This window comes from Pempheris klunzingeri, chromosome 20 (assembly GCF_042242105.1).
Source record: "Pempheris klunzingeri isolate RE-2024b chromosome 20, fPemKlu1.hap1, whole genome shotgun sequence".
Classification (NCBI taxonomy): domain Eukaryota; kingdom Metazoa; phylum Chordata; class Actinopteri; order Acropomatiformes; family Pempheridae; genus Pempheris; species Pempheris klunzingeri.
This window is the reverse complement of record NC_092031.1, coordinates 15,179,502-15,420,647: the sequence shown is the minus strand read 5'-3', so window position 1 is coordinate 15,420,647 and position 241,146 is coordinate 15,179,502. Positions and strand designations below refer to the sequence as shown.

The following is a 241,146-nucleotide window of genomic DNA, read 5'->3' as shown; positions in this document are numbered from 1 at the left end:
CTTTTTTTTCTGTTCCTGTCCGTTCATTTGTGTGTGTGTGTGTGTGTGTGTGTGTGTGTGTGTGTTAATGTACAGTATGTAAAATGTGTTTGTGTGGCAGACGGAGGGCACTCAACATCTGCTGTGGTCACTCCTGCTCATCGTCTACTTATTGCTCTCCTTGTCCCCGTCTGTGCCCTGCTTTTCCTGCATCCCCCTTCACGACACAAACACACACACATATACACACACACATACACACGCTTGAGGATCATCACACACACACACACACACACACACACAGACACACACACTTTTCCCCCCACCTTCCAATCCCTCATCTCCCACTTCGCCGTCCTTTCTTCTCCCGTCTTAGCGTGTCTTCCCCGCCCTCCTCTCGTGCCTTGGGCACAGATAACACACTTGTTTGCAGATTTCTGCGCTGTGCATGTGTGTGAGTGTGTGTGTGCGTGCGTGCATGTGCTGTTTGCATCAGTAGGATTCAGGAGTCAGAGGGGTCCAACTCCAGCTTTGCCTCTTCTTTTGTTTAAATCCCAACCTGTGCAGGAGATGCCAAAAACAGGAGCAGAGACTGGCACACACAGCTGAAAACTGTAGCCCGTGGAAACACACACACACACACACACACACCAGTCCCACACAGACAAAAATCAGTGCGCATGCACATGGAAAAGATGTTCAAACTGCAGATAAACACCTGCTTATTTGTACATTATTTTCCCTGCCCTCGCACACACACACACACACACACACACACACACAGATGCCACTGCTGAGGCCAATTATAAGAGCTTGTCTCAAAGTAAAAACCACCACATGTACATTTTTTAATGGAATTATAAGCCAGATTGACAAGGGGCTTTTTGTTTTGCTTCCCGCTAATCGCCTCTCCCAAAATCCCCTCCTTTATGTCTTGTCATTTTGGAGCAAACTCAACGCTTTCTCCACTTTCCCCTGATTTCCACTCTATTGCGTGCTGGATATCAGTGAGAGAGAAAGAGAGAGAGGGAGAAATAGAATGAAAAGAAGGGAGTAAATGTAGGGCAGTGGGGAGGAGGCCGACAAGAAAAGAAAGAAGGGAGGAAAGAAAGGAAGGAAGGAAAGAAGGAAGTGGGGGAGGGAGAGATGGAACAGTGGAGGAGAAACGATTGGCTGACGACCAAAGATGAGAGAGGAGAGACACACTGAGAGAGAGAGAGGGAAAGAGAGAGAGAGATGGGTTTAGAGGAAGAAGTGGGAGGATGAAGGGAGCCGAGAGGCGACAGGTAGAGGATGGAGGTATGAAGGGAAAGAGGATCAGAGAGGAGGAAGAGACGGCTTCCATGTGGGCAGAGGTGAAGAAGCAATGCCTGCCATTCGAACTCCAAACCCCTTCTTGCACTTTCTGTTTTAAATTTGTGGCCTCGAGGTAAATCAAGATGATTATTGTCTCAGGTTCCTCCTGACCAGTAAACTGAATTTCTTGTGTGTAAATAACTGAAACTTTTTTTTTTCCTGAACTGTAACATAGATTGTTGTTTAGCTAGCTGCAGTACTCACCTGTCTAAGAATCATTTGGAGGTGCGCATACTTTGACGCCTCTGTGGTCCGAGGTATTATGGTACGTGTTGTCCAGCAGGCACATTGACATGGACTCAAAGACGAAATGATTAATAGTTTGATGGTCAAGGTCAAAAGGTCACTGTCATCTCACAAAACACGTTTTTAGCCATAACTACAGTGCAGATCTCTGTCACGTGATCTCTGCTACGCCCAACCACAACCTAAACCTACAACCACTGTACAAAATATTAACTTTATTATTACAAACAGTTGGCATAAATGTTTAAAAGTGCAAAAAGATGAAATGACAGCACTACATGTCCCTCTGGTCATCCGTACATCCCATTCTTTTCAATGTGATATCTCTTGAGGAAATTGGACAGCCGCTTGGACTCAGAGATGAACTGATTAGACGTCAAGGTCAAAGTCACAATGACCTCACGAATTCATAGCTCAAAAATTCCTATGCTAATTTTACTACGTTTTCACACAAATATTGTAGTGTAAAAGACAAGAGTTGTGCTAAAAGAAATCCAATGTGCAAACTGCTATTACTGATTGAAACACTGTGACTATATGAATGAGGGAGAATCACTGGAATCACTGGAAATATGCTGGAGTGTGATGTGTTGATTAAATTTTGATAACGTAGGATAGGATAAAAAGGGATATTATGACAAGAATAGACTTAAAATAAGGTTTATATACTCTTCACTATACCAAGTGTAACTGTGTGTGTGACCCTCACTGTATCACACGTATTCTTTGTGTTAAAACAAGTGCACTTACATTAAACACTATAATTTAAAAAAAAAAGAAAAAGGCAGCAAGGAAGAGTTGAGAAATAAGGGTGTAATAATAAGAAGCAACTTAGATTAAAAAATAAGAACAAGGCAAGTTCAAAAGATACTGGTGTCAGGAATATATAACACAGCATTAAAGAAGAAGAAGGGGCAAGTGGAAAGTCCCCAGAAGCCCCACTCTGAGGATGTAAATGTTTAGGTACCAAAGTTAACCAATGAATTATAATGGTGTAATGTTCCAAGATAAATCGATTGGTCATTTGATGTTGTGATGAATGGAAACCAGGTGGAGCTCTTAGGGAATATAAGCTGGTGTGTTGTATGTGAGACTGTATGTAATGTGCAGATAGACTGTTCTCCCTTTGCTGCTGGCATTAAAGGTTTTTGCTGCTCTGGACTCTGACTCCTGATGACTACTTGAGCTCAGCTGCAGAGGCTGCCTTTCCTGACTCCTTTTGACTCATTTTTGGACTCATCCGCTAAGTTTTTCTGACTGATTGATCACTGCTAAAAATAACTTTAAATCTGGCCCAGTGGCTTTGAACCCCGGTTCTGTGCCACATCAATATCTGATAGAATTAAATGATTAAGTTTTATGTCCAAGAGGTCAAAGTTCACTGTGATGTCCTAATGTTACACAAAAAAAGAACACTTTTCTGGCCGATGTTCAACATCACTCAAGAACAGATGGGGAGATTGTGACCATCTTTCATCTGGGTCGGGACAGACATGAATGTAATCTGTAGCTTGACTGGTGTGAGGAGGTACTGTGAGGTGGTAATTCTAGTTATCTAATGCTCTGTGGTGTTCTTTAGCGTTGGACTAAGGAGTGTGTGTGTGTGTGTGTGTGTGTGTGTGTGTGTGTGTGTGTGTGTGTGTATTGTCTTCTATCAAGTCAGGTGTGCTCGTAGATAATAGATGAGCTCTGTGTGACTGAAAAAGCTTAAAATAAACTGAATGTCTGCAGCAGGGATGAGTGTGCAGATAGTTTGATTTTCTTTTCATTTCCTATATGTTTTCCATACAACACTGTCTTGTTTGGTGGACAATTGCTCTGGACATAGTTTATATGCACAAATTGCCTTTTCCACCCTGATGGCACAAAAAAGATGCTTCTAATGTCGCTTTTGCATTATGGTTTTTACCAGCTTTGCACCTTCAGGAAAATGGAGGTCAAGGTGTCTAAATGAGAAAGCACAGCGTGTTTTTGTGTACCATTTAATAGGAACAGGAAAATAAAGATGATGTGTGTGTGTGTGTGTGTGTGTGTGGTAATGTGTGTGTGTGTGTGTGCGTGCGTTGGTAAAAGCAGAGGGGCTGTTGTCACCACATGAATTCTAAATAATCCTGTTGAATTAATGTTCATCTTGAACTAGATTCACAAAGTGCCTGCAGGTCTCTGATTTACCAGAGAATGTTGCCCCCTTCATTAGGAGACACTTTGAATATCCCGAACACGTTGAATATTTCATTTGATGACTTCACAGCATCTATGAATATTCATATTTTGGCTTTGTGTGCTTCCACTGATAAGTGTTAATGGGGAAATCTTAATCCTGAGGCACTCGTTCACATCAGCTACTGGTGCCGTACGCTGCAGTTTGTGCTTCTCTTTGTTCAGCTCATTCATGGACAGACGGAGGTGGTGTCACAGCACAATACCTCCAGCAGTTACAGTGTTTGAGTTTGACAGCAGAGGAAGTGAATGTCAGGTGCTGGTGTCACTCTCTAAAAAAATAAAGTGTCCATTTCTTCACACCAATCACACAGACAGACAGCTTTTTGTACAAGAGGCACCCTTGAATTGAATGCGAATAGAAAATCTCCTTCTTATGCCCTTCTCATGCTTATAACTACCACTTAGCCGTCCTGTCAGTATTTCCCTACCAACCTAAAAGTATATAATTTCCCAAAGGCATTCTGGGAGTTGCAGTCACTAACTGAAGTCAAAATAGACAAGGCGGGTTGAGAGAGGCTGTGTCCAAGCTCGGCCCGCTGTCAAGAAAAATCTAGAAAATGGACCTTAACATCTTTTTATTTGAAAAGTCAAGAATGCAACTTTTCTGATCTACATTTAGAGAGAAGCTCCAACATATTGGACCTTACAGATCGATGTCATATATACAGTGTCAGTGTGAAGGGATGAGTCCTAAACAATTAAGCTCTAGATCACTTAAAGGGGTTTCTAAATATTCCCGACTCATTCTGTATGATCTTGCAAGTGTTTCTTCTCCAGAGGACACGATGCAGATAACTACAGTCATTTAAAAACCTACACGTCTTGATTCATATACGAGAGCTGAGCAGAGATAGAAACCATTTCCACAGAAAGTGTCTTACATTCGCTAAAACGTGACGATTCTAAATTGGCACTTTTGAACACCGGGTCGTCTCTGTCGGTGTGTGTGTGTGTGTGTGTGTGTGTGTGTGAGAAGGAGGATGTTTTCTGTGTGTGTGTGTGTGTGTGCATGCAGGGAGTGAGTACTCCACTTGAAGCTGAAGAGTCGTGCAGGGCTGTGATCAGAGGGAAGCCCCTTAATGAGTTGATCCAGGCGAGGCTTTGATGCTTCCCTTCTCAGGGGATCGTGGGAAATGAAAGGGAGTAGGTGGGGATGGCGGAATGACCTTTAAACTTTTACAACCAGTAGATAAACGTACGCTGCAGGGCTACATTACGGAGAGGCAAGACATTACCTCATGCTGTATGTTTGGGAAATCCTGTTTTGCCAAATTCTGCTACAAAGTTAATTTGAAGAGCTTACTGAAAAATTAAAGGGACTCTGGAGCCATTCTGGCTCTAAGAAAATGTGTTTTCTTATGAGAGCGTGTGTTAACGTTTCAGAGTTCGAACACATTCTGGTCAAGATTTCAATTCCTCCAATACTTTGGTTTATGACTGAATCCTGAAACGTATGCTGTCCCCATCAGCCTTAGCTGTGCTTTCGGTTTAGTGCTAATAGCTGATGCTAACAAACACACTTAAAAATGGATTTGGCTCGTTTCTGAGCTGGTTTCGAATTAGAAATGATCATTGCATCACTCACTGATTTTGTGTTTGCGATATATGGTTTATAGCTCAGAAAGTCAACTCTGTTAGTTAGCTTGCTAATCCTTACATTACAGACGTCTTTATTGATATACTGTTGATACAGTGGGCACTACAGTCATGCCCAGCTGCATCTACAACCTCGCATCACTCACTGTTGTTGTCTGCACATATCAAAGGCTCGGAGCGCCTCTGTTGTTCTGTACTGTGTGCTGTCAGAGCTACAGGTCAGACCGAACTGTGTCTAAGTGCCTCTCTGTGACCCTCTGAGGCACCCGTTGCTCCTGGCATTTCTTCTTCTTCTTTGCATGAGTGATGATTTTGCATCCCGACATTTACAGGTGACCAACGCGGCCGAGTCGCGATGTGTATGCATGAACGCAACATAAGGACCAAAGGTTATTCAGAGAGTTAGCCAGCAATGCGCATCACTGACAGATCTACTTGGGCCAGTAAATTCCATTTCATGTCCCTTTATAGATGCAGATATCATTTTCCACACGTCTGCTGTCCTATTGCTCCACATGGAAAACTCTGCTGTACTACATACACTATATGTAAGGCAGAAAGTCAAGGGGTTTTGATAACATGCAAGTTCAGCATGAAAAATCTTAAAATGAAAAGATCCCCCAAAAGTGTGTAAAGGTGTTTTAAGATGAAAATATTTATAGCGCAGATTAATGTAACAGCATCATACTGTAGGTCTGACTGTTGGAGAAGCAGGGGTGTTAAGTACACACACACACACACACACACACACACACACACACACACACACACACACACACACACACACACACAGAGTCACAGAGTTGCATCAGTGTCTCCTGACAGATGTATCTCTCAGCTGCTCTGACAGGGCGCAGGGCTTTGGGTCAGGCGATTATAAGGTCAGGTCCTGGGGGACAAACAGACTGACTGCTCACTTCAAACAGGAAGCTGATGGATCACAAACATCAGCCCATTGATCCTCTGCTTATAGAGCATAATGTCATGCAACCGCATCAGATCTGCATGCACATCTGTGTGTGTGTGTGTGTGTGTGTGTGTGTGTGTGGACTAATGTATTCAGGAACTATACTAAGGGCTCATATGTTAATACACATACATGTTTTTACAGTATATTGAAGGATGGGGTTCATGAATGAACCTTTCCCATAAACCCTGGTAATCAACAAAAAGTTTGGAGGTGATTTTACCGCCTGTGATCAGTCTTCTGATAAGTTCTTTAATGATATATTGAATATAGGTCTATTGTAAAAGGTTTGTTAATATAATGTGCCATAAGCCAGAAGAGCTGCATCCAAAGATCAGAGGTTCAGTGTTTTCCACTGGACTCAGTTTGATAAAGCCTTTGCTCATGCAAGGGACTTTTAATGAATACCAATTACATACGTTAATTCAGGCAAGGCTTTATCTGCATTTATATGGTCATGAGTGCTCACTCGAGTCTGTGTTTCACTCTGGCTGCAGCGGGTGTGTGTGTGTGTGTGTGTGTGTGTGTGTGTGTGTGTGTGTGTGTGTGTGTGTGTGTGTGTGTGTGTGTGTGTGTGTGTGTGTGTGTGTGTGTGTGTGTGTGTGTGTGTGTGTGTGTGTGTGTGTGTGTGTGTGTGTGTGTGTGTGCTCTCATTTGTTCAGGTCTCATTGGGCAACATTCTATTATAAAGAGTTTGTACTCCAGGGAGCTGGAAGAGGTAATTAGAAATTACCTTGTGAGGCATTGGGTCAGGTGGGGGGCCTGTGTGTGTGTGTGTGTGTGTGTGCGTTTGTCATTCTCACATATTTGTCCAGTGGTGTGTATGTGTGTTACTGCATTAACACATATACAGAAACAAGCTTAGTAGGAAATTAAATAATATGACTTGTGGTGGTGTAGTGATGCATCATAGTGATGTTTATTTGTCGTGTGTGTGTGTGTGTGTACAGTTTATTCTCATATCTTTGCTTGATTCTGAGGTGTCAGCTGTCAATCCTTCATCTGTAATCTGCTCATACAGTATATGTATGTACACTGTACGTGTGTTAGGTAGGTGTTTGTGTGTGTGTGTGTGTGTGTGTGTGTGTGTGTTCACCCTGTCAGCCCACATTTTGAGTTCACAGCACAAAGCTAATGAGAGATCCTGATGTTTCCAATGCTGCAGGACTGAACCTGTTTGACGCCACATCCACACAACAACGCAGCAGAGAGTCTGACAGACTGACACGATGTTTCCAGTCACAGACATTTAGCCCTCCGCATGTTTTGACCAGAGTAAATGTTGCTGACTTCACAGCGCTCCTTGGGGTGGTGGGCTTTGATTTGTTGATACATGATGTGACGTTGGGAAATGTTTGCTTCGACTGCATTTTGTTTGCCTGGAGAATGATTTAAAATCTCTCCCTCCGTCGCTGTCTGCTCCCTCATGCATTAACACAGCGCGGTACATATAAGGTCATACGTCGGCTGCTGCTTTAATAAGGGATCCTGAGGTGACACGTTGCTTAATGTTTGGTTGTTATGCACCAAGAGGCAAAAGGTGGTGGTTGAAGGATTCGGCAGCTGAAATGACAACCACTGATTTTTCACTTTTCCTCTTGGTGATGGAGCCAAAGCGCAGCAGGAATTCAGAATCAGCATGGCATACCACGCATGTAGTTTTAGAATGCTGCTATCAGACGTGAGATATCCACTGGTCTCGAATGACCTTTAAGTTGAGGGTTACCCAGCTGCATATTGATCACTGACTGGGTATGTCTGTCACTTGTTGGTTAATACCCGGCATAATGAGCAGAATGGCTGCACGCAATCCATAAAACAACTGTGACATTGATTGTTTTTGCTGAGTGCATTTACCCTGGTATTGAAGGAAAGGTTGGTACATGAAGAACTGTTCAATGGCTGCCACCGGATTTCAACAAATTTATCTCCAGAAATGCAAGTCTGACTTCCCGACATGGCCACCGCAGTTTCCCCTACGTTCCCTGAGTGGCAGGAGGGACAGGAGAAGTTGTGGACTGAGACACGGTGGCAGAGAGGGACCGCAGAGTTATTTGAGTCGGTTAGGTGAATAATTAGTGATCTGACTGTTGGCTGCTCTCAGTCAGCCAATTAGAAAAGCAAAGACAAAGAGGGCAGCAGAGCCCAGAGGGCCCGAATCAGAGCACAGGACTACCACCCACAACATCCCCTGACACACACAAACACAATTATTTTATGCTATTTGCAGGCAGAAAAGTACAGAAGCAGGAAAGAAAAATAAAGAAATTAAGTATAGCAGTTAGGCTGATTTATACATAAGACATGCAAAGCAAAGAGTGTAACAGTGTTGTTTCCAATCAGGGCACCGTGTGTGTGTGTGTGTGTGTGTGTGTGTGCATGCATGTGTGTTTTTCCACACATTCCCCGCTGGACTTCCCTGTCAGCAGTGACCTTTACCAAATCAAAGGAGATGCAAATATCCAGCTTCATTTGGGCCTATTACAACTGCACCCACAGTGGCCTATAGAAGTGAATGAGCTCCGCGCAGACACCCAGTGAGAATAGCTGTCAGTCTTCTCGGCCGGCTTTGATTAACAATTTGAAAGGCCTCTCTCCGGCCCCGACTCTCCTCAACAGATACAAATCAGCCCTGACGCTGCCTCGTCCATTACTGGCATAATTTCTACAGAGAATTGTAATGAAACTCATTTCCCTACAGTCTTTGTGTCTCTCGGCCCTGCCCCCCCCCCCCAGATTTAACACCATGAAAAAGAAAAATAACTTTTGCTGTATGTATAGTTTAAACTTTGTCACTTTAATAGATTAGCAAAAACATTCAGTTATGCAACCACAGTCTGATAACTTTAATTCTAACCAGGATTTGAAAATAAGGTCCATTAAATGCAGATGAAAATTAATTTTGACCAGTAATGTCATATCGTTACCTGCCAGTTTGAACAAGCACTGAATTAAATTCTGTCCTAAAAGGCCACAATCACAATAACCAGCGCACAGGACCAGACATAAAACTATATCACCATAAATCTACATATTAGCTCCTGACATCTCCATAAATTTGAATATAAACATATATGTCACTATGGAGGTGCATAACAACACTCTGATGATATGAGGCCCATTTCATCTTTGAGTGAGCACAGTTGACTTTGGGGCGTTAAACAGCTTTGCATTGTGTGTTACATGCAAAAAATGGCAGCACCTGAGGGAGCAGGTGTGCTTTCTATGTGAACAACGTCGGATTTCAACTTCAGGCTGCTTCTGTTAGCTCATTTGAACGGGAATAAATTCGTGCCTTTTTAGATCACATCCTTAACCTGCATAATTCAGTGCGGTTTTTACTATAACTGGCACTTTTACAACCTCAGCCTATGTTCATGCATTTTGCATAAATGAGACTAAGAGTCCACAGCCAGCTAAGTGAGGGCGTACTTACTCACTGAGGTGCAACATCAGCATGCTAACATGCTGATGTTTAGCAGGTGCAGTGCTTACAGTGGTCACCATCTTATTTCAGCATGACAGCACGCGGAAATAAGTTACAAAGTTAAACGGAGGCTGATGGGAATCCATTAGTTAAGCTTTAACAAAGTATTTGACAAATTGTAATTTTTGGCCTGATGGTGGCACTTGATGATAAGTTAAGAGATCGTCAAGTTATTAATTATTAGACTTCATCCTGAGGGAAACATGAATGTCTCTACCGATTAAATAGCAATCCAATATTGTCTGGATATTTCACACAAAAACACAAATAGAGGAAAAGTCATGATTAGGATACAAGATTTCATAACCAAGGTGGAGGACAGGCCAGCCGACCAATGACATTTCCATCCATAGACCCACTGATGCAAATAATCCAGGGGTTGGATGTGTATTGGAGGTGTAATTCCATTGGCGTTACTTTATTGTCAAATAAAACCATTTTATGTTAATTTGCGTGCAGTTGTGAGTAGGTTACTCAGTTGGATAGTTTTTTTTTTTCCATTTGACTTTAGGGTCATTAGGATGTAAACAGTCCAGTACTGCAGTCTGTGATGTAGGCTGTAGTCCAGTATTTAAGTAAAGAGTATTAAATTAGCCTACTTTGTAATGATGCACCGTACACATTATGTTTTATTTATGCTCTTTTCTTCTGTCTTGTTTCCTTCCTGAGTTAGACACTTGCTCGAGTTTCTGAGTTTCCCCGCATCAATAAAAGTTTAATCTTGAGCAACTCAACCTGACAACATGAGACATAAAATCCATTGGTGAAGTCAAACCATCGATTTCTACTCAGGCCGAGACTTTTCTAACCTGTAGCTGCAAAAGGTCAGAGTGTCACCGCTGCCCCTTACATCAGCCGACCACAGGGCAAGTTTTCCTGTTTGATGTGATGGTGCAGCCGCATAGAAAAGGACCAAGCAAATACAGAATTTATATGTGACAAGAGTGTAGAAAAGTTAAACAGGAAATTTAATGGGAATGTTAAGAGGGGGCATCGTCTAAACCACATAACACCCCCCCAAAAAAACACAAACACAAAGGAGTGACTGATTGCGACCTCTGGGGGGAAGAAAGAAAAGGGAGAATGAATGAGGGATGGTTTGGTGGATGATTTCACAGCTTTGATATTTGTGACACAGCACGTTGTGACGAGAGGTGAAAAACAGAAGAAGCAGGAACTTTAAAACCTTCACGACGTCCAGCTGAGAGATTTGCTGCTTCAGTCAAAAACTGTGCAAAAATATCATCACACAGTCTGTGTTGTGGGTGACAGTCTCAGTGTCCCAGTGAGCTGACAGGAGCAAAAACTGATGTGGATGATCAAATGCAGTAAATATGAAATCAAAATACAGTCAATATTAAATACAATATTCAATCAGTCACTGGAAATGAAACTTCCACGGGCTACTTTGTCTGAATGTCAGTGTTAGTTGGACTTTGGATGGAATCACTACAGCACATGAAGTCCTTTTATCCCGTCGCTCTGCTGCCGCAGCAACACTTTGCCTTTCAGCAGTTTTTTTGTCAACTCGCTTTCTGGCTTTCCAATCGTGAAAAGCCGATTAGAGAGCGAGTTGTGCATAAAGATGGCAGAGAAAACAACTTTCTGCAGGAGAAATCTAGATGGAGAGGGCAGGTTTCTCTAATCCCCTATCCAGGTTATGGAAAAGAGGTTTCTAGTTTACCGAAACGTTTATTTATTTAACAAAATCAGCCTACAGTAGAAAGTTGACTGTAACCTGGTTTCTTAAGAGTAGCCTACTCCACTGATTTAGCACTTGTATGACCTTGTCTATGATAAATAAAAATCTGTGAGTTACTTTAAGGTTTAAGGTCTTAGATGGTCCAGTACGTCACTGCCTTGTCATTATAATGAAGAAAAAGCACAGAAGGACTTTTGCACTAAAAATCTGTAACCTTGGAAGATACTGACTCGATTTGTTCAACTGTGATGGTTGAAGCCTCATATTAGCTTCAGCTGAACTTAACAATAACTCTGGCATTTTTAAACCGTGGACCTATTTTTTTTAAATATACTTTGGGTTCAAAATGTCTGGTAGGTACAAAGTTTTGGAATTAGTCCAGTAGATTAGACACTCACTATGGGGCAACGGCGCCAGACCAAAGGCTCCGATTTTTTGTTATTACAGAAAGAATCCCTGCAGAGACAGACCTGGAGGGTCCTTTTTGTTTAGCCAGAAACAGCTATTATATTGTTTGGTTCAAAGCCACCAGACTCCATTGACAAAAACAGTAATTTTACCTCTGAGAAAGCACAGTATTGGCTGGTCTGTTAGTCCCCCATCTCCTCCACTGGAAGAAGGGGATTTCTTCAGAGCCAATATGAAGTGAAGGAGCGAAGCAGCTCAGTTTCCTGTTAGTGACAAAATAATGACCAATGATCTTTTTGCATAAGCCACTCGCTTTCCTAACCAACACCAGGGCATATAGGTTTTTTCCCCACATGTCTGTAAAACAACAGAGCCGTCTTTGAAGACCACATGTCCATGTTTCCTCATTCCTCCGTTGTCTCAAACCCACAGTGGAAGAAGGCCAATAGAGGCTGAACAGAGGTGGTCTTGTTTTCGTGGCAGTGACACTAAGGACTCATGACAGATCGGCGTTTATACTCCACATATGACACCTTTAAATCAAAGATAGTAAATGTTCACCGTTGTATTCATTGTGTCACTGGAACAAGGACAAACTCCTCCTGACTGTTCGTCAGGCCTCCTATAGATGCTGTAACGTACCGTCTTGTCGTGTGCATTTGCAATGCTAAGCAGCAGCCAGGTGAGTGGCAGTCGCAGTAGTTGATTTTAATAGCGAGAAGCTATTTCGGTAAGTCCTCCAGCAGGCGTCTTTCTGTGGAGTTAATCACACTGAACAACACAACACTGCAGCTCCTCTCTCCTCTCTCCTCTCTCCTCCTCTCTGGGGTCTCCATGGCTCTCCCTTTTCTCCTGGCTCCGCTCTAGTCTTCTCCCTTCCCTCGCCCTCACCGCTGCTCCATGTTTTTATTTATACCTACATCTGTATCGCCTTCCCCCCCTTCTCCCTTTCTCTCTCTCTCTTTTTTTTCTTAACTTTTCTCAGTTAATCACCCAGAGTCTCTCAGGGATGTTGAATGTCATTATATCAGCTGAATTGTAATAATAGCCATCATCACTCCCAGGCCACTGATCCAGTCCCACCCAGAGCTGTGTCTTTTTAAAGAATCAATCGCTTCGACACACACACACACACACACACCACCAGACAATTGCTGGTTAAACCACCTCTGCCTCCCTTTATCCATCACCAGCACTGTTGATCTTATTCGCACAGCTACCATCTCGAATTTCACCCAAAAAAAAACATCGAGTACAGCCCACGACTGACTTTTGTATCTTTTGCCATTTTTGCCCTCGTTCAGCAGTCGACAGTGAAGGAGCACATGGGAAACAAGGGCAGAGAGAGACATGCAGCAGAAGTCCCCCACCTGTTACCGTCATGACATTACAGTCATGTGGCATAACCATTCAGCTCCCAGGGTGCTTCATTTTGCCCGTCATTTCCACCAGCTACAGTGTTTTACTCGCCATATAACTTGTGATATTGCTTCCATGAAGTCTGTTGGAGCAACAGGATCGTTGAAACAGGATTATTGAAACAGGATTATTGAAACAGGATTATTGAAAGCATACCTCAGTATCAGTGGAAGGTGGATCACTAACTCTAAACTCAAGTAAAAGTACAATTACTCCCATAAAAACTGTTAAAATTACCATTTGAGAAACCTGCTCTAGTAAAAGTAAAATAATACAGGGATGAGAAATAACTCCTTCATTTCTTATTCTTAGGGTGTGTGGTCCAGTGCAAAATAATGAAAAAGTATTTATTAAACTTTTAAAAGGTGTGGCCAGTGTGCTGCTGAGTTCAGTTACATCATCACACTGTGGTCAAAAGACACTCAGTCCCCACTTTTAGATCCAACTAGCTGTAACATAAGTAAATGGCAAATGTAACGATGTTAAAAGTAGATTACTGACTCAGAAATAAACTTGAGGAAGAAGTACAGCTTTTTTTTTCTTTTTTTTTTACTCATGTAAGGTTCTCGTTACTACGTCTGGTCACAGCTGAACCAGGGAGTCAGTCTGCAGACGCTGACTGGACGTGTATGAGGGACAGTTTTACACTTTGCTTTTACTTTCTGGATGAACTCAGGGCTTTGTTTAAAGACAGCATGATCATCTTAGTTATCATGTTTCATAACCTGCTGGACTCAGTTAGTGATGCTGCTGCAGTCGGAGATCTCATCAGTTAACGTGGTAAAAATGTTATTGTTCATTTTTTTTAATGTGATTATTTGTTCATTTTTCACTTAAAAGTTACAGGGATGGTGCTCATCCAGATACTTTTGGTCAACTGTGGTGGCAGCTACAAAAGACATGAAATAAAACAGGCATGGTGCACTTCATAATAACACATAAAATACTGAATACATAAAACCCTTCAGGTTATTCACCTCATACCATGTTTACTTACAAACATACAAGTGGCACATACGTACCAACCATATAATAATACAACTTTATTCTCAGAATATTCCTGAGCAAACACAATCTTTTAATGGAAATGCTAATTGCACCTCGCTGTGTGTGCGCTCTCAGAGTTAAAAATAAGATTAACCAGAATTATCCTGTGGATGTAATTAAGTCTCTGCTGCCACGATCCAACTCAACACAAACAAGGGAAATGATCTGGTGCTGCTACACGTGAGCTTTGTTGGAACGCTGGTTATTTTGAGCGTATGTGTGTGTATATGTGTGTGTGTATGTGTGTGTGTGTGTGTGTGTGTGTTGGCGGGTCGATTAGCCACCAACAAACACCCAAAGAAGACAATGTTGGAGAATCCTCCGTCTGATGGCCGATCACATTACATACACATTATACCTTTGATGTAATGTGAGACACATGAATCCCCCTTGAAGACATTCTCCTCTGCAACTGCACCCACAATCCCAGTGATAGCACTGTTCTAATTAATATAACTGATTCTCAGTACAATCGGTCTGATCACGTCTCTGTTCTATCGCTCTCACCGAGCGTCTGAACTAATGCCCCCCTCCAATTAAACTGGAAGCTCAGGGCTGTTTGGGCTCAACCGGTCAATTAATTGATGCTTCCATTGTGATGAACCTACTTTCATGTTGTGCTCTCATCATGTCCATTTAGTATTATGCGCTGATCCCGTATTGGATCACAGACACAGCGTGCTGTTGAACTAAAACAACAACGACCAAACCGATTTATTGTAGTGAAGTGACGGACAGAGAGGTAGAAATCCAGATTTTGCTCTTCATCCATGTGTGTGAAGGTTCTGTGCTTTAGTGGGAAAACTCGTCTCATGTAGCTTAGCCCCAGTGGGCCCAGGCTACATGTCCAACCCTCTGACTAATATTGTGCGCTAATGAAGATCCATTGATCTAGAGTGGGACTGACACTGCAGGCGATTGTGCCAAACTCGCCGCTCATGCTTCATCGTTTGGTAGTCAAGCATGCCCCCCCCCCCACCACCACCACCACCACCACCACCACCAACTCACAAACCTCCTCTGCAGCTCACCTGAACACCAGCACTGCACGTTTTTTTTTACCAGATGAGGCAACTGTTTGCTCTCTGCTTCATCGCTCTCTCCCCCCCCCCCCCCCCCCCCCCCCTCTAAACCAGGCCAACATGGGAGCATTGCGTAACCCTCCCTTACACAGTGTAGCTGTGCCAAGGTTATGGTAAAAGACCTCGATTACATCATGAGTGGTCTGCCGTGAGTTCAGCCGCACCTCCCAAAGGCCAGTACGATCCCACCCGGGCTCACATGAAATAAAATCATATCCAGTTATTCTATATAGGGACTGAAAATCAATGTCCAATGTTTCCAAATGTAGCTCACAAACACAAACACATGAAGCCAGCTGTGGCCGGAGGTGTCCTGTTAATGTTTCCTGGTTGTCCGCCCGTCCGTCTCACTCTCCTGAACATGATATCACAGCAACACCTGGAAGGAATCCACTCAAATTTGGCACAAACATCCGCTTGCATTCAAGAAAGAACTGATTAAAATTTGGTGGACGGGGGGTCACTACGTACATCATATGAGTCTGGACAGACGTGGATGTAACCTGTGATGTTTTTTTCCACCCTTAATGCTGTTTTTTTTGCACCTCGTCACAGCAATGCCTCGACCCAGCACATTTACTTTTAACAGAGACACAGCATGGAGACAATCCTGGTGCCGTAACCTTATTTTGTGTGTGTTAAGCGAGCAGGATGTGGGATATTTTGGAGAGCTCTTAACTTCTGTTTGACAGCACAGATTGTTGCTGTTTTACACGCCAATGAATGCATTCATGTTACTGTCAGAGAGTGAGTGTCTGTGGCTGCAATGCATACCATCGTTTATGTGCTGTAAAAATATTGATTGGTGCAGCTTTAAGTCAAGTAAAAAACTTTTCGATCTCAATTTCTAAATCAGCAGCACTGATTCATCTGAGGCTGTGATGTTTTGGTTTTATTGTACTGAAGCTGATTGTTGTGAGTTGTTTATCCTTCCACACTTACAGCCACACCACAACCTGGAGACTGTAATTACTCTGAATTAAATTCAGAGAGTGGCTCACAGTGACTAGGTTTCGTCTGCTGTGTTTGCACGCCCTCCTCAGCGGCCTCCTCGCTCTCCGTCTTTCTTGCCCACGTTACCCTCTCGTCTTTCAAACAAACAGGTGTAGAACAAAACACTCCTGCTATTCTCTCAGCGCCTTCCTCCCTCCCCCCCCTCCGTCTCCCCCTGCCCGTGCAAATGTCAGCCTTCACATCCTCTGCTATCAAAGGCTCCGCAGTCGCAGCAGGATCCACCCGAACCTGACTGCTCCTCTCACATCATACAACCTCTTACACACACACACACACACACACACAAAAAAAAAGGAGATGGAGACGAGAAACATTTGCTCTCCCTGAAACACCGGGCGGTTTGGTTGAACAAACGGGTACAGAAACATGAATGCTCGGGTTGTTTGGGTTTGAGCAACTTTTGGCTCAGTAACAGGTAACATGTTGCACTAAAGCGCAGGATCTGATTGGTCCCACAGTCCAAACAAGAGGGAGCACATCAGTAGCTTCACCCTAGAGTTTTACTCTGAAATCTCCACCACTGAAAATAAATGGCAGGGCTACTTACATTTTCAAATTATTTAAACTTTTAAGGGTCATTCTAGGTAGACAATGTCAGCACATACAAATCAAATTTAACTGACATGAAATGAAATTTTTAGACTAAGACTAATAATAATGATAATAATAATGATGCTAATTAAAGCTGCAAGCAGCGTTGAAGGGCCCTCGCACCTTTGTGCATGTCGGGGTGTGCGGCGCTTCGTCCTGTTGCCGGACACGGACCCTTCCACGCGGCTCAGAATTTTCATGTATTTTCATTTTGGACAGTGCACGAAGGAGTTACACGTCGCTTCCTGTGTCCCCTATGTGGCGCTAGAGAACAGCCACTAATTGCATCCTATATTTCAGCATATGAAGTGTTGACTACACCACAAAAGTCTTACTTCCCGTTGTCACTAGGTGGCGCAATGACTGTGGTCGCTAATTGTCATGTAGGTGTCTTCAAGCCGGGAGTCTTATTAATCATTACAAGTTTGGAACAGACTGGATAATGTACACTGAACTGACTATGGTTCTAAATTAGCATGTGCATGTCTTCAGAGCCGGACGGTCATCAAACATTATAAATGTGGTGAAGATAGGACCTTGTAGAGTGGAGTTACTGCACTTTTAATGCTCATGCGAAGGAAAATTTTCTATCGAAATTCGCCATGGCGATGCCTTTTGACGAAAACTCCCAGTTTTCACTACAGACCAACATCAACATCTTGAGGCTTTCCTGACCAAATTTGAAGTGGATCTGGTCAACTGGCTGGTCTTGAGACATCATAGCGTGATGCTCGCGCCCTGATAATAAGAGTATAGATAAACACAAATATAAAGATGTTTAGTCAGAGGTTTCAGGGAAAAAGGTGCCATGGTACCATAATGCTCCAAAAGTATATAACTTGTTTTGTTGTGTAGTCTGAGAGAACAACCCTGGTGATGTCATAGTGATGTCATCGGGGTTATGTCAGCTCGGGCTTGGACACAACAAAATTAATACAGCGCTCCTTTGCCAATCCCTGGGGGCTTGGAGTGTGAGAGATGGGGTCATTTACCATCCAAGGAGGGTTTAACGTTGAGATGCTGTCGAGTTGCATTCTGGGACATGTAGGAGCTGGCACTGTTTGATTCGGACCCATATAGGGACATCAGTTTTATGGAAGTGCAATACTAAATCACTGTTAATGCTCGTTGAAGTGAAAGTTGACGTCAAGGTTACCTGAAGCCATTGATTCAGAAGATTATAGGACTCATTTCATCGTGTATTCGTGACTTGGGCGGACGTCACTGCACCTTGTTGTTTCAGCACATTGAATCTGCATAAAAACACTTTTTACATTTCTGTTTGTGCACAGATTAAACAAACTAGATATAAAATGTTTATCAGTGAGCTTTAAAGCTGCTGGTAGGTAAGTTTCCTGTTTCCTGTCTTTATGCTAAGCTAAGCTAATCACTTCCTGGTTCTGCCTTCATACCGAACGCACACACACACCACGCAAACAAGCACATTTGCCAAAACGTCCCACTGTTTCTTTACGGCAAGTCGCCTTGAAGAAAACACACAAAAATCACAATCTATGACCAAAATCTACGACAACCACGACTGGGTTTCACAGCAAACGTGGCCGTCATTTTGAGGGAAAATGCTGTTTTCTTTCATTCTCACAAGGTTTGCATTTTTTGGCAATAAAAGCTTCCCCGAGCACGTGTGATTAAAAATCATGCCTGACGGCTGGCTGCAGGGTGGGGGGCTCCTGTCAGTGGGATGTGGAATACAGAGGAGATCTTTAGCCCTCGTGGCGCAGCGGCCCTTTGGAGCTCACTGTAGTTAATTAGTGGCATGGCCTCGGGACTTTTATCTGCTCTGTGTATGGGGGGGGGGGGAGAGAGAGAGAGAGAGAGATGGCACTGATGCAGTATGGGGAGCTGCTGTGACCTGTGTGTGTGTGTGTGAAGTGAATCTGTAATAGCGTACTGGGCTGATTGCATGTTTGCGTGCTGTGCATTGAATATCTGTGTGTTGGACTCTGTAAATGTGTGTGTGTGTGTGTGTGTGTGTGTGAGAGAGAGAGCTATTGAGGGTTCATCAGGGTCTTTGAGGGATGATGGGGGGGGTGCTGAGTGAAACTTAAAAGGCTGGAAAAAGGGAGTGAGTGAGTCAAACAAGGCATCAGAGCTCGATTGAGTCAGTATCAGCGCTGCAAAGAAGAAGGAAGAGGAGGAGATGATGAAGAGGTCACTCACTGCTCTGAACAGGAGCTCACTAATCATCAACACATCTCCCCTTAATTCTGGTCTGTGGGTAGAAATTAGTGTCTTTTCATTGAGGGATTTCTATTGTGCAACAGCTGCAGGAAGGAAGAACAGATAACCTGGTTTAAGTTTGGCCACGCAAGAAAAAAAATCGAGCTGTCTGCAGTGTCAGAGTCACACTGAACAGTTAGAAGAGAGTCTTTAGGGTGAGTGGATTATTTGTTTCACAGGCTCCGCTTTGCTTTTTTTTTTTAACGTGAACTGATGCGGTGTGAACGCAGCTTGTCGTGTGCAGCAGAAAGTGTCAGTGCGTCTGTTTCATTCTCTGAGTCAGAGGATAAGTGTGAAAGTCTGACCAGGAACCAGCAGACAATGTCCAGCAGCCGTGTTAGGCTGCAACAACGAGGAGACCAAATAATGCAGCACAACAGCAGAGAGGGAGGAAACCATCCGTTACTGGGTGTGTGTCAGCCACAAGATATTATCTCCTCCTTCTTCTGCTTCTCCCTCCTCTTCAGAGAGACACAGAGGAAAGTATTAATGAGTCAACTGACTTGACTTTGAAGTTAAATAAGTTACCAGGACTTGCACTATTTCATTAAAACCCTAAATCAGCCAGGCAGTAGTAGGATGAACCATTTAATGTACCCAAGTACTGCACTTAGGTACAAATCTGAGGTACTTGTACTTCATCATCTGTCTTCGCAAGCACCTTTATACAACCCCACTACGTCTATTTGACAGCTAAAGCTACTAGTTATTTTACATACAACATCTATGAAGGCCTTACTGTATAAAATATGTTATAGATTAAACTATCCAACTATAAGTCATCTGAGAGAAAATGGATTAAGACGCTATTCTGGCAGGTCATACCTTTCACGTAGAAAAACTACATAACCATATACAGATACCCATACAAGGTGTCACTTTAGGATTTATGTCATTATGACTGGACTCTCTCATTATTTCCTGTAAGTTTTTTTTAATACCACAGGGGCCATTTTCCTTCATTGACTACTTCTCTTTTGCTACTTGAAGTGCATTTGAGGGAATTTTACTTGTAATGTATTATGTATTTTTACAGAGTGGTATAAGTAATTTAAGGGCCTGTGTTCTTGGAGCACCTATGTGTTTTGGCTTTGACGGAGCATAAATCTGTCATGAATCTAAACAAAGCTAAGGGAATCAAACCTGACTCTGGAGCGACTGGGACACTTAAAAGTTTAAGTTGGAAAGCAATGTTTTGGATAAAATAATGTCCCACCACGTTAGTAGAGAACATGGAGACTATCAGCAAGTTATTTGATTCAGGATCGTGTGCTCAGAGAAAAAATACAATTGACTTGCATTCGAAATTGCAGCTCCAGCCTTTGTTTCTCAACATAATTGTTCAAACACTAACAAATGTGTGAGGTCAGTTATCTATCCTGTGTTTGGTACTGCAAAAAAAAAAAAAATTAAATTAAATAAAAAAATGTAAGCAATTAAAGCACCCCCACTTGTTGGGATCCCTGCTGGCTCAGACGGCTGATTTCTTTACAATGGCGCCCTCTTGTGGCTTCTCTTTACCACCAGGGTTCCATAAACCATAAAGTAACTGAGGAGCATCCACGTTCATTCATTATTCACTAATGAGTAATTAATCAGCGTGAATAAAGCTAAAGACGGTGAACAAATTGTATTTAGTCTCATATGGAACACTGTGTTGTAAATGTTCATCTGTTGTGATCATGGAAAAGACAGACAGACGCATCTTTTGTGGTTTTATGGTATGTTTATTTTTTTAACTTTTTTTTCTTTAAAAAATGACAAGGTCCAAGTATTTTGGAAGCCCCGACCTGACCCCGTGTTCCCCAGCCGGCCAGCTCGACTCTAAAGCAACCAGCAAAGAAAAATAGTCATATGGACAATTGATAATATACACCCCATATACAGCAATACATAGTGGTCTACCATAATGTTACCAATAATACGCAACCTCCAATGAGGCTTCAATTCAAACTGTTGCCACTGATATGGTTCATTTCAATAGCAACTGTCAACCAATGACGGTTGTGTTTCTTTTGACTAGTGAGGGTAGGGTTCGCGTTGCCACGGTGAGGCGACGAGGTCACTAACAGCTGCCTTTCTCTTCACACCATAAACGGCTCAGCTGATTAACGCTAACGCGCGGCAGCTTTCACACAGCCTGTTGACCTGAACACCCCCTTTAAACCAATCAGATTCAGCATAAGTGCAAAGTTTAGGAGGCACTGACACACACACACACACACACACGCACGCACACTCTGCTATCTTGAGGAGCCCGAGTAAACGCCACTGACAGTCCCTCCTCTGCTCTAATCTGTCAAACCGTTTCCAAGGGCTGAAATGTAGTATTACAGTGACCTACAGTTTCCTGCTGGTTCACTTGAACCTGATGATGATGCAGGTCAGGACACAGAAAATTATCAGTCTGCTGTGTGGACAGAATTACATTACAGAGTCCACTTCACTTGTACCAAAGTCAAGTCCTTTCTATGAGTTTAATGTCTATGCTTCTGTCTTATTTCACCTCATCCTGCACTCAGTAACAGCCAGTGAAAGGCAGGGCAAACTGTGTGTGAGTGTTTGCATGTGCCAGTGACCCCCCGCAGTGGTAGAGACAGCATAGAAGGTTTCTGTATGTGCATGAAGTAAAGACGGAGCCTGTACACAGTGTGAGCGAGCGAGCGCGTGTCCGTCTGTGTGTCCGGCTACAGACACGACTCCCAGTGCAGCTGCAGGTCTGTGCTGTCCAGGAAATCGGCCGAGAAGACGCTCGGCGGAGTGTGCGGCGCCAGCGGGGCCAGGCTCGTCCCTACGTCCCCAGCTCCCCCTCCTCCTCCACCTCCCGCTCTCCCCCCGCTGCTGCCCCCGCTCCCTCCGCTTGCGCTCCCCACCATGGAGATATCCAGCCAGTCCATGCTGTCCAGGGCGGGGTCGCCAAAGTCCAGCCCCGTGGAGTGCGGGGAGAAGCCCAGGTCGGACGTGTCCATGGGGGAGGGAGGGTGGTCCAGGATGCTGGGCGTGCTCAGCATTTGGCTGTGAAGGTCGTCGATCAGCGTCAGGCCGCCGTCGGGCTCCACGCCCAGCAGCGGCGTGCCTGTGGTGCTCTCCAGGAAGTCTTCCAGGCGCCCGCTGCCTGTGCACGGCTCTCCCACAGGGGGCTGAGGGGAGATGAGGGACTCCGTAGGGGTGGGAGGGGAGAGGTGGAGGGGCGATGGGGGAGAAGATGGGGAGGGCGGGTCAGAGTGGAGAGGGGCGAGGGGAGGGTCCGGGTTGGCCTTTAAACCTGGGATTTCTGAAGGAGGACGGAGAGAGAGGAAATGTCATCAACATAGGAGACGACAGGCTCACCGTGTCTGTGTGTCAGTGCTGATTGGAACAGAGTTCATTACCTCCACTCTTGAGCAGGATGTCAAAGAGGTCGTCCATCTGCTGACTGTTCACACCATTCTCCTGCTGACAGAAAACATGTTACCAGTCAGCCACCAACTACACATGTACATATTTTGAGCTCAGTGGACCAGAAGGTACGTCCAATGAAAGTGCTTGTTTTTGCCATTGACAAGCTCTGATTGGTATCATAAAGTGTCTGACATTATTATTGAAATGATCCCTACAGAGACAAACCTGTCAAATCCTTTTTGTTTAACCAGAAACAGCCATTATAACACCACCAAACCCCACTGACAAAAACAGTAATTTTACCTTACAGAACACAGGAGTTGCCGCTATATCGGTGCCTCGATTGAATACTTTGTTTGTGTTACACAAATATTTTGTTGGATCCAAACTAACCCCTTTACAACACCAACGTCACAAATTAACAAAAACAAAGCAACTGATCCCAAATACTTTAGAGAAATATTAAGTGAAATAATATGCACTTATTCTCAATTACAGGACTCCCACAGCATCAAGCATCACACAGTAAATCTAACAGAAGTGGAACCTCTCTGCCCCAAATTTTCCGACTGCCTTGAGTTGAGTAAAACGAGCACGCAGCGCAAGTAAAGATGGAAAATGGAGGAACAGACAGAAACAGAACAACACTGCAGGAGAGATGGAAAGAAAGACGTGCTGGAGGACATACTTTGGAGCGCTGAGTAGGAAGGGAGGTGTTGGGTTTGGGAGAGGGAGGGGTGAACAGTGTGTGCCGGTCGTAAGGCGGACACACCTCCTCTCTCTGTCAGGGTGGAGTGGTGAAGGGATGGAATGAAAAGAAAAGAGAAGAAACAAGGAGAGAAAGTTAATGAAGTTCACACCACGCGGAGGAGCGATGATGAAGGGAGCTCACGGGAGCAGAGGGGGAGGTGGGGCTACCTTGAGAGAGGAGATTAAGTTGCTTTGGCTTTCACTGTCGGACATGTCATCAAAGAAAGGCTGCAGATTGGGCGGAGCGGTGACTGACAGGCTGGGTTGTGGCACGCCATTGGTGTCCAGGTGCAGCCCCGCCTTCGGTCCCTGAATGGGGAGAGAGGTGAAAACATTATTGAGACTGAAAAAGCGGACATCGTTATGTTGAATGCTCAGTTGTGATTGGTTAGTTAAGTCTTAATTGTGAATAAGGCTGCTGGTTGACATCTCATCAGTCTCCAGCCTGTTAGATTTGGATGATTTTAAACTGTGTAAGTGGCGACATCTTGTGGCAGGCAGATGTCACTGCTTGGATGATGCGGACAGTCGTGCTGCACTACAGTGTTACATCACAGTTATTCATTTACGGCGCACACGTTCTGAGTAATTTCAGGCTCAGTGTCTTGCTCAAGGACACTACAGAAAGTCAGACACTATAATTTACAGCCAGCCAGCCTTGTTTTGTAAATAAAACATTAATCGTTTCCAAAGCTTTTTTTGAGATGATAAGATTTTCCTCAGTTACGTACATTAAAATAATTAAAAAGTAATTCAAAGTCATGTGCCATAGTGACATATACTGAGGCTTTGTACCTTTTTCATTGGCTGGCTCACAGGCTCGGTCTCAGGCTCCTCCTTTGATTGGCTGTCAGTGCTGGGGAGTTTACTTGGAGTCGACTGCAATCTCTAAAAGACAAGAGTCGCACATAAACATTTCATCACACTTTATTAACCCAGCGCAGTCCATTATAGAATATCAGTGTTAGCGTACCTGCAATGTGATGCGTCCATTGGTTTTGGCCAATGAGGACACTCCGTTCTGTCCGTCTGTGGTGTGACTGGTGAGAGCGATCAGGTAGTGGTTGCCGTTGCTGTCGGTGACCAGTGTGGGTGTGCCATTTGCCTTGAGGAGGTCTAATGAAATGGCCTGAGTGTGGATCTGAGCGCCGTTCGGTTGGTTGATGAAGACCGGGGCCACCTGGAAAAGGAAACCAAACAGCATGTTTCTCCGCTTCAGTGACGTTAAGAATTAAAGAATTAAAACTTTGACACGTTTTCATACACTCAACCTGTACATTTCCTAATGGTTGATTATGTTTAGCTGCTGGAACATTACCTGCTGTGTGGTGACAGCTGCCGTCTGCTGTTTCTGCTGCTGCCTCAGCTGAGCCTTCTGATGCCGTCTCTGCTGGGTTTGGTTCACTGCGGACTTCTGGATCTGCACCTGAACCTGCTTCAGCTGAACCTGGTTCTTCTGCTGACCCTGTTGAACTTGCCCTTGTTTGAGCTGGTTCTGCTGCACCACCTTCTGTTGACTGAGTTTCTGTTGGGCAAGTTTCTGCTGTGCTAACTTCTGCTGGGCCTGGAGCTGTTTCTGTTGGGTTTGCTGTATGATGAGCTGCTGCAGTTGCTGCTGCTGATGGAGCAGGATTTGGGCTTCTTTCTTCTGTTGTTGTAGGTTTGGAGGGTTGGACTTGACCTCTGCCACTTTCTGCAGTTGCACCTGACTCTGCTGCAGCGTCTGTTTCTGCTGTTCAGCTTGTTGGACCTGCAGCCGATGTATCTGCTGCAGCCTGAGCAAAGTCTCCTGAGAGCACTGCATGGGCTGGGCTGATTTCTTCACCTGGGCCTCTTCTGTTACTCCCTCCATTCCCTCCTCAGGCTCAGCCTCCTTCTTCACCTTCACCACGATGCCGTTGGGGAGAGTGGGCGGCTGAATGGCCGAGGCTTTTATCAGAGTCTGAAGTTTAACCTCTGGAAATGTTTTGCTCTTCTCACTTCCTTCCTTCTCCTGCACTGCCATCTTGCCCTGCTCCAGCTGGGACCTGAGGGTCTCCACCAGCCTCTGCTTCTGCCTCAGCATCCTGGTCAACTCCTCAATCTGTTTGTCTTTTTCCTGGAGCATCTGGTCCTTGTCTTTGCCGTCCATTGCTACTCCAGACAGGGGCTCTTGTGGATGACACGAGCCAGGTGAAGACTTGGACAGGCTGCACAAGGTCTGGACCTCTTCTTTGACCTTGGACAGAGACTGTGAGAGTGAGGAAAAGTTTGATGGGTGCTGAGGAGATGGGTGCAGGGTGAGTTGGGTCAGGGGCGAGCTCACCTGAGAGACAACAAAGCCAGAAGAGAATTTTAAGGAATATTTTCAATTATTTGCCATTGTCCTTAACAAAAAGACACTAGTTTAGAAATAGGTCTCACCATCTCTCCAAACATGTCCCCATTACAGCTCGTCTCATCTGGACTCATGCCGGCTAACGACCTCTCAGATGGAGTAGGGGACACCGGAGGGCTAGAGCTGGTGCTGCCAAATCGCATGACCCGCCCTGGAACCACCTGAGCCAGTGAGGACAAGTCTAACTTAAAGCCACCCTCTCCAGATAGGTTTTCAGGGGTGGTAGTCGCGGCTGGAGAGGATGTGATGGCGCTGGCTGCCGAGGTTGTGCTCGGCTGCAGTACGCCATTTTTAAAAACTGCTGTGCTGCCGCCATTTTGCTCCTGGTAGTTGCGGAGCCTCTCAATGAGATCGTTTTTGGTGCCTGAGACGGTCAGACCACGCAGTTTCAGTTCCTGTTTCAACTCAGCGACCTGGAGGATGAGAAACCAGACACTTACTCAGAGCGCAAGAAACCAGAATAACTGATATGTAAAGGACAAAAACTCTGTGTTAACCTGCTCACAAACTTAATGCATCAACACACTCTTGGTGCTTACATTCAAAGCACATTGTGATCATTTACAGGCTGGATCTTTTGCATTAGTCAGCAAGAAAGTTTTAACACTTCCCCCCTGAGCTCCTCAATAAACAGCAATTAAAACAAGTAGGAAACTGTCTTTACTGTATAAAGCACATTAAAATATTCTCAGCAGGTACACTTGTGGCACTGGGTAAAGCTGTGTGTTCAACTTACTTTGAACTCATCCAGGTTGGCTGGCAGAGCGCCCGGTTTGGCTCCTCCCACTGCAGTTTGGCTCTGGCGGGCAGACCCACTCTGACTGGAGGGGGCAGGGGTGGTCGTCGTTTGAACGCTGCGGGAGGGGGAAGGGCCAGAGTTGGTTGTGGGAGCCTGCTCGGTTGGTGGCCTGAGGGGGTGCAGAAAACATTTAAGTATTTCTGTTTCCAAACGTCCTGTTTATTGATCATGCTCTATGCAAACTAAAGATATCGCCTTATTCTCTCTACCTGATGGCTTCTAGTCTGACAAAAAGTTCATCATTGACATTTGAAGTTTTATTCAATAAGCTTTGAACATGAGTCACACATTTCTCTTGTCAAACAACAGAAACTATGGTGAGATTTTGGTCATTTTCAAGTATCACTTCTGCTTCATGCCCCGGGCTTTATAGACTCGCACAGAAAACCACAAATGTGGAAGAACCAAGCCATGGCAGAAAAAGTTGGGAGACGACAGGAATTCATAATGAAAACTGCCTGCAGGCTGTGCCGCACAGATGAACTACAGGTAATAACTACTGGTTTAAATATGAGGAAGAAAAATGAGGGTGGCAAGCTCATTGATTCTTATTGACATAAAACCACTGCAGTCAGTCAGGCTCACTTCCACACCAAACATGTAATGCTTGACACTCACTTGGGGGGGGCAGGCAGGATGGTGTGGTAGTTGTAGTGCTGCTGTTGCTGGTTGAGGATCTGCAGCTGCAGGAAGAGCTGCTGCTGCTGGAGGAGCTTCGCGTAGGACGAGTCCATCTGGGGCGGGCGTTCTTTGTCTGCCTTCTGGTCTGGAGGGATGTACTGGTGGTACTTCAGCTTCTTCACCTACACCCGGGAGAGGAGAGGGTTTAGCGACTGATACGCTCACACCATGAGTGAACAGACGAACGATACACACATACGGCTTAACAACAAAGAGGATATGTCTTCTCTAAAACGCCCTTTTGTGTTAATAATAGATGCTTTGGAATAAAAACAGCAACACAGAGGTTCACTGTGATCAACCAACTGTCCCACTTGTACTCAGCACATTCCCTCTATGTATTATCTGAAATATTCCCCTTATGCCATTAATATGCATGACTCGACACTTTTAGATACCACCAGTGTAGGTGGACAGATCAACAGTAATAACATAACTACAGCCAAAGAGCAAGTATTTCCATTTCTTAAAAAGCAAGTCTGTGTTCTGGTGTGTTGAGGATACAGTGGTTGCAGGAGATTGTATCTCTTCCTCTGGACTTTTCCTTGTGTGATTGTTAAATGTCAAAACGCTGAGTATACATAGAAGCCTTGGCTCTCGAATTCAGAGAAAACTGACACTAAAACCACAGGGAGAGGAACCTGGTGGACTACATGAGTGATGAAGTGCAGGTCCTTGGTTAAATCTGAAAAAATGCAGTCTTGATATTTAAAAGAACTGTCATAAAGCAGCTTGAAAAATATGTGCTGATAACTTCCCTGATTCCTTGACGATCGTGGATGAATATTGTTTGAACCCGATCAGACTTATGAGGCCTGTGTCGGAGGCCGTAAAAATGAAAACGAAACAAGGAGAATGCTGACCTTGGGCTTGCTGTCCTTTGGTTTCTTAGGTCTCTGTGGAGGACGGTCTGAACTCGTCTTACCCTGAGACTGCTGACAGAAACCGTGAGAAATGGGGTCGGGGAGGAGGAATTAAGGAAATGAGGAGATGAGGGAGGGTTAGCCAGTTATAGCTGCTCCACAAATAGAGATTAAGGTCAGATATATTCATAAGTCATCAAATCTGCAGGATGTTCAACTCCAAACGTAGAAATATTTTATGTTCCAGGATTAATGAAACAGGAAAATAGCCAGCGTTTTCTCACCTTGACCTGTCCAGTAGAGGGGCGGGAGTTTGCAGAGATCACCGTCATCCCATTTGTTAGTTTTGGGAGTGGTGAGGAGTCTGAGCCATTCATCTGGGAAGGGGGTGGTGGTGGAAGAGGCGGAGGAGGGGACTGTGTGATGAACTGAGAAGATATAACTCTGGTTAATAGTGTGATGAGGATAATGTTCACTTGTTTTGTGTCATGGCAAACTCATCTCTCCAGTGACCCTCTCCCTTAAATTAAATGGTGCGACGTTACCTGTGGGGGGGACATGTCTCCGTTTTGGGTGAGCACGTCAGAGGGGGACAGCTGAGGGACGGCACTCAGAGGAGAGTCGTGATTGGTTAGCTGGTCTGGGGACAGAGCGTCACTGCTGTCTTCGTCTAAAGACGAGCTCTCTCCTTTTGGAGAGTCTGCGCCAGAGAATAAACGTTTTCAGATTCAATCGAACAGAGTCACAGTGGCATCTCATGGTGGTCTGTTATAAACTTCTGTGGCCAGTACAACAGTGAAAACGGCTCATGAAATTGGGATTTCTCCCAGCCACTGCAGCCATAGGGCAGGACAGTTCAAATCCACAGTGTGTTACACAGCGAAACACAGTCATCAGATTGCTAAACAGCGCTGACTATGTATGGAGAAGTTATACAACACTGTATGTCCCACCATGTTACAAAACAGTGCTGTGTCCACACATGGTTGTTGTGTAACGTCTGTTACAAAGTTGTGTGGCATCACATTCAGAAGGATGATGCAACCTGTAGTTACTGCGTAGTGAGTGTGTTTATACACTCACCCTTAAAGTTCTGTGTGTGTAGATACCTGGATGTTGTAAGTACTCACCTAAAGGTGTGTTCAGACTGAGCGGAAATTAGATTTTGGTGGTGGTGCAATTGCACACAGTCAGTGGTATAATGACCAGGTGACAGAGGTGAACATTTTTTTAACTTGAGCAACACCTTCACTCATACTGATACTCATACAAGCTGATGGCTCTGATAAATTCGGCAAGTGTCTGTTTAAATGTCGTAATCTGAATACATTATATTGTGTTTGAATGAGTGTTTGTATTTGTGTGAATACATATATAGAATACATATTGCGCAGTGTGCAGATGTTCTGAACATGTGCGCACATTTTAGTTTTTGCTGTTTGAATGCTGTGAGGTTTGTGTGCAGTTACCCAGCGGTGAGTGCACAGTGCAGCTGACAGACAGGATGTTCTTGTGAACCAGTTCGATGGGACCTGGTCTGTGGGAGATCTTGTCGTTGAGGTCGTCGGCCAGTCGCGCTCGCTTCAGCTGCAGCTGCTTGGCCTGCAGGGACGGCTCTGCCGACGTCTCTGTGCAGAGAAAGGCAAGACAACATGCATACACGCAAATTCATTCATCGTATGGTTCATTTTGATTTACGGCAAGAAACCAGGTACATGCTTTATAAATACAAGATGCACATCAACATAAAGTACTGTCAAATCATGAGAAGTGACACTTTAGCTCAGCCCAGCTATAAATATCAACAAGGAACTACACAACAACCTTTTGGAACTGGTTCTCTTTTGTTTACTGAACGTTCCTTTTTAATGAAATCTAATGAATTCCACCTACCTTAAACTTTAAATTTAAATTCTTAATATCACAAAGGGGATTCTTCTGAGCCTAAAAGTAGAGTTCCAAGAGTGGGTAAAAACTCACCCTCCAGTATGTGCATCCTGACCAGCTCTGAGCGCTCAGGACGACTCCGGATCTTCCTCTTCAGATAGTCCTCGGTCTGGGGTAAACACATTGTGGAGGGGTAGCAGACGTAAGACAGAGGATCACAAGGAAAATGAACAGAAACAATAGTGTGGAGAAAATTACAAACATAAAATGAATGGGGCAAAAGGGAGGCAACCGATAACAGAAATCTACAAACAATGCAGTAAACTGCGACTCTACTTTACTGTGACATCTCTCATGTTTCACTCTTTTGTCTGTGAAGTTTCTGCAGCTGGTGTTTTTTCCTTTGTTCAGCAAAGATGGTTGTGGCTGCTAATGCTAACTATGCTACAACACCATCCACAAACCAGGTATTGGTTGAATTCTAACATTCATATAACATTAATCAGCAACAGGATGCAATAGACTACATACAGATTATGAATTTAAAGCTTCACTAGGCAACTTTGGATGATGGCAGCTCCAGATGCCAGCGACAGGTAGATGTGAACTTCGGTTATTAAAAGCATGCTAATAATTCTGAGCAGGCCTGTTTGTGCAGCTCCTTGCCTGAAGAGTACTATTATTTGCATGACAATGCCACTTTCTATTTGTGATTTCCCTTTAGCATATCAGTACCTATATTGACAGTACAATTCAATTAGTGCTTCGTGATTTGAGCTGTTTATACATACTGTAAATGTTTCATGAAGATTCAACATATCAAGTCCATTGAGACTGCAGGAAACACTCTGTACTTGAGACACTCACCCTTGCTCGCTCCAGACTCCTCCGCTGTTCGTGAAAGGCTGCCGGGCTCTTCAGTGCTGTGTGGAGAGAGGGATGGAAAGAAAGTGAAATATGAATGCAGCTCACATGGACTCGCAATGGTCCTTTCGGCAAGAGATACTGTGAGAACAGATACAGCTATAGAGGAAGACGGCGTCAAAGCAGAAGTGGCTGCAGGATGCGAAGGTCAGAAGTGCTATTCTGAACCACACACTCTAATGACAGCTCAGGAGGCCGATGGGCCACTGCAGCATGCTGTGTGTGCAGGAATAAAGCACAATTTCTCTGCAGTGGAAGCCTCCTCATGAAGAAAGATGGAACTAAAAATGACTTCTTTGGCCTGTTGCTACGCTGTTAGGATCCCAGTCATGTTATCATGGTGCTCACTGCGGCTTTTACATTGAAACAGCTGCTGGAAGTGTTGAGTTGTAGCCAATGGCGGCAGCTTCACTTAGATAAGTTCGGTTTTCAGAGAACAAATATTCAGACAAACCTCATGGAACCACATGACTGTAACCATGACCATGAGCTTTGCCAAACCTTGACTCAGCAGTTTCAATTTGTAATTGCAACCACACTGCCTTCTGGGAGCTCAGTGGGCAAACGTTATTCCATACAGTTTTTCCACGTATTCTTTCTCTAGTTCCAGTTGGGGATGGAAGCTGGTTTGAATCTACATTTTTTGCAGCTTTTTTTGTGAGCGACTTAGTGTGGCAAAACCTTTTTGCATGCCGAATACTCATGCATATATCTCGATTAAACTTTCTTACTGAGCACAACAGCCCTGCTTCAGGACAGTTTCAACAGAAAATGCTAATGATGTCCATTGTATATAGCAGACTGCTCAAATTAATTCAAAGGCCAGCTGTCTGTGTTACAGTCAGTGGGACATCAATTCTTGACAGCCACTAGTCTGAGGTGGATTGTTAAAAAGGAGCAAGAAGACAGAGGGGAGTGTGGACTGATGGATAGACTGTTACACACAAAGAAAATCTACATTCATCACTGCACTCAGCCATAACTGTCTGTAATGTACCTAGTGTCTGAGTGGGAGTATGTCTACGTGGTATATGTGAGTGTGAGAAGAGTCATTTATTTATGTATTTCTACCAAGCCACTCACAGGCTAGATTCTGTAACTTGCATGTCTCAAAAGCAAAAGTATTACCATTGAGGAGAAACGACCAAATATTATCTGTTCACACAAAAATGTTGATCCAAAACTTCAAATATCACAATGAATTTAATCTTAATTTTCAGTTTGAATAATCTTTCAATTCATTTCATGGAATTCAAAAAAAAACAAAGGACACCAAGAGCACCAGAAATTGTTGCTTTTAACATTAGAATTTTTTATTTCAAATGTGACCGTTAAAGCTAAATAGACAAATGAAGTTGTTCACTCTCTTAGGGGAAGGATATTTGGACAGTGGCAGTTGCAATGATGCAACATAACAATCGTCCGATTGGTCAAGAGCTGGTGAAAGGCTTGTGAGTGTGGACATTCTGGCTGCAGTGGGGCATCAACTGTGTGAGTGCCACAGATGACGGGGCGGGGGAGGGGGGCATTCCTCGTGTCACAACCCCTGACGTTCAAAGAAGACCTACATACCAGTTGTGATATAATCAGCAGTCAAGATCACAACAAGACAGACAGCCGCATAACTGGGGAACTAAATATTTCTTGTTCATGAAATAGAGGTTTGAAGAATTCCTGTGTTATTGGTTGGTTTGATGCTACTGATGAACATTTTCACTCTTCCACAACTAACAAACAGAGATATAATTATAATTATATAGAATTTCTACAGAATATCTCAGATGCTGATGAAACAAGCATGGTTCAATATTTAACTTTCAAGAGGTCAAACTTATCTTTGCTCAGACACACTAGGATGCTCGACTACATGACTGTAAAAACACGACTGACTTCAAGACACAGAAGCAATGCTTTTGCTGCTTTTATGTCCTAGTCTATGCATTCAACCTCATAATCTAGCAAAATGATTCTCTTTTGTATGTACTTGTCCAGACACACACTTCAGCAGCAGCATCACATCAGCAGGTCAAGTGTCTGTCTCAAAAACACCTAGACTGGTGGAAAGGGAGGGTGCAAAGTTTCTCATTCACACCACCCACAGTTGGAAAACCAGTGTGAGGATTTGATACCACAGCACAAACTGCCCCTCCGTCAGTTCCCACCTCTCTCTGTCTGCTCAAGAGCTGGGCAACACGGCTCAAAGCAAATTATCATTATATCATATCATTCAGAATGCTTTACCATTACTGTTATACTGCATATCACAGTTTACAAAATATATATCCAAAATCAACTATTTCCAATTGTATAACAACAAATAATAATCATCTTTGATTTGATTGTTGTAAAACGAAAACAAAATGTGCTCACATTATCATGGCATAGTTCCTCTGAGTGTCTATTAATGCTGGTGTGTCCTTGCTTTTAAGCAGTCTATATGATCTTTACTGTCCTATAATTCAACGGGGGCCTTGACAGCTTAACAGCCTTCGCTCCACCTTGTTGCGTGTCAGTCAAAATAAGCTCTCTGTAAAATCCTGGGTTCAAAGAAAATATCATCTCAGGAGCAAAGACGATTTTTGATGAATCTCTTAGAAACCCATGCCTTCTCTCCTCTGTATGCATCTTGTCTCTCTGTATCTCCACAGAGGAGTTGCTTGAGAGTGAAATGTTTTACCAGTACATGCTGATCCCAATTCAATGGTCTGGCATGAGGCCTGTTGCATAAGGAGGACACAGACAGATTTACGGTAACTACTAAATGTGAGACTCCCTGCTGTCCACTAAAACAAGTACCTGGTCTGAGTGTCCACTCCAGTGCATTCTTTCATGCCTAACCCATACTTAAGTACAAACTGAGCCTGGGTAGTCACTTTAAGTGCATTGTTTTTGTGGACTGATATGGTGCACAATACCACTAACCAACAGCAGTACTAGAATACAGGAGCTGAAAATAGTCCAACGTTTAAGGACAGACATTACGAGTGACAAGGAATCCAGAAATTCTCATTCCCATCTTTTCATTTTGGAAAATTGAAAATAACTATCTCGTTTTCTTGAAACTCACCCAGAATAATCAGTGAATCTTTAGTTTCTCTGTCTGAACAGGCCCTAAGAGGCACCTTGTCAGGTTTCCTACATCTTTTTCTACTCTGCAATTCCCTGGTCGTAAAGATTAACTCCCAAATTTACTGTGTGAAGCTTAACGGTCTGTAGGTGGTGTGACTTTTCTTTTTAGAAAGAGCTTTCTTGAAAAAAGCCTGGTACTTACTACCCATAGCTACGTTGTACACAGAAACAGAGGAGAATTTTTAAACAAATATCTCCTCTTGTGATGTGCGGAACTCTGAAACAGGAAGTGGATACAGAAGAAGAGGAAGCTGCCCTGTTTGATAACACAAAGTGGTGCAACAACGCCACCAAATTTGGCACATGTAAAACACATACATTCGTACTCATAGCAGGCTGACATTTTCAGTCTCTACCTTCATAATATTGTTACCTATTGATTAAACACAGACTGATACCATTTACCAAAATATCCTGTATATCAGATGAGGATAATCACATTATGTAATAGCACAGGGCCCATTTAGCTTGTATCAATCGACCATACACATATAGATCAGCGTTAGTATTATGTAACAACCCCACCAGTCTCTGACATTCTGTCTGACGTGCTGCTGTAGCATCAGGAAAGGGTTATCACTTTGACCTCAGCTCAAAGGCACAGACACACTGCCCTAGTTGTCAGCATAGGTTTCTATAAACCATCAAAACGTCTTCGACACACTGAATGAAAAGTACTTTAGGTGAGACTGAGTCAGTTTGCTTAGTAGTGTGTATTGATCACGTGCATCACAGGCTGCAGATGTAACACTATACCATATGTAATAATGGTTGAAATGGAACTGACAATCCAGTGTGCAATGCAGCGTACGGTACGTTTGAATTGACCATCACAGACTTAAAGCAGGGACTTACGTGGCATGATCCCTTGGCTGACCAGTTCCTCTCGCGTGCGTCTCTGCTGGAGTTTGAGCTGGAGGACTGCATGGAGACAGAGGAGAGGTGGGGGGGAGGAAGAGAGAGTCAGTGACGGCCGGTGAGAATAAGAAACTGCAGCAATCGAGCTCTGAGCTCTCAACAGCTTCCGTATTGTCTCCTATTGTTCATTGATCAGCAGCCCATCGTTTCGATAAATATCCATTGACGGGAACCCAGATACATTTGAGCTGACATGAAGAAGGCCCGATTCATCCTCCCATTTCCCCCTTCTTAGGTGCTTTTTTTGAAGCTAGAGAGGGGGCGGGAACAAGGAGGGCGTGAGCTGCTTACTACACACTTCCTGTTTCTAGGCCTTTTTTTTCTTTTATTTCTGTGTGCCAAGTGTGCGCAGATGTGTATGAAAAAACAGCCATCATTAATCAAAGAATCAGAAAGAGAGTTACAGCGAGCTCAGCAAAAAAGATGAGTGAAACTAGCGGAGATGAGAAAAAAAAAAACATTTCGAATGCAGACTAGACCGGCCTCGGCCTCAATTTGAGAGTAGATGAGAAGAGGTACTGCATATGGGCTGACTGCTCCGTCAATTCAAAACAGGAAGCACTTGTTACATAACACAGAGGCCGGGAGAGAGAGTTTTAAGGAACACAGTGCTGGACAAAAGGAGTTGGATCATGTTTGACCTTTCTGCACACACTATATTTCAGTTGTTGTGCACTGTGTTGCCCAGTCGTTCTCATCTTGGGAGCTTTTAAAGACAATCAAATATTACAACTTGAGCCTCGAGCTAGCTCTCATTCTGGCCTCACCTAATCCTAATCCAATGTTAGATTAGAAACAAGATGAGGGATTTTACAGAATAACAACAAAAATGTGGGGTCATGCAAGTGCACTGTATTTCATCATTAGCTGCAGTGCCAGTTTCACTGCAACACAGTGAGAATTTAGGGAAGTGAGCCAGACCGCTCGGTCAGCCACAGACAACTAACCAGCTATAAACACAACACAGACTGTGATGACAATGTACAGGTCAGCTGCACGTTTGTCTCTGCAAACACTTGCTTCTGGTATGGTGTTTTTTCTAAGCTTGATAAGTAACTGATATTGCACAATACTTCCACTGTTCTTCATGGCAACAGCCTCTTTCCATTTTAAAACTGAAGGTGTGACACACACTTACTGTTCATGTTCATGAATTATTACACAAAATACTAGTTTCACCGACACAGACATTCATCTCAGCTCCACTCAGCTGAGACTCTTGTTTTATATGTACCAGCTGTCCCTGACGAAGGGGTACGTGTGTGTGTGTGTGTGTGTGTGTGTGTGTGTGTGTTTGTGTTTGAAGTGGAACACACCACTGAGGCTTCCCAAGCATTTCTGGCTGTGTCTGCTACACAAGCAGCACCTGTTCCTTTGCACTAACAAAGTGACATCATTTGTGCATGGGGGCTAGCTAACCAGTTAGCCGCCCAGCGTGGCTGCTGCTGTGTTAGCCCTCTGTTATGACAAACATTCCAGGCCTGGACAGAAACACGGCGAGTCCCACGAATTAACGTCGGGGCCTGTGCAACTAAATGTCATTCCTTTGGCTCTAAGAGCTTGCTGGCAATCCCATCTCTGCTCTGTTATATTTACAAGTGTGTATGCTCTTCATCTTGAGGGATCAGACTAGCACTAGAGACTCCCCTCTGCAAGCAATAACATGTCAGTTCACAGTCAGCGACGTAAACACAGAGACCTAAACACAGCCAGGGAGGTCATGTATATGCTGCACCAGTGCAGCAGCTAGGAGATTAATTTTCCCTGAGTGCCAAACACATGGGCAAGCACTTAGCAGACTCACGTGTTGCTTGAACCTGCGCACACACCAACACAAAAACGCCACCAGACACACGCTGACCGTGCCATGGCAGGGAGCAGGATGAGATGCCAAGCCACTTGGCACTTCCAGGGAAGAGGTTTATTCTGGGAAAGAGAATCTTACACTTTCTCTCCATCCCAGCATCACATCTTCACGCTCCCTCCTCGTATCCTTTTACACAGACAGGACACTCAAGTTCACTTATTTATTCTCTCCGGCACTCTCTTTCTCATTCCTGTCTTTATTCCTCATCTCTGGCAGTAAGTGAACTGAAAGTCCTTGCATTGGCTTGTAATCGCCAGTTCATCGACTGCACTAGGCACAAGTAAAGACAATAGTGTATAACAAGACTTGGTGTCTGTCAGAATTAAGACAAGCATCTCAGTGGTTTGATGAAGTGAAGTGTGAAATGCAGCAGTGGTGTTAAAACTGTAGGCTGATGTGAAGAAACCAAAACCAACAGCTAAGTTATCAAAAAATAACATGCAAGCAGGGGAATCAAAACCAAATACTTAACAAATATGGAGGCCAGACATTGTCAGCACTAGACAAACAAACAGTAAGGTAAGCTCTGAGTGTAAATGACAACTTTTGTGTGACAGTGAGTGTGTCTACATGCAGCTCAGAAAGCTAGCTTGAGTGCTTAGAAGTTGTACAAACAAGAAACAAGGCGTCCTCAGTTAAGGATTAAGGATTAAGAGAAACCTGGTCAACACAGTTATACCTCTGCTAGATAAACCCAATATGTCGGCCATGTGCATGTGCAGCTGGAGCTTTAATGGCGGTTTTACATTTGCAGGAAGGGGAAGGGTCGCTAGATGGATGAAGTAAAGATCATAACTCGCAGTAATGTATCACTGGATCCAAAATGATTTACTCAGAGATCAGGCAAAAACTGAAACTAAAATTCATAAACATGCACAGAGTAAAGAAAAAATGAATGTGGTAGAGGGCTGCAGATAAATATCATTACTGACCAGCTGCATGTAAACATGGGTTTTCATAAAACCAGGTTGTTGCGGATCATATACATTTTCACTGCCTGAAAATTATTTCTACCAGTCACCTGGTTTCATCTGTATATGTAAACATAGTCAGTAGTGATGCTGAGGATTTGTAACTTGCTAATAGATTGATGTTTGAAAAGATGGTGATTCAAGTGCCTTCATCTAAATCAGGTTTGGGGGTCATTTTGGTTAATTTAAGACAAGGATGAAAAGGCAGGGCGGTTTTATTGGGATACTAGGCCACAGCCAAAACTGGCCTCTGCAGTCATAAAAAGTTAGAGCGAAGGAACACAGAGGGAGAGACACAGAGAGGCAGTGGATACGGTTTCATTTACTGCTTTTAGATGAAGCAGAGGAAACAATGCTGAACCACAGTCTGCTTGCTTTCTCAAGAAGAGTTTGCCAAATCAACCACGCCTGTGATCTTTTGGTAACACAACGGCTTTTTTTTTTTTTTAAAACCACTATGCCAACCTGTGAAAGTCAGAAGAAAAGAGCAAAAGACTAGGTTCTTACACGGCTTTAGTTTCAGAATGACATCTTTTCACACTTTAATTTCCAGTTGTATAATTTAATTGTCAAGTAATCTTAAAATGTCTAATTAAACAATACCAAATTCACATCATAATTTACTGAAACCCAAAATAACGTCATCGAATTGTTTTAATTTCCTGACCGGAGGCAAAAAAAATATTCATTTCTTTGTTATGTAACAGAAAAGCAAGCTAAGCCATAAACAGCAAGCCTTTGATATTTTCTACCTGACTAATGAGTGAGCAAGTAATCATCTCAGACAAGTTCAGTGTTAAAACACAGCTACAAACTCTGACATACTACACAGAGTATTATGGTAGTTGTTTGAATAGTTAGGACAATAAAATGATATTTTCTGAATTTTCCAAATCCACAGTAGTAAGACATGGAACTTAGGGAAGTCTGTGTCCCTACACTGACACCGAGATCACATACATGACTGTCCACTTCTGCAAAAGTCCTGTGACAGTGCAGAGGAAGTGGAGAAAGAGGGATCCGAGGGTTAAGTTTTAGATTAGAGCGCGTCAGAGAGGAAGAAGGAAGAGGTGAGTGACATAGAGCCAAGATCATGGTGGCCAACTGGGCTAATCCTGCTGCGCTCATGTGTCGTTAGATCTGATTAAACATGTCTGAGTTCAACACTGTCCCCAAAGACCCCCAGGCACAGCTGAGCCTACACACACACACACACACACTGACCATAGCAGCCCATGTGAAGGCAGACTGCTCATGCCTGCAATGGGTGAGGAAGTGGTCACATGAAGATGGAAAAAATACATGATAACACTGCCACATAGACAGCTAACAAACACACCGTCTCACAGATGCTCTGCACAGACCTTTCACTTGGCATTGTCATTGGAAATGTTCTATTTAGAAAGCCTGTTCGTGTTCGCCCACATGAGCTCATCATTTGCACAGACGTGCAGTTTGATTGCATCAGTTGAACAAAGCGACATGAACGTAGCGCCTGACCACAGCAAATGTTTCTCACATCAGTGACAATGGGACGAGGATAGAGGGCGGGAGCAGTACAAGGTTAAGGCCACTCACACCTTGGAATTACTCCCGCTGCTTTCGCACTGCTGCACTGTGCTGGGAAGTCAGATGACAACAGGAAGGGTTGCAGTGAATACTAATTATCTTAAAGTTCAAGGAAGACGTGACAAATTCCCAAAGCTTTCATGACTTCATGCAGTCCCTGTCACTCACACTTTTTCTAGACTGGATGCATGCCTGCTTGCAGAGATTAGCGTTTAGCAAAAAGCAGACCTGGAATGGCGTTTCCACTGACAGCTGTAGTGGCATGTATGTACAGTGACACTGTAGCATGTCAGCTGGTTTTATGTTTTATGCCACTGTTACAGATGCCTTCCACCTTTTTTAAAAATGTCCCCCCCCCCCCTCGCTTTTCCCCCGTCCTCCTCCATCTTTAATCATTCTAACCTCACAGGAATGTTTTGTTTCGTATGTAGTCCGTCGTCTACGGCTCTGACCCTGGCTTGTAATGCTTGTTACGTTGCAAATAAACAAACTGGAGCTTATTTTAATGTTGCCCTGACTGCAAACCATTCCAAATTAGGCTGGATCCCCAACTTGATATTATTCATTGATATTATGTCACTGTTGGCTATCCTGATGTTTTTGTAGGCCAGTCAGATAGTGTTTGTTCTCCTGCAAATGACATCCAAATCTAAAAATGTACAGTGGTTCTAAGTGTCACATTGGATACAGCCTACAATACTATGACTACTACTACTACCAAAACTGAAAAGACAAAATCAACAACTTCCAGTCCAATAGCTCCAGTTGGGCCATAATTGAAAGGTTTTTGACCACTAGTGGCACTATGGAGCAATGTTTTTATGAGTGGGTTTCCGTTTCGTTTCTCATGAAGCATGCATGCAAAGCAATACATGTTCCTGCCTATGGCTTCACACTGTTCCACTTGTAGACAAGTGGCACTAATGTGCCAAGAAATGCAACAACGTGCCAGCAAAGGCGGGGAAGAAGAACACACAGCAAATGTTTTATAAGAATGAAAAAACATTCAAAAGGTTTTTAGGTCTCAAGAATACAAAGAAGAATTGTGAGTAACACTGAGTGTTAACATCAATTTGTTTACAAGAAAACTCCACGGAGAAGATTTAAGTTCAGTTAATTCAATTAATAAACGATGTGAGTTTACACCTGTAGTTAGGGTTAACCCTGCTCTGTATACGGTTTATTTAAACACTTCTACTTCCTTCCTCCAAAGGCCGGTAAACCAAATGGCTGATCTTTAGCACAGCGTTAACTATTTATGTGACGCCATTAAGTGCTGATATGAACCTGCAGACTGAGTCACATAAACACAAATCATATCGCATATCGTATGTCTCTACTGACTGTGTGCAGCTCTAGATTGCCCACCTTCTTTCAGGCTGTGATAGACAAGTCTGTCATGATCCATAGTCAGTCCTGCCTTCTCCATGCCTTCTCCCATTGGAGGAGAGCCGGGGGGGGAGGGTTCAAAGGACAGGCAATGGTTGGTGTCCAGCATTATCATTCAGAACGGAGATCAAATATTTTGGTAAACATTGAACTTCTCATTCACAAGCAGTCCTCCTCACAAGTCCCAAATGTTGGCTGTTTTGGCTGAGGAGGGGAGGAATGAAGAGCCCTTGATGTGTCAAAACTGCCCCAGCTGTCCCTTTAGTTAGAGGTCTTCTGTCTCTCCAAAGGAAGGACGTGAAGCAAATGCTTCAGAAGAGTCCCATACAGGATAAAAACCAAAACGTGAGTAAAAATGCTGCTACTGCCTCGCCTCTTCTCTCCCAGTGCCTCTCTCGTCAGTATCAGAGCAATCGATTGGTCTGTCTCAGCTTCTCTCTCTCTTTCTCTTCTTCCTCCTGTTCTCTCGTTCCCTTGCAGTGGCAGCCGGCGAGTCACGACAGCGCTGCCCAGCTCAGCTCAGCTCTGCGAACGTTTCCCAGAGAGACGGGGGAAAGAAATCCACAGGGTGAGTGGTGGATGAAAAGAACAAGAGAGCTGAGGGGAGGAAACTGAAAAGAGGCCAGTGGCGGAGGAAGAGAGGACAGCAGTGAGCTCGCCAGAGAGAGTGCCCAGAGAGACTGCTCTGGTTGCAGCTCCTCCTGAATCTCTCTCTCTCTGCCGCACACACACACACACACACACACACACACACACACACACAAGCAGGGAGTGCTGCCGATAAAGTTCTCCTGCTCAGCTGTTGCCATTCATTCACTGTTACAGGCTGAGGGGGGCTGCCACATGGAAACCTCCTTCCTATCAAACACATACACAGCCCACAGAACTAAATCACAGCACTGCGAATGCGACGATCTGTTCGAACAGTTTCTAGACTACACAGGCTTGATCTCAAAAATGGTGACTCAGTCGAGCTATGAGCGCATTTTATTGGACAAGAGAAAACGGCAGTAACTGTATTCAGTGGTGACTTCATCTGACATAATCGACCTTTGTCAAAGATGCTTGAGTAAATATGATACTGGGATGAATCACACTGACTTTTAGAGTGATTGATTGATACCCAATCACTGCTGCAGCTCTAAAATGTTTTTTTAAACAGTCTGCCCTTGAGGAAAGGCGTCTCATTTAGACAGGGACACTATGAAATATGCTTTGAGGCTTTTTTGACTGATAAGACTGGAGAATCTAACCCGATACGTCTTAATTCTGTTGGAAAACTCCACCAAACTCCACCAAACTGTCTCTGGCTCCTGGAGAATGTTGCTGGTAAACGGCGTCCCTGGCTGCACCCCCCTCCCCCTCTCTCCACTCTGTTTTAAATAGCAAGGCCAGTTGGCCATAAGGGGGCTATATTCAGCTTGGTATCACCTGTGCGCTCGCAGGGTAAAGTTACTTTGAGACACACACATCACGGCCTGCAAATACACACACACAAACTTTTAAGCTGCATTTCCTTGGCCTGAATCAATGTTTTATGAAGCATGACACGAAGAGAGACGCACTGATTTCATACCTTTCATCTCTCTATACATCCACTCATTAATAAAACAACAACTGAGTATAAATATCTAATATGAAAAGTCAGCACCGTGTGACATAATGCCTGACCATTACAGTGTACCTCTGTCGTACAGGTGACACACACACGGCCACAGTGCACCTGAAAACACTGAGAACACCTTGTACAAACAGTGAAGCGTATCTACAATAACTGTCTGTTATGAGTGTGTGATTAAAGTCCACCTGCTGTTATGATTCACAGTCTGGGCAGGAGACAAAGAGATGACAACACTCACTGGGATTAGGATGTCGCTTGTGTGGGCTGAGCCAATCTCAGCAACACACACACCATAAACTGACACACAGCATGCCAAACATGTCTGTTTATTTTCACCTTCGTGGCTCTAAATCCTGAATCCTTTAACATTTTCACTTCAGTTTTCTTGCAACTGAATTTTTCTCTAACTTTGATTTTGTGACTCCATTTCTGTTTTGTACATAATAATACACACGGGGCACTAATTATCAACACACAGCATGAGAGGAGGACAATTACAGCTCAACAGTAACGTATAAATTCCGTGTTGCTTGATAACGGTCATAGTTAAAGTTACCTTGACCTACAAGTTAAAGCAGTAGTTTGCAGAGGAGTTTTAATGGTTTTAGGGCTTAGTGGCTCTGCGTGGGAAGTACAGTTATGCTCTTTCCCATGACTTGCCTACGCTGGAATTAGTAGCTTTAGTAGCCTTAAGGAACCAGCAGACCAAGTATCTAGGAACTCTGTGAGACTGTATGCAGGCACATCAGGGCTTTGAGCTAAATGCTAATGCTAGCATGGCAAGATGTTCACAATGATGCTAACATGCTGATGTTTAGCAGGTATAATCATCATAGGTCATTGCGTTAGCTTAGCATGCCACTAGCATAGCTTAAAACAGCACAAAGACTAAAAGCTAATAATTGTGACAGGCCTGATTCCCAGGAGGGTCGCTGATGTTTAAAATGCAAACCAATACTACTACTATATGAAGCTTTTGCATGCTCTGTACAGTGTGTACAACCATTACATTGGCCAGAGACGTTAACCTTTTATTAAGAGAAATTAGCTGTCATAGCTGCGGCTTCGGGAACATTCCACTGAAGCTATTTGGCCTTGGACATTCTTATCAGGGTCTTTCTTTATTTGTCACTGAAACGTCCGGGAATCAAAAAAAAAACACTGCTTTTTGGGGAAGCGGACAGGATATAATTACTTTATGAAGGTCTTGCTGAAACAGTGACTTCCTGTGGATGTGTAAATGAATGGAAAACTCCCCACAGCGTCCAGCTGGTCATTATGACCTGGACTACCCAGTTCATACACAACAAAAGCATCAAAACATACCTGTTTTTGGTATTGAGATTGATTATTACTTTTATCTTACATCCAGTAATCCATTTAATTACAATCCCATTCAGAAAGACAACAGGCATATACAAATGGCAAATATAAATGTTACTCACATTAAGCATGCTTTCAATCAACCACTTCTGAGTGAAGTCAAAATGTCTCTGCACTGACTCCTTTTACATTGCCACTTTCTTCACTCAGAACATACTATAGTACATAATAACTAAGGAAACGATGGAAAGACAGGGACGATCAGAAAACAGACCTGACATTAAGTTTAACCGTGAAGGGCAGTACATTTCAATCCCTACAATTAAACACCCACACAGCTGCAAAGATACAACCTGACCTCCAAATTAGGCTCTTTTATCTTCAAAAATGCTAATGTTAAGCGAATAAAATGACTACAGCCCAAATATGTTGAATTTTTTTTACCATGCTTGTGGAATATCATGACCTTCTTGGCAGAGTTTGTGCTACAGACACGACCTGGCCAAACCAAATACCCTACCAGATTCCATTAACCTCCTCACAACAATTAGTCGTTTCTGCAACCACCCCCGATCATCCCTGACACACAAGACCTGGCAAGCCCGATTCAGGTCAACCACACGAGGAACCAGTGAGGAAATTTCTCTGGTGTGAAACTCTGCAACAGCAAACTCCTGTCTATAGTTGGCATTGGAGCTCAACAACATGCTTTATGAACACTATCTAGATCTATGTTTCGACTATATTGACAAAAATCTTGGCATGGGTATCTAAATGGGGATTGTCATAAAAAGGTATGGTTTTATTATCCGCATAGAGGCTTGGTTAACAGATTGGCAGTAAACCCGGCAGCAGTACTCCCCATTTGTATTTTCTTGTGATGTCCTTGGGTGTTGAACTGGTTACCTTCTAGTCATAAGCAAGTTTACCCACAAGACAAAAAGTTACAGAATGCACCAAACAGATGAACCAAACTAAACCTGACCTGCCGGGAAACCAGCCAGGCCATACGTCAGCCTGCCACAGGTCAGACCATCCATTAACATTCCAGCAGGGAAAACAGAAGGTGTTTTTTTCCCCTTTATTTCCTGGTTTCCCCCACCCACTCGTCTGTGGAATTTACCAACACTGTTTGCATTTGGCTGTGACTCAATGCTGACATCAGGCCCAGAACGTGTTAGTTTTTGATCCACTGACATTTCTTAACTGCAAAGTGGCACAGCCTGAGGAATCTAGTTAATCTAGTTAACGATATCTGAACCATGGTGCTCACACTGAGGAGAGAGGTAGCTGAAATGGCAGCCATGTGTGTAATCGTAAAGAAAGGATGTGGAATCTGGCACAAAACCCTAATGTAAACAGTGCTATAGCAAGCCTGCACCTAATCACTTACAGTGCCGTACTCACTCTGTGTTTGTGCCGGAAGAGGTAAACTCACCGCCGGAGGCTTTGTAACTCTGCGTGTGTTTGCAGATGAAGCAACTGTGCTTCTGGGATATCAGATGCACAGTCCCTCCCTGACCTAACACTGCACTCTAGCTTCATTCCCAACTGCGATTAAGTTTTATTCTCTTTTCAGCTTTCTCAGAGTTAACAAAGACACTCACAGCTTTGTTGGAGCTATTTTTGGCGATGCTGCCGCATTCAGAAATTACTTTGTTGAGTGCAATGTTATTAGAACCAATAAAAGTGATAACTAAAGCCGTTACAAAATGTTTTTCTTTTAAACATCTCTAATCCTGCGGGGCCATTGGTAGGGGTCTCATTGCAAATATGTAACATTATTTAGGAGTGAAGTCAAGCTCTAGTGTTTCCCAGAGTTACTAAATGTCTAAGTATATGATGTACAAGACGGATTACATTTTTCCATTTCATGCACTGATGTCTTGGCCATACTGTGATGTCTTGTGTTTTAATATCTTACTTATTTTATGTGTCATCTAACTAGGCTCGATTTCATTTTACTTTAGAATCAATTAAGGGGACATTTACAGGGGAAATAACGTTTCAAGCACTGAAATGCCAACTTAGCCTTCAGCACATGTGCACATGCAGAAACAAAGCACTATAGGTAATTAAAGCCACATGAACACTGGTAAATTTGTTGTGGGTAAAGAAAAAAAAAAGGTACTGAGCCAACTAAAAGGGTGTTTTCTGCATGGTCAAAGGCTCTTTGTTAAGTGGCCATTGCACCGTCTGCAATAGCACCCGTCACTGTGTCACAACTCGTCAATAAAAAGTAGCCCAACTATGGTCTAATTGTATACTGTCGAAGGAGAGAAGAGCATCTATAAGGGCATGAGTGTTCAAGGGAAAACACAGGCACAGGCCAGCTGGCAGCTGTTTGCATCTGGTAACATGAACCCTCACTGTAAACCAGAAGGGACTGAAGGAGGGATGGAGGAGGAGGAGGAGGGAGGGGGGGCAAGGCAGTGTTCAGCAAATGAGATTTTCAGAGAGGAACAGAAGCTGAGGAAGAGGGAAAAACCGTACCAGAGCCGGAGAGGGGTGTTCCCTGTCCGGCGATGACGGCTTTGTAACAGACTGTTACATAACTAAAACATCTGAAATTCATTTTTATTGTAACGAACCCCCTAACCTCCTGCTCTACTTACAGAGGAAACACGGCTTTCTTTTCTCCTTTATGAGTGGTTTCCATTTCAGCCCCACAACAACAACAACAGACTCCTGGGCAAACTGGCTGTGCAGAAAGGCGGTCAAAGCCAATTAGCACAATGGAGAGAAAAGAGGAATCAAGACAAACAACTACAAGGATGGGAGCGTGTGTAGAGCACCTGTAAGTCATACAGAGAGGGTGTTTAGGCCTCTGATAATGTGTGTGTTCTAGCTGGTGTTTTCCTTCAGGTTGCTCTTTGGGGTTTTATAGGCCTCTTCTTCCTGCCTTCCTGTCCTCTCGTCTTTCTGTGACTGTATATAACATCTAATAAAAGCCTGGCTGTTAATTTGCTGAGTTTTTATTAGACACCGGCTTTTAATGAGGGCACAGGTTTCTATTTATTCTGACGTGTACATGTGACAAAATGTCACTGAAAGAAAAGAAAAAAAGTTACAAAAAAAAGCACATTGCTCCTGTCAGTTACAGAAATACTACTCAGGTATCTCCCACATCAGGAGCTTAATGCATCTGAATGATAACCTATCTGGTCCTAGTGACGGCCTGTCCTTTAGTAATCGCATTTAAGACACGAAACCTGGAAAGCTGGCTTGTTATCAAGCTACCACATTACTGGAGCTAAAAACAAAGACACAACACAGAGCCATTGACAACACTGTGGAAAGGATATGTGAACATGAGAATGAAGAGGTATCGAGTGACTATGACAAGTCCCTAATGACCGTAAGCTTTTCAATCCAGACACAAACAGCTATGTTCTGTAGTCTGGTCTGACAGTGGGAACACACTGGCGGCCATCTTCTCCAAGTAAGTAAGAGGGTGCAAAACTGATGAGATGGGAGCTGAGCCCTGTGCGCTCTCCCTGGAGTCTCTGAGGTCTGGTGACACAGTCGATGCGATCTCCTGTTGTCACTGTAAGCTTCCTGCTTTGCGTGTGAGACAGACGGCTTGACTCTCACACGAACTTGGACGTCAGATCTTTCAGTAACTCTCGAGGTCTTTCTGACACATGCTCGGTTTAACTCCTGCCCTCGTCAAATCATGAAATGTTAATGAATCCTTAAATACATTTCACATGCGGCCCAAATCCCATGCTTCTTCAAAAGCTATAGCCTGCATTGTTTACGCCTCATCAACGGTGAACTTTCCTCTGCACACGGCTTGTCATCGGAGTCGCTCTAATGACAGAACAAGAGTCAGCTCACACAGTGACCTCTGCTACATTCATCAGCTAACGCTAAGTGCGCCACACTTGGTGTTAGCAGGTGAGCCACAGGCTAATGGCTGTTCTATTATTCAGAAACACCAGAGCGAGCCGAGTTGGAGACGAGGCCCAAACTAAACCCACAACAGAGTGCATGTCTTCTGCTGCACCAGGTCTGCATGTGTGACAGCAGGTACTGACTGTGTGCGTGCACAAGTACACCATTGAAATGCTCAATCACATATTTTAAAAGTAAAGGTTTGGAATGGATAATGTTGGGTTAAGATGGTTTTAAACGTGCATTGTGTTTTTCAAGCTGTAACGCTACAGCTTGTGCTGCTGAACAATGCAATTCAAGACCACTGCTGTGATTTTGAAACTGTGCACCAATCAATTTCATACTAAACACATCAGTACTACAAGTGTGTAGGCTGCACAAGATGCTGCATGAGTTTTCAGTTTCGCTTCACATAACATACATTATGAACATGCATATGTGTGCACACTGTGTCTACACACGCCAACATTGGGTTAACAGACGTGAAATTTTTTTGTAGTGTGATATTTGTGAATGCACGTGTGGGAAAATGTGTGTTTGGGCGCTCAGCGGCTCCATGCAGCATGTTTCAGACTGTTTGCGTGCCCTGGAGTAGTGCATGTTAGAAGATGTGCGTGTCTGCTTGTGGGTGTGTGTGTGTCTTTAAAGATCACCGAGCTGCATGAGTGGGCTTGTACCTGTGGGTGTTCAGGCAGGCACCGTGTTCCTGTTGCTACGAGCAGACCCACAGAGCTGATGAAGCGCTTTTCTTTAGCTTTAGGCTACAGATCTGAGTGAGGCTGTTTGGCTATGGTCTCTCACTTCTCATTATCTAACAAGAATTTACTGGATCGCAAATCAAAGATGTGAGTGTGGCGAAATACCGTGCTGTCAGGACACACTGCGTAAATGGAAGGCTACCAAAGCCTGTAAGCGCATGTCCAGATCCTGACAGTGGCATGAGTTGTGAAGTGTGTGTGTACCGGTGAGTCATGCGTACAGTAGTTCGTGGGTGTATGCGTGGTGCGCTGGACACATTTAAGACTTAAGCCTCCCCAGTTGCATAAATATGCATCTGCCTGTATGTTTATTAGACTGAAAGCTGTTTACACTCATCAAAAACGCTGACTTTTGGTCTCCTGTTGTTTAGATTGGTTCTGTTTTGTAATGTTACTGGAAAGCTGAGATTTGTGCTGCTGTTAATGCTGCTGATATAACATCCATTTATCATCAAATGCACATTCCAGTTCTCCCACGTAAATGTATGGACTCAAACTGGAGTTACTGCAGGTCAAAAACACACTGTTGTCATTACCATCTTATGTTTTAGAATAATTTTGACGCCATTTATTTTTCATCAGTGCTTCATTTTATCACCTGGAGAAGGTTTATTCTTTTTGATGAGACATTAGATTTTCGTGGGAATATGGAGATTATCTAACAACATGACCGAGTCGCTGGCAGACAGACGAGGAGACATGCAGCTGGATTGTGTTTGCTGCAGCTGTGTGTTTGGATTAGGTTGAAACTTAACTCCCCCTTTGTTCCTCCTCCATGTCCAGGTTTACAGTGCATTTATATGGTCTTATTTTTCATTTCTTCAGTTCTCTCTGCCATAACTTCACATTTCTTCCTTCTCTCCCCTTTTCTCAATGCTTATTCCTCCTTTTTCTCGATATCTTATCAGTCTCTCTCTCTCATTCTTCCCAATCCTCTCCCCTCCTACTCTCAGCCTGACAGAGAGCTGTGGGGCCTCTGCTGCTGGCAGTCTCCCAATCTGTTATATAACAGCACCATCAGCCTCCCTGAATCACTGCGGGCCTGGGCTAGCCTTGGGCAGGCTACATGTCTTGCTATCGTATCTTAAATACCGCCCAGCAGCAAAGCGTCCACCTGTGTGGGTTCACATCACACTAACATTTTAATTTTCTGATGCCATGATGATCATTTCTGGCTCCTGTCAAGCAGAGCTTGGCATTAATGACGCAACGTAGCAGTGGAAGCCACTGCCCATCTATTGCCATTATGCAGGGGTGGGGACGAAGATTGTTGTGATCTTTATCTCTTCATGTTTACAAGTCTGGATGAAGCAGTCAGCCAAATCTCAAACAGTCTACCAGCTACTCTCCCCCAACATTTAGCCACATAGTCTGAATCTCAGTCTCTGTTCAGGTTTCTTTTCTTTCCCACTTTCTAAAGGTCCAGGCATCAACTCATGGTTCAATTTTTTTATAGCCTGAGCTCTGGGTGGCAATCTACCTGTAGCTCCTGACTGTTACCTTATTCAAAGACCAATATCCCTTTTCCCAGTCCCAGCATTAAAAGTAGTTTCTTCAATGTGACAACAAAAGAAAACAGTCAATGAAAATCACAGTGGTTCCGTCAGGGTCTGATATTTACAGTGTGAACCAGTTGATTTTAAACAAGTGTCTGCAGTAAGCTGCACACTACTGCAGCCGATTTGTTTGATTAGTCCACCTCACTGGTTGTAGGTGCAACAATGAATGGAATCAGCTAATGTAGTGTTTGGTTGGAATAAAAACACGCCTCGAAAAAAAATCACTGTGAAGGCTTCCTGAGGACAGGGCTGGCACACATGAAACACTGTCTGGGTGCATTCATCATTTACAATCCATTTTCCAGTCTCGGCAGTTGTAGCTGCCGTCCGTGTTGTGATCTGGAACAATCTGTTCTGACTGAAATGAGTGGGTCATTTCCACTTAAATCTGGAGCAGAGTCTATGACGCCTCTAACCTACTTTCCCCCAGCTCCAGTCTCCTTCAGCCCGGGCAGTGTTCTCCATTCCTCCACCCTCAGCTAACCTGCAACACTCCAGCCCTGTGTGGATCATGGCCCCCGGCCTGCAGCCTGTCCTCAGGGGGCAGAGGAGCCTTGGCTCCACAGTTGACAGCTGCAGTGACTGAAGGGCGGAGGTGGCGGGGGGGGGAGAGAGCCCAATTCACCAACCTCACCTTTCGATCTGCTCGACACCCCTGACTGCCCAGTTCTGCTCAGGACAGACCCTGCAAACCTGCCCCCACTTCTGTTCTCTCAGGTAAAACCCTGAAAACTACATTTACACACGACATACTACATATATAGGAACTGCTTTTACAGTGTACACGCTCTGCATCATTAACTGATTTAGTAACTTTAGTAACTCATTTAGTAATTAATTTCTTCTTTCCCAGTTTCCATCCCTAAATGCCATCAGGTTTGGTTGACAGTAATGGTGCATTTAAGGAAAATTTTTTGCAGTTATTGATGCAAAGCAGGCATTCTCATACAAACAAGTATACACTTTAGAGTGCAGAGTCAGTATGCTAACATTTATTAAAACAGGTGCCAGCTCACACCACACCTGTAGTCAGCACAGCTCACCTTAGGGTACACTTCACAAGTAACTTTCAACGATTGTCCTCACTTTTTAAAGACACACAGACATGGAAGCAGAATAAATGGACTTTACCTGACAGGATAGTCATTTCCCTCTGTACCATGCTGAAGGGAAGCTTCACCCTCCCGGCAAGATTAACGACTCATACTCCCGACACAAGCAGAGTGAATAGCGTGAAAGGACACAACAGTGGCAGAGGGCTGGAGAGAAGTCCAGTGACAGTAAAGCCACATTAAACACGTTTGCCCCTCACTGGCAGCTGGTAGTCCACAGGTAGCAGTGCACCTCACATTCCCTTTCTCTTGCCTGTCTGTCTACAAGTGTGTGCAAGCCCCGACAGGGAGGGCGTGTGTAGGTCTGTGTGTCTGCCCCTTAGTGCTCCTTGAATAACAATAAGGTCCACCCCAAAAGTTCCAGTCTCTCTGTGTGGCTGCACATTTGTTTCAGTCCCGTTCCCGTGTACTTCTCCAAAATTAAAAAGTTTAGGTTACTCCTCTGCACTCTCTAAGCTAGTTTAGAAGGAGAAATTGAAAAAGAACAAGAAAAAAAGCTGGTGCCAAGCCTCGCCTCCTCAAATGCAAGTAACACACCCCCTCCTTTCTTGCTTTCCATTTTCCCTCGCTTTCCTTCTGCTCCCTCTCTGAGAAGTTATGCAATACTGCCATTACAGATATGACCTCCTCACTCCACTCTTACTCCCCTTCCACCTTCTTCTGCTGCTGCTGCTGCTGCTGCAGCCCACACTCTCACACTCAAACTAGCTTCTCCACCTCAAAGTTTCGAATGACCGTCACATTATCATAGCGTGACCACTTTTGTTTGCTGTGGAACAAGCCTGTGACTGGGAAGACTGGAAATGTAAAGCGATTTTAAGGCTCTGTTGTGTCAGCCTTTGTGTTTTAAATCAAATCAAAGCTCTCTCGCTCTCTCTCTCTCTCACACACACACACACACACACACACACACACACACACACACACACACACTCCCCTAAACATCTGTCTCTGATCCTCATCCTGACAAACATGTCACCTCTCTCTCTATATATACACACACATGCGTGTTTAACAGTAAATCTCCCAGCGCGGGTCCATGACTGAGGAAGGAACCCTGTGAAATAAACACATTACATAACCTGGTGTCAGAGATAAAGCTTTGATAAATGTTATTATGTGGGCATTCCATTCTGTCTCACCGTCCCAATGCACAAAGAAACGCACATGCAGTCACATGCAACGCATCCCCCTGCTCTGAAAGCATCTTCACGTAAGATTAGCTGCAAGAGTGCCTGCAGCAACATGTCTGCTTTCTGGCGAGCAGAATGAAGTGTGTAAGGAATAGGCCTGCAAGAGCAGGGGTTGTTTAAGTTTGGGAGTGGTGGCCTGAGGCTGTGTGAGGCTGTGTTTGTCTTTGTGTGTTCCTGTGAGGTAAATATGGTCCTGTGACAAGTCAACACAGGACCATTCTTAAACATTTCTTAAATGATGTAAACCTTACTTGAAATACATTTCATGCCCCACAAATACTGTTACCGCATGTATAATTGTATACCCTATAAGTGGTAAATCATTTACTGGAACAACCTTCCTCTCCTAACAAATGAACAGCAGGTCAGCCAAGTGTGTCTCCACAAATCTGGATGGCCAACGCCCCGCTAAGAACAATGGCCAATGTGGCAGACTCTCCTGATAATGCAAGGTGTGAGCACTGTGTGGGTGTAAGTAACAGTTATCTCCACGTATCTAACAAACTGTGCCTGACTTGGTGGCAGAAACATTCGGAAGCTACATTAAGCAGTGCATCCAAAGTGATTCTACTTTTAAGTGCGTGTAAGTCACACCACATTTTGAAGAACTTGATCAGTTGGGAAAGATGCCATTTGATCTCATGTGGCACTACATAGCTGCACCAAGTCAACCATGCCTTGATCTTTTACCAACACAGCTGTGGAACAGGAAGCAACCCTGAAACTGGTTATAACCCAATAAATATGCAAAAAACTAACAACAACCTAAATTGTATCTGTATCTTTCAACAACGAGACAATTTAAAATGCTTTACATAAGAAACACAAAGCTACTCAGCTGTTAGAAGGGATATGGTGCTAAACTACCACAGATTTAAATCTGATTAATTTAAAACCAGACAACGAAGCCCAGCTTAGACATGTGAACAAAACTTTCCTAGAAACAGCATTTGAGATGTGACTTTCATTTGTAAGCCCTGATTCACTTGTAAAGTCGCTGTGTGTACCCAAGAAAACCACATACATAACAAATACAACTTTTCCCTCCGCGACTCAAACATTCAATCCAAGGGAAGCTGCAGCAGTCTAGCGCTAAGTACCCTGAGCTCCAAGCTAACTCCAGACACAAAAAAGGCCTTAAATCCACGCAGCAAACGTGCAGCGCAGTCTAATCTACTGTAACAAGAGGTCAGCGCAGAGGAGCAAGCCAATTAGGTCCAGCAGCTTCTTCATCCTCTTCTTTGAGACTTCCCAGCACACAGTCTTTTACACACACACACACACATATGGTTTCACCTGAGCTCTTAAACGTCTCTCTCTCTTAAACGTCCTCTGCGGCGAGGTTAGCTCTCCACTGACAAATGCACAAGACATACAGACACATCTGACACTTGTGTGTTTTTTTTCCCCACTTTGTACTTATCTTCAACTTATGTAACATGTTCTCTGTGCACGCTTTTTTAGCTTGGAGGAATTTATGTTGGAAATAGGCCACCTCTGTGAATGATGAGTAGTGCAACGCCAATATATTCACTTCAGCTGGAAGCACGAGCGTTGGCCTACAAGGTCTGCAGTGATGGAACAGTGTTTCCTGTACAATCACCCAGCGGGTCAGACGGAAAACTGTCCCTATAGCCAGGAAATACAACATTTATTCATCCTCCGTAGCAGACAATAGTCTGTATGTTAAGATGTAAACATTCAAATAAGCTAATAGACAAAGGGTCAGTGCTTGCCTGCCTTCTTCAAAACATTTCTAAAAGGAACAGTGTGAAACTGCTAAAGGACCGTAGTGGTCAGTCTTTGTTTTGGGGGGCTTTCTTTACAAAATCTGTTAAAACTAGGGTCAGGCGGTAGGGGAAAAAGGGCAAGATGGACAAAGAATAAACATTGTAGTCCACATTTCTATGTGTATCTGACCATTACTGAATCAAAAACCCCTCTCCCCAAAATGGGGGATTTTGGGGAGAGGGGTATTTAATTTTGCATGATCTGAAGAAAAGTAACCAGGCAGGATCTGTTTGATGGCTGCAATGCACAACAATATGAAAAAGAAGGGATGAGTGTGGACAAGAAAACAAGCTAAACAACACTACTGTACACTACAGTTATTTCCGTATGCAAACAGTGTTTTTATGTTAATCTCAGCGGCGTTCAAAAGTTTTGGATAAGAGTTTTGAAAGCCAAAACACTGTAGAGCAGTTTGTAAAACCCTACGCAGTAACCAGGGCAGAAACTATTTGTCCCTCCACACCAACGCTTAGCACACATTGCAAGTATGTTTTACTTGCAATGTGTGCACGCCACTTAAGTCTCACCATTCTTTCTCTCCTGTAGAGGCAGCAGGTTGGGAGCAGGCTGAAGGGACAACTCCTGAAGCTCGCTGGTCACTGCCTCGCTCCGAGGGCTCGGGGCCAAGCCTGGCGTCCCAGTGACTTCCATGCTGCCAGGACTTGGCTCCTCCCCTTTCTGTAGGTGTAGCGTTGCCAGGGTGACGGAGAGACCTGCAGCGAAAAAAGGACATTAATAGTTTCATGACTCATCAAAGAGCTCCGTGTGAGGTTAAGGCAACAGCTACCAAGAATAAAGTAGGATTCTTTATCTAAAGGTGCAATCAAGAATACTTTACTGGTTATCTGTACAAAATGAACTGTCAAATATCAAATCTATGTGCTGTGGATTTGGTTTAGTTTGATCTCAACATTTAGTTAAGAGAGAAAACTTTGATATTGATGCAGGGGTGGATTTTGTTTTATCAGATCATCAGTGAAATGTGTTGTGTATGTTATAGTGTGGGGGATTCACAGTATTCATTAAAGCCATGGAACAAAAAAAATTGCAACCGTGCACTTTTATGGGCTACAAGTCAAAAGGTTACTCCCAGTAAATGTCTCCTCTCTGTCCATCGCTCTCTCTCTCCCTCACACACACATACACCCACTAACTGGGGAAAGAGGAAGAATGCAGGGCTGTAGGCTAGAGGATTAAATCAGCCATTACGGAAGAATTTGCATGTTAGAGCTTTTACAACTGTTGCTGTAGCCGCTGCGTTACAGAGTCAGAACTCTGTTTATGGATCGCTTTTTCTTTAACTTCTTAACAACCTCGGTGCGATTTCCATCCATTTAACCCATCTAACAACTGGCCCTCAGAGCTGGAGGTGAATCATAAAGGAAGCTTTAAAAGCTGTTGTGCGTATGTGTCTGTGTGTGTTTTGTGCTGCATCTGGCTGCAAGACTAATTTCCCTATTGGGGGCGGTTACGGTAAAGTTAAAAGTCGAGTGAAAGGTTGTGAAATGCTTGACTTAAACGAGCAAAAACATCCTAAACCGCGATAAAATGGTTCCATGCAGCCAAATTGGACTAACTCAAGCCAGAAGATGGAGACTTAAGGCGAAAGTTTAGATTTTGATGGGTTAGCTTGTGTTAGCTCCGTTTATTACAGCCTTCTCCTTGTAATCACCTCATTCTGGGCGGAAGTCCAATATAAAACATGTTTTACTCTGTAACCTAAATTATACATGTGCAAGATTCAACATGAGATTAAGCAATGTCAAGGGAACAAAGAGGACCCTGGCCATACAATACATGTTTTTAGCAAAATAATTTGCATTTACTGAGTTTAGGCTAGTTGGTTTGTACCCGTGACAGAAATGTTGCCAAAATAACAACAATTATGTCCAAATTTTGTGCTGCAGTTTGCCACAGACTTGTGTTCACAGTACACCAGTAATGTGTGACTGCCAGGCATGCATTGTGTTTCAGACTGGCAGGTACATCTGTAATGTAAACTGGTTAAACTGAATGAAGCTACTCCTAAACACAAATCTGTCTGAGATTAGACTAGTCTGGGGGATATATATCCATTGTAACTCACGACAAACTTATTTCCATCTGCTTTAAGGATCAGATACTCCTGATTAACGGGACTCAGTCTGGTCGAACCGGCTATCCTCCGTCATGAGACACCAGCAACCTGGGCAGCACATCACTAGTGGTTGTTTATGAAGGCGGGCCTGCTGCTGTGCTGTGTGCTGATCTCTCTCCTGCTCTCTCTGCAAATACGGCTTTTCTAGCCGTGGGGTTCTAGTGGGGATTCTGTCACTGCTGCACAGCCGGCCTGAACACAATGAGGCAGTGTTGTCTGAGATGTCACTCTTCTCTCTCACTAACAAATGCCAGCGCTCGCGCGTCTGAATGGCGACGCACTGACCACATGACACACTGAATGTAGACTTGATGTTGATGTTGCTGGCCTCAGGATTACATTTTATATGAGATGAAGGAGTTCTTGATAAATTAGGGAGCAAGCCCTCGTCTGCTCCCCAAAAAAAAGCTCTGACTCAGCAGCAAAAGCATGCAGACATGATTTTTTGCGTGTGCATTTTTGCCCGATCATATTACAATCTTTAAATCATGTGTTATAGATGTTAACAAACAAAACGAGCCCAGCTACGTTCAGGAGTCACAAGCCTTTCCTCTCAGACTGAGGAGAACAAACCAGGAAACTGGTATAGAGAGGGAAGGAAATAACATGACAGTCAAATTCAGTGGTTGCTAAAATGCATCACTCAATCAGGAATTCAGGATCAGACTGATTCAGTATGGCAAACATTTCTAGAGAGAAATTAGCCAGTGTTTTCACCCTCAGTGAATAATGCATTACTAGCATCTACAGTAGGGCACTCTGTATTCTTAACACTTAGCAGTGCAAGCTGCCATGATCTGACGGCAGGGTAATGTTTATAGTGGCTTCAAGGCAACATGTGACCTCTGTCTCACTTACAGATGCATATCTACTGTCAACAAGACGTGGGAAAGTATTTGTGGTTTTATATCTCTGCTGTGTGTACAGTGATGCCTCCACAATCTGACCTAACAGGACCCAGGACTCTGCAGTGGCCTGGATATCAGGTGTTACAAAGTTAATTAACCCAACCATTGGAAATCGATAGCTTTCTAGAGATGCTCACTGCAACATCACTTACTTCATCCATACTTTCCCAACGCAGGACTGCTGTTCAAACACGCAGCGTACTTTTCTGGTGAAATGCACTGTACAGAGACACCGTGTACTCATTCCTCCCTACGTGCCCACACTAGCCTTTCAGATATGTATCACAATTACATAGACACCTCTTGACAGACTCGCTTTGTTTCACTGTCAAACACAAGAAAACCGCTGCCAAGATCTCCACAGGATCACTTTAGTGGCAGCCAGGTAAAAGATGTGGTTCCCACCTGGACTGTCATGAAGAAGGCTTGATGGGTCACAGGCTTGTTGCTTACCTGTATCACTAAATCCTTAAGGGGCGTGTTCCCATTTCAGCAGGACGGAGCTTTGAAGGGTTCTGTTGAAGAAAACACAAAGAGCAAGACTTGAGCAGAGAACTGCTACTGTACCTGCCAACACCTTTGTTATACCTACTCTGGTGCTTCATCTCCGAGATGTTCAGCTACAGGATCTGTCCCACCTGAAACCAGGCCATGTGCCATTGTGGAGTAAAAGAGGTTAAAACATGGGATGAATGAGAACTGATCATGTGGGCTAGAGGAATCCACGTTGCAGGAGGCCTTGCCACAGATGTCATGGGGCAGCAGCCGACAGCTGACAGTCCAAAACACAGACATGCTAAGCTATTGTTAGCTCGTCTGGGTGGGAGTTAACCTCAGCAGTCTGAAGGCATTTTTTAGTGAAGCTACAATATAAATGGCCCACAAACAGCACAGTTGACGTAACACATCAGTAATTACAGAATAAGGTACTTCTTTGTAGCGTCGGCTACATTTGGAAGCTGTCCGGCATCCCTGTTGACTGCAGACACCCCAAGTTAGCTAGCTACCGTTAGCATGCTACATCAGCCATTACCCTCACCGCTAGCTGCGTTAGGCTGGGGCTGCTCTGACAGCAAAGCTACATAGCGCCGTGACGCTGTCGATGTAATTTATATATGTACACACGCTTACTTTTCATGGTCGCCGCTTGTGTGTTGTGTAGGATAAACGGCTTTGGCATCACACCGCCACTTCCGAATCACAAAGGAAACTTTAACCGGAAAGCCCTCCTCTGCGTGGGACGCACAGACCCACTTCCTCCACGCAGTTTACAGGTTTACTACTGCTGCCCTGTGACAGCAGAGGGGACAGCGGAGACGTGCCGCTCGGCTCAGCCACAGCGCTGTCTCTAATAAGACCTAAAGGAGCATTTAACGTGAAGAAACGGGGAAAATAAACGAGAAGTAAGCGTACAAACATGATGGTGTGTACATCCGCCTGTACGGTCTCTGTCTCCATCTAGTGTCCGACTACACGCACTGCAGGAGGAGAGAGCTACAGGTTTCACCGGCTGGCCTCGTCCTTCCTACACACAGTCTGTGATTGAATGTTTGGTGGATCACCGGGGGGCTGCACGGTACTTTACAGGTGCTTTGGTTCAGTTTGTAAGAAAGGACCGTGCCAACATAAAACATGCAGAGCAAGAAATACTTCCTCAAAACTCAGAATGAAGCCATTTGAAGTCAGTGGTCCAGTGCTCAGACAGATTAACAGATCAATCAAACGTGTTTGTGAAAATGTTTTAAATTTAATTTTAACAGCATCCTCAGGTGAGCAGCAAAAATAAGTGACAAGGAACTTCTGAATTAGCTATTTACATGAATCAGTCCTTAGGGAATAGAGTTGATTACTTATTGATGGGGTCAGAGGATGCATAAATTAGATAAGAAACACATAACACCATACAGACCCACACACACAGACACCCCCCCCCCCCCCCATCTAACTGTTATGTATCTCTTTTCCCATCTGTATTCAAAAACATGATTTGATTTCTAACTTGATTTCTAATTCTCATAGTTAGTTCCTCCATTTCAGATATTTAATTTATCAGATCCTTCCATCTGGAATTAGTTATCATCTTTTAATCTTTACCCTCAATCGGCCTGTCGGGTGGCGGTGGAAGATTTATCTGTGTGTAATCCACGCATCACTCCTCGCCATCATTCTTTACTATTTTATCCAGCCATGCCTCTCAGCAGCCACAGGGTGATGCTCGAAAAGTCTCCCTCACAGTCTGCCATGGGACAGTGTGAAGAGATGCAGTGCATTTTGGGGGAAGTTGAATAGAACAAGTGAGCTCATGGCGCGTACTCAGAAATTCATGCTCATCTAATATACATCCGGGAATTTCTCGTCTCCACAACATCACAGACAATGCAGTTGAAACACACTACATACTCAATTTGATGTCACGTTTAGCATGAATGGTACATTAGTGTGTCACCCCGAGCACTGCCCCTCTCCCCTGGTCCGTCTAACGACAGGAGTGGAGGCGGCTGGACACGAGCTGCCGCACATCTTGATTAGTCCTGACTTTAAATGACCGCTTCAGACTCCACCACACTGACAGATTGTTGACTCTGTGTGCAGTTGGTCTCATGCCAGCCTTTGTTTTCTTTGGGCAGCTGTTCCACCTTTGTATTTATTTATCTATTTGCTTCTAATCCCTGTGTCCCTGTCCCTCCAGAAGACCTGACTCCTGCCTCTGTCTCCAGTCCTCTTGCTCTGCCTGCCTTTCAAGGATTCAAGCATCTTTATTGTCATACCAGCACACACTTCCACATGAGATGGCACAAAATTAAGTACTCGGGTTCCGGTTATAAGCTGAAGAGAATCAATACAGTGGATAAACAAGAGCATTAGGAAATGAAAGCACTATATAGATAAGCATTTAACAGTGAAAAATAAGCATGACAATAGAGGTACTCCAGCTTTTTGGCAAGGAGCTCAGTTTGTTTGTTTCCTTCGGCTGATGTGTGGTGGACAAATCTTCTGTTACAGTATTATGAAACAGGAACGAAGGACAGTCCTGTCATTGTGGCCAGGATGTTTGATTTTCGGTGGTGCTGTTTTTTGAGGGAGGTCCTTATGTTTCTATTGCATCCAATCTGTAAAATTAGGAACTACTTTTGACCAGTTCTGAGGAGAGTCCTCAACCTACCAAGGCCAACAAAGGTCTGGATTGATGAACAGATTGTTTCATTCATCGGCCCGTGTCCAGTTCATCAGTTTGTGCCTGGTAAACTGAATCTGACAGGATTAAAGGTGTTTATTCTTGCAAGTCCAGGTGGCTCAGTGCTGGACTTTGAAACCTGCATGGGCAAGAACACCTTCCCTCAAGTCCAACAGATGGGAATAGGTGGAAATGCAGTGGAAATGAGACGGTTCCAAGAGGAACACCGGTCTACTTTGACCAGTATTTTACCACCACCAGTCTTCTGGATGCTCTTCAAAAAAGGGGCCTGCCAGCTACAGGAACAATTAAAAAAAATTGAACCCCTAAAGAGTGCCACTCCACCGCTGACAACATCCTGTGCAAAAAACCGAGAGGGTCATCAGAAATGATTGTACGGAGACCTGACGAAGTAGCGCTCACCAAGTGGATGGACAACAAGCCTGTTGGCATCACCCGCTCATGGGATTGAGCCTCAGGATACCTGTTCCAGATGGTCGAAGAAAGAAAAGAGGCAAATCCAACTCACATTTAGTTTTTTCTTTTGACTTTTATTTGCTGCTGAGAGTCCCGATGAACAGAAGCAGTCTCATATGTCTCCCCGTAGCTGATTGGCTGTAAACCCAAAGTACAGCTGGGGATGACGGAATTGTCATTAGTTTTGCAGGAATTTTGTCATAAACCAAAGTAAATCTTTGACTTGATGGTGGATCAGGGATCACTAAAATTACTACAATTCAACCTGAAGGAAGCTTAACAATGTCTGTACCAAATGTAATAACCATCTTTTTAACAGTAGTCCAGACATTTTACTCAATGAACCATGAATCCGTCCAGTAGAAAACCCTCAAATCCCGATTATATTTGCAGAACAGTTCTGTGTCTGTTTCACCCTGCACACATTCCAGTAAATACACAGACATTTAAAGGTTAAATGCAACATATCCACTCCTCTGCACGGCAAATGATGCTGCTGTAGTTCCGACGCAAAAGACTACAACTCCCACTAGCGCTTCCCTATCATATGACATGTGTGTGTTTGGTCATGTGACCTTGTCACGGCTCAGTCACTTCTCGTCTCGCCGTCCCTGCAGAAACTGAAAACACCGCACTTCTCTCCCCCAAAGCCTCCCCCGCGCTACAGACGGCTGCTCCCATGGCGCTCAGGTCTCACTCCCGCGTGTGTTCGCTGCAGTTTACGCGCTCCACAGGCTCCGTGTCAGACTTACATGTCAGCCTGTGGTAGACCCACAGCCCCGGCAGGCCTCTGCGTCCACCGTGGGAGCATCAGTGCCTCACGCCGCGGTTGGGTGGGTCCGGCTCGGCCACAGAGGCGGCATGGGCCCGGTGCATAGCTAGCCGGTGCTCTGACAGGCTGCACAGAGGGATGAACCACACGCTGCCGAGCTTGGAGGACACTGCTAACGGAGCCTGGCTGGCAGAATGAACGGTGAGTTCTGCTTTTGGTCTGTCACTCCTTCACAAGAGCATAAAACAGCAAATCACGCGTGCAGGAGTGCATTCAGTCACTTGTTACTAGCTCCTGTGCTCAGACAGTGAGTTGTGCATTTCTGCTGAGTTGTTAAATGCACTTCAGCCACTTCCCCAGCGTTAATATCCAGCTAATGGCCTGTCTGCTCTTTCTCACCTTGGTGAATTAATAGCTAGACGCCCAACTTGTGCTTCAGATCCATTAAAAGCAATTCATCACTGTTCAAGTACACTCTCTGAGGCTCTAAACGTGTTTGATCGCTCATTATATGAATTTGTCAGTGCATGATTAAGAGCACATGGTGCTGTTCAGCTCCTCTGAGGCAACCCGGAGAACACCTGATGGTTTTTTTGGCAGGAGGCGAGTTGCCAAGACTGAATCCCATGTAAGCACATGGGCGGAGGAGAGTGACCTCCATCCCCCTGCAGCTGATGAGGTGCTCTTAAGCAAAGCACCTGACTGTGGTCCAACTGGAGAACTCCTGGTTAATGTTTCTAACAATATGTAACTGTATAAATGTCCATGAGAAGGAAGGCTGGAGCAATAAACACGTAATTAGAGCTCCAGCTAAGGAATGTTTTCATTTTCTTTTTTTGATCCATCAATCATCAAAAAAAGTTATTTTGTCTCATCTTATCCATGGTCCAGAACCCAAGATGTTAAATTCACAATAATATAAAATGGAGAAAAGCACATTAGAGAAGCTGGAATCAGACTATCATTGAGGGTTTTGGTTAAAAAATTGCTGTAAAATTATCAAATGAATTTTTTGTCTATTAAACTGATTAATTCAATAATCGTTTTGTTATAGAAAAAAATATTCTAACAAAAATAGAAAGTTCCTTGAAGATTATAACTGGAATACTACATAATATAGAAGCCATATACATTTATTTATTGGTTAATTTAACGGGGACAGTGCACATTAATGAACATAGCTGTAAATTTATTAGTTACCCTGAAAAGAACAGGATTCAATTAAAATCGTCACTGAACTAGTTTAAAAACAAGTAGAGCAATAACAGTACATGAATATTAAAGATAAACACTTCATCAAAACGGGGACCCACTCGTGAAAACATCGCTCCGTATCACCACTAGCGGTCAGGAGCACCACAAGGGGCCTTTAATATTAGAGAACAGTAGAGTTTTGTCACATTGACTCGCACTGTTGTGAAAGTTCTTGAAGCTCTCGACATGCGTAATTAATACAGGAAGAAGTCACGACTGGGAAATTGAGTTTAACGTTTCCTCGGTTTGTCTGTGCTCATCTCTGCAGGCACTCAGCAGAGTGATGCCAAGAGGCAGCACCTCCTGGAGAGGCTGCTGGATGCTGTCAAACAGGTGAGTCCCCTGCACCGTCTTTATGGGGGAGACGGCATAGAACCAGACGTTTAATCTGACTGGTTATCTGGATCTGTCAATTCCTGTCTTAAATGATTATCAGTCTATTATCATAGACTGATAATATTATCATAGACTGATAATAGAAATTGCAAATTGCCCTAATGTGGGACAAATAAAGGTTTATCTTATCTTATTTTATTTCACTGCAACAAGGGGATTATTTATGATTGGCCAAAGTTTGTGGTGTCTGATGTCGACTGTATTCCAAAATACCAGACCAGAGGAAGTAAAACTGAGCACAGTTTGGCAGTTGTGGTCTGATGTGATGTCCTTTTCCCTACATAGAAGGACAAAAGTGAAACTATGCACGATATCAGGGCCGGTCTGCACTGGTTTCTGGTTTCAAGGGGCTGAGTTTCCTTACAGAAGCTCCAGCGAGTAACCGTTAGTGGGCATTTATTCAGGTGAGGATGTTCGCGCTCAGGTTTTACAGAATCGAGGGTTGGAGTTGGCCTGCATTTATTTTTGCCCCAGTTTTGTCTCGAATCCACTCAATCTGCTCATAATCAGCACTCCAAACTTTCCAGCTACTACCCAAACGATGAGGCTGCTGCGGCGCCTCGGGTTATTGAAATGTCCCCATGCAGTGCTCCGTCAGCGCTGCTCACGAGCAAAAAGGCCGTGTCTGATCTGTGGCCGCTTCAGCGAAATCTTGACAAAGTGCTCCTTGTGTGCCGGACTAAGGTTTGAAGGATTTCACCGGCCGCTATTGTCATTCCCTTCATATCTCTGCAGTGCCAGATCCGCTTTGGAGGAAGAAAGGAGATCGCCACCGACTCAGACAGCAGGTGAGAGAAGCCTCTTCAGCTGCATCCGTGTTTGCTTAGCGCCCAGTGGGTCGTTGGGTTCGGTGTGTAATCCCAGGTTACTTGTTGCCTCTTCTGAGCAGCGATCTGACTATATGCAGAAATAACAAACAACTCACCAATAACACACACTCACACCTCCAGTTTATGTCCTAGACCCAAGAACCATGACAGGAGGCTCTAATACCTCAATATCTCTACCATAAATGCTTATTATTATAAGACTCAGTCGTGCAATATCTCACCGCTGACTGTACAAGCACTTTACCCTCCATCACATCTAAGCAATAAGTCAGTTCTGTTTATGACGTCACTGATGTTCATAAAAGGAATTACTGGGTGTACTAACCTTTTTGATAGGAGCTTAATGCTGTCAGAGGGAAATACTTGATCAACTTCTCATGTCCTGTGCTGCTCAGGTGTCACTTTGAGGTCGCAGCTAAGGTTTTTGAACATTAATGACCATTTTTTTCCTCTATTGATGTCTTTGTGACTTTTATAATAATGTAAATTCATATTAAGGAGATATAAGTGTAGTGTGGACGTGTTTAACTCAGTGGTGGTCTTCAAGTCAAGACTGACATCCTTTTCATTTCATCTGAAAATATACCCAATGGTACTTGGAGTTTAAATGACTCCCATAATTTCCGGTGGCGTTCCAACACTGCAGGGGTGTCTGTCCTCCTTCATCTCCCCGCACTGTTCTGTCCACATCGACCAGTGTAGGGATGCTTTTCTGTGGTTGTAGCAATGAAGAGAGGAGTCCAAGATTCATTCAAGAAGTTTATGTAGGTGTACGAGCTCGGAGTCCAACATCACAGGCATAGATGAGACTAAGGAATACAGAGTAAAGCTACCACATATATAGGATTCTACAAACTATATCTGGTTTCAGATACATGAGAGCATGTCCCAAGATGGACTTGATCTTTCCTTAGAACAACCAGTTGTCCAGACAAAGCGGAGTCGGAAGAGTAGTATGCTGACTTGAGAGTAACATATATACCATGTATGACACAAGCCAGTGAGAATGATGAATCCCCTTTCCCTCCCAACGGTAACTTGTCTTCGTCTCTGTAGGGTGATCTGTCTGTGCGCCCAGTTTGAGGCGGTGCTGCAGCACGGCCTGAGGAAGAGCCGAGGCCTGGCTCTCACCGCAGCCGCTCTCAAGCAGGCCGCGGGCTTCAGCAGCAAGACCGAAGCAGGTACGTCACGTGGCCGGCTGCCCGGCCCGTTACGCTCGGCTCTGAAGGTGAAGATCAAGGCAGCAACTTAACTTTAGCCTGCAGCCGTCATCTCGGAAAAAGGAGACCACACACACGCCAGATGGTTAGACTAGATAGGGCCTACAGTTCACTACGCTACATGTGCAAGAAGGTCTCTGCGCTCACCTGTCTGTCTTTAAACCCTCGTCTCTCTCACTCTGCCTGCGGTGGGCTGCACACCTGCTGCAGCTTTGCTCTCCTAAAAACTGCACGAGATGTGCTGTCGTTAGAAATTCATGTTGCGTGCCCAAGCATTGTTCAAACCCCCAGAAGTTTATTTTAGATTCCAGTCAAGATCCCAAAGAACCCAATGAGCCTTTGGCACACTGAACTACAGCGAAAAGCTGGAAAGCTGGAACAAAAACACACAAGACATCAGATATATTTCCAGTTGATTTAATAATAGATCAGCTGTAAAAAAAAAACAAAAAACGGAGTGAAAAAATTCGAGTAGATTTAAGTGCATTGGAATGAATAACTGTGTTGGAAAGTGCCGATAGATAATATATTCATTATTTGATATGGCTGTGCTGCATTCAGAGTTCCCTCTGTTTTTCTTATTTCCTCCTTTACTTTTCGGTGCAGCCTGAGGAAGAGAGCTGTGCATATTAACACAGCCACCTCTGTTTCACATTTAATTGAAATGTTGTGGGGAAAAAAAAAACTTTTTGTGAGAAATTACTCTTTTTATTCACCATCAGATGTATCTGAAGTAAGTGAAGTTTATTTAGTAAAGCACTTTTCACAGAAAACAAAGTGCTTTACAGGAGTAAAAGAAAATAAAAAAGAATAAATATAATAAAATCACAAATGAGATCATAAAAACAATCAACCATAAGAATGATCAGATCTAAAAACACCCCGATCATATCCCATGAGCATTAGACAGCAGGAGGAGAGGAAAAGGCCCCTTTGAATAAATATGTTTTAAGCTGGTTTTTTAAAATCACTCTGTGTCTGCTGGGAGCTGCAGTCCTTGTGCTATATGGTGGTAATCCCCAATTAGATTTAATAATATCTATATAACTGTAATAATTGTTGGCTTGCATTTGTGTTACTATCAATTATCTATTGTTGTTCTATTTCAACTGTTTTTTCCATCAGCACTAGCTTTTTTTTTTTAAAATAATTTGTCCATTAGGTATTTCAACTGTCTAACCTAAACATTTACTTTCATTACACACTTTTCACTTTACTTTTATCCATCATAGCTGCAGTATAGTGCAAATAGCACCTGCCACAGTGGCTATTTACACCCAAATGTAAGTTGGAAAGAGTTTAGTGTTTAATGTACTCCAACTTTTATATTTGTATTTGACTCATTATTTTATCTTAACCTAGCCAAGTAGTTTTGGTGCCTAAACCTAACCAATCTGGGACTGAAAACTGATAATAATAAAAGAAAACTGAAACATATAAGATAACTTAGTCTACAAATAAAATAATTAATCTATTTTTGACAACTGGTCTCCTACAGGACTTGAATATTCATCTTCTGGATGATAGTCCTGCACCTAAACCACCCAGCCACCATACCTACACCAGAGGAATTTATCATTTATTCTACGGGACAGGACCCGGTGTATGGCTGGCTATTTCTAAACATCAACTCTATTTATTTTATGTATTTATATTAAGCAGTAATCCATTACTTTAAACTATTTTTTTGTGGTGCTCAGGTGTTGCAGTTTATTGGGACCAAGTGTAATTTTTATTTCATTAAATTATTTGAGATTCTCCACCTTTCCCTGTCAACAACAGCAGAAGCACCCCTGATTGTGAGTCGCTGCTCTATGGTACTGTATGAGGAAAGGAACAGTACAAAAAGCTCCGAGGTTCATTTTTGCTCGCAGCCATCAGAACTTATAAAAGCCGTTCAGCTCGTTGGGAGACATTAGTTTCACATTACACTAAATTGTTTCCACTGTGTCGTATTTAAGAACCTCATGGCCATTAATTCCAGATGGAGGAGAAATGCGTGACTTCTGTAATGGCTACCACGTCATAACCATTAGCATATCTGAAGTTTTCCTGTGTTTCACAGTCAATTAGAAGAAAGGATTGTGGCTCTGAACTGGTGGATTTGGAGCTCCCTAATGAAGCCAAGCCCTCTGACAAAGCCAGAAATAGCAGCTGTAATTGCAACACATTGTTCTGAGGTTATATGCTAATTGTATGCAAAAGAGTAGCCTAACACTCATTCCTATTAATTACCACACGTCAGAAAACGTTGCATTTAAACAGGCTTACCTGTCTGTTTAGTCTTTTATCTTTTTTTTCCCCGCTGAATTATAGAAAGTAATAGAATTGTATGGAATCTGAGGTGAGTGGAAATATGGAGAGGTGACAGGTAGGAAGTCATATGTGTGAAAGGAGGTGTGGGTGTTTGTTAATGAGACACTGAAGATGTGCTGACTCTCAGGACTCCTCTCAGTGTTTTTGCCAGAGATTCACTGACCTTTTTAACCTCTTATATAACCCCAGAACACTTGTTTTTCACAATTGACACAGAACTGATTCTCTCTTTCTTTGTCTCCTCCTCTCCCTCCGTCCACTCCCACTCCCTCCTCTTCTTCTCTCCTCTCAACGTGCCTCTTATCTGCTTTATTTTCTATCTTCTCCATCCATCCAACTCTTCGCCCCGCCTCTCCTTCGCCTCATCACAATGCTCCCTTCACCTCCTCCTCTCCCCACCAGAGTTGACTTTCTGGTTTTACGTGAAGGAGCACCTGAACCGTCACGAGCTGCAGCGCTTCTACACCCTACGTCACATCTCCTCAGAGCTGGGCCGGGGTCGTGCCTGGCTGCGCTGCGCCCTCAATGAGCACTCGCTGGAGCGCTACCTGCACACACTGCTGGCTGACCGCCCACGCCTGGGGTTAGTGCTCTGTGTGTGTGTGTGATGTGTTCACCATAAGCTCTTGCATTGTAGTTCAGTGAACTCAATAATAAATATATTCTATTGTCATATGGAAAAATGTTTTTACAGGGTGATCTTTTTATGCTCTTAAGTTAAACGGACAGAATCTATTCGCCTGTAGAGATATGCTCTGTCCAATATCTTAAAAATTATGGCTGCTATTTCTGGTAGAAAGCAGAGATTTCTTTAGGTGTCTTTCCTCTTTTTTTTTGTCTTGATTTAACATGTTATGTCACCTCTTCTCTGTTACCTAGAGCTTATTATGAGGACTGGGCTTTTATTCTCGACGAAGAGAGAGCGAGTATGCTGCCCACCATGGCTGCAGGTGAGTTTGTGTCTTAACATCAGGCGATTGCAGAGGAAAACACACGACACACCAGACTGTGTGTGAGAGACACAAACAAAGTGGGTGCCCACTCATAGACACATTGAACCACCACAGGGTGTCTTTAATATTAATACAAAAAGTAGTTTTCTCACAATAAAGCCACTGTTGGATGCAGACTGAAAGTTCTCAACATGCATAATTAAAACAAGAGCAACCAATAACTGCGTCTGTTTTTGAGTCTGTATTATATAGTATTTTTATTCATCTTGGCTAAATGTTAGCTACACTAGCGGCATGGTAAACATCGCTGTGGATCGAAATGCCGCTCAGACGAAGTGCACTAAGTGTGTACAACAGACAGCTGAAACTGACAATCTGAGTCTGAGATGTTTCCAAATGGCCAACAAATAGAGGGAGCACTCTTTTGACCTTTCTTTTAGTGCTGCCCTCAGGCCAGCCTGTATTTTTGCCTCACTAGTGGGAAGGATCTAAGAACAGCAAGACTGCGTATCCATTTTTTATCCATCCAGAGGTCGTACCTCCTGAGCACTGAGCAATACACCCGCTCTTTAAATCTGAAGACGCTGCACACAAGCAGAGCTTCTGTAAAAGCAGCAATTTAACTGATTTTGCACTTGACTTGTTTATTAGCGTGACAGGATTTCGTGTGAATTGATGGCTGTGTTCTTACTGTTTGAACTATTGATGAGTGCAGCTCAGATGAGCACAAACTCTAAAATATTAAGAATATATACCACTGATCTTATGCCACAGCCTCTCCTCTCTTTTCATCCACAGGCAGACAGTCTAAGTTCATCTTGGGTTGCTCGCTAACGCTGTGTGCGCTCAGAAAAGCTTACTACGCATTTTGCAGAAGTTCAGAGGCTTCACATGGTTTTTAATCCCATTTCGCCTCTGTCTCTCTGCGGCCTTCTGCAGGTCTGAACTCCATCCTGTTCGCCATCAACATTGACAACACTGACCTGAACGGCGGGGTGACGCGAGCGGGCGGCTCCTCGGTGTCCCACCTCCTCAAGGAGTCCACGCAGGGCATCGGCAGCCTGTGGAAAGAGTCGACGCAGGGGGTCAGCAGCCTGCTGCGGGAGATCAGCACCGCCACGGCTGTGGTGCCCGGCTTCACCCCCAGGGCGGACGGAGCCTCAGACCCGCTGCCCGTCCTGCCACGGAGCACCTCTGCTGGTGGGAAATTATTCAATATCACTTGTTTGTGTTGCTACAACAGATGGACAAAATAATTCACAGTATAATGAAATCTAAATCTGTCTCTATCTCTATAAATTAGCGGTGTAATAAGGTGTTTCTTTTATTCTTTCTTGAATGCAGTAAATTATACATTGTTTCAAACATGAAATAACAGGATGGAGGTGTGCTGTGATTTTAGAATTGCAGCGTACTGTAAAATACACTCAGAAAAAAAAAAAGTGTCAACTATGTGTCAGAAAAGCAGCACAAACAGTAAAACAACATATGGTTCAGTCTGAGCATGAATAATGGATGCACTGGTAGAGCAAATCTAGTGGACGCAACACGACACGAGACATCTGCAGCAGTGATGAAGTCCCCCATGAAATGAATAAACTTCCAGGATGTCGGCCGTCTCGTTTGACCTCATTTAGCCGTCTGCCCAGGTCCATCCCATCGGGGAAAACTCAACACCGTTTCCTCCATATGTTCTGCTAAGAGGGATGAACTAGCTTTTAAATTTTAACTGTGTGGTGTTAAAACTTTCCACTGGAGTGAATATAGATGAAATTCTAAGCGGGTGTGCCGGCTCCTCGGCACATTCAGGCTATTCACTGGTAGGAGACTCGCTTATGCGTAGCCAGGCTTTTTAGCTTTGAAAAGGAAGTGAGCGTTCAACCACAGATTAGCCTATTAGAGGTGCACTTTTGAAGGCCTAATTGAAATAGATTTAAGATGCTGATGTCATCAGGACCAAGCTTTGCTGCACAAGCATGTGGAGGGAGAGGGAATAGCAGACAGGTGAACGTACCAAATTCATTTAAGTTTCACTTCATTCGGGGGTGAGATTGAAGTTTTTGTTCACTTCCTTTTCATCTTTTTTCTACCCAGACTCGGGGCTGAGGAAAGAGCGCCGGAGGAAAAAGAAAATCACAAACATCATTTCCTTTGATGATGATCTGGACGGAGGGGCGGAGGACGAGGAGGAGGGAGAGGAAGACTCACAGAAGATGGGCGTGATGAGGAAGAGCAGCACAGCTCCCGCTCAGAGCAGTGTGGAGGAAGGAATAGATCCTCTGGAGCCGGTCTTCTCCGAGTCGCCGGCCCAGAACGGCGTGCCCGAGCTGGGCATAGTCAGCTGGGTGGGGTCGCCCCATCCCTGTCGTACTCCACCTATCCCTACACCTCCTCTGCCTGACAGTAAGAGTATTGACAATGAGGAGGAGGAGGAAGAGGAGGAGATGTACAAACCCAGAGCACAAACCCAGGAGGAGGAGAGGATTAGCTCTGATCAGTGAGTCAGATCGTTTCAGTTGAATGTCAGGTTATAAAAAGAATAAAGAGAAATATTTCCCTTTTTTTGTTATTACCCCGACATAATTTAATGTCAGAGTAACCTCATTCTTCAGTTCCCTTGGAGGTGGTTCATTAAGTGCAGGTGAAGTTTAAAAGGAGATCAAAATAATTCTGCTATAATCAAAGAAGTGCTCATATTTTAGTTTCCCTTTCTTTTATTTCTGGATTTGTCAAATTATGGGCTGCTGCTGAAAATTAGTTGGATCCAAAAGTCAGTTTCCTCTGGGTCAAACAAGTGTTTTTTAAGCAGAGAACAAAAACATAGTGTTTGGGAGAAGACAGAACATTAATGTTGGGTTCATTTTCCAATATGCAGCGCAAGATGCATTATTTCATAATGCAACAAAATTATCCCCCCAGAAAGGCTGGAATCATCTACTCTGGTGGTAACATTTATTCATAACACAAGGGAGACCAGAGGCTTTCAAACTGTAAGCCCTCAGAGTTAGAAAATTACAAAACCTTCCTGATAATCTTCTTCAGCAACAAAGTATCAAGGTAATTTATTTTCTCATTTTACAAAACAGGGTTCGCACTAATACATGAATCTTGTCGTCCCCTTCGTGCTGCACACAGAACATATGTACAGATAATTATTACATTTAACACAGAATAAGATAAAAGAAGAAATAACAACATTAAACACTAGACACTTATTTTATATACACATATACACCTAGGAAATCATTCTGTAGTGCATTTTTGTGTCTTAATGAATATGAACAGTAGCAAACATCTTCACATTAAAAGTTCCACAAGTGGTTTGAGCATCAGCCATCACCGAAGCACAGAATAATCTAGTGATCGTTCCCTCTATATCCGTAGATACACTACAAACAGGAACCACTAATTGCTAATTCAGCAAGCTCTCAATGGCGCCTGTTTGCAGAAATGTACACAAACACAAGCTCAAATTGTAGCCCACAGTATATGTCACTGAATCCATGGTAACATTACACCCCCCCCCCCAGTCCCTGAGGTTGAGGCTGATGTTTTGATCTTCACTGTCCACAACTTACCTATGAGGGCCAAACGGGACCAAAACAGTACGCGCCGCTCTGGTCTGATCCAAACTGATGTCGCTTTTGTTCTGTTTTAGGGTGGTGGTAGGCAGCCTGTCCAGTGTGTCCACGTGGAGCCCCCTTCAGGTGATGACCGACCACAGCAGCTCAGACATCCTCATCCCTCTGAACCCCACGGACCCACAGCCAGGTACCGCAGCTCCAAAAGCACAGAGACAAAAGCCGCAGACGTTTCTCGGAATCCTGCTCCTACAAGGAAGATAGAAGCATATTAAAACGCTTCCTCATGCACTCTGTTCCCAGATCAGTGTAATATTTCCTGACTGCCTTCAGGCTGCACTGCTGCACTTGATCTCCGATCCTACTTGCACTGCAAATGTTAAACGTTACATACATTTTTGCATACATTTTATTTTATAAATTGAGTTGTGTTGAGTTTTATGTTGCACTGTGGCAGCTCAGTGCTCTAAGAGTGCATTTTCTCTGTATAGGATTGACTGTTATGTTTGACTGTTTTCACTGCTGACAGCAGCTGCTTATGGCTTCAGTGCAGGGATCAGTTGTCTGTCAGATGAAATCTCAGGGACTTTCTCTGTAAGTCCGCACGTTCACTTTCACTTCCACTTTGCTTCAGTGAGTTCTGTGGAGGACACAGCTGCATTTCCTGCTCAGCACGAGTCAACAGGACCTGTGGGAGACTGTGAGAGCAGCAGATCGCCGCTGCCATTCAAGTAAGCTGTCGTTCCGGACGCGGATGACGCACTGCTGTGCGAGCTATTTGCACTTTAGGGCCGAACCGGCGAGTCCAGTCGGTGCGCTCGTGTGCCGCAGCCTCGGCTTTCTTTACAGAAATGAATCAAAACACCTGACTCCTCTCTGCATGTGTTTCAGTATGGAGTCCAGTCCACCGACGCAGACTGCTCCACTCTCCAGTGTGCTGCCAACATCTGCTCTGCCAGAGGCCATGACGATGGGTGAGTGTTTGTCCCTTTTTTCCACCTGTCTGCCTCTTAACAATTTCTCACTCTGTCCTGCTCCTCTTGCTCGCTTTGTGCTCAAACTGGTTCTGTGTTATGAATCATCCTGGATTAGTCCACACGTGAGCCGGCTCCAAGACATTTGAACGGCAGCTTCTCACAGAACCTCAGTTGACTCATAGCAATTAAATCACTTTTACTGCACAAGTGAAGGTTTTCTGTGAATTTTCCAAACAAAGTCAGGAACTCGACTGTTGCTGTCCATCACTAACTTTTTTGGAATGCACTTCTATACAGATTAGATTATTTGCTGAGTCAACAGCACAGCACATGCACAGCAACAGCTACTCTCCTAGAATCAACACAAAAGTGTCCATGAACTAGTAAGATTTGCACATTTCAAGCAAAATGAGATTTAATGACTTCTTGAAACTTACTTTAAAATGTAGCCACTACAAAACAAGTAAAAAAAAAAACAACTTAAGTTGCATCCTGTTTTGGCTTCATATCAGGAAATCATTTGCAGAAATTCAAATTAAAGATGCTTCAAGCTAGATTATTAGTTGTTTTGAATGCAGTTATTTTACACATTTGTCAGCAACCAGTGCACTGAATAATAAGTGTGCGGCCTCATACAGCACAAGTGTCGGTAGGCGAAATCGCTGAAGATGAATTGAATCAGCCATAAAAGGATTCACCCTAGATATGACAGCAGTAATCACAGTTGTTGAATCACCACTTGAGATTTCATCAGCAAACAGTCAAACCTCAAAGTGTAGTTGCCAAGAAGTGCGCTGGTAACGAATGCTTTGGAAGTCCTGACTTGTCTCTGATTTCATTTGCTCCAGACGACAGCTGTGGTGAAATTTCTGGGGCAAACTCGCTGATTGGTGTTTTTTTTTTTTTTCTCAAATCTAGTTGTTTTTCTTTGCTGTTAAAGCGATCTAATTGCTGTGGGTGAAGCCCAGTGCCAAGACATTGTTCAGTTCTTTCCCCCCCCACAGCAATCCCATAATGGCAAAAGATCCACCAGGTGGCACTGTTGGTCCAGCGTATGCACATGTTACTGTCTCTGCATGCTGGCCTTCTCCTGTCTGCTTGTGAGAGACAAAATTAGTGTTAGACAAAGTCAGATTGTGTGAATGGCTGCCATTGACATCACCCATGCGATTTCAGGTGTGATTAAACATTTCAGATTCAAAAAACACTTGATGAGCACTTTAATGTGTGTGCAGCCCACTCAGAGGTTGGTGTTTGGCTCGGTGCCCTGGAGCTAATCAGACCCTTAAACACTCATGATGCTGTTGGATTCCTCGTGCGCTTGTGTGTGTGTGTGTGTGTGTGTGTGTGTAGGTGTGTAAATGAGGGGAAGAGAAAGGAAGAGACAGAGAGTCAGGGGTGGAAAGGTGAGTGAAGCTCACCTGGAGCTGCAAGCACTGGGATTGAGCCTTCCACCAGTCTGTTGGCCCTCAGTAATAGGAGTTCACAGGGTCAAAAAGAGCGAGCTGGAGATTTAAAATTTGTTGGAGTGGAGGCTGAGAAAATAGTCTTCAAGGTGCGGAGCTCCACGAGGCTTCAGAAAGATGTCGAACTACAGATCTATGTCAAGGAGACAGTTTCAGTTCAAAGTCAGATCCACCCTGAAGCACCGTAACATCACTGTAACATCAGGTTTTGACATCAGTCCGTCAGAATCAAAGAGGAAAGAGCTCGTCTCCAGACTCACCGACTTCCAACAGTCTGATAGGGAGACATCAATAGTGACGGTGGCAGAGATACCAATTTCTACGCCTACCGTCACCTCAATAGACCTGAATGCGACGCAGCCAAAACAGATTTTGCATTTTGAGTGAAAGGCCGTGACTTTTCCTCCACTAGAGAAATGTCGCTCTCTTGCTCTCTCTATCACTGGCTTGTTTGCTCTTGCTCTCCTCGCCCACTCATGTAACCCAAAGCAACAAGCACACGAGTGTTTTCTCGAGGGATTTTGCTGAGTTGTTCTGGGAAACGCAGAAAACCACAGAGGAGGAAGAAGATGAAGATGAAGATGAGGCAGGGTGAGGGGAAAGTGACTTTTGGAAAGCACCTATCACACATTGATGATCTGCTGATCGTAGTTTTTGCCTGTAAGCAGGTTAAACACAATTTTCAATGGTCTTACTTGCAACTTGACTTATTTCTTGCTAAAGCTCAACACTTATATCTTCATAGAGCCAAAGTTAAAGGGGCACTCCACCAATTTTACATGTGTAATTTGGTGAACTCATCAGGAAGAGTTGTACTCTGCCTGTGATCATAGTTGTGTGATATGTTCTGTAGCACTGGAGGGAGCTTTACAAAAAGTTTGCAAAAAAATAACCCTGATGATGTCATAGTGATGTCATCAGGGGTGTCTTTGCTCGGACTTGACACTCAAACATACCAAAAACCTTCACGTAAAACTGGAAGTATTCGGCTGTTAGGAGGCAAAGATGCTATTGAGAGGCATTATGGGAAATGTAGGATGCAGTGTTTTTGAAGCTTGACCCATATTAGGGAAAAAGAACATAGAGAAAACTCGAACCTTTGCTGAGATTTTGAGATTCTCTTTTGAGTTCCTCAAATTTATGCCAGCGCTAAATTGCCAGGGATCAAAATGAGCAGTTGATTGGCTCATATGCTGACACAAGAGAGTAATAAGACCTTCTATGAATAGGAACATTTGCAATATGTAATTAGTGGATGTGTGTGTTTAGTGGCAAAGAATAGTAAAAACAGCTAATGGCAGTGCTTGCCCTTTTCGTGATTAAGGCTTTCTGAAACACACACACAGATGAATACAAAAGATGCTGAATTTTAAAGGTGTGTGTGGGAGCAAGTGAGAGGAAAAATGGTGTTGGCTAGAGAGTCCTCAGTGATTTCCATCCAGATCTGACGGCGTGTGTGTGAGGCCAAGCAGGCCATCGATTGGAGAGTATGGAGTCTATAATTCACAAGGCACCTCGATTACATGGCCTAGCTCTCTGCTAATGCTTCTATTGTTGGAACAATTGAGCAAGAGAGCGTAGGTTCCGGTGGAGGCGCACACACACACACACACACACACACACACACACACACACACACACACACTTTTTTTTTCCCAACAAATGTTCACCCTTACACATATGAGCACATAGATGCACACGTATGTATTTCTACTCACTTGAACACACACACACACACACACACACACACACACGCTTGCGCACTAATTTTTCCATGTCCCCCTGTGAGGACAGACGGGCGTCTGGCTCTACTGAAGTCCCTAATGGCTCGTCTGTGGCACCCGCTGTGAACGCGTGGTCGGACTAAAGGTCATATTTATTTCTGGCCTGCTGATGTGGAGAATGGAACTATGGAGATAATAGACTTCCTCTTTTCTCCTCTGCTCTCTGTTGTGCTCTTCATCACATTCCCCCCCCACCCCACCCCCCTTCTCCCCCTCCTCCTCCTCCCCCAACCAGGCTCCAAGCTCGGGGGCTGGAGGAGACCTAGTTGCATGTGGGGCTACATCGACACCCTACATTAGTTATGAGAGTAGAGTTGTGATCTCCGCATGTGTTTTGTGTGTGTGTGTGTGTAGAAAATGGTGGAATGCAAAGTGCAGGGTAGATTACCTCCTTGTCTCATGGAAGTTATTTTTGGAAGTCCTGGTAACAGCCTAGTTAGGGGCTTTGAAACCTTCGTGCGCACCTCCAAGCGTAACTATGGAGATGAGTCACTGTACTGTACCAGCACACAGCCCAGCCCAAATCTGTCCTTTACATCAGGACGGAGATTAACATCAGCCGCCAGCAGCAGACTGCTGGCAGACTGTGGCTGATACAGTTAAACTGGCTGATGCTGCAAGGCTGAGCAGGATACTGAGGATGTTTAAATTTAACCAGGCTCCATAGTAAAAAATGCCGTATAGTGCTGCAGCTGACTAACATTACATTATTAATGAGTGCAGGTTTAACGGGCACTTTATTATGAAAGGTTGGTTCAACATATAACAGGAGGAATGTAATACCAATACTCATGTGGTTGCTTTGTATTTCTAGTAACCGTGTAGTGAAGTGTCACTTTGCAGTTGCCTCAAATATAAAGTGGCATATTGAATTCAGTTATTTTGTCTGACCCAGTGGTTTCCCTCTGCTGCCCTTTCACACGAGTTCTAGATGTGTTGATTTGAACTGATTTGGTCTCTTTGTGCCCATGCTAGCAGCGTGGCTCCAGACTGAAATATCTCAGTTACTATCGAGTGGATTGTCATGAACTCTCACAAACTCTCATTTGATGATCTCCTGGTTTTTCATGTAACGTCACCAGCAGGTTAAAGTTTACACATATTCAATGAAATATACTGTGTTCACATTTACTTGATGGATTGGCACAAAACTTGCCCTGACACTTGGTGCACACATTCACACACCCCCCACCCCTCCCCTTAGGAAAATTGTAATAACTTTGGTGATCCCTTAACCTTTTCTCTGGCGTCGTCGTCAGGACAAGATTTCATCTGGGAAGCAAACTGTTGGGGATCTCTTTTTAGCATAGCGTGAGAATAGAAACTTTTCTGTACTCTGCACGTCATTCCTGTCAGGAAGGAAAACATTTTATTCAAAAACTCATCTCACAGATACGAATGCTGCACATTATGTCCATCTTCCGTTCAGTCACCAGATGACTGTGCGAGCAATCTTTTGTTTCAGCATTTGCCCACATTCCAGCATTTAGAAAAAGTTTAACGTAAAAAGAGTAATTAAGAGTAAAAGCCCAGTAGTTATGACAGTTTTGGAGAAATATCCATATTTTTTATTTTGCTGTAGTCAGGGGCAAACCCAAACAGCCCAAAATATTTTATCAAAGGCAAACATCGGCTGATAGCTTTTGTGAGTGGTGACACATTAAAAACGGCCGGTGTAGGTGTTGAGATTTGAGCCAAAGAGACCAAGGAGATGATGGTTTTCTTGACCTGCTGCCAGTAAAAACAATATTACTACAGCAAAAGACTCCCTTTAAATGACTTTTATCAGCTGACTGTAATCCAGTTGCATCTGTGTTGTTGTTGTTAAGATGTGTACTTGGCTGTCTCACATGATAATATGTAGTAGTTTGGTTTCATATTTTCTTGATACATAGTTTAATGCAAATGGTACCCAGTGGTTTTCCTCCTCGACATTTATCTGGGATTAGTTTCTTTCTCAAGAGTTTTAAAGTAGTTAAAAAAGAAAAAAGAATGTTTTACCATAGCCATAAAAATGTTCCCTCTGAGTCAAACGGATATCATTCTGTCTAACTTCTGTCAGCTGAAAAAAAAAAAATGGAAAACCTGATTTTATCAAAGCAGTTCGTCTTAAAGATGGAACAAAAGTGCGGCATTAATCCGGCATGTGTGGCGAGAAAGTGGGATGCTGTTATTTCAACATTTAAAAACCGAAGGTTATTAGTTTGCATACAGCGCCGTGTGTCGCGCCTGTGTGTGTGTTTTATGTGTCTGAAGTAGTTTTTAGTGCAGTAATCTAACTCTGGCCTCTCTCTCCTGCAGTGGAGCTGCGTCAGGCCATCGTAGCCATGATGAACAGGAAGGACGAGCTGGAGGAGCAAAACACGTACGTTTGGATATATTCTCCTTATCTGTTTTCCCACAAACTCCCAAACACACACACACACACACACACACACGCTCACACTCAGATTGGAAGAAAACATCGAATGACCTTTTTGTATGAATTGTCTCAGTTTGTTTTTCTCTTTATCCTGAGATGAGAGGGTTTTTTTTGCGCTGACTTGGGGGCAGGAAACTGTTTTGTTGTGTTTTGTGCTCAGAGGCTGTGATTTTCACTGCGAACATAACAGCTGTATAAAAGGACCGTTGAGCAAAACATAATTTAATGATTTTCTGTTGTAATAACCAAAAGACACCTTATTATGTATACACACCTGTGTGATTACTCCTAAATGTGAATCTTCTGCCGAGCAGTATTTTGAGTTTCATGATGACTGTGATTTGTGCTTGAGGCATTGAAATAACAGCTATGCAATCATAGATGTGTGCTGATTAAGTGTTTTTTTTTTTTTTATTAGAGCTGCGAGTCAGCCAAGTCAGTTATTACAGCAATCATCTACTGTTTATGAAAATAACATTTGCAGAATGTTAACATTTTTTAAAAATCTAAATGTAGAGAAAATCATCGGAGTTAGACACATCACCTGAGTGACGGAGGGCTTTAATTTGTGTAGAAACATGTGACATACTTGCGATCCACTTCATGTGTTCGGGCAGGTCTCTTCGCAGTCTGCTGGATGGTGAGATGGAGCACTCAGCAGGCCTGAGGCAGGAAACCGATCTGCTGAAGAGGAAGCTGGCGGAGCTGGAGGAGAGACACACGGCCAAGGTCCAGGCGCTGGCCAGGTGAGACGCAGCCGGGACGTCGGCGGGATGTGCATTGATCGTCATTTCAGCTCGCGATGTGGAAGATTAAAGCTTCATTTACCAAGATTCTTAGAGGGAAAACTGACCCATCCTGTCAACCAGTGACACAGATTGGAGATTAGATTTAACTATTTGCTCAACTCTTGATTTTAGTGGCGCTTATTGGAGCTGAAATGTGTAGTCCATTTATCCATTAGTCTATAGTAATAGTGTGATAGTCTAGTATTTTGACTTAGAATAATCTTGCAAGCCATTTTCAAGCATAAATTGTCAAATTAAATCTTTTTCACATTTACAGTAAATAAAATATCTTCTAGGGTTCTAAAAACATGCATTTAAAGACCTTGTGCTCTGACAACTTATAACCATTTTTAAAGTCCAAATGGTTAATTTGTTTTCATCGAGAGACATAATGCTGCTTTAATTGCACGCCCGTCCAACTGAGCAGATCAATCAATAATGAATGTTAATTACCGCCTCACAATAACAAAACAAGAGAAAAACAAAGCCTCCACACCTCACAAGTCTTGCACAAAAAACTGAGCGACTAATTATCACTCTATTCAGCCAAAAGATTTTCCTTCAGAGCTTTAAACCCCAAACAAATAATCTTCTGTATAATCTTCTCCACCTGTAGGAGCCAAAGTGTTAAGTTTCCTAATGTAGTTCTGTATGGTCCTTTTTTCACTTTGACTCTGCAACCAAAATGTTAAAATATTGAAACTGGCAGGTCCAATCTGCAGGTAGTTATTTTAAAATGTCACCATGGTATAGGTATGGTGTGGTGTTTATTTTGAGATGAGAATGCAGCATAAACATTTAGTGAAGAAGAAGTACGTTTTAAGTCCAGTTTCCTCCATCTTCAGCACAAAATGAGAGCAGCTGTACATTACTGGTGAAGTATTTTTTTCTATTGCAGAATAATGGAAAACATCGTAGAACAACACGGTATCTGTTTGCAGCACACCGTCAGTATGGAAGCTGTCATAGCTGCCGCTGTCAAATCTACACATCCAGCTCCATCCGGGGTGTTACATTTCCTTCCCCCATACACACTGACACACTCTTACCTTACTTCCATCTTTGAGAGGACACTCATTGACTTAATGCATTCCCCACAACGAATGAATTAATTCCCCTATACCCTCACCCTAACCATAACCTGATGTAACCTGATTCTAACTTTAACCTTAAAACCAAGTCTTAACCTTAAAACAGCCCATTGGAGTCGAGAGGACCGGCCCAAAATGTCCTCACTTCCCAAAAATGTCCCCACTCTGCCAGTAAAATTTGTGTGATTGTCCTCACTATGTAGCAAGTACAAGAACACACACACACACACACACACACACACACACACACACACACACACACACACACACACACACACACACACACACACACACACTTTTATCCAAGTCAGTGACCACCTACAGTTTCTCTGAAAGTGAATTGCGTCACCTCAGCATCTACAATTGATTGCCTGTACGCCAGAAGTCTTCAGTCGAGCCCTGAGCCCCTTAAATAGAGGATTAGTCATCCTTCAGCAGTCTAAACAGAAGGGCCCAGCAACTCTGTTCAGATATTAGCCTCCTGCAGCACAGAGAGTGGAGCCACCAGCGAGGATTGATCGAGTGCCTCAACTTAAGGTTGTAGGGACTACTGAGGCTGATGGGTTTGTAGTTTGGCGATGACTCTTTAACATGAGATGATTTTCATGGTCACATTGAACTATTTATTAGAGTTGAAAAGGCAAGAGAGGTGGAGAATACGAGTTTACAAGGAACAAGATGTGGCCTCATGACTGCCTCTCTCCCTGCTGGTCACTGTGACACTCGCTGTGCTTTTCCACACAACCAAACGCACACACGCGGACACACAGAGTTTATTCTATAGACTGCCGCTAAATCTCAAGTGCTGCTTTTCTTTCTCAGCCAAATCTTTCTCGATCAATAGCGGCTATAAATACCACTGAAGGAGCAGCTAGCCACTGAATGAGGGCTGGAAGCTGTCAGCATCATTCAGTGAAGGAGGCCAGTGGCAACGGTTGCTATGTATCCCACAATTCTTTGTGATTCACTCGCGCTACGGGTGAACTGATAGTCAGTAAGTCTGATATATAATCTGACACTGAATGGCAACATCTTTACACTTGAGAGGACAGTCGACTAGCTTGTTGACTGACAGCTAGCTGTTCAGGTAACTGAATTGTTATTTGGGACGGATTGTTAAATCCACACTGACTTTGACGGGAAACACTTGACCCGTCTAAAAACGGAGACAAGAAATAGTTGTGGGGAAAGAGTGTGTGTGTGTGTGTGTGTGTGTGAGAGAGAGCAGAAACCTTCAGCTGAAATGTTCAACCACATGGTTTGAAGAAGGTGGAACAGTAATCATACTGTTACAGTAGACCAGCACCCAGACCAAGGAAGTGACGTTTGTGTGTATGTGAGCCCGACTGTATATGGGGGTGGCAGAGGATGAGCGAGCCGCCATAGATAGATTTCGGCTGACGTAGACTCCGGCAGAGGGGAGTGGGCTAAAATGAGCGGCTGCTCGCTTACTGAGTTACTCACACACAAAACTAAGATACAGAGCGCGACCCTTGCTCGCACACCCATCCAAATATAACATGAAAAATGTAAGACCCTTACTCACACAGAGCAGCCCACGTCCACACTCTCAGCCTCTGCCGGTCTGCAGATATCATGAGTGTTGTTACTGTTACTTAACTTTTCACTTTTCATTGTGACAGAATTTAGTGGATCACTATTGGTGCTTTAATATATAAAACCTATATGTAGCATATAGTATTTACATGTCTGATCATTCTGACAAACCAGTCATTGGTAATTTGACTATGATAATTAAGCAGGTACAGACAAGGTCATTTTATTGTGCTGCTGCAACACCGAGGAGATGAGGAAAGAAAATTGGACATTAGTGAGTTATTGCAGTTTAAAAACACAAGCAGAGTGGTGCATCTTTGTCTTGATAAATGATCTTATTGATTGTGCCAGACAATTGTAAGACAAGCAATTAGCAACTAATTAGTTAGGTGCTTGTCATGTAAATAACTGGCAGGCGGTTGGTGAGCAGTAGTCAGAATGTTCCAGGTAAACTACAAGAACCATTCAAATGTCAAAATAACCATTAATACCTCCACTGTTATCTTTTATCCTTTTAGAACATTGTTGTACCTTTTCCATGTTTTTATAATGAAAGTGAACGGGACAAAACGCTCTTTCAAAGTTTATCTCTTGAGTTTTTAAACCGTTTTCAGTCCTTATCGGAAATTAGACACCTATTGCGCTGCTTAGTTTGCGTCACATGACCTGCGATGTCACCCAGTGACTCTGCTTTTTCATCATTTGTGAATTGCTTATCAAAAACGTTTTCAGGCAACGCATTCCAGCTTTTAGCTTTTAGGAACACAGGAAATGCGTTTTTTAGTAAGTAAAACATGTTTATTACCTAAACTATTAATTAAGTTTTTATTTATATAGAAATAATCACAGTTTAAAGGGACCTTGTGGGGTTTTTCACCACTAGTAGCGCTAATGAGCAAAGTTTTAATGAATGGGTCTCAGGTTTATTTGTATAATGTGCAGAAATACAAGGTGCAAGAATGCAGCCAATGTGATGCATACGTAACACCTTTCCATGACAGTTGCTATGCCACTGGTGTCGGTGGCTATAGTGTGCCATGAATGTAGTACTGTGCCGGCAAAAGTAAAGAAGACTGATGACTAGGACACGTGGATGTAGCCAGTGCTGGATTTAAGGTATTCCAAAAATCAGCTGTGTAAATGCTTTATGCAGAGGAAAATTCATACATGCTTTGTATTTTAATTTACAAGATGCACAGGGTACCTTTAATTGTAATGAAGTATTCGTCTGAAATATTGTAATCAGCGTTTTCGATCCAATCATTCAGCCCTTTAGGTTAAACTTTAGGTTTAAACATTTTATCCCATCATATCTGGCCTCACATCTCAGTTCGTCTCATCTCAGTTTTTTTCACAACACAGGTTTATTAATTTAGTCATCATCACTGGGAACGATAACAGAAAAAGTCATTAAAAAACTATAGCTTTAAAAATTAATTTCCAAAACCAAAATGGCCTTGCGCTGAAATGTCTAACCCTCAAACTCAGTCCCTCAAGGATAGCAGTTAACATACATACACACACACACACACACACACACACACACACACACACACACACACACACACACACACACACACACACACACACACACATTCTCTTTCCCCACAACTATTTCTTGTCCCCGTTTTTAGACGTCAGTTGGCAGAGCAGAAAGCAGGCCTCTCGCAGCAGGAAGATGGGAAGGCAGCCAGTCAAGTGGGCTCGGGCCAGGAAGTGGTACCTCATCACTGGGAGAGGAGGCGGTTGGACAGGCGGACACATACACACATACACACTAAAGAAATGAGAGCAGATGCCTTTTTCTTAGCTGGCAGAGCTGCCGTCTTTTCTCCAGGCAGTCTGCTGCGGCGGATCTAAGAAGTGCAAGAGAGAACGGCTGTGAAGTTTGCCTAGTTTACTTGTTGGGAGTGTTTAGGCTCGCTGTTTTCTTTCTTTGGGAAGTCAATTATGTCACTCTGCCCAGGGGGGCCTTTTTCTTTCAATGCTGAAGTTTTAACAACCCAGTCCTGCTCCCCTTAGCCTTGTTGTGCCTGAGTGTGTTAGTGTGTGTGTGTGTGTGTGTGTGTGTGTGTGTGTGTGTGTATTTATACAGCTCTGGGCATTGAGCCTTTGGAAGTGTGACACAAGAGTGTATGCTTGGAGTTTTTTTTTCTGAAGCTGAGCAGTAAATTGCACTCAGGAGCATTACACAGCGACTGAGCTGCTTGTCTCTGAAGGCGTCTTTGTACCTCTCATTTACTAGTTCCTAACAAAACCAGATCGTACCTGAAGAACAGCCAATTTAGCTGTGTTTATTGCACAATAAGGTGACTACCAAGTACTGGGATAAAAAAGAAAGAGGTTGAGGGAATACAGAAGACAAAGAAATCACCCCAGGGATTTGCGTGAACTTGTAATTACTGTGTGTAGTTTAAGTTTAAGCTTCCCTCTTGAGAATTTTTTTACTCGTTTTTCAAGAAAAGATAAGATGCTACATCCTTCTTCTCTTTCAAAATGTCGGAGTATTTGGTTGATTGAAAAATTGTCACTAATTTTTTTTTCTTGTGGACATAATTTTAACAATCTCTCAAACAAACACAGTTAAACACAGCGGCGGCTGTGGTAGAGTACCTCAGAGGTAGAGTGGGTCGTCCATCAAGTGGAAGGCTCTTATGAGTCAGCGTGGCGAAGTGTCCTTGGGCAAGACGCTGAACCTCAACTTGCTTGAAGAGACTTAAAGTTTCAGATGAGTTTCATAAACTCACTAGACGCAAAGCATCACACAAGTTAATGCTCTCAATTGGAAAGCATCAACAGAGAGCCAAAGCTGCAGTTCCTTGCTACTGTTTTGGGGTTGAGAAAATTGTTCCTCAAGGCACTGAGGAAGGAAATGCTTGCAGCCTAAGTGGGTATTTGATAGCATAGCATAGCATAGATCTGTACTAAAATAATTCAAGGCCTCAAAGCTTTAACACTGGCATTCAGATTTTAAATCAACATTCAAATGCTGTGTACTTCACGTCTATTAATTCTGTTCAAACCAACCATTGATGTATACCGTATTTCTGCACAGTTGCAGATAAGGATTGGGCTACATTAATATTGTGGTTGCATGTTGCGACAAACCATTATTCTCAAACCTCAATAGTTAATTGTCACGGACGCCCACCTGACCGTGCTGAAGTGTATGGGCCCTCCCGTGGACTTGGAACCTCAGTGGGCTCCAGCAGCGCTGGGGGGAAAGAAGGCAACATGGACACCCAATGCATGGTGGACTATGTTAAGGGTTTTAGATACATCATGCTCGCTGGAGGCCCGTCGCATAGCTAGGGATGCTCGTCCAACGGCTCGGAAACAAACTACATACTGCTACACTCACAAATGTGATGGCCAAAAAGATTAAAACCAACAGATTAATCAATTAGTTATTGTTTACCAACAATTTAAATTATGAATTAATTGTGTAAAACTATTTACTATGCAAAATCGCCAAATATTTGTTGTTTCCAGCTTCTCAAAAGTGAGGATTTGCTGCTTTTCTCTGTTTCATTTCATTGTAAGTTGCATAACTTTGAGTTTTGGCCAACTGGTTGGACATTCAGAGATGACATGGCTGTTGGAAATTTTGACAGCCATTTTTCAATATTTTCTGACTTTAATTGACAAAATGATAAATTGATAAATGTATCGATTGATTGATGACTCGACAATGAATACGTCATGATAGAATACTTGATGTAGAGCAGGACATGCAGTTGTCTCCTAACAGTAAACTGAAGCTACAAGATGATGAAATAAACCAGCAGAAAAGGAAGAAAATTTAATATCTGACGGAGTTTCCTTGTCAGTTCTCATCATGTGGCGGCCTGAAGGGACCTGAGGGAGGCTGCTCCGACACAGGCAGGCCACAGAGGGTGTATCTTACAGCTCCAGGTTGTGTTTTATCAGTCTGCTCTGAAATTGGATTTGAAATTATACTGTGCAGGTGAGGCTGCTGTTAAAGTGATGTTCCCCTCGTATTTCCCTCCCATTTTCCCTCAAAACCGCTTCTATCGCTGATACGTCTCCTAATGTTGGTGTGATCTACACCTGTGTCAGGATTTTGTTTTGGACAAGTGTGTTTGTCTCCATCTTCTGATATAATGACATAGATATATTGTCGTCTTGTTATTGTATGGGTATATCTTTTCGCACCGGAGGTGGAACACTGAGAACATGCTTATGTCTGCATGCACAGAGCCATGCGTAGTTAAGTGTGGTGTTTAGTGTAAACTGTATTTTAGTGAAGATGGTAGGAAGTCCAGGTTAAAAGGTATCAGATGTCCTAACATTTTAATAAATGTGTATTAGTACCTAAAAACTATTAGTAACAAGCAAGGCTGATAATTCCCTTTTAGTGGCTAACGAGGCTGATCCATATTTTACTTAGTGACATTTTTCTTGTTTAAACATTTGTTTTGTTTTTCATATCAAGGAGTGTTTGCTGTCTTAAATGATGCAAAAAGCAAGCACATTACATCAGCAGAGTTGTAAGGGTGTGCGCTTAATAATTCAACAAAATGCGTTCATTATCAGGCTGTGGTAACCTGAAATAGGAATTCAATGTCAACACACAGGCACAACTTAAAGTATTGTTTGCTCAGGGAATAATCTATTCTCAGCAATGAAAAACTGCTGTGAATAAATGATTCCTTGAACAAAGAAGACCTGGGAAACGGCGTACTTGAATAAGAGCTTTTATAACAAGAATTTCTGTTGACAGCCTCTTAAGTTGTGGTGTGCCGTTGCAAATGTTCACGAAGGTCCGTAGTCGATTGTAAGCTGGTGGAGAAGGTTAGAAAAGACTCATAGTAGATCCTAGGTGGTACTGATGGCACAGTATTTTCTCAGTTTATCAGTTACATTATCAGGTCTGCTTGTTGATCCGATTATTCATGGGTTTTCTTATTGATTCCTGATCAATTTTCTTTGTGGAAAAAAGTAGGCCTGCAAAAGCGTTCAGTAACTCAACTGTTTTCTCGTTTTTTAAGTCTTTGTGACCAACAGGTCTGCCTCATAATATCTGAAATTTTAAAAAATAAATTACAATGCTCCTCTCCTTGAAGGGATATAACTTGAAAAACAAATGGAAAACTGACGGATTGCCTAACATTTGTTTTTGTTTAACTTTTCCTAGTCAGAGGAAGAATGTTTCTAAGCCTGCCTGCGTGGCGCTGCTGTTATTACATCATTAGATATTTACCCTCGGTAACGGACATGCAGCTTGGAAGCAGTGGTACTTGTGCGTAAAGTGTCAAAAACATGGCATTGCTGGAATTTAAACGCATATTGTCTAAAAAGATGTTTCAGCATTGCTGGTGTTTCCACCCCTGCTGGAACTGACAGCACTGCTGTGTCAGTCTTTCTGCTCTCTTTCTCTTTTCCAGCAGTTATAACACACAGAAGCTTTACATTGTTCTTGGGAAGCAGCAGCCTTTATTCTTAACAAACAATCTCTCTCACTTGCTCACCTTCAACAGTTGCCATCTTTCTATGTCAAATGAAGCCACGTTTGGGCCGTTTCTTCCTCTCCGCCTTGAGTCCTTGTTGTAGCAAAATACATGAAAAACTGTTGAATGGGTGATTTGTCTGGACCTTGTAAAGCTTTGTTCTCCTTGTCCTAGTCTATGTCTACTAGTGTGTTCGTGTCTTTTGTAAAGACGAAACTGTCCTCTGCTTGTGTTTCTGTGAGAATGAAACACACAAGACAAAAGAGCTGAAGTAATCAAGTTATGAATAAGTAAAATCTACCTTTGTTAAAAGTACTTTTTTTACTTCAGCTTCAAGTATCAATGCCAGTTCACCCACATTTTGTCAAATGCTGTAATCTGTCTGCTGGTGTAACAACAGACACAAGACTCATTCTCAGTAAAATGAGATGCATCTGAATGTCTGCGCATCTCCCCTAGCCCCTACACTAACACACACTTAGAGCAAGCGGTGTGCATCAGCAATAATTTAATCAGGCTGGAACAGCGTCTGGTGCTGCGGGTGGTTCTGATAACAACGTCGGGGATGGCTCCTCGGAGAGCTCGTCATGTGGATTCAGGAGGTCTCCCGGCAGGTGCCTCTTTTGTTGGTGGGGAATGAGGGCTGATAAGCAGGGCACCAAAAAAATCACCCGTGGAGAATGAGGGGTGGACGTCGGCAGAGCAAGACAAAGGCTGTTGAATTTAACCGCCAAGGGCATAAAGCCACACTCCAGCTCTGATTGATTTCCTCCCCAAAGTCGATGATGTTCAACCGGTTACGGATTGTAAAGAGACTGCCTCTGTCTCTCACTTCTTTATTAGTGTCTTTGTGTGTGTGTCCTGATCCGCAGTCCAACACACACACACACACACACACACTCAGCACTGCTCTGAACAGTGCTAATGTAGGACTGTAGCTAGGCTGTGACTCTGACCCCACTTACACCTGTTGTAACCTGTTGTACCCAGGCTGTCTTCATCAGATGTGTGTTACATTTCCAAATGATCTTAAAATGCATCTCTGAGAGACTGAACATGACATAATCATGACATTAATACAGACATGCCTTCATTCCGCAGATGCTCATTAAGAATGATGGCGGTCTCAGACCTCTTGACGACAGGCATGTTGGCAGAAAAACAATGCCACGCAGCCAACACTCAACAGCACTTGCACAACTTCAAATAACAAAATCTCACTCATTGCATAGAAAAATGAATACTGTAGATGTGCGGTGTTAATGAGTATATACACTATCAACATGAAAGATTCAGTAAGATGATTTGCCAATTGCCTTGAGTGCACAAACCAAATATTTTCCAGTGCATATGAAATAATTTTCTAGTGACTGGAGGGACTTAATTATGCTTAATGGGCTCCAAACTACCAACGACCATATCCTCCTCAAATACAATACACCAGGAACTTTGGGCTTAATGAACTTCTCAAACTTGATCTTCCCAAACGCCGGCCTATCGCTGGAAAGTGATGGATTGAGCCATCCAGCTGGGAGAGCACATCTCTGCACCATGGGGGTTGCCATGGTTACCCTGACAGCAGTTGTATCATGGCTGGTAACCATGGCGCGCTTGTGCACTCTGGAGCCACCAGAGTTACTTACTAAACCATTCTTACAAGGCGAGGAATCAGTAACAACATACAGGAGAAGCCTGGGTGGGCCATGGTGGGTGAGAGATGATCTCCACTCCCAGTGGAACAACATCCCATTCGCTCACGGAGAACCACAGCACACACTGTGCATTTTTATTGTGAGGTAAACATCCTGTGGGAAGTGTGGGATTCAGCCTCCACTCGTTTTTAGAAGGACCTTTGGGCGACATCAGCTCCTCGGCTCGGTTCTATTCTCAGTTCTATTCTATCAGGGCCCTACACAACGCTATAGGGCGGGCCGACTCTGAGTCAAACCATCAAAGATTTATGTTCCTATCAAATGTAAAGACGGCCCCTGAGCCACGTGTTACTGGCCTGACTGCGGTTTTGCTGAAGGACTGTTGAGATGCGAGTCAAGCCACATCCCTGTAAATGTATCTCAGTCTGACCAGCTGGATTAAGTTTCAAACATTTCTATTTTCGTTGTTGCTCAGGTGACAACATGTCACAACAAGTTTCCACCATCTCTCTCTACCCCATGCTGTCATAAAACAGAGTAAACAACTTCCTGTTAGTGGATTGTTGCATCTCCCGGAGTTGTTGGGCAGAAAATGTACGTTGTCACTTGTTCGCTGCGTCAGACACTGTCAGCTAATCATTTTGTCTAAATGCATAAGACTGATCAGGTCTGCTATGACTTACAGCAAGGATATTTGATATTAAAAAGTCTTAAATGCTTGAATGCAATGTATTGTAGGTCTAGCCTCCTTTCTTTGAGTGTTCTGTGTTTATAAGCTGTGGGTGTGTGTGTCTGTTTGTGCAGGGAGAATGAGGTCCTGAAGGTCCAGTTGAAGAAGTATGTGGGGGCGGTACAGATGCTGAAGAGAGAGGGGAGCCAGGGCAATGATGGTAAACACACACACACACACACACACACACACACACACATGCGCACACACTGCATCATTATGACCTGAAATTAGATTTCATATCTGTGTCCCAGTCCATCTATTTTGCTCTCTAACAGAAACGCTCATGGATGCACACACAGAAAAATAAGGTCATCAGTTTCCTCCACATCCCAGATCAGCTCTGATGTATTTCTCAGGGGATCAGATGACTAACCTCCCTTTTTTCACGGTGTGAAGCCCTGTAAAACAGAGTGAGCCTCTTGCTCCTCTGTCTATCTGACTCTGACTTGTGCTTTTTTTGTTTCTGGGTAGATTTGATAACTTTGACTTTGTTTTGCTGTTGCCGGGGGGATGTAAGCGGTGCTCTGTGTAAAGACTGGCGAGATAAGCTCCCGCTGTATCAAAGGCAAATAAAATGAACATGGCAGATTATAGAGGGCCACATAATGGCTAATTGCATTTGGGAGGGATAGAAGGGAAGGTGGTTATCTGTGACACCCCGAAGGGTTTATGTGTTTGTTCGTTTTATTGTATGCTTTTGTGAGACAGAGAGGTAAAGAGATATGTAGAACTTTATAATATCAAGTTAATTGTGTTTCAGTTTGTGTTAAGAAGCCAAAAGAACAAACAACCATTTGGCAGAGGTGGGAACCCTCAATTCCAAGTTATTATGGTGAGAATCAAGCGAGTCAAGTCGAGTCTCTGCTATAAGTCAAACAAGACAAGTCATTGCTCTGGTCAAGTAAGTCACATGTCAGGTCAAACACACAAAGTACAGCTGGAGCTATTAGTCAGTTATTCACTTGGCAGGAAATTAATTGGCGACTATTTGGATCATTATTTAACATTCTTCATGCACATGTTTTAATTGTTACACTTTCTCTGTACGGTGTCTCAGCATCTCAGACCAAAGCAATTGTGAGTCTCTTGACATTAATGCACTCTTAATAACAATCTAATGGTATAATATATAATGGTATCGGCACAGGTGTCATTTTTCTTTTAGTACTTCAAGTACATTATCCTGTTTATACTTTGCCCACTTTTCCTTAAGTAACATTTTAAATGCTGGACTTTTACTTGTAACAGACTATTTTTACAGCGTGGTAGTAGTTCTTTTGCTTGAGTAAAGTATTCGAATACTTTCTCCCACATTGGCACCGTCATGGCCCTCTTCTGCTCCGAGCCCCGTCGGAACGGTGAAGGGGAAAGCATTACACTCCACTCACGTATCATACCTGCCGCTGTGAGAGAGCTGGGGCGATAATTACACACTGTAAAATGTGAGCGGAGCAGGAGTATTAGGGCAAAATAATTCAGTGAGCCACGCTGGTGTTAGTAGAGGAGGATTTCATGTAGGTCACAGAAAGTGCACACGCACACACACTCGCACGTGGTGAACTTCTGTTGGGAGAGGAGGCGGAGGAGACGGTCATTACGCACTGCGGCGGTCCCGGAACCTTGTACAAATATATTAAAAGAGAGTCTGAGATTCTAACATCTGGTAGTGCATGTATCATCTTTCTACGGTGATGACTGTGTGTGAGTAACCGTGTGCCGCTGATCGCCAAGCACGTTCAGCACCGAATGAGCTAGAGAAAACTTTGACGTATCACGCAGGTAGAATCCTAATAAAAGGACACGGTGAAGCCCAAGATGCCGCTGTACAGGTGTTTTCCACTGCCATTCCTCTGAGGAGAGCCGTGGAGAACAGAGCCCTCATAGAGCGAGAATAATTACCAGGCAGAGGTCGTCCCCGGCTGTGATAATATGCCGAGCCATGCTTCAAAAATAGAACACCAGTTAAGTCTCAAGTCATGAATGTCAAGTCAAAGTCAAGTCTTTTATCAGTTTGTCAAACGAGCCTAAAGTTCTCAACTTTGCAACTTGAGTCTGAGTCAAGTCATGTGACTCGAGCCCCCCATCTCTGCTATTTGGTGATCCGAGTTAAATGATACAACATCATTCCGGCGTGGATTTTAGTGAACGTTTTCACATTTATTCGTTTAAGCGGAGGAAAAATAGGAGGGAAAATTTACAAGTTTATTACAATATAATTTTTGCCCTGGAACATGGAAGCAACAGTTCATCCAATGGTTAAATGTGATGTGGATAAAATCTTCTTTCCCCATATACGTATGTTTATATCTCAGTGTCCTGGTCATACCTAGGTATTGATATCATCGCATAATCTCTGATGGTACACAAAGTTATGTCATCACTGTTGGGCAGTTTTTTGAATAAGTGAAATCAAGTACTCGCTACAGATCATTCATTGAAAAAGTCATTGCATCATTTGTTTTGCTCGTATTTCATATTCATGGAAGTTTGTTAATTTTGAATATGTTCTTACTTACGTAATGGTTTTATTATTGGTGGACTGTGGTGAATCTGGATGACCTGCACTATTCTGCACACTACTGCTCACCAAGGCAATTAATCATCACTCTACTGTTGTAAGTCAGTTCAGCACAGTCAAAAGAGCCTTTAAAGGCCCCAGAGCCTCCACACTTACACTAGAAGGCACGACGTTACGATTTCATTAGCTAGCCTACTGTTTGGAGCAATTTCCTGACCATCAGCAGCTGACTAAACCCTGGTGACAGCAGCGCTCCAACGGACCATGGCGTTCACACACCAGTGTTTACCACAAGTGTTTAAATCGAAGCATTATTGTTCACGCAAGAAATTATGGCCAAAACGGCTCAAATGGCACCCAAGTTGCTTGAAATTGGACTTCTTTTTAACATGCCGATACGCTACCAACCAATCTGGAAAAAAGTTGGTGTTTTCCTTCAGAGCATATTTAAAAGCTCGACCACCCACTGGCTAAAACACATTCATGATATATTTTATGAAAAACATGAAGTCTTTCATTTTTGAGTTCAAACTGTGGAATAATTTTGCCAGCCACCACTTGTTAACCAAGCACTGACCTGTACAACTTGGGCCTACTATGGCGTCATGTTTAAAACATCACAACAGTTTCACATTTCATCCCTCTGGTTCCTGCCGGGAACCGTGCACAGCCTGCTAAACAAGGCCGCCCGGTTGCTGACTCTGTAGAGCGTGGATGGACCGCTGATGATGGGAGATGATGGTAATTCCCTCACACATAAAAAGGCACATGTATTACCAGGAAATGGCAATCACCCAGCTCAACGGCATGCTCCTGACAAACCTGTTCCGGTGTGTCATCAGGCCTCAGTGCTTCTCTCATGAGTTTGTTGTTTAGTGTTTTTTGCTCTCCTTGTTTTTCCACCACTCATTATCGTTTGTCGCCCATGTTGACTCTTCGTTCTCCCGTCATTTGCACCCTTTCGCTCCCCTTTCTCACCCCTCCTTCATCTCTCTTGTCTTTCCCTGTCTTTCCATCCCTGCTCCCCTCATCCCGACAGGCATAGTAATTCCCTCTCCACAGCGGCGTCTAAATGATTTCATCCTCCCTCGCCTCTGTCTTCTCCTGCTAATGATGTGCCTCGTTCCATCATACTTTGATGTACACTACCACAGTCGGCTGAAATGTGTGTATGTGTGTGTGTGCTGGGAGTAGAATAATGTTTGAGCAGTTTAGGGGGAGCAAAAAATCGGGGGGAAAAAAGACAAGGATGAATTGATACACAAGTGCTCCTTTTTCATGTGCTGTCAGCGTGCTTCCCCATGATCAGTGCGCTGCCTTTTTGAAACCCCTCCTGTCTTAATGATAGTGCTGCAGAGTCAGACGTGATCTCTCGAACGCTCCTCAGGCGCTGTCAGCCCCGCTGACATCCCACAAAAGACGGCTCTCCTTTCTACTGTTTCAGAGCAGTGATAATTATTTTTTTTCCTGCGTGATGCCGTCTATCCCTGTTTGTTTGGGGGGGTTTCCCCTCTTTACTTATACTTGCACATGAGGGAATAGCACGTTTGTGTCACTGTGAGTTCTTTATGTGAATCTGAATTACTATACAAACGTGTGCCGCACGCATGAATCCAATTTGAAAATCTACATATGTCGCTATGGTAGGCGACAGGATGTACATATACTTCACATGTCACATTAGCGTCGCTCCAATTTGTGTAACGCCAAAGTGAGTTGGATGTTTAAGTGCTCTAGATAGGTGTGTATGCGTATGTGTGTGTCTTTGTTCATTTCATTAAGAGAAGCCATTAGCCGAACCCCACAGGACATGTAGTATAACGGTGACAGTCATGTTTACTGCAAGGCAGAGTTAGATGAAGAGAAATCTCCGGGGAGAGACACCGAGCAGCACATGTAGAATTATCACACACACACACACACACAGACACACAGTTCCTTTGGCTCCTGAAGATCCTTGAATATTTGCACAAATGTAATGAGTTTTTTGAACATAAATCGGTGGACTTGAAAGAGTCATTTTTATATTACCTTTTATATTACTATGATGTATGTGAGTCCTTTGAACACCTACAATATTACATATGTGCAGATGCTAGAAGGAGGTCCGTGCCTTGCAATGAATTTCAATTAAATATACCTCCACAGTGTTATCTGACATCGACAAGTGCAAGTTAGTTTGCCTTTTGGTTTGAAAACCAATATCTGAGATCCAAATAGACCCCTGGATAAGTAAACGTGATCCAAAGTGCACTCAACCCAAATCCACATAACTAGAGAAAACATCAATGATGATGATGACGTGATCAGAGCTGAGAGCGAGTACGCTTGGAGCCACTTGGGTATCACACGTAGCGACATACATACCACAGCAGAACACTGGGACCCTTCTCGACCCCATTAAAGCATAATTTGGTTCTGGCCCCACTTGAATGCTGGGTCAAGCCTCAGCTACTGGGGCCTGATGGAACCTGTGAAGATCTCTCCAATTATCCAATTCTCAATATTTCAAATCTAGAGGAAACCCTTCGGATAGAATAACCAGCTGCAGTATCAACACAAAAACTGAGCTGCAGTAATTTTGATTTCTCCAAAGTCAGCTAAATCTAACTTATGAATGTCCGGGTGACGCATTGAAAACATTTGCTACTCGAATCGGCACATCTCAGCTACTCTACCTACTCTACTACTACCCCCTATGGCAGGGAACGTCTGATGCGTGCTACTACTGTTGTTAAATGACACGACACTGCATGTCAGTGGAGTTTCACTGTCAGGCCAGCCACCCAAGTGCAGCGGAAACCAAAGAGAGAAATGGTCGAGGAAGAAAAAGTGTTATGGAAGAGACAGATGGCTAAACGGAGACAACAGACACTTGAAATGTTGATACAGGCCAAAAGACAGAAAGTGATTTTGGCTGCAACCAGCTTAGTTCTTTCTTGTTGATTGTTTAGTTTAAGATATCAGATAGCCCAAGATGACGTCCACAGATATCTTGGTTTGGTAGTCAGTCCAAAACCCAAAGATAAATGAATTTTTAATATGAACGTGGTAGTTCTTCTCTTAGGCTCTAGATGTAGTAAGTCTGTGGGAGAAGAAAGGGTTCTAGTGGTGGCAGTGCATCGATTTCAGGTGAGGTGACTGTGTGGGAAACAGGAAGGAGTGCTTTTGTCTCCAGCCAATGATAGAGGGTCAGGATTGGAAACAAGGGCATTGACTGGATAAGAAATATTAGTTTCCTCAGAGAACCTGTGCTGTCTGGTCCTCAGTGGAAGCACTTTGTCTCTCAGGAGACTATGCTTCAATATCTTTCCTTCTCCCAGGGGGAGGTGTATTGGCTGGGTGGTTGACCGGCCGGTGTTTGACTGACTGCTTGACCCAGGGGATCGATTCGCGAGGGAGATAGTCACCCAACATGGGGAAACAGGTTTCACCTCCTGCCTCTGAGATCGCTGATTGCTCCACGTGGTCAGCTGAAATTGGCCTGCTGTGCTGTATCTAAAAGAGATTGGGATAGGGGTCGGGAATTATTAACCTGTCAAGTGCCGGCTGGGCACGCCAAGGACACTAAAGGAGATTGATGTGGGGTCAAAGGGAAGTTGATCTGGCGAGGTGGACTTCCCGTTCTTCCATTTTCTTGTGAAGAGCCCTGTGATATTTCTATTTCCTCTCATTTTTATCCATGCAATCCATTATTCCGTTCCATCAATGCTCTTTTTTCATAGATACAGCAAATATGGGGGGGAGTGACCTTAAGATATAGAGGCAGAATTGGTCAGAGGAGGTTCAGCTTTGTTTGTTTCAACCAGTTCTTTCAATTCTCTTGTTTTTTATTTTTAGCTGACAAGATGACCTATTTTTTTTTGTTACCTCAAATGCTTATGGATTCAATCAGAACAGATTGAAAAACCTTGTAAACCTTCTGTATTTTCAATCTTTTCCCCAGTTTTTATGATTCATACTTCATGTGTAAATAGACTCAAACTAAACCCCTCTTAATGTTCACCTGTGTTATTCCCCACCTGGGTTGGACGTGAATAGTGGCAGACTTCGATTCATTCTGCTTTTTGCCTGTCACTGTGTACGTGTTTAATTCGTCCATAAATAAACCCACCGCGGACAGCAGCTTATTCATCTCCAATAAGGAAATGGATTACATGGGCGCTTAAAACCCAATAAGCCTCCCTTGCTGTGCCTTGGTCTCTCCTGCTTCCTCCGACAGCCAGTGGCCTAATGAGTGAATGAGAGGCATTTGTCACCGCTGCCTGCCCTAATAGGGGTGTGTAACTTATTCATTACGCACATAGATTTGCGTTTATTGTCCCTCTGTGCGCTCCACTTTGCCCTTGTAGCGCCTCAGGGAGGTCAGGCATCCTGCTCTGAGGTGTCAGCTGTGTGTTTGTGTGTGTTTTACTGCACACGCCTGCCTTGTCTATCCTGACAAGTCTGTCAGCATGTTAAGAAAAACCCACATTGTTTCCCGTAGCTGACCTGTTTTTGTTAAACCAACAATATGGCGTGTATATGTATGTGTGTATGTATATGTGTTATTATGGAGGTGGTTTTTTATTATTTCAATTATCACTGTTATGTGTCGCTGAGTGTGTTTGGGGGTTAATGTGCAAGACGCGACTCTCAGCGGCGAAACAGGGGTCATCATAGAGCAAATGTGTGTAGGTATGTGTTTTGTCTCGGCAAATGTGCATATGTGTGCACGTTAATGTTCTGCATTAGTGCTAATTGTCTTTTTGTGGTCGAGTCCCATGTCGCTATGAGCAAGTGCAGATGAGACACGGTGTGTATGGGTGTGTGTGTGTGTGAAGCCTAAATTAAACTGTGCATTAGCGTCTGTAGGTGGATATGAAACTGTTGTAACTGGTGTGTAAGTGGCTTATGTTATAAAGTTATTTACATCCCAGTAGGCCGACCGTAAAAGAGCAAATGATGAGTCATTGTCTATGTGAATTGAGCTTAATTGTACCCACACATTTAGCCGCAGCCTAGGATCATAACAAGAGAAGCCGGGCAGCAGCTCCCAATGTTTGGCCTCTCAGATCTGAATCCAACAGATTGGGCATGTTTACCGGCTCAAAGGTGTGAGGGACTTTCATTTATTCAGCAGAGGGGGGTCTGTTTGTGTGAATATGTGACAATTAACTCAACACATACTGTTTATTTATCTGGCACGAGAGAGGTGACATTGTATATTGTTTGTCACAGGTGGGGCCAGGTGGTCACCGCCCGAGTGTTGAGCGCTTGTGCGTGGATTTGTGCACCTGGAGCGTCATCTCTCACAGGCGTTTCCATGTGGGCGCAGCAGGGGTGCGTGACAAATTTCATCACCTGGACGAATCGGTGTTAATGAACATTTTAATCATCTCGCTGATTGCCAGAGCCTGCTGGGTGTCATCACGTCCGCCTAGCCCAGAGATAAATATGGAAAAGCGCGCCTGAGGAGGGAAAGCACACTAGCAGAGCGTAGATTCCTATCTGATGCATCCTTTGGCTCTCAGGCAACCAAATCTTAGCATTTGCTTGACTTGCTGCCATTTTATCTCAGCATTTGATAAAGCAAACATTGCAGTGTTTGGTGAACTCCACTGTCAGCTGTTAAGAAAATGTCACAAATTAAAAATGTAAATAAACATGCTTTTCATATAGCAGGGCAGAGATGTATCTGTCTGGTTGAGCTTCATTCACAGTGACAAATCCCTCCATCACTTGCTCCGATAGTCTTGTTTTGACTGTTTTGTACCTGAAAACTAACAAGCTGCGAAGCAGGCTGCATTATTTTGACACTTGGCACCTGTGGGCTGTCATGGCATCAGCTGCTGCCTAACAGCATATTTTAAAGCTTACTATGGTGATTTTGATATGTTTTCTTTTTCTTATGTCTTTTCTTTCGTTTTCAAATGTAATATTATTCTGGCACATCCCTAAAACATTGGGAATCACTGCACTAAGTGATGCTACACATGGAGTGAGTAAATTCTGGAGTTCATTCGGCCTCTTGTCCAAGGATATTGGTTTGTTTGTGTGAGCTATGATATTGAATTATGGATTATTGTGAGGGGAATTTCCAGTTAGTTTCTTTAGCTGTAGCTATACAAGGCGGGAAGACGAACAGGTAGTGTGGTGTAAGACCTTGACTGACTGTGCCCCTTCTCATTGCCTCCATTTGAATAAAGTTACTCAGGGGTTCCTCAGGGAACGTTTCAGGGCACTGTTTCAGTTTGCAAGTCCAAATTGCACCTACAAGGGCATTTGCTGTTTTGAAAGAATATAAACTGTGTCTCATACAGTAGCCCAAACAGGTAAATCTTACTACTATCAAATTATCTCCAAAATGGACCAGAGAAGGCCTTATAGAGTAACACAGGGATATTCAAGCATTCAGGCAGCTGAGGCATTGTGAGCGGCTGTGAGTCTGAGGAGAGAAGAGGCAGAGGGAGCGGGAAGCCTTCAGGTGAAGCATCTGGAGATTCACCTCCTCTATTGCCTCAGGGTGTTGTTGAATTCACACACACACACACACACACACACACACACACACACACACACACAAGCCTCCAGGCCATTGCTGTTCCTGGTCACCGCAAGTTGCATCTCGCTGTCCTGCAACCACACAAGTGTACATGTGTGTGAAACTAGGTGTGTTTTGCTAGAATGTGCACTCTCTCTCTCTCTCTCTCTCTCATAACATCTCCTCTTCTTTCTCCCCCCACCTCCTCTCCCCATCTGCCTCCCACCTCCATCTTGGGAGTGATTATATGTGGTCCCAGCTCGCCTGCCTGCCTCCCAGCCAGTGTAGGAAGCGGTGCTGCATTAGCAGAGGCGAGGCTAGCCAGTCATTAACTGCATGACTGCCCGCGCTGATGATAACACAGCCCAGACTTACTTTAGCATGTGGCCGGGTGGAGTGAGGGCTGATCGGCCTGGGTTGCGGAGAGCCGATGTCGGGGGCAGAGGGCCCTCTTGTTACGCCGGCTGTTGTTTCACTTTGACACATGTTTTTGCTGCGGCAGTGTGCGGTGGAGCTGCGAAGCGGTGTGACTATCGAGTGTGTGCATCACTAAGAACAGAAGGAGAGTTTGGGGTCAAGTGTGTGTGGTGAATCACAGAAGGAGAGTTTGAGGTTGAGATTCTGTGTGCTTTTTTTTTTTTTTTTAAAGGGGGCGATTTTTAATTGCAACAGCAGCTGTATATCGGATACCTGCCGCAGTCCCACCGATTTCCACACCTCCTCTCACAAGTGCTCCATTGCACGCTGGGTAGGAGGTGGAGGCTTACAAGCAGCATGCTTTAGTAGCAATGATGTCATTAGTTTGGTTGGACTGAGGGGGGATATTAATCAGAGCTGATTGGCGCTGTGTGACAGCCAACCTCTGTGGCGTCCCACACACAGAGCTGATAATGAAATTGTACGAGCATCTGTCTCTGTTGTCCTTTCCCCTGTTAGTGTTGTCTTCTCATTCAAGTGAACATTTTAGGTGGACATGAGCATTCAAGGTATTTACAGGAAAGTTCTGGTTATTTCCCATCATGCCTGGAGGTGAACCAGTGGTCATTTGTGTATGTGTGTGTATTTGTCTGTCCGCAGCTAATCTCTCAAACAATTTGAACCTTTTTTTTTTTTTTTCCTGTAGGCTGGGTGGTTGGTGATTCACCAATTTTGAAAAACCTACTTTATTGTGTTTTACACTGTTGTTGATAACTCCTCACACCTGTTGAAGGATTTATTGGCATCTTGCTGTGAGGTTACAGATTGCAACCGGCTGAAAAGCCCTCCCTTAGTGGCCTTAGATAGGTAAATAATAAGTATGGTCCTCCATTTGTCAGAATTTTGGCCAATACTGTTAATTCCATAGAGGAGGACTTGCTCCTTCTATCAATATGACGAGCTCATGACATAATAGTTTATTATATTTGTGATACTTTATACATGATACTTACATGTTGCTTGTTTTTTTTATATATCAGAAAAAGCAGCATAATGTCTTTTTGTTGCTTTAACATGTTTTGGTAACCACATCAGAAAACCGGAGAGAGCTAAAATAAACCAGAAATGAATGGCTGTGGATGTTGCCCAAATTTGAGAAGTAGGGTTTGAATTAATTAATTAGAATGTGGTACTGTTGGTAATTTTGATGTTTATTATTTTAGACAGCTGACATCAGTGAAATCCCTGTTATATTAAATGTTTTTTTTCCTGTTTCATTTCCACAATTTGTGATGCCAGGTGGAAAATATCAGAACCAGCTAAACATCTTCAAATGCAGTTCTGGTATTTCTTTACTTCTCCCGAGATTTTCTGTTTTTCCTGACATTGCGATGTGCTGCTCTGATTAATTACCACAAAGCGAATGAACAACGTGATCAGTCTTTTGCTGTCAGTTTGACAGATCGTGACACATCTCGTCTCTTGATCAATTTAATTACTAGATGACTGTCAAAACAATTGCCTCACTCACTAAACAAACAGCCTTTTTTGTTATGATACAGTCAATCTTCTCCTTTTCCCTAAAGGGGAAATGTTTCATGCCATAAAACTGTAATAATTTCCTCTATTTGCTAAAACTGTCTTTATTTCTCACGAGGTGCCCTGCTTCCGCTTTAACACGCTGCAGAAACCCTGATGAGAGCCGCTAGAAGACATAAATATGACATAACTGTTTTTTCAGTACATTGATAAACTCAAGACTCAGAGTCTACAGCATCAGCATGCTAACATGCTCACAAACATGCTGACATTTATGACGTTTACTGCGTTAACAATCTTAGTTTAGCGTGTTGGCATGCTCTCATTTGCTAACTAGCACTAAATACACAGTACAGCTGAGACTGGTGGAAACATTTGATCATAAACCAAACGTTTTCACCCAATGATGGTGAAACTAAGTGGGGCCACCAAGCTGTAAAATTGGAGGATGATATTCACATCTGTGCTGAGACTTTTCACTCAAAACCGTGAATGCCAACCTCATGGCGACGCTCCAGGAAAAGCCAGAGATTCATCCTCTGCCGACAATAAATGTCTGCACCAAATTTCGTAGCATGCCATCCAATAGCTTTTGAGATGCTTCAGTCTGGACCAAAGTGTTGGACTGACTGAAATTGCTGCCCTCAGATCTATGGTGCTAAAAATGGAAGGTTTTGAGTGAATTTCTAATTGCTCTGTTCTTTGGAGAACAGCAGTCCCCTTCAAATTCAAAGGGAGATAATTGTACAATGACGTAAATCATGATTAGATTTGATTGGTGTAATAGCAGGAACAAGGAAAATAACACAAAACGAATACCTTGATAATCCTCGCGGTCTTACCCGGAGTCATTTTCTGTGAGTACAGACCGATGAGCTTCTGTTCTTTGATCAGTGAAATTACAAGCAGACACTACAAGGACTGCAAAGGTCAATCCCTCAATGACATGAGAAATGACTGCATCCAGAGCGGATCCAGTGCTAAAAGATGGCAGAAAATAGGAGCCACACAAAGACAGACGTTTAGTCTTTAAAGGTTTAGTGATTAATAATAATAATAATAATAGTAATAGTAATACATTTAGTCTGGAGTGCCTTTCAAGGAACCCAACCACGCTGCTTAACACAAAAGAATCATTCTTCTTGTCAAGTTTCAGATTGAGTCTCCAAACATGTGGGAGTAATCTGTTTTGAGTGATACGTCTCGGCTTGATTATGAGTATTATTTTTCTTTTTTGGAGCGCTGCTGGGATTTGGATATGAATATTTAGAGCCTTAGCAGATAACTATCCTCGCTCGTTTGGAGCCTTTTCATTTCAAACCCCATGGAGCCTTTGAGAAGCCGCCTCAAAACCTCTCCTGAATAAGTGCCACCAGCAAACCAGCAAATCTCTATCTCTCCATCGCTGCCTCAGAGCACATTCCACTCCCTCCCCTTGCATTGAATCACAGCCCCCACCCCATGTATGTTTGTGTGTATTTGACTAATGTTGGACTGTGTTGCTTGTTAATGTGCTATGTGATAGCAGCCCGGCTCTATAAGCGACCTAATCCTGCTTCTTATGTGCCGAGGAGCAACACTCTCTGCTCCTTCAAAGACCTCAAGGCTTAATAGGAGAGGGGCAGGTGAGAGGGGGTAGGTGTGCATATGTGTGGGGAAAAAAAGTAAAAGTAGGTAAGGAGCGGGTTTGAGTAGATGAAAGTAAATGTCGACCTCAATAGCACGTCGAAAATCGAATTGTGGAAGCGAGTCAGTAGATAGATCATTGTGTTTTAGAATTCTAGAAGTATAATTATATAATGATCATTAACTCTATTTTTTTTTTTTTCATTTTTACCTCCGTTCCACAGATCACGGGCAGTTTAACAGCTGAGTGTGCAGGAGCTGTCGACAGCACAGCAGGTGTTGGAATGACATGAATTGAAAATAAGGTTCAGTGGGAATAGGTGCAGATGTTAGCATGCTAGGCTAACTCCAGAGGAATTAATTTTAGGTGCTGTTTCCACAAATATGTCCAAAAGTCTCCTCTGCTTTATGCAAGATAGCTGCAATATTGTTTATAATTTATATTTCCTTCAGTGAAAAGTGAGGAAACTTTAAATTTCAGTGTGAATTCAAATCCAGTGTCACGGGAAGCAGCGTGTTGCCACACTTTTCACAGCAGGGGTAGTTTTGCCAAACACTTTAAGTGGACTGGGTGGGCTGTTGCCTTGATCACTGGTGCGTAGATTTTACTCTCTTAGCAGTCATTGTCAACAGTGCCGTAGCTGTGCGGGCTTTTCAAGACTATTCCAATACATCTTACATTAAACGTGTAATTGTCTACCCAGTGGGACGCTGAAATATAATTTCAGCCTCCAAAACAAATTTTGCAAAAGTGTGTAGACTTAATTTGAGTTTAATCTTTTGCAGCAGCATGAAAGCAGTTTATGTCATGTGCTGCAGAACTTCTTATTCTCACTACCTCCAAACAACCTTCTTCACTCGAGAAGGCTCTTTTTTTTTTGTATCGGACAAACACCTGTGCTGAGGGTAAGAAGAGGTCTCTAAAAGCCTTCTTGTCTTATCTTTTTCCCCCTCTGAGATGGGACGCAGGCTTTACCTGCCCGTACAAGCAGCTGTACCACAGCAGGCCCAGAATACTGATGAAGAGGTTTGTCTGCCGTGCAGCACATTCTGCAGCAGCACACAGAGGGGATGAGCCATTTATGAGTAATTTATGTTCTCTTTTAGACACTAACATGCGTCGAGGGTAATCAGATTTTAATTTGTGAGTCGAAGAATGAAGAAAAGATAAAATCCAGGTGTAAATGCATCCGCTCGGGTAGTCAGCTGCAACCTTAATAAAGGCTAAAAAGAAGTGAGCGGAAGGTGCTGTGTTTGACACAGCTGATGTAAATGATCACATTGAGACAGAAGTAAACTGTCATATCTTTACAACAGCCATTGCTTCAGTTTTGGACAGCCAGCACTGACATATGACTCATCTGATCCGCTGTAATCAGCTCATGGATCTGAATAGATTCTGCATTGGGTGTGCTCGAGGCCTGAGACTGTGATTGAGATGAATCTAATGTTTGTTGTTTTTTTTGGCTCATGTCTGATATTAGTTTAGACCAACAGGTTTAGAGATGGAGGTTTTGAGATCAACTTGATCCGCAGTTTGTTTTTAGCATGACAATCAAGTCCAGATATTCTCGGATTCTTCTTTTCAAATTGATTTGCAGTTCTTGCTTCCACATCTTGCCATCATCTTCCAATCATCTGTGTTAACATTTACGTGCATGCAAATGCTAACAAACCTTTCTCAGCTTTAGAATTGTGTTACAGACATGATTATGAGATTTTAATATATATATAAAAAAAAAAAATCTAAGTCAAATATATGGAGTAAGAAGGAATTAGCGGCTATTAGTCAAATTAGGCAAATGCTGCAGATTCAAAGGAAGGAATGGTTTGTTTTTTGTCTTTTAGTACCTTTAATTGAGAGGAACAGTGAGAGGTAGACAGGAAACAGGAAAGAGAGATGGGCACAACATGCTGCAATGGTCAACAATAGCGGCAGCACCTCTAAAGATCGTAACAAATATCAAATTTGCGTAATGCCTACAAAAACAAACGTCAAGTAGTTTTTTTTTTTTATGGGAGTTACATGCTGTAACTGTATCTAAGTGACTGTGATCGCAAGAAGTAGTCCTTTTAACCTTTGGACAGAGCCAGGTTAGCTGTTTCCCTGTTTCCAGTCATTATGCTAAACTAAGATAATGGGATGCCAGCGTACAGATATGAGAGTAGTATCAGTCTTCATTTGCCAAAATGACGCCTATTCATTTAGGTGCTTTTTGCCTCCTGTCACTGGCCCTTGGCTCATGTTGGATCCTACAAGGACTCCAAAGACGTTTTACTTGGTAATGAAAGGAAGCATCCGACCCTTTTCCTTCAGCTTGTTTTAGCTTGTTTTGTGCAGGCTGTCACTGTTGAAGGCTACATCAGATGTAGACATGTTAGATTCATTATGTGAAGTGATGATTGAATTCAAAACCTTCAATAATGTGTTATCCTTGGCCCCCCCGCTACCGCCTGTTTCCTCTTAAGTTACTTACATTGATCACACTGATTGAGTCCTCAGAGTTAGCATGTTCCCAGCACTTAATGTCCATGCAAAACCTATGGCATCTTTTATCCTAGAAGAAGAACAAAACTGCTGAAGATGAAAAAAACTTTCCACAACATAATGAAGATAAGCCACTTGGAGGGAATCCACTTAGTGAGGAAAGTTTTTTTTTTTTTCTTCAGAGCAATTTTTGGACTTTTTCCCTCGGTGAATCCCACTGTGCTGCAGCCAACTCAAAGAAATGCTTGTTTTGTAAAAGCCCTTTGGAGTCTGGATCAAAAGCATTTTCATAGCAACTCAATCTGTGATTGAAATATTTAATACTGGCACCAAGCCTCACGCAGTCTCTTTCTCATGCCTCTTTCTTCACTCGCTCCCCTTTCCTTTACATTTTGTTTCTTCTGTTTGTCCCTTTTGCTGCCCCCCTCGTTCTCTCATCTCCACTCTCTCACGTTTATCCTCCTCCTCGCCACCTGTCTTGTCGCATTAATAATCCACGCTAATGCATAGCGGCTGTGGAGGTATAAATAAGAGGCTTTATGTATATTTGATCACCTCCCAGATCTTTGGCCACCAATAGACAGCATCTATAGCAGCTGATATCGGCCCCTGTCTGGAGCTGCTGCCGTCAAAGAGAAAATAATGGAGGTAGTCGGTGAAAAAAAAAAAAAAACACAAAAGTTCACTTTAGGAGTGTTTTTGCTGCACTACTCGCCCCTTTCATCCTCTGCATGTGTGAAAAGCTTCAGAAGTGCAGTTTTTTTCCTTCCCTTTTCCTCGTTGTGTAAATATGAATATGGAAAGAAGTGTCAGGATGTTTTGGGGGAAGCTGCTGACATCAGAGAAGTTCCCGACTACTTCCTGGAAGTTCACTGCCTAATGATTGTATGTGTTTGTGTTGTGTGTTTGTGTGTTTTGCATATGCCGGGGACAAGACAGGTGATCTGATGCGCTTTTGTGCCGCTGAAATCATCAGCTTAATGCAGATCCCTCGCATCAACACAACAGCGGGGGTCACTTCACCGTTTCAACAGCTCACTTTCTTTGTTTCTGCCTTATGTTTTTTCCGCGGGACCACTCTGCTGATTAGGCTCGACAAAAGGGAAAGCTTGGATGTCTGCAGATAAGTTAGCATGATTAAAGGCCACCTAATAAACTTTGACAAGTTTGGGTGTCAGAACTTATTAGCTGCAGCGCACTGAGCCGGTATGTGGTTATAAATGAGGCTCCTGACTGGCACACAAGGTGAAGTTGAGGAGTTTACAAAAACAACATCTAGCACACCACAGTTGTTTTCAAAAGCAGAAAGTGAGGAGCAGGTGGTGCTGATTGAAACTCGCTGTCACCCCCAGTGATTAGCTATGTCAGAACTTCAGTGTGTAATAGCTCCTTCATCTCCTGCGTAATTGGCTCTTGTATTGATTAAATAAGGTATGCAGTTGGTAATGTTTGTTTAGGAACTCAGGAAGTTGAAGTTCTCGAACTTGTCTGGTTGACATGCTAAACTTCTCGTACACCGGGGGTTCAGAGCGAATGGCAGCTGTATGCTAAAGATGTACATGCTTAAGACAATATCTACCCTGTCTGATATAATCAGCTATAAGAGCTATTTTATAACATGTGGTCATTAGTTTTTCTGGCATGTCTCCTCGACAAGCCTCCTCTACTTGTGGTTATTTAGTGATTTACAAAGCAACATGTCTTGACTGGTAGGTTTTTAGTTTTCTATCAGATTCACAGTGAGTAACTTTGAGGGCATGACCATTAAACTGTTGGTACATGCTGTAGCACAGAGAAAAGTCAATCTTGCACCTGGGGCAGGACGGTACAGTTGAAACCATCATCATGTATGCAAAACCACACATAAAATAATATTGTAAATAATGAACAGTCTCTCACTGCATTACACGTCTCTTTGTACGTGACAGGTAAAACTGACGGTGAGGAATCACCAGGCTCTAGTTCCACTTTCAATTCAAAAGGCAACACTTCCTATACCTGAGAAACCAGCATCTCTACCTCTTTGGCAGTGTTTGTTGTAAAATGGCAGCTCCGAGAAGAAGCTTTTGCTCTTTGAGTCAAAGAACCTGACACGAACACCTGTTGATGCTTCAGATCGATGCGTCAAATTGATCAGATCAATTGAAGCAAACCATTGACCATCATCCCGATCGAGGAACATCCAGGACAGAAACGGCACCATGAACAGGAAATATGTGGATGGAATGTCGTGCTCGCTCTAGTTTCTTAGACATTTTACAAGGATTTACTTTAACTTCACATGTTTTGGGATTATTGGATGGATCTTTCCTTTTAGTCAAGGTTTTGACTTATTGACTTGGTGGGATTTGTTGTGTCTTTGCACCAGCAGAACCGAATAAGGAGAAAAATCCTCAACAGAAAAGAATAGCACAGAATCTCTAATGCATTGTCCTCAGTTTTGACCAGTTTGTAATGAAATGCAGCCCTTTGATGACTCATTCGGATGCCACTTGATGCTGAAACATTTCCCACTTTAGTCTCCTCTAGCAGCTACATCAACACCAGTGACAAAACAAACTGTGTTATTGATTATAATCACTGCATATCTCCATCCACACAGAACACACTGACTTAGTGATTAGTGTGACCTACGGTGGAATAAAACTGCAGGTAGAAGCTCAGTCATAGGTGTTAATGGGCATGGGGGCTTTTTTGAGGTTAAAGCCTGTGACTTTCCATTAGTGAGACAGGCTCCTTTGTACCAGCAAGCCTATACCTTTTACCCATAGATGGCAGTGTGTCCATGAGTCTCCAGCATGGCGTCTGTGTGTCTGCTGGTCTGTAATGGCGTGAGGAGAGGCAGACAGCCACTGACAGGCCTCCGTAATGTAGATTTACCATAATGGCCTGCAAGGAAATGAGATGTACACTGTTAAATAGTTTGGAAAGACATCTTGCTCCGCTCTGCCGTGGCCTGACCTCGCTCTACGAGCCGGTGAAACACCAGACCAGATCATTGATTTGACAAAGGCTTTGACTAATGATACCAGTGAAGACGAGGGAAGAGAAGACAGTGGGAAAAAAACTGTCTGTCTTTCTTTTTTTTTTTTAATCTACACTCTTTTGTCAAGACATGGGATGAAGTGATCTGAACCTGTTGATAAGGCCACGCTGGCAGAGGGGTTGTACATTAACGAGCGCCATCGACACATGCTCTCACCCCGTCTGCTGTGAATTTGCCACCTCTTTCCTCAGCCGCCTCCTCTTTTGTCCTTTTACTTGGGTCCCTCAATTAAGGCTGCCTTTTGTTCCCGGAGCTCATACGGAGCCAGTGGTCTGTGTCATTCTCCTCATCCATTATGGATCAGCACCAAGAGGAGTAAGAGCAGCATTTCGGACGCTTTAGTAGAGAGAAGTCTTGGTTTCTTGTCCTTCAGAACCATTGATTAGGCATCTGGATTGGATGTGACTGGATGATTGTGATGATAATGATGAAGATGACACATTTCAACATACATCAACATGTTGTAAAGTTCAGTTAAAAGTAAGGAGAAAAAAAAAAAGACACCTACTTGGCAAATGCATTGATTGACTTTTTTCATTTACCTCTCTTACCGGTGTAGTTCTATCTTAATAGGGCTTCTTTGCAATGTATTCTGGGTAAATCAAGACTTGTTTTCAAGCTAAAACAACACGACTGACCAAACAAACGTGTCGATCAGCTTAAACGTGTTCACTCCAGCAGAACGTGTTCGCACTCAACAGTTACAAGGATATTTTACTGGGCAACATTCAGAGCGTAACACCATACAGAAAAGTAACTGATTTGGAAACAGTTACAGCAACAGGAAATGGTCTTAATCCCACTGTTGAGAGAGCATGAATTGTTTCCTTGGGCAAACTAAAACGATACCGCTATACGTTTCCAACAGGTTATACTGCCAAATCTAAAAGCGGTCCCCAGCAGACCACAAGTTGAGCCACGTTGTCCTTTTTTTAGTCCTTTGGTGCCACAAGTCAGCAGGTGCCACTGCTTGTTACCATGGAAACATGGCTCTCATTTCTGAGTTAACCCAGGGATGGGAAGGGGGTGACTTTTTAGGGTCTTTATTTTTGTGAATGACATCAAAGTAATCTAAGAGCAAAGCGAACACTGGCCCAACACCACACAGCGGATGTGCAGAGCTCGCCCCAGGCCTCTTGTTTAAAGAGCAGTTTTGTCTTCAGTTGTCATCTTAGCTCACTTGAGACCACTGCTGCTTGGACACTTTCCTCCTGCATATGAGACATTCCCATGTGGGACGGATAGTTTCCACTGAAAAGCTGTAAGCCAAGCAGTTTTCATTGCAGCCTTATTTTGCAGACTCAGGTACAGTCATCTAGTCAGACTGAATTCAGGGCTGATGTGTATCGGCGCGTCTTTGAGCTCTTTGTAAAGTGCCAAATCTTTTTGTTGCTTGCTGTGGCAGTCAATATTTTAGACTGCTTTATCTCTGGGAAGCGCATTGTCTTCCCGTGACAAATGGTAACCCTGAGCTCTTGTCACACCTGCAGCATAAATTTCACAGGGTTTACAATGTAAAATGCAGATTTAAAAGTTTAAGTACATAATTCACGGTTTTTACGTGTTTGAATATATAATGTAAATGTTATGTATCAAACAGTAAGAGTGTAAATTGACATAAAACAAAACAAGACAAGCAAACTAGATTTTGTGGCGCCCACTATGGGAACTACGGACACACACTGCTTTTCCTGCTTCTCGATGGCAACGATTTCTCCGGTTTTAGCACACAAGTCTCGTGTCTGGCAACCTTTCGATGTGGATAATACCAAGAAATACAGATCAAATACCACATTAGGGTGCATCTTTATGTATGTGGTTCTGCACCGAGTCTGGATGTGTTTAATTGCATCAGTGTGTGTGTGTGTGTGTGTGTGTGACAGTTCCATGACGCTGCTTTTCCCCTTTACACCCATAACAGCCCATTGATTGCATCAGAATTAAAGACCTCTGCTGATCCTGATACCAACCTCTGTCCTGTCGCTTGCTCTCTCTCTCTATCCGCCTCTCTCTCTCTCACACTTTCTGCTCCCCCCCATTTCTCATTATCTCTCGCTCTTAGTCTAATTCTCTGTCTTTCATCTCTCTCTCTCTCTTTCTCTCTCTTTCTCTGTCATTTTCAGTAGCCTCCCTCTGTCACCATCCCTCTGGCTTTCCCTCAGCTCTAAAATAGGAAATGTCTAAATTACACTTGCTAATAGGTTGCAGCAGCACTGTTTTCCCTCTCTCCCAACCTCGGTCCTCTTTTTAATTTAGAGTTAAGGACGGAACACATTTCATTTGATACTAAATGAAAGGACTGTTCTTATCAACTCTTATCTGCTAGACAAAAGACAGAAAAGATTCCTCCTCTCCTCTCCTCTCCTCTCCTCTCCTCTCCTCTCCTCTCCTCTCCTCTCCTCTCCTCTCCTCCAGATGGGAACATCAATTCTTAATGCTCATTCTGCCACGCTGGTACCCGTCTCCCCCCTGGGCGCAGAAAAACCAGAGCACGGGGCACAATCTCAAACACTCGGTATCTCGCTTTGCACAAGTGAAACACCTACAAGAGGATGTAGTCTTCTCTCTTTAGTAAACACTCCCAAGACATGTGAGCCAAATCCTCATTAAAAGTGCTTCATGCAGTGCACACACATCAACAGATCATTAGCATTTTAATTTTGAGACATTACAATAACTACTCTCAACAAGCAGCACAATCACTGAGGAGATTGGCAGCCTCCTTTGGCCTCTACAGAGACACTTGGCTTCATTGAATTTTTTTGGTTTTTTGGGCAAAAAATGAAAAAGCACTCAAAATGGCAGATAGTGAAAGAATTAACTAAGACATTAGTTCTGACATGAGTGTCCAAAACCAAAGAATTAAAGATCCTCTCTTTGTATTGGAAGTACAGTCTCTAGAGCATAAGTAAAGCTGCAACTAACTATTGTTTTCATTAAAGAGGGACTTATAAATATTGTCTGATCGTCACTGATCTTCTCACCAAGCTGCACTGATGTAGGACTGCACCACTGTACGCTGTGGCATCACTGCGATCGGAGGTGCTGCAGACTTTAAGCTTTCGACAAGAGATGGTAATGAAACATCAGCCGATATTGAATTACTCTTAAAGATTAATTTTTCACTTTAGTCTTAATTGAATCTGTGACCTTGGTCCCCTAATTGCTTTTTACATGTGATCAACAATCAGAATAAAATGAGCATGTTAACACCCTAAAAGAAGATGGCCAACCTACCTGCTAATGGTACTATGTTAGCACCGTCTTTGCTTTGTGCATTCTAAATGTTAGCATTTAGCTAAAAGCACCTTTTGCAGCTCTAAAACTAGTCACTGATTTCTTTCTGATGACCTGCTAATCAACTTCTATCAGCACTACTATCAGCACAATGGTGCTTGATAGGTATTTGTCATCTCTGCCGTCTGTTTATCACAGTTATACCCAGTCTGCCAGTCACGTCCGTCTCCACTACATAATTCATTATTTTCCACCAACATTTCGTGGTTTCACAAGTGTAGTTTCATTGTATTTTCTGTCAAACTGACAGTAGAGTCACTCTGTTAAACTGGCAGCTGAATCACAGTAGATGCTGTTTCCTCAATATATGCCTGGGCAGCGATCCATGGCACACAGGATGGCTAGACGAGCTCATTTGTTACTATGGCGTCACGTTGCCTTTTAAATATGCGAGGAACTCAGCCGTTATACACCTGTAAATGTCAGGGCGAGATGCTTTCTGGTTGCCCAGTTACATTTTTTTCTGGCATGTTGATGTGTTGCACACTGCGTCTAATATCTATTTTCTCCTATCTATTCTTTATAGGCTTTCACTGTATTTTGGCAGAGAAGAGAAGAGTTATACATGCTGTTATTTTGAGAGCAAAATGACTGCTGTGACCAGAATTTGAACTCATCACCCCTTTTCCATCCTACAAGTATTTTAACCTTTATTTTCACCAGGGAAGGCGGACTGAGCACAGACAGCTCTTTCTTCATAATCTACACTCTAAAGCTTTTGTGCCCTATACAACTAGTCTTTTACTTCATGATGCTTTCATTTCCTTGCACTAAGGGCACCTTGACAGTACACTTTGAGAGGCGAGATTGTTCCTCATTAACTTTTTCCACTTAGATTTTCCCATTTTGTCTGGAATCCCAAGTCAAATTTTGGGGGCTATTCAAAAAGTCTCTCACATGCTACCTGTACCCACCATCTAATTATGGCTTAGAGGTTTTGCTACGGAGGAGTTCCCTAATGGAGGTTGTAGATCATTTGACCCCTTTAACCTTTCTCTTTAGTCATCAGTGTTAAGTGGTGGTTGGTCAGTGGGCGGCTGCAAACAGCCAGAGCTGCAGCAAACAAATGGTCCGTGTCATTAAGTTGAATGTTCGCAGCGCAGGTGCCCTTTAACGGAACAGAGACTATTAACACAATAACCAAAATGCAATTAGATTGACTTTCTAAAATGGCAGTCAATTAGCAGAGCCGCTGCGCTTCATGGTGGGGGGGGAGGTGACACAGAAAGACTTAGAGGACTGGGACACAGGGTGATGATGCAGCTGCTGGTCGCTGCAGTCTCAACAGTCACAGCCAGACAAACATTAGTATTATTATTGTTCATTATTACAAACCTCAGTGGCAACAAGAACCAGGCCTTTATTTGTTGTATGCCACTGACGGATCTGTACTACTTCACTTCCTACCCAGTTAATGCAAACTATCACAATGTTTGTCCACTTTACATGTTTTCCTGATTCATTTATCATACTGTATTTTCCTACAACACTAATTCCCGAAAAAAAAAACAACAACAACACAGAACTGGAATTAATAGTCAATGAAAGAGCAGCAAAATGGCGAGTATAGCTTGGCTGTTGTTTTAGCGACATGCCTGTGTTTTTGCTGGCCATTATTTGAGACTTGGCCATTACATCCACTAGATATCTTGCTCTGTATTTTACTAGCATTTCCAGCTCTGGGGGAGGAGATTTGCATGTCTAATCTCACCCATTACATTCTTTTGTCACAATTTTTTATGGTTTAGCTGACACTGACAGTCCCTTTTTTCACACTTAAAGGATAACTCCAGTATTTTTTAAATCCGGGCTCCATGTTTTCATATTATGGGATTGAATTGACTTATAGCTACAAAAACGTCTGGATTGCATCCAGTACACAACAGGCCAATGGCTATAATGTAATCATTTGGGGCAATTGCACCAGATCAGAGTACGTCCACTTAAAGTGCTTGTTTTTGCCGTTGACACGCTCGGATTGTTATTCTAAGTGTCAGACAACATTATGGAAAGGATCCCAACAAAGAGATTCTTTTTATTTAGACAGAAATAGCAGGACAATTGCTTGGTTCAAAGTGACAAAAACGGTGATAATATCTGTGTAAGACACAATAATACAGATAAATTGATCGAGGAAGCAGTGGAACAGCCACTGCTTTATTCTGCAAGGTAAAATTACTGTTTTTGTCAATGGAGTCTGGCGTTTGAGTAGCGTGACACGGCGGCTGTTTGTGGGTTAAACAAAATGGTTCTTATAGGTCTGTCTATGTAAGGATCCTTTCCACAATGTTATCAGACAGAATAACAATCTGAGTCCGGCAGTGGCAAAAACATTACAGCTTGTTCGCTGCACTTCTCGGCTGACGACTGAGGCGATCTACTGGATCAATTCCAAACGTTTTTTCTACCTACCACGCATTTCAGTCTCAAAATATGTAAAAACAGGACCCAGGTTTCAAAATACTGGAGTTATCCTTTAAGGGGCTGTACGGATTAAAACATAGTTTATGCTAGGACTAAACTTTCTTTCCTCCATGTTTCTTCAATCACACGTTGCAAGATTCAGGCTTAGTTCTTTCAGAAGTACGCTAAAGAACAAAGCAAAAATCCTCTCAAAGCAATTTTTGGAAGATGCTACAAAGATTTTTTTAATCTTAAAAGTAACCTTTGTTTGTTGTGCAGACGTCTGTCTTTGTCTTCTGTCAGAGCGAAGAAAGGACCGGAATGACACACGTCGACTGCTACTAATTTATTTACGTTTCAAGTCGCTCCGCTGCTTTGCGCGTTTTGGCCGAAAATGCTTCTGTTTGTTATTCAAGGAAGAAGTACACAGCTTTAAGGAAGCTTCTGAGAAAAGCACTTTTCTCTCCACTCACATTAAAGAAAATTACTGTCTGAGATGTTTTGGTTGTATCCTGTTAGGAGGTAAGAGCATTCTCCGTCAGGACATCACCACATGTGATTTTAAGCTTTCGTATATGCAGTGAAGCGTATAAGGAAGTGCTTATAGAAGCACTCATGTTGTCATTGGGATACACAAGACAATAGGCAGTAAGGCATAAAAGACTGCTGCCTACTTTGAAGGCTGGTTGACATTCTGATGAAGTCTCTGTTCATATTAGCCACTAACAGGCTGGCGGCCCGATCACAAGAGGACATGTCTAAATACTGGGGTAAATGCATATCCAACACCGCATTCCAAGGTAGTCGGGGAAATGTACACATACACACACACACATTGTGTCAAACCAGTAAGTCCTGAAGGTTCACATAAATCCATAAAGAAAGCGATTAAAGCTCACAGATGTGCGGTCTACAGGTTTTACCAAGAGCGTTTGCCTGTGTTCCAAATTAGGTCGAGAAATCATCACGTTTAAAATAAAATTATTAGAGTAGTTGACAGCTTCTCTTGTTTTGCAGTGTCAACATGTAACAGTGCTGGGAAATAGGACAGTAGTGTATACTGGGCTTCTTAGGGGTTTGGGTCTGCAGCAAGAACTCGAGTCTGCACTTGTGCCAAGGCAGCTAATAGTTTTGGTGCCAGTGTCTGTGTATTTCCATTTTCATGCCCAAACTGGCAAATATTCGGAATATATTAATATCAGCGGGAGAGAAAAGCGTCAGACGCAGCATTCAAACCATCACGGAGCAATGAACCTGGATTGAAACTCACAATAAAGAAATAGTGGGTTTCAAACGTACTCATGAGTTCAGTGGCAGGTGAAGTGAAAACCATCACTGAGCTATTTAGGAACAGAAAAGAAAATCTACAAAGAAAGCTAAATGTAAGTGATGGTTTTGCAGAATAAAGACCTGATATACTGGATCAGTCCAACTTTAATAATACTTCCAGAATTGCATTGTGTGGGATAAGACTGTAATTCTAATGGTCTGTTTTTTTAAAAGGGTCATACAGCACTGTGAGGGTCACAGGCTTTATTATGCTTGGAGAAAAGACTGTTTTTGCTTATTATGATGTGTTTTCAATATGAATAACAAATGATCTACTATAGGTTAGTAAAAGCGGACTTATTTCTGCAGTCCTTTCCGTCTGGTACAAGCCGTTTGTTCCTGAGCTGTCTAGACCAGCAGCACAGGATTTAAGACAGGTCTCATAGTTCATGCATAACTAAAGGTAAATGCCCACATGCTGCGTCTTGCGAGAGGTTTTGTAAGTCACTGGAATCGACGCGTAATGTGTGTTTTTGAGTCACTTTGTAAGAAAATGGGTGAACACAGTGTACGTGAGTATTGTTTTTTTAGGAAACCAGTGAGCGCTTTGCACGCGAGCTGTTCTGTAAATGTGCGAATTTTGTCACGCTTGAGAGTGCGAGCGCTCTGTGAATGCTTGATAACTCTTTTAATAGGCTGCAGCAGATTGAGCCGTGATGCTTTCCAGCTGAGACAGTTTTGGGTCAGAGTTTCTTTTTTTTCTAATAATTGCTTTGATCACAGGAATAATTAGGTTTTTTTCCTCTCTCAACTGCTCAGAACGCACACACGTTAGCAGACGCAGGCAACCTGCTCGCGCACAGTCCTCTCCCGTCCTTCACTATACGGTGACATACCAAATAAAATGCACTGACAAAAGGTTTTGGAACTGGCAACAGAACGAGGGAAGCGCTGTCAGGCTGGAGATTTAGCTGAATTTCAATCTTCTGTGTGCACACAGCAAAGATAATGTGAATTTTAAACAGAAGCTCCACTATAGCGTGCCAGGATAAGAAGAGATGATCACTCCTGAAGCTGCTCCACTAACTGTTACCTATTTCTCGAATAGAGCCGGGCATGCTGTGCGCAAGGTGGAGACTTATAAATCCCAAATTCAATTACATAACCCCCCACAGTGCTTCTTTTCCTGCTGAGTCTTTTTCACTTAGAAGTACAATCATATCTGGATATATGGAGGCACAAGTTTATTTATTTGTTTTTTATATTTTTGTTTTTTTTCACGATGGGAGTCATGATCATGCAGCATCTGGGCAACAAAAAGTTTATTTATACAAGTTCTTTTCCCGTGATTGAGTTAAATGTAATAACTCCACATTATGTTGAGGTGAAGTAAATGTGCCGCTCGCAGAAAGGAGACGTTTCTTTATTATAGATGTGCCAAAAAGTTTGGACCACCGTAGCAAAATGGCTTATTTTTTTTTCTCAGTTTTGTCACAACCGAGTTTCCCCTGCAGGAAACCTAAGCCATCAAGGTACTAAATATGCACTGAACGAAGAAAGTTTTTCCACAGGTTTAATTTAGTGAAATGAGATTTTGCACGGCGGAGTTGGGAGGAGTGAGCTGTGTGGTTTTGGATTCTGTGTTTGTGTCTACAAGCCTTCTCTCTATACATGTCTGTGAAACGTGTCTGTGTGTTAATGGCACTGACAGTGACATAGGCACATTGTGATCCAATTCTTGTTCTCTCTGAGAATTCACGATTAACCCCTTTGCATGCCTTAACATTTCCTCTAAGTAATAATTAAACCATTCCACCGCACATAATCAGAGTATTGATCACCCCACCCCTCTCCAGCATGAGCGATTCCCCATCTCATCATTCTCACCACGCGGCATTGCACGCTGCTCGCATGCAGCTGCACTCTGCAACCTCGGTGAATGTTCATGTAACGCTGAGAGGTGTGAAGGCTAAACAAAGGCTGTGTACTTCAGATTAGAGCAGGTGATAGAATGAAACTTTGATAATCTCTGTTGGGGAAACTGGGTCATTGTGGAGAATAGAAGACCAGAATATAGAAAATGGAGACTCAGAAGGTAATTGCACCCAAGGAACATACTGTACTGAAGGTAAAACAGCAATGATACGCTACGGTGCAGTGTATTTATTGGCTGCGACAGCGGGGTAGAAACGTTGTGTCCATTTGAACAGAGTTTTGAACATATGTTCACAGCATATGTTCAAAGATGTAAGCCAACCATTTACAGATTTGTTTAGGCACATGTATTGGCTAATAAGGCAGAAAAGCAATGAAATAATCTTGTCAATGGAGCACGTCCTGAGCGCAGACACCAGGTCGCAGCCTGCTCAGGTCACAGTGACAGGCTTACTTGGATTATGTGCTTGTCCAAACAATCACCCCGCTGATTTGATCAGTATTGCCGTAGACGCACAGTTTGATTGCGGGCTGAATCCCTCATTATAACCTCAGTGTAACACAACCAGATTTAATCGTCTGAGTCTTTGTTAGAGCGCCAGATGAACTTTATTGATCCTGGCAGCTAAATTGGGTCATTACAGTAACCGCGATTAGAGCCGTGCGTTTTTTCGAGAACACTGAACAAACTCATTTTCCAAGTCTGTGTTGATCCTTGAAGGAGAAATTAATCTTTATGTGTGACCTTCAAATTACATGGAGGAGATATTTTCAGACGGCTGATGAGGAGAGTTTATAGCTGTCCCAAAGCCATACTCATTTTTTATAGTATGTGTTCGCTACGATTCTTAAAAGGACAGTTTGGATCCATATCCATACTTAGTGCATTACAGTAGATTGTGCTCAGCAGACCACTAGTCTGGCAGGAACTTTACCTCACAACTAAGGAAAAGCACATTAGTTTCGACCCAAACAAGCCTTTTGGGAAACAGAAGTTACGCAAAAACAGAAGTAAACTAACCAAGCAGTAGACTAGTGACTCCTGTGTTCTGAGAGGTAAAAGAGTGCAGCTGAGTGCACAGAATGAATGCATTCATCAGTTTTATATTACAGACACCAACCAGTGACTTTGGAACAATACTGTCACTTAATCTTTATAAGAAGAAAACAAACATGTACACTGTTTTTTGTTTTTTGAGATGGTCTCGCCATTGTTCACACATTGTTTTAATTTTTCCACCTGTGAGCGGCTTCTCAATAATTTTCTTTGCATTGTGGGAGATGGTCTCCTTCAGTAGCACCATTGCGTTCATCAGTAGGGGTCCATAGTTTTTAAAGCCAGAGATCTCAGTAATCTTTAGATTAAGGGTAGAAATTTGTGGATTTTCCTGTAAAACGGTGTGTACATTTGTACAAAACGAATCCCTCCCGATCATCACGTGAACAGAAAAGTAGTTTCTTTGTGCTGTTTTCATTGAGGCTGGAAATTATGCTGATGATACATTGTCATTTATTTTCCCTTTCCATATTTTTATTGGTATGAAAATAGTGATACCTACTTGCAGCTTTACAAGAAGTGTGGAAATATGATAAATTAATGGAGGATATCATGTCTTAAAGCCACTGGGAATCTTTCAACATGTGTTATTGACTGTGCCAATAATATCATCAACAAAATCTGATTATGGGTGTAAGAAACTCAGCAGCTCACTGTTGATGGTTTCTTATCATTCCGAATGTTCTGCTTGAGTCACGGCCATCTTTAGACACTGTTCTGCCACCAGGCCTGCGACATCTTTTCTTGTTACTATGAATGGCTGTTAAAAAGGAAATGTTTGTCCATTAGTATTCCTTACCATCTGCCATCTGATTTTACACTTGCATGTTATATCTTGGCCATTCAGCTGAGGCTTTGAAACTGATGAGACATTGTGTTAAGGGAGCAGGTCAGTGTACAAAAAGTAAATCAAGTAAAATCATGATATTTTCCGCTGTGACATTTCCAGGAAAAAATTGCTTTCCGATTCCTATTCAAAGGGTGGGGACATGATTTGACCTGGTGTGTGGTGCGTAAAAAGGACATTCTGGGGCAGAAGAAAAGCACTTTCAACTGCTTTTCATCTTTCTGTGTGATGCAGGGCTGGAAACGGGCTGAAAAAGGGCTGTGGTTCGGTCGTGATAGATGGTAGATGGCAGTGGTTTGCTCTGATTGGAGCTATTCTGCACTATTCCAAGAACAGAGCAAAAAAAAAAAAAAAAAAGCTCAAAGACCTCTCTTGAAATGAAAGTAGAACATACACACAAACAGCCAGATGGTTTTTAAGTGATGGCTTTGAGTGTGTGTGTTTGTTGCACATATATTTTTTATACAAACAGAGCTTTTTAGCAAGTGTAAAAAAAAAAAAAAAAACGTGATTTAACTGGTTTTATAGTTTCCTGAGAGGAGGATCTGACGTTTCGAGATTCGGATGCATCACAACATCCCTGTCTTTTGGTCACATTTCCCTACTGAGCTTGAACCAGAAGAAGATGTTCTCTGGCATCCTCTCCATCCATAATTGGAGCCGTATCTTTCCTGCCACCCCAGACAGCTTTGGAAAGCTGACGACGGGTGCGGAATAGCTCCTGCGTATTTGTGCGTACATGCGTGATGGGGATGTCTGCGGTTCCTCACTCATGATCAGCAGGCCTTTGAGCGAGCCAGGCCAGTGCAGAGCTCCCTGATCGGAGCCGTCTGAGCGAGAGGAGCAGTGAATTGCACACCTCCTGCCTCACGTGCGCATGAGTGATAATCTCGCGCCGTTTGTTTTGTGCAGCAGCGAGTTGACCTGATCGCTCTCTGTTCTTCCTCCACACACATGCATGGACTGATAAACAAAGGCTTGTGTTATCTGGAGGAGGAAATGCGAGAAATGAACTATGAACGATTAAAAAATTAAAGAAGATTGCTGCTGATTAGCACTTGTTAATTAACTCAGTCAGCCGCCTGCCTGCTCCCTAGCCAGCCCATCAACAGTGTATGGCCTGACTGCGTGATTAACTCCACTTTGTGTGTGTGTGTGTGTGGAGGAAATTCGTGCCATTGTTAGTGTACCAAAGCACAAAGACATTTTTCTTCCCTTGTAGTTTTATAATGAAAAACAGATGAACCTTGAACTCCAATCTGCATGTGCGGCACTCACTTTCTGTGTTGGTGTGTAGGTGTGTGCGCATGTGTGAAAAATCTTTTTTATGCACATTTCCATTGATATGCATGATGGGAAGCGTCTGGCTGGCCTTCACAACATACGTGATTAGTGGCACGGGACTGCAGCAACGCCACACAACAGCACGCTGCCAAGTGAAACTAGATGGCAATGAATGATTGATAAAAGAAGATTGAAAAAAGAAAACGTAAAGAGAGATGAGAGAAAGACGAGGAGGAGGAAAAAAAGAGTTTTCAAAGGTGAAGCATGAGGAAAAAGGTTGAATGAAGGTTGCGTAAGTGGCAGGTGGGCAGTGCAGGAGTTTGGAAGAAACACGCAACAAAGGCAAAGCAAAAAAAAAAAAACCCCAAAAAACAAATCAATACTTCACAGAGAAGACTCGACAAAAACAAGGACATGTTCTTTAAGCGAAAAAGAGATGAAAGAAAGTTGGGGGCTCAAAAACAGAAAGAACAAAGGGTGGGAAGCAGGAGCTGGGAGGGATGGAGCGATTTCATGAGAAGATAAGATATGGAAGGCGAGATTCAGAAGAGCCCCAATTTCACAGTGGTGTGAGTGCCGCAGGTTTGTGCTGTTACGGCATCACAAGGAGCGCTCCACTTGATTGCGCATTAGTCCCATTGTGGAGGGAGCCCTGCGCATGTTTTATTTAGCAGGCTTGCTCCGGCTCGCAGAGCGCCTCGGCTGCAGCAGGACGGACGCTTGTTTGTTCTCCGGGCTGCTTTGCGCTGGGGGTCGCGGATGCAGAGCCACGTCTCTTAACTGCTAATGGACAGAGCCGCATTACTCAAGTGTGTCAGCCGCTGCCCTGCTTTCCCCAACAACTGGCCGCTGTTATCGCCGTCAAGGTTTCCACTTTGGAACGGATGTTTAAGGTTTTTCTTGATTTCACAGAAGGGTTACATCACAACTCGTTTCCAGTGCAGGTTTTCTCCCTATTCCTGCCTTTCCTCTGTGTTTGAGCATGACTAGAGTAATGTCATGTGTAATATGTCTAAGGTCAAACAGGTTTAGGCTGCCTCCTCTCCTGTCTCTCATACCCCTCCAGCTGGTGTTTGTCTCGGCTCGTCCATGTTTCACCCTTTGCCATCACGCTTCTGTGGTGACTCTTTCTTTTAACCTTTTGACCTGCTGGCTGTAGGCAGTTTCCAGCAGCCTGCCCTCAACACCCCAGGCCAGAGAAAGGAGGACGACTCTGCCTCTGACAGCAGCTTGTTCCGTAAGCTGCGATCTGCTGTCCATCTGCTCCGTGGTTCAGAATTAAAAAAAAAAAAAAAAGAAACTTTCATCTGCAAGTGAAAACAACAGAAATTTGAAGGATGAATGGAAACTTCTGAAATCCTAATTAATCCGGCACAAATAAAGGTGCCATACCGGCCTAATTAGTTGAAACAGATTGGATGTTGAGCACCGCCTGTAACAGTAAAGATGTACTGCTAAACAAACCCCTTGGTTTAAACTTGATAAGGTCATTCGACACCAGTGTTGACTCGGCATTAGATGACCCTCTTTCGTTGCTTTTCTGTTTCTTTAAACATGTTTCACTCTAGCTGCCTCCTCTGTTAGTTGTGTGGTCTGAGGGGAATCCAGTCTGAGTGCACACTTACACTCTTTTCTATGTATGCCAGTCATCTTGGTGCTGCTCTCTCAGCTCTGTGCTGTCTGAGGCAAAGCCCAGAAAAACATAAGGATGAAGGTCTTAAAAAGGGTGGGATGATTTGACACTGGACTTCAGTGATGACCTGAATGAATTGGGGTATTGTCACTTGCTAAAGTTTCTTTGATGCCAAATAAAATTCAGGCAAATGTTTAATTATGAAACAATGAGCGCATATTATTGTTCATTTAAAACGTATTGGGACTTCACAGGTTGTTATTAAGAATGCAATATATGCCTTAATTTTTCCAATAATCAGGTGTTTGTATGAGATGATGATTTGTTTCATAAAGAACAAAGCTTAACCCGGTTTGATTTTATGTGGACCGACTGAACTGACATTTGTCATTATTAGACATTCTGGCAAATCTACATCAGCAACCTATGCCAACAGCACTAAATTCAACTTGCATTACATTAGTAATAAGCAATAAGACAATGGGATTAGCATAATATGATACGGCGCCACTACTATCTTTAGTGTACACAACTTCAATAGTCTAGTCGGTAAAACTGGAGGATTTCACTGGATAAATTCCAAAACTACACAAGGTTGTTCACTCGTCCTGATTGTGGTGTTGCTACAGTCTCATTCGTGGACTATTATGTTCCACTTGGGAGAGGTTCTGGTAAAATTTGGTATTTACAGTCCCAACCCTAGAACAGAGCAGAGTTTTTACAGCAGTTCACAGCTGGTCATGCTGCCCATAGCTAACACCTACCATAGTTCTGTCTCAATCAGGTCCTTTGGTGTTAGTTAGCTCTAGTCAAAAAAGAACACATTTTTGACTAGAGCGGAGCTATTTATTGTGGCTTCTCCTGTTGTTAATGTTTGACATGCACTGTGCAGAATGATGTTTGACACCTGAAGGATCTTTCACATTCATCCGTAAGAGGAGGGAAGTTTCTTCATCTTCACCTTAAATCTCAATCTAACGTGTGTGCATATCAGAACTAGTGTGAAAGCAAACTGTGGCCCAATATGCACCTTATTCTAAACCAGTGTGATGTGGAAAGTCAAACACAAGAATGCATCTTTCACTGAGGCCGGAGACATTTTGTGTCCAGCAGGTGAACTTTGGAAATGACCATTATTTGCATATTCATGCTTTCCAAAAAAAAAAAAAAAAAGATAATCAAATAAAATGAAGACACAAATTGTTTTTTATAGTTAGAGTATTTTCATATGCCTCTAAACATCTCTAGATGGAAAGTTTTCTCATGGCGCTTTGCTTTGCTCTGTTTGAAAAAGGTGAGGATGACATCTGTCCCAGGCCAGATGTGACCCTCATAGTGTATGTTACATATGTTGTACTGAACCACACACCACTGAATATTTTCATTGCATGGTGATGGTCTCTGTTCATAGCAAGTAGCCTCACTTGGAATGGGAATGCATTATTCAAAATAGCAAAAGAGTCATGTTTGTTTGCTAAGTATCTATCAAGATGGTCTAAGGATCATCTGTTATTGATCAAACATCTGCGCTCTCAGTCCTCACTGGATCTCATCAACTGGCTGCTTGTTCCAATTAAACGTGGAGCAGCTTTGTATCTGAAAGCAGTTTGACCAAGTGGATTTCTAAATGTGTTTGGAGCTGTGGCCAAAACTAAAGCGCTCCTGCACAGATCTCCTGGATGTAACAATGTGAACCTTTAGATCAGTTTCAGGGGAATTCCTCCCAGTTTGGAGATGCAGTCACTTGCATGTGTTTGTCCGTCTCTCAGTGGACCTTCCCACTAAACTGGCTCATTATCTCTGACACTGTGATCATCCGAGAGGCGTCCCTGGAGATGCACACACTCAGGTGTACACCCAGGGGACCATGCACCCCTCTGGGAGTGGGACATACAGACGCTAACAGTGGCCATGATGATAGGATGTGATGGTCTTTGTGAAGCTATTTCAATCACACAGTCTCAGCATATTGCTCATATGTAGCTCAACAGTTCTGATGTTTTCCACATGCCACACACACGTAGACGCACACACACAGAAAGACAGCTGCAAGGGAGTTTTGCTCAGTTAGTTTTGTTATTACAGACCAGCTGTCTGCCCAATTTCCTAGAGTCAGGAACATCTGTGTGTGCCCTCTTCTCTCTCTCTCTTCTCTCTCTCTTTCTCTCTCTCTCTCTGTCATTGGCCCACACATCCCTTGTATGTGTCATTATTAAGAACGTATCAATGTGAAAATCCAACTTCAGGGGGAAAAAAACCCTCAAAGCTGAGGCAAATTGATACCGAAGAGCAACCATCAGCAAACCTGTGTGTGTGTGTGTGTGTGTGCGTGTGTGTGTGTGTGTGTGTGTGTGTGTGTGTGTGTGTGTGTGTGTGTGTGTGTCAGTGTGTGTGAGTGTGACAGTGTGTGTCTCTCCTTGGATTCCTCTCTCACTGTGGAAGTACGTTTTTTGGCATTTTTTATAGTATGTATACATTTTCATTCTGTGTTTGTGTCTGTCTGTGTGTGTGTGTGTGTGACAGTGTGTGTGAGCGTGTGCGTGTACGTGTACAGTAGTTTTCTAGGCTATTAGGCTGCTGACTGAGGTATACAGTACAGTGCTGTTGGTGGGCCAAAGATAAGCTTGGGGATTGTTGTGCTGCTGGGCACTTTGCAGGAACCATGATAATGCATTTCTGTCAGCTTGTGTGTGTGTGTGTGTGTGTGTGTGTCTGTGTCTGTGTGTCTGTGTGTGTGTGTACAACCATCTTTATGAGTGTGTGGGCTGGTTTGTGTGTGTGTACCTTTCCTGCTGTGCCGGTAATTGTAGGTAGTAGCGTGACAAAACTTCGACGTTTCGCTTTGCGGTGTGTATCTCTGTATGTGTACTCTGTATAGGCGACATGTCTTTCTGTGATCTGTGTTTTTGTTCTACTGAGGTGTCTAAATTAATACTGAAACAATCCATGAGCTGATCACTCATTTTTGAAAAAAGCCCAGCAATGTAGGTAATTGCTTGAATAAAAATTTCCAATTTGCAGCTCTGAACACCTGGATTTTGCAAAATGAATTTAAAACCAGATTGTACCGTATTGTTTACTGATTAAGGAGGTTCTAACTGTGGTTCCCGTTTTCTATTCAGTCCCCTGCTCTGAATAAGTCACTATCATTATTACTACATAATAATATACAGTTGCACACGTTAATTTGATTGTCGTACTATTTTAACATATGGCTATATCGAGTGCGTGGCTGCAGTTGTTCAGATTGGGATGGGTACATCTTGTTCTTATTCTCTCACCTTCCATCGCTGCTGATATTTTCTTTCTTTGTGCAACATGTTGTTATTGCTCTGTTTGGTTTTCACACGTGTTCGCTGTAAAAGAAAAAGAAAGAACGGCGTGAGAGGGAGATGAAAACAGTCTAACCGCCCTCTCTGTAAAAATTGTCAAACGGGAAAAGTTTCCGGATTGAGTTGCTTGATTCAAAAGCATGTCAGTGGCAGCTTTTGTAAGGACGGATTGAATTTTCTAAATCTAAAGAAAATGCGCTTCATGCCTCCTCTCCTATTTGCGTGTGCATAGGCCCTTCATGAAAGGCCTCCAAATTGTGTCATTGCGTCATTCTTTCAAAGTACAAACATAAAAGAGAATAGAGTTGCAAACATTGTCTGTTACGAATGGACAAATTGACAAAAAGTCTATTTGTGTGACGATGCGCATGTACAGTGCATGCTTGTGTGTGTGTGTGTGTGTGTGTGTGTGTGTGTGTGTGTGTGTGTGTGTCCACTGCTCTGAATGCTCTTATTTTTATACCCATACCCTGCTGGTGATTCTCAGCAGCTTTTTTTTTCCCGCGGGTCCTTTCTATTTGGAAGTACAATGAGCCGGCCTCCTTCATCAATACCGGCCTCACTCTGTCTAGACATTCAGACACCTGCTGGGGGTTCACTCTTTTTTCTTAATCACAGTCCAGCCATATATTTTCTAAGATTCCTCCCTGAAGAGCCATCGATACAAGTTTGTTTGAGCTCAGAGCAGCCCTTGGACATGCTTTATTTCGACATCTCTGTACTTTATTTTCCCTCCCCCCCCTCTTTGTCTCCCCTCCTCCTCCTCCTCGCCTCAGCGTGTTTGTCTAGGTGTTAGCCGTGTGCAGTGGCAGCGAAATAACAGTGTTAATTTGCTTTTGCTGAGGTGAAAAATCCGTCTCCCAGCCACCCCTCAGCGAGAAGACACAGAGCTCCGACTTCTGCTAAGTTCTGCTGTTCTCCGCCGAGGGAACCCGATTAGTTGATGTTTATGGGCTCTGAAGCGGCGCTTTAGGCTCCGCTGTGATGACTTCAGCTGGTTAGTGAGTGACAGGAGTGCAAAGAAACAATAAGGTCTGTCTAAGGAGAAAGTAAAACAGACGATGGTGGTTTGACAGAACAGTAAGAAGGTTTCTCAGAAGGAGAAAGGTGTTTTTTTTTTACAGTATTTTATAATTTACACATGAGAAAGTGTGCGTTCGTGTATTGGAGCCTTTGTGTGCTCATGTGTGTCTTTCTCTGGGTGTGAGTTAGTGAGTTAGTATGCCCGCCCTTCATGATTCCATGTTTCTTTTCTTTGTTGTTTTAGTAACATTCATGACTCATATCTACCTCAGTGTTCCATTAATTAAATAAAATGAGCTGGTAATGTGCATATTATATAGATCTGCTGCTCCGTGTGCGTTCTTCCCTCGCTGCTAAAACAAAATCATCAAACACCCGCAGGTGTCACAACTCGCTACAGAAGACGACACAATGCGCATAATTGTCAGAAACCCACGGTGTATAATTGCTTGTGAGTTTTTTCTGTGTGTGTGTGTGTTTTTGACAGATCACGGCGTCTGCATATTTGTGTAAACACTCTCTCTCTCTCTCTTTTCTGCAGCCCTGTCAGTGTTGCGGTCGAGTGAGGACCAGGCCCCCGTCCCGCAGAATAAGTTCATGGGTGACATCGAGGAGCTGGCCGCCAGCTACGAGCGCAAACTCATAGAGGTGGGTGTCTTCTTTTCATTCCTCATTCTGGATTAGTTGAGATTGTTACCTAGTGCCACTACAGAGGTTCTGCTCTCATGCCTTAGCTTAGCATAAAGACTGGTAAACAAGGCACCCTCACAGTAACGACATATGAAGCTCATGGTGGCACCTTCATATAATTCATCTTTATTAATTAACCAGGGTTATTTGCAGTCTCTTTATCATGCCAGCATTATTTCAAAATTCCTAAATCTTAAATCCCATTACTTCTTCTTCCAAAGAGGAATTTGATTCTTCAGTCTGAAGAGGACAAACATCCTCGTTACACTCTTAGTATCATCTGCCACCAGAGCCTCCATCCTTATTTGTTCTGTTCGCTGTAGATAAATTGTGTAATTCACTACACCTCTGTCCAAGTCTCAGCTGCTGCCTCACAACGCAAAAGGTAGGGTAGGGGACAATAATCTTGTTTGTCGACAGTAATTTCATTTACATGTGGTAACGATTTATTGATGTTCCAGAGCCACTTTGCATTTAGAAACACCTGAATTGGTACATTAGCAAGCCGAGTTGCAGAAAAGGATGATAAAACATGTTTTGAAGTTTTTCGGCCTTGTGAGAGCTGTGAGGGGGGGGATGGAAAATTCCGAATGAGCTACTTTATCTAAATAAAGTAGAGAATTGTACTTTCTCCAGCTGCATTGATTCAGTGCTTCACAGCACCAAGAGCTATTCCCCGAGCAGAATCTTCCCAAAAATCGATTGCATTGCATGGTGAAAATCACTGATATCTGGACAGCAGGCGTAATGTTAGCAACTGTGTGATGGATGATAGGAGTTGTGTTAAGTTTACCGTTGGATTGACCAATGAGGAAACATATCCGGTAAGAGTGACATCGGTTGAGGAAAATAAAGGCCCTCGTCTGTTTATTCTAATGGTTGGTGAGGTGTTCACTGGTGCCCACATGAATAATGAATCCACAGTTTTATTTTTCTTTAATAAGAAATAATTCTGCCTGTATTTGGCAAGCTTATGTTTTCACTTATTTATGCACATGTATGTGTGGTGCATTTTTAATGGTGTTTACTTATTTATTTGTCCATTTGCTCAGTTGTCAGTCTCAATCAGACTTGCACAGCGAGCCTGCGGGGCCCGTGAGGGGCCAACCAGGCTTTGGTGGCTTTGTAGAAATAAGCCAGTCATGCACAATGCAAGAGTTTTCCTTATCTCTGATATATAACAAGTTGTCCAGCAGAAATATAGCAAAATCTGAGGGTGGCTGTAGCTCTTTGGATAATGATATCAGCAAGTGTCTTAACCACAAGAGGAGATGTGCAGCAAACCGGTGATACAGTTATTGTTTACCACCACTTCAACAATCTGGTTTAATAGGAGTTGCCTTAGTATTCAGAGGGACAGCGGCACTGGAGTTGTATTTGTATAACAGAGGAATATGAAAATGTGTGTTAGCGGCTGTGTACGTGTCCGCCGTTCAGAGTCACACTACCGGATGTGAGGATTCATAAATTGAGCGATTTACATGAGTAGCTGTCAGCGCTCCTGATGCAGCTGTCTCACTGCAGCGACTGAGGCAAAATCCGACCCACCGAGTTATTGATTTTTGAAAATGTCACATCGAGCCTCGTTGGATACATACAGGCCTGTCAGACACAAATAAATATTGGACAGGGCTCAGCCTTCATTAACCTGGGAAACACGCCCGTGTTTGTGACCTAGTTCAGTTTTAATTTAATGATGCTAATGCATTGTATTGACTTTGGCTTTGTTTATATTTGAGCCGAATCTCAAGGCGCTCTCTGCTCTTTTCCGCCTCGTCCTCCTCTGTTCATGTGTCTGGCTGGGCTGTGCACAAGGCAATAAAAGGTCTCAAGATTAATGATCTGAATGAAAATAATTTAAAAGTGGGCATTAAGGCAAAATTTGCCTTCCACCTCTTCAACTGCCAATGGCCAGTCACTTTGGGTTGGGGGTAAGGCCGTTTTCAACACATGTGCTCAGCCACAGCGCTGCCACTGAGTTGTCTTAGGCTATGTGGGACACTGGTCAGTCACAGGCTATGCCCTATATTGCCAGTTCCATTGAAACTACTGATTGCAACACTCAAGCAATCAAATGTGACAGTTTGGATGCTGATGAGGCATAAATATAAACATCTTTTGGCCTGGCAGTAGATGTTGCCTGTTATCCGTCATCCAGTCTTTTTTACACTGCTCTTATCTTCAAAGTTGCAGTAGATGGTTTTCACATTTTAGCAGAGGAACAAGCAGAAAATACAACCCAACATATAATCACTTCAGCCTCCGTCCAGCTGAGGAATGCACGTCCAATATTTACTCGCCTTTTAGCTCTACTTGTTAAAAGACGTTGGCAGCTAGTAGGTGCAGGTAATAATTGCGAACCTTGTCTCTGCTGTTCTTAAAGGTGGACGGGCAGTGTACAGTTGGTTTGTTAAAACATTTTTTTGCTCATAAGAAGCTGCCAGTTGTTGTTGAAACAAGGTTCATGAGAGTTTGCAGGTTCAAAATAGACACATTACATGTAGTCATGTGATTGAATGTTAACATAAAAGTATTTATTGGTGCTGCTTTAATGGCAGTGTTCCTATTTGCAAATTAAAAGATAACTGATATTTTTAAATTTGGTCCCTATTTTTTTTACATATTTTGGGTTCAAAATGACTGTTATGTACGAAAAGTTTTGTAATTGATCCACTAGATGGCCTCAGTGGGCAGCAAACAGGCTGCGAATGACCTACAATGGCTGGAAGCACGTCCACTAAACACTGCCGTGTTCTGCAAAGTAGAATGACTGTTTTTGTCAGTGGAGTCTGGTGGTTTTGAGCCAAGCCATATAACGGCTGTTTAATGGTTAAAGAAAAAGCATCTTGCAGGTTAAATCTCTGTCAGGATCCTTTCTGTAATGCTGTCAGACACTTTGAATAACAAACTGAGCCACTTTGTCTGGCGAGGTTTGCCCGTTGGAGCCTGTTCTCAGCTGCTGGTTATGGTGATCTCCTGGATCTCCTGGACCAGTTACAAAACCTTTAGTACCTACCACTCATTTTGAACATAAAGTATGCAAAAAACAAGGCCAAGCTATAAAAAATAGTTGTCTTTTAATACAGAACACAATTAGTGGTACAGTATGCATCCTTTCTAATTTACTAAACATATTTGAACCTAACAGCTGCTTTGACAGCTGTTCAGTGATACATTTCTGAATTGTTGGAGGCTAACTGCCCGCTCACAGTTAGAAACTTTGCTAACTATGCCAGATGTACAAATCAGTAGTTACCGAAAGCAAGAAGGTCAGCGGTTTTACCAGCAGTTATTTACAGGGTTAATTCATATAATTCCTATCTTATTACTCATGTATTTTTTAATTGTCTGCTTGAACCCATAATTCATCCAAACCCAGAAGAAGCGTAGCCTGATACACAGCAGTGGCTCGATGAGGAAGTATTTATTTTTACCGTCTGACAAGTCCAGGACCTTCTCTGCTCCCGCCGCCTTCTCGCTCACTCCTTTATGCTTCGTACTCCTTCACTTCTCAGCTGCGACAGTGAGAAAGTGATATGAGGTGTGTTCATGTATGCGTGCATGCATTCACCAGATGTGCAAATTCTTGTTCTCGGATAAGTGGGATTTCTCACATGAATCTCGGTGGATGTCTGATCTAAGTGGGTTTAAAAATCTATGAAAGTAGGAGGGCACTTTAGCATATCCCGATGGACCGGTGCCTGGAATAAAAGGAAAGGAATAAAATGATGAATAAAAAGAAAATGAGTAAAAGACAGGCAGATGCAGGGAGAGATGAAGACATAGAGGGAAGAAAGTGAAACTACAGCAACTCGAGGGGATAGAGGCGTAGGCATTTTAATTTTCATTTTTATTGCGTGATGCTTTTCATTGTCTATGAGTAATAAAAACAAATCACATAATGCGGCTAAATTGTCCACTGAGGTCTCTGAGAAACAGCAAAATTGCCATGATGTTGATCTGTGAGGCCCAAGCGATAAGCTAAAGGTGGGCAGGTGGTGATGTAACACGTCCTCTTATCAGTGCACACAAGCTGTTGGCGTCAGGCTGAAGGTGAAGCGGACAGCAGCCACCTCTCCGGACTTCTGGGCCTGAAAATCATCCACACTCACCAGCATTTGGCTCTATTTTAATGACCTTTTTAATAACTTGTCAAACTGAAATGACAACAGCATGTTTCTGCCATTTTGTTATTGTACGTTATTATTCCCTTTTTTGTTTTGAGAGTGATCTTAGGGGCGTCAGTTACTGTTATTGTTAGTGTCTTTCAGTTGTCATAGACCTAGAATACATTTCCAAAATGATTAAAGCAGCTGCACATGAACAGGCTGAAAACTGATGGACGGAGTCCTAGAGAAGGACAGTTTCTCATTTGAAACAGAGATGAAGGTACAGACTACCTCTCCTCAGGCACTTCAGATATTCAAACTCACCTGGCCGTTTCGAAGGAGACGTTCAAGGACTCGTCTGGAGTGAAGTCAGAAAACCAAATTTAAATCTTTTCAAGAGCTTATTAATGCTACCCACTGACGGGCTGAATGCTAATTTACAAACCAAAATAAAGGAAAATGTGGCAACAAAGGACTTGTGTTTGTCTGCCTTACTGACAGCTATGAAGATATGACAACACATAGACTGAGAGATGTGATTGAAAGCTTAAGTGGAGCCTCAGTTAAAGATTTTTTTGTCAAACTACTGCTCCCAAAGTCAAGAATGAACTTTCACGCTCAATTAACTAAGACACTTTTGATAGAGAGAAACTCTTTAGGGTTATAGAAAAATGTTTAGTGTGTCATCCTCTCATAACCCCTCCTCCTTTGGACCGAGATACTGGCCCTGAACACATTTAAGTACCCTTAACCTCCTGTGGGTTACACTTGTATTTGGGGGTCCTGCTTTTTTATTCTTTCACACTGTGCCTACTGCTCTTTTCGTCCTTTTTTTAATACCTCTGTTTTAGCTCCAGTCTGCTGTGATTGGTCAGGTCCTGAGCAGACACTGCCCACCAACTCCCAAATCAGCTCCGCCGTCTCTGAAGGGGAAACACAGTAGCCGAGCAGCATGCTAACGCCAAGTCCAACTTGACTAACCCGCCAGATAAACAGCAAAACAACATAAAACTCAGTTAAACTTCCAGCTTCTAAGTCTGAGGTTGGGTCACGGAGTCAGTATCGATCCATCCGTGAACTAGAAACATGAAAAGCCCTCGTTAGGAGATCAATCCTGAGTAAAATGTGTTTTGCAGTCGCTTTGAAGACACAAGTTCATCCAAAATAAAACAGATCCTCTGGGTCTTCACTGCCTCAGATGGTGGGAGGACATGAGGACTGTTCTGACTGGAACAGCACAATTTGCTTGCCTTCCAGAGCCAGCATTAGAGAGCTAAGAGTGGGCGGGACCATCAGCCTGCCGAGGAGCTGTCACATGTGTGATGTCACAAGCAGGACAAAATCTAAACGGAGCGTTTTCATACACATTTAGTGAAGGTGGAGCAGGAGAGAAAGAGAGAGGTCTGTCTCTTTGTCTTACTTTGAGGATCTCTAGACACACCGGGGAGACATATTCATGTTGGAAAGACATTAACAAGTGCATTTTGGATAATATGTTGCCTTTAAACTTAATGTAGCCAACTGGAAGTGCAGGTACTGCAATATAAGTAAAACTACTAATACTTGCATTATATGGAGAGTGCATTATAGCATTTTCTTTTACTGTGTAAAGGAAATACATTTTTATCCTTATAGGCCTAAACTTCTACTTCTTTCTATGAGTTACGCAGTCCTCTGAACACACAACAGAGGTTAAGGGTGCACTTCTCACCAGTTCATTTAGTGGAAACTTGAATCAAAAGCAAAAGCAAAAAAAAAAAAAAAAACCCCAAAAAGCAAATTAATGTGTGTTTTCATCAGCTGTTATGTGAATGTTAGCAAGGCATTGGCTGTAAAAACATAAACATTTGATGCAAGCTTTAATTTCCCCAGGACATTTAAAGGGATAGTTTGTTAGTTGGATTATTTGAAGTGGGGTTGCATGATGAACTCATACATAGTTGGTGTGTTGCAGCGGTGTACTTCTGTGGATGGGGTCAGCAAAAAAAAAACTATTTTAGGCTCCCCCAAAAAAAAGGCCAACCTTAAAAAATCATCTATATTGAAAATCTTTTCTTGGCTTCACATTTCCATTAGATAGCCCTTCTGACGGGGGAACTGAAGCTGTTCTCCCTTTGTCTTTGTTCGCTTCAAAGCCATCAAACTTCATTGACATAAACAGTAATTTTACATCAGAGAAAATGGGACTTGCTAGTTTACCGCTGCCTTTGAAGCGAGTAAAGAGAAAGAGAGAACGGCTTCGGTTCTCCGTTGAGAAGGGCTATCTAATGGAAATGTGAAGCCGAGAAAAGATTTTCAATATAGATGATTTTTTTTAGGTTGGCCTTTTTTGGGGGGGGAGCCTAAAATAGGTTTTTCTGCTGACCCCATCAACAGAAGTACACTGCTGCAACACACCAACTACACTTACATTTGTGTTGATTTTTTTTTTTTTTAGGTGGCTAAAAAATGTTTTGTGCTGCGTCCATCCACAGCAGTACATTTCATAAATTTGTGCCAGGACTCCAAACTGGGGGGCATGCTGACCGCCATGTAGCGTAGGTAATACACTGACTGATAGGTACTCGTACAACCCCACTTCAAATAATCCGAACTATCCCTCTAAACCACATGTTTCATTACTACTTGCTAAGTCTGCTTCCATCTATTTTTACTGCTTTTTGCTTTTATTGATGCACCAACGTCTTCATCTTCGCCAATCTTAGCTTTTTTTGTTTTATTTCTGTTTTTTCCTCTGTTTTTTTTTTTTACTCAAAATCGGCATAAAAGCAGGTGGATTGAAACATTTATTGTGTTTAAGTAGGAGAGGCTCAGCTGGAAAAGGTAATGTCATGTACTTTGGTGCACAAATCAGCATTTACCAACATTCGAGTCATGACATTTGGTGGGATGTTTGATCACTGTCCGTCACATCTGATCAAAGCACACCCACGCAGTCCTGAGGAGGCAGATTAACTGAGTTTTTGAGTGTTAAACTCTTAATAATACCTAAAGATGTCTTCTTCAGCTTTGATTTAGCTTATTTGAGCATTGGCACAGATTTCCAGGGGCTTTAAAGAGGCATGAAGTAGTTTGTATGACTTTTATCAATCTCAGTTGAATGGATCAGTCAGCTAATTAGTGCAGAGATCTAACAGAATTGCCTGAGGAGATTAATATCAAAGTGCAAACTAATACTATTTTGTAATTTGTCCATTTGTGTCTTCCAAATGTGTTGCAATTTTTTTTGAATGTGTTAATCATAATACGGGCTGGAAGATGAGTTTCTAAAAGGCAGAAATCTCAGCAGCTGTTGTTAAATAACCTCATCAAACCTGTGCAGATGCAGTGCGTCGTGGTCATGAATTGCAATGAAACAATGCACTCTTACTCAAGAAACCTGCAGATGTGAATCATTACAAAGTGCCTCGAACATGTACGTAATTCAAATTTGGAAGGCAGGTCCTTTCGCCTCAAATTGAGGCCTCATTACATCATGCGTATAAACTAACTCCTCTGTAGCTCAAAGGCTGGATCATCCTAACCCAAATCGTTCAGCAGACGTCTGCCTCACAACCAGTAAACAAACAGACTCTAACTACATTAGGAGTCTTGTGACTGTGCAGTTACAGTTACAGCAGATCTTTTTTTTTTTTTTTTTTTCGCTGTTGTCGTTTGTTTTCCCATGGTGTATTTTTATATCTGCTGCGTTGTATTGATAAGTGGAAGGAGAGCGCTTTTTGGAGGATGGAGAAGAGATATGGGTCGAAACTTCCAGTGGGATCAGGGATTCTCGCTTTGATCCGCGAGCTCATTAATTAACCATAAACAACATCAAGAACAAGAACAACAATTACAAGCCACCGACTGAGAATCTCCTCTGCTCAGAGAGAGAGAGGAGACGCAGTAATAACAGGGAGAATATGAGCTGATATGCCTGTACGGTGCTTGTTGTCTTTGCTGTGTAATGCAAGAGAATGTGACTCTTGAAAAGCCAAAATACTGCATAATGCATGCCATTCTTCTCAGAATAATGCAGGTGAATCTGCTTTGAAGTGTTCACGCATGCTCTGGGCACAAAAGCCTCCCTAGATCTTGTTAAACTTGCTTTTGCTCAGATTATTTGTTACGTTGCGCGACTCCATGTAAGGATATCTATGCCCAAATTTGAAAAGAAGCAGATTTTTGGACTTTGGAAGCAAAAGCACAATACTATAATAATTTCAGTCTTTTAGTTACAATATGTTGTTGTTCATATTTGGATGGATAATTAAAGACCTGCAGCACGAGGTGCTGCTTTTTGCATTTAGCACAGAGGGGAAATGACTGCTGGAGTCACGCATGTTTCCACTGAGCCTCACAGCTTTTAGTTAGTGTCGCTGCACTTGTCGAAACTTCGTTGCACAGCATGCATACACTTTGCAATAAAAACAGTGGCGAATTTACCGCTCGAAATTAGCAGTAATTTGGCTCATTCATTTCAGACGTGCAGGCGTCTCATTTCTACCCTGCTGCCGATGATTTTGTTGCCTGAAATGACATTTCTAGCTAGCTAGCAAATTTGGCTAACATTAGCGGAATGACTTAGTTGAGAACGTCGCCTCCTGGCTGACCTTTTAATGTTTCCAGGTGATTTGTTTATGCTTATATATGTATTTGAGGGCTACATACATGATAACACTCTAAGGCTAAAGCTGTAGACGTGTACTGCTACATAAAGAACATCCAATGGTGTTCCTTTACTACTGTAGGTACAGTAATAAGCTGGTTATCCTGACGAGCTAACGACTGCAGCTTACATTAGAGCAGATAGACACACTGTTTAATCCATCCCCCACACTTTTTTCCCCCAAACTGTTTTAATCCTGAGTATTGCTGTCACTACAGCTCCATGCACACTACTCGCAACGTGCAGAGAAATCCAAATCTTGACGGACCGGCCATGCCTAGTTACGGTTGCTAAGCTAGAATCAGACAATCACTGTTCAACGATCACGCTGTAGATCTTTTAGCACTGTGGAAGCAAAGACTGGTGCAGAAACGAGTGAAAACACACTTTGCCACGTGCTGCAAGTATCCACATCATGCCAGCTGACTGTCATTTAATCCGCTATCTTCATAACGGCAAAGTCTTGTCAGAGTGTATTAGAATTTGGGCTGGTGATGCTGAAAGTGATTAGTTTTTGAATGTAAACCTAATCTGTCCAAATACTTCAGGCGCTGTTATGCGACTTGGAGAACATGCACTAAGAGAGGGCTTTAGTTCTCCCAGTGTTCATCCGGTTGTGATGAAAACACTCCCGAATTAAGGCTGACAGACTCTACTTTAACATTGTCATCACTGCAGTGTTTCAAAGTACTAATACTACACAACCAAAAGAATGTGTGATGCGAGTGCACTTGGAGCTCGCCGTGTGCGTGTGATGCGGCAGTGACAAAGAGCTGCGTCTGTACCACGGGCCAGATTTAGCCTTTTTCTATAAACTCCCATTTCTGTCTTTTCTATTGGTCCATCTGCCGCTCTCATGCGCTCACACTTCTTCGCTCATCTCTCTCTCTTTGTATCTTTTTTTTTTTTTCCACCTCAGCTCAGAGTGGACAGCACAGCTTGTGATGTCTATATCGGTCCTTTCTCACCCTCTTTTTCTTTGCCCCCCCCCCTCTCCATCTCTCAGCCACGTCTCTTCCTGTTTAGGAGCAGCTGTGCCGAAGTGAGTCAGAAACACAGATAGAGACACAGGATTCATTTACATTTACAAAGTAACCCGGTATTGGCCAAATTCCCTTTGAGCTCTCACCCAGTTTAAGATGTTTAAACGAACCTTTGATACTCTGAGACTGGGTCTCCCCTCTGTCATGAATAAAAAAAAGATGAAAGAATTTTCCTTTCATGTCATGGTGTCCTACCCACTACGAAATGATCCCAGTTGTAATATGAACACTAAGAGCCACCTGCCATTCGGTTTAATGTAACATCACAGTACATGATAAGATGAGGATATGAGCGTGTAATCTTTTAAGATAACTTTTGAATTAACGTTTGAATTGGAAAGGAGACAAGTATGGAATCAGATTTGTTTCAAAAGTTTCAAGCAAAACTTATTAAAAGTCAATCAAAATAAATGGATTTGAGAAAGAAAAAAATGAACTCAAGCAAAAAAATTATAACCTTCAAAATAAAAAATGTCTCTTGAAAACAAATAACTTTCTTTTATTTTGTTCAAGGATGTAGTTTTGCTCTCACTCTCTCTCTTTTGGTTACGCTTCTGGCTTTTTCGTTTGCGCTGCCAGATTCTTTGTTTGAGTTTTGACACAAACCTATCGAGTGGGCGGGCTCTTTCAAGGGCGCGTTCCTATTGGCTGTTGAGTTTTTGAGCGACACGGCTGTGACCCGGAGGTTGTTCCCCTGTTTGCTTGAATTGACTCCTGGGGATCTATAAAGTTTTTTTGAAAAAACTACATACAGTGATTAGTGCTTACTTTAATCTTGAAGCAGTTGCTTGTATGCCCCCCTATGCTTCCTCTTCATGCATGCCTTGCATGGCGAATGAAAGATTCTTTCTCCCGCTTGGTGATTAGAAAAAGTTTAAAAAACTTTATAGATCCCCAGGAGTCAATTCAAGCAAACAGGGGAACAACCTCCGGGTCACAGCCGTGTCGCTCAAAAACTCAACAGCCAATAGGAACGCACCCTTGAAAGAGCCCGCCCATGTGATAGGTTTGTGTCAAAACTCAAACAAAGAATCTGGCAGCACAAACAAAAAGCCAGAAGCGTAACCAAAAGAGAGAGAGGGCGAAAGCAAAACTACATCCTTGAACAAAATAAAAGACAGAGTTATTTGTTTTCAAGAGACATTTTTTATTTTGAAGGTTATAATTTTTTGCTTGAGTTCATTTTTTTCTCTCTCAAATCCATTTATTTTGATAGACTTTTAATAAGTTTTGCTTGAAACTTTTGAAACAAATCTGATTCCATAGACAAGCCCCCAGTATTTGACTTGAGAAGGAGTATTTACGTCAGAAAGACGTGTTACTGTCAGAAATTGTGGATTTTTGTGGCCCTGCATGTATCTGGAGGTCTAGATATCTAAAACTCACAGCATATAACAGTAAAAGTAAGATTGGTACCAAGTGATCTTTGTCATCCTCCCTCTTTTTCAACATTTCCACTTGCTCTCTGCCCTCAGCTTTCAGATAACAGCAGAAATATCCGCAAAAATGATTGTTTGTCATGTTTTAATGTTGCCACAAGGGCAGCAAACAGATTTGACTTTGAGCTTTGTTAGTGAGGTGTACTGATGTGCAGATTGTAAACACTGAAGCAGTGAAATGAATATAAAGTGCGCAAAACACAAAATGCATGCAGAATGTACAATGAAAGGACGTTGTGTTCTTCAGACCGCAGGTTTAGCCGTACCTGCCTCTGAATCTCCTTCAATAAAACAACAACCCATAACTTGTGGAATATGTTAAAGGAACTATACAACTAATATGAGCATACTGGGCTGTTCTGAGCTGCTTTACTGACTTGACTTTACTGAGCAGGTAAGCACCACCACTGTACTGTGTGTGTGACCCCCGGCTCTCCCCTGTCCTCTCTTCTTGCCTCTTGTCTGAACATTGATGTGTTTACATATTCTCTCCCTCCTCTTGACCTCTTTTTGCTCCACCCCGCTCATCATACGTGTCCCGTTTAATTAGGGTTATTAGGTTTCAGGTCAGCCGTAGCGCTGCTGCTGCTCTCGCTCTCCTTTTCTCCCTCTGTCTCTTTTTTTGGGGGATCCCACTCAGCCAGGGCTTTCTTAGCCTTTTTATCCAGGCCAGCTCAGCTCGGCACAGCTCACATCAGATCATGCACCGGGGGAGAGGAGAAGAAGAGGCACAAAGAGATTGGGTAAAGATTAGAGAGGAGGAGGATAAGGCGTTGTGTGAAGGAGGAGATTGTGTGTGTCTGCATGTGTGCTCTTCAACGGGGTGATGCAGAGTGTTTATGTGACGGAGCGTGCGGTCAGCATCACTTGGGTGGCAGTTAGCTGTGATGACTCCAGCAGAGCCCACAGTTGCATCACACTAAACCAACCCTGCAGGCCAGACAAAAGCGTCTGATGGCAAACAACGATTTTCATCACTGCCGCGCTTCGGCCACATTTTCAGTCCTATCGGGTAAAGAAAACCCACCTTATATTAGATACGTACACTCTAAATGTGTGACAGATTACATGATAATAATAACTATTTTCAAGTTTTTGTCACTGAAGAGGAGCCTTTTTCTTACATCCTGGGTTTGTTCATGTTTTGTTTCTGAGACCATATATAAAACATGAATGGCTCCTTTTAAAAGAAGGGAATGAAGCTGCTGTGAAATTGTATTTATAAATGCAATGTGTGTTTCGTTCTGTTGGTCCTGAGAGACTCTTTAGTGTTTTTATCATAACAAAAGTAAACTTTGCTTTGGATTTACTTTTAAAGCACTACAGTTCCACTTTGCAGTGTTGCATGAAATAAATGATGCCAATTTGTCTGTGTTACCCAGAAAATAACCAACATGGACAGTAATATTCACTGCAGAGCCTACAATATGTAGTGCATTTGTCATTATTAATCACATCGGGGTCAGGTCACAGTATAATTTTGTCCTTTTACATTTAGTTTGCAGCTCTCTGGCTCTCACTGAAAAGACGGCGCGTACCATGAACAGTCTGAGTTCAATAGTAACATGACTTCCATAGAAAGTTGAATTAAAGAACAGAAATGACCTAAGCCATGAAAAAGACATGGACAGAGTTACTGTGCAGTCTCAACTTATTCAGGCATATAAATAGTTGTGATTTGATTGGTCTGAGTGAAAGTCTAGCCCATGATGGCCACTCACAGGCACTCTCACAGAGAAGAGCATTGGCTGCAGTGGTTTGTAATATTGTGCCTGTAGATTTACCATGAAAGCTGGCGAAGCTGGAGTGGCTATGTTGAATGTTGCTAATTCTACTAACTGTAGCCAAAGGCTGCAGCTTAAATCCGGTTCATGTTTATATAGCTAGTTCACGTCAGAGCTTGGAATCCCAGTAAATTATCTCAAAGGGCTTTACAGGTCCACATGTTTTAAGAAAACAGGACGGTAAGTGCGTGCATGAAGAGCGTGCACATGCCTGTGCTCATTCTTAAACGAACAGGCTACAGTTCTATGCTTTAACTTGAGAAGTTTCCATGCTAAAGTCATGACAACTGTCGAGCTGTCGAGATACTTGCTGCATAAGCTACTTAAACTGTTCCTACTGTTTCCACATACTAAGCAGGAAAATAAACTTGACTTCTCCTCTCGGGACTGCAAAAGGAACAGCCACAGCGATGTGTAAACAAGCGGCTGATTCTGCTTGTCCCAGCTCCCGAGGCAGACCGTTTCAACACACTCTGGTCACTTTCGGTACTGATCTTTGATGGTAGGATGGCTTTGGGAGCTCCCTGGCTGAGCCACCGCAAGCCTTCAGGTAGCCCGTAGCCCAAAGCAGACAACAACAGCCTGTCAGGCTTCCACTGCACTTTGCCGACTTGTTGAGCTGTCAGGTTTATTGTGATGTTTTTATGGTTTCATACTGAAAGCTTTTCAACTTGAAACTGCACTGGCTGGAAGGAAATTGGAAAGCCAGTCCATCACCTTCAAGACTAACAAGTCCCTGTTCAGGTAGTGAGTGTCAGGCTTTGTGAAAGTAAACACACATGCTGTACTCTCATGCATGCACACACACACACACACAAGCACACACCACAGTGCACCACTTTCTATTCCTGTTAGAGTATCATCCCCCTCGCTCATTAATTTTTGTTTGTATGTCATGTTCTCTGGATCCAATTTATGTCATCGTTTGTCATGTTATCTTTTTGTTTTTCTTGTCTTTGCTGTTGGAGTCATTAAACTAAACTCTGAACCTAACTCGTTCAGACGGTGCCCTTTAGCTATTGAAGTCTCCGTAACTACCTTGTGTTGTACTGATCCCTTTTTTTTGCTCATATATTTTGTCATGTGAATAAGATTTCTGCGGCCACTAATTAGCCCCTGTCCTGCAGATATTTATTAGCCGATGCAAGCCTGAAGCGTGCCTTTCGATGGCCTCGACTAGAGAAAGGCCAGCCAGAGAGTGGGATAATGCAGCTGACTAGTAATGCCCATTGCATGTGAGGTCCGGCCATGAGTGAATGAACACTGAAACCTTGTTGTGTGGCCTCATGACCCTGAGTCAGTAACAGTAGACAAGATGAACCTGCCTGTTTAAACAAATTGGCAACACTAGCACGTAGCCACACAGCCAGTGCATTACATAGACCACTGTTTTTTTTTTTTTTTTGTTAGCACACACGCTCTCAAAATACACACTCACACCAGGCAACACACATGTGCATGCACATACACAAGCTTTACTGTACATGCAGACACACACACACACGCACACACATGCACGGCCAGAGAATGACGAATTGATTAGCTCCCTCTCACTGAGAATTAATTGGGTTTCTTCACGCTTAGAATTAATTCCCTCTTTTATAATGTCCTATTTAAGAGTCGTTGCGGCTAAATAAATGGAGGTGATGAATGGCTGGTGTGTTGAAGACAGTTGAAGTGCATCCATGGGTGTGCGCTTACTGTTCTCTGACTTGAAAACGGCCGTAGGCGACATGTGCCTGCTGGACGTGTGGATAAAGTCGACTTAAAATTGTGCGTCTGGGCATCTTTTTCAGTTTCCTTAGGAAACATCAGGCTTCCTCCAGGATACAAACAGAAACATTAAGGTGTTTAAGGATTTGCTTTTGTGCTCCTGTTTTATATTCTAAGATTACCATCATCTGTGCTTTATTGCTTTGCAGCTATCTTATCCAGAGATTTCTGAAGTCTCGCTTGTTCTGAGACGTGGAGTTATTGACTGAGCACATTGATATATGTGTGTTATTCAGTTTAAATAAAATGCGTCAAGGCAGGGGATCAGCAGAGCCCACATGGTTTGATGCAATTTGATTCCCATGGTCTCCGTTTAACAGTACCCAGATTTTTGATGTGTGGTCCTCGAAGAGAAATACTTTATTTTACAGTATTTCTCCCACTTAATGAAAAAAAAAAAAAAAGATACTTACAGTCTTTTTCTTTTGTCAAAAAGAAAAATATTACTGCTGAAATCAGCTGCGAGGGACTGAAAGCCCTCCAAAACACTCAGACTTGTTTGAACTTACTTCATACTTAGGATGGATTACTGCTGATGGAGCTCAGGTTGAATGTGACAGTGGAGAGATTTAACAGCCCGCCGGAGGACACACACATTGTTATTCACTTCATAATGTCTGAGCTGCAGTTAACCAGTAATATTGAGACACGAAGACAGACCGACAAACAAATCAAAGCTGGGTCTCATTGGGTTTATTTCATTTTAGCAGCTGTGGAAGTGATTAATTACAGTCGGCTCCATTTACTGACATTATTATATGGTATTATATGGACAGTGGTGGTTGTTATCATTGTTTGTGGTATGATAAGTTATATATAGTGAGACCATTATTGTACTACATTTGTTTGTTTGGTTGTTTGTGTCACATTAGATGTATGGTAATGTGTTTTGTCCAGTGTATTCAACGTTCTCAGCCTTGATGTGTGGTGATGAATGCTGCTCTTAAAAATGAAGACCTCATTACACACAGTAAAGTTGATTTAATATAATCTTTCAGTGCACTCGTGCATGGACTAATATTTTTGCAGCAAATTTGATTCCGTCCACACTTAGACTTGTATTTCTTGCCAGTTTTTACTTGTTTATCAGTGTAATGGTTCCATGTTTCTATATCTGTCAAGGGGGGCATTCAAATTGGTGGCTGCATGAGGAGACATATTTGTAACTGTTTGGCCCAGAAACAGTCTGCTTCAGAGGTGGGGACAGCACATGTACTGTAGCTTGGCTTTCTTTATTTTAGAAATAGGGTTGTCATGGCAACTGAAGGCTTGAAACCACTTCAGCGCCACAAACATTCCTTAAATGTGTTTTCCTTAAATTCCACAGGAGCGTCACCTCTTGGGAGCGGGGGGGGGGGGATGGCAGGGCACTGTTTGGCCAGGCCATCCTGTAGACTGGAATAGCTGAGGGAAGGAGGCTCAATGTACGGAGCTGGCAGGGCCTTGAATCCACCTTAAATGATCGAAAGGATCAAAAGGATACAATCCTAATGTGGTCTCAGTGTAAAAAAGGGGGGGGGGGGCAAAATCCACAGAGCCTGTGCTGTGCAAAATAGGATATCCTTCAAAGTTCTAATATTTTTGCTGCAAAAACTATGTCACCGGGGCATCTCTTAAATTCAGATTGGATTAGGAATGAAAACTATGTCAGCCTGCTAATTAAAAGGCTACAGCCATTAGTCAATTAGCTTAGCTTAGCACAAAGACTAGAAACAGGTGTAAACTGCTAGCCTTGGTCTGTCCAAAAATGGTAAAATCCATCTCCTAACACCTCTGAAGCTCACTGATTAACACGTTCTTTCACTTGTTTAAATCATAGAAAACAAAATGTAAATGTTTATAGTTTTATGTGTGGAATTCTTCTGAGGTCTTATCTTCACTATGAGGAAGTTTACTTCTCCAGCATAGTGCCAGGTCTCTCATAAAAAGAGGTTTCTTGCCTCAGTGGAACTCCCCTGGTTAAGTAAAGGTTAAATAGGAAAAAATATAGAAGTATTGTCCTCACAGAGCCACTAAATATAAATGCCCGACCATCGAAAGTGCTACACTAGTTCCAGTGTTTTCCAGGTTTTCAATGCAGCCTTTGGTTGAAAATAAACTTCGCAGCTTATTCTATTCTGGTGATTGACATTTTTTCAATAGGGCATTGTCATAATATGAATATCTGGATATAAACTGGTATCAAAACAGAAACCTATGCGCATTTTGCGGTTTATTGTGATCATCATCACTTTTGTTGTTATTACATAAGGAGCCCCTCCTCCCCCTTTATGGCAGTGTATGGGCTCCTAAATGGGATGTGAATAAGTTAATGTCTGAAGGTCGGTGTTGGAGCAACAGTGGCGCTGCCGCTCGGCTCACCTGTCAGCCGGCGACGGTGCTCTGCCGAAGCGGCTGTGACAGCAGGTGTCCTCCATACAGCACAGTGTGTGTCACAGCTGTCAGTCTCCTGACAGAGACCTGTCCACACTGTCCGGCCTGGTTAGGCAGACAGGCCGGGAAACACACACACACACACACACACACACACACACACACACACATACATACATACATACACAGAATAGCCTGCCCATATTTGCATGAGCACACACACAGATGTGAATAGCACCACGTCAAGGTTAGTTAGAGCTGATGACAATTGATTAGCAAGCTGGCAGGAGTCTGACTGTTTAGGATATGAACTGGTTTCACCCCCTCACTCTCTCTCTCCCTCCCCTTCTGTCTGTTTCTCTCTAAGTCTCTCACCCCTCTCTCCCTCCCATCTCTGTCAGGGGTTTGACTGTTTCCCAGAATCTGTCTTGCTGTCAGAATTCATTACGTCTCACCTGGAGTGCTTCGGCCTTTTGTGTGTTAAACGGAAACTGAGAATTGAGAATATTTTTTGAATGTTCTCCGCTGTTCATACCACATTTTCACGACTGTCTATGGTCCATTTTTTAAAAGAATAATTGTGTGCATTGCGATCTACAGCACAATTAATTCACTTTTTTTTGTGTGTGTTATGTTTCTGTTCTTCCGTGTGTGTGTGTTTGTGCTGCAGGTGGCTGAGATGCACGGTGAGTTGATAGAGTTTAATGAGCGGCTGTACCGTTCCCTCATGGCCAAAGACCACCTCATTGTCCAGATGAGACAGGAACTCATTGACCTGAGAGGACCAGTAAGTGACCGGACACACACACACACACACACACACACACACACGCAGATGTCCCCTCTCATCTGATTTCTTTGCAGGTTTTCTCTTCTCCCCTCCTGCCTCCCCTCTCTGTCACCCTGCCATTCCTTCAAACTCTCCTCCCAGTGACTTTGTTTGATTTTCGTCTCCACTTCCACCTGTTTGTTTTTGCAGTGGTGCTCTGCTCACTTTTCTCTCCGGTCAATGCCTGCCAGTAACAGTTAACTGCACTTTCCTTGAAGCTGTCATCTGTGAGATTCCTCTATTTTTGTTTTTCTTTGGCACTTCTGCACCGCAGTTCCCAGAGACAGTCTGTCAGTCAAGCAGTATGTGCTTACATCTCTCTACTTTTCTGTTGATGAGGTTTGATTTTCTGTAGGTGGTGCTTTTATTATCAACCAAACGCCGCTAATACTAACCATCCATCTCTGCTGATAAAGGATACTTCAAACAAACAAGCTTTTCTCAGCACTTTTAAAGTTGTTCGCAACAATAACAACAAACACACACATAATGCCAACATCTGGTCATGCTCAGGAGAGCTCGAAGCGGTTTGGACACACAAACAAACACACTGTCCACAGTGTGAGTGGATACAGCAGCTGTGATGAGAGCCCCAGGCTCAAGATAGGACCTCTTATCCCCCAGCTTCAGCCCTGCTCTGCTGGACCACTCACTCTGTGTGTGTGTGTGTGTGTGTGTGTGTGTGTCCATCTATCCTGATTACTGCATGCTTCCGGCTCCCAAGAGCTACAGATGAACAAGCCTGGTTCACTTTCTCCCCACCTCCACTGTTTCTCTCTCTTCCTCTCACTCCTGTATTATTTTCTTGGTGTGTGTGTGTGTGTGAGAGACTTGGAGGGTTTGATCAAAGCTTGGAGGCTGGACACCACACTGAAGGGGCCTGTGTGGTGACATAGCTCAGGTTTAGATGGTCTCTGTGGGAGAGCTGAGAAGCTGACGGGCCACCTCTGTACGAGAGAGATGGTGGGAAGACGGACACACACGCTGTCTCATCCAGAGGGCCAACATCTGGGCCTGGTCATGTGGTTCCTCGAGGGACCTGGAAGCATGCTTAGAGTGAAACAAATCGCAAGCCTGACGAACTTGCACACACACACACACACAATTGGATAAAGGGTGTCAGATCAGGATAACCACTCATCAACAACAACAGCATCGCACACACAACATATGTGAATGAAGACGCAGAGGGCGCAATACAGTGTATTGTATTTTGTGTGCATTTACCTACTCTTTATGAATTACATATAAATTAGCATTTCATATCATAGTTTTTAGCCATGTGTTTCAACTGGGTGTACTGCTATAGTCTCAGGGAGCTGTGCACTGTGCAGTCGGCCTGCTGTTGCTTCTTGATTGATTATTGTGACGATAAATGACTAAAGTTTAGCATCACGCCAATTTGTAAACCCATTTTTGCTGTTTATTTTCCTCCTCAGCACAAATATTTAGGTATATAATTTTCTTTCTAATTACTGGAGCTTCACAATCTTTCCACGTACCACCTGCAAACTGGAGAAGTACCCCCTGGTGTACGCGTACCCCTGGTGGGGAACTACTTGCATATTGGACGTCACAAGTCTGTGTGTTTGTGTGTGTGTAAATTTGGGTATGGCTTTGGTCTGTATGTGATGAATGTCGTCCAGTTGTTTCTCTCATAATCATTAGCATTTTTTCCAGGTTCCAGGTGATTTAAGCCAGACATCAGATGACCCCAGCCTGTCAGACTTTGAGACGTAAGAATATTTCTCCTTTATTCTTCCTCTTTTATTCCCTCCCGCGTCATTCTGCCTCTCTCTCTTTCTCCTTCTCCAATCTTCCTTCTTTTTATATTGATTGACTGCAACATCCGGAGTGTCTCTTGTTTTGTAAAGCTGCTTCCCATCCATGTAAAATATGTGTTGCCCCGGAATAATTGTATCCCAGTCATTTTTTCTCAAGTCTACCTGTGAGCAAAGCTCAAGCACTGTTTGATTTCATACATTCATTCATTCGTTCCACTCTCAGATCATGACTAAATTAGATTTCGAGATGTTTTACCAGAGTGAGCTGTAATTTGCTGTAGCTGTCCAAGCGTAGTGCTGACACACTGTTGCTGCTGCCAGCGATAATGATGATGATGATGGTAATGACGATGGCAGTGAGGATGGTTTGTTGTTTGTGTCACTCAGGGCTCATCGCGCTCTCATCAACGTGTGGATCCCCTCTGTGTTCCTGCAGGGCAGAGCTGCCAACGCCTACCACGTCTATCAGGTACAGTCAGTCACGTTAATATCTGTCTGTCTGAGCAGTGCCCTCTGTTTAACAAGTAGAGGTCGACCTGTAGTGGAATTGAGGGTATAGTACCTTAATGACATATTATCATGCTTGCTGTGGGAAACCCTACCCAGAGGACAAAATAGCTGATGAAATCAAATACAGTCAAGAGATTTTTTTGCAATCGAGTTATTTGAGTGAAACATTCATCAGACATTCCTGGTCCCCCTGACTCCTCCTCCGCCACCATTAGTTTGGTTATAAATTGTCTTGAAAACCAATTAAATGAAATTTGCTGCAAACATTCACGTACCCCTCGGTGTGGATTCTAATAACTTTGGTGATCCTCTGACCTGTAGTCATGTAGTACCATCATCGGGTCAAGATTTGAATTTGTCCAAAACTTTGGTTTATGCCCACATACCTGCAAAACTAATGGCACTCCCATCAGCCTCAGCTGTACTCTAAGTTTTGCGCTAATCAGCAAATGTAAGCACGCTAACATGCTAAACTAAGACGATGAACATGGTGAACATTAAATCTGCGAAACACCAGCATGCTAGCATTTTTATTGTGAGCATGCATTTAGCTCAGAGCACCAGAGTGCCTAAATACAGCCTCACTGCACTACAGCTGCTAGCGTGGCTGGAGAGTCAAATATACGGCCATCATGTAAATAAAGTGATCAGAAGAATGTTAGACTTAGAAATGTGTTGCCTAGAACATTATGCCATTTCCAAATGCCAAAAGAAAAAAAGTACTATGTTTTAGCCGCTTTTTTTTTTTTTTTACTGATCTTTCACATCACAGAAGAATGTTAAAGTGACAACCCCTTTTTCCTGTTGATTGGTACTAGGTCAAACAGCGCTTCCCGCTGCAGTCTGTGCAACTTTGTAATCAAGTCTAATCAGAACGTATTGTATCTAAGCCACTGATGGCCGCACAACTCCACTTAACTAAAACAGTGCTTCCTGAGCTCTGTGCCAGGCACTTAGCTAAGTTAAGTGTGTTGGGAGCTGAACTCTAGAGCAGCTTAACAAACTGAACTGCTGCTTCTTATTGTATCTGTCAAGTTATCGAGCAGAGCAGACAACGGCGGCTCAGTCCCTCGGTGACTGTTTTACTGTGTCTGTCACATTAACAAGGTTTTACACCTCAGCTCTCTCACCACAGCCGTCCACCGGTTCGCTCCTGTGAGACAGAAAGGCACGCATGCACACACACACACGCACACACACACACACGCACACACACACACACACACACACGCTCAAACACTAAGAGATTCAGTCCCCTGGTTCGGCTTTGTGAGACAGACACACACACACCCACAGACTATTGCACTGACACATGAATAAAAACACATCTATACACATGTCTCGACACAAATATAAAGTTTATTGGGTGTAATACACTCAATACACACAAGAAAACACACTTACACTGATACACAAACACACAAATACATCTAGAAACACATGAAAGCGCAGGTACAGTAGACACACCTCTTCACACTGTACAGAACCACTTGTTAGACAGAATAACACGCACATACACACACTGTGTTGTTATCTGCTCTGCAGCCAGGAGGTACAGCTGTACTGTTAGTCAGGGGAAACCATATGGGACGGGAAGAGACAGGTGACACATCCTCAGCTCTAACTGATAGTCAGGACTGGCTGGCTCCTGAGCTCAGCCGGCTCACTCTTATACATAATAGATGTAAATTCACAGCTCGAGGCTCAAGCTGAGAGCTATCTGACACCTTTCTGTGTGAAATTATTCCCATCCTACCGACAGGACAGAAGAATGACAATGGCGAACGAGATGCATTGTTTTAATTCCTCTCATTCCTGTCGCTTACATCTTCAGACCCCCTTACAGGGATTTTCTGGTCAGTTTTTCTTTATTGAAAAGCAGACACTCTGATAAAATATATGTTGGGCTCCGTCAGTACATGTGGTGAAAATGTATTCATGCTGATGCGTTCTGGCATTTTGTGGTGGTAAGTTTCTCATGTGCAAAGCAGCTCACTTTTAAATTGCAGGGCAGCGTTGGGAAAGTGAGTTGTTCCCTGCAATTTGGCAGCTTATTTATGCTACAGGACTCACAGGTGGGTGCATTATAATGGTTCTGTTATAAAAGCACAGTTTTGGAGGACTCACCACAGAGTGATGTGGCACTAACGCAGCATATCACTAACAAGCCCCATTTTGAGCCCATGTATTACCAACACATTTGCATAAAAGAGCTAAGCATCCAATTTCCTTAAAAGTAAATAATACCTTGTGATCATTGGTCATTTAACAACTCTTACAGACAGCTGTTCGGGAGGTATTTCCCGAAGACTCTTCTACCCATCTGGATGTAAAAATATTCCACTCGCTGTGTGGTAAACAACATTTTTAACATGGTTCTCAAGTTGTGCCTCTTTCTCATACTGTTGGTAGCCAATAATTGCATGTCCTCTTGTTCACTCTGTACAAAGTGAACCAAAATAAAATATTGTATTATTAGATATACATGTCTATATATTGATGTTTCACTCCAGTATTTTATATTTTCCTGCAAAATAGCCTTCACATTCTGATATTTTGTCTTACACAAGGATCAGAGACAAATGTCATTTCTGGTTACCTGGATTATGAATCCATCCAGATGGTTGAAAAAAGTGAAGGTTACAAAAACAGTGGAAATACCTTCAAACCAGAGGTAAGAGTTGTCAAATGACTTCAAAGATCATCAGGTATTTATTTTTCAGAAAGTCGGACGCTTGGTTCTGGAACTCTGAGAAATGTAAAGTTCATACAAACCGAAGCAAATCTCCAACATGAAGGTACAGATTACATCAGCAAACAGTGGAAGTCGTGAGGGTTGATTAAATATGCTAATCGTTTGGTTAAAAGTATGTGAAACACAATGGAGTGTGCCCGTATCTGCCTTGCTTTGGGTGATAATCAGTGTTCTGCAGTTTCATATGCATGGACTGACTCCAGCATTGAACCTGAACGTTTTCCATGTGTCGCATTGGTTTAGCCTAATTTCTCCCTCTCAATAATGGTCTCTGTGAGACTGTTGTCCAGCCCTGGAGCTGGTAGAAAGCTCAGCCCATCTGGCGTGTTGGATACTTCCCTTTCCAGAGCTATATTCGTCTAATGGCTCCCTATGGAAACAGCTTTTGTTCTTAGACAGGCTAATGGATGGCCAAGGTTACGGGAGCCATTGTTGTTAAGGTGAGGTTGTTGTGGTGATTGAACATCAAGCCAACAGTCTTAAAGACCAGAGAGTATCATGAGAGGAGGGCAGGGGTGTGTTTAAAATACCCTCAAGTGGGTGCACAGACTTTCTCTCTCAGTATTTTTCTCATTCCTGCACTTGCACACATGCGCATATGCTTAGAAAATTGAACCAATGATGAGAGCAATGAGCCATAGCTGAAGCTAGAGAGGGTTTTGGGAGGCTTGGAGAGTGAATGGAGCTTTAGAAGTCGGGGTCTACGTTAGGTCACAGCAGCTTTGTGGTTGAAAATACACATGCTACCAGCTCTGTGCTGCTGCTAAACTCACCCAGAGAGGAGGAAAGGCTGATTTAACCACCACCTCTCACACTGTGTGTCCCCAAATGTCTGAATTTTCTTCTCTTTGCCTCCTGCGTCATCCCTCCTTCTCTCTGCCCTTCTTTTCCAGTCGCCCTTTCCGTCCCTCCGCCCTCTTCCAGATTGCATGGCATTCTGGCAGCGCTAAAACTACTTGTAGTCCATTTTCTCTTTGCATTTCGTCAGAGCCACTTTTCACTTCAAGCTTTCTGAAATGACTTCCATCTAAGACTCAGTGGATGGATGACAAGGGACAGACAGAGATGGAGAGCGAGAGACTGATGGATATGCTCCATTATCAGTGGGGTTTTGTGATTTGTGGCACGCCTTGCCTGTGGGCCTTCATCCCTCGATGTGCCTCTTTTCCCCTCTGAACTCATAATGAGAGAATTATACCGGCCGCGGCAAATCAGTGTCTCCCTCCCACACAATACCAACAATAGAGGCTATCAGGAGAGGTGAGAAGGAGGAATCGTTTCCACGCCATCAACGAACACAGTCATTTGGTGTGTGCAGGAGTGCCTGTGTTTTCATCACCTGTGTATTTTAGGGTGGCATTGCGCTGTGGAAAGAGCATCACTCAGAGCCTGATGAGGAACTATTTTTTCCCAATAAATGAGGTGGCGGGTAGTTGTATGTTATCAGGGTTTGTGGCTGTGTGGAGTTGTGTGTTCAATACAGCAGTCAGCTAAAGCTCATATGCAGGAAAAAATGACTTTGGGATATGGAGCTAAGAACTGAAGCATTTGGATTTAGGGATGACAACGTCAGTGGTTCAACTTAAATCCTGACTGAAATATTTCAGCAGCTGTTGGATTTTCCAGGAATGTGGTACAGATATTCATGGTGCCCACAGGATGAATCCTGAGTACTTTCCTGATCCCCTGAGCTTTTATCAAGAGCCACCAGCAGGTCAACATGTTCACGTAACCATTGCAATTATTCAACATTTACTTGATAAATTGGCACAAAATTTGGCGCAGACATTCACGGTTGCCATGTGATGTATTCAATGGACTTTTGTGATCCTCAGACTTTTCCTCTGGAGCCACCTTGAGGTTGGTTGGTTTTTTGTGAAACAGCTGTTGAATGAATTGCCATGAAATGGGGTCCAAATATTCATGTACTCCTCAGGATGAATTGACCTAACTTCGGACTATCCCTTAACTTTTCATCTAACGCCATGATCTGGTCACAATTTTAATTCGTCCAACACTTTCACTAAAACTAATGATATTCTCATTAGCCCCAGCTGTACTTCACTTTTAGTCAAATGCTAGCATGGTAAAGTGCTACAAGATGAACATTATACCTGCTTAGCATGCTAGGATGGTCATTTAAAAAAAATGTTAGCATGCAAAACACTCAAAACACTGCAGTGGAGTACAGCTGTATCTTCTGGATGCTGGATACCACCTATAGTTGGGTATCGACCTGTTTGAGTTAAAGAGGTATTGTCTCATTGTCTTCATCATATTTTTGAGTGTGACAATGGTGAAGCCTTCAAGTTTTAAGTTCCAGGATAGTCAGTGAAGTTCCTGTTCAAATGTAACACAGCATAAAAACCTTTAATTCTTAGTCAGGCTATTTAGCTCAGGGTATTTTATGTTTTTCCTGTCAGACACTGTGGGGCAGCCCTGCTGAGAAACCCACTGCTGTGCTGCTGTCTGATGGGAGCTTTCAGGTCGTTGATTACTAGGTGTCATACCTGTGGTGCTGCAGCAGTGGGAGGGATATACGCTTTGTACGGCAGCTGACAGCATCAAACTATGATGAAGTTTTGTCTGATAACAAAAAGGAGACAAATGTATTTGGGATTACTCGTTGGCATAGATGTATTTGGGCACTCTAAGTGGCCTTCTGAATAATTTCACAAGTCTCATGTAGCGTGAACTCCTAATAAATGCAGCTTGGGGAACCGCTAACCAAAACACACAGAGAAACATCTTCACCTTCACACCTCAGTTTACACCAGAAGAGGGAGAAGCTGGTATACAAGCAGCCTTAAAAGACCTGATTAGCAACTACTTAGCATCTCCAAACACACATACATACACACTCCTAATATGCCAGTGATGTTAGGGCAGCATGAAGTGGAAAAGTTTCACCTTCCACAACTTTTAATAACTTGTACAACACCCACACCAACATAGAATCCCAGATAAGTCACCTTCATCTTTTTCTTAATGCCTCAGCTGGCAATGGAACTAAATGTTATTTAAGAGTTTTGGCCCAACAAATTTGCAGTGTTTACTGCCCCTTTCATGGATTTAGTCCCTCATCATCATCCATCTCTCTACCTCTCTCCCCCTCCTACTTTACTCTTCTTTCCTTTATTATCTGGGTCTTTTTTATTTTGTCATCAATCAGTCTTTTCTTTCCTTTTTTGCCCCCTCCAACGTTTTTGCCTTACCTCCCACTCTTTTGTCAGTCTTCTCCCAATCATTTTCCATTGTTACACATGTTGTGAAGGTGGTGTTTCTCCTGATGATGATTTTCCAGGGCAAAAGGGGTGGGACCCTCACAGTTCCTCAGCAGTTTGACAACAGCAATGAATCACAAATTTATCTTCACACCACTTCCCCCCCGATGAGACAAAGACCAACACCTCATTGCTGTATTTACTCCACAGACGAGAAATTGAGCACAGTTCATTGCGAAAAAACCTATCAAGTCCAAATCTGCATGTACTTGAGCGTCTTTGCACGCACACACAAACACCATCTACGTACCAAGTACCAATAGAATCCAGCGTGAATGAAGATTGTGTAAATAACAGTATATACAAATAGCTGCATGCCAAAGTTGAGAACTGGCGCCTCTGATGCACAACTCACTGGCTGGTTTGCATATACATTTAATAGATATATGTGCATATATTCCAAATGAGCAATTCTCTTTGATCAGCAGAAAGCTGAGGCTATACTGTAATTTCCACACAAAGTCAGGGGCACACTGCAAACTTCTCACTGTTTTAATTATGCTAATGAGGCTGGATAATGTCTACTGTAACTTTTCTCTTCCTCATTCTTTTCCTCTCGCTGTCCTTCACACTTTTGTTCTATTTCTAAAGAACTGCGCCAGGTTGAAAAGATACTGTAGGTAGGCATATGTCCACTGCATTTTTTAAAAGTACCTTTGTATTATCTTTCTGCATATGCATGTCCTCGTGCATAGTACAGCACCTTTAACCGTAGCTGTTTGTGTACTTTAGCAGGAGAGTGATAGAGGGCCCCAATTAATAGCAGTTACATAAACCATCTTTCGCTTCCCTGTGCCTCCCAAAGCCTTTAATATGCACCATATGAAACCACATAAATCAGCCACTCAATGAATAATTGAGACGTCCTCGTTGACACTCTTTCAGATGTGTGCACCGCTGCCTGCAATGGTCTTGCCATCCTCCAGAGAAATCCAATGTGGGAAATGTGTTAGCACCTTTAATTTCTATATTTGCCATTGGGCATAGCTGGGTTAGCCTGGGAGGCTTGTGGCGGCCGAGGCGGTAAGCTTTACATTCAGACCTGCTCAGTATGAGTTGCTCTGATTAGCCAGAGGCATAGACCGCATAGTGATGGGCTACGTTAGCTATGCTGATGAGATAACGCATCCATATGCATTAATGCGAACTTGAACACGATTGTATGCGTGTAGCTGTGTGCGCGTGCCGGTGTTACATTCATAGACGGATGGATTTTCTGTTTTTTAATGTGGTTAATGCTGATGATCTTGTGTGCATTTTTTCTAAATGTGCATGTGTGTGTTGTCACGCATGCACAGTTGTGATACTGTGTGCGGGCGCGCATGTGAGTGATTATGGTTATGATAATGACTGGTTGGTGACAGAGGGAGATAACTATTATGTTGATGATGGTAATGATGAATGTTTTACAATGATGATGATGATAATTACAATCGTTGTCTTGGTCTTACTTCCATCAGTCATAGATTAAACACCCTCGGGAAGATACAGAGGCTGCTTTTACTGCTGCAGTCTGCAGCACGGGCGCCACATCAACTTCGCCATCAGCGTAATTTACATTACATTTCCATTTTAGGTACTTAAGTCAGTGCTCTTATCCAGAGCGAGCCACAATGGGGAGGCCGTGGTTTGGTATCTTGTTCAATGGCACTTAAACAAGATGCATGGCTGCTGATGGGCATGTGCTGGCAATGGCAGGGTTCAAAACTGAGACCTTTTGGCTAAAGAGGGAGGACAAACACTTTTTTAAGCCTTTTAAACATTTTTATGAATAAAACTGGATTTTTTTAAAGTTCTTTCATCAATTTTAATTAATGCACATGATAAGTTGGTGAACATAAAGCGGGGTTAGAAAAATGGTGGATGAATGGATATACGACAGTGTGTCTGTTTCTCATACCAAGCATGAAACAAAACTTAATAAACCATATATCTGTTTATTGACTGGATCTTTTTTAGATCATAGATCTGGATCTTAGACTTAACAACAATAACAATAACAAGAGAAGTTCATTTTAATGAGAAGCGTTGATTTTGTAAAACAATACACACAACATACACTGATTATCATTATAGCATGAATATATATCTTTTAATGACATGAAATATGTCTCTGTAAAATAAGAAATGCTTTTCTTTATATTGTTGTTGCTGAGAAAAGGAAATTCACCTCTCTGGCACAACAAAGTTCTAATTTAGTCTCTCAAAGGCATTACAAAACTATGTTATTGAATTCCATGACATTGTGCAGGTGTGAAATTCAGTGTGTGCACCCTCTATTTTATGGCAGATGCTATTTACAGCCAGGTTTATATTGAAAAGAATACATTTTGTGTTTAATGTACCTTGCCTTTTATATTTGTATTTGACTTATTATTTTAACCCAAACCATGATTTCTTTCCTAAACCTACCAAGTAGTTTTGGTGCCTAAACCTAACCAAAGAGCTACTGAAAACAGATAATAATAAAGAAGACTGAAATTTAAACGTTTACTACTTTGACAGCTGGTCTCATACAGGACTTTTTTTTAATTTTTTATTCTGCTGCATCACATCCCAAATCTCTATGCTGAATTTAAGCGTCAGTCTGCTGTTAAGTGCCGCAGTATGTTTGCTGCGTCTTCTTCTCCCCCGGTGACAGCGTCTTTGTCCGTACATCCTCTGGATTTGAACCCCGCGTAAAGAAAGAGTGAGACATGTGGTCTCCTGAAGGGCGCACAGCAGTCACAGCTCATGTGAAGTCCCGCCGTGTCACTTCATCAGCGAGCTGCCCTCCAATAAAAACTTCAAAGGTGTGTCGTTAGCACGTGGAAATGGAATCCGAGAGGTAGGGTGGGGAGTTGGCTCAGCGCTCTATTCCTCTGTGGGGATGGGATGGTGGCATGAGGATTTTGCTAGTGATTGAGTCGTCCCTTTGAGGGAGTCAGGAGGGAGTATGATGAGCTCTGCTTTAGCCTCAAGACATCTGATTAGATCTTGGGCTGGGACATAATTTGTCAGTCTGCCCAACCTCCTCTCCCCTCTCTGCTCTGCTCCCTCTCCCTTGTTACTCTCAATTTATATTTACCCATTTTGTTTGGATCTCTAATTGTCTGCTTCTTCCTTTCAGGCTTCATTTTCCCCATCATTCCACATTCCCCTCCCCTCCTTCTTTCAGTCTCATTCAGGTCTACTTTGCTCTACATCCTCTGCTCCCCACCCTTACCCTCAATCATTTGCTCACTGGCTTCCTTACTACGCTCAAAGCCAATTTTCAGGACTTGTCAGCGACTCATTTTTCACATGAAACAGGGGAGAGAGAAAGACTCTTCCTACTGTGGCTGAGTTTTTCGTCAAGTGTTTAAGGAGGGACACACAAAGAGGACGAGTGGGAGGGAGGGAGTTGACATGAGAAGGTAGTGGGAGATGAAGCGAACAGAATAAGGGAAGTAATTGTGATAAAAGATGGAGATAAAAGCTGCAGTTTGTCCTGTTTTCCTCCTACTGTGTAGTCAGACAGATTTTCCAAGGTTGCCTCAAACTTAGATGTTTAGTGCTTATATCTGGTTACCACCCGCCACTCTTAAAGAACTTGTGCTGAGTCCTCAAGTGATAAAAAGCTTACTGCGTTTGCTGTATTGATGGCTGCTCTTTGTGAGGAAGAGAGCCTGGAAAAAAGGAGAGCTGTTTCCTTCCAATGGGCCTTGGAGGCCTTATTTTACATCTTATTATTATCTTATTATTGGTGGGCTTGAATCTTTGTCCTGCATCTGACTTTTTTTTAGACCTTACTGTTCATATATATATATATATATCTCCTTCTCCCTCTGGCTGTGGTAACATAACATCAAGTGCCACTGTGGCTTCTCGCTGTTATTCTCCAAATTAGTAAGATAGTATCTCTGATAGTAAATCTGATTTTAACTCTGCCGTAATTCATCATCTCATGAACACTGCTCCCAACGTGGCTTATTTGACTGCGCTGTCTTTTCATATCTTTTCTAGCTTATGTGCCACAGTTGATTTGCAGTTTGGTCACAGAGATCTTTACTCGTGTTATTTTGACACAGCCGTAATCAATATTTCTAGAATGATAATGGATCACATGACTGCTTGACATCCCCACAGAGAATTATCACTCGACTCTGCGGTTTCTTCTCAGCTCTACAGAGCTTTGTAGCAACTTTTAGCTCATTGTTCTGATCTTCTGACACTCAACCTCACTGTGTGGTTCACCCCCACCGCTCTCATCCTCATCATCATTTTCTGCCACAGTGGTGTTCAGCGAAAATCTTCTAAAGATCCCCTGTACACTAAGTACCCGGCACCAAAAGGCAGACAGACAAAGCTGGCAAAAAGCTATTTCACTCAGTAGTTGGTGGAGACCAAATCAGAGCTAAAAGTAGAGATCAGGTGGCCAGAAACACAATTCCAAATGAATTCTGTTATTAAAATGTTTCACCACACCAACTTTAAAAGTAGTAGAATTATTAGTATATTATAAAGGTATTATGTTATGTAGTGTTCCCTATGATGTCCCCAAGTAGCCAGAACATAGGTTCTACGGGTTTAAATGCAGTATTGATGTGGTTGTCTTGATTTTTTTGGACGTATGATACAGATGATCTGCAGGAAGGTCACAGAGGATTTGTAGCTTAGCAGGTTAACTCATGTTGATGAAAGAAGGCACAGTTCCACATGCTAATCACTAGAGTGCTATTTGAAGAAATGCTGCAAATTATGCATTCAATCTAATACCTGTGTTTGTGGTCAGTGTTTGGGATTACATTTCCTCTGAACTGGTATCCTTTTCCTGCAGCGTAAGCATTATGTTGTCTCCTGTAGGGTTTTTAAATAGCACACACACACACACACACACACCTGTTAATGCATTCTGATTATGCTGCAGATGTACATGCAGTCTGCCACCCAGCACTATTCTTTTCAACAAAATTCAATTTCACCAACATTCTGTCTTTCTAAAGCACCAATATGCACTTAAGGATTGGTAGCAGGCGCCGTGTTATTTGCCGAGATTTGTAGAGTGATGTGACATTTTCTTCAATTCAAACAGAAAACAGAATATTTTAATAACAGGTCCTTTTCACATTTAGGTATTGTTTTTGACAGGGATGTAGGAGAAGCTTGCGTAGTCAGTAAAATGTGTGGAAAAACCTTACCTTGTCACTCTGGTTTAGTTTCAATTATTAGGTTTTAATGAGATGAATCCTCCTTGAAACTGCAGCTGCTCCTTTTTTTTCCATTATACAGACTAATGGAAGCAATACAAAAGCGATCTATTTATGAGTGCGCCACATATTCTCAATTATGGGAATATTTTGACAACATGCAGGAGATGTCTGTTTAAACAAGGTGATCATGAATTTGTTTCCTTCCATGCTTTGCTCTGTTGAAAGTATACAGGTGAGGCAGATTGCAAAGCCCTCTTTACCTTCTGTATTCAAGAGCTCACCCATACCTCATAAACCTCCAGCAACCTTCCTCGAGCAGAGACAGAGGGTGTAGGACACACTGAGGGGGAGAACACCTTTATTTTATCAGGCAAAATATATATCTGAGCCTTTATTGGTAGTTATATGTGTGTGACCTAAGTCCGAAGGGTGGGGGTGGAAAGTGGATCTTGCCTCAACCAATGGAAGTGTATGGCTCACCCTGTAAAGAATGTTAGATTCCCTGCAGCACCACTGAATCCATGAATCAAGTTCATCAAAAGGACACGCGGTAGTCTTTTGGCGTAGCAGCTTTGTAGTTTTCATTCGCCTCCTCTTTGTGACGGAACAATCAACAGTTGAATGGATGGTTCGGATTATTTTGGTTCAATTGCCACCTGTTAACTACATCAGGCTGTCACGGTAATACTAGACGTTGTTTTGCTAGTTGATTTCTTTGTGGAGTCAGTCATTCAATCAATCTTTAATTTCCCCATTTAATCATTTCTATAATTTAAAAGCAAGCCCAATTATCAAAAGAATGCTTAGTTTATTTTCCGTTCACACTTCTTCACTTTCTCCTCTTCACGCTTTCTTTTCTTGCCCTTCAACCTGTTTTTCTGGTGTTTTTTTTTTTTTACAGGTTCAACTGTACGCCCCCTGTCTTGAATGTCTTTAGTTCCTCCTCCTCCCCCTCTCTCTACTCTTCCAACAATATCCTTCTGCCTTCCCCTTCCTCCTCCTCTTCCTCCTCCTCTTCCTCTTCATTTCTTCTTCATCTGCATCCTCCACTAGCTCCTCTCCTCACATTGTCTAATTCTGTGGGATGTCAGGAGCAGCAGAGCTCTAAAAATTCCTCTTTTCCTTTCTGTTTTTTTAAAAGGAAACTTTGCTGATTTGATTGGATAGTATATGCACCATGAGCCATGTGTAGCTTTCCTCCATGTTGCCTGCACCCAGAGCTCCCTGCTTATTTGAGTCATGCTGTCATTCGGTGAACATTAGCCGGCTCAAGGGCTGGTGGTCGAACTACAGATTGTACATTTGCATTTTTTGTCTGTCCATTGTAAAGGAACAATTTTTTATCGCTAGAATCAGACATTTGGGAGGAATAACAGCGTAAGGAGGAAGAGGAAGCCGAGAGTCAAGCATCACCAGCCGATGAGGAAGCAACACAGTACATTCTGGTCATAGGTTTTCTACCTCTTGAGCAAAAGCAGCAAATGTCAATCTCATGGTGGCACCACATGAAAAGTCTAAGTAGTTGTTGAGATATTCCAGCCTGGAACAACTGACCCTAGAGCCACGCCGTTAGCATGGCTAAAAGGTATTTGCTTCCCTGGATGGGAGGTTGCAGGATGCACACACACATTCATGTCTTTACTTTCCTGTGGTCCTTTGCTAAGGTCCCCTTTCTCCAAACCCCCAAATGGGTTCTTTTTTCTGCCTAATGTTGGCAAATGTTTTGGCCCACAATGATCTGTGAAGTTGGAGGGAGGCGGCATGACGTTATCTATCGATCTATCGATCACACATTTACACACACTATTAAAGACATCCTGGTACCTCATATGTCTCTCTGGGGCTCAAAGCTCTTCTCTTTCATTTGCTTCCCTCTTTTCTAATTGTTTTTCATGGGTTCAAATCAAAGCCTTGTATCGAAAATAACCATTTTTCTTGCAATTTGTTGCTGTGGGTTTTTTTCTTGTTGTTTCTATTTTTTCTTGCTTCCCTCTGGTCTGATCAACACCTTCAACCAGCGTTAGATTTCTCTGAGATCGACTAGAGCAAGTCACGAGCAGATGGATTTTGATTAATTGTGTCTGTGACAGCACGCTAATGTAGAACACATCAGCAACCTGCAAACACCAGCACCATCAGTTTGGCGATATCATACACTGGTCAAAGACAACGGCAGCCATCTTGTGCCTGTGCCTGGCAGTTGCATAGTCTTCCTGTTAACTGTGAAGTGAGCAAGAGGGCTCTCTGTGTGGGTCTCCTGAGGTGCTGGAAATGGGTTTGCGCACAGTTTTTACCACAGTGGGAACTCCCATCTGTCAGCCTGCCTGTCAGATGGGGGAACAACAGACCAGGATGTTCTCAGACAGATACAGCAGGGAGAGACGCATCATTATCATCTGCACTTTCTGTAGTTCTCGGCTGTGGTTCACGACTACTCCTAGTTCCACCTGCTTGTTGGAATACCCTCAGGCTAAAGATCCAGTTGAGTGCCAAGCAAAGAAAAAACTGCAATTATCCACTCACAGACTTCCTGTTTCAGATCTCTATTTCTGAAGTTATTTCATGGTATGCAAGTACTCTTTTCCTCTGGAAGCTGTCCTGCCGTGTCTGTTACCCTCAGTAAAAGTCTCCTCAGCTTCATGTGGGTTTCTACCAGGTGCTGGAACCTCAATTAGGAAGTCTGAATCATGCATCATTGTGGATGTGGACCTCAGGCCAGCTTGCAGTTGCTGAGTTGTCTGCTAATATGGTTCTTAATGAATAAATTAAAGCACTTGTTAGCCTTTTTATGTCTAAGCAGGCTGGGACACAGCACAGCTTCTATTTTAGGTGTTACTACCCAGGCGTCGTTAATGTCATTTGATAACTGTCATTTGGCATCGATTGTTGAAATTAATCCACACTCATTGGAAGGACATGTCCAGAGGATGAGACATGCTGTACACACACACACACACACACACATTCTTACAACAGGGGAAATCATTTACTGCTTTTGTTAATTTGCTTTCTGTTCTGCAGTCATTTATATGTGCACACACAGTATATTGCGCCTCAGCTAATAGCGTGGGTCCCATTCTCACTCAGTGACGTTCTGTCTTAAATGTCACCACTGATCTATAGGAATTAGTCCAGTCCGTTGATGAGAGCATCTAAAAAAAGAGAGAACAGTTATTCACAGTTTCTTTGATCAAAGATTTTGTGCCATTTTAGGGGCTAGAAAATGACGTCTAATACTTCAAAAGTGTTTATTTGTTGCATTTTGTGTTGCATTGTGGGAACTGGGGTGGAAAAGTCTCATTTAAGAGCCACAAAATGTACCTCTTGTAAGAATTTTCTCGTACCTAAACTTACATCGCACGAGTCACAAAGATAATTTGACACAGGACAAAAAGCACTTGTTTGATTTAAATGACAATGCATCAAACAGGGGCCGCTGCGATAAGGCCACATACTCTACCAGGTGAGCCACCGCGTTGGCCTGGTGAAATGTGTTTAAGCATCTCACACCATGTAAAACCTTTCCTCCTTTATGTTTGTCACAGCCTGGTGCTGCTCTGTCGTTGGCAGCTGTGCTATTAATATTTTCCAATTGCAAATGCACTTCCATTTTCAAGCCTTTTACTTGCCCCATGCACACATAAGCGCGACCTAAAGCGTAATTTTATACTTCAAGTCTAGTTTCTTCTATTTTTCATGCTTTGACTGCAGTGGACTCTTAGTGCTGCCAAAACTCGGGTATCCTAAACAAAATACTGTGCTGTACCTCTGGTGCGGACATAATGTGAGTTAGAATGTGAGAATGGACATGCGATGGGTGACGACATGATGGGTCACAGTTACAGTTTACTTTTGTAATACTCTGTATTTCTGTACCCATTTTGTCTTTTTCTTGTTTAGTGTAGATAAGAAATACATTTTGATTCAGGAATGTCACTCACAATATCAACAGTGTAGACAGTTTCTCAGACTCAAGACAGACCTCTTTTTCTGCAATGATGTTATATATCATAGAATGAGAAATCCATCATGTAAAAGGCAGAGACAACTTCCTGCACCTACATTCGTCTCAGTGGACAAAAATGCAATGCATTTACTGTGTAAGACATGGATTAGTATGACTAAGGAGAAGCACATGCACATTTTCCTGACCTTTCACTCTGCTCCAGTTATGGCCTGAAGCTGAATGCACTGAGTTTGCACCTGAAGTGGGTGAATCAATTTTGTGGGAAAAGTCGGTACACCAAAGAAGTGAATCGCAGCACTTCACCACTGACAAAAAACACCTTTCTCAGCATCATAAATTGCTGATAATTCAGTAACCAAAGGTGGATTTTTCCCTCTTATGTTGAGTTATTGAGGTTATATTTTCATCAAACATATTATTATGCTTTCTCAGATATTCTCACAAGCCATTTCAATACCAACAATAGGACTGTGTCCATCACAGTCGAGCTTTCAACAGCAGCCAAAACCCATCAGCCCTCTTCCATGAGGTCCCTCTGAACCATGATTAGACGCCCCGTCCCTGTTTGAAGACAGCGTTTATTATAGATATCAAAGCGCTGGTGCTCAAATATTTAAGGATGCTGCAGTTTGGATGTCGCTAAGATTTTTGTCAGAGATAATGGCAGACTATTTGTGATTAGTCGGGAGGAGGGAGCTGCTAGCTGTGTGCAGAGGCTAATATGTTGCCATAAATAAGTATGCCAATGAGACGGTGTAAAGTGGATTAAGCTTGCTGTGCTAATACTGCCATGTGGAGCCATTTGATGTCTGAGAAACTGCAGACACTATGGGACTGATTCCATCATCGTTTCTTTCCTAATGCAGCTCTTAATGGGTATTCAGACTCAAGAGACGACGTGTGGCTATGTAACACGTAGGACACGTTACCATATGCACAGTGACTTGTATCAGATATTAGAAGTGAAACTACAATCACATACGTTCAGAGTTTGTCTGGAAAGGTACCATAGGTAGTTATTTGTCATATATGTGAGGGCTTTATGTTCAACAGGGTATGTCAGCAGATCATATGGAATATTTGACCTAGCTTTCCTCAGTTGAACTACAATGTATGGAATGCGTAATGAAATGTGTAGCCCTAGTAGTATCGGTTAGATGTGGCCTGTTTTTAGAATAATGGAGGGACTGAGGCAAGCAAGCAGACGTGGATGTGGATTTTTTTTTTTTACACTCCTACAAAATATTATGAGCGTGATTTGAAGAAGTCACTGAAGATGCTGGAAGAAGGCATAACACACACACACACACACACTTGCAAGCAGACCACACCAAGCCAGTCCTCCTCTTAACTTGCGGGACAGAAGTTGGTAAAAACTTAGATGTGCATCTGTAGGTCAGACACAAAGTGCTGAGAAGACAAGTCTCCAGTCCATTAGTGGCCTTGTCTGCTCCCATCTTGTCAACTGCTCCTGTCATTTACCAGATTCGTGTCTTTCTTTTAGTGCAGCTGCTCTTAACACAACAAGTTATAATGTATATAAGGGGTTTTCAAAGTCTGACACTGCGGATCCCCCCTCAGATAAACTCAGGACAACTGCGCACATTTTTGGCAAACTGTCACCACTAAAAGTATGCTGAATTAGCCTTTAGCAAGTGTACCCATAGTTGTACAGAGGGGTATCACTGGATTCCTTTGATAACGAAGACGCTGCAGTAGTAACTTCCCTTCATGCACCTTTACCTTTCACCTCACGCAGTATTCATAGTCATTTATTCCCGTTAGTTCCTTATTGGTTGCTCCTCCAGAGTCAAGGAGCTGATTAGATTTCTGTGGTCTTTAATTCTTTGAGTAGTTTCATTCAGCATATATGTGTTCACACTACTGTATAAGACCTTTTTCAATCTATTTAATTCAGCAGTTTATTCTACTATTCTGTGGTTATATTGTGGAGAAACGGAGTGCTAAATGATGAAGACACTGAAAAGAGCAAGCATAGCATTAGAAAGAAACATCATGGTATTCTCTCTCACCTCCCACTTAACTCAGTAGACATCCATTTAATGACGGTCCATGCTTTTAGATCATGCATTCAACTACACTGTGAAGTGTCATTTTCAGATATCTTTTTGTAACATTAACGATGTCTAGACGTGTCTGTCTGCTGAAATATTAACAAGGAGACATTTAGGACAGCTAACAAAGCTTCAGCTGTCAGTCTCCTCTTATTGGCTGTCCCAAAATGTCAAATTTTTTCCTGTTAGCCGTGTAACCTAGACTGCACAGCTGCACCCATGCTGACAAAAGATCACTGAGTAACTGATTAAAAGAACTGTCACCTCAAAACCAAAAAAAAGAAACTGTCGTTATCTCCATGCTCCCATGTCCATCAAATGTCTTTGAGTTTGATATGAACACAAATGGTAAACTGTACTGTAGCTCTGTCAGTTTGTTGCTCTGAAAAGAGCATTAAATGGCATCAAATGTCTAAAGAAGTGTAATTCAAATGAATTAAAGGGGACGTAGAGACCCTCAAACTATGAGAAAAGACCGCACTCTTTTTCTTCTGTTTTATCTTTCAGTAGAAGTGTGTGAAGTTTAGATATGGCCCCTCTTATAATGTTACATGCATGGCCTGTTTAACATTTATCTGTGATGATCCCGCCCACCGCAAGCCTGAATCCACTTCGCTGTCCACCATTGTTGTTATCTTGCCAACGCTAGCTCTGGTAAAACTAAGATGTCGTAGGCAAAGCACGCAAATAGCTGTTGGCTGCAAAAACCCACGCACAGTCATCATGTCCTCCCAAAATATAAGGAGGTGAAGACCAGAGGACTTACATAATTCTGGATGGACCTCTGATTAAAAATGTCCCCACAATGATCAAAAAACTGGAATTTCTGCGTGTGACCCGTTTTTATTGCGAAGGCTTTCTTCGAACGGGGGCCAGTAACGGTACAAGCTCAAGGACGGATTGATACCGGCTCCATGACCCTAATTAAGACTTGGAAGCTGTATGTGTTGTGATGCAATTTCTCCTTTGGAGAGCTGGTGGGTGATGGCTGCCCAAGCTTGTGGGAGCTAACCATTCAGAGCAGACTGGGCTTTTCAGAAGTCCAGTATGCGCAGTATGAGAACAATGTGTCTTGAGCATCACGGCATGTAAATAATAATGGCGTGGCTCTAGGTGTGGCATTGTTGGTGTGTTGGTCAGTCCACTACTTTTGACCACTGGAACAGATGCAGTCTCCCCGGTGTTTGACATTGGAAAAGTGAGACATGGGATTTCAGGCATTGTTTGCTTATTGACAAGTCCTTCTGTTGAAGTGCCTTAAGATTGAAAATGAAAGAAATTGAATTGAAAGGGGGATTAATAGAGTCCCGTTATGTGTAGGCGACACACTTCAGTCCATTCAATCCACTCAATCCATTCTTGTTTCTCCGCTTTATGTGTGTAACTTCTTGCTGATGATGACAGAGCAGTCATGGAAACTCTCAGGACAATGCATGTTTGGAAGTGAACATGCAGTTCAACATTATGGCACAGCTTTGGTGTTCTCGCCTTTTGTTTACTCTATATTTTGATTTGCCTGGTAGGGGGGAGCTATGCCTTGGTACTTGCAGTCGATTTTTAAATCCATTTGTGCTTTCATGTACCTGAATCAAGTCTATATTTTTTTTTTGTGGTTGGGCATTTTGAAATTGAATTCTCAAAAGCTGTTCTGCTCTCTCTTTTGTCTCTGTGTGTTCCCTGTTTTCTGAACGTTGAAAATGGAACCCATCTCTTGCTTTCTCTCTCTCTCTCTCTCTCTCTCTCTCTCTGTTAATAGGCTCATCTCTCCTCCTCTCTCTGCTCCCTCTATCTTTCGTGAGTCTGAATAAAGCAGCTAATGGTGCATGGAAATGGTGGCAGCACAGTCACGCCTATAGACAGACTCTTTCTCTGTTATGTGTTGCAGAATGTAAGTGAAAATACAGATTTACAAGGATGAGAGGAAGTCATTCTTTCACCCATCTCATTTATTTATTGTAAGGCACTGGAAGAGCTTAATGGCAAATACGTTAACTGCAAAAAAGGAAAAGAAAGAAAGAGGTTATTGCATAACTGCATGGTATAGATGCAAAGTGTTATTTTCCTGTGTTTTAAAATATTTGATACCTGAGTTTGTGGTGTAGTTGGTTTCTCAGTGGGAAAAGCCTGTTTGTTCATTTACCAGAGAATTAATGAATTGAGGAGCTCATAGATTTGATAAAATCAGGACATCCTGCTGTGATAGTGGATTGTTGTTGATGATGATGATGATGATGATGAGGTTGTGTCTTACCTGCCCACAGGTGTATATCCGCATTCTGGACAACGAGTGGAATGTGTACAGGCGTTACACTGAGTTCAGGGAGCTCCACAACCACCTGAGAACCCAGTTTCCACAGGTGGACACCTTCAACTTCCCACCCAAGAAAGCCATAGGGAACAAGGTGAGCTGAAAGTAACCGTGGCCTGTTTGTGGGACTGACTGTTGGCATTTCTCTGTCTCCCTGTCAGCCACTTATGTAGAGTAGCAGTATACACAGAATAATATTTAACTTTCTGTTGATAATTGTAGACGAAATACGCAAATAATTGATCACGATTCCAGTTGACTGATCCCCCTGCTTCCACTTTTGCCATGCCCAATAAGCTTTTTGTTCTTGCACGCCACATAATAAAGTTAACAACAATAATGGCTGCACATTTAACGCTCAAAATTCTTAATAGCAGCATAATAAAAAAAAAAAAAACACACACACTGTTTCTGGCCATTTAGCATCAACTTTGTTAGCTGAAATAACAACTTTTGCTGAAAGATTATATAAAGTGTAGTTTAGTAAACCAGGATTAGTTCCATGAGGTGGTTCGACAACTGGCTGCCTTTTTAAAGTTTGTGCATGTTTACCACATTCCTAATGAGTTTATGGCCTCAGTTGCTAGTTTCAAGTCTTCTTCAACACAGATTATGATCTTCATGAATGAATGAATGAATCAATCAATCATTATATAGGGATTATATCGGGTCTTCACAGAATGAACATCACTTCTGGTTCTGAAACCAAGATGGAGAGGGCTCAGATGCCAAACACGAGGCTTCAAAATGGCAGTCTATAAGCCAATGGGGGACATCATGATGGCAATGTCCACCTCTTTTATAAAGTCTGCTGTTAACCACCAGCGGTTCCTTGCCAGCACTTTGTCACTCCTCCTCACCGTCGCCTTCTTTTTCTATTTCGCCGACACACATGACCAACCTCATTCTTCATCTACTAGGGACAATCACTGCTCCAGGTCCCCGTGGCTCAATTTCCTCTCTAGTTACTAGAAGAACTCCCTCCTCTCTCTCTCTCTCTCTCTCTCCCTCCCTCAGCCCACTCTGCTCACCCTCCTTTTCATTCTGTTTTCCCTCCAACATTTGGGAGATAATTTGGTTCTGACCCCGATTCTCTGGCTGGTTGGATTTGATGCTGCCACAGCCGAAAGCTGTGGTCTGACTCCTCACCTTCAAAGACACTTCGCTTTCACAGATAGAAACTGGACTGAACGCTGAATTGTGTGTGCGTGCGTCTTTGTGTGGATCTGCATGCCCATGTGGGATCATGTAGAAGTGCAAGTGTCTGTCAAAGGCCTAGACAGTCGGTGTCATTGTGTCCTGGAAAGCTCTCTGAAAGCCCATTACGCTGCAAGTTTGTGTGAATTATTGGTTTTCACCATCTTCAGGAAGTCAGGCACCCACTGCAGAGAAAGCAGCCTGTCTGTGATCACATTTTAAAACAGTAAAAGCACACATTGCTGGAAGGACAAACACATAGTGGACCCTTGCCTTTCACTTCCTGTAAAGTCTAACATTAGTAACAGAGTTTGTTTTGATTGGTTGACGAATCAGAATTAGCAAGGGGAAATTAACTTGTGTTGCAAATAGCAAAATGGGTGAAACTGAGATGCAAATATTTGACCTTTAACATACGTTATCTCTATTGTTCATTCAGTGTATTTGTCTTCGTTAGTACTGTATTGTTTAATCAACTCTTGCTGTCACGTTGATGAAGTTAGTCTGTCCCTCCATGTTTAAGGATTTTGGTGCATGTTACTACGGTGCCCCTGACCAAAAATATGAGTCTTCAAAATTCTAAATACCACAAAAAGCATTTGATTCCAAATGTGATGAATCAAAAGAGAGAAGCTACAGAAAGGGCTGCTTTTTAATTAGAAATGTGATCTTAATTCCACCTGATCCAAATTTCACACGTTTTTGCACAGAGGGCTGGTCCACGCACAAACGTATTCACAAATTAGGGGAAACTTCTCCTGAAGGTCGTGCTGTAGCAACCACCCAGAGATCAATATTTTAAAAAGTAATTTAACATCAGCCATGCATGCTACAGCTTCACATCTTTCAACCAAGTATAGACTAGGCTGAGGAGAATCTTTCATACGCCACAAACTAGTGGATATTATAAAGTCCCTCAAGCTGTCAAATTAATTAAATTTAATATTTTCTTCAAATTTATAAAATGAGCTGCTCCAGCAACAGAAGTTTTAGAGAAACTTGCTTACAGAGCTCAAGGCCTTCGGGCCAGACTGAAATGAAACGAGGGAGCAGGTGGAGGGCTTTGTAGCTTAAAGATTTGATAAGCACCAGATTGGTGAAGTGTGTGTGTGTGTGTGTTTAAAGTGTGTGTGCAAAATATGAATTTCTCTATGAAAACTGAAGGTGCATAACAAAAAAGCAGTTATACTCTGTGTGTGTGTGTGTGGGTGTGGGTGTGGGTGTATTTGTGTTTGAGAGAATGTATTGGTTGTGGAGCATGCCTGTGTCTGCATGGGGGATGTGTGTTGTGTTCTGTCTGAAGAGTTGTGTGTGTGTAAAATTTTTATACCTCAGAAGTGAGTCTCTGCATGGAGTGTGCATTTTGAATATTCCTGTGTGTTTATTGTGTGTGTGTGTGTGTGTGTGTGTGAGTGTGTGTGTGTGTGTGTGTGTGTGTGTGTGTGAGTGTGTGTGTGTGTGTGTGTGTGTGTGATTTTCTAGTGATCAGCAGGCCTGCCGCTCTGTGCTTCCCTGTTATTGCAATCTAGTCAGTGTTTGTTTCTGGCTCCCTAGGAGTACGTTAGAGTGACTGCAGCAGCAGAGACCTTCTTCTTTAGGTGAAGTGGAGAGCGGTGTTGCTGTAGAAAGCAGGAGTAAGGCGGGCCGAGAAATTTTACTCAAACAGAAATGCTGACATGTTAAATAGGCTTTAATGAAGCTAATGTTACGGGTATAAAGATGAAGAAATAGAAGAAATAAACAGCTGGTTTGAATAGTATTAAATGGTACTGAGTATGATATTAGCTTAAATTGATGTTTTTCATATTCATATCAAGTTTTACATATTAAAAAAATGTCACTGTAACCTTTTAACATGCCACCCAAAAGCAAATATTTGGCACCTTCCTTGGTGATCCTCTGCCTGGCCTATACCATAGCCATCTTCACCCGCTGCTTGTTTTGCATTAGTCGGGCTTCACTAAATCAGCCTAACTGAGATCAGATGATTCACTTATAAAGTCAGGATCTGGCCACCGTTGGCCGTAAAAAAAACTCCCCAGTTTCCTTGCCTGTGTGATCAGGATCTCTGTCTCACTGCGTTGCCCTAACACTGGGGGATTATGTAGAAAATGGGCTACTATATTGGGTTTATCCAATAAACTCCCTTAAAGCTACAGTAAAGAGTGAGCACTCTAACCACAGTCACTGCTTCATTTAAAATCCCAAAAAAGCGTGAATGAAGAGAGCACAATGCCTGGATACAGGGCACGTGGCAAACACCAACTGTTGATCAGTGGAACAGCATGAAACCATCGACAGAACTGTGTGATTCCTTCTGTGTGTGTGTGTGTGTGTGTGTGACACACACTTAAAAGATACTCTATAATGTTGCTAAAAAACTAGACAAGATACCTTCAAGTTTCAAGGTTAGCATAAGTTTCGGATTCAGTGTTTATGCAAATGCCGGACAGTTTGTTCTATTTTGAGTGAATGCTGAATGGAAATTTAGCCAAGCAGACATCACAGTAATGAATCAGTGAAATGTGAACAAAAAGCACAGTTACTGTAGTGTCTTCCAAATGGTACAGATGCATAGATGATGCTCAGTATATGATGACATTTTATGATAATGAATTTATTTACTTCCACATAAGTTGACAGTTTCTCCAAACATTTAGTGAAGGACTATGACAAAACCTTTGCTGATAAAAGGTGTCGCTGTGCTTCCTCTTCTCTCGCAGTCCATCTGTTTCTGTTTTTGTCTCTCTCTGTTCGTACATATGTGTATAGTTCTCTCATCTCTGCTTTTCTTTCCTCCTCTTTCCTGCTTTCATCCATAACAAAGTGACACTTTAGCTACAGATTTTTTGCAAAGCTGACTTTGATACGCACACACACACACACACACATAGGGTCTTTATTTGTGGCTAATGATGGAGAAATGTTAATGTTAGGAATGGGTTGCTTGGTATGTTGTGAGAGGATGAGACCTTCAAAAGCCTTTTAACGGCACCGTGAATATCTGCTCTGCTAGAAAGGATGAAACACACAAACTGTCAGTGGAGATCAGGTAGCAGGAGAGACACATGCCCCTTACTAACTGTATTACATGCCAAGGACTCGCTCAGTTTTATCATCACACACACGTACCCACTTCCCAAAATGATTGACAACTCGGAGAGCAACACAGCTGTAGTTGTCAAAGAGCATCTGCTCTGCTATGGATTTAAAGCATTAGAAATCGTATGGAAAAACATCACACACATACCTATCGTATGTAGCAGCTAAACTACACACACACACACACACACACTTGTGAGATTATCTCACTTAACTGACTTCTCAGGCAGTTTGCATGCCAGTGCCCTGTGATTGGACTGTTTAGCTAATCTCCTGCCTTGGTTGGCTCATCACTAGTGCAACACAGGAACTCAGAGGGAAGGTGAATCACAGAGGTGTAAACCAAGTGTGGGCTTAACTCCAGCTCTCTCTGCATGAATCACACATTACATCTGAGAAGCCAGGAATTTGAACTAATATGAAACAGATATGTTTGCTTATCTCTGTGTTGTTGTATCACTATTTTACGCACATTCTCAATGTTGGAGTGGAGAGCCGTTTACTCTGACTTGCCCGGGCTAGAGTTTACACTGGAACATTATTTCCTGTTTGGAGTCAGCAAACAACAAGATGCCAAGGGAGGTTTTTTTATCCATAAAATTGGATCCACTTTCTATAGTCGAATCTGGGTTGCAGACAAGCTGCCATACTGCGGTGGCAACCAGCATTTAGCACTGTAATCCATGTGCAGGATTTCAGTTTCAAAGAGCTCCTGTAGAAGCAGTTATATCTTGATAATATCGCCAAATGCCATTGAAATAATGGTTATAATCTACAAACCCCCCCCTGGCTGCGGATTGGTTGATCCGATTAATTACGTGATCACTGGAGAGATTCACTGTAAGAAGATTTGGTGACTTAAATAAATGTAAATAAAAGTGTTTATTTTCTTCAAGCAAAAGCCTTTACTCATTCCAAAGTTGTCTCTTAAGTGTAAATCTCAGAACTTTCATGAAGACGGGTCCATACAGTAACCTCATTCTTCCGCTTTAATGAGGTCACAACGATAAACAACTTTCAGGACTGACGTTGCCTTGATTTCAACTTGAACAGCGAGCAGTGTGAGAAGAGACGCTTCATTATTACATATTTACTATTTGAAATTGTGCAGTTGAGTTGTGCAGGATAGATGCAGGACTAAAACATGGAGCCAAGTGGCTTATGTGTTGACATTTCATAATAAACTGGCTCATTATTTAATTTAAATGATTTAGTTAGAAACATTTTGCAAATAAAAATGTGTTACGTGAGCATTCCTTCAGATCTTGGATAGTTTGACTCACTCTCGTGCGTTAAGGTGTCACAGAGATTACAGATCATGTATGTATGTATGTAACTATGCATGTATGTATGTATGACTAACAGAAGTCTTCATTAGCATGGCTGACTGTAGTCCTTGTAAACAGGACACCTGAAGCTATCACTATCTGAGAAGCGATCGTGTAAATACTGTTGAGCAAATCATCATTTGGTTTCATTTAATTTAAATATTCATTTCAAGAAAATTGGCTCATGTCATAACAGCCAGTGGCAGAGTTGACCCCCCCGACGGTGGGAGCTGTGGCCCTTCGAGGCCTCGCAGCCATACAGACTTTGCATTTTTGACTCGTTTGTGCATCTGTGTCTCTCAGTCCCGTTAACGAGCTAATGAGATTCTCCCGCTCTGCGTCTCCGAGCGCTTTAGGCGAGACTGTCCAGCTGCGTAAGCGAACAATACAGATGATGTCACACTCACTCACACACACATTCGTATACAGTTGCGCACATGATGCCTGTGACAGCTCTTAACCAGCTGATTTGTCGGGGGCCTGGCCAGGCATACAGGCTAAATGTTCCCAAGTTGCAACTGTCAAATCCCTCCTGATGCCAACACCGCGACAGAGACGGGGCAGAATGATTACATCAAAGCCATGTTGTTGTCAGACCCCAGAGTCCAGCTGTCAGGCTTTCCCACTGGCCGCACCTCATTCGGATTTTATGGCTTATGTCCAAAGGCGTTTGCCATTCTTTTTTGTTCTCCTCCCTATATATTTCTCTCATTTGCCCAGTTATATCGCTCTTTCAAGTCACTCACCCGCCTTAGGCTTCCATGAAAATCGCTTCATTGTTTAGTGTTTTATCTGTCTCTGTTTTTCTTTTCAAGGCCGCAAATGGAGATATTGTGGTTTTCTTTTCCCAGGAGCTACAGATCCAAAAAGAGACAAAATGTGAAAGAATTCTTGCTGTTTCTTCAATTGTTGTGGCCACTCACAGTCGGCATGTCCATATCCAGCCAGCAGTCGCACAGTCGCAGACTGCGTTGAAGATATGTTTTTATTTTTTCAAGTCTTGAAGTCAACAATTGCGTAGTAAGAAGAGTTTGCAGAACAATTTTTGCATATTATCTGCCTGCCTCACAAGCTGCAAAGAGGCATCATTGTGGTCTTGGTTGGTCAGACTGACCAGAGAGACAGCTTTGTTTGTCTGTGTTCAGCTTCTAACTGCGTCTCTATAGTTCCACTCATTAGCTTCACATTAACAACATTCCACTGGCGAACCAGCAAGAGGCTTTTAAGCTGCAGCAGCTGTAGGAAATGTAATATGTTTAGCCGAGCGATGTTGGTGGTGCTATGGACATATTGGGTTCTAATTGGTGGGTGGATCAGTTGCAACTATTGCAGGTAAGCTACGCAACTAGCAGAAACGGCCAACGTGAACTGTTGGATGGGAAACTACAGATAATTTGCTGCATTTTCAGCAACTCACCAAACATGTCATTAAGGTAAACAACTTTTTTTTTTTAACCTTGCCTGGCTGTGTAGAGGAAAACACACTGTGCCAGCATGAGGTGGTCTTGGTTGCTTACAGCTCAGCTTACAAAAAGGTTATAGTAGACTAGACTGTCACTGAATATGACATACATTATCAAATACATTACCAATTCCATAAATTCATCATTGAGTTGGATCATACGCTGAGAGACCCACTTGTAGCTTGTTAGATGATGGGTATTTTTAAGTTCCAGATTTGGGCAAATGTGCTTATTTGCCTTCTGGCAGAGGGTTAGATGAGAAGATCAAAACCTCTCTCTCATATCTGTCAGTCGAAGGCCTGCAGCTAATCAGCTTAGCTTAGAAAAAAGAGCGGAGAAAAGGCGAAACAGCTAGTCTGGCTCTGCCCAGTGGTGACAAAGTGTTCCTTCCAGCACGTTTAATGCTCACCAATTACCAAGCTGTATCTCGTTTTTTGTTAATCTGCACAAAAATTTGAATACAATAACGGCAGTTCACTGTTTTACCAAATTACTTCTCGCTTTTGGGATTGTTTCTCTCCCTCACAGGCTTGAACCAGTGATCGAACCTACTAATCATACCACATTTGTAGTTAAAATGTGTGCCATAGCTGAAGAAATGTTTGGTTCCCTTTGCTCATATTATTGAAGGCGGACAGCACGCTCAATTGATCATCACTACCAGCCAATCATATGCTTAACTCATTAAGAATGATATAATTTGTATGTCTACACAAAAAAAGCTTTCTTAAACAGAGTGACGCTTGCAGAGGGGAGTAGAGACGAGTTGACATCGACGATCCAAATAATTAACTGATGCTGATCCTATATAACCAGATATTTGTTGAAATAGAATTTACAACAACAGCAATGGGATTTCATGGCTTCTGATGATGTGATTACAGTAATCTTTTATAGTGATATAGAGATATAAAAGTGTATCACAGAAAAAATTGTACACAAAAATTACACAACTACCATTTGCCCTTGGCAAGTCACCCCATCTGCACATGCAATGAGAGAGAGAGAGAGAGAGAGAGGACTGCCAAGGCTGCCCTGATTAATTAATCAGAAACTACAAAGTGAATTATTAACCAGTCTTTGTATGTTATGTTCACATATTATGCAATATACATGTTATGCGCTTTTAATTATGACAAGGAGACGTTGTGGAGATCTTGTATGAGCATTTGTGAATTGCCTGTGATGTTTTATGCATGGCCCGGACCCGCGGTTTGGTGTGTGTTTAAACGCGGCAACCAGGGAACAGCCTGTTCAGCCTCGCTGAGGTCCAGTGTGGGTTGACTTGGTGGAGAGTGTTGACCTCCTTTTGTTGCCTGTGTGCACCGATGCTGTTCACTCTCGTTTAATTCAAGTGTACTGCAGGTTCAAATCAGCACTCAGGTCGGCGTTCCGTGTTAAAAGTGGCGACTTGGGATATTCTGTTTTTTGCATTTTGATGCCAAGCAGACAGACGGGAAATGCCAACCTGAGAACAAGGGGCCAGATTTACATGCAGAGAGTCCCAAGTTTTAGCTCACAGTCTCCTCGTTATAAGTGTCCGAGCTGCCAAGACAGCAGCTTATTATGCAATCAGCGAGTTTGCCTGGGATTTCCATTACGTGGCATCCCTCCTGTCACTCTCTTTCTCTCTCTGTAAAGAAATAAACCAAAAAGCTACAAGAGGAATATACATCACTGTAAACACACAGCAGGATCGAATTCTTGCTCTCTCTCGGGAGAGAAAAAAAGTGGTTGATACTGTTAGGTGTAGTTACTTTTCACTTTTGAAACAGTTTTTTTGTTGCCAGGCAACATTTAGACCTCCAGACGTGCTGTTTTGTAGTTTTTCTCCTCCCTCAGAATTGAAAGGCGTAAAGCTAGCAGAAAATTCACTGAGCAGTTGTGGAAACCCAGACGCATATGTGACTACTTAACGCTTCTCTTCCATTGACAGCTCCCCTCTCCGGCTTATCTGTTCTCTCTGGAAAGCGACATTTAGCTTTGGTGTGTGTGTGTGTGTGTCTACTTGCGCATGTACAGCATACATACATCCAGTTCTCCTTCTCCCATCACATGACCATTTCTTGATACCATATCGAGGTACATTTCATGCACTTAACCACACGGCAAACATTTGCTACCGATAAGCATGAATATAGAAATGTTTTATCTCGCAAAGCTTTGCTCGTGTGCCGGTACGGAAAGAGGGGAGGGAGGGGAGGAGGGCAGGAAAGAGCGGGATTGATGTAGCTGGATGTAAGCAGGCAGATGCAAGACCTGCATCAGTATGCCACTGTAGTTTCTGCTCTGTCCTCTCGTTCCTCTCTGCAAACAAGAGACAGCACCTGGCCTCTTCAGCCCTCCTCTCCGTCTCCACAAGAGGATGAATCTGTCATGATGTCCATTAGCATTATTACTGCTCTGACATCCATGAAAGCAGTCAGGGTGTCCCTTATTGTGTTGACATAGCATGAAACCCTGGCTGGCATGCACAGTCTAATCTGACACATCAGATTTACCCAGTCCTACCGCGTTTATTTTACCCTGCATGCAACAGAGTTTAGGTATCCATCTGTGCTCTCTTACACTTACATAGTTATCTACTACTTGAGGCAACAGTGATCTACTCCCCCCGCTTTTTTTTTTTTTTTTAAAGTACCAACTTTTTGGCAGGTTGACAGTGGCAAAATGTGAATATACTGTACCATAAATATGCAGCCAAAGGCAGCTGATGTGCTTCTGAAATTTTATCAAAATTCTTCTCACCACATTTTCCACATTTGTTAAACACAACTTCATTTGGATGCACAGTGATTTATACACAGTTACTGACTCAGGAGACAGCACAACATCAGTAACATTTCTGATGAATAAGGTCATATGCATGTGTATTTTTCTTTCTTTAAAGTTTGTTTTTGATGCCACTTCTGCCAAAACTTTATGTGAACTGAACAGATCTTCTGTGATTCTGGGTCAAACGTGTGTGAAGCGTCCACGGTTTAGAATTTGCAGCTTATTAGCAGAAACGCAGCATAAAATTTCTCATCCATTACCTCTGTAGTTATTTCCCATTTCAAGGTCAATGAAATTCCAACATGTTTGTAACAGTACATACAAGCTTTAGTATTGTGGAAGTTACAAACAGGACAGTGGACACAATGCAGGAAGGCCGCTGGAAGTTCCATCTATGCAGTTCTTGTCATCGCTTACAGGGAAGAAAGTGAGGATCTTCCTACAGGTTATAGGTTCAAGCGTTCAGAGGCTAGATCGAACAGAATTGAAAGTATGATTTTTACCACTTTGATGAAGCATCTACTCAAGATTGATCTTGTTTCCAACAACAGATATCCAGATTTTCATAAGAAAGATGGTTTTTAATTGATGTGTATTGTGTTTGCTCCAAAAAAAAAAAATACGTGGAAAACTTAACCAAGCTGCTGCTTTCACCAGAGTATGTGCATTAACACAAAGGGACTAAACTACTAACATATTTGATTTAAATCTCTTTTCTAATACCAGATTTTTTATTAATTGTTGAAATAAATGTTTTTCTTTTTTGGTTTGTTTTTTCATTATTAAATCCAAAACTTAATGGGCAAAATGTAATTTTGCAGACAGTCTACTAGTTTTTCTATTTTTTTAATCTCTTTTATAGCCGTTATCGATTGTATTGTTCTCCTTCTTGCGAGCCAGTTCAGTCATATTTTCAGAGGCATATCTGGTAGTGGAAGTGCAAATGTCCCTGCTCCTGAGCCAGGTAGCTTGTTGAAAACAAATATAAGTCCCCACGGGCGTTAGATATTAATAATTTATTAACCAGCAGTTCTTTCAGTGCACCCGCTGATAAATGAATTTGAAACTACATCAACCCTGTGTTATCAGTGCGTTCATTATGAATTGCTTGGTGGTTACTACATGCAGAATTTTTAAAAATTGTGCTCTTTTATTTTTCCCTCGGTGTCCGATTGATGCGTTTTCTACAGCCATTCAGCCCCATTCAGAGCTCATTCTCTTTGCACAGAAGAAACATCTTAAGACGTGACAATTAAAATCACTTGGGTGTTGGGATTGCAGATCAAAAGAGGAGCAGTAGTTTCAAAAACAGGAAAATGCTGGCCTCCTACAACGGCTGTTTGTTCCAGTCCCAAGCACCAGAGAGTGAAGCGGATCATTGCCCAGGCTTTGTTCTGAGCCTTGCTGGACACTGATTAGCCATGCTAGCACTGGCCATGTGGCTCCGTGCCTCTGCCTGCAGAGTCGCTCAGTGAGGGAAGTCTGAATGCTCACATGACCGTGCCTGATTTCTATTCAACATCAGCAATCAAATGATAAAATAAACACAAATATTGTGGTGTGTTAATCCTCGAATATGCATGTTTTGTTTTTTTTTACGAAGTGTGGAGCATGGCTTGTCATGGGGGGTAACGAACTTGGAAGCCTGGTGATTGGCAGCATTACAGACTAATCAAAGTGTTGTTGGTTTTAACTGCAAACATGCAGCCCAGAGGGACAAATCACAGCAAGATTTGATCCTGGTAAAGCAACAAGACATAATGGTTCCAGAGTCACTGGTCTTGAAGTACCAATATGTAATATTTGTGAGACCTACCTTCCTCGCTCTGCGCTGGGCACTTCACACTTCGAAACATGTCAGTCATGCTTGCAAATTAATATTGTACAACTGAAAATTCTTTGGATATTGAAAGAAAACCTGATATTAGCCGTCTTACTGTTGTTGAGCATTGTGCATAGATATTATTAAAAGAACATGTTTTTAGTAAAAGTAACATTGTACTCGCAAAGTTAAATGGCTAAGATCTGGGATCAAAGTGCAGAAAAACTTAGAAGATCTGAAAGTTTTGAAAGAAACCTCCATTTTTTTTAGCCAAAGTTATTTGAAGGAGCAAAAGAAAAAACAAAAACAAAAGCAAATGACGAAATAAATTCCTAAACTGTCTGTTATTAACTTCCCTCACAGTTTATAGACCTACCGTACTTACCAAGTTCTGACTTTTTTTAAAAAAATGATCTGGCTTCACTGTTGGCAGGTTTACAACCAAACTGACAGGTCATGTTTCTTAACCTTTCACACTTTGCTGTAGCACTGTAGCCATATTCTCTGATCTCAGCAATTGGTGAGTATAATGTTAGACGAACAAACACAAACAATGGCCAAAGCTACAAAACATGAGACCGAAGTTGTAATAGTTCAGAATTGTCCTTTAAACCTGCGATAGCTGATTTTTTGGCCACTTGGTGCAGTGAAAACACACAGTTAATATGGCAAACGTTTTACAGACCGTAACACCCTGTGCAATCACTGTCCAGCCGATACAAAGCCACATTAGCATCTGTTCACAAAATTCACTCACTTTTAGGTCCGTTTTGGTCTCCACCAACTCTTGAGGGACAATATCTTTAGCTCTTTAGTTGCTAAATCCTCCACTATGTTCACCAGCGAGTCGCCCACTGTATCTGTCTGCCATTTAGTGCACGGCAAGTGATGTATTATACATTTTTAGAGTTTTTTTGTTTCCCGCTTGTCACATCTGAAGCGCCACTGATGGGAGCGGTGACAGTGAACCATATTAGTGAACTTGTGGCTCCATAGAGCTGACAATGACTGCAGAATTGGGTGTTAATTCTTTGTGGGTTGCAGCTTTAACCTCAGCTTTTCTAAGCATAGTTTTATCCATAACTAACTCATTCTTCCCTCGATGCTTCCCCTCTCTGTTTGTGCTTCTCTCTCTCTCTCTCTCTCTCTCTGTCTGCAGGATGCCAAGTTTGTTGAGGAGAGGAGGAAGCAGCTGCAGGGCTACCTTCGCATGGTGATGAACAAACTGATCCAGACACTGCCGGAGTTCACAGCCAGCCCCACCAAAGAGACCCTGCTGTCTCTGCTGCCTTTCTGTCTGTAAGTGGACACATACAGGCGTGTTCAATACAGCATCTAAGCTTTTATGTGTGCATGTGTAGTTGTGTGCGTGGGTGAGAGAGATTCAGGACGCCAACACGTGCGTGCAGATGCAGGGCTCCTGTCTGTGAGAGACTGCTGCAATGTTAAAGGAGGAAAAACACTTTTGTCAGAAGCAAAGTCAGATATGGTGAAATTAACATGATTTGTCTATTTAAATAAAATGTAGAGCAGCTCTTACCCTTTGCAGAAATTCAATTGTATGCTCACACAAAATCTAAAAGGAAAAACTGCCTGTCAGTTTTTGGCAATAGTTTGTACGTATTGTAGCAATTTAATCTACAACGTTTTCAGAAAGAATTAGCTGCCACAGCTGTTGTGGTGGTAGTTGTTACAGGATACAAACTGGGAGGATTAATGTCACTGAAAATGCCAAATCCCTTGTAAACAAACTCGAACGTTTCCCTGCGTTTTGCACTCACATTCACACATACGGCGTATATGTCCTCTGACACACACTCAGACCAGCAAGTGTGAAAGTGCACGATGCCTCGGCTGCCCACCTACCTACCAGGCTACTTCTGAAAAATGAGATGTTCCAGTCATTTCCTGTCAATATTCACATCAGTTTCCAGTTACTGCGATCAGTCAGCGAGCGTGACCTGTCACACCGTCTGACTGGAATGTCATTTCCTCTCTGGAGACATCTGAGTCATCGGGCTAAGGCAGCAACAACAACAACAACATAACTGACATGGACGTAGACTCCTCACTTTGCGGCCTCCCTGCGAAAAAGCTTTAGTCTGTTTTTCAGATAATTCCCATGGCATACGTTTTTATTCGCAGGAAAATGAGACGGTCCTGGTGAAAATATAGCGGGTGCAGTCTATGTGTTACTTTCAGCCCAGTCATCTCAGCGTTTCTGGGATGCTAGGGGAGCTTTCTCACCCAAAATGTTCAATTAGGTTAAAACAACCGCGATTAGTTTGCTCATTTGATGTCGTTCGTTAAGGTTCGTGTGAAAGCTGTCAACTGACCTTGAAAAGATGGGTCTCAGTGCGGTCCCAGACTCTCTGGTACTACTAGTGGTATGTTTATGTGTAGACCAGCTGCGGTGCTGTGTGATAGTAGATATGTGATTTTATGATCAATTCAAAAGATAAACTCCTAAACCCATCTGCTTATCGTGGGAACTGTCTAGGAGGCGATCTACATAATTATCCGAGATCATTTGGTAACCATGGTTACATGTTTGCACATCAGCGTGTGATTTCGGGGATTTTTCCCAGATACATCAGAGGAAAAAGAAGTCAAACAGAGGTCTGCTGGTCTTTGGTCCCACTCCATGTTCTTACCCTATGAGAGGTCTCCGTTTCGTCCTGTTTGTACAGTTCTTCATCATTTAGGACACGTGAGGTCCGGCTGTTGTCTTGTTTAATAATACCCATAATCACTCATTTTTTCATGAGCTTATGAGGGAAGATTGATTAACTCATAAGCTGCATTTTAGTGAAGGATGGAAGTACTCCGATCTTTTACTAAAGTAAACCTGCATTCAAAATCTTCCTCAAGCAAAGCAGTAGCATCAAAATATACTAAAAGTTCAAATACTCATCATGCTGAATTGCCCGTTTCAGAATAATGTGTGCTATTTTATAGGTTTAAAATTATGGGTAAAATATTGTGGAGGCGTTACTTGCAGCTGATAAAAGTGTAGAATTATAAAGTATGAAGACGCATGAAATGGAATTTCTCAAAATGGTATTTAAGCACAGTAGTAGTTGAATGAATGAGTCACCTGTCAGTACAAATGTCTTTATGTTTACACCTGTGACATGAAACCAGCATTAACACGTACCTTTATTTCTCCTGGTCCAAACCACACTGGCTTTATATAGTTATAATAATTTGATAATAACAATTATTAAAAATGTCATTGGCTTGAAGAGGAAAGTCTGGGATTGTAATGAATTTTTGTGGGTAGTGGGGATATCAGGGAACTCTAGAAACTGCTGAATTTGTCAGATGGGATACAGGAATATAATAGAAGGCAAATTAAATGTGTGTCCACGACAAGTGGCCAGCGGAGAACAGAATTTTAAAGGCCCCGCACAGCCACACTGGTGTTTTTGAATCACTCTGGCTAATTAGATCTAGATTAGAAGTATGGTGAAGCTTTGCTTGAAATTAGCCAATTAATTAAATAAGAAAGGAACAAGGGGGCAACACACCAAGCATGTATCAGTGCAATCATTGAAAAACACACAATATTCCATATTGCAAAAGTAGAGCTTATTCAAATTGAAAGCCAATTGAAAGTGTCCAAAGGCAGCAGTCCAGTCGAATTAGAATACAGCAAAGGTGAGCTTCCAAAGCAGAGACTGCTCATTATTTAGTCTGCCCTGAGAGACTTAATAATCCTATCTTTCTTTCTCATATCTCTGAGCTGAAATGGAATATCTCCATTGCACGTCTCAGAGTGGAATGAAATATAACAGTGTGTCAAGCCAGCAAAGTCTGCTCAAGACTTCATGACATGACTTTCTTCAGTTCTACCTACACTGAAACAGCGTTATTCATCCATATGTACTGTACATCCGCTGTTGTTGTTAATGCATGTGTTTGTGATGGTGAATGTCTGCTTATTTACCCACTGCTCCTGACCTTTATCCCAGGAACACAGCAGGTTAACTGTTAGTAACCAAAAAAACAACATGAGATGTCGGCCAGAGCTGATGCTACCTGTCTAACTGGCTGCTAAAAGCTGACTAAAAAGTCACACGGGAAAAGGGTTGCACTGAAGTTGAGACGAAGCAACAGAGAAACAACCACAGCAGCTGCAGAGAAGCTTAACTATACATCATGTTAACTAGCGCTGCAATGACTAATCATCAATCCATTACATGTCAACTATTAATCATCAACTATCTAATAATCAATTGATTTTTTTAAGGAAAAAAAATCTCTGATTTTCTTCCTCTTAAATATGAATATTTTTCCGGTTTCTTGACTCCTCTATGGCAGTAAACTGAATATCTTTGGGTTGTGGACACAACAAGACATTTTAGGATATTGAATATTGATGGACATTTTTCTCCATTTTCTGACATATGAGAAAATGATGGACAGATTAATCAATGAAAACAATCATCAGTTGCAGCCCCAGTGTTAAAAACTTTGAACAGCAACATCATGAGCATCATATCATGTAAGGCTGCAAACTTTGCGTTTGATTAAACTTTATGGTGACAGCTGACAGAGAGTTGAGAGTAAAGGAACTTTTACCTGCACATGCAGGGCTGTCTTGGCCTGCCGCCATCTGTGCTGACACTGGATTTCTCTCTATCGTGACTCAATGGAACTACAGCCGACACCAGATCAACACCAATCAGCATACCATACTATTTTTGACCCGTCTGTAAAGACTTACAGCATTCTCTAGTTTCCCACCAATGATGCTCAGAGACCTGCCAGTGCTGTCACGATGTTTAATGGTTTAACATGATGCTACTGTCTAATCTGGACCCCATAACTGCCTGCTCAGTTGGCATGATCAGACCTGTGCTGGTCTAACATCTTCAGCGAGGGATGAAAGCCTGATTAGTCTGATCATTAACTTGATTATCAGGGAGGGAAGGAATGCAGAGGTAAGCGAGACTTCTGTTTGGCTTTGAATGGAAACCATGCATTGTTTGATTATGTAACAACCGTGACTGATCCAAATTGAGAAAATATTCAATACAGTTAATTCTCAAGCACCAACAAATAAAGGCCTGTCGCTAATATAGGTCAGGGGGGAAAAAAAACCATTGAGGGGGTAGAAATTAACTTAAGCTAACAACAGCTAACGCTAAATTCAGCATAATGTTCATTTCCACTTTATAAATGGACTTAAATGGACCACCAGACTCGACTTTGTCACATAAATGTACGTCCACAAACTAACAATACAACATTATCTGTCTACGGCTAATTATCCTGCAATGATGTCACCAGATTTTGTTGCTAGCAGACTTGTGACACAATGGCAAAGCCTGTCTATGGGACGAGATGACAGATGTGCTGGTGCATCTGGTGTCCTGGTGCATGTGAAGCCAGTGGAGAGAGAAAGTGACAGGAAGCAGTTAAGTGAGGAAGATGAAGGGAAAGGGACAGCAGAGGATGGAGGGAAAGAGAGAGAGAAGAGAGGGGATTGGGGTTCAGAAGTCCAGATCTCCTGCTGAGGCGCTTGGTTGCCAAAGGCCAGATGGATCTCAGAGCTCCTTTATGATGCTGCATGGACCTAAAATCCTCAAGAAAAATGGGTGTAGTAACTGGGAGGATTTCAGCGTCAATATTCCTGTTTAAAGCCAAGCCACTACTTTCCTCAAAATATCAGCTTGACATTGAGTCAGTTCAAAAACTATATTACATGCCATCAATCTGGTGTAACTTAGCAGTAGTTGGACAAAGGCACTGACACTAGATGAGATCTTAAAGCTTAAAGAGATCTTAAAGTGTGTAGAAATTAATGACAACTAGCGGTGAGGTTGGAGATTGCGACCAACAGAATATCCCTTGCTTCATCCGTCCATTTCCATGCATATAGAGAAGCTACGGTGCCAAACGAGGATTCATGCTCCCCTGAATCATGATGACTTTGGTGATTACCTGACCGTTCAACCAAGCACCACCAGCAGCAGTCCAACTTTTCACTTCTCCAGCAAAATATCTCAACATCCACCTTCTGGATTGTTGACAAAACTTTTTGACAGTCATGTTCCCCAGAGGATGAATCCCACTGACTTTAGTGATCCCCCTGAATTTCCCTGAGGCGACACCCTGAAGTTCACATTTGTGGGTCTGAGTAAAATGTCTCAACAACTGTTGGATGGTTTGTCATAGAATCTGGTTCACAACTCAACTCAGCTTTATTTCTATAGCAGCGTTCATACAAACGTGCAGCCCAGAGTGCTTCGTGCAGCAAACGTACAACAATAACACAATAAAATCTTAAAAATCGAGGAAAAAGTCAGTTGTAAAAGTATTTCAGAAATCAGTGATTAGAACTTAAAAAGTAAGACTATAACCTCTACTACTCTAAATCAAAATTGAAACCCAGATTCAAAAGATTTCCTTTTGAAATCCCTTTTAAAAATGCACATGCACGTTCCCCTCAGGATGAGTTTTAATGACTTCGGTGATTCCATAGCACACGATCATCAAGTCAAAATCTTTATTTCCAGTATCCAAATACCTCCTAAACTAATGAATCAAAGCACCATTGTGCTTAAACTCAGTGCTGCTAGCGTGGCTGTAGATTCTGCTGATAACCAACCAGGTCATTATTAGCCCACCCATTTATTTAGCACTAATATTTTATGTATATTTTGGTAACCGGTCTGACAGCAGTGCTTTGTGCTCGCTGACACAGTGAGTACAGATCCGTTTGTGATTCTCCACGTCCACTTCTTGGGACTTGGCGTGCTGCAATTTTCCTCACCTGCCTGGAACAGCAGCAAGGTCACGCCTCTCCCTTAGTATGCGGCTCGACCTCAACACTTTGATGGCTCACTCAGAACACAACGTACACACACTCAGTCTGGGCTCCCCCTTATTGACCTGCTGCCTCAGAGAAAAAACACTTTCAGACATTTGTCTCGCTGTCAAGAGCAGTTTGTGGCTGTTTGGCTTCAGAATGAGGATGTAACTTTTTATTGTGTTGGCCTGAGACAATTTATCTGTGGCTACCTGTACATATACATGTTGGGAGGCTGTGTGTGTGTGTGTGTGTGTGAGAGAGAGAAAGGAAATGCTGAGTTTATTATTTAGACTGAACTATTCATTGCACCCCATCTTTTCCTGTTAGACAACCACTGTGATGCATGGCTTGGGTTTCTGTACCCGTTCACTCTATTTATGCTACTTTGCAGTCAAATTATTAATATTCCAACAATATAGGGGACGATTATTATCCTGCACAAGTCAATATCATGCCCAAAGGGGGGACAAACACCTGCTGAGAGCCCAAAGAATCTATAAGCCTAATTAATTTAGCACATTTAGCCACTGTACCCATTTTGATATGAATAAATGAGATGGCTTACAGTTTCAGCTCCACATGCTGCCCCCAATTTAGAATGATTTTCGCTGATATAACTCTGCATCGCATCGCCGTTTTGGTTTGGACAACCTTGTGTGACTGCACTTGATTGAGCGTGCTCGCTGCAGCAGAGATATGGGAGTAAGTGGTACTTGAGCCACTGCTAAATGTACATTATGTGCCAGAGGAAAAAGGAATAATGTTCACCATATTAATAATGTTCAGGGTGCTCTCAGATTGGCTGGTCACACCATCCCCCAAGCTGTCCGATCTTGATGATTGTGACAGAGACACTTTGCTGCCATTCATTTTTCATACTGAAATAAAGTTTGAAATCTCAACTTGCACTTACAGAGTCGTGCTGCAACTGTCTCTTCCGTGTCTCAGCCTATTTTAACGTGACAGAGCCTCTTGGCCCTCTTACCGCGCTGCTTTTTTAGCCCCCACTGCCTCACATACAAGCATATGGCTCGCAGTGACACTTGCGGCCAAAGCACCTCACCATGAGTGTACGTATTTTTAGCCAGTGTTGTCCGAGTGGGAATCAAACTCTGAACACAGGACCACCCAGATGTCCCAGATAACCTCAAAGCCTCTAGCAGCTGGGATGTGTCATTAAAGAGGCCAGTCGGACATCAAAAGGGAAAGGGCCCTCTGCCTCTTCACTGTTTTGAATATTTATTGAAAATCCCTTTGTCGTAGAGGCTCTTGAACTGGCCGCGCCCATAACAAAATCCCTGCTTTATCACAAGCAGCAGGTGAGAGGTCACTGTCTCAGGGATGAAATGCTTCAGAAGAATGCATCAAGAAAGCATTTACCTGGAGGCATTCAATCTCTCTGCTTTTCATTTCCTGCCTTTGACAAGTGCCTCTCATTCATCCTCATCATTATCAGATAAGACTCTGGGATCAGAGGTTCACGTGTTGTGAAGACGTTTCGTCGGGGTAACTAGGGCAACAATGTCATCAAACGGCCAAGATTATTTCCTTCTGAGTGATGAGAAGGCTTAACATCTTCATCAGAGATGACTGTTTGATTCCTTGTGTCACATGTAATGGCTTCCGGGGGCGAGGGCAGGCATTATGGGCTTTTTTGATGTTGAAAAAAATGATTTTTGGTGAGACGTGGAGCTTTAGCCTCAGTCTTTGAGCACCACGAAGTGCTTAGCTATCAAGTTTATTTATTTATTTTTTACAAGGTTTGGATTTTACAGGATTCTACAGGGTGTTTCTTTTTTTATGGCTCAGCTGGAAACATTTAAAAAGTCAGCTGTCAGCATCTTTTTCCAGCTCTACCATGTTAGCTTGGTTAGCCAGCCCGCTAGCACTGTAAAAATCATTTGTCATTTCAGTTGAACCGAGAAGGCTACTCCTCTTCAACCTCTGTCTATAACCGAGGACCCACTGTGTCAAAAGTCCATCCAGCCATCGTCCATACTGCTTATCCTTAAGGGTCACGGGGGGGCTGGAGAGGTGGAGTTCACCCAATCAATCACAGGGCTTGTTTCAAAAATGACCAAAAATTTTGAATAGTGAAAACGTCCCCTTTATCATTCGAAACTGCATATGTGCTGGGCAAGAACAAAATGCTTGGCAGGCATCGTAATGGTAATTAAAGGGAGGTGAACAGTCATTTTCTTTTAGCAATTAATGTGGAATAATTGAGATTCAGCTTGCTTGGTTCATGAAAGCTTCTCTATTTGCTGTTTTGACTAATGTTGGGTTTTCCATAAAAAAAGTCCTCCGGCAGAAGGGAAGTTATGCATTCAAGTCTCCAGATGCAGCATCAGTAATTTGTTTGAATAATACATTTGGTAATAAACTTCACCAGGTGTTTATTTACAGTCCATGGCTCTTTTCCTCTCCTTCCTACTGTTTCGTCCAGAGACACACCCCAGGCCAACGACGCTGGAGCCAAGACGCCCCGGTCCAAAACGTCATCCCGCTTCCCCAGACTGGGCCGCAGCCGCAACCAGGAGGCCAGGCCTGAACCTCAGAGTGGTGACCTTTAACCCCCGAGCCTTTGAACTAATAATCTCTCACTGGATAGGCTGAGGACGACAGTGCTCCTGTGTCCGCCCCGTACTGCGACACGCAGGCTCGCAGTGAGTGAGGACATTAAGGGCGTCTAACGGACCTTCAATGCCTTACGGATAAGAAGCCTCAGTCGAGGACGGGAGACGGATCTACGGACATGGCAGGCGTCTCAGTGAGATATGTAAATGTTTCTGTTCATTGTCTGGCTGAGGAAAGGATAAATGACTCCCCTGAGGCTGCCTATCGATGGGCCCAATCATACAGCACCTCTTACCTCACCGAGAGACCAAGAGACTCTCTGTAAACTGCACATGAACTAACCTGGACTTTCTAATCTGTCACAATGAGATGTTGGGGAAGTTAGAATAATTCTTATTATTTTTCTTACTCCACTCAGTTTTGTAGTGACAGTGTATCATAGTCACAGTGCCTACAGTGTTTTGTAGCTGCTTTCCTGCTCTGGGTGGGGAGGGTGCGGGGTGTAGAGAGGCGAAGAGGGGGTAGATTGAAGCTTCCTCTTGGGGAATGAATTGAATGTTTTTCAGCTCATATGTCAGCATCAAGGTGCCATTACATTTAGACGACAATGATTCACAATCTCAATCTCTGGTGTGGACCACAAAGCAACGGGCATTCCATTTTCCTACTTCTGTTATTGTTTTTATTATTATTATGATTATGGCTATTATAGATAATCTGCAGAAAGTGTAACATATCTTAATGCCACCAGGAATGCAGTAATCATCACAAATATCTTTAAAATTCCACATAATGGTCATATTAAATGATTAGGGTTGAGCACCACTGATAAAACTAAAATCTCTTAGGCAACGTATGAAAAGTTTTGGGACCTTGAAGTGAAAAAAAAAACAGTAATAATAGAGAGACAAAGCATAAAAGTAAAAATTTGGAATAGCCAGTTGAATTAGACATTTCCAGATTTGAAGCAAATATAGCAAAATAGAAAGTACTGCAGCTACATTATTTTAGAATAAACAATATAAAATAAAAGGCTACATTTAAATGATCATATTTAAATGTTTTTTGCCTCCTGTTTTATTGCAGATTTAAGTGACAGAGGAAAATGGTTGTTCCTCCCAAATAATTTTTGTATGGTCCCTTTTCGAAACAAAGTTGATAGATACGTATAAATTCTTGCAGACTGCCTCTCAAACATCCCTTTCCTCATACACGTCTTAGATCATTTTCACATACCAACTGTGATGTGTATGCTGCAGTTATTTCATAGCAGAAAGGAAGAGAAACACTATTTTACCATTAAAATAGCAGGTTAAATTGTGCTTTGGCAGGCCTACACTGCACTTTGTCACTAATAAGGGTCTACATCAAAGGTCGGCTGGCTATACTGAAAAATTCAATGTTTAAAGATTGTTTAACTAATGTGTCTTAGCAGGATTTAATGCAGCGTTATGTTGCAAATGAATGTTTTAACCACGACTAAACACTTGAAGAAAAGCTGCTCGTTAGAGTGCAAGGAAAGGGCTGCCGAGCATCAAGTGTGTCTAAAACAGAAGCTCATGCATATGTATGGGCCCAAGAGTAGTCAGAGGATATGTTGAAACCAGGAGTGATTGTGTCGGAGGAATTTTCGAAAACTTGAATCAAAGGGTCAGCTCGCAAAATGGTAAACACTGCTCACTTTCTGGGACGGGAGGTGAACAAACAATGCTTGTGGGTTTTAATGAAGTTGTTATTCTTAGACAAAAGTGACCCTAACAAGAATCCTAGTACTGGTGAACTCTGCGCAGTGTTGTTAGGGAATTCTCACTGGGATGATGTCAGACTTCCCTTGACCCTTTACAGAGAGATCCGGTCTGTGGTCAACACGTGGTGAGCTAGCCAATAAAACATCAAAAGTGGAAAGAAAATAATAAATAGTATCCAAACTTTTTAAATAAAGTATTTCACACATTGAAATTATTTTTTTTTTCTTTCAAATGTTACTGCTGTTGCATCCTATCAAGAACGTAATTAATCTTAACATGGATTTCTGTCATTCTTTTTTTTTATTTTTTATTAAAGACTCTTCTCTGCTGTGATACAGTAAAACAGTGGAATTGGTGATTTTAGGTGAAGCGCTGCCTTATGTGCATTTGAAAAAAAATCAGCCTACAGCATCTCACAATATCCTGTACCGCTAACGACCAAGTAGTCTCTCAGATTATAACCAGTAGCCTTTTCACGGAGGTCGCTTTTACAGCAACGGTTGGGGTCGGTGTGTCTCTGGGACCGCTGGTGGGTCTCAGTTCTCTGCACAAATATCCATATTGTATATCTAGTAATGTACAGTAATTATGCACAGTGGAGTTTTTGACCACTAGTAGCGCCCTGGGGTAATGTTTATATGCGTGGGTCATCATTTTGATGGCACTCTGGCGAAGTAATGCACGGTCGTGTGTTGCTTGTTTCACGCCAGCCTGCTGATAGACAGTTGGTGGCGGTAAAGAATCGCTGCAATGCGCCAACAAAACAAAGGAATAAGACGACTGCCAGTTAGCAAACATGGATGTAAACAATGCAGGGCGTAAAATATTCAAAAACTCAGCTTTGCAAATGTTTTATGAGGAAGAAAATGCATTTAGCCGCGTAAACCTCTGTGTGTTTTGGCTCGTAACTCTGAATATGAAATGACTTTTGTTTTATTAAAGGAAAACTCCACAGGGAACCTTTAAACCCGAGACTTTTCTTTCCAGATAACTGGAGAAGGTGCTGATCTTTCTCTCTCGCAGTTGCTAAGCACTCATTCAAAACCAGTGTGAATCAGGTTTGTTTTGCTAAAAGTCAAAATGATGTTTCCTCTATGGCTTGAAGCTCTAGATGCTAAAAATATCTCAGGTGCTGTTGAGAATACACAAAGTACAAGCTTTTTATCGACAATGGCAAGAAAAAAAGTAGCCAGTGCTGTACTGAGAGGTCCTGGTGGACGTGCAGGATTGTTCCTCTATCTGGGTTTCATGATATGATCACAAACATCACTATTCTTTTAAATGGCTCCATCTCCTTCCCTCAGAGTCCTCCAGACGCTGGATTGAATCTTACTGTGCTCTGAGGCTGGTAATCAGAGCGATGACAGGCGAAGTAAGTGGGTTTAGTTTATTGAGGTGCAGCCAAAGTGTTCCCTTGCAGTATGCCATGTCTGTTCTGTACTTTTCTGTCCTTGCCTTAGTCAGCAGTCAGGCCTTATCTTTCAGTGTCACTGCGAGGGAGGGGGCGAACAATAAAGTACAGTGTGTACAGTACAATACCAACACCTTTGTGTCAGTGTTGTCATTGTTAACCTTGTTACTTTACTGTATGGATCAAGGTGAAAGGCCATTACACAATTCTGCCGCAACAGTAAGCTTTTCTGTGTGAATGCGTGTCAGTGTACATTTATGCAGTCATGCATGTGTAGATACATGCAGTCTGTCTCTACAGTCTAATTTGAATAGAGACAGTAGGTGTGTGCTAAGGCATGCACGTGTTTATATGGCGACACATTATATTCTGCATATGAACCTTATGCATAAATGGATGGATGGATAACGCATATTCCATCTTCTGAGTGTCTGTGGCCCTCCGTGCATCTGTTTTGCTTATTTAACCTTCACTGCACCACTAAGCAGTCTCTGAGCTTTTGTTCAAACCACCCAGCCAATTTGGGAAAGACCGGGTCTTTTCTGCGCTGGGTGTGCTATACCGGGTCGGTAGAGGGGAGAATGGCAAGGGTGTACAAAATGCTCATTGTCCATTGACCAGAAAATTGGTTACAGGCCCGTTTAGGATGTGGATGGTTGCTTTTGGCAATGTAGAAATGCACAACACACAAATACACACAACTGGCTGCACGCAGGCCAAGTGCTGCGAGCGCTGACACAACACATCTCCTGCAATGCCTCTATTGTTTTAATAGATTAGAATAGCCTGGCTCGGCTGCATCAGCTGAAAACTAGCTTTATTGTATCAAAATATACACTATATAGTATATTATGAGATGCTTGGCCTGCATATATCTCTTATATGGGGGGAGGGGGGGCACATGTGATTTGTAATCGGCCACTAATGTAAAACGCCTGGGGGGTGCCAGCAGAGCAAAAGCTGTGAGGATGACTTGTTTCACTTCATTTTTGGGTACATAAGGATGAAGGTAGGACATGTTCTCCAGTGTCCAGCAGTGTCTAGCCGGCTTAGCACAAATCATGTCTGTAACTACAACAGCTATAATAACACCGCCTCTGTTTTCCCACTTACAAATTACTGATTCTATTCACATTTAATTTCCTGCAAATATTGCAGTAGATGTGTGGCAAAGTGATTTGAGCGCTTGTTGCCTCGGGGAGCCCCTTTTCCCTGAGAAATGCCTGTCAGGCAGTGCATATTCTAAGACAGTATTGCCCTGATTAATTTAAACTTCTAACTTTTAACTTAAAACTTCAGTATACAGTAGAAATTAGACAGCTATGATGAAAGTTAATGCGGGTGTTGCAGTTTGGATTCACCTACCCTGCTGACTGAGGCATAATATGCATACAGACGAGTATAACATTCACACAGTGACATGCATAATGGTAATTTTAGTCTCTGTCCTTGCTGCTTTATAGATTGTACGTGTGGGGATATGTGTCAGTTTATCTTCCATGTGTGGTATTTATCAGACTGCTTGGATAAAATGGGCATGGACAACTTAATAGTAAAAATCCTTCACGCTTACTCCCATTCGCAAACTTAAGATTAAAAGCTATTATATCACATTTTTATGATCTAAGGTCCCTGAAGTTGCTTCAGAGTGTAGATCCTAGATGAATGCGGTTCATTACCAGAGACATGCTTTGGAGGGACTGTACTTGTGTGTAGTCTCTTCAGACAAAGTCCTTTAACACTTCATTCACGTTCACCCTGTCGCACAGCATTCATACACCGATGGGAGGCTGCCATTCTGCTGTCAGGGAGAAGCTAAACATTCACACATAGAAGCACAGCTTCAGGAGCTATTTGGGTTCAGTGTCTTGACAAGGAGCACCCTGGGATTGAACCACGATCTTGTGGACGCCCCCCCCCCTGCCTCTGACAGCTGCCTGCTTATGTATAATCTTGGTAAGATAGTTTGATCCTTCGTGTATTTCATTTGCGTTTCTGACAGGATGTTGCACCACCTTTATTTTTCTTTTAAATATTGTATCAGGGGTTTATACAACAAGAATAAAGAGGCAAGCAAACAAAATGAAAGCTTCCTCCACTAGAGGGAGATCATCCGGTATCAAGACTGTCCCCGTGACAACGTCCACCAATCAAAATATGAATAAAATTACCGTGTTTCACCTCCTCATCCCTGTCTAGATCTTTGTCCCACTCTCCTGCTTCTCCTTGAAGACGTGAAGGTCCTTCTTTGCAAATTTTGCAGGACTGTATGTAATTAGCTCGCTCTTAGGTTTACGTGAGGAACATGAAGGAGACAGTGACCCTGGTTTAAACAAGGTCACTGTATAAACAGTTCTCCTATCTCTACTGCAAACAATGCCAACTAGGAATCAGGACGCCTGTTCATTGTAATGATAAGGAACAGGCTAAGGAACTGGAAGGAGATCCCTAATGGAGACAAAGATTAGCATGTGCTTCATATTTATGCTCCCAAGAAGGGCAGCAGCAGACGTCCCTCAGAGATCGAGAAGTCTGAGCTGCATCTATGTGAAGTGCTTGTGTCAGTAATTACAGTAACTGTAGCCTTTGCTACTTTTGACTGCTGGGGCATTTTGTTTACTTACTGAGGATTCTTTTCAATACCCCCAGCTTCCTGATAAGAAGTTGTGCGGTCTGCAATATGTAGGGCGTAAACAGCAATTAAAGGTACGTTTAGTTACAGACTGAAAGGGAATTTCACAGGTATTCTTTCACTTTTGTGCAGAATGACTTCTGGTCATGATAACGTTACTCCCTGGCCACAGTCGAAGAATGACATCAATCAGTGCAAAAAGTGCAACAATTCTCAACAGAAACAATTTTCTCTTAGTGTTACCAAAAGTAAAGAGCAGTAAATGATCTGTATTTGTACAGCACCTTTCTAGTCGTTTCGACTACTCAAAGCACTTTTACATCACATCCTCATTCACACATGATTCATTCAGGAGGAATCTAAGTTGGAGACCATTCTTTCACACACATTCACACACTGAAGCTGCTTCAGGAGCAAGTTAGGGTTCAGAGTCTTGCCCAAGGACACTTCGACATGCTGACTCATAGCCGGGGACCTTTCCGATTGAGGGACGACCCACTCTCCCTCTGAGCCACAGCCGCCCCAGGACAGTAGAGGACAGTCACAAGGTATTCTCTCATACTACTCTCACATACACACAAGCTAAGCCAAAAGCAAGCCACCTCCTCACACTACTGTAAATAAAGTGCAGTGTGCAAATACAGCAGGCAAGTAACATCCAGTTAGAAACGGTTACACTCATTTTTGGAATAAAATGTCAAATCCCTGACAAATGTCTCCTCTCAGAAGTAAAGAGGACAAATAATTAGGGCCCGAGCAACAAGCGGTGCGAGGGCCCTATTGAAATGTAAGGAAATGCATCCGAAATAAATTGCAAGTTTGAGGGCCTAAACATACACGAAAACTCATGAAACTTCGCACACGCATCACTCGTGGTGAAAAATTACATATTTTGTGGGTGTTGCAAATGGGCGTGGCAAAATGGCTCCATAGCGCCCCCTAATTTCAAGCCTCGGAACTGTGTTTTATGTACATGTACAAAATTTGGTGGGTTCATGTGTCTCTTCAAGATGTACAAAAAAGTCTCTTTGGTCAGCTGGTAGAAAAGATATTAACGATGAAAAGTTATTAAAGGTCTCTACAAAACTTTAACGGTGTGGGCGTGGCGAGCTGTCAAACTTCAGTGTCTCGCCATGAAACAGGAAGTTGTTAATAAATAGACTTTACATGATCCAATCAGCACCAAACTTGACTTGTTTAATGAGAGTCCCGCCCTGAAGAAGTCTACATGTCAATATTCATTCACAGTCATAGCGCCACCTGGTGGCGACAGGAAGTGCTATGTTTCACGCTATGATGTCTCAAGACCAGCCAGTTGACCAGATCCACTTCAAATTTGGTCAGGAAAGCCTCAAGACGTTGATGTTGGTCTGTAGTGAAAACTGTGAGTTTTCGTCAAAAGGCGTCGCCGTGGCGAATTTCGATAGAAAATTTTCCTTCGCATGAGCATTAAAAGTGCAGTAACTCGACTCTACAAGGTCCTATCTTCACCACATTTATACTGTTTGATGACTGTCCGGCTCTGGAGACATGCACATGCTAATTTAGAACCATAGTCATAGCGCCACCTAGTGGCGGGAGGAAGTGCATATTTTATTCTCAGACGAACACTTTATATGCTGAAATATAGGACGTGATTAGTGGCTGTTCTCTAGCGCCACATAGGGGACACAGGAAGTGACATGTAACTCCTTGATGCACTGTCCGAAATACATGAAAATTCTGAGCTTGGCATGGAAGGGTCGGCGTCCGGCTACAGGATGAAGCTGCCGCCCAACCCGACGTGCACGAAGGTGCGAGGGCCCTCCAACGCTGCTTGCAGCTTTAATTAATAGAGATATTTGATTATATTCATTATGCATTTGATCATTTAGGTCTTATACATGTACTGTATAATGCCAGAACTAGAATCTGCTTTGACCTGTATCCATGCAGCTGAAGTGGCATATTTTCTTACGTGAATTTATCTCTGATCCCAGTGTCAGATTCCTGCAGCATATATTTCAGCACAACTGTTTGTTTTCTTAATGTTTTTTTTCAAGGTCTGAATTATTTGTCAGGAAACAAGCACAGGAACTTTTCTGTCACACTCACAGTCTCCTGTTCTCCAGCTGGCAGAAGTTGAATTGAAGGTTCACCATATTCCCTGCAGATAGTGAAATGTTCCTCCTTTGTATTTTCAACACAACACCTTTTCAATCTCTGTCTGTCTCTGCTTTCTCCCCTTTGTCTCCCTTTTCCGAGAATTAGACAACAGCCCATCCAGTCCATGTTAGCTTCACTAAATTTATACAAATCTATGCTCGTTATGTTAATTTTTACAAATATTAGTTGAACTTTTGGTGGACAATATTGGACAATGATAACATAAACAGTGGCTGCATTCAAAGCCACATGGATTTCTCTGCCAAGCATCCTGCCAGCCAGTGTACAGGCATTGGATGACCTCCATGCCCGCATCTAGACTGACCAGATCCCAACAAACCACATGTGGGGCAAAGAGTATGTTTGTGTGGCACACACTATCAATGCTGAGAAGTAGTCTAAAGTTTGGACAATTTGACCATTTTTTGACAATCTTTTGCTTATTTGCCATAATGATCATGCAGTTAGGAAACAATAATAATATAATAATAATAATACATTTTATTTATAGGCGACTTTCAGAACACCCAAGGACACCGTACAAGACACAGATAAAAACAAACAGTGAAATAATGATGAATAATGCTGATGATAATTGGATAAATGTTTGCAAAATTCATTCCAATGTGCACCCAGTTAATTAAAAGCACTTTATAAGAATGCCAGTTTCAGTTGTCGGATCCTTTTTATTCAGTGGGTGTTGAGGACACAGAGAGAATTTTTCTTAGCTTGAGCAGCCCAATAGTGTGAAAACAGAGTGACAAAGCCACAATTAGTACCTTGATCTTTTACTGACTTTCCTGTTGATGGTGGAAGCGCAGAAAGGCGTCAGGGGCGGCAATTACAGTACAGTTGTTGATGACTGCCTTCCCTGCTTTCTTCACAGCCATTGTATAAAAGCCAGATCTTGAAAAATGTCTGTCCTGCGTTGGTTTGTTGGGCTGAAAACGAAATGAGAGACATCGTCTTAATATGTGCGACATGGGACAAGGAATAAAAATACTGTGCAGTCACCCTACCTCCAACCGGATATTAGGAACTGTGATGTCCTTTGTTTCACCAAAACATGGCTAAGTCCTGGAATACCAGACAGTGATATTCAAGATGGTGACTGTTTTTCGACCTGACAGAACAGACGACTATGACAGGAAAAAAGGAGGAAGCTTGTGCTTTGTGATCCTATCCCATTCCTGCTCTTCTGATCTGTTGTCAATCAAATGCAGTCAGCACTTTCTACAAAGGGAATTTACATCGGTCAGTATCACAGTGGTCTACATCCCACCACAGGAAAGCACAGGCTGCCCTTTTTGATCTTCACAAAAACTTGAACACACATCTTTAATCCTGATGCTGCTCTCATTGCTGCTGGAGACTTCGATAAGGCTAACCTTAAGAAGATCATGCCGGACTTCCATCAACCTACTGTCAGTTCCACAAGTAGAATAAACACTCTGGGTCACTCTGGGCTACACATCATTCAAAAATAGTTACAGAGCAGAATCACTAACAGCATTTGGTAAGAGCAACTATGCGGCCATCTTACTTAGGTCGCAGTATGTAAGTCTGGATTTGATGGAATGGATTTACCTTGTGTACAACAGATTCGACTGTGCCCAAAACTATAGCTGATCATTATCACAACTAGGAACAATGGATTACCAGAACTATCAGGGATGCAATAAACACATGCAATTACTGTAGGGGCTGCAGTCTGGAAACACAGACAATTATGAAGCAGCATCCTACAATGTAAGACGAGCAGTAAAGGAGGCACAAAGGGACAGGGAAAGTGGACAGTTCTTAGGTAATCCCAGAAGCATGTGGCAAGGTCTAAGATCTGTGACACATTACAAGATGACCTCCCCTTTCTTGTCAAGTGCTGATGCAGCTCTACCAAGTTAGCTAAACAACTTTTATTTTCCTTTTGTGGCCATCGGCAGCTGGCAAGCAAAGACAGATGAAGCTGAGGTTCATAGATGTGCAGGGGCGCCTTGCACACCTATCAGTGTTTCAGTGCATGACGTCAGGAGGGCATTCAAGCATGTGAGCACAAAGAAAGTAGCAGGTCCAGGCGGTATGAGCTGGCGAGTTCTCAGACTGTGTGCTGACTAAATAGCGCTGGTGTTCTCAGTGATATTCAGCATGTCCCTGACTCAATCTGTTTTACCTACTTCAAAAAGCCCACCGTCACTCCTGTGGCCAAGAAAACAAGACCAGCCTGCCTGAGGACTACCGCTAAGTGGCACTCACTTCTGCAGTGAATCAGTGGTTTGAAACTCAAGGATTACGTCTGCGTCAGACTACCCAGCACAGAGGACCCACTACAGTTTACCTACCGTATTAAATGATTAAAGGAATTCGCCATCGCACACAACCTCCACATCACCCTATGTCACATGGACGAGAAAGGAAGGTATGTGAGATTGCTGTTCATTTACAAGACTGTAGCATGTAACCTAAGATCCACTTGCCTGCCAGCGTCCAGGGTTAGAACTAGGTTTATTTTCTAATCTAAGAACTGTAAGGCCAAAATGCAACCCTAAACCCTAAATCTAACCTTTGTTGGCTTTACCCTAACCCAGGTGGATCTTTGACGGGCAGACCCCAGGTGGTGAGGTTGGGTGGACTCACATGTTTCACCCTCATGCTGACTCAGTGAGAACGACAAGGCAGAGACTGCTTCACCTTGACACTTGACACTTGACAAAATTCCGGGTATCGCCTCAAATACTGAGGAATTTCGACTCCTGCACCTTTGAGAGCATCCTGACGGAGGACGCCGTAAGTGTAGGGCTAGGAGAATCATTAAGGACTCCAACCACCCAGGTAACAGTCTTCTCCCCCCACAGTCCCCATTCATACACATATTTAATGCTATTCCTGTTTAGACAGTTTAAATGCACAAATGGAAGGAACTGCCAGGATTACATTTCACTGTGATTATATGTGACAAACCAACTTGATTGATGATATTCTCCTTGTTTCTTTCAGCCCTCCTCCACCCTCTCCGTGCTACATATCCCTTGATTTTTTCATCTTCCCCACTTCTCTGTCATCTCCTCTCGTATTAATTTTCACTTTTCGTTTTCCGTCCTTCCCATTCTTCTTCTTCTTTTCTCACCCCTGACCTCTTTTCCTCTACAGGTTGCCCCTTTCGCCTTTCTCTCCTCCAGTCTCTCACTCCCTGCCCTCCTTCTTTTCTCAGATCTTCTCTATCCCTCTCTTCAAAACCTAATTATCTCTCTAACTTTATCCCTCCCTCACACCCTCCTCCATACACCGCGCTATACTCTCTCTCTCTCTCTCTCTCTCTCTCTCTCCACCTTTTGCTTCCTCTGAGACTCAACCTGCTTGGCAGGTTGTATTTACTCAGCCCGTCACTGGCTGCCTCTGTTTATTACCTATTCAGCAATGAGGCAGAGGAGACAGAAACGACCAGCCCTACGGAGGATTTTCCTTCCAACTCTCCTGCTGCTGTCTGTCGCTGAATCTTAAAATACTGTGTTGGGAAATTGATTGTTTCAGGGTTTTTTTGTCCTTTCATCTTTTTCAATTTATTCTGTATCGAGTGCCAACTCCTGCCTCTTGTGTCAAACTAAGTTCACATGACCTGTAATTACAGGGAGCGGCGGGTGGGTGTGGGGGGAGATCATGAAAATGGATCACCTGAGGCCCCGAACAGAGGATAAATTTCTGTTGTATCTTATCTGAATTAAATCCCAAGTTAAGCTGTAATGGATTATGTTAATTAATATGCTATCAGTTCTGGGAACATGGGAAATAAACTGTGTGCTTTATCCCTAAGCTGTTTATAAACTTCTTCAGCATTAAGTCGACATACAGCACTGTTAACATCAACTTAATTAGATAACGGATATGCTGATTCTCACCATGTTGGGGCCCAGATAAAAACAGAGAAGCAAATAGGTAAGTGAAATACATGTTAATTTCAAGATAATATTATAGGTAAACAGGGAGGATGGATTGCTAAGACATTCCTATTTATCCATCATGAAAGCTTCAGCTTGGTCTTTAGCTCTTACTGTAAAAAACCTCCATCTCGCCAGACTCTCCTTTGTTCTTGTCCTCTTATTTGACTTTGTTTCCTTTACCTGCAGACTGATTCCCCCCTTCACAACACAATAGGATCCTGAAGTGTGCTCTGCCTGCCCCTCAAAGCTATCACAGGCTTTCACAATAGCCTACGGCACTCTTTTGATCAACCCAGAAGCTTGATCTGAACACCTGAAGGCACTGCTTAAACCGCAGCAGGGGAGGAAGTGCAAAGTGAGCGGAGAGCGGAGATGAGATGTAGCCGCGATGAGCTAATGGCAGAACTGTCAATGATGGCGGGTACTTTTGAAAGAATCTCACATCGACAAGAAATAGAACTAAAACTGAATCCTAGCTACATTCAAAGGGGCTATATTCCATATATTCTCACGCACCAGCATTTCAGACCAAAACAAACCCCCTCAGCCGAACAAATAAACATCTCTTTTTCCAACAATTAGCCAGTGGGGGAATGCAAAAGAAAACCCTCCCTGCGTGTCCTGGTAATGTGGATGTTATATTCTGTCCTGTTGACTGTGTTTTGCTGTATTGTCAGACTTTGCGTCGTACCTCCGTCTGCTCTCCTTTGCAGATAACCTCCAGATTTTTATGGGAAGCACACTTGTCAGGTGTCAGAGAGCGGAGACCTTCCTCAGTGAGGATGCTCTGAAATTGTCAAGTAAGAAGAGAAAATTACAATCCTGAAGTGGCTGCGGTATCTGGATGCAGACATTTGCAATACCATGAGGTGGAAGGGCTTTTTCTTTTACAAGGAACATATCTGCCCTTCCCTTGAACTCCTGGATCAAAGCCTGTACGTGTACATGGAAGATAGAAACAACCAGGGTCTTCTCGTGACACAGCTTTGACCGATTAAATCAGCGGATCACAGCTCTGACCCACCTGAGGTCCACGGGAACTGTACATGCAGTGTGATGGACAATGTGATGAACCACTGTCAGCCACTCAACATCAAACCTATTGACTTTTGCCTGGCACATCCTGTGTCTGCTGTTCAGGCCAGTGTCTGTTTGCAGACCACCTGGCCGAGGCACGTGCAGAGGTCGATGTCAAAGAGGGCTTGGCATTTAGCCTCCTAGAGAGAAAGTGCTTTTTCTGAGGGTGTTTTTGTTATTTAATAAATAAATAAATTCCTGTTTGCCCACTGCCTGCACTGCTGAAAAGATTGATTGAATCAAAATAGCAGTTTGGGCGATAGGTGCTCCTTGGTGATACTCTCTACTCTCCCTCCTGGTTTCCTGCCACAGCGATGACTACTCTGTGGCACAGAGCCTTTCTATAGCGAAAGAACAAACTCGTACAAAATTGCACACTTACACATGCATGAGGACTGGCAAGTCAGCATGAATCAGTCAGTGTGATTAGTTTGTTTGAGCCAGACCAAATATACTTCTCATTTTGTTTTATATTGATATTGATTGCTTTAAGAATCAATAGACACTATTTGGCTGGCAGGGTCAATAAACCACAAAATGCTTCAACTGCCTACCATTAACATTTATACGTTTTTTTTTTTTTTTCTAGTGATCTGGGAATCCCATCACCAGAAAAAAAATAGAAAAAAAAATCAAGTTATTGTGTCCTATCCAGTGAACCTAAAGGTCCAATTGCACCACAGCATTTTTTTTAAGCTAACATAATTTATAGCTAGCAAACATTAGCTCTCTCTCTCTCTCTCTCTCTCTCTCTCTCTCTCTCTCTCTCTCTCTCTCTCTCTCTCTCTCTCTCCATCAAACCAAGTAAATCTTCTCTAATATTATAATTGATCATTAAGATCACACATGTTGACTGAGATCCTCTGGTAGGCACACAGGCTAATTGACTTAAACATTAACTGCATAATGATTTGATTGTAGGCTTCTAACTTAATAACCATTCATTCTTCTCATTGCCCATTATTAGTAAAGCAATTATATCTTCAAACATGGAGACAACAGAGGCAGCCATGCAGCATCTGTGTCAGCTGTATCGAGCTGAGCTTCGGCAAGTGAGGATGTCAGTCAGAGGGCTTGGTAGGATTCGGACTGGTTAGCATGCGAGGAGAACATACATGTGCAGCCTGGTGGTGAAAATAAAGGGTTAAAACAAGTTAGTCTCTAATATAGTTAGGTGTGAAGTTTTAGTAAGACCATTAAAGTGAAAGTAATTGAGTTTTAATAAAAGGAAAACATGGTTAACTAAGATAAAAAGAATTAAGTCAAAAATTTGGTAGGATGTAAATAATTGTTCACTCAATCAGTAGCCAATATATACAGTTCTAAAAAGTATTTAAGGCAAAAGAACAGTGAGAAAAAGAGAACAGATTGTGCCTTTAGTTATTCGCGTTTGATTGGTTACTGGAGGTATCTGTCAGCACCACCTGTGTTAATTGGTAGTAGGTAAGGAAGAGAACCGTGGAGGGCGGGAAAAAAATGGGAGAGGTGCGAAAACAGAGAGAGAAAGAAACAGAGCAGGAGGAAGTGCTGGGGGAGCTAGCACAGTGTATGAGTGAACATATGTGCTTAATCACAGCTGGTTAGGGAGACAATGTTGTGCGAGTGTGTCTGTGTTACAAGTCGGCGAGCTCTAGACCATGGACTGTTGTTCCCGGATTGACACCGAACTGTTTTCACCTCTGCTGCCTATATGTTTCTCCGAGTTGGGTACTGAACTGTAAGTGTGTGCCTGGAGGATAAATTGGCCGCACCGCACCCGAACAACACACAAACCAGCACCTTTTTTATTTTGTACGTGTGAGTGTGGGTGTGGGCCCACGGTAATATTGAGAGTACAATGAAGTACTTCATCTGAAGCGCCTACAGGGAATAGTAGACAAAGTATAAGAAATTATGGAGATCTAAGTTTTGGTTTACAGTGTTTTGGTATAAGCCAATTTATTTTGCATCTTGAGAAAGCTTGAGAAAAATAATTTTGTTTTATTCATAAAGTTACTGTTTATCATTTAAGGGGTCTAATTTGTGCTACTTGTGTTTTCTTTCATTGTAACTAAAAGGGTAAATATTATGTGAAACTGTAAAATTAAGATTAGTCAACTGTTTTTCACTTTTCATCAGTCAGAGTTGTCTGGGTCAGTTATTTAACACACATGAAAGTTGATATTAATAAATATACTGCTAAGTTTTACACTTCATTTGTTTATTAGGGTATTAGTGCACCCAAAGCAGGTAAACCTTTGTGGTAGCTACCTTAGGAAAACACACCCAAGCACCACGTCATTACTGTCTAAAGTCAGCTGTATCTACATAATATTGAGTGTTGGGGTGCCTCATATGGATATATGCTGCATGTCTTTGCATGCATCATTAACTGTCATGTAGCAATGTTTGAACTAACCTCAGTCATGGGTTTGTTTTAAATACATACGATATCATTTAAAAGTGTCTCAAAAATAGTCATTCCAGGGATACTGTCTATAATTATCTCCAAACATTGCCTGTTATTGCCTTTTTGCCTCTGCGCCTCTATAGTATCCTCTGCACAGCCCTGCCAGAAGTCATGCTACATACTCCATTTAATGAGGCCATTCATATGTGGTCCCTGGGCCTGGTAACTACCGAGCTGGGTACTGGGTACCTGCTCTTTCCCGGGGAGATAGACTACGGCATGCTGACCTTCATCATAGAAACTCATGGCCAGCCAGCTGACTATGTGCTGGACTGTAGAAATGGAAGAGATCATTATTTCCACGGGCGAGAAATCAGCCAGAGGCACTTGAGATTTAAGACCCCAGAGCAGTTTCCTTATGAGAAGAGGTTCTATTCTCATGAAACGCGATTATCAGCTCAAAGTGTCAGGATGACCTTGAACAGGTGATGCAAATGAACTGTGGACACCAGAGAGACCAGCAGCCGGAGAGGACGTTGCAGCTGCATGCAACCTATCCAGCAAACCCCTGCAGGTTCTGCAGCATCGGTGTTTTAGTCGTAGCCTCTACCACAGCTCCATCCTGACGCCTGCATAGTGATAATGGACACTGGGGAGGCTGAAACAGACTTCAGCTGGCAATCTGCCTCAGATCACTGTACAGGAAAAGGAAGCATTCTTAGATGTTGCACGGACAGAACTGCAACAGACTCCCTTACTGGAGAGGCTGGAGTCAACCAAAATGACACTACCAAGGACCTGAATGCTCTGACAGAATCCTCTGTCCAGCCTGAGGCCAAGGTAAGACAGATCTTCACAAGGCTTATAGGTTTCCTTGTAGGGAACAGACATCATAACTTGACTACACTATAAAATGACTTTTGTGAACAGTGCTTAATGACTAAAATGATGGGGCTAACTTCTGATCAGCTGAAATGGAATAGTTTGGTTACTTCTGTAACAGGATAATTGAGAAGCTTATTTTGAATAAGGTCAGTAGTTGTGTACAAGGCATGAGGGATGTAAATGAACCTGGAGCATTTGAGTCAAACCTTCTCTGAGGATTTTCTCTACCTGCCTTTAATCCTTTCCAGGGTTACAAGGGCTGCAGCCAATCCCAGCATCCATTGTGTGGAGGGCAGGAAGACACGCCGCAGGTCCTTATTCGGCTGCAGAGCTACACAGACGGGCACACACACTCCCATTGATATCTATGGGCCATGCAGGCTGCCTTCAAACCTCTGCACCTCAAGGTCGACTCTGGGCGGCTTAAAAGACGGCTTACATCTGTTCAAGGACACAACCCTCTCCGCTAATACCAACTGGAAGAGATTTTATAGTAACAATAACCAACCACCACAAGGGATTCTTTAACTCACACCCCTCTTTCTTTTCATTGACACATTGTGTTTACAGTAGATGCTTACGGTTACGGTCTACATTTCCTTCTATTCTATTGTTGTGTCTAGCATACTGACACTCTAGCTCAAGTGGCGTGTGGGTGTCCTCAGGTCAGTGATGAAAGATTTTTTTAAAATAACAGCAACAGAGTCCGTGTGTTAAAATTCAAGTCATCCTCTTTGCAGTTTGCACAGTCGCTCCATGCTAGAATACTACTTGACTCCAAGTTTGCTGTGTAATAATTTGACTTTAATTTGGCACATTCTGCCAACTATGTTCTAGGACTACAAATGCAATTTTTAATAATTTCATTTTTTACCTTCATTGGACAGTGATGTTGAAGAAGCAGACAGGAAATGGAGGGGCGGAGGGACAGAGAGAAAAGGGAAGAGAGGTATGACGTGCAACAAAGGTCACTGGCTGGAACTGAAACAGCTTTGTTGCAGTAACCATTTGCTCCTAAGGCGCTCCATTCTCTGGTTCTTTTGACACAGTTTCTCTTTATTTTTCACACAACAGTCACACAGATAAAGATGCTTTGCAGAACATCAAACAAAAGTGCAGGTCAGGAAAGGCCTACTCACACAGACTCACACAGCATGTGATGTGCGTGAAACTCTATTAGCAGATATGGAGCAGTAAAAAAGACTTCCTGTAAATATATTTTGTTCATCACCACTGAAGGACTATAGGTTTGAGCTTTTGTTTTGGGTTTATGCAGAAGAAGAAAGACTGATGTCTTTTTGCTCTTTTGTGGAGTTTTGCTACAATCTTTTCTTTCTAGACACTACATCGTGATTTTATGTAAGAGTTTTGAGAGCATTTGCTGATTTGCAATCAGAAAATACAGTTTTGGGGGGATGGGTAAATTCCCCAAAGTCTTTTCTTTTCCAACACAGCAGGAACACAATGCAGAGAGGGTGTCATTCAAGAATATGCAACATATAAGCAGAAAACTGAAGTTTTTAAAACTTAATTTTGACACAGTTAAGCACTTCAAGACAGGCCCCTCAAGATTAGGTAGAGATTTGCCTCGAGGCTATTTTCTTGCCAGTTTATATGCTTTAGTGCTGCAGCTTCCTCATCAACAGTTCAACCCCTGGGCAGTTTTGTCAGCTTGGTATGCCATCCTTGCACAGAAAAAAAAACATGCTAACATAATCAAACCTGAGTCTTTCTTAATGATGCATACCACTGAACCCCTTAATTCTCCTTGAGCTAAAGTTGATCTGAAATATCAGGAATCACACAGGCTTTATTCTCCCGTGAGACTCTATCAATAAGAGAAGCTGAGACCCATCCAGACAGTGTGATCTGAAATCTCCTCTCATGCAATGGGTAAGAGGAGGCGTGGGAGGAGAATGGGATTGTAATTGGACACTTAATCACGGGAAGTGGTGTTTTACGGCCAGAACTGATGACCGCTAATAGCAGCGAGGGATGGGTGTAGTGGTGGAGGGTCATCAAAGAAGAAGGCTGTCTTTGATGACCCTGTGGCTCTGGCCATACTGGTTGAAATACGGCTGCTATCGACCTAAAGCAGCAACGTTTCCGTGCCTCCCATCCTTTCCTCTGTCTTACTCTCAGTCTTCCTCTCCCTTGACTCACCTGGTCCCGTTTTCTGGCTACAAAATGCCATTTTTTAGTAGTTAGCTCTGTGGCAGAAATTGGTGACCCCGGACAGTAACCCCTGTCATTACCACTGAGACTCTGTTCTCTGTTCTGCCAGAGCACACAGACAGGAAGCAAAAGGGGACAAAGAGAAGTTGGAAAGGCGCATACAGTGGAGCAGAACGTAGGAAACGATAAATGTTGAGCACAGGAAGAGAGGAAAAAAGAGGGGAAGTGAGAAGGGAAGTGAGAAAGGATGCAATGAGAAGAAGTTACTGAGTGATCGAGACAAAGAGGAAACGAGAACTGAGCAGAACGGAGGAGAGAGGGTGGGGAGAAAAGGGAGAAAATCGAGATCACGCGACAGAGAGAGGCCGCCCGCCTACCCTCCTCTTCAGAAACGGAAATGGAGCGTACAGAAGGGACGGGATTTGAAGGCAGCGCCGCTGCCAAACACACCACAGCGGATCTACCTCATGTGCATCGAACGAAGGTCAGCCTCATTTGTTCTCCGCTGAGACAAGGGGGTCCTTCATGTGACGAAGAAGAGACATCGGGGAGGGGAGAATGAAAGATGAGACCGTCAGTGATGGGGAAACATGAAGGTTGATTCCATCTTGTGTGTTTTTGTCATAAGCAGACACGCACAATGGTCAGGAGGGAATACATTTGACTGTCAAACAGGTGCTTCTCATGAATGTGTAATGCTGTTTGCTGTGCAGCGCTGAATATAAATGGAATATGAAAAGACGGCCTTCATCAGTGAAAAATGACACGATTTGATGGCATTCGGCAAAGTCCTTTCATAAGTTCTCTCTCCCCCGGTCGCTCTTCAAGGCTGAGGAAGGCAACGTTTGCATGTCTGGAGCTCAAAGTGAAAACGAGAACGGAATAATTCACGGCGAAAAACTTATTCAGGGTGAGAAAAAAACAAGAGGCCGGGGTAAAAATGTTGGTGAAGCTTTGGAGAATACATGTGAAATTGATAATGACAGAAAAACTGAGTCACTTTTTTTTTTCCCCATTTCACCTGGATCACATTTTAACAGCTGAGGTGTTAAAACCCCCTGAGTGCAGCTACCGTCCCCGCCCTGAGCAGATTCTCCTTCATATTCAAATATGAACACTGTTGAACTGCAGCCAGCCACAACTCGCTGCACATCAGCCGACAGACTGACTTCTCCTTCTCGGGGTGGACGCTGTGGCTAATTAAACACACGCGTAACTAATGATGCTGATCAGCAGCTTCATCAGTTCACTCGTGTCAGTTAAAGGTCCCCGTCACTGTGCACGCTGGCTCACCAACATGGCTCCACTTACACCTAAGTGGAACAGAGCAGCCATTAATGTTATTAATTGCACCTGCGCACCTTCTGCTAGGAAAAGTCAAAAGCTGTGTCCCACTTTCACACCACACACTGCTGATTCTGAGCATGCTTTGTAGGCTGCTTCCTCACCACTCTACTGCCAACATTTCTGATTTGTGCACCAACCACGTTTAAGTGCCACGTACCAGTGATTTAAGAGAATTTCACCAATTTTCTCACTTAGAATTTTTCTCTGAGGTACTAATGTGAAATTCATGAGTGGTCCAGAACAGTTTTATGAGTCATGTACAGATAGTCTGCCTTCTCCCACAGAAAGAAACATTACCCTTAAGAATCATAAAGCCATAGACTGAATGAATTTGTAGTTTAAATTTGACACTGAAATCAATTGAAATGAGAAGAAATAAAGTAACTAACACAAAAAATGACATGCCAATTTACTGTGAGGGTTTTTTTTCCATTTTATTTAATTAAAACATTCTGACACAACTTCTTCAGCATTGTAAGTAAATCTCACTTCATCAGCTGCCTCAGGGTCTTTATGCAGGTTTCTGTCCAGTCATGCTGTGCTGCACCGAGCAGTGTAACATCCCCCACTGTTGGCTCCAAGGCTACGTTCACGCTAAAAGTCTTATTGCGCAATTCAGATTTATTGCTCCGTTCCGATTATTTTGTTTGGCTGTTCACATTATTTTTTAAAAATGTGGCCAATATCAGATTACAGTGTGATCTGGTCACGGTCCTGAACTAACCTGCATGTGTGATGAACAACAACAAAGACGTCAGACACAACGCGCTGTCATATGGATATTAACTTGGAGGCCACTGAAGTCATAGTTTATGGTGCCATTCAGAAATTGATTTGCAGTGGAAGACACAAAAATTCGTGAGCAGATGATAACGAGGATAAGGACGAGGAGAAAGTGAGACAAATTTTTAATTATGGCTTTTTGTGTAGTGGCCGCTACTTGGAGTGATGGAATCATAACAGATTTTAATCCAAAGTTTTAGGATCCAGAGAGCTGCTTTTAACTACATCATCCCCTCCCCACACGATTGTCAGGACAGGGTATTAGGTGATGTAAAAGTTGCATGAATTCCGATATGGCTGTTCAGACTGAGGTCGCTTTGCAAAAACTCTTATATCTGATTTAGCTCCACATATGAAGGTGGCCCAAATCAGAATGGAAAAGATCAGATTCCAAGTGATTTGTGCTGCTCGTGCTGTTATGAAAAAACAGATCTGAGTCACATATGAGCAGAAAACATACAACAACATTAAACCAGATTTGGGTCACTTTTGCCTGCAGTGTGAACGTAGCCTAATATCCTTTGGTCTAATATCTCTGACCGCCTCTCTTATTAGTCATGAACCGCTCCGCTTTAGAAAGATGTTTTTAGCACCCAGCTTCATGTCAAACTACTCCTTCTTTATTTCTGTCTCAGTGCGTCGCGGCACTGATGACACGCCGGTGGCAGCTGTATTAATGACATGAATTGTTTGAGTGCTCTCATATATCACTACTGGCACTGCTAAATTTGTTCTGTTTTCCGTCAGCTGATTTATGACAGCAGGACTCGAGTTTCCTTTTCGCTCTTGTACAACATTTTTGTGAATGAAACTTGCTGACAGGCAGCCTCACATGGCATTTGTTGGGGCGTAGATTATAAAGTGAAAAAACTAATCCACATACAATTTATACCAACTGGAAACAATAAAATATATGCACAGACGCAAATTGTGACTTTGTGCCTTTATTTTGTCACTTTTGTTTTCCAACTCAGAATTAGATGAGAATTAGTATGCAGTATGGATTTGGAACTATTTGGCCTGTTAGGACACTTAACTACGGCAGAGCCATTGTTAATGTTTCTAGTAACAGCTGTGATTTGCCTCCTGTGATGAGTCAAAATGGCCGCTGTGAAAAGCACCTGTTGAAGTGCACAAACAAAATGGAGGATCCAGTCACAGCTGCAAATCATTAAAACTGATTGTGGATGGTGGTGAGACAAAGTAAGTACCAAATTTAGCTATGTTTTGCTTTCTGTTGGCGAGATTCTAAAGTCGCTTTGGTTGATGCCTGTAGCTGCGCCATTTTCAGTTAGTACAAAATGGGGAAGTGCATTAGTTTCTCATACTAACTGCAGCAAACAATTTGTAGCATGGAGGTTGGACACAGCAGAAATCTGTGCCGTGAGACAGATCTTAGAGGCACACTGAGTTGCGGAAGACATTAAGGAAAATCCTAAAAGGTATCATCCTCCTCCTGCTTGGTATCCTTCAGTGTGTCGGATAGAGCTTTAAAAATCTTAAATATTTATCCTAAAGTTTTTCTGTGTGTGTGGGTGGGAGGGAGGGAGGGAGGGAAGGGGTTGTGTTAGTTGTATATTGATGTTTAAAAGAAATTCAATAACAGTTTAAACAATAAGAAAAATAAAAATCCTAAATAACTGGGTCAATGGTAGAGGAAGCTGAGCTTTTTGCTGTCTTAAAGTGTCTAGCTGACAAAAAACTTGAGGATTCAAGTATAAGAACATCTTGCGAACAGACAGCATCTGCTGTATGTTTCACACTTTTTTTTTTTTGTTTAGTTTTTTTCCACGCTGCATCAGTTATCACTGAATGTTAAGTGTGTTATTAAATGGTATGTTTATGCACACAGAGCTTCTTTAATGGAAAAAGTGACAGATTTTTCTTCAGGAGCAATGCTGGTGGCAGAAGTTTCCCTAACAGCTGAGTCATGGGTGGAATCCTTGTGATTTAGTGCCATGAAGGACGACATGCTAAGCTGTTAAATATCACACTCTTAGTACTGTAGATTCCCTCCTCGCCCACACAAGGCTTCCCTCACATGCTGCAAGTGCTGCTGCTTTGTTGGAAGAAGGTGCATCCCTGTGTTTGTTTGCACTTTTCTGTTGCTGTTTTTAATTTAATTGTGAGTGCCTGGATGAGAACTGTATTGTTTGTTCATGTGCACAAACTATATGTGTGTGTGGGTGCTGTTCTGTTGCCTGCGCTAATTACCTTCATTTCTCAGCAACAGTGGCGACTGCTGCTATTTCAGAGGAGCGCAACATCACACCATCGCAGGTCGGCCAGGCTGCTTGCATCGTTTTCGCAGGTTATTCACACTTTTCTTTTGCAGTATTTCAATACAGTGTCATCACAGCTGACAACTGGCTGTTCAGTTCCATTTTTAACAGATCTGTGGCTGGGTTTACAAAACAGGTGGCATTTTCACACAGACAGTGCATCGTGTAATGCATCAAAATGACTCGTATACCTGAGCGCTCATTTATTTTGAGAAACATCTTTCTGCAGCCCTGATCTGTTGAACTCTCAACCTGGTTTGAGAATGGAACATTTTAACCAAGGCTGGTGTTTTTTGCAACACCAGCTGCTCATCCTTTGTAAAGCGGCTAAAAGTGCGAATGGAAAGCTGGGGGGGGAATTGGGAGCTGCTCAGAAGTTTTAGTCGAAAACAGATTACAGACCAAAAAGTTAGAAATCTCAGTACTTAGTGATGCAATCATTTGTACTGACATTCAACCCTATTAAACTCCCAGTCCAGGGTATTTTTGAAAGTACAGTAGCTCCAGCTGTGCCGCCGACTGCTGTATCTGAAGTGCTTTAGCTGTGGCGGGGTCTGTTCGTCTAGCCCCGTTTTGCCAGTCTCAGATTACATAAGTGTCTCTCTGTGAACCATAGAGCTCCATGAAACCTCCGGGACTCCCTACAGCGCTGCTGCTGCTGCTGCTGTTGTTGTTGTATCTGTGTTTGTATAAGTGTGTGCAGACTCTTGTGAACCTACTGTGTCATGTGAAGCTGAGGGAGCTTGTGTTGTTAATGCTCATTAAGTGTGCTTATCAGGGAAAGAAAAAGGAGATAACGTGAAAGAGACGGATACGAAGACAGAAAGTTTTCCTTTTCCCCTACGAGCTTGGCAGCCGCCGCTCCTCCGCTCACTCCTGCTTTTTGTTATGGGAGTAATTACATGCGGCCCAGGGCAGAAGGTGTCTCCCCTTTTGTGTGATCTGGAAGACAGCCACCGCTCCACCTCCAGCTGCAGCGGCACATCTCTGCTCCAACTTGCTGCAAGGGATGAGAGAGTAGATAAAGGCAACAGCCGGTCCAAAGCTTCTCTTATATGGCTGTTATGTGATTGTGGGCTGACTTGCCAGCCAGGGTAAAGCAGTAAACCAGTCAGTCAGACAGCGGTCTCTTGATTAGAACAGTCCAGCTCCCAAGAAGATGCCATTGAGGTCAAAGCAAACTCAGAAAAACCTGATATCGGAAATCATTAAACTAAGTTATTTTTCTTTGCTTCGTTTCTTTTGGTTTATCTTCATGGAAAATATCACAAGGAAAAAAGAAAATGCTCTTAATGCAAGTCACTATGGACAAAAATGTCTGCCAAATGAATGGATAAAGTGATGTGCAGAAGATGTAAAAGAGATTACATGATTAGGACGAGACGGAAGGAGGACAAGAAAAACTGAAGAACATCTAATAAGAATCACTTGAGTGCCCTTTTTATTAATGTTTCCAATAGATGAGTGATGAATACAGTAAGACAAACCAATAAACTGAGCAGCATGAAATGCCACGTCAATACAACATGAGTGGTGAAGGACATTTCACAACTAACTTTCCATATATCCTGTGTGTGTGAATCCGATCTCATTCCCCAGTGAAGCATCCTTTCATTTATCAATGAGTAACCAACCGTCAATTCAACACCTGCAATGGTTCTCCAGTCCTCTAATCAACCCTCTTAAGTTTCTTGTCCATATAATTACCTGAACTAGTCACCTGGCTGCCCAGCTGCCTCCCATGAGTCGCCCCAGTGCAGGTTCACAACTCTTGCTTTTAGATCCTCCATGTGTCTTCAGCATTTCACCCTTTGTACCAGCCTGTCTGCTTTCTATTCAGCCTTCAGTTTGCCTCTGAGTCAAAGTTGTGTGTGGCTCAGTTCACCTTCCTAATTAACCAAGAGTTTCTAAAGCACCCTTAGCCCATTTCTACTTCTATCTCTGCATCCTTCCATGACTACTGATGATTTGGCTTGAGCCCAGAGCAGGAAATAAGTGGGGGTAAAACACAGTTTGACATGACATTGTTGGTAGGCTTAATGAGTGTAGGAGCTCAGACTGAGCACTTTGGGAAGTGACCATTCCACTGAGGGTTGGGGGTAGTTGTTGAGGGAAGGCTGAAAGCAGTGATAAACACTCGGCTGATTCTTGATTGAAGCTCCCTGAGAGGCCCTGCACTCCTACACAGGTGTGTTTACTTACTGGCTGATCAGACCTCTGCTCAGGTTAAAGCTGATTACATCTGTGCTGGAGGTGAGATCACAAAAGTTTACATAAATGCTGAAGGTGTAGTTAGTAAAGTACTTCCTCTTAATGTGAAAGGGTTGTTAGTACTTCTGATCCCCCAGAAAAACCCTCCTATACAGATTTTTGCAGCTTTCAGCTACTTGTCGTCTTGGTTCAACACTGTCCACCAACTGACCAGTTATTTTAGCCAAGCTAGCCCGGTCTGTCAGTGGGTCCACCATTTTGGTCAAACCACCAAACCAGTTGAACCACTTTGCTTCAATTTCTCAACATTTTATTGAATCCATATTTCAGCACGCTCCACCAGTTAGAGGAAAAACAGAAGAAATCAAAAATAATGTACAGAAATTAGGTCTTAACATCCCTCTATAAAAGTGAGTCTGATCAACTCACAAAGAGGGGAAAGGTGCACCTGTTGTATTTATAAAATTTTTTTTTTATTTTTACAAATATGTATGTCATTGTCTAGAGAACATATGTGAACGGGTGAAGGAGGATGTGCTTTGAGTAGTCCAAATGACTAGAAAGGTGCTATACAAGGCGCTTCTCTGTAATGCCACTGAGTTCCTCTGGTTCTGAATCTGGATGCAGCTCCTGTGCTCTGCTACACCATGTGGGCATTTGTTAGGGTAGATTACATTTCTTGTGGAACTAGATATCGTGCCCCTCACCGTCTTTGTCTTTTCTGTTGTTGGGTGGGTGGATGTGGTACGTTTCTATGTTAACCTACACTGACTGCACAAACCACACAGATAAGTCTCTGGTGCACAATCAAGGAAAGTTGTTTTTAGCAGGGTCACGTTGGGGGGGCATTTCACCACCCAGTGGTCTTTCTCAGATACGCTGGCCTTAAGCATGTTTGAACTCTAATAGGAGAAGGTGATTTGAATATCCTCTTACTCCAAAGAGAGAGTTTTTCACTTTCACTCTCCACACTTTCATAACTGGAGGTCTGAATGTGTGAAATAACGTGTGCCATTTTTCTATGTCTGACACACATATATGAAAAAATGTTAAATTGTATACATACCGCTGATGTGTCTCTACTCTACCTCTAATCTAACGTTTTAGTTAGAGGGGTGTTAGAATAGAATAGAATATTTTAGAATGCAGGTGATGTAGCTTCTCACATAGAAGATGGTGTATCTGATAATATCTTAATATTCATGAGTTTGATATTTTAAAGTATAGCATTTACATTATTGTCCTCTACAGTATGAGCCTGTTTCTATGTAATCTACTGAATCGTTAATCATCACTGGGCCATTTGGATGGTTAACCACACCTGCCATCATGGAGCTTGTCAGCCAGTTGGTGTGAATGAAAAATGGAAACCGCACCCATATTATATACATCAAACATTTTGACCATGTAGGATCAAAACATTTTCATTACAAAATTTTAGTTCCATGAAATGTCATCAGTAAAATTTGGTGACGCAAGTGTTTTACTCTAGCTTAGTTGTACTTTGCGTTCAGTGCTAATTGTGACATCGGCATGCTAAGCTAATATGATGACCATGGTTAACATTATCTGTAAATATAAACATGTAAGCACAGTCACTGTGATCATGTTGGTGTGCTGCTGTCAGCATGCGGCTCAGAGCACCTCTCAAGAGCCGCTAGCATGGCTCATCATTAGTTTTGGCAGTAGTGAGTGTGGGACACACGAACATCATCTCCGGAGTGGTGAGCAGCTGCAACTCACAAGAAAAGGTCACCTGAAATCGTGAGGATTAGGAAGTTCAATTGACCTGGCCTTTAGGGAGTCACTGTGAGCTGTTTGCTCAAAATCCTGAGTACTTACAGCAGCCTACCTGAGTGGGAGACAGGAAATGTATGTTGAGATAATAAGTCAGGCTATCATTTATAGGTTGAATAAATCTTTACACTGTAAAAGCTGTTCACATCTCATTTAGTATTTTGAATGTGTGAGGTGTGTGTGTGTGTTCTGGCTTTTGGTGACAAAGATTGTTAAAATAAGACGGCCCTGCACAGGAAAAACGGAGAAATTTCAATTTAGTCAGTGTTGCATGAAAAGATAAAGAGTACCCTCCCAGAAGGTCAAAAATTAGCACGTTCTTCAAAGATTTTCTCACAACAATAGCCTGGGGGCGATTAAAGGAAAAAATCTTTCTTGCCATCCGTGAAAGTCCTTGTATGAAGCAATTTGGTAAAGGTTAAAAAGAATTGTCAAATTTATTGAGCCGCTGCTTCACGTCGCTTTTTATATGGCAGCTCCCCCATTTTCCTGACACCTCTCACCATGACATGCAGCTTTAAACAAAAAAAAAAAGTAATGCTAGAGTTTAAAGCAAATCAGATGTTGATAAATTTGGAAATCTATAATTACGATTTTCCTGGTGATTGACATGCCCTTGTGTTTAAGTGTGTTCGCTCCCTGTCTCTGTCAGCCAGCCTCTGTGTGTGTGTGTGTGTGTGTGTGTGTGTGTGATCCTCCCTGTTATGTCCCAGGAGACCGCTGAGTGTGTTGACAGTGTATTTAGGGAGCTTTTAACTCAATATATGCCTCAAACCCCATGGCAACTAGGTCTTTTCATTCCTTGGCACATCACCATGGAAACGCTGATGTTCATTAAATTTCAACCTCTCTTTGAAGATATTAAGACAAAATGAGGGGGGAAAAAAATCATATTTAACAAAACAACCCCAAATGCACATCCACAGTGTTCAGCAGTAAAAGAGACGCCCTGCAAGCCCTCAAGGATGCTGAATTGCTTGTTGTGGTGAAACCCAGGGGCTGAACGGTCAGCAAACACATGGATACCTATAGTCTTTCACATGGAACGTGAAGAGGGAGATGGTGACGTCTGCATTCTGCATTTGCAGTATAGATCCCAGGCTCAGTTTGCTGCTGTGGCCCCAGTGTGATGCACACACACATGAATGAACAGAGTTAGCCGCAGGAGCATTATGGTCAAGCAGCTGAAAGGCCGAGTGAGACGTCCCTTAGGGAAAAATCAATTTCCATACATCTGAAGTTCTGTGTGTGTGTGTAGTGCCATTCAGATGCCTCCTTGTGTTTCATTCTTTCCCCCACGCTCACATGAATTGCATTAAACTCTTGACAGATGTGATAATAGCGTGTGTGTGTGTGCGTTTGAGGAAGTGAAAGCCAACACTGCATTATATAAGTACTGTAAATGTGCAGGAGTGACACTGTCCCAGCAGCATCACACTTTCACATGCAGCACACACGCACATTTCCACAGACATGTATGCATACTATACATAGACACCCATACGGTATAGACGCCCATGCAGCACACCTACACAGCACTCGGCCCGTGCAGCAGCACAAATGGAGTCTCTCTCCTCGTCTCTGTCAGCTGTCCTCGACTCATTACAGTGAAGCCACAGTGCAACTGCAGCTGGGGACCCTGGGAAGCTATGTTTATCTAAAGAGGATAGAGACAGATTGAATATGTAAAGCCAGTAGCTGGTGGAATCCCATCACACCGATTGCTTTAGACCAGCTGAGAGACTGAGATGGATTCTCTATTGCTCTCTCTAACTGAGGTTTAGTGGGTCGGTAGCAGCGCTGGGGTAAACAGCAGGTGACTGTGTGTGTGGGGTGTGGATATTGGCTGGGGAGAGTGTGATTCATATCCATCACACCTACTATATGCTCATGTCCACCAAATATAGACAATTACTACACAGAAGAGCTTTTGTGGGGTAGGTATTGGTTTTCACATCTATTCCTAGTAAATCTATGAGCATTAGGGGGAATAAAATACATACAGTGACGTCTTTTGGAGTTTCTATATTTCATTGTCTTCCAGCACTAAATTGGAGTAGATGTAATGTAACTTTATTGACACAACAGGAAAAGACCCCAAAAGTGAAAACAGATCAATACAACGTGATCTGAATTAATTACAAATATCAAATACTGGCTCATGTAAGTCTTTAGCTCCTGTATGTCATTCTTTGATCAAGCTCTGTCCCAATGAACAACCTGTTTCAAGTCCAGTCACAAATTCTCAGTCGGCATGAGATCTAGACTCTGCCCCTCCAGGATCTTAACATTGTTGTGTTTAGGCCGTTCCTGCGTAGCTTTGGCCTTATGTTTGAGTCATGAGACAGATTTCCATCTAAATTCACCACAAACTTTCAATTTGCAGGGATTTCCAGAAAAATGCAAATGAACGTGTGTTTCTTTACTCTGCCTTTATGACAGTTGAGCACTGAGACAGCTGTTGATGGCACTAATAGTCCAAAAGAAAAGGGCGTAACGAGATGTTTAAAAGAACGCCAGTCAAAAAAAAAATGGAAAACGTGATGGAAATATGTTGAAGAATGAAAGAATCTCTTCAAACATGACGTATAAGCAAAGTGAATGCACACAAACTAGTACTTATTCAAGAAGTCTGTGCAGTGAGAATGTGTGCAGCTCACATATACTTCGGACCAGGCGCACACCGCTGTGGGGGCTATAACCTGAAATATAAGGTCAGGGATGTAATGTCCTCCATTTATGTTGATTTCTTTTGGCTGGATGATTATGAAAAACCTGCTTTAGGAAGGAACCTTTTTCATAGCAGATTTTATTTACCAAGCTTGGGAAGGAAGACAGAATATTGTGTTTAAGACCGAGCTGTAAAATATCCTGTAATTTTATTATGAGGTGTAATGAAATGTTTGACCTCTGCAACTGTGTGCTTGGAGTCTGGTAAACCCATGAGGGTTGGGCACACAAAATCACATGTATAGTAGTAATGTTGTTATTATTATGCAGTCGACACAGCATTTCGTAAAATGTCAAAGGTGCTCTTATAAACTTAACTTTGAATTAGTAATGAGTGATGTATTTTATCATTCTTTTTATCTAGATTTGAGCCTGATCATTGAAGCTCGCTCTGTGGTCTTTAATTCCTGCTTGAACAGTCACTCTAGGCTGATTTACAGCTGTGCCATTCTCTTTCCGTTTCGTAATTATTGATTTAACTTTACTTGAAGCGATGTTAGAGCCACCACATGTTGGTCCTTCCTGATGTATTTCCACCACAATCAAGTGAAATCCTGTGATTTTACCTCTGAAACCAATTGGCTGCAGAACTGATGACGTGTCCCATTAATGGTGGTTAATACTTATGTACATATATATTTTACTTATACTTTTATTCAGTTTAGCTCACTTTACAGAGATCTGTGTTCACTTTGACAATAAAGGTCTTTTTTTTCTGTTGTGCAGAAAAGCCACATTAAATGAAATTTCATTCAATATATATTATGCAGACCTGAAAAACGAAAGGATTAAGGATGAACTGGCTGCAGAGAGGAGAAATAGGAACCTACTTTTTTGTAAAATGTGCTGTCTGATTACTTGTAGAGATTGGTTATGTTTTTTTCAAATATGCAAATAGTTATTTTAACAAAATAGTTTAACAAAAGTGCTAAAGGATCAAGAAAGGGAATCAAGGGGACTAAAAGCACCCTTTGAATGTCTAAAAAATCATTAGTACAGAGTTCTCACTCATGAGCTTCCATTATTTTCATGGACAATATTTCATTTGGTTACAGTATGTGCAGAATTGGAGGAACAGTTGTTAGCGATCTGAACCACTGAAGTTGGCTGGAATGACAACTGTGCTCCTTAATTAGCTGAAGAAACCTGCAGAGATCCTCCATCTCTGCCCTCTTGTTCTCGTTACGCCCGCTTGTCCAAATACATACATCAGACACACACAGACCCAAAGTCTGCCACGCAGCCATAACGGTACACGGACAGTTCACATAACATACAGTACGTAAGTCTTGCATTCACAGAACTATATCATCCTCAATTACAGCCTGGAGCAGTTTTCCTTTGATGTAAGCACTAACCCCTGAGAGAATATATACACACAACCACTCACTGACCCACACACACACACACACACACACACATCTATCTATACTAGGAGACCTCTGATTATAATAGCCTTTTTTTAGAATCCTATTTCTAGAGTGAAGAAGCATGAGAATCCCTCCACCATTCACTGAGGCCCGGCCTCTGAAGTATAGTCAACAGCAGCATGTGGCGATTAATTAGAGATTTGTCTGGATGAGGGGAGGTTTGGGAGGCAGAAGGATAAAGCAGGCAAATCTGCTGGCCTAATTAGGGGAATTTAATTTCTCACAGGCTCGCATTGACTCAGACCTTGATGAGGCATTTTTGGGAGAAAAAGGGGTGAGGAGGGAGGGAGGGAGGGAAGAGAGAAAGCAGCTCGTCCATGATGTTACATGCGGTAATAGATGGTTGAAGAGAGACTGCCAAAAGGAGAGTGCGAGACACTGCAAAATCATGTAGCGCCTTGACAATGGAGCTAATCAAATGTGCTCATGTATTCTCAGCGAGGGTGTTTCTCTGCATGTCTGCAGTTTCAGGGGGGAAAAAAGTTGCAAAGTTCTGTGAGGGTTTGGTAATCTTTTGTGCTTTTTGTTTGCTTTAAGGCCGTCTTTTGTGGTATCATATGATTAGTGGAGAGAAAATGACAAAGTGACACGAACTTGTGTCTTTACTTCAGTACTTTTGCACTGATCAAATGAAAGAAAAGATAATGTGAGAAGTAGTGAGCTTTAGAGGAGCTGTTAGGCTGAATTTTGTTACCCTCAGACAGAGCGAGGCCCATCGTTTCCAGTCTTTATGCTAAGCTAAGCTAACCGGCTGCTAGAGTGGCGTCGATCTTCTCATCTAACTCTCGGCAAGAATCAATTCAATTCAATTCAATTCAATTTTATTTGTATAGCCCAATATCACAACAGAGTGTCTCATAGTGCTTTACAACGTTCACTGAAATAAACAAGTGTAAGCGAACAAACAATCTAATAAAGAGTCCAGCAGTCGATGAGGCCAATGGATCAGTCCGATGGATCAGTCCGAGGCATCACCTGCCCTTTATGACCCTCCTTCTTCGGGAAGGAAAAACTCAAAAAACCCAGTGGGAAAAGAGAAACCTCCGGGAGCACCACAGTGAAGGAGAGATCCAGCTCCCAAGGACGGACAGGCTGGAGCCTTGGACAGACGCACATCCATCCATCAGAATGAATGTATTTCCCAAAATGTTGAACTATGTCCTCAACTAAGAGACTGGTAAATGAATGAAAGCAGGCCCGAACCCTGTTCTCCAGTATCAAGCCTTTACCACAAACCTAATCTTTCCTTTTAACTGTAGACAAAATAGTTATTTTATGTTATTATGCAATTAGTAGGAGGTGATGGTGTTTTCCTTGAGCTTGCACTCTTTTCATTCTTAATTCGAATTCTAATTCGCCAAGCATATCATCAAGCCTAAACCTGGGGAAGAGACGACCCCAAAACAGCAGGAAACAATCACTGAAGTCAGACTCTATTCCATCAGGAAGATAGATAGTGATTAGAACAGCAACAAATAGTTTGTTTATTGAATTAGCTGCTTTGGTGGTAGGAGGTAGGAGCAGACAGATGAAAAGAGAGGAAGGCTTGCAGTGTCAGGTGGAGGTAATAGAGAAGCTGATGTTCTTTTAAGAGGAAGGCTCGGTTCATCTGTACTTGCATGTCAGAGGGAAGCAGCAGGACAGCAGCTGGACTCGTCTTTCTCCTTTCGCTGGAGTAAACAGCTCATACTACAGCATTTAAATACTGTAATTAGCGCGGGTCCACAAACAAACCTGACCCTTCCTCACATCCTCTGCCCATCTGTGAAGATGAGTCATGCCGAGTGTGTAAGGAAGCATTTAAGTGATGCAGTCAGTCCATATACATTACACTAATAGTACCCGGAGGAGTGCTAAAGAGAGCCCTACAGTAGAAGGGACTAATATTCTCTTTTAAAGACTGTTGGCCTTTGGTGGCCGATGGAAAGGTAACCCATCATTGCACTACGTCTCTTTTTCTGCCACACACACACACACACACACACACACACACATGCAGGGCCTAATGTGTTCTCGGGCCTAATAGCTCTTTCATTAGTGCCAATCCAAAGACAAATGGATTCAATAAGCAGCACAAATCTATCTGTCTGTTTGGGTTTAGAAACACCCCTGCTCCTTTACTCCCTGCCTGGCATTTATGTACTTTGAGAGAGAGGCAAGAAAATAGATGAGAAAGTGGTGGAAATAGACAACAGATTGACAAAATGGGGCATAATGACTGGAAAAAAGCGACAGGCTAATGTAAACTGGCTCTGTGTCAAGATGCTGTTAACAGGGATATTGACAAAACCATTATGGAAAGTTTAAAAAAACCAAATGGCAAATAGATGAGGACTGGGAACATTATTTGGGTGGTATCGTGGATAATTTTGTTAGTGGTCTAACAAGAAATTTTCTTAGCCTAAAATAGCCAGTTTGGAAACTCCCAGTTCATTTTCGATTTCCGAGGGGCCTTATTAATGGGCGCAGACCAAGATGCCTCTGGACACAATTAGAAAGACCGATATCCTTTAATAGCGACATGATAGCGGATTCAAAAGAATGTCCCACATCAGCTGCAACTATCTTTCATGAAACTGTCGTTCACAAAAATGTCTCAACAGCGCTTCTCTGTACAGTCACCGCATCAACTCCACCCCATATTAGATAAATGCTTTTGATTGGCCCTACCTGTGCCAGGTCTGCCGGCAATCTGTCTGAACGGGAAGGGAGCCAAACGCATCTGCCAGAGCACACATTAGCTCCCAGAAGCGTCTGGTTCCCAGGCTAAGATTTTAGCTTTCTCAACAGCTGAAAAGGAACCTTCTAAATATTCCTGTGCTGAGACATTAAAGGGACTCTGAGTTTCAGTACCTTTTGTGCTGCATTTATAGAAGCCATCGAACCAAAGGAGGGAGTAATTAAACCTTGAATACAAAAGACTCATTTGCATGCACATACTGTATATTCACACACCCGTGGGTAAAATGAATCTACACAGCCTTGTCCATATTTGTCACCGATGAGCATCAGTGGTGTGTGTTAATTACAGGCCCTTGCCACGTGCAGGGCAAAGCGGCATATTGGTGGCACGCATCCATGGATGGTGCTCGTAGAGTCTCTAATCAAGTCTCCAATTCCAATTTCCCAGCGATGCCCTCTCTTTAAAGAGGGGTCAAGTCTTCTTCGCTAATTTGTTTGCCTGCCGGAGCGAGGGGGAATCCAGCTGACCCCGGCAAGTGTCAAACAGCAGAATGTGTCAGTAGCTTTAGAGGAGCTGAGGATCTATGTGTGTGTGTGTGTTGAGATTTTTCCCCCATCACTGAATCGTTTTGTGGATCACTGTTCCTTAAAAAGCTGCTAACTGACGGAAGGATTTCACTAGTCTGGGTTTCATTGAAGAGTTTCATGTCTAAATGCTGCTTTGGAGGCTTTCCCACCCTGTCAAGAGTGAAATTTTTTGGAGGACAAGCTCACATGTGTGTGTGGTGTGGGTAGGATGGTGAGCAGCAGCGTGGGAGGGGGATGATTGGTGTGTGTGGGTGGGTGGTTCGGCCGGTGGTGAGGGCTCTCTAAATAACAATGGTCTGTCTGAAAGCCTGGAATAAGATACTTCTCTGTGTGTGTGTGTGAACATGCCTCTCTCGGTGCTTATGATGTGACAGGACACGAACAAAAGGATTTGGTTAGAATTAGTCAAGGATTAGACATCTATTTTAATGTCTTTTGTCGAGTCAAATGTGTTATATGCCGCTCGAACGAACAAAGTGGGCCATGCTGCATAGCAAGCGCTCTTTAGTGTACTGGAAAAGCAGAGGACACACACACACTGTTGGATGTTACAAAGCGAACACCCAACCTAACAGATAAATCAAATAAACTTATTCATGACTTGTTGATGGCATCAAAAAATTACTTCCATTTTTCTTTTCCAAAACAGCTATTTTCCTGCGAGTCAGAAGCTCTTACAGCACTTTTTTTTTTTTTTTTTTTTTGCATCCCTCAAAACTCTTTTGAGCCTTTTGAGGGCCCTGTTTCCATAGCAACTCAGGCTGGGTGTGTGTATGCATGTGTGTGTCCAGCTCGACTTGTTGCATTTTGTGATGCTCACAAGCACCGAGCATTGCCTCAGGCTTCAGAGGACAGCAGCACGGGCGGTGCAGCTGCGTTGTGGTTTCTTTTTCAGCTGAAACACACCTCCACCCATACGGACAGACAAAAGTGTGTTCACACTGAGAGACTATATGTGTGAACATGTGATATAAACACACAGCAACTGTAATTACTGCAAACTACAGGCCTGGCTGGTGGATGCACTTAGTTTTTCTTTTGGCCTCACCTCGTGTTTTATTCCTCGTTGATCAATGCAGCAGCAGCTTCGTTCTGCCAGCATCATGTTTACACGCTGCAGTCAGTAATTTGGAGGCAGAACAACATCTCTCTCATCCTGTCAGTTATCACAGTTTACTGAACATAGCATCTCTCACTGTCTCTCTTCCCCTTCCTTCTCTGTTTCTTGGTATCAGCCAGTGTGTGCACATGTACATGCATCCCTCCACGTGCTCACCCATTTATTGACCTGTCTACCAACCCGCCCGTCTATCCCTCCCTCTCCTCGAAACTTCTCCCACTTTCTGTCCACATCACCTCAGTTTCACTCGTGTCACCTGCCTTCCGTGTGCCGCGTGCGCCGCCGTCGAAACCCTCCAACCCCACCCACTCCCCATCTCCCAGACTGTCATTTGTCGCCTGTATCTCCCGTTGATGATAGCATCTGTCTGTCTGTTGATAAATCAGTCATCTGCCGTGGATCAAAGTGCAGAAAAGCTCTCAGATACAGGTAGCTATCGTTGTCATCTGTCTACCTGTCAAAGCCGGCCCTCCCACCGTCTCCTCCCCCTCCTCTCCTGTGTCCTGCTGCCCTTGGTTACTGACACTAAAGTCAGACAGAGAGAGTCAAACAGTATTAGCAAAATGCAAATACATTGAATTAATGTCCTGTTATGCAATTACAGATACTGTAGTACACAATAGCAATGTGGCTACTGGTTAAGTGCTGGTAACGTTGCCATACTGCCATAAAATGTGTCTGATAATGGGCTCCAAATGTCGAATAAGTTAATGGAGTTGTTGAATATCAACTATTATAATGTCATCCTTTAGGGTGAAGAGGTGACATTAAATGGATGATGGTACGAACAGTACGGTGGACTGATAATGTAATAAAAAGAATACAATATGTAACCTCCTGAATAACTTCATAGACGAAGGCTGTGCTTTTAGCAACATGCATTTAAAGCCAATTTCAGGTATTCATCTAATTATACTTTCACCATTATTTCATTTTGTTCACCTTATTATGTTATCAACTGTCCTGTGCAGAAGTACAATTTAAGTAATTCTTTTTTTTTTTTTTTGTTTAATCCAAATAGTTTTTGTATGACTACATTAGGACATAATGTAGGCTTGTGTACAGTTTTAATGAATGAATGAACTGAAAGTTCAATTTGAATGAATGAATGAATTAACAGAAAGTGGTTGTAATTCATTTTGACATGACATTTTAACTTCATTTTACATGTTAACATTACTGCTGACATGTAGAGCACAGTTTTTTTCCAAATAATCTGCTAAATATACAAATACATATGCAGTGCTTACACAGTCGCATGCTGTTTTTAATCCTCACTAACACATGGTTCTCGGGAAGAAAATATTGGTCTGTCCACCACTTTTGTCAAGACATGAATATCTCAACAGATATTAGATGGACTGCCGTGGCATTTCATACTGTCATAGTCCCCGGAGGATGAACCTCCGTGATCTCCTAACTTTTCTTCTATTGCCACCACGAGGTTGACATCTATGATTTTTAGTGCCATGTCTCTACGCTGGACTGTCTTAAAGTTTGACACAGTGATTCATTCATGTTCCCCTTGGGATGAATTCAAATAACTTTGGTGATCTAGAGTCATTATTAGGTTAAAAAAAATATATGGTTTATGACTAAATACCTGCAGAACTAATGACATTCCCATCAGCCTCAGTTGTACTTTGTGCTTGGTACTAATTGACAAATGTTACTATGCTAACATGCTAAAGTAAGATGGTTGACAAAAAATGTTATATGAGCTGAACATCAACAGGTTAGCAATGTCGCTGTGGGCTTTCAAACTGAAATGCTATTTGCTGGAAACAATGCAGGAGCCTTGGTATTGCACTCAAGTATTTTTATAAGTCAAAAGAGGAGCCCAGGACATTTTAAGCCGGGAAGTCCCACTAAGATTAACAGGTGCCCACATTAAATCTTGGTGGTCCAGTTAAGCTGATCATTAATGGAAGAAGAGACGTGGGACTGTTTTGTACTGAGGCCCTGATGGAAAATCAGGGTTGTTAAGATAATTGGGATGTGTGGCTGGGCACCGTTTGCCTTTAGCCAGACGCAGTAGGGTGTAGCTCTTTTGGATAAGCCCAGTATTTGGCATTCGGATGGACAAGTCCCACATTTGGCGGTTAGAAAAGAGCCAGGCAGTGTGACAATCAGGCTAATGACAGTTGAGAACGGGCTCAGTGACTGGCGTGGAGCTTGATTGTTGTGGGATTGAGCAGGAGCAAGAAGCAAGACGAGGATGGCAGGGATTTGAAGGTGGGGTTGTTATAAAGACCCCGGCCCTGTAAGGTGCGCCAAACAGAGCAGAACAGTTGGCCGGGCATGGTAGAGCCTGGAACAGCACGGTTTGGCTCAGGGCTGATGTGACCTCTTGCTCCTTCTAACAGCTACTGTGGAAAAACACAGAGGAGAAAGAAGAAGGGAGACAGCACAAAGGGATCGGAGGGTGTTATAGGGAGGATGGAGGCAAACAAGAGAGGGATAAGAAACACAGAAGACAGAAGTGGGAGGAATTAGAAGCAGCAGGGGAAGTGGTGAGGAGTGATGAGAATTTAAGAGGCAAGACGCACTGATGGAGAGGAGAAAAAGACAAGTGGATCCAAGTGGAAGAAAGGGTGGGAAATAGGATAATTGGGTAGTAAACACAGCCACAGAAGAAAGAAGATGCAGTAGGAGGGAAACAAAAAACAAAGTAATCAGAGAACTGTCACAGGGAAATTTGAAACTTTGTCAAAACACACAATTGGACCTCACTTACATCAGAAATGTAACAAACAGAACACTCTCACAGTATATATGTATTGTATTGCATTAAAGTTCCACCAAATCCACAAAAGTGCAAAGGACAACGTGTTTGATTTAACTTAAAGAATGAATTTCTTCTTCTAGATTTTGTTTTGGTACTCAGCATCAGATTACAGCTGAACATTTTTCCTGCGTGTTCCTTGTATGTTCACATGTTCAGTAAAAGTTGTTTATCGATATAAATAACACTGCATTGTATCAAACACTTCGAAACACCAACCTGATAATAATTACTGTAAAAATTTCAACATGATTTTAGCCATTAGCTCAGAGCTAATGGTTTATTGTTCATCACTTCATAGTTTTGGTTTTACAGCACACAACTACACTGTTTTGACTATACTGTTGTTCTCCACACTGTCTGGAGCAGGATACACCTGGAAAAAAAGTACAGAAAACCTCTAATGAATCCCTCAGGAGTTGGTGGAGACCAATCAGAGCTTAGTCATACCCATTTTACACTTATTGGGTGGCCCCAAAAAAATCAGAATGGTCTTATGGTCAAAGTATAAAGCATTACCAGTCAACATAATCCAGGTATTAGTGATGTTTACCCCTAAATGTATTTGGCAAAGCAAATGAATAGTTTATGAACACATTTTGTAGCAGAGAGGGTTGTGTAGTGATGCCACTGTTGCTCAGAGGATGAAAACAACCCTCCTGAGGGTCAGAGGTCAATCGGGTGATGGGGAGGTCAGTATCTCCTTCATTGTTCCTTTGTTAATTTACGCAACCTGCAGTTGTACGAGGCACAAAAATATGAGCTTGTGATGCGCGATGATCGATAAGACTGAATTAGTTGTGATACACTGACTGTACACAGGAACGAGAGCCTCTGCTGGGTATTCTTGATTCGATTAAAGATGTTCTCATCTCATTTGAGGTTGCTACAGATGGCTGTTCCCAGGTCACCTCTTATAAATGTCAAAACTTGGTTGATGACAGCTCCCACAGCCGTTTTTATGAGATATTTGTCTGGAAAATAACCGTTGAGAATTGAGCCGAGCTGTTGAAAGTCAGACCTCTCAGCAAACCACTATATGGTGAGTGGTTTATGATAACAACAAGCAGTGCAGTGTTTTGAATTGCAACCTCTCAATTCCCGTACCTCATGAGCAACGCACGCTGAGTGTTTTAGGTCGAAAACACAGCTAAGCAACTTCAGAGCCTGTTTTTGGGCTGAAATGTATTCACAACCTGATGTCTGTGGGCCATTTAGTCACGGTAAATGACCGTGCATTACGGCATTATGGCTGTCTCTGGCGTGGCACTTCTCATATTATAGGCTGCAGACTTATCAGCGTATCTGTCCTATTCCTGCTGCAGGGATTTAATCAACTAAAGAAGCTTTTCACGTAGTATAAAACAGCTGTGACTAATATATACAATAAGAATCATATATTAATGTATAGGTAAGAGTACTAGAAACTACTAAATGCCAATTCAAACACATCTTGCACAACTTAGATTGCTTTCTGAGCATTTGTCAGTCACCTGTTGCAGTTAATGACAAATCTATTAATCTTCTCTCTGAGCCTTGATGGACCACAGCATTAGTTGTGGACTGGCTCTGTGAAGTTTGCTCCAGAATACACACGCACACACACACGCACACACACACACACACACACACACACACACACGCACACAAAACCAATTTTTTTATTGTGATCCTGGTGACAATTATTTGCTGTGGAATGGGCTGTTTGTCCACTCACAGAGCTGATACGGCTCTGAGGCAGCTGTTCAAATTAACTGTGATGGGTGAGGACTTAATATAAACATGGGTACTGTTGATTTTTATAGGAGCAAATGAACACTGTCAGCTTTGCTGTTCAGAGTGACCCGACTAACTCTCTAAAGGATAATACAAATGTCATTTATCTTTTCTACGATCACCACTAGTGCAGTGGATTTGCTGCATTTCGAAGCTCTTAATGTTTGTTCTACTAAAGGTTCATCTCACCTCCCTGAAGTGTAGGCTCTTATTATTTCACACACCATTACAAAGAGCTACAAGCTGCTGGAAGGATGAACATTTTTGTATGAAATATTTTGGAAAAATTAAAATCAACATCTAATTAACTTTCCAGCGGGTGAGTCGCCCACCAAACTCCAGCCAAATTTCTAACAGACATACTGTGAATAAAAGAAAAAGAAAATCTTCTAACTCTATTGGCAGAAAAAATCACAGCGTCAGTTTTAAGCTTGATGGGAATCTGATTCTGCCTAATTAAATCACACCGAACGCATCAGAGGAATAACTCATGAGACCACCAAGTGGTTGCACGCAGCCAGAAAAATCAAGTTATATACAGAACCGAACTGAATATGCTGAACTGGATGGAAGTGAGTTTGAGTTTACATTATCCTCTGAAGAGGGGGTTCTTTGAATAGCTCACAAAGCAGTGAATGCTCGCACACTGACTGTAGAAATCTCTCCCTTCTCCATCCTATTCCTTCCTTAAAGCTCCACTCTCTCCAGAGAATCATACCTGGACCTGCTGAACAGCTTCCTGCAGGAGATGTTTGAGAGAAAATCTTGCCAGGAGTTTCTGTCTCCAAAAACTTTTTTGTCCAGTTCTTGAATTATTTAAAAGGGAAGTTGAAGCTCTGTTTCTGCATTCAAACTTTTTCTCTGTGCTGCTGGTGGTGGAGGAGAAGGAGGAGGCGGCAGAGGAGGAAGAGGCTGTTTCGGGTGTCTGCGATGTGTTATTTTCTCTTAGCCACGCCACAAGCTGGGTATCTTCACCCAGAGCTTGGCATTAGAATGAAGAGCGCAGATATTAAAATGATTAATTCTGCCTCACAAAGCCGAGCTCCTATTTAGCCTGACCACTGCTGTGTCGCTCTCCTCTCCCCTGGTCATACTGAAAGTGTCCTATTCATACAGATGTTCCATCGTGGGTCTTCTTCACACAGGCATGATGATGGCTTCACAGTGTGTGTGTGTGTGTTTGTGTGTGTGTGTTTGAAAATGAAAAAGCTTCTAGGAAGAAAAGCGGGTAAAGGAGGAAGAGAGAGCATGAGGAGAGTGATAGCTGTGTGGATTCAAGACCGCCGACTGTCAGCTCAAACCATTCACAGACCCATCCTCACCCACGTCAACAATGCACAGCCCAGCATCCCACTTCACATGCACTACAATGCTGCTGTCCTCCTCAGCCAGCCAAATGACCAACCGTCCGGCCCTTTTCTCCTGGCCTTTTCCCTCCGGACACACAAAATATAACACAAGTCAGTGTTTGAGAAACAACGCAATCATATTCACATGTAATAAAGAAGAAGCAGGAGGCATCCAATCAGCATTCATGAAGCATCAATAGTAATCTTTAGATTCCATTTTTCTTGGCTTAGATGCTCAACTGTGGGTATGAAGCTTAACTGGTCCTTTTGGCTATCACCTCTGTCACTCTAGAAGAGTTATTGATGCTGGAAGGTGACTGGGTGTTGGCGTCCTCGTCGTCATAGTCGGGATGTGACAGCTAATTGGATTAAAAACATGGGTGGTGATTAATGATGATATTATTATCAATTCAGCTTCTTAACAACGTTACAAAGTGCTTTACAAAACAGTAAAGTAAAACCAGCCAGTTAAAAATTAGGATAAAAGCAAATGAACACAATTCAAAGAATAAAGATAAGATAATATCAGTAAGAACGGTGAAACTAAAAATATATATCAAGCATTACTGAAAGCTTTCACAAAGGGAAAAGTTTTAAGATGCGATTTTAAAAGAAGCCAGAGATTTGCTGCGTCTCAGTTCAGTGGGCAATGAGTTCCACAGTGTGGGGGCTCTAATAGCAAAAGCTAGATCCCCCTTTGTCACCAACTGTGACCTTGGAATCACGAGCAGGGCTGACCGCAGAGGACGAGAGGGCACACAGTGGGTGAGCAGCTCGGACAAATACTCAGTGGCGAGGCCAGTGAGGGCTTTAAAAGTCAGTAATAGAACTTTAAAATCGATTCGTTGCCTAACAGGAAGCCAGCGTAGGGAGGCGAGCACGGGGGTGTCGCTTTGTTCCAGTGATGAGTCGTCGGCAGCGTTTTGAATTTATCTGGAGACGATGGAGGGAGCTCTGGCTGCTGGAGTAAATGAGGAACTTTACCCACTGGATTGGATGAAGTGAACCAGGATGGAGTTTGTAGGTGTAGCTGGGAGACCTGCCATTAGCTTCTGTATGAGTAACCAGGTTAGTGCTACTGCTGGTTTGCAAGAAACGGCGGACCACTATTGGCACTGCAAGCTGATATTATAATATTATCTGACTTATGCTTGCATGAATATTCAAGAAGGGCATGATAACATGTTTTGGAGAGGAGGTCAGCTTGTTTTATTCATTTGGTAACTGATAAAGTGAAGAGTTTTACTACTGTTATTGCCTTCTTTCAGTAAACAAGCTAACAAGGCCACTGAAAAGTACCCTACTGACTGTTGACCTGTCAGTCATTCACATGACCATATCCCCAGTCTCTCAAGAGTCTCTCAAGAGTCTGGTCAGACCAAAATCAGCTTCTGGTTGCAGATATAATCATGTCTCTTTAGCTTCACGAAGCGTTCAACTTGAACTTTGAACTCCAAAACTGTGAGACACTTTAACACAAGCAATCCTGCCCTATTTTCTGTCCCACTTGCTTTTCATCACAGCGGGCAAAGTCATCAGATCTCACTACGCCTTTAGATTTTATGGGGATAATAGAGGAAGGAGAGAAATAAGTGGATGCTGCTGTGGATGACATGAGAGGCTTACTGTCCACTTACTATACATGAGACAAAGTTTGAAACTCACTCCTCAATTTGTTTTTTTGTTTTTTCCCCAAGTAGGGGGAAACAAACTAGTATTTTTAGAGGACCTCTGTTAATTACAGCAAAGTTGGAGCTGGTGTGGGAGCAGTGTCTCACAATCAAAGGAGAATGCGTCCCTGACCTGTAGCCTTGTCTGACCCACTTCGGCTGTGTGCTGCACACTCACTTTCCTAATTGCCCACCTGTGGCCATCCTAATTGGCTTAGTACACTGGTTTTAATCATGGAGAGTACCGCGATCAACACCCTGAGACTGCCTCCAAAAAGCCGAGGTGCTGCTAGAAAGCAGAGTGAGAGAAGGCCGGCAAGAGAAAGAGAGGGGACAACACGGTTAGAAATTCCTGTTTAGTAAATGAAAACAAAGTACTCATGGCATTTTGAGCCACCTCACACACAAGTGAGTACTTAATGATGCGCATTAAAGTAGAGATTTATTAAGGAATCTGTAGAAGGCCATTAGCTACGCCTTTGATTTATTCATCGAGGACTGAAGCACCACAATAAATATGGAAATAACTCCTGGCCTTTTCAGACCACAGCTCTGGGGAACACCCGACCAGAATTAGAATTTGGATCCAGAGGGTGTCGATATCTTGTTTGGAGATGAGCTCATGATATCTAGTTGGTGGTCTCCGTCCGTGCGAGCCTAATCACCGATGACAGAGGATTGCAATGAATTCTCTCTCCTTTAGTCCGTTGTGCTCACACGCTGAAATCTTTGCAAACAGACGCTCACACATACAAAAAATGTGAACCTGTAATGCAAATTGATTTACACATAAAGCAATTCATAATGCTTGTTTTTCCTTGCCTCTCCGCCCTGTGAGCCAAATGCAAGACATTCATTCATTTGTTCAGATCTATGAAGTCAAGGTCAAGTGGGGACAAAGCCAAAAAAGAGGTGTGTTTTTCCATCCATATCAACCTGCACAGTATCTATCATGCAAAACTGTCGTTCAAATAATACAGATGGAGAATGTGTTGGATTTCACCAAGGTTGTTTATCATGTGACAGCTTTTATTGTTTATAAGCTGATCAGGCCAAAGGAAATGATTTAGTGTGTGCTTCAACATCTGTGAACGTAATTAAGTGAGGGCTTATTTAGGGTCGATAGCCTCTGTCCATGCCTGAAGCATGAAACTCCTCATTTTATTTGTTGTATATGTACAATACGCATAGACTCAGTTCTGGCACTTTATTATCAGTAATGTTTTGACTGAATTTTTGATGAAGTGTCATAGTTAACTTGTTTGTTTTACCCGATTAGCCTCAATTACTGATAAACTACATTTCCCAGATTTTCTTTCATCTTTTTGTATTAAAAAGATAAGATCAAATGACTGTGTAATGTGAAAAGGGCCGCTTGTGGTGGTGAATCCATGGAGAATAATCAACAAAATCTACAGTCAGTCGGGTTTATGGAACATTTTAGCTTCTTTCAGCTCATTGGTTAGACTTTGCAGCCCACATTTTTCTGTGTTTTGGTTTACCATACTCGCCAGTACCACTTCAAGCCACAGCAGGCGTCTGTTTTCAGCATAAAAAGGCTCTGATGAAGTCAGCACTTATGTACAGAACATCAGATGGCGAGTGTCACCCGAAGAATAAGAGTCTCCAAAGACTGAAAAGACATCCCAGTGATCAGATCACCTGCATGAAGTTTGACTGACAGAAACTCTGATTTGCTGCTGTCGATTTTTCACAGCGAACTGAGAAACTGAAGTCCTGAAACCACAATGACTCTGAGTGTGACATTGGATTTAATGGATCCAGTATTGTACTTTAGTGCTTGAGCCATTTTGAAAAAACTCTTTAAAAACCTTCTGCTTTAATTATTTACAGAACTGTAAATTCACAGCCAGGCACCATCTTGAAAGATATCTTTTTCAGCGTCTCAAGCTCACTCTGTATAGAGCAATACATCACCGTGACAGATCTCATCACTGAACAGGGGCGGGGCAAGTGCTTCCTTTGTTTCTACCATACTAGATAACCGCCTGCCACTGGATGTGAACCGCCACAGTTTGGCTCCATCTTCAAAAGAGCGGAAAAAAAGAAAGATCTGTCTCTCTGCAGACGTTCAGTCTGATGTTACACAACAACAGACAGGTTCTACTTCTTATAATCTTGTTTCATGTAATGAGCGCAAGATAAATGATGACACATGGCCCACACTATACGCTACTGTATACTGTGTAGGCTTATCATTCTAGTTAAAATTACACACAGATACACAGAGAAGTTGCTTTTAGCTTGAGTGATCATCCTGTATGACATCTGCTAAAACCCAAACACAGCTGTGGGTGTCAGGAGTGCAAAGGGCACAGTCACTGTTACATCAGTATGATGCAGCTAAGCTTAAGTAACAGGGAAAGGGCAACAGTGTTGAACATGAATTTGCATTTCGAAAAAATATCAGCTCTTTTTTGAACAAAAAGAAGTACTCGTTTCATAGAGTGGACTGAGATTTAAAGGGACATTCTACTGATTTTACACACAGTTTGCCAGCATTGGTAGTGTCTCTCGGCTGTGAAAACGGTAGCGTAATGTCTTTGGTGGTTCTGGAAGAAGCTTTGTTAAATCGGATGAAATAACCCTGATGATGTCATTACGTATGTGTGAAAATGGTATTCTAAATTACAGCAGTACTCCAGATGCTTCTTCATGCCTGTCTATTGCTAAAAGTAGGTAATATGTCTGCGAGTGTGTTTAAAAAATATTTATTTTAAAAATGTACCCACCATCTATAGTATTTCATCACATCCCGGAGCCTCGTGCCCATCTGATCAAACAGTAGTTCACAATAAAGGTCGAAATCAAAGTCTTTCTTGGCTGATGAACAAAACGGAACAAACAAGAATTGTCTTTTGAATCTTCTTACTCCTTATTTTGCATCACTGCTTTTCCCTGACACTGGACTGCATACAGTATGTCTTCATGTTTGTCTTTCACTGATGCTATCCCAGAGGGCCGAGCAATACTCTGCATGCACGTTCCCTGCAGCTATTTGCAATATGTGTGTGGGGGCGTGTCTCATGATGCCATGGCCTACAGAGGATCTCCTCTGAGTCTGGGGCTTCTACCTCTAACACTCCCCAGATCTTGCCAAATGTCTCTGGATACAAACTGTGTATGGACGCTCAGCCACACTATACATGCACAAACAGTCACAAAGCCCATCAACCTCATATACCCACACCCACCGGCTTTCCCCCTAGCCTCTGCGGAAATCTAAATAATAATTCTGTGTGTAATAATGCCAGTAATGCCAATCCACACCGGAGCTAGCGCACAGGGTCCTGGGGGACTGCTGCCTTCCGCTCACATCAAAGCCATAATAGAGAGACTGGCATACAAGCAGGCTGCTGCGTTTGTCTATATGAGTCTATTACGTACAGTAATGTGGAACCAGATGCTCCCATGTGAGTATCCTACAGGGCATAAAGCTAACTCGGCAATAATCAGATGAATCCTGCATTATTAGAGGCTTCTTCTGGCTCGATCCTCCAGAAAAGCAAGACGCATGTCATCCTTTGATCAAGAACATATGGCTCCAGTGCACAAGGCCAACATGAATGTCTCTTTTAATGGTTAAGAAGCGGAGAATGTTATTTACCTGTGAAAATGCACACAGGGAAAGAGGCACATGGTATTATTTTGTACAACTTTTAACAGCGAACAGAACAGAACGCATTTTGGAATTCATATTTTTTTTTAGGCATGATCAGTCTGACATTTACCTCCAACAGACGCGGAGCCTCAAAGCAATATTTTCACAAAGCCCAGATATCTACAAATGCACACCAAAGGGCCGTGAAAGTGCACAAACCCACGCACACACAACACAGGCTACACAATAACCGATAACTGTCCCCCGGTTCAGATATCATTGTAGAGGCAAATTGCAATGTCAGAAACAAACAATAGACCTGCAAATTCAAATAGAGTGAGGGAGGGGATGTGAGCCCATTTTCACAAAGCTCCATGCGCAGTGGCTGCATGTATCTCTAAGCCACTGTTGATGCAGATAGCAGATAGAATTTACCAGCATTGCTCTATGAGCGTATGTTTACATATGCATGCGCAAACGCCACATGAGTCTCCAAAGCCACTGCAAGCTCCTGGAATGGGACCGGATCCAGCTGTTGCCCTTGGCTACAGATTAATGTGTGTGTTCATTTGCGAGAGTGTGTGAAGTGCATAAATGTGTTAAAGAGCCATATCTATCTCTCAAACACCTGTGATCCACTCTCTAATACCTCCGACTTCCTTTATGCACACAGAGAGAGCTTGAAATACATTCAGCAAATCATTCTAGTACAAAGTTTGCAATCTTTTCTTTGAGTTTTGCAACTGAGAACTATGACTATCACACATGAGCATGTGTGAGGCACCGTAAGAGTGATTTCACAGCATCACAATGCACATATTGATTTGTGCAGATGGATTATAGGGAATATGTATAGCACGATCAATGAGATTAAAGCCAGGTAAGCTCTTGAATGTAATGCGGGGGTCATAACCAGCCATTATTCGCCTTAAATGCAGAAAGACATGATTATGGAGGGTTTCGCAGCAAGGTTATGCTGACAGAATGCTAACTGCAGGAGGAAATGTATTTACAACAGCACACTTAAAGAGCTAGCATGAAGTTGATTCATAAGGGAGTGCTCGTTTCCCAGAAAGTCTCAAGTTCTCCTTAAATTTTGTGGATCCAATTTACTAATTTCTCTGTCAAAATTTATCTTACACAATAAACGTTAGACTATCTCTATTTATTCTTTTTTCCTCAAGGATTTAACTTCCTTAAAAGTGAACAGTTTGACTTTGGCATGAAACACTTTAGCAATTGATGAGTTAAACTTAAGTCTAAAGAGGGGGGATTTGAAATAAGAGAGTAGCGCTGAATATGACAAGTACATGAGTCTCCAGCCATGCTTGGGGTGATGTGAGGCTCAGGCACAGAGGCACCTTGAGCTAAATGCTAATGTAAGCATGCTAAAATGGTCGTGCCTATGATTGCCAGGTATAACATCTTAGTCTAGCCTGTTGACATGCCACACATTCGCCATAAAGTACAACTGAGGCTGATTGAAATGTCATTGGTTTTGAAGGTATTTGGCCATAAAACAAAGTACTGGACATGTTCAATTTTAACCCCCGGACAGCCTTAGATGAGAAGTAAAGGGGTCACCAAAGTGATTAGAGATTGTGCTGAGGGGAATGTGAATGTCTGTACCAAATATCATGGCAGTCCGTCCAATAGCTGCTCCATTCCACTCAAAACGACATATATCAAGCTCATGGTGGCGTGAAAGGAAAAGCCATCTATCACAGGTTGGATAGATATACATTTTGGCTCGCTGCTGGCACTTGATGGAGAGTCAGAGGATGATGAAAGTCATTGAGGTCCATGCTATGGGCACCATGATTATCTGTACCACATGTCATGGCCTAAACAACAAAAATGTCAAACTGCTGGTGAGGCTAAAGAAAAAAGCAAGGGATCATGAAAGTTGGTGAAATTCATCCTCTGGGGACAATGAATGTCTTAAAGAATTTCATCACAATCCATCCAAAAGTCATTTGGTTATTTCTGGAACCAATTTCTGGACTCAAGTGTTGGATAGACCAAACAATGTACAATATCGCTGTCCAGAGAGCGACGCCATTAGCATCTAAAAAAAGAGAATCAAACCAGAGCAACTGAGACTGTCTAGAGGCATTTCTCCATTTGTGATCCATTGTCGTTTAAATCAACATCATCATTCTGATCATAATCGCAGTCAAAAGCTCGCTTGCCCTCTCTTTATCCTTCTCATTATTGCCATCAGTATCACTATTATCAACAGCAAACTTATCTCCTTCCGATCCCCCATCTCTTCCTCCTCCCCCTGATTTTCATATCTGTCCGCATCATCACATTTTCACGTCATCATCGTGTTATCAAGCGATGGTCGAATGCAGAAAGCCTCAAAGTCAAATTTATCCTGCAGATCAAAACTGCTGTCTGTGACTGAAGGGCTGAGTCTGATGTTTGAAGGCCGTTGCTCGGATAAAACTCCCTCATTGTGGGGAAGAGGTGGCTGACAGCATCAACACATAGCTCCCCAGCGATTGCGATCCATTTCATCATGCATGTGCGTTGTTGGTGTCAGTTTAACCGCCGTCGACTTGCAGATAGATTTTAACAGCTGAAATGAGAATGGTTGACTGATTGGTTATGGGTGCATTGTTGATTCTTGAGCTCAATACATGAAGTGTGGCGGATGTCTGCAACTCTGAATGGGCGCTTCGAGCTGCAGATTCTCATCACATGACATTAATTAAAAGCAAATGCAATCCCATCTTAACTGTTACAGTATTAGAATGCCAGAGGAGAGAAGAGCATTTGTACTATGCCGCACTTCTTCATTCACAAAGAATTTCTTTATGTTTTTGACAACATAAATCCGGGAATAAAACCCTTATCCCTTTTGGACCTGTATCTGTCTCAAAGGAGGAGATGTACTGAGATATGAGAGGGATTTTAAGGTGTCACACAACTGAGATTGTGCAATATTGTCTGCAACTTGATATCCTGAAGATCTCCCTGCTATATTGCTGTTGTGTGGAAGTTAATCTTATTCTCTCTGCACGTTCTCTCCATTGACTGGATATCATAAAAAAGAGACTGGAATGGCGTGCTTATTTTGTATTGGAATAAAAAAGTGCTAAGTATATCATTCAGTACCAATAAAAATTCAGCAATTCAACATTTAAAGCAACCAAATTTCATAGTGAAATCATTTTTGATGGACTGCAATCGACTTGCTGGCTGGTGGGGAACCATGAATCCTTAATTTTGAGTTCTTGAATGTTTTGTGTCTCTTGATTTAAGAGTTTGGTCTTAACCTGCTCCACATGAAAAGTATCTCGAGATAAAGTTTGTTATGAACCGGTGCTACATAAGTAAAAATGTATTAATTGATTGATTAATTGAAGCTAAAACCAAAGTCTGTCTCTCAAAGATGTGTGTCTTTAAAGAGTGGAAGTGAAATGGGAGCTAGTTTACAGCTACTTCACCAACCGGCCCTGCTAGCGGTCACCAAGTTTCTACAACTACACATTTTTGTGAAGACATGAATTTAGCTGTGCCACTCTCTGGTATGACAGAGCCTTTAAAATATGGGACATTCCATATTTAGGGCTTCTCCAACAAAGATGGAGACATCTACAGCATTATACCAGCGCTGATAAAGTGCGATTACATTCATTTTGTTACTCTGCGGTCGTCCTGCACCACTCATAAAAAGTGAAAATACCTCTGCTGAAGAAGAGGAAGCTACTGTATTTAGACTCCAGTCTTTGCAGGAGTGACTCAACCGTGTCTGCTGTAGGTGTCAGAGCCAACCTGCTGGTGTCAGGTGGGTTCCATTTCACAGGTTAACCTGATAACCCGCCAACAACCCTCTCAGGATTTGCTGTCACATTCAATTACCCCACCTGAGTGGCTGTGTGTTTGTATGTGAAAGCAAGAGAGAGAAAGAAAAGAAGGCGAGAGAGAAAGTAGTGCTGAAAGGAAAAAGATTGATGAGTATTCAGATGTTTGTGTTTCTGTTTGCTCGGCTGTTGTTTGCTTTCTCTGTGTGCGAGTGTGTCTGCCTGTGTGTGTGTGCTAATTCATGTGCGCCCATGCCTGCATGAGGCACATCCCAGCGGTGTGTGAAAATGCTGTCAGAAAGTTAATGTGATTTCCTCTGGTGCCTTTGATGTCAGTCGTGTCATCCTCATCACATCGTGATTCATCATCATTCATCTGTGTGTTTGACCTGCACTGGCTTATGAAAACCAACTTTCTCGTGTCACATCTATCGTATGAAAGAGTTACGTGTGGAAGACTGATCAGGAGCACTTTTGATTGTCTGTGACAGTGAAGGATATCCACTTGTTGGAATAACCGTGAGGTTGGTGACAGGGAATCCTTTCTAGCCTTCAACATTAATCTGAGTCATCTGTGTTGTAGCTTTTGCTGCACAAACAAGCGCCTTACTTTTCATATAAGCTCTCTCAGAGTCCAAAACTGGAATGAACTGTACAGTAGAAATGTCGATATGTAGACCGCTACCGTGGCTCAGGGTGATTTTACACCTTTGTTCTGGTCTGAATCAGGGATTCAGTTTGTTACAATGTTCGTCTGGTTTGTTAAGTGATGTTGAGTTTGCTTTGTGTTCACACAGAAACACTCACAAGTTGACAAAAATTTGTGATGCGCAGGCAAACTGCTCTCTAATTGATTAGAATTTCCATGTGGGAAAACTCTGGGAAGAAAACAAAGAGTAAGAGAAGAGCAGACTGTTGTTCTGTTCAAGAAATATATTACTATGACACTTTCCAATTTTACAATGGAAGGACAACTTCGTGGGTGGATCGTTCATTACGTTGTTTGTGTTTATTCCTTGAGGCAAATGACAAAGTTTTGAAAAAGAGGAATGGCTGCAGCTGTTAACGCATAGGAGTTGCTGGAAAGGCCTATGAGGACAGTACACAAGGAGGCATGTATTATTCCTCCTGTACTGTGCTGACACAATGCTTCGAGCAGTTGGGTCGGACTGATGTCAGATCATAGTCTCACTGTAAATGAACCGTACTTGAGTTTGTTTGTAACCAGACTGAGACCACTGCTTTAACAAGGTCTCAATGCGGTTGTTTTGGTTCACACCTGCCCAAACTAACAGTACTAAGGCGGTAAACCCGTCAGGGTTCGATTAATCTGAACTACGCGGGAAGTGTGAAAACACCCTACGTCTTGTTGTCATACCTTCAGCTTGGACTGCTAGAAAAAACTATTTAGGACATTGGAGGCTCCATACTCCAAACAGCAAGAAAATCCATGCAGTTCTATAAAAACATGCATTTGCAGCCCAATTCATGTCTCAGGTGTATAATCCTGGTCCTGTCATTGGCTTACCTGACACCTCATCACCAAAGGCTCTGAAGGAGTGGCCATCATCTATGCCACATGAATAAATAAATGAATAGCAACAGTGTTTGACACCATTTATTGCACCATGTACTGCTATTGTTCACGACCGACAGCTCAGCTTAACTCAGAGCTACAAGAATCCTGTGTCCAACTTTTGAAGTCACCACCATATTGTGTGACATGGAGCTAATAAGATTTATCATGTGTACCTGTGAAAATGTAACGTTCTCATTTGTTTATCATCGTCTATTGGATCATCCCTTAATTAAAGCCTTGATAGGATCATATAAATATTCATATATTCTGAAGTGCATGTGTGTGTGTTTGTTTATTAAGTTGTGCACGTGTCTGCCAGTCTGCATCCACATACCTACTTGGCACGACACAAGTTTTCTCCCCCTTTCATTCTTATAAATTTGAACCCTCCTCCACAAACCTTTCAATAGGTGATTTTCAGCCCCATAAGACAACACGAAACAAATGTTTTCTCCTCCCTGTTTTCAGAGCCAGGGAATTACAAAATGCACCATGACACTGACATATGCTGCTGTTTTTCACCGCCTGGAAAATGGGGTTGTTATTTTTTTCCATCGATCAAAGCAGTATTGGGTATAATTCATAAATCTGTAAATCCAGAAAAAAGAGATAATCTTTCAGTGTAGAACAGATGTAATGCTTTTGAAGACTTACACCCATTTCTAGGGCAGTGTGTGTGTGTGTGTGTGTGTGTGTGTGTGTGTGTCGCTGGAATATTGCCACTAATTACTTAGAATAAATCCACTCCGTATTAAAGCATTTGACTGAAAAAGTGTGACCAGATACATAGTAATCTTCTGCAGTTGAATTAGTTAACACTGATGGCATTTTGTGTTAAACATTGATGGTTTGTTTGGAGTTGTGCTGATGAGTTGAGTGATGTAAATGCAACACAGACAGCTTCTTTGGGCTGTATAACAGTAGGCCTATGTGACAAAAATGTGTGAATGTATGCCGGTATATAAAATGGTAATAATGCTTCAGCAAAAGCTTTATGCTGTTCATGCTGTTCCTGTTTGAATCAATGTGTAAATGCGAGACAACCCACAATCCTCCCACAGTGCTCACATGTACACTCTGGTGAACTTCAGACATTAAAAAGCCAATAAACCTGGTCTTGATATGTGCTATATGGAATGAAAAAACAACAACAGCTGACTAGGTCAAACTGATTTGACAGCTAGAAATTTGATAAAAGTAAGAGTGCTTTTAAACATTTAGCCTTCACCAGAAATTTGACATACAGTCA

The 241,146-nt window shown here is 42.7% G+C and overlaps 2 protein-coding genes and 1 long non-coding RNA gene across 11 annotated transcripts; 2 read left to right on the top strand and 1 right to left on the bottom strand.

Moving 5' to 3' along the window:
* Nucleotides 1-21,064: 21,064 nt before the first annotated feature.
* Nucleotides 21,065-54,768, bottom strand: mrtfab (myocardin related transcription factor Ab). 9 transcript variants are annotated; one of them, XM_070851189.1, is made up of 18 exons: nucleotides 54,645-54,768; nucleotides 35,005-35,070; nucleotides 30,964-31,019; nucleotides 30,190-30,265; nucleotides 29,679-29,837; nucleotides 28,755-28,909; nucleotides 28,494-28,637; nucleotides 28,210-28,281; nucleotides 27,284-27,468; nucleotides 26,603-26,774; nucleotides 25,893-26,279; nucleotides 24,808-25,794; nucleotides 24,463-24,669; nucleotides 24,285-24,377; nucleotides 23,658-23,798; nucleotides 23,428-23,520; nucleotides 22,730-22,793; nucleotides 21,065-22,632 (listed from the first exon to the last, which is right to left on the bottom strand). In XM_070851189.1, the coding sequence occupies exons 1-18, from the start codon at nucleotides 54,766-54,768 to the stop codon at nucleotides 22,046-22,048; spliced, it is 3,768 nt and encodes a 1,255-aa protein (XP_070707290.1). In that variant the 3' UTR covers nucleotides 21,065-22,045. The 9 variants fall into 9 exon arrangements, with proteins under 9 accessions (XP_070707290.1, XP_070707294.1, XP_070707295.1 ...); XM_070851193.1 differs by having other exon boundaries at nucleotides 28,210-28,278; XM_070851194.1 differs by having other exon boundaries at nucleotides 22,730-22,790; nucleotides 28,210-28,278.
* Nucleotides 41,266-54,777, top strand: LOC139219369 (uncharacterized). Its single transcript, XR_011585718.1, has 3 exons — nucleotides 41,266-41,431; nucleotides 50,452-50,738; nucleotides 54,664-54,777. It is a non-coding gene; the product is annotated as an uncharacterized lncRNA (long non-coding RNA).
* A 6,821-nt stretch (nucleotides 54,778-61,598) lies between these two features.
* On the top strand, nucleotides 61,599-190,546 carry snx29 (sorting nexin 29). Its single transcript, XM_070851896.1, has 21 exons — nucleotides 61,599-61,787; nucleotides 63,109-63,173; nucleotides 63,972-64,024; nucleotides 65,123-65,247; nucleotides 68,005-68,185; nucleotides 68,482-68,552; nucleotides 69,495-69,755; nucleotides 70,650-71,052; nucleotides 72,214-72,326; nucleotides 72,771-72,867; nucleotides 73,028-73,110; nucleotides 78,665-78,728; nucleotides 79,403-79,531; nucleotides 90,149-90,234; nucleotides 126,856-126,962; nucleotides 144,844-144,960; nucleotides 146,683-146,738; nucleotides 147,174-147,255; nucleotides 166,810-166,950; nucleotides 179,703-179,842; nucleotides 187,810-190,546. Exons 1-21 carry the CDS (start codon nucleotides 61,781-61,783, stop codon nucleotides 187,934-187,936), a joined length of 2,508 nt encoding a protein of 835 aa, XP_070707997.1. The 5' UTR covers nucleotides 61,599-61,780; the 3' UTR covers nucleotides 187,937-190,546.
* Nucleotides 190,547-241,146: the final 50,600 nt, after the last annotated feature.

What these genes read in the sequence shown, in the direction of transcription:
- mrtfab (XM_070851185.1), bottom strand. Translation starts at nt 40,978, where the DNA reads ATGATAATGCTGGACACCAACCATTGCCTGTCCTTTGAACCCTCCCCC. An exon ending in CTATCACAGCCTGAAAGAAG is followed by an intron (nt 35,071 to 40,842) that starts GTGGGCAATCTA and finishes GTCTCCATGCAG; the next exon opens with TCCTCCAGCTCAAACTCCAG. An exon ending in ACTTAATCTCCTCTCTCAAG is followed by an intron (nt 23,521 to 23,657) that starts GTAGCCCCACCT and finishes CCACCCTGACAG; the next exon opens with AGAGAGGAGGTGTGTCCGCC.
- snx29 (XM_070851896.1), top strand. An exon ending in GGGGAGCCAGGGCAATGATG is followed by an intron (nt 90,235 to 126,855) that starts GTAAACACACAC and finishes TCTTTTCTGCAG; the next exon opens with CCCTGTCAGTGTTGCGGTCG. An exon ending in TCTCTGCTGCCTTTCTGTCT is followed by an intron (nt 179,843 to 187,809) that starts GTAAGTGGACAC and finishes TGTTTCGTCCAG; the next exon opens with AGACACACCCCAGGCCAACG.